This window comes from Parasteatoda tepidariorum, chromosome 5 (genome assembly GCF_982258835.1).
Source record: "Parasteatoda tepidariorum strain Cologne lab strain chromosome 5, Ptep-v5.0, whole genome shotgun sequence".
NCBI lineage: Eukaryota > Metazoa > Arthropoda > Arachnida > Araneae > Theridiidae > Parasteatoda > Parasteatoda tepidariorum.
In genome coordinates this window covers 42,337,044-42,587,297 of record NC_141759.1, presented here as the reverse complement: position 1 = coordinate 42,587,297, position 250,254 = coordinate 42,337,044, and the positions used below count along the sequence as shown (strand labels likewise).

The 250,254-nt window shown below is 30.1% G+C and overlaps 5 protein-coding genes across 6 annotated transcripts; 3 read left to right on the top strand and 2 right to left on the bottom strand.

The window, feature by feature from the left end:
* Positions 1 to 35,567: 35,567 nt before the first annotated feature.
* LOC107451539 (acetylcholine receptor subunit beta-like 1) lies at positions 35,568 to 166,038 on the bottom strand. The gene is made up of 8 exons (XM_021148572.4): positions 164,422 to 166,038; positions 91,112 to 91,248; positions 71,308 to 71,352; positions 55,104 to 55,213; positions 47,412 to 47,718; positions 43,066 to 43,400; positions 38,620 to 38,941; positions 35,568 to 36,193 (listed from the first exon to the last, which is right to left on the bottom strand). The coding sequence occupies exons 1-8, from the start codon at positions 164,480 to 164,482 to the stop codon at positions 36,020 to 36,022; spliced, it is 1,491 nt and encodes a 496-aa protein (XP_021004231.1). The 5' UTR covers positions 164,483 to 166,038; the 3' UTR covers positions 35,568 to 36,019.
* An 18,204-nt stretch (positions 166,039 to 184,242) lies between these two features.
* On the top strand, positions 184,243 to 208,527 carry LOC107446721 (46 kDa FK506-binding nuclear protein). Its single transcript, XM_043048089.3, has 13 exons — positions 184,243 to 184,399; positions 186,702 to 186,785; positions 191,884 to 192,036; positions 194,887 to 194,958; positions 196,891 to 197,043; positions 197,152 to 197,259; positions 198,732 to 198,839; positions 199,004 to 199,138; positions 201,530 to 201,657; positions 204,000 to 204,122; positions 205,478 to 205,607; positions 207,144 to 207,192; positions 208,402 to 208,527. The coding sequence occupies exons 1-13, from the start codon at positions 184,354 to 184,356 to the stop codon at positions 208,478 to 208,480; spliced, it is 1,368 nt and encodes a 455-aa protein (XP_042904023.1). The 5' UTR covers positions 184,243 to 184,353; the 3' UTR covers positions 208,481 to 208,527.
* Positions 208,528 to 211,967: 3,440 nt separating this feature from the next.
* Positions 211,968 to 215,484, top strand: LOC107446722 (uncharacterized). The gene has a single exon (XM_016061441.4). It carries the CDS (start codon positions 212,727 to 212,729, stop codon positions 213,756 to 213,758), a length of 1,032 nt encoding a protein of 343 aa, XP_015916927.3. The 5' UTR covers positions 211,968 to 212,726; the 3' UTR covers positions 213,759 to 215,484.
* A 1,390-nt stretch (positions 215,485 to 216,874) lies between these two features.
* Positions 216,875 to 240,610, bottom strand: LOC107446718 (E3 ubiquitin-protein ligase RNF126). 2 transcript variants are annotated; one of them, XM_016061436.5, is made up of 10 exons: positions 240,041 to 240,610; positions 236,143 to 236,213; positions 236,003 to 236,060; positions 235,045 to 235,175; positions 231,080 to 231,117; positions 229,669 to 229,693; positions 227,311 to 227,362; positions 227,129 to 227,222; positions 226,683 to 226,798; positions 216,875 to 220,648 (listed from the first exon to the last, which is right to left on the bottom strand). In XM_016061436.5, exons 1-10 carry the CDS (start codon positions 240,128 to 240,130, stop codon positions 220,457 to 220,459), a joined length of 867 nt encoding a protein of 288 aa, XP_015916922.1. In that variant the 5' UTR covers positions 240,131 to 240,610; the 3' UTR covers positions 216,875 to 220,456. The 2 variants fall into 2 exon arrangements, with proteins under 2 accessions (XP_015916922.1, XP_042904022.1); XM_043048088.3 differs by having other exon boundaries at positions 240,428 to 240,447.
* An 87-nt stretch (positions 240,611 to 240,697) lies between these two features.
* Positions 240,698 to 249,957, top strand: LOC107446717 (uncharacterized). The gene is made up of 2 exons (XM_016061435.3): positions 240,698 to 240,919; positions 248,391 to 249,957. Exons 1-2 carry the CDS (start codon positions 240,817 to 240,819, stop codon positions 249,668 to 249,670), a joined length of 1,383 nt encoding a protein of 460 aa, XP_015916921.1. The 5' UTR covers positions 240,698 to 240,816; the 3' UTR covers positions 249,671 to 249,957.
* Positions 249,958 to 250,254: the final 297 nt, after the last annotated feature.

Here is a 250,254-nt window from a genome sequence, read left to right as displayed (position 1 = left end):
CATGAATTCCTAATGGAGTATATGGATTGATGGTTAAAAATGTGATAGTTAAATCAAACGAAATCATATGTACTTGTAATATTTGACAAAAACATTATATTTTGTCGAAAACTTTTTCTCCAACTAAAAATATAATTTAAAAGATATATAGTATTTTTTTAATTTTATTTCCAGTGACATCAGTAGGGAGAAAATGCTTACTTCCCGAAGCTATAAGTATAACTTAGTGAAAATAAAAAAAGAAATATTTATTCTTTTCTCAAGTATAAAATTTGGCAAGATTAAAATTTTTTCAAAACTATGTCATTTTTAGTATATTTTATAACTATCAATTGAAATATTGTGATACATTTTCACATCAATATTCTACCCAATGAAGCAATTATTAAAAGAAACAATAAATAAATAAAACATTTAAGACAGAAATTTCTAATTTAAAATAATCTGGAAGAAAGAAAAAAAAAAGAATTTTTTTAAAAAATATAGGAAATCTACTAGCTGCCTTTCCAAACTCTTGCTACAGATTTGTTGTAGTCCCTACCTAGGTTTATCACTAATAACTTAGATATCGGCAGCTAATGAAATAGGCAATAAAATCTATAGCGAATTGTACAAATTCTTAGTTTCTAAAACAATTGGTTTTAATTCTCGTTTGTGTTAACATGCTTTTCTTTAGGTTGCAGCTTGGGAAATAGTGTTTTAGAAAACTACCTTGCGCCAATGCTTTGTGGTGAATACCAATCACAAATATTTTTCTGATTATGAGGAAGAAATAAAAATTATTGTGTGCATGCAAGTTTTTCTTATCTCTACCTTATGCTATTTTTACTTATTTTCATAATATTCTTCCTACAGCTATGTTTGTATAAATAATGTGATTTCAGCTTTAACTGTAATATTCCAACTGAATGAAATGATTATTTCTAGCATTCTGTGCATGAGGATACTCAAATGTCAGTAATTTCCAATTTTTATTAACTGCAGCCCTAATTAAAATTAAGATTGTGCTCAGTAACCAAAGAATTTATTTTCAAATTAATGTTTTATTAAATATTCATTACTATGCAAAATGCAACAAAAATATTAAGTTTTCATAATGAGAAAAACATAGGAATAACTAAATGATCAAGTGAATATGAGTATTTGTATAAATAATGTGATTTCAGCTCTAATTGTAATATTCCAAATAAATGAAATGCTTATTTCTAGAATTCTGTGCATGAAGACACACAAATGTCAGTATTTTCCAACTTTTATTAACTGCAGCCCTAATTATTAAAATTAAGATTGTGCTCAGTAACCAAAGAATTTATTTTTAAATTAATGTTTTATTAAATATTCATTACTATGTAAAATGCAACAAAAATATTGAGTTTTCATAACGCGAAAAAACGTTGGAATAACTAAATGATCAAGTGAGTATGCCATTTATAAATAGAATAGCCTGAATCTACTCCAACTTTTCAACTTAATCAACTTCAGTTATGACACAGATGAAACAACGGTGTTCCTTTTATGTAATTTTTTTGAAGCTCTAATCTCTTTGGAAGCAAGCAATATTTAATTATAAAAGACATTCTAAGTTACGAAAAAACTCTGTTAGATTAACTAAGTTACTATATCTAAGTTACTAAAACTAAGTTACTAACTAAGTTACTAAAAGTATTGTGATTTTTTGTCTCATTTATATTCAAAAGTAAATTAATAATTGATTTTGAAAGTTAAAGAAATATCAACGATTAATAACAGTTTCTCTTAGATCGAAATTATTGTCAATAAGAGCAAAATTGAAAAATTATTGTTTTGAAGTGAGCCGTGTTTGGAATATTTTGCCTTCAACGCAGAAGAAAAGACACCGGTGTTTCATGCTATATTTCATAACCATCTATAATTTAAATGCTAAATATTATATTTTTCACTTATTATGACCCAAGCTAATACACAATAATGAAAAAAGTATGAGAAATATGATTGAATAAAAATTCTGCGTCAAAAGATTAAGATAAGTGATAACTGTAATAGAAGGATGTGTAAAATAAATTGAAGAAATATAAGTGCTAAATTTATATTTCATAATTTAATTCAGAATTTTATTAACATTAAAAGTTTATTAATAAGTCTATTTTTTTTCTCCAAAAATCTTAGAAAATCTTAGTTCATCTTTATTTCCAAATTCTTAGAAAATCCAGTGACTCAAGTTTTTGTCGTTACTCACAGGTTGAAAACCATTTCCTTACATTGTGAAGATGGGGGGTGGGAGATTTTACCAATGCGTCTAAAATTTAATGCAGACTGCGACCACAGGCTGAGCTATGTCTGTGCAGGCAACTATTCGTAGATCTTACCAATTTGGTTAATAAAGGAATCTAAACAGTTCCGTGTCATTTGATTTTAAGAGTTCGTATTTAAAAAGGCTCCAAATTCACTGATAACAATACATTTAAACATACATACATACATAACATACAATAACATACATTTAAAAGCATATTAACGTGGTGGGATTTTTATGCAAAAAAGAAATTATTATTTTTTACAATCTAATAAATATTTAAATTGTCATTCGATTACAGTAGGTACGAGGACATAGTTATTTTACTACTTCCCTACAATTAGAAATATAAAGGTGATATTTAAAGTGGAATCGGTACGTAAGTCATTAAATTTGAATCCAAAGATTTAAATTGACACAAATAGAAATGCTGCATCAAAAGTATAATTCGTACAAAAATTTAAACGAAAAAGAACGCACACTTAACACATTACCACAGTAAAGAACGGTGTCCCCGATTCAGGCGTTTCCGGTTGAAGTGGTAGAGGAAAATTGTTTCATTTTAGGCGGTGGGGAACAGAACACGCGCGATGATATCATGTTTGGAAATGAAAAATAAAACGGCTTGAAAGTACTATACGTCAAGTATAATACAACATAATATTTTGTGTTACTATATTTCTTCATTTTTTTAGAAATTTGGTTAAGATTTTGTTTTTAAATTTTGTTCTTCTTTCTCGCGAATAAAAGATGGATTAGGAAATGATCAGTGTACAAGTTTTTAAGGAACGTTTAAGTTCATATACATAATATACTTGTCTGTGACTTTGGAGAACAAATTTCTTGTTGCATTAATACAAGTATTTGATTTTACCTAATTCGGGTGAAAGGATTTCAGATTTGAAATTAGTTTTGTTCTGGAAGTTTCAGATTTTTTTCAAAATTATTTTTTTAGTTTAGTTATTTTTTTTTATTTTTGTCTGGGTGCATAAGTTTAGAAAGAATGGTAAGAATTATTTACACGCATAAACACTTGTTCTTTACAAATATCACTTGAGATAAAACACATATGACCGTAACGTATGGCAACATATACCGAAATGTATAATAGCCACCTTCCTACCACATCTTACGTAGCAGAAAAGTGTCGCAAAATTTTAAAATACTCTTGTCAGGAATATATTATGGAATTGCATAAATATTATAGCTTGTAGAGAGAAATTTTGAAATCAGCGACGCGGAAATATCCAAAAAATTATTCCTCAGCTAAAAAATATTTCTCAGCTTAATCAAATAAGCCGGTTAAACCTTTCCGGGGTAGAAGAAAATTTTGAAGGAAAAATGTTAGATCGGTAACACATTAGCAACTACGACTAAGATTCTTGAGCTCAATGTTGATTAAAAGTAATGCTTGCTAAAAACGGCAAACCAAATAGTTTTACATTTCTTATGGTTCGTAATAATTTTTTGAATATGAGTTGTAAAATTAGTCTTACTTCGCCGGAAAGGATTAAAGGGAAGTTTTATAACCGTCGTAACAAACTTAATTTTGAGTTTACGACTACCAATGTTAAAACTCTGTAGCCTTGTAATTTTGAGCCCAACTCAGAAGACAAAAGAACTCCTAGATCAAGTATTGAAAGACATTTGTCTTTTTTTATGGAACGTTCTCGCATTCGCGTTACATGGGAAGGAAGATCACGAAAGCTTCCCATGGTTAGCAAGGGAACTCTACCCATGTTACGTCTACCACTGAGGATATTTTACGTCAGAACTGTGGTTGGTGCGAGCAGGGTGCAAAATTCATATCGACCAGCCATGGCTGGGATTCGATCTCAGGTCATATCACTGGAAGGCGAGCACTCTATCCCCTGAGCCAACACGGCCCACCCAAATATTTTTTTAGAAACACGCTCGTGTTTCAAAAACATATTGATTTACTGAATGAATAAAAGTATTCGCCCGATATTTTACATCCACTTTACAACCAATATCAGCCTTACATGGAATTGTAAGATTCACCAGATACTTTATATTTATTATTCAGCCAATATAGACTCTATTTTGGCCATATGTCGGCCGATATTGGCCCTGTATAAGGCCAACATTAAAAACTCTAGACATCACAATAATGGTCCCTCGGTGCATGTTCATGTAGGACCCATATTGAGCCAATTTCGAGTCCAACTGGGGCTTAGGTAAAGTTATTGCTTTAGCTGATAGACAAGTTGTGGTAATTTAAGGTGACAGCTCCTGGAATGAGGTAAACAATCAGCCCTTTTCAACCTCACCACCTCTAATGGGATAATTTTCCACTACCAACTGAAATGGACACACCTCAAGCGATACTAAATCTATGAATTTTATATTTATTATACAGCTAATATAGGCTCTATTTTGGCCATATATAGGTCGATATTGGTCCTGTATAAGGCCAACATTAAAAACTCTAGACATCACAATAATGGTCCCTCGGTGCATGTTCATGTAGGACCCATATTGAGCCAATTTCGAGTTCAACTGGGGCTTAGGTAAAGTTATTGCTTTAGCTGATAGACAAGTTGTGGTAATTTAAGGTGACAGCTCCTGGAATGAGGTAAACAATCAGCCCTTTTCAACCTCACCACCTCTAATGGGATAATTTTCCACTACCAACTGAAATGGACACACCTCAAGCGATACTAAATCTATGAATTTTATATTTATTATACAGCTAATATAGGCTCTATTTTGGCCATATATAGGTCGATATTGGTCCTGTATAAGGCCAACATTAAAAACTCTAGACATCACAATAATGGTCCCTCGGTGCATGTTCATGTAGGACCCATATTGAGCCAATTTCGAGTCCAACTGGGGCTTAGGTAAAGTTATTGCTTTAGCTGATAGACAAGTTGTGGTAATTTAAGGTGACAGCTCCTGGAATGAGGTAAACAATCAGCCCTTTTCAACCTCACCACCTCTAATGGGATAATTTTCCACTACCAACTGAAATGGACACACCTCAAGCGATACTAAATCTATGAATTTTATATTTATTATACAGCTAATATAGGCTCTATTTTGGCCATATATAGGTCGATATTGGTCCTGTATAAGGCCAACATTAAAAACTCTAGACATCACAATAATGGTCCCTCGGTGCATGTTCATGTAGGACCCATATTGAGCCAATTTCGAGTTCAACTGGGGCTTAGGTAAAGTTATTGCTTTAGCTGATAGACAAGTTGTGGTAATTTAAGGTGACAGCTCCTGGAATGAGGTAAACAATCAGCCCTTTTCAACCTCACCACCTCTAATGGGATAATTTTCCACTACCAACTGAAATGGACACACCTCAAGCGATACTAAATCTATGAATTTTATATTTATTATACAGCTAATATAGGCTCTATTTTGGCCATATATAGGTCGATATTGGTCCTGTATAAGGCCAACATTAAAAACTTTAGACATCACAATAATGGTCCCTCGGTGCATGTTCATGTAGGACCCATATTGAGCCAATTTCGAGCCCAACTTGCGCTTAGATAAAATTATTGCTTAAGCTAATAGACAAGTTGTGGTAATTTAAGGTGACAGCTCCTGAAATGAGGTAAACTATCAGCCCTTTTCAACCTCACCACCTCTAATGGGATAATTTTCCACTATCAACTGAAACGGAAACGCCACAAGCGGTACTAAATCTATGAAACACTTAGTACGTCCATAAAAGCTAATGTATTTTTTATTTCCTTTTTTTTTTAATTATTACATAAATTTTTATAAATTTGTAATAAAAATGCGCACCATTTAAACAAATTTTTCTAACTGACGCAAGTGATTTCTGTCATAAATAAGCCGGTGGTGCTATGACATATTAAATTGTACTACAGTCAAACGCACATAGATAGGGTGATTTTTAGAGCAATTAGGGTTTCCAGTTTTGGCAATGCAGTTTTTCTAACATCACTTTTAGTATCTAAACTAGATAAAAGATACTACTGAGTAATTGTTGTAGCTTTAAAATATATCCTTTTTTAAAGATTTTTTTTTCTTTTCTCACGTATGTTAGCGAAAGAGAGGACATAAAAGTTTGTTGCATAAGTGATAGTGAAATTTTTGCTTCAGCATCGAAAATGTATATCATTGAATAGAGAGTTTGTGTAATTTGTAATCCATTCATTTTCTATGTTTTATTATTATTTTATTTTAGATTTCTAAGATAATTTGAAAACATATATTGTGACTTACCCTTACATTATTTTTTGTCACATAGTGATCAAAAATAAGCTTTACTGCTGAAAACTTATTGAATAAAATACACAATGACATGTGATAGTCCAGCAAACGAAAACATAAAAACAATAGAGTAAAAATATAGCCATAATTGTTAAAAGTTTTTGTTAAAATAAACAAATTCATAAAAGTAAGCATCGTAGGATTAAAATTCATTGTTTTAATTGAAAAAAGAGAGTTTTCTATATTGTTAGAAAGATATCAATTCGAAACTCTCAAGAAATAGTGCATTTTTATTCAATATATTTTTGTTTAATTTTTTAAAATAAATTTTAATGTTCAAGAATAAAGATATCAATTCGAAACTCTCAACAAATAGTGCATTTTTATTCAATATATTTTGTTTAATTTTTTTAAATAAATTTCAATGTTCAAGGAATTACGATAATCTAAAATAAAGGTCTGTGATAATTAATGCAATTTCATTCACTTGTTTTCTAGTCGCCAGGCACTTTTAACTTACTGAAAGATAAGTGGGGTATATTAAAGACAGCGCTTCAATTTTCAATTCATATTTCTTTAAAAAAAAAGTTGTTGTTGTTTTTGAAAAGTTGTTTTTCCTTATGCAGATATGTCGCAACTGCCAAAAAAAATTTAAGAAAAGGTTCTAAGCAACAGTCGGAATTTCTATACATTTTTATTTCATTTTAGTTTTAAAGTTTTTCAGTCTTATCATCTAGATGAATTTCCTTTAACTTACAAAAATATTTTGAAACATAGGAATTAGTAAACTCTTCAATCTTTAGTCTCATTGAACTCGATTCTCATTGATTAGTCTCGTTAAGCTTATTGTAAGCAGTTTTCATAATGTTCCTCGCTATGTAATCCTGTCTCTCAATTTTACTCTATTATTGACTATGCGTAATGATAGTGCATAATGACGTAATGCGTAAACTTAAAAAACACATTTTTGAGAACTATGAATGGAAAGTTAAAGTGTAGTTCATATTGGCCCCCACTTTGCAATCCGTTTTCTTTAATCCATATCTCTCTATTTTACTTTAAACTATGCGTAATGATAGTGCATAATGGCGTAATGCGTAAACTTAAAAAACACATTTTTAAGAACTATGAATGAAAAATTGAAGTCTAGTTTATAATGGTCCCCACTTTGCTTTGCAAAGTTACAGTCTGTTTACATGGTATCTATAGTGTAAAATTATATTTACTTTAAACTTTTAAATTGCATTGGATATTATTGATTTATTGCAATATTTTCATCATCACTCAATTGAAAAATATCAGTACCCATATGATTTTAACAAAAACAAGTAGAATCCATTATGGGCTCTACTTCCCCTTTTGTATTAACAAATAATTTCAAACAGGAATTAATCGCTCTTTACAATAATAATTAACCTCATAACATTAAAAGCAATTGTAATTGTATTTTTGTTCATTGTTTCATACAAAATACAATTTTTTTATTTCGTTTAAATTGATTCAAGTATCAACTCAATTTTTGAATATGAGTGTTCATATTTGCTCAGTAAATTAATTTTGTAAGATTTCACTTATCTTTTGATGATGGAAGCAAGCAAATTATTTTGTGATTGCTCTATTTCTTGGTTTTTTTCTGCTCAAAAGTGTGTAAGTTGATTAATGAATGAAAAAAACTCTTATGAGAGAAATAAGATTGAATACATATATGAAGTAACGAGTTCATAGCTTGCACTTGGTAATTCACTTTTTTAGAAAAATTTGAAAATGAATTTTCACATGTGTTTATAAAGTTTTGTCCGAGTTATATTGCATCATCTTCTGCTCAAAAACGGTAGGTGGAAATATTTTATGTAACAATCACTACACTGCTGTATTGTTGTTTTACAGTGTTAAAATAAATGTTTTTGCTGATTTGATTATTGTTTTTCTGATTCCGTGTCAGTACATGTAAAGTTTCAAAATATAACTTATTTAAACAATTTTCATAAATGCATAATGAATACTGAGATTAACTCGTTACAACACTTTTACAAGAAAAATTAGACAGTTAATTCATATAAAACATCATAACTCTTAGTAATTTTTTTTACTAATGGTTTTTGTCCTTGTGAAAAAAAAGCCTACCTACCTCGATTTAAATTACTGAAGATTTTGACCACTGAAATACCAATGTTCCATTTTGTAACAATTCTCTTTTTTCAAAATGTTAAAGACTGGTGACTCAAATTTTTTATTGAAAAAACTGAATATTCTTATCAACCAAAACTTATTAATTACAAAAAAATTATATATTCCGAGATCAAACACTAGTTGAATTATGTCAACATTGCCCTACAGAAACTCCAAGAAAAGCTTACAGAAATAGAAACGTGGTGTCCAGACAGGAAGTTTAAAGTCAACGGCCGAAAATCTAAATTACTAATCATCCAACATAAAAGAAAAACTATCCTCTCAAAAAATCAAGTTGTTCTCTTTAACGAAACTATACCCATAGTCAAAAGCGCAAAATATCTTGGTCTGGTCATAAACATCAAATTTAATTGGAAAGATCACGTCAAAACAGTTATCAACAAAGCACAAGCAGCCTGTCACAGATTACAAATCCTTCTTCAGAACCCCAAAATGGAACTCAGACTTAAACGTTTACTCTTCATCTCGATGATCCGTCCCATCCTAATTTATGCATCTCCAGCTTGGTGCAACATCTCCACATCACTCCTTAAAAAACTCAAAATATGCCAGAATAAAATCCTCAGGAAAATAACAAAAGCAAGATGGTTTGTCCGCAATAAAAACATACATCGCGACCTCAACATAGATTCTTTAGATCATCACATTGCAAAGTTAAATTTCAGATTTTTCGAAAAGACCATAAATTGTGACACCGCAGGATTCAGCGAAATTTTTACTTTTGAAAACTTAAGAGAAGACATAAACCTCGGACCGATGGCAGCTCATTTTTGTAGTGACGTAATTTTAACTAAAATACAAAATATTTAATTTCCTTTTATTCCAATTGCATTCCAATTACCAGAAAGAACCACCTTAAAGACCACAATACAAGACGAATGGGAAAAGGGCCGCTAACGGCCCCAAGCTCCCAGATAAATATTGATGATGATGATTCAACAAACGCTCCCGACATCAATAGTATATACATAGCCTTATTTTCCCCATACCAGCTTAGATCAAGTTATACCTCATATTTTTACATTGTGATCTTACATGCATATCGCTCATTTGGTAAAACAATGACGTAACTGCAAAATCAAGTTACGTCATTATTTCACCAAATCAGCGATACGAAAAATTATTTTTCCTTTGAAAAACATCCACCAATGGCAAAAAAAGGATAATTTCGGATTTATACTTCAACTTCATGATGGCGCCCAGGCGCCCAGATATATTTCGATGATGATGATGACGAATTATGTATCAAAATTAGTAGCCAACCGAAAAAAATTTCATTTGATTTACATGCAAACTACCACGTTTCTCATAAAGGCACTTTCTCCATTAGTGCAAATAAGAGTTCGGCAAGAAAAAGGCTTACCGGTTAACGCCCAGCGTCATATATTTAGGACAGTTTCTTTTTTCAAAGACATTCATTGTGATGGGAAACTTTTTTCAGCATTTTCATTTATCTGGGTGAATTAAAAGATTCTCAGAAACCATGATGATTTAGTTATTTCTGATTAGATCTAGAATTATAAGGAGCAAGTACTTTTTGATCCATCAAAGACTTTTTGAATGCTCTAACAGTAGAAAAAATAATTAATTTCGATAATATATTATACCACTCTTTCCACAAAATCACTTTTTGTATCATTTCAATATATAACTTCGGGACAAAACTGGTTAATTTTCATTAATAGTTATGGAATAACGATTTAGTTAAACAACCCAGATAACAAAGTTACCAGATTGCAACAAAAATACGACTGTCACGGAGACTGCGATACGACGGTTTTTGAAGGTTACGGTGTCCGCCCTCTGGGACGTTACCTAGAAGCGAACATGGGACCACAATGAGACGTATAACTGTCGACAAGTGACGAAAATCGGAGATATTCACTTCTCAGCTTAGGCACAAGGCGTACCTGCCAACTTTTAATCCTTTCCATTATCATTTTTCACAGTGGTATTAAAATGGAATTAAAACTTCAATTTTAAGCAAACAAATACGATGTATTTGAAAAAACTTAAGTTGACTACCATGATAGTAACGCATATTAATATATGTGCTTAATTTTTGTAAGGCTAGTGGTGATCAAAATCATTTAAAAATTAAGTTTATAAAAGAAAAATAGTATATGTTTACTACCACTTTAAATATGAAAATAAAATCTTCCAGAAAATCCGGAAGAGTTGGCAGGTATGCACAAGGTGACCCTATTGAGACATAAGTGTGACAATTTCGCCCCATCGTGACTCTGTTGAGACGTGAATAAGTCATATGCTTGTCCCATTTTAACCCAGTTCAGACTTGAATATGTCACATTTTCAGATTTGTCCTGTCTTTTTTTCTAAAATGCTTTATAAACAGTTGAATACAGTAGTAATGACATGGTGATCATTCACGTTCCTATTAAGCGAATTAGTACTTAATTTGATTTCCAGTACAACCCACTGGATCATTTTTGTTTCAATTAGTACTTATTACTAAAATTAATTAAGTATTATTGGCATCAATAATAAGGCGATTTTTTTCGAATAGTAATCGAATTAGTGTGATGAGTTTTGCTTTTTACTCATTAGTTTTGCCTTTTAGCACATGTCTCAATTTTTTAGCACTTAGATTATTTTTTTTAATATAAAATACTTCCTATAAAACTCAAGGGATAGAGAGTTCGCCTTCTAATTAGGTGAACCAGGTTTGAATCCCAGCGATGGCTGATCAATACGAATTCCGCAACCGGCTCGGCTCGACCACAGTGTTGAAGCAAAATATCTTTTGCGTCAACACTGCTTAATATGAAGGCAATTTTCTCCCAATACTTGTTCCAGGATCTCCCTTGTTTTCTGGATTGGGTTCAAAATTACAAGGAGACGGAGTTGAACATTAGTAGTAGTAAGCTCAAAATTGGATCGGCTATTCAACCGTGGCTGCAAGATGGAATAAAATTACTTGCCGTGATGTTTCAGAGATAGAGAGTTCGCCTTCCAATGAGGTGAACTGGGTTCGAATCCCAGTGATGGCAGGTCGTTATGAATTCCGTACCCGGCTCGCACCGACCACAGTGCTGACGCAAAATATGCTCAGTGGTAGACGAATCATGTCCCTGGTCCCTTGCCGTCAGATTAACCGTGTAAGATTTTCGTAGTTTTCTTTCCCATGTAACGCAGGAGTTTCGTTATTCCATAATCGTTATTCCATAATCGATTTTGTTTCTTTCCAAAATCGCGGCAATTTCACAAAAGCGTTTCCTCTGTTTCCACCATTACCTCATCTGTAGCTCGTTACGCGAGCGATTTCTGACCTTTAAGATGTGTTCTGTTATTCACGAGCTGTCAAAATGTTTTATATTATTTTATCTTATTTTATTTTATTTTATTTTAATTAGGTACTTGCACCTTAAGAAGAAGACCACAAATACCCACAAATGTGACCTATTACATCAGCACCAGCTGATTGTTTATAAGCAAAATGGTGTGTTAAAGTTGAGCTAAGTTTCTCCACATAAGTTAAAATGTTAATTAACGTGAAGCTAAATAAATATAGAGCCGTATCGCACTTCAAAGTTGTTGAAATACAATTCCTTTTCCTAACATTTCTGTTACCGAACATAGATCTATTTTTTGTTTATGTTCTACATTGCTTCGTGCCTGTCTTTGCGATAAATAAGAAATATATAGTCAAAGAATCGAAATCGTTGTGAAAAGAATCTAGAATGAGTCACTTAAGAGAACTGATGCTTCACGGGTTCGGTTAACTCGAAATAGAATGGAAAAAACAGTTGCTAACGTTAACAAATGCCACTTTTCAGCAGCAAATCAGGATCGAGATACCCACACTACGTCATTCACAAGTATCCCAGTGTCGTTAAACAGCCGACCCAATTTTTGAGTTTACGACTACCTGTGTTCAACTTCGCAACCTTGTAATTTGTAATCTAATCCAGAAGACAAAAGAACTCCTGAATCAAGAATCGAGGGAAATTCAACGAAGCCCTCCCATCGTTATCCTCCTGGCAAGGGAACTCTAACCCATGATTCGTCAACCGCTGATGATATTTTTCGTCAGCTCTGTGTTTTGCGCGAGTCGGGAGTTGAATTCATATCGACAAGCCATCTCTGGGATTCGAAACCGCATCACCTCACTAGGAGGTCAGACCTCTATCCCCTGAGTTACCCCGACTCTCATTCCATTTGTTAAATATTTTAAAAATAAGGTAGTCTTTCATTGACTTATAGATTCACAATTGTCTTTAGATAATTTTTAAAGGCAACGGCTCCACCAAAAAAAGTCGATCATTTAGAATTGCATAAACAAAACCAATGATCCGTCTACCACTGAGGACATTTTACGTCAGCCCTGTGGTCGGAGCGAGTCAGGTGCGGAATTCGTATTATGCAACCTTCGCTGAAAATCGATCCCCGCACACGTCATTGAAAGGCAATCACCACGGCTCTTGTAAACATATTGGGATTTTTAATGATAATTTTAGTCTATAGTTTCAGTTAAAAGTTAACCCTTTAACTGGCCCTTTATTTCTAGTAAAGGTAAATTAAAGTATTTTTGGAAATGAAATTGTTTTAAGAACAGTAATTGATATTAAAAAAAACTCATTTAGTTTATAAAAATGCCATTTTTTTTGGTGGTAAATATATTTAACATGACCTATTAGGAACTTACTGACTTTTATTTTTCTTTATTTATAAAAATAAATTCCTTAAATGCTACAAACTTCAAAAGGAATTATGTATTTTATAACTTTTATACGTTTTTTAAAAGTGACAAATGGTTACCAATTTTATTCAAACTCACTTCAAGAAAGCTGAAGTTATTGAAAAATGGAAACCTAAATTAAAAGTGGTAAAACGTGGTGGTAAGTATACTTACCACGGCCTTCAAAAGGGTTAAATAAATATAAGTTCAAATCATTCTGTCCTTCAACACACAACTCTGCAATGTGGTAGAAAACCCACAATTTTGCCACCACTTGAATATTTCTGGCTATCCTTCGGGACCTCGACCTATGGAAAATCGGCACGAACTTACCGGAAAAACTCAATATTTCAATTATAGGGATGCCACAAGCTACTAAAAATGTAAGCACTGGTATAAACTTATTTATTATTTATTTATTTAATTTACATAGCAGAGATGCCAACTTGCTCCGAACAGCAAATATATATTTTAAAATGGTAGTTTATCAATTGTGATTCTTATTTTAATAAATTCAATTTAGTAGATTTTTATCCACCACTGTTTCTAAATAATTCGTAATATTTTAAAATTCACCACTTTATGGTACTTATGACATGACCTTTTAAAAAGCAAGCTAAAATAGTCAAATATTTGCAAAATTTACTTTGTTGTTATTTACCGTTTTTTTTAATTATTTTGGCATGTCCGGAGCAGTTCGCATCTCTGATATAATTATTCATTCGTAACTACCACAATGACATGCCCATCTTTAAAGTTGGTATCCATAAGCATGTTACTACTACTGCACACCTGCCAACACTTCCGGATTTTCCGGAACATTTTATTTTCATATTTAAAGTGGTAGTAAATATATACTATTTTTTCTTTTATAAACTTAATTTTTAAAGGATTTTGATCACCACTATTCTTACAAAAATTAAGCACATATATTAATATGCGTTACTATCATGGTTGTCATCTTAAGTTTTATCAAATACAATGTATTTGTTTGCTTAAAATTGAAGTTTTAATTCCATTTTAATACCACTGATAAAAATGATAATGGAAGGGATTAAAAGTTGGCAGGTATGCTACTGTATTATATCGCACCTGTTTAGATGCAGAGATTCTATAATTTTATATTTTGCTTTAGAAGTTGCTGTTTTTTTTCAATTTGTAAAATAAAATAATTTGGATTTGAAACATTCTTTGCATACTCAGCATTCTGGTAGGCGGGACGTGAGTTTTGGTAGTTAACTCAGTTTGGTGAGTAAGAATATATTTCTTAAGTGTTTTGCATCCAGGGTAACAGCGAAATTCGAACCATCACCTCCTACATCAGAGAGCCACCACACGGTATTTTATAAGTACTCTGAGCAGACTATTTAAAAAGTGATTCGGTGGTGCGCATGAACCCAGATTCTAATTTAAAAGTAATTGAGATAAATTTATCATATTTCAGAATTGAATCTGTAGTGGTAGACAAGTAAATAAGACAAACCAATCATATTCATAAATTAAACAAATTTTTAGACATTGTATTTGCGACCAATTTCTTATTTCTACTAGATTTTCTATTAAAAGACTCTTTCGTAAACTGGTATACCAGAGATGCCAACTGCTCTGGACACGCCAAAATAATTAAAAAAAACGGTAAATAACTACAAAGTAAAATTTGCAAATATTTGACTATTTTTGCTTGCTTTTTAAAAGGTGTAGCATGACATAAACACTATTAAGTGGTGAATTATATAAGCCAACGAATTATTTAGAAATAGTGGTGATTAAAAATCTACTAAATTGAATTTATTAAACCAAGGATCACAATTCATAAACTACCACTTTAAAATATATATTTGCTGTCCGGAGCAAGTTGGCATCTCTGGTTTACCATCATAGAGGTCTGATCGGACTCAGGGCTAAAGAGAATAGAAGGGCTAGTTCACTCCGCTCTTAGAGCTGAAGCTACGATTTCCCTCCTCATGACGTCACTGTGTCCACAGATCTCGGAGATCGCAAGCAAAGATATAATAACTTTGCATCTTTCTCTTTGTAAAAATAAGTTAGACTTATTCTGGTTATTACCTTTCAAACTTTTCGTAATTAACACATTATTTCCGTTCATAAACATAGTTCAAAAAAACTTTCTTGGTTATTATATTAAAAAAAATACCGTTTTAAACTTATAAAAATGTTTTACTAGTTGGCGAGAATGACACTATAAATACTTTATTTTGAAAAGTTCAGTTTTAACTTTAATTATTAAGAAAAATGAAAGCATATATCGACACTTTTTTTATCTACGTATTCTTTTATAACGATAAGTTGAGTTAAATTTATAATCCCTGATTTTAAAATATGTCGTTAATAGCAATTTGCTCATACTTAATCATTAGAAAACATCAACCTTAAACGCTAATTACTGAAACGAAATAATAATTTAGGTTCATAATGACATTAGAAATTTTGCAATTGTTTATAGATATTTAAATTTACGATTATATAATTTATAGATATAATTGAAGATAATATAATTTTTAAGAAAAATCATAAATATTTAGAATAACTACATTAAAAAATATGTTATGAAATTAGGAGAATTTCAACTATATACTATATATTTTATTTATACTTTTTATTTACATTTTATTTTATTTTTTTACTTTATCCATTTTTTAATTCTTTTCACTTGCCTTTCTTTTTGAAGTAACGAGGTGGTTTCTATTTAGATAATGAATTTTTATAAAAGTTCTTAACGACAGAATAAACGCATTGCTGTTTTATATTAACTGTGTCATTTCGGAATCCATTCTTTACATAGTTGTTCATTTACTTTAGGGAACACGAGGAAAATTATATTTTTTCCTTTTGCTTTTGTATCAGAATATTTGCTAGTTGCAATCGCCCAAACTGGCATTTCGATAATAGTTTTAAATTCTTGTAAATTCGCTGCAAAAACTGAGGAAAGTCATTATAGAAAATAACAAATGTCTTAGAATATCTCGCAAAAAGAAATGATCCAATATTAGTTAGAGCTAGTAAGGCCAAACGCCCCGTTCTTGAAGTAAAAGTGTGAGCTTTGCGCCAAAATGACGTCACTAGAGAAAATCGGAGGATTTGAGCGGTGAGAGTTACTTCAAAGGAGTGAACCAGCCCTTCTATTCTCTTTAGCCCTGGATCGGACTACTTTTTAAAAACCGTGAAGGCTTTCAATTGTAGGAGGAGTTGATTCGGCACAGCGTTTAGCGGGCGAAACCGCTCTGCCGTTGAGACCCCTAGGATATATATTTGTCCTTAATTGAGAGCAAGTCTGCAGGTGTATTCCATTTATCTTGTGGTAAGACTTTTAAAATCTTTTCAGAAATAAACGAAATTCAGAAAACATTATCGTTAAATACTTTTTTAACGATAAAAAATACTTTTTTTTTTAAAAATATTTTTTTTTCCAGAAAGCATTCGCTTGCCTGCAATATCGACAAATTACGAACTGATTCATTAAAAGTACAAATGTCAAGAAGCAATAATTTGTTTCTCTCTAAAGCCTTTTTCTCTTCGTACAAACGTTACACTTTCAGTTAAATTTCTTTTTCAGCCAAAAAGTTCTTGGAAACAAAATATTTCTAAAAACAGAATTTGGTACTTTTCATTCAATAAACTGGGTGTTTAATCTCAGAAAATATCGATTATTTCCAATTCTTAATGAAAGAAGGTACTTTCGTCCAGAAAATAAGAAAGTTTTCGAAGAACGTGAGATTGAAAGAAAGAGAAAGTTAAAAAAATAAAACAGCTAAATAAAGAAAGGGATTCTAGAAACTTTGTAAAAATTGTTGGCAGTCAGTTTAAAATGTGTCCATGAAATGAAATAAAAAATAAACCTAAAACTACTGAATGTACGTTTTCGAGTTTTCTGTTTCTCAGTCAGTTTAAAAATTCTTCATGGAGTAAAAAAAAATATTGCTTATTGTCGAGCATTCTGTTTTCGATTTATCTGTTTTTTCAGGCAGTTTAAAATGTGTTTATGAAGTTAACAAATTAAAAAATACTGAATGTATGGCGTTCTGTATTCGAAGCATCGGTTTGTCAGTCAGTTTAACATGTGTTCATAGAATAAAACAAAAGTTTAAATACTGAACGCTTGATGTTCTGACTTTTTACATCTATTTTATTGTTTTTCGCTATGTCAGTTTGAAAGTTTAGAATGGAATAAGAAATTAATGGATTATTAGTTCTATTTTTAAGACGGTTTAAAATGTGTTTATGAAATACTGAATGTTTAATATTCTGTTATCAAAGCATTTGTCAATCAGTTTAATATGCGTTCATAGAGGAAAAATAAAAGTTTAAATACTGAACGCTTGTTGCTCTGACATTGTTGCATCTGGGTTTTTTTTTATGTTAGTTTAGTTTAAAATGGAGTAAGAAATTTAGGGATTATTATTTCTGTTTTTCAGACGATTTAAAATGTGTTTAAGAAATTGTAAAAAATTTAATACTACTGAATGTTTAATGTTCTGTTTTCGAAGCATCGGTTTGTCAGTCAGTTTAACATGAGTAAAATAAGAATTTAAATACTGAACGCTTGATGTTCTGACTTTGTTGCATCTGATTTTTATGTCAGTTTCATAGTTTAAAATATAGTAAGACATTTATGGATAATTAGTTCTGTTTTTAAGACGGTTTAAATTGTGTGTATGAAGTGAAAATTAAAAGAAAATACCGAATGTTTAGTGCTCTGTTTTCGAAGCATCGGTTTGTCAGTTAATTTAAAATGTGCTCATAGAGTAAAATGAAAGTTTTAATACTTAATGCATGGTGTTTTGACTTCATTGTCTTACACACTTTGTATTCATTTGAGTGAATTCCAAATAATCCTCATTAGGAATATATTATTAGAATGCATTAAAATTAATGTCATGTAAAATAAAATTTTAAAAAAATCATGCAAAATAAAATTTTAAAAAAACTGTTCCATTGTGCTATCAACATAACTCAAAATTATATACTCGCAACAGATGAAATTAACAAAACAGTTTAATGCACAATTCCTGGGCTGCCAACTTTTTACACTTTTTGAAAAAATTTCTTCTTATAACTAAGTTTATGTTTTAATGCATTACTCTTTGCTTTTTATAACCATCGTTAAGCAGACGACTCAATTTTGAGTTTAAAACTACTAATATTCATCTCCGAAGCCTTGTAATTTTGAACCCAATTCAGAAGACAACTGAACTCCTGGATCGAGTATTGCGAGAAGCTTGCCTTCATGCAGGACTTTTTTTTGATGGGGGTAACCCGCATTCGTGTTAAATGGAGAGGAACGACGAAAACCTCCCACGGTTAGCCTGTCGACAAGGAGACTCTAACCCATGATCTATCTACCACAGAGAATATTTTACGTCAGCACTGCTATTGGCTCGAGCCGGGTTCGGAATTCATGTCAACCGGCCACCGTAGGGATATGAACCCGAGTAACCAGCCTCATTGTTAGTCGAAGCAATCTGTACCCTGAGCCACTCCTGTTCTTATTCTTTGGTTTGTATATTTGATTTAAAGATATACCACTACACCTAAATGATTTAAAAGTTTTTACGAATCGTCACTTTGCTCCGGTTCTCGCTTGGTGAGGCTTTTAAAATATAGACAAAATTATCGAAATTCTGAAAGTTTTAGTCTTTAGTCGCCAATATACCACTCTATAAAATATTTTGTATTTGGCAGTATTGCAATTCATAAAATTTTTATACTTCCAGTTATCAGTTAATATTTGTCTATTTTTATTGGAATGTTTGCAATTTATTGCTCTTTATTTTTAGATGTCTGTGAACAGAAGAGATATCATTCGTTTTGAAAAAAAGCAAACAGCACAGATGTCTCGATTTCATTTTATTTTTACTTCGTTGTTGTCGCCGTTCAATAAGGTCCACAGATTTTGGACCATTTGAGCGGAAATTTCAATCCGTTTAGATCTTCGCATATAAAGAATTTCCCCCTAACCCAGTTGTAAATCGAAGAAGCTTCAAGGAATAGATTGAAGCAAGGGGGAAAAATATTTTATCGATTCTGATTTTTTTTTCTTCCTTACTTCCTTTTTAGAGCTGCCAGTTTCGATTTTATACTTTTTCTATGAATCGTAGAAAAGACCAGTCGATAGCGCTCTCAAACGAAAAATTTCTTTGGAAAACCTACATCAACTAAAAAATATAGCTTTACGTCCTAAATCGAAATAACTCCTGTAATTAAACTCAAACAAATCTTAAAAAGAGGAAGACAACATACTCAGAAGATGTTGACTAAATAAAGTTAACATTTTGAAAAATGCTGCAGACTATTTATATATGTGTATATGTAGTGTGCAAATTACTTTTGATATAATAATCTTAATAGTACGCAGGGGTGCCTTCAAGTAGGCTAATTAGTTAGCCTCTTTGAATGCACGCTTTCGATAATCCTTCTCCCAATATTTGATCCTGGAGTTCCTTTGTCTTCTAGATTAAGTTCAAAATTACAAGGCTACGGAGCTAAACACTGGTAGCCGTGAACTCAAATTTAGGTAGGCTGTTCAAGACGATGGTTATAAAATAAAACAAAAAATAAAATTAGTTTGTGCAGAGCCTTTATGGTTCAGGGGATAGAGAGTTCGCCTTCCAAGCAGGTGAACCGGGTTCGAATCCCATTGATGGCTGGTCAATACGAATTCCGCCACCGGCCGCACCAACCACAGAGTTGACGTAAAATATTCTCAGTGATAGACAGATTATGGGTTAGAGTCACTTTGCAGTCAGGCTAACCTTGAGAGGTTTTCGTGGTTCTCCTCGTGTTAGTTCCATCAAAAACTCTTCGAAGGCAAATTTTTCCTCGATACTTGATCCAGGAATTCCTTTGTCTTATGGTCTGTGTTCAAAATAATTAGGCTACAGAGTTAAACATTAGTAGTCGTAAATCCAAGAATTGGGTCGACGACGGTTATAGAGTAAAATAAAAAATTTGTTAGTGCAGAAGATACTTTAAATTAAATAATCAGACTCAAAAATGCACTTCCTCTGATTAAATAAGTGTTTTTTACACAGATTAGTATTTCTTATCCTCAAAGTATAGGGGTTTGCCGAAATATGGGAAATATGGTCCCGATTGTTTAATTAGACGAGTAGTTCAAATTTTGAGCACCTTAATGTTAATTTTACTTTTTGCCTAGTTTTTTCACAATATGAATCTCTTCATTATTATCCTGTTATCATTATTATTGTCGATATCTCTATTATTATCTATTTATTATTATCGATAGCTCTATTATTATCGATATATTTATTATTAACACCAACTAATGAAAGGGCGAAGTCTCGAATGATGTTTAGAAATGATTTTCCATTCACCATCATTAGTGGCCACATAAATTTTTCATCAAATTAGTCTGATGACAATATATTAATAAAAACTGCAAGTTTACAACTGCAAGTTTTTACAAACTTGCACATTTTTTAATAAAAAAAATAGCAAAGAGATTTAGAACTATATCATTTAGCCAGTTTGCAATCATTCTTACAATCTTAACAAAATGGAGCTTTAAAAACCTTATTACCTAAATAAAATATAGAGTTGAATCAGAATATAACACTTAAAAAATCTACATCTAAATAAAATAAAAATAAGGAATTCACAATTTAAAAAATTATTAATACGATAAGTAAGTTATTACTTTATTTTTAGTTTTATATTTAAATGTACAAAGCTATTCATATTTCCCTCCGGGGTTTCGAAGCGTTATAGTAAAAAAACGAAGACGAATACTGCAAAATGTATGCATATGATTACATAATGTATGTAAGTAAAACTTGAATAGTTTCGGAATAATTTAATATGTTTCTTTTTTTTTTTACTATAACGCTTCGAAACCCCGGAGGGAATTATGAATAACCCTGCATAATGGAACCCTTCGGCTGTAATTTTTTTACAGGATTCAGTAGACGAATGTAAATTGACATTATATAATACAAAAATAATGGACAACCAACAAGGAAAGAATGTGAGATGAGCTTTTACATCATTATTAATTTCCTTTAAAAAATTATGCAATACATGTTTACACTGTGATAGCTGTTAATACATATCTTTGGCAGAAATGTTTGTTTTAAATTATAAACTGAGAACTTTTTAAAACGTTTCATCATTTTTTGAGCAAAAATCTTTCATAACTCAAAAAGTATTCCTATTAACGCTAAAACATTTTAACAGCATACAATTGATATTATCTTAAATAACCTGAAACAAAACGCACCCAGGATTTGAAGAACAATTTCTCAATAATTTGCACCTTTCTATTATCATCTAACTTGCAACCGATAATTTCCGATTTCGCGATCGCATACTGTTACAGATGTGTGTATAACGGTAAAATATTTTTTTTCAACAATTCATTACAAATTAGAGTGAAGTCAACATTGCTTACTTGAATAAATGGGATTTCAGAACGTGCAGAACTGTAATAGTTACAGAATATTCTTGTTTTTTATACAATAGTATATATTTTTGTATCTATATAAACAACAATGAAGCATCATCCGAATTACTTGAAATCATTTGTAATGATCATTAATAAATTTTTATCGTTTTCTTGGCTAGTATTTTTTTTTAATTTTTGAATGATTAATTTCAACTAAAATTCAGCTATTCTGTTTTCAAGTTATATATTGAAATTTATATCGAGATGTTACAATTATAAATTTTATTGTGTGATATATCATCTTAAAGTAATGAAGGGATAATCTATGCATATATTATTTAAGAATGAAATTTTCAAACGAAGAATATTTTATTTTGGAATTCTCTGGATTTGTAAAGCAGGTAAGTGTTATGATTTTTATAATAAAAATTTTACTTGTAAAATTTTTTTTTCCAATTTGATGATAGTTCAACAGAATGGTTTTCTAGGTCTGATTTTTACCGTAAACATTCTTTATTTTACACTTTTTAGTTAATAAATAATGATTTTTTATTGAAACTTTAAATTTCTTAATAAAACTTTTTTTTGCAAAATTGATTGATATAACATTATGCGTTTGTGAATACTTTTTGCATATTTCAATGTCTTATTTCATTTTATAACCGTCGTTGCACAGTCGACCCAATTTTTGGGTTTACGACTGCTAAGGTTCAACTCCGTAACCTTGTAATTTTGAACCCAATCCAGAAGACAAAGGAACTCCTGGATCAAGTATAAGTACAAATTTTATTGGAGGACTTTTGATGGAACTAACACGCATTTGCGTTACATGGAAAAGAAGGCCACGAGAACCTCCCTCGGTTAGCCTGTCGGCAAAGGGACTATAACCCATGGTCCTTCTACCACTGAGGATATTTCACGTCAGCACTGTGGTCGGTGCAAGCCGGATGCGGATTCGTATCAACCAGCCTTCGTTGGGATTTGAACCCGGTTCACGTTGTTTGAAGGCGAACACTCTATCCCCTGAGCCAGCTATTTTAATGTTTGAAGTAATATGATTCAGAAAAGTATAGAATGTAAATTTTAAATAGACCTTTCATATTAGATCATTAGATTTAATAGAATGATTTCGCAAGCACTATGTCTTGACCCTAATTTAAAAAAAAGATACATATTTTTTTCCGTTTATTTACAACTATTTTCTGATGTGTTTTGGATGTTTCTTCTCTAAAAAAAAAGAGATTACATTTTGTCTTTGATTGCATAAGAAAAGAATAACAGATATATTTCTCTTTTTAAATTTAAAAAGGCCACAATAAAGAAGGAACGTTACCATGCTACACTGAAGAAATCTCTAGTGCAACTGATCGTGTTGTTCTGTTAGCTGTCATTCCTCTCAAAAAACAACGTCCCCTATAGGTCGTTGCGTTCGCGGAATGTTGTCACTGAAGATGAGTTTATCTTTACACTATCTACCAATAAGTATTTGGACAAGTGTAATTGAAAAGAAAAACAAACTTAATTCATAATCAATAGTTGTCAGAGCCTCCACGAGAGGCAAATACGGCGTGAACCCTCCGGGACTTACTTTCCACAAGTCCTTGTGTGACGGCTAGTGGTATTTTTTTCCACTCGACTTGGAGAAGACATGTAAGTTCCTTCACCGATTTTGGACGGGTAGTACACCCCTTAATTCGGCGATACAACTCGTCCCAGTGGTTCTTGATAGGGTTCAGGTCTGGGCTCTGGGCAAGCCAGTCCATTCGATTAACCCCATTGGCAAGATACCAAGCCTTGGTGACCCTCGCAACAAGACAGCTGGCATTGTCGTCCTGGAAGTAATAGGAGTCCACCCCGTAAAACTGCCACAACGTAGGAAGCACATTGTCATCCAAAATAGGGCAGTAGGCATCTTACATGGGACTAATGCCGATGTTGTTCCCTACACGATATATACCGGCGGAGGGCGTGACGTATTTCAGAACCGCAGATATAGTCATTTGCATAGGTGTCCAAATACTTAGTAGTAGATTGTGTATAATTTAATTCGAAATTGCAAAAAAATAATGAGGTATATGAAATATGAACTACATTGAATAAAAGTTTGAATTAGTTTTTTTTCCTCGCTTAACTGTTATACTTAATTTACAAAAAATTATTTATTTTTTGTGAAACAATATAAGCATATTATGAAAAAATAGTGATGAATGTAAAGTAAATGAGTGTAAGTGAGCGGAACAAACAGGTTGTGAAACCGAGTGCTTTTAAAATTAAGTAAAAGAGAATACATTTTAAAAAAACATCTTTGAATATTAATGTTGAACCATAAAAAGTGCTCTATGTATGAAAAATATCAAGATAAGAAAATAGATATTTCTTTGTGTTAGCAACCTCTTTTGTTTTATAAAAGTACTGTTGTCTTGACTACAAAACAAATTTTAATATCAATAATAAATTATGTTTTTTCAAAACTATCTTTTTCCTGAAATGTAAATACTAATAATAAAATGGATGTAACCGCCAGTTTATTTTTCTGAAAAAAAGAAATCCTCATTTTAAAAAGTAGAAAACCAGGAATAGATTTAATTCTTGTTATCCTAAAATTTCGAAGTTGATGCGTTATTGGGAAAATAATTTTCCGGAACGCTAAGAAAAGGAAAGGAAAAAAACTTGTAATTAATTTCTATTAATTTTGTACGCACGATGAGATGCATTATTTGCAATAGTTACATTTTTATGCATTTTCATGTATTAATGCCATGTGTTTAAAAACTGAATTAAAGAGAAATGGAAGTATATGGCTTACAAAATTTTGCTTAAAAAGCAATATTATTTTCACCAAATTTCAATATTATTTGCAAAGCTCTTCAACAGATGGCGTGGAATAGTAGTAGGTGAACTGCTGATCACACCAAATGAAATATTTTCTCGGATGGGTATTTGCATGTGTTTTTTGTGTACTTAAACTGCAATACGTTGTCGCTGCAAATGTTTGTTATTTTTAAATCATTGAGTCATAATTTTTCATTGTAAGCGCCATCTTCGGCCGATTTTTGAAGCTAAATGTGAATTTTAGTTAGAATAAATATCTACTTTTTCACCAGAACACAGTGTACATTTCTCCTTTCATTCGTATCTAAGATTTTTGGAGTATTATGTATTTATTTACATTTGATGTTGATATTGATGTGGTATTTAAGTAAAATTATAGAAAAACTAATCGGAAGATTCGGGATCGTATTCATCCACGCATGCGAATACAAAAGAACAGCACGGCCTTCGTTTTAACTGAAACAAAGAAGCACGCCGTTTTGGTGCTCGAACATTATTCCTTTCATTTTTATTTAAGTGGTTTTTCCAATCGCCATATGCCGTATTTATTTACATATATGTTATTGGAAATATTGTGATCGTGGTAAATAAAATTATCGAGAAACAAGTCAGGAGATTAATATTTTATTCGTCCACGCATGCGGGTACAAAAGAACAACACGGCATTCGTTTCCACTAAGGCAAAGAAACACGTTATTTCGGTATATCGGGTCATAATTCAGAACCCGCCATTAAAAACACAAATAAGAACATACAATTTTAATGAAGAAACAAACATTTTATGCTTTAAGACAAATACAAAACGTTTTTCTGATAGAGTTGGTAATCATAATTTTAGAAAGCAAAATTTTTTACTGAATATACCTAATACTATCTCCATAATTTTTAGTTGATGGTTTCTACAACCATTTTTCTTCAACCAAAATTTTAGTTCACATAAAACCTTTTGAAATTATTAAATTTTAGCAGTTTAAGTAACTGAAACTGCATTCCAATAAATAGAACTCCTTCAACTATTTTGCTTAAATGTTTTCTCAGGGTTTATAATTGTTATAAAAATAAAATGACAAATTTGTTGCTAGAGTTTATCTGCGTGCTTTTACTCAATCCATGCCAAATTATTTTCTCGCATTTAGATTAATGCGTTCACAATCATTAATAACAGGCACTAATGTTTACAAGATTATGTAATTAAAACTGATGAAAATTTTTCCGTTTTAGCTTTAAAATTCTTTTGCTTATAACAAGAATTATATAATTATCTTTTAATTCCGATTATATTGAAAAGAATTTACATATCTGTAAGAAATTTAAGTATGGAGGTGATAAAAATTATTCTTATTTTTAAAGCGACAATAAGAATGAAGGAAGTGATATACTTTTATTACCCTCACGCACTTTTGGTACAAATTTTATTAATTCAACTACAATAAATGTATGAATTGATAAGAAAGATATTTAATGCGGCAAGTAATAATGTCAACAAATTCTTATTTAAATGCATGACACAGTAATTATATTGACATATATCATAATCACAATTGACATATATCATAATAAACAAATAAACTTATCAAAATAGTCTCATTAATCAATCACTATGATCTTTATTTATTTATATATAACTCTTTTACTTAACAGATTTTTTGCTTCAAATTTTAATCATCTTATGTTTTTATTTTTTTATTTAGTGCATCTGTTAATGTAATAATTTTTAGTATGATGTTTAATGACTTATTTTTAAAGTGAATTAGTGTAATTAATTTTTAACATCTAAATAAATTACACTTATGAATTAGTGTAATTTATATCGATGCTAAATATTCATTAGTAATTCGAAATAGTACTTCACAAATTATATATATTAATGAATTATACATTTTTATTGCGTAAAAGCTCCGAATAAGTAAGCATGAATTCTTTTTAAAAACTTGATATTAATTGGTATTTTGATTTTAAAGCAGGCCATGATGTCTATAATTTTCATAAAAATAATTTATGCATAATTATTATGTAAAATATGAACAATAGAAAAATAAAAACAGTTTTAAAGTTTCCTTATTGTTTCAAATTGTGATCGCAATCCACCCACAAATGGGAAATTTTACTTGTAAATTTAACGTAAAAGCTTAATTGAAAATTCGAATGAAGAATTTGTCTGCGAAATTTCATTATATCTACTATAATCAACTAAACTAAATTAAGAACTAAACAACATATGATATCAGAAGCCATTTTCAAATATTTAAATTTAGTATTTCAATTTAGTTTCAATCCATCTGAATGATTACAAATAGTTTCAGATTTTCAAAAAGAATTAAAACACCAAAGAACAGTATGTTCTAGACAGTATCACTTAAGTATCGTCTGCCAAATCTAGATAAGTTTTATTTTCAACTAACATTAAAATCCAATATTCGTGTTCTATTTTTGAATTAGTTAAATTTATCTCCTCATCAATATATGAAAATACTTTTGACATATTGTTCTTGTATGTATTAATCTATTATTTTTGTTACATTCACCTGACCCAATATAATTAATTTTCTTTAAACTGATATTAAAATCCATTCTTTATTTTCTATTTTTAAACCCCGTAAAACTGTTTCTTCATCAATCGATGAAAATGATTTTGACATATTGATCTATTTTTGTTACATTTGATATACCCAATCTGAATAATATTCTTTAAACTAATGTTAAAATCCATTTCTTATTTTTTATTCTTTCAATCTGTTAATTATGTAAGTGTTTTTAATGATTCCTAAAATTATGCAAATACTTTTGTCATTTTTATTATTAGTCCATTCATTTTGCTAATGACAATAATCTGGAAAAAGAATTATTTGCAAAAATACATTCAAATATTTCATGAAATGTTATTCTAAAATAATTTGATTATTTTTGTAATTTTAAGATTTACTCAAACAGTATTTTAATGGATAATCAAAATAATTTGAACTAGAGATAACAGTAAATGAAATTTACTATCAATATTTATGGACATGATTGTGTTATTTTCTGTAATTCAAAGTTCAGCAGTCAAGTTAACATAAACTTGTTTGGTAGTATGTTGAAATGTATAGACTGATAATAAGTTCAAATTTATTAATTTTAAAATCTTCTATTGTTCAAAATTATAAACATCAGAACTATTCAAATTTTGTATTATTTTACTTTGCACTCATCAAAATCTAAATAATTAATATATTTTCCCGATGATTTTACTGTCGTAGCTTTTTTAAATTTTCTGATATTTAAAAATTAAAAATATTCTTTTTCCAAATACATTAATTTAATCATTTAAAGATACAAATTTTTGCAACCGTTTTTTTTTTTTTTTTTTTTTTTGTAATAAGCTGTATTTTAGATTTACAAGTTTATATAATTACTTCGAAATATTTAAGTCGGTAAACTGGTAAAACATCATTTGTAATGATGATTTTAAATTTTTAACAAGTGTTTGCTATATAGTTTTATCATTTTATCTTATTTTAAGTAGAAAAAAAATTTTTATTATAAAAATGAAACTATAGACAAATAATACGAATTCCTTCAAAATTAAATGTACAATTTCTTTTTTTTATGTTCAACATGAACATTTAACAAACAAATATATAGAACATAAATTTTATGATGAGACCATTTTTAGCTATAACATTTGTATTTTGAAAACATGCTGCATTAATCTATAAGAAAAAGTGTAGGTAAAATTTTCTTGTTACCAACTCTTTGAAGGAAGGGATAAAAACACATGAAGACATTAAGAATAAATGAGAAAGTACAATAATATTTATTTTAAAATTATTTAAATTTAAATATGATAACTAATGTAAAATAAAAATAGTAGCAAAAAACAAAAACAGCGAATCATTTATCTAATTTTAAACATAAATTTCAAAAAGAATATGAACTGTGTAAGACTTCATTATTTTGTACTTGTAAGATACAGTCATTAATATTTAGTTCAAACAATCATAACAATCATTCAAACAAAAAATTAAATAAAATAAAAATATTATTTTGAGAAATAATCATAACTTTCAAAACCAAATTAATTACAGATTTGAAATCCCAGACCTGAACTAGTTAGATCAAGCAACAATATGCAACAACCACATTTTTTGCTGCATAGCCACAATGCAACAAAAAATGTTTCTCAAATATAGTTAATCATAATTATTTATTTTTTAATGTACTTACTTTATTTTCCAAGTAATTATTTTCTTTTTATTATTGATAAAATAAAAATATGTTTGAAAATTCTCCTATTTTAAATTTAATGATTTAAAATGTTTTTGGAATCCAAATTGGAGTAAACTTTTAAATTTATTACTTTAATATAAAAAAGCTTTTATTTTGAAAAGAACAGTTTAAAATAGTTGGCAAAACTATTACTAAATATATTTCGGAACTGTTTAAGAATATTACAATTACGAAACGAAGTAAATTGCCTACAAAAAAACCTATAAACTTTAATTTAAGCGATTTTAAAATTGTTTGGCTCTCTCTTAGACCATATTTAATTAGCTTATAATAAAATTTCTAATAAAAGTAATGTCAAACTTCAGAACTTTTTAATAATAGGTCGTCAAATTTGCTTAACCAATAATTCAAATTTCACATTCAAGTTTCGAGTATTAATTTTATAACGGATTTATTGAATTTATACTTAATTCAATTTATTAATAGATAATAATTCAATTTATATATTTTATAACGGATATTAACAGAAAAAACTTTTACGTCTTTACAACAATGCTTAATCAACACTGATTCCAACTATATCCAAGAGTTATGATTTAATTTAAGATTAACAAGAAAAAATGATAGTTACATATTTCAAAATGTCAAATACCCTTGCCAGATCCTTTCAATCTTCACCAAATCATTAATTTAATTCCTTCAGTTTAAAATTTTGAAACTCAATATGCATTCAATAGTATAAATAACACATTCCATGGAAAAAGAATAATATGTTTAACGAGGAGACAAGTTTCAGTTTTCTAATTTAATGCTAAGGTTTAATTGTCCCCCCATTCGATCTAGGAGTAGAAACACAGCACCATCAAGACGTAAAAATTAAATCTCATTCATATTTCTGAAATATTACTCTACTACAGAGCGTTCAAACTTATCGCGATAAGTTTTCACGTAGTTCACAGTCGCTCACAGCGCCCTCTCTAAAATGATGAGTCACGTCGTAAATGCAAGTGACTTCTGGTTCCTCTAGTATAAAATGCTGAATCTATTACTTTGATGGCTTCAAAGTCCAAATATTTTTCCTCTCATTTCATAAACACTATCATGCGCTCAGCATATTTTTTATATATTATTTAATTCTAAGAGGAGCTCTCCTTTAACACCCCCTACAAAATTGAGCAGAATTCCAACAATCCAGATTTGATGTGTAAAAGTCTCATGAACAAATTTACCAATTACTGAGATAGCCCGGAAAACAACTATTTTAAAAAGGTTTTACCTCTAAAACGTTTATCTCGAAGCCCTTAAGTTACAGTTTCTTGCAAACATATTGTTTAATTTTAAAAAACAATTTTAAAAAAATTTCTTATTTGTAAATGACAGTAAGAAAAAAATCACTATACATCGTATGACTAGATGAATTCGGCATTTTTAAGAAGCCTCAACATACGATGGTCATCAACGCATGTTCTGCGCTGCACAGAAGCTACAGAATAGTCTTGGCTCTCTACGGAGCTTGTGCAGAACATACGATAATGAACGTGATATGGTGATGCTAAATTAAATTGACAGATGTATAATAATATCGGATGAATACGTGGACTTCATGAAATACCCTTTATTCGTAAGCAGTATTCATCATCAACTGCCAAAACTTGCTAAATCCGAAAATATGTCCCATATAGTAAGAAACATCTCACAAATTTATTACTTAATTCGTAAACACATTCGCTAGCCAATAATCAAATCCCATAATAAATTTCAGTGTAGTGCAAAAAAAAAAATTTGATATTGTTCGTTCTTGTATATCATAAAATATGTATATCATCCTTTACTAAATCATTTCGGAGTATGAATTGGACAGCTAAATATGAATGCAACATAAACTATTTTTAAACTTGGTTCAACATTGAAAGCATAAAACGTTACATACTTTCTTAAACCTTAATAAGTCTTTAATTAAGTCGTGTTTCCATTCAAAAGTTCAAAAAGATAGTTTAAGTTTAAGATAATTCAAGAAGAGCGAAAATATTAAACCATATCATAGTTCAGGGATGGCGAACCAATGGCACGCGTGCCATTTATGGCACGTTATTCAATATTTTGGGCACGTCACCGATCACAAAGCTCACTATGAAGCATATTAACGATTAAATTAAAATTCAAAAAAAATTAACAAGCTAACAATAAATAACTAGCAAAGAAAAATTAACACTTCTGCTTAAACTAACATCTTATGTCCCTAATATAAGTTACTTGTCATCTAATCTGCAACAATGGAAGTCACACTGATGTCACTTTAAGTTGAATTACGCTTATAACTGAGACATTGCAAAATGTACTTTTTTTTCCTCAGTAAAAAAAGAGTTTTGAGTTGATAGTATTTAATATTATTATTTACCCAATAATCACGAAGTCAAAACTATTTGTCGGCACGTCTATAACCTCATTAAACAATTTTCTAGAAAAAAATGGCACGCTGGTGCTTAAAGGTTCGCCATCCCTGTCATAGTTCTTCTTAACCTTCATTACACTGTACCGGAGTTTCTTAAACTGTGGGTAGTGATACTAATTGGAGTCACGGGATCTGCATCAGGGGTCACTACAAATTTCAGAAATTTTTATATTTCTCTAACTTATTATAATGACCTTACAATTACCCAATAAAGCTCAGATCATGTGATTGTATTATATTATAAGTTTGCTACTTAATTAAAATTTTCACATTGTTCCATGAATAAAAATTAAAATATCTGACCAAAAATTGCAAGAATATACTCCAATAAGTAAAGAAATTGAAAGCTACACTTACTCTTGTATAGAACGTCAGCAAAGCTTATGAGATCCCTTAAAATTTACTTAAATATTATGAGGTTCCCATATCAAAACGTTCAAGAAGCCATACACTATAACATACTTTATCTTGAATAGAAACAAGATTCAGTTAAATATTACATTGAATTTTAACCTTTCGGCGCAGACTATTACGTAAATCAGAGTAAAAATGATAAAACTGGTTCCACAAACTATTTCTTTAACAGTTTATTTACGGTTGGTATAATAATAGTTTGATTTATATTATTTACCATTGCACAGTTCAAAAACAAATTACATAGTTACACTGAACTAAGATCGATCGAGTCGGGTCAGATCCCATGAATGAAAGAGAGCCCACTATGGCTGGTACTTAGTAACCAAAACAATTCTAAGTCACGTTAGAATTGATGTAATAGCAAAAGTTAGTCTGCCAAATTAGTCATACCCCTATTTAAAATACCACGGTTGTTGTTTTTTTCATATTCTGTAAGAGTGCATTTATGATTAAAGGTTAACGAAACTGTGAACCCTATTATGGTTCAAGGTACTAGTTGAACCATAACACGTTGAACATTTTCTAAAATCATATAAGTTATTCAATTGAATCTTGTTTCCATTTGAGGTAAACATGTTGAATGGAAACAAGTTTATCTTGTTTCCAGTCGAAACCAACATGTAATTAAGCTTAAGAAGTAATATTATGGTTACAGTAAATTTGTACCTTAATGGGGTTGCAGTAAATTTGAACGATATTATGGTTAATTACACTAAGAATTTTCAAGCATTGCAAGTGTGAAGTTTATTTCTTCTTAGAAAAGATGACGCCGTGCATATTCAGCCCTTCCAAAAAATCCACGTATCTAAAAATGATTTTTTTTCACTGTCAGATTTAACTTTAAACGGCATTAATGTTGTCAATTAATTACTGAAACGTGAGTTGTTTTAATTATTAGTTTAATTAAGCAATTAATTCTTCATTTATCTTCTTGTTAGTTCTTTGTTTAGACGTTCATCAAATCTGGAATAACAAAGAGGAGGGTTAAGGAGATATTTGCTGAGTCCTCAATTATTTTCTACGCGACGATGATTCCGCGGGCAAAAAGAAGAAACTTAAACTGCCTTTCATTTTAATTTTATAAGACTGAAATGCTTTTTAGATTATTACTCCCAGTACATTTGTAATGCTTGGATGATGCATTGGAAAGAAAATTAAATTCTCATTGATCTCAGTATTTCACCTATATTATCCATACCTAACAAATACCACTTACTATATGCATAAAATAATGAAACAACTTAAAATAGGGTATTTCAATACGCTGTAGGACCATAGAATAAACATTTTCCATAATAAATAAACTAAACCAATTTACATATTTAAAGCCTTTGGGGTTAAAAAGTGATATCCAATACCTTACTAAGATTTTAATTCCCTACTTTCAATAATTGTAAACAACAAGCGTTTCCCTCTTGTTCAAGTTGTGCGAAACTTTGTCAAGAGACAGTTATGCTAAACTGGTTCACATTCAATAAATGAATAAAGATAAAAAAGAAAAGAAAATTAGCATCGCATCTTTGCAACGCCTATGACAAACGTGACGCCTGTAAGAGCCGGCTATACTAAATGGTTCACAGCCAATAAATAAATAAAGATAAAAAGAAAAGAAAATGGGCCACACATCTTTGTAACGCTTATGACAAACGTGACGCCTGTAAGAGCCAGTTATACTAAACTGGTTCACATTCAATAATTAAATAAAGAGAAATAAAAAAAAGAAAATGGGCCACACATCTTTGCAATGCCTATGACAAATGTGACGCCTGTAAACTGCACTAATGTAGGTTACCACTTTTCACTCCCAAGGTCTTTATTTCGAATTTTTAAATTGAAATATTTAATTTAGTGCTCCAAAGACAAACTTCTTGTTAATTCGATAAATTAACTTTAAATTTAGTGTTTTAAATTGACATTTAAAAAAAAAAGAATGAATGTAAATAGGGCACAGTACAGAATTTAATATTTAACACAGTCTTTAATTGAATGTAGCGAAACATTTATTGCGTATCAAAAAAGTGAGCATGTATTGAGACGGATTAACTGTTGAACAAAATATCACAGCTTATTAAAGGCTAACTTAATAAAAGTATATTATGATGGGACTGAATATATCAAGATTAGAATGATCTAAATAGCATTTCAGCCTGTTTTCTGAAGATTTAAGATCTTAAAATATGATTAAAAATCATACACTTCCCTAAAGCATAAAAGCAATAAAGACGGATTAATATTGTGCGCCAAGAATTATAAATCTAAAATTCATTTTTATGAGTTAATATAAAACCAAGAATGTTACATAAAGTATAGCTAACAGTTGTATACCTGAAAGCAGGATGTTGAACGAGGACAACGTTAAAATTTCTAATAATTAATTTCTTAAAAACCTAAAACCTTTTCAATGCAACAAAGTGCACCTTACGTAGGGAATATGAAAAGCCTACACTGTAAAATATTTTGATGTATACTTCCCACCATTTTTGGTATTAAGGTAAACTAAATACATTTTTAAATACAGAACTGTAGTTATCTTTTAAGGAATTAAGTAGAATTTACAAAATAATAATTGTTTGAAAGTATTAGTGCAAATATATTATTAAAAATGTGTTTGATTTTAAACGAAATGTTTTTTGCAATGAAGCCATAAATTGATTCTAATGCCCATGAAAACGTGTGCTGAATATACGAAAAATGATTAAATAAATAAATAAAACTATAGCATAAACTGTAAAATATTTTGTTGCATAGTTGTCACGATTTTTTGTGGCAACTATATACAGACAACCTTTATATTATTTTAAGACATAAAAATTTTGACTACATACACTGTAAAAAATGTTAGTTTAATTTACCTCAACATCAAAATGGGTGGTAATTCTACATGAAATTTATTTACAGTGTAGAAAAAAGGCGAATGATACAAAATTAAAGAGACTTGCAGCAAATCAAGATCAGAGTTTACAAATTAAGCTAATTAGTGCCAAAAATAGACAGTTAAAAAAAAAAGCATTTTCCATGTATTAGACAAATGTGGAATAGTTGTAAGATCATTTACTATTGCTTTTTTTAGTATGTAAAAAGCCATCCAGAAATCACCGCAAACGCAAGGGTTGACGAAAAATTTTGAATAATAAGATGAGGTGAATTCATACTACCTTCATCTAGGTTGTTTTTCTGTTTTAGTCTACATAGCACAAAATGGATATCCCTTTTGGTTAAAATGTAATAAAAATGTAAATTTCCTTCAAAAAAATTTAAATTTCCTGCTGATAAAGGCGCATTTTGTTGCACTAGCCGTCAAGGTTTTACATAAACTAAATATTTGCAGTTTAAACGTAGTCCTCCTTCAACATTCTAGTTTCTAATCATATCACAAAGAATTACTCAGTAATTTTCTCAGTTATATATCCGACTTGGAACGGAAATGCTCAATGAAAAACGCTTTCTTGAATTTCATGTTTGAAATCAGGAATGTTAATTTGTTCAAAATTCAGCTATTTTTCGCATACCTTTTTGTTCTTCATCTGTGGAACATTATAAGAAACTGCATTTAATAGCCCGGGAATACTGCTAAAGTGATGCGACTTTCGATTCTTTCCTCCAAACGAATGAAGATAAATACGGCATTCATAGGTTAGTGATACAAAGCACGTATAAAAGTTTTCAAACTAGAACTATGTCATTAAACCCCGGTCTTGGGATAAAAGTAAAATATTTCCGCTTCTATTTTATGTACTAAAGCCAGGTCACGGAAAAATGAAACCCATCAACTTCTGTTAGTATCTAAGCGAAAAGATGCTTAATTTCAAAAAAACAATAGTAAAACATGTCAATTAACCTATGATTCGAATCGAATAGATTATGAAAAAGGGTGAAGGGGAAAATTTATTTAAATACATAATCTTTTCGATCCGAGGACAAGGAGCAGGAATCAATTGTTTGGACTAGAAACAATTGTTCCTTCTTCATGCTATGATCTGACATCAAACATATCTTCGAAAGAAAACGAAGTACTAGCAACTCTTTAGTTCTAATGTCCGCCACCAGGGTTCGATGTTGAGTTTTTCTTTTTTGCTTAAAAAACAGAGAAAGAAAGCAATCCTTGAAGTGACGGAAGTTTGCAAAAGAAAGAAACACTCTTCTTTACACCTGCCGGCAGGTGGCGCTGGTGTCCCCTCGCCGCTTCAAATGCTAGGCGAGAATTGAGCAAAACTTTTATTTATTTCGGCATCCTACCAAACTGGCCTTTGTCCATGTGAGCCTTTGTATAGGTTGAGGATGAAAAATAGAGGCACCTCCCGTGAGAAATTTTCACCTAGTTGCTTTTCCTTTATGCATCTCAATAATTGCATCCTGGTCAACATACTGGAATATATGTGGAGCATCTAATAATATTCCCACTGTTCCGGCCGCTGTCACCAGGAAAAATATATATAGTTGTAGTCTATCTATAACCATCGCCACATATTTCCAATCTTCTCGAATCTGAAAAAGAACAAGTTTTACACACACACCTAAATTTAATTAAACAAGTTTCATGCCAAATGAAGAGCTGCGTAAATGAAGAATCTAGAATTTACGAGATGGCATTCAGACACTTGACTTGTAGGGGGTGGTTGTGATAGTAACGGACTGTTCCATTTATTTATAGGTAGAGATAATGCTTTGGTTTTGAGATCGCGTAGAACTAATAAGTTTCGCTTGATGGATAGTTTTAGCTAACATTTATCACCCAAGCCAGAATCATGAAATAAGTAGGCCGTTTAACCTCAGTGAGAATTCATCTCTTGTTAACCAGACAGTAAGGGACATATTAGTGTATTTGTTTAAATTAGCTTTAGAACTATCTGAAATAAAGTTTGTCTTGTCTTTATTTCTAACTAGCCGCCTAAGGCGGCCAGATGTCCGCCACGCTAAAGGTTTTCACAAATAAAGTTTTTTAAAACATAGCAGGAAATCTGAAGATTAGTGGACAATTAAAGTGTTCCTGTCCAGCAATTTTGTCTTCATATCCAGTTCTGCTGCAGATGTGTTATAGCTCTTGAGGATGTTTGAAATTATATAGCTACAACGCTTAAGAAAAAAAAAACTAAAATGCTAAATACATGAAAAGAACACGAAAACGAATAAATTTTTTATGGTATCAATTTCTATTTCTATATAATTTTTCATGGTATCAAATTCTATTTCTATATCTGTTACGTCAAGCACTCAGGTATTATAATTTGATCTAGTTGTGCTTGTATAATTTTGATCTAGTTGCGCTTTCTACGTCATTTTGTTAACATATCGTTTGGTTTGTTATTTAACATCGTTTGGTTTGTTATTTCTAAGTTAACTTTCAAAAAAATGGCTGGCATCAGCATTTTTATTCTTTAAGTTGTTTATTTTTTCTTTTGGAATTCGTTCCTTTTTAACGAAATGTTTTTCAACCTAATCGAATTCTTTGCCGACTGTTCTCTGTATATATAAAGAAAATAAAGTAAATATCTTTAAAGTGTTGTGAAAAGAATTTTTAGTTGTACAAAGTACTACAATATCGCTATAAAAATTATCGTCTTCGCTTAAGAAAAAAAAATAGAGCGTGGAAAGAAGAAGAAAAACTTATTATAACAATTATGAACAGCGACAAATATATCAAAGCGAAGCGTTCTATTTACGTATCGAATATGTTGCCACATTTTTAATACAAAAATTAAACTTTTCTCCACTTTAATAAATGTAAACTAATGCGAACTTTACAATTAAATTATTAATTCCTTCGTATATTATTGGTTTAAGTTGTCGAAAATTAATATTTCAATTGTGAGGTTCGCATTAGCATACATTTATAAGAGTGGGGAAAAGTATATGCATTTTTTAATAGTTTTTTGAATATGGCTCTTTGAAGACGAAAAAGCAGACGAAAAGCATAGACTTACAAAATGACTGATAACTAAATAACTAATCAAAATTTTTGAAAAAGAAAAAAAATACTTCTTCATTATGTCAAAACACAATTATGGGCCGAGTTTCGTGCCCGGGCGAGGCTTCTGGGGCGATATATTGTGATTACAGACACACACACACACACACAGCCGCGTTTATTATTATGTATAGATTACCAATCTTCAAATTAGGGGAAATCAGCATATTAACACTCATTAAAACTGTTTATGTCCTAGCATTTGCTCTTTTAACGTTGGTATTTGCTGACAAAAGACGTATTTTATAAGGTTGTTTATCGACAATTTTTTTCCAAGTACACTTGAAACCTTCTACGTTCCGAAAGATCGTTACTTAATATTGAGTCATCTACTGAGATCTTTAAAGTTTAATGCAAAAAATAAACGAGCGTTGTATTTCTGAAATAATATTAAAATAAGAACTTTTCCTCGAAATCTCAAATATTTTTCAAATATGCCACTTTGACACTTCATCCACTTAGCTCTTCAAATGTAATGGGGGGCGGGGCAAATTTTCAGACAGCAGTTGTGTAAAAAGTGTAAACATTTCAGTATTGTACTTTAGAAAAAATGTGTCTCATGATAAAAATTTTCCTAAAATAAATATTTAATAAAAATGAAACATTTTTGAAATTTAAAACTGTGGTTACATATACTCTCAATGCAAATATATTTAAATGTACTTTTTGGGGCACTCTGTATAAAAGATTATTTTCATATAGGTGTATTGGTCAACAGCCCGTAGAGTTCTCGTCTCTTGCACAAGTGCTGCTGGTTCGTAAATCGATAATAGCTTTTTAACGTGTATACTATACACACACGCATTAATCTCTTTATGTGCTTAGTTTATTTTATTCGTGCTTTTGCTAGCCCGTTATTTTTTAACATTATTACTTTTATTCTTGCTTTTGCTAGCCAATTATTTTTTACATATTTTTAGACTTCATACATACAATAATTAATTACCTGTATGTATTCATCTTCACTCCTGAGGTGTTCTGCTATGAATTCCACCGCTTCCGTTGCTTTATAGGCTTCTGATGAGAGCACTAAAGTGTTGCTCTCCGACGAAATGCTGCCGGACAGTGCCCGAGCCACTGTACAGTTCGGATGATGGACGTCGAGAAGTTCCAATTTGCTTCTCGGTGGTGGATGGGAGGGGTGATAATGCTGGTGATACACCCCAGGGAGATCCATCATCCATCGCAGCCTGGTCTTCTTCGGCCTCTTCATCATGAGCATGGTGGGAAGATACTGCAGGAATACGACGCGAATCCAATTAGGCATTCTGTGGGAGGGAAGAAAACATAAGGAATCAATATCTTCTTCGTCTAAGGTAAGATCCCAAGAAAGCTATTGTCACGTGGAAATATAATTAAGTTAAAGAAGGGAATCACGACTTATTTTTCGAAATCTTATCGGTTTAATGCAGAAATTAAGAATTATTGCTAGAAATATTTAGATAAATATTTCATAGGACAACGTGAGAGTTTCAAGAATTGTAAACTGGTCCTATCGTGTGCTTAAAAAAATGAGAGAGAAAAGTAAATAATCAAGTTAAAATAAAATTAAGAGTAACATAGCAGAAATGCCATTTAGATGCACTTTGTGGAAATAATTTTTCTAAGGTAGAAAGAGTTATGTGGATTCTTGGGTTGGTAAATTTGATTAAATGTTACGTTGCCAAACACTACATTTAAATAATTCATGTATTCATACAGCATGTCACTAACCTCAATAAAGTTCGTGGTGTGTTTTTTTTTAAGCATTGGAACCAAAAGTATTTTTTCTAGAGGTAGATAAGTTAATATATTAGATATATTTTAATAAATTAGAATTAAAATAGTTCTGTCCACCACTACATATAAATAATTTTAAAAAGTTTATCTTAGATGAAATAGATATATTTTAATAAATTAGAATTAAAATAGTTCTGTCCACCACCATATGACCATCATCTTAAATTCTGATAAAAAATTTATTTGTCTTAAGAATTTTTACTTTAGTTCTCAATAACTGGAAAAAGAATTTCTCAAAAATCGCAAATGTTGGATTGTATAGTTACGTGAATGAGAAGGAGGCACCAGCGGAAAAACTTTTTTTGAAATAGTGGTGAACTTAAGGATGTTCTTAAGGATGTTGGATTTAATGTTAAGAAATACAATAACTCATGGCACACGCTCTGATTTCTGCAGAAACTCCATATTTTCAGAAGATATTTTCTCTATTAGTGGCAAAAATAACCTCTACAGAGACTACAAATGTTTGATTTTTTTGCACTTTCCTTTTTTAGAGGCAGTGAATTGAGAGCAGAATTTTTGGAAACAAAGCGATTTAAAAAAAAAAAAACTATTAGAATTTAAGAGCTTGAAAGCATTCGTCTATATTATCTTATATGTATCTGTTTAAATTAGTAGTGCTTAAAATGGTGGACAAAATTATTTTCATTTTAATTTAGTAAAATATAAATGTTAAGTGCCATTGTTGAAGGTTACTTGAATACGCCGCCAGATGGCGATAATGACTGATCACCAGACAATAGTAAAAAAGCAGACAATGAACTGGTAACGAGAGTATACAATGAATATGTAAGAAGAGAAGAGACGTTCTTCTCCCTGCTATTTTCCATAAGTGTTTTTTTTCTTACTTTACATATGTTATATTAAACCTGTTTAGTTATCTAGAAAGTGTTTTATTTACCACTTCACATTATCATAAATACTATACCGTTGCTACCACTAAAAATAAATTTTTCTGAAAATACGCAAAGTGATAGTTATAAAATATACAGTGAAACCTCCAGGAAAGATCAACCCTATATCACGACCTCCTCTATTTGCAATCCCTTTTAGGAGGAGCAAAATTTTTTCCATAGAATTTGTATAGAATAAAACTTTTAGGAGAGACCATCTAAACTTCTCCCCGCGACCGGGCAAACCTCTGCACCAAATGCAGAAAAATTCAAATAATGAAACACGAAAAAATATCAAAACAAAAACTAATTAGATTAAAATGTATTTAGTATATTTGTGCGAGGCTCTTATTTAGTGATCTCTTTTTGGCAATCTTTGAAAGGGGTCTACAGCCTCATAATGCAGTCTAAAATCGATTTTATCATTGATTTATTTTTAGAGTTGAAAGTTAAATTAGAAAAAAAAGGAGTCAAATTAGAAATAACTAAGCATCTCAAACAAACAATTATCTTCTCATTTTTTAAAGCTAACTAATTTTTATGATGTAAAATTAAATGCAAACTTAAACAAAAAACATGGCAGCTTATTTTTTTTAAATATTTCTGTAAATCGTAATTGTTTATACACATTATTATATCAGTAGGGGTCATTTTTATTGACCCTAAATTTTATTCAACTATCTGGTTTTCATGGCGCCAACACAACTGGCATTTCCGCACCAAGAGAACTCTGACTAAAATTAAAGGCGGTTGTGAATAATCATGTACCTTTGATAACATTTCGAAGTCAATGGAGACTACCCCTTAAAAAAGAACAACCTCAATTAACGATCATTTTACTGTAAAACAGAGAGTGGTAGCTTCCGAGAGGTTTCACTGTATGAAAATAAGAATAAATTTAGTAAATATATAATAAAAAGAATATTTCCCACTGCATATATAAGGATCTAAACACATGTGAAATAAGTAAAACTCACCAATGGCCATGAACTTCAGTTCTGATAAGGTTATAAAAATGTTCTGATAAGGTTTCATTGAAGTGAGCTATAGCACATAAAGTTTTAAAATACACCTAATTTTTCTAGAAATTTTAATAGTGATCATTGCCCAGAGATTCGAACTACTGCCGGTTTTAAGTAGCTTCAAAAAAAAATATATTTTTTCCTAGTGGTCGCAAGAGAAATGTATTCATATTTCAATAAATCAGAATTTTAAAAAATTTGCCCACCTATAAACACAATTTTTTGAAACAGATGTATGAAAGGTCATATAGACAAATGCTAAAATTATTAATTTTTTTTAAAAAAAATCTATTTTCTTTTTCAAAAAATCTTGCTTAAAATCGCAACAATCTTAATTAACTGGAGTCGATGACAACTTTGCTGCTCTATTGAAATTGCATACCTTTGCTGGCTTGTGTACTCAATTAAAGCTTATAAACCTTTGTCAATTTGAAGAATACAAAATACATCCAGGGTTAACATCCCCAGGCTTCACGCAGCAGGATCTGGCGTGCTATAACCATCGGCCAGGGCGGCCCGTGTCTGGCAACTAACAAACTAACTAATACAGCTATTTCGGAGTTCCTATCCGAATGGGATATCTACTTCTATGTAGAAATTTAAATAAATTGGAGGATCGGAAGGGTGGTGCTGCGTTTAACACGTTCACGCCCGGGTGACCCACAAGTGGGTCACGCTAGATTGTCTCATCTTGGCAGCGCACCGGAGTAAAAACTGGTAACAAATAAATTTCAATTTTTAGTTTTTTTCCGGGAATAATAAAAATCCATAACTACCAATTGTTTTTAACGGATGCAATTTTTATATTGAATTGCTTCTTCACCGTGATTAATTTCCTCACAGTAAATTGTTATTGTTGAGAATAGATTAACTCCTCCCGAATATTATCTAATATTGAAATAGTTCTTCTACCAGTATTTTCACTTTTCCCGGCGTGAACGTGTTAACTGAAGTTAAATCTCAAGTTGGGTTACATGTGAAGTAAAATCGCAGTTTGTTACATAAAAAATTATACGAATGGAAAAGAGAGTTAAAAAGGTGAAAAAGAAAAATATTTACAATTATATACATCAGGGGAAGACTCCCTAGTCTCCCCCCGGTAGCAGGGCTTCTCAAGTGCAGAGTGCATAGTTCGTCTACAGAGATGCTAACTTGCTCCGGACAGCAAATTAATATTTTAAAGTGGTAGTTTATCAATTGTGATTCTTGGTTTAATAAATTCAATTTAGTAGATTTTTATCCACCACAATTTCTAAATGATTCGTAGGCTTATATAATTCACCACTTTAGAGTTTTTAGTCATGTTAGACCTTTTAAAAAGCAATAAAAATTGCCAAATAATTGCAAAATTTACTTTGTAGTTATTTACCGTTTTTTCTATTATTTTGGCGTGTCTGGAACAGTTGGCATGTCTGCGTCTATGGAGGAGAGGATAAAGTGTCTGGCAACTAATTATTCAATTGGTCATATTAGTTTAAATTACTTATTTGAAGTGGTGAGCAAAGTTCTATTAAAATATTCCTACATTTCCCTAGTAACCACTAGGGAAAAAAATTTAAAATTACGGATATTCCTTAGTTGTTGAAGGATCTAGTTATAATTTAGGTTATATTACGTCTGAAATGTTTATATTTTATCAAAGTCAAAGGAGTGTGGTAAAATAAAACAGCGAATTATTATAGAGGCAATAATGTTCACCTATGTGTGCGAGGCCCTCTGAAGTTCCAATTGATGATGATCACAGTGACCAAAATGGATACAGTGTTCATGAGGAAAGTGAAGAGGAGGTATTTGGCTATGAGGGGAAGGACAAGGGATGTGGGAGGAAGAATCTTGGAAACGAGCAACAGGAAGACGACAAGGGAGAGGAGGATCGAAATTCCTAGTGTCACTTTTTCCCCCGCCTCAGCAGGCAGGTAAAAGACGAGGATACATAGGAATGAGATGAGCACCGTTGGGAGAATTAGATTGACTGTATAAAAAAGTGTCTTCCGTCTGATGGTGATGTAGAAAGAAATATCCGTCTCGGTCACCTGTAAGAAAAAACACATTATCATCATTTTACATAAATTACTACAAGATAACCCAACGCCTCCTATAACTGGAAACCTCCACACGGTTTTTTACAGGTAGTCCGATCAGTTCACTGTGAAGGATATCCACTTTCCGAACGAGTCATTTAATGCAAAATCTAGTTAAAATAAGAAGGGGGTAGCAAATATATGCCTGAAAATTAGTTTTATTTATGAATATTATTGGTTTGCCTTATTCACTTGTCAACCACTACAGATTCAATTCTCAAATATATAAGATAAATTTCTCTCAATTACTTTTATAAAAGGTTTTGGGTTCATGCGCACAACCGGTTCACTTTTTAAATAGTCTGAGCGGACTACTTATAAAAGGCCGTGTGTAGGCTTTTTGATGCAAGAGGTGATATTTCCCTACTTATGAAATATGGAATAATTTAATCCGTCATTGGTACCCTGGAAATGAGAAAACACTGGAAATAAAGATATTTTGTTTTCTATTTTATTTTAAAACCGTTGGCTGAATAGAGCCATCACCTCCTACATCAAGAAGCCTCTACACGGTCTTTTATAAGTAGTCCGCGCAGACTGTTTAAAAAGTGAACCAGTTGTGCGCATGAACCCAAAACCTTTTATAAAAGTAATTGAGAGAAATTTATCTCATATATTTGAGAATTGAATCTGTATTGGTTGGTAAGTAAATAAGGCAAACCAATAATATTCAGAAATAAAATAAATTTTTAGTCAGATATTTGCTACCACTTTCTTATTTTAACTATATTCTGTATTAAATGACTCGTTCGGTAAGTGGATATTCTTCACAGTGGTCTGATCGGACTACCTGTAAAAAACCGTGTGGAGGCTTCCAGTTATAGGAGGCGTTAATAGTGCCTGCCCAATTTTGCATTAAAATTACCAAAGAACTCCATATCCTTGTAATTTTGAACTCAATCCAAATGACAAGGAATTTCTTGGATCAAGCATTAGGAGAAATTTATTTTCGTGGTGGATATTTTGATAGAATTAACCCGAATTTGTGTTAAAAGGAAAGGAAAACCACGAATACCTACCATGGTTAGCCTGACGGCAAGGGGACTCAAACTCATGATACGTCGTCCACTGAGGTTATTTTACGTTAGCAATGTGATCGGTTCGAACCGGGAGTTATCAGTCATTGCTAGGTTTCGAACCCAAGTCACCTCAATGGGAGGCGAGTGCTCTATCCTCTGTGCCACCACAGCTAAAACTGCTTTGTTTGCGACTTGTTTTCGGTCTGGCTTATCTTATTTAAAGTAACTTTTACTATGCTTTACTGCAGGCGTATATCTGTTTGCCTGAGGCCGCTTGCGGCCCTTTTTCCAATTCATCCTTATCTCAATCGGTGAGGTATTTTAATGAGGTGATGGGAACGCAAATGTAGCAGTTGCTTTCAATCGTAGAGAATCTGCCAATTTTTACTCCGCATGTGAAAGATATGGTAGACAGATGTAGATGATATTAACCCGTTTAATCCCGACTTTTTAGACTTTTTAAATTGAAGTGGTGCAAAAGGTGACTTTATGAAAAAAGTGGTATAATATGTTATTCAACTAAATGGCTAATATCAACTATTTGTAACCATTTCAGTTCGCAATGTCCCTGCACCTTATAGTTCTATATATAGTGATAGAAACTTAAATCACTAATAAATTATGGTGGAAGGGAAACTTTCAATTCTCCTAGATGAAAGACAAAATTGAAACAATTGTCCTACCACAATATATATTTTTGAAAAAGGAAACTGTCCTATAAATATGACGCTGGGCACTAACAGGTTAACTTTTCGCAATCACTTGTACTTATTTCCATTTCTATAACTTGTTCTCATATATACAATAGATTTATTTGCACTTAGTGGTAGCCAAAATCATGTTAAGTTAAATTTACAAATCAAAGCATCAGAAAGAAATTTTCTAAGGTGCATTGCCACTTTAAATGCAAAAATGAAATACTGCGATCAATCCCTAGTTGTTGGCAACTATGCCTAGGGAACAAATTTATATATATTGTAATTGTTAACAAGTATTGGTAAACAGAGTTCTTTTAGTCCTGAAACAGGGTTGCAAATCTGTATTTATAAAAACGGAAACGAGGATTAACTGGTCTATGTAAAGAACTCCCCTAGCCATTCATCTAGTGTAGTGTTGGTGACTATGGTTACGAGATTTAACTATTTCAAGTTGGGTCATAATTTAAGGTTTTAGCTCAAATCGATGAAAGAAAGGGAATCAGGGTTGAAAGAAGCTCCCCTCTTTGAAATGAGCTACTTCTTGTTTCCATAACAGTAGGTGGTTATAGACTTCGTGGTGAGAGGAGTTCTTTCTACCGACAAACTATAAGAAGGATTTTTCCTTCTAGGATGTTTTCGGGGAGAATAAACTATCCGTGACTATAAAGATTCTTATTAGTTGTAGAATTGTTATTAGTTGTCTTATTAGTTGTCTTATTAGTTGTAGGACAGATTTTTTCCGAAAAAAGTATGTAATAATGAATAATTTATAGGGATGAATAATTTAAATTAAATGATTTGACTACCAGTTTGTTCTCCTTATCGTCTCACTTGCAAGGCCTGTCCTAGATTTTTTTACCAACTTTTTTGGAATTAAAACAGCAATGATTTAAAAAAAATAGTGTCCTAATCTAAGGTGTGACGTTACTTTCTTACCTTTAAACGACTTCATATTAGGGTGACTATGTATTTTTAACGGTATTTTATTGTTTAATCAAACCTTTTCAAGTGTAATAGGAAAACCCGAAAGCTGATCTTATTTTATAAAACTAATGGGTTTTAAAAAGGCTTTTATGCGGTTAGCCAAGTACTAAAATAATTTTCTGAATATTCTAATGTTAAGTTAGTTATATGTATGAATTTTTCTTTCTCTTTATACATAACTCTTATATCTCAGAAATCACTACGAGTGATTGAAAAAGTGATAATCACTACAAGTTATTTCCTGTTACAGTAGAGAAATTTTGACTCTATAACGAACAATTATCCTTCAGTGCTTCAGCGGTCCTTGAAAAGCTTCAGTAGTAGTAATAAATTTAGATCAATGCTAGAAGATATTTCTTATTTTAATATACCACTTTATCGTTAGGTGGTTTAGAAGCTTGAATTTTCATGCATATATACTTTCTTTGGAAAACAATTTTTAGTAGTGGTTGCAGAGAAATTAAAATAACAATTGCTTTATTTTCGTTACCGCTTTTTAAAATTTCCAAGGCCCACAGAAACCCTGGGCATATATATATATATATATATATATATATATATATATATATATATATATATATATATATATATATATATATATATATATATATATATATATATATATATATATATATATATATATATATATATATATATATTTTAAAGATTCTATACTGTTAGAAATATTAAATTAACACACAAAAAAACTTTCAAACATAAAACGTGATGTTTCTATGTTTTATATAACTGAAAATATTATGCTTCAACATAAAATTGTTTATTATAATTTTTTTAAATTTTATTATTTAATATTCTCAATTTTTAATAAGATAAGCATTCAAATAGTAGTTTAAATTTGAATATATTGCGCTAACAAAAACAATAGCATTTTTTTTTTAAATTTTAAAACAAACTTTTTGAGTTTTGAAATTTTTGCATCAAAAATTTAATTTAAAATATTTAAGTTGGGAGCCCTAAAGTTTTTGGAAATGTGGGTTTCCCTTTGGACACCTGTTCATGCATATATAAACTTTTAAAAACTTTCAAGGCCCACTGTTATAATTACAGAAGATAGGAAATTATGCCTGCATGAAATCTCGACCATCCCCAATATTATTATTTTTAAGAGGCATCCCAAAAAGCATGCTAATTTGAAAACATGCAAAAAAAAAATATTTTCTCTTTCCTATGATTGCTCTCTCACAAAAAATAACTTAAACGGAGTCGCACTAATACTTTAATTAAAAACAAAGGTTAATTACCTTTCCATATTTGGAGTTGTTGTAAACATTGAGAAAAGCGGGCACTTCGACAATGTCCCAAGTGCCACTCTTCCAGTAATCTGAGAGATCGACCCAGTACTGATCGTTGTACAGTTTAAGAGAGACCTGATCCCCATTAAAGGTCCAGGAACCGAACTTCATTACACACTTCTGCTGATCGAAAGGAAAATAGGTGACATCTATCCTGCAAGAGCTCTGATAGATGGCCGGTGGAACCCACATCACTCCTCCATTTGGGTAGATGAGTACGTTGGATTTATAACGGACTTCGTAGTTGCCATCAGCGCTGCAATACAAAACATCAATTTAGCCATCAATTACACTGAGGGGAAAAAACATTTTTGGAGACAAGAAAGACAATTAGCTCTAGCACACCTCTTCGCTATAGCTACGCCACTCAGCAGAGTACCGCACTGCGAAGTGTACACAGTGCATGTTAAGATTTTTTTTCTCATGCCATCTGGGTTGAGATTTAGTCAATTCTGACGTACTAGGACACATTTGTTGGCCACTCTACTAGGGGCACCATAAGATGGGCCAACGTTGCTCTCACGGTAAGGACAGATAGTGCAGAGAATGAAAGAACATCAACATCCATACCTTGTCCAGTATTCGAACCCAGAACCTTTCTGATGGCAAGGCCAGTTCCCTGACACCTACACAGTCCGGTCGGCGTGCAGGTTAAGATTTCTTATTTCAGTTTTGCAGCTACATTTTACTTCTCCAAATATATAAGTTACAGAAGAAACTTGTTTCGACTTGCAAAACTTATTAACCGCATTGAGAAAAACACTCTTTTAATGGTATTAATTCCATATAGGTAAATGGAATATTGGGTCTGGAGGTAAAGCTTAATTTTTTTCCATCTTTTATCAATACTATTTTAAAATTAGGTTGCTTTTTTTAAATTTAGGCAATTCAGACAAGAGCAGCATCTAATCTAATAGCGACTTTGTTTTTCATGTATGCTTAAAATGAATAAAATAAACAGAATCATGGTTTTTGTTGAAATATAAATCACTTATGAACGCTTATCGAAATGTTGTAAGTGTTGCTTCTTGTTATCGTCGAAAGACATTTCTATATTGAATATTGTTATTTTCCTTGAATTGAATGACATATTAGATGGCAAATATTAGTTCTTTTTTCCTTATTTTTTAATTATTTACGTCAAAATAAATAAAAAAAAATATTATAATTAGTATTTCAATAATTTATAGTTTTGGAATACAGCATAAAACACAGGTATCTTTTTTGCGTTGAAGACAGCACTTTCTATACACGGATCTCTTCCAAACAATAATTTTTTTTCAAATTTGCACTTTCTTACAGTTATTTAAATCTAAGAGAAACAGTTATTCATCATTGAAATTTCTTCAATTTACGAAATCAATTATCAATAAAATTCTGAATACGAATGAGAAAAAAAAAACTTCAAATTACATTTTTCGGATTTTAAATTTCAGAAAAAATATAATTCCGATATTATTACAGATATTTTTTAGTAATTGCCTTTTATAATAATAAATAATAAAAAATATCAAAATATATTTTTAATTATAATTAGAGAGACAGAAAAAAATTATAAAAGGAACAACAGTGTTTCACGTGAGTTAAAGAGTTAATGTATGCTAATATTTTTCATAATTCACTCAATATATTGTTAGTCGAAAAAATATTTGTATAAAACAAATAATTAACTAATAGATTAATAAAAATAACCAAAATATTAAATAAAATGTGGATTGTCGATTGGTTATAGATATAATTGCAGGTTTCAAAAAGTATTACTAGTTCGGAAAAGTAGTTATAATTCTCGGACTCTGTTGGACTCTCTCGGATTCCCGGACTAATTTGTTAAATTAGTGTTATCAGACTGGCTACACTGCACCAAAAAGAGTTAAGCTAGTAATTCATACTTGATTCTAATTTTAATAAATTTAACTTAATTTGTTTTTAAATTATCATTACATCTAAATAGTTTAAACATATTTACAGCAGGCCTGATAGCTATCTTATTGTGTTGTAAGTGCTGGCTGAAAGTGAATTAAATGTCTGCTTACCTTATGATATATTGACTGTCTAATCTATATTATATAAAACGCTAATACGTATGTATCAATAAAACCGATGATATTTCTTTTCTCGCGTTGGCAACTGTTTTCAGTTTTAATTAATAGGCTTCGGCGTGCAAGAGCGCGTACTGAGCATCATATGGCTAATCTATATTATATAAAACGCTAATACGTTTTAATTGATAGGCTTCGTTGCGCAAGAGCACGTAGTGAGCATATCATATGTCTAATCGGGTGAATTCTCACAAAATTATCTTCATCGAAGCCGATGCTTTACATCCGGCGTTCAGTACACTATTTCATATTGTTTTACAACACATGGTTTTAGCCCTCTGGTGGGAAAGACTTTGAAACAAAAGTTACTTTTCTCAACAACTGAAATTTAGAATAGTGTGATTAAGAAAAATATGTGAACTGTTTGCAATTTCAAATTAATATTGAAATGCACAGGTTTAGAATTTTCTACAGTTAAAGTTTTCGGAATTTCAGTGTTCAAAAAAGTATACAAAAGCTAGACGTTAAGAACGTATCCAATGCGCGAGCAAAGCGAGCATCGGATTGCGAAGCAATCAGAAATGAACTGCGAAAGCAGTTTGGGGGGTTGTCGAGCGGCAGCGAGCAGGGGGCGAAGCCTCCTAGTAATTAAATAAACTGTCTTCAAACTCTCGGCAGATGCCTTTTTTATGATCTTTATCTTATTGTTTTCAAAAAAAAGAACAAGCAGCAAAAAAAATTGAATATTTTTCATTAGTTAAACTGATTCCTATAAAATTATTCAACTAGTTGAATGCATTTCTACTAATTAATTGTATGACTTACTCCTAACAACTACCAAATAAATTGTTCTTTTATTGATTTAACTGAACCACGATTCTTGGCTACCTTATGCATGAACTAAATAATCTGAACGATGAATAAGTGTTGAGAGCATTAAACTTGAAAAGAGTCTCTATTAAATGTATTGAAAAAGTTCTTCAAGTTTATTTGATATCGATTTTAACAATGAAAAAAAATATTTCTTTATATCCTATAGGTTGGATAGAAATGGGTTAACGCATATAAGACGAAAGAAGAAAAGATTTTACGGACATTTTATGTTTGTGGGCGATATATCATTTGGTTTGGCGCCAACAGGAATATTTTTTCCTCTACTCGCGAGAAATGATACAATGTAGCTCTTTTTGGAAACGAAAAAGAATACAACTTTGTAAATAAAAATGAGAAAAATATTGAAAAATGGAGCCAAAAAAATTTTTTTTTCAAGATACTATGTCATATAGATAAAAGTAATTCATTATATTCCGTACTTCAAACCAAACGCGTTTTCGTTAAAGAAACAACCTATCGAAACGATTTCCATTAAAGATGATTGGATTTGTTTATTCAGTTAAATAGTTATCAAATCAAATTTTTAGCATCAACCTAAATCTACACGATTATTTACAGGAAATTGTAGTTATCAATCCATTTTCTCTTTTTGGCCGGATTTTTTTCGGAAATAGACTGATAGCAACTCACTATTGTCGTTATACACTTAACTAATGTCGTTATACATTTCGGCAAATTTGTCTACTTTTTCCTTCACTGAAAATCGAAGTAATATTTTCTCGTTCTTTGAATTTTTTTCGTCTTAAACGAGAATATAAGTTTTACCTAACTCAGGTAACAAGCAACTTTTAAAAACTCGAAGATTTGCTTACAATATTTGCGGGTCTGTATTTAAGGCCTGTTTATACGATGCAAGTTCTTGGACCAAGATTGATTGAAATTGACGGAAACTTGTTTTGCTTAGATCTTGGATCGTGTAAGCGATCATCCAAGTTCTTGGTCCCCACTTGGATGATAGTAAAGCGTGTTCTACTTTCCGTCTAAGTTTTTCCTCCCTTAACCAATCAGCTTTTAAAATTTTGTGACGACAGTTAGCAGACATATGATTATGTCCTTTTGTTGTCCGTTTTCGTATATTTTAATCCAAATAAATTAAAATGTTAGGGTCTATTTACGTTATTATTATTTTATTTGAATTTATTTAGTAATGTTGAATTCATATAAGTTTGATTTTATAATGTTGCTATATTAGTATGAAAAGTGCTCATGCGCAGGTTTTTCAACCGACCAATCAGTGGCATTCAAGAACTTGGATAGTGTCGATAAATCATCCAATTTCTTGGAGTGAGAAATTCCTCCAAGTTCTCGTATTCAAGAACTTGGACCATGTAAACAGGCCTTAACCCTTTCTCACCGACTGTCACAAATACGTGCCAGCATAAAACCGTATCAACTAGGGTAAAAAGATAAAACTGGTAATCAAAGTGATTCTTTAGCAGTTTATTTGTGGGCGGAGTTATAATTGTTTGATTTATTTAATTCACCATTACTTTGTTCAGAATAAAACTATTTAGTTATACTTTGAATTAACATTGATTATATATATGATTAAACTAACAATAATTAAACTAAAAGCAAAGTAGGTCCGTCAAATTAGAAACAACTACATTTAAGTTACCGTTTTTTATTTAATTACGTCCTGATCCTGATTTTGTGCGAATGCTTTTCTGAATCACCCGTCCCCAAGGGGATAAGGTGGGTACAGAGTTGCTTCTCAGTGAGGTTTCCTAGATAAGGTAATGAAACAGTTGCCTTATAAAACCGCGGAGAAAAAAGGTACCGGGAGTCGACAATACTAAAAATCTCATTAGGGTGACCTTGTCTCACGGCATGCCAGTTCTCCAGATATGCCCTGCTTGGATATATTTCTATGGTGACATGAATTGTTCAACAGAGGTTTATTGCCTCATAACTTTTTGATGTGATTTTATAGTTCTAAAACCTTAAGGAGCTTTTTTCTATTTATAGTTGTCACAATTCATGGTAAGTATTCAATTAAATTATGTTAATTTAAACGTCAGAAAAATCAACAACAAGCACATTTTTATGAACTGCAAGACTGTTTCAAAATTCCTTTTATTCATAAATCACTCCAGTTTAATTTCTGTCTCATTTACAAAAAAAATATTGTAAATTTCTACTATCTCCACAAAAAAAAGAAAAAAAATAGTAAAATTAAAACTTCTTTTTGCTAAAAAAAAAAGATAACCTTGAAAGATTAATTTACTATATTTCAAGAAAAAAATCGTAAACTATAAGTTTTCTTTGCAAAAAAGAAGCTACTTTCACTTTTTAATAAATCGTGAAAGCTAAATCTCCTTCTTTTTTCCATTTTTTTTTTCTTTTTATATTTAGTAAAATTTAAGCATTTTTTTTTCTTTTCCAAAACAAATTTCGTAAAATTTAAATCTATTTCTTCTTCCCCAAAAATGCTTTATAAATGAAATTTTTCTCATCTCTTAAAAAAAATGCAATTAGCAGCCTTTTTATCAGAATATTTTAATTAACCATCAAGCACTAAATTATGATGGATTTAAAAATCTATTTATAGCTTTTCATCCGAAAATTACGCATACTAATGAAACTTAATGAAATTACCAGTTTAAATACAACCACATCATTAATTACATATAATTCTTCCAAAGAAATTATTTGTATTTATTTAAGCTTTGTGATTATTTATAGCTCTCAACACCTCCTGTATGTTTTCAGGCATTTATAAATGTCTCTCGAAAGGAAACTGTCAAAATCGATTGTTACGCCAGAATTAATTAATCATAATCCTCTCTCAGAAGACAAAGATTAAGCTTCTAGCCTATGGCGACTCTCATTGGCGATCAATAACTTTCAGCGGAGATAAACTTCACAGAATGAAGAGACGGTAGGTTTAAGCATTGGCTATGTAATAGTCATAAGGTTAAATTGTGAAGCAAAGATTGAGCTATAAAGGGGTCGTTAGACTAAATCATGTCATCTGGTAACTCAAAAATATTATGTTGTCCAGATAAATGAAAACTTTAAATGTAGCATTCAAACCTTATTGAAAATAATGGTACATTATCACCTTTTTTAAATAGTTTCAGTTACCATGCTCATTAAATTTAAAAAAAATAGTTGCAAAATTACAGGTTTACAGCACATTCTATATGAGTGATAAGTGAGAAGGGATGCCACGGGCAACTAGAAATATTATAAGCGGTGACTAGTAAGTAAATATCTACTAAAAGCATTATAACTAATTACTTTTTGAAGCAATTAACACGTTGAGCACCACGCTAAATTTACATATCTTTCCCGTCAGGCCCCAACGGTAAATAACTACAAACTAAATTTGCACATATTAGACAGATTTTGCTAGTTTTTAAAAGAATATATACGTGCAAATTTTCTTTACGCATGTTCTTTACAACAAGACATATAAAAAAGAGGTGAATTATATAAGCCAACGAATTGTTTAGAAATAGTGGTGGATAAAAACCTAGTAAATTGAATTTATTAAACCAAGAATCACAATAATTAACACGTTCACGCCGGGGTGACCCACCGGTGGGTCACGCTAGATTTTCTCATCTTGACGGCGCACCGGAGTAAAAACTGGTGACAAATAAATTTCATTTTTTAGTTTTTTTCCGAGAATAATAAAAATTCATATCTACCAATTGTTTTTAACGGATGCAATTTTTATATTAAATTCATACCTACCAACTTCTCCGGATTTTCCGGTAGATTTTATTTTCATATTTAAAGTGGTAGTTATTATATACTATTTTTTTTTATAATCTTAATTTTTAAATGATATTGATCACCACTATTCTTTCAAAACTTAAGCACATATATTAATATGCGTTACTGTCATGGTTGTCAACTTAAGTTTTCTCAATTACAACGTATTTGTTTGCTTAAAATTGAAGTTTAAATTCCATTTTAATACCACTGGGAAAAATAATAATGGAAGGGATTAAAAGTTGGCAGGTATGTGAATTGCTTCTTCGCCGTGATAAATTTCCTTACAGTGAATTATTATTGTTGAGAATAGATTAACACCTCCCGAATATTATCTAATTTTGAAATAGTTCTTCTACCAGTATTTTCTCTTTTCCCGTACCAGTATTTTCACTTTTCCCGGCGTAAACGTGTTAAATATAAATAATTTTTAATGTAAGTCGTAATGGTAGTTGCAATTGAATAATTATTACAGATTAAATAAAGTAGAAAAATTCAAAAAGAAATTTAGTTTCTACCACTTATTACAATTTTGTCGCCCATGGCATCGCTGATGGTTGTAGTTAAATTAGTGCCTTCAGAATTTGATTAATTTTGCCAAAAATAAATTAATTTAACATATTTAAATTTTTTGTTGTTAAAGTTAAGTGGTAGCTAAACTTTTGAAAGCAAGGAATTTTACACCTCTGGCGGTTTGTAACATTTGTTGAATTAGTCTTGCCAAACTAGCTACACTACGCTGGAAGTGGTTAGGAGGCTAATTCAGCGATTAATGGACAAATAGTACGGTTGTTTTGTTCAGATATACTTTGTTTGAAAAATAATATGCAGTGATAATTTTTACCACTTCATAAATTTTTTTAAGATTCGTAGTTCATGTTATTAGAAAAGACGTGTGAGCAGCGTTGCATAACTCTCCTGCGCTGCTCAGACAGTAAGAGTTTCACAATACTTTTTGAATAAATAAAGAACAATAATCTCTTACTTGTTGAAGAGGACAATGTCCGGCTTCCAGACTTTATCAGGAGGTAAACGGAGTACTTGAATTCCTCCGTAGTCAGCAGGATCCCAAACTAATTGGTAGTCCATCCAGGTCTAGGATAAAAAAGAAAAAAAGACATTTTTATTAGAACATTGAAAACTGGACAGAATTGAGAAAGATTTGAATTGCTCTTCGATTTGAATTGAATGCAGAAAATCTATAAATCTACTTTCCTCAAAATTTAAAATGTTGGAATGGGCCAGTTTTGCAACTAAACGAATCAGTTAAATTCTTTTTGACACAAGGTCAATGAACTTTGGTTTTCAATCAAAATTACGCTTCACACACACAGTATTGCATAGCATATGCATGGACCGAGGAGGGCGAGCAACCCCAAGGGGTCGTCTCCTAGGAATATGTAGTATGATTAAGACTAGTTTGGTGAGCAACCCAGAAGACGAGTGGTTATTCAACCAGGACGCCTGGGTCACCACCGTACACAGAGCTCATGACATAATTTTCTCTCATTGATTATTTTCCTATTTTATTTTTATCTTATTTTTTTATTCAATTTGGATTGATAATCGTGCGTCGTAAATATATATTTATTTTATATTTAACCCAGACCTTCCTTAATATTATCGATCATCATAATGTCCATGATTATTCTATTTTATATTGTTTATGATTATATAGTCATTTAATTATACCTCATGCAACTCTGCATTTCTTGATTGTCCATGTCACACGAACCCCCTCTCGATTTTTTGGTGCTGAGCACCCCCCTTTTCCTCCCATCTCCATTCCTCCTCACTACTCCTCATCATCGATTTATTACTACTGACGAATCGGTTAATGCCGCTTCACGGCAACGCACCGAGATTTATGTGATTTCTACCATTGTTTAACTTTGCAATCGTCTAATATCAGTTATCAAAATTGAGGGTAGCTGCAATTTGGAAAATATTGTCCAAGTAGTTAAGAAAAGATATCAGTCGAAAATTTGAACCCTTAACATTAATTTCATTTTCTGCTTATAGCGCCAAATCTCAAAAAATTCTGAACATTTTTCCACTCACATGCATACCTGCAAACTTATACGGTAGCTGAAAAAAACTGTAAAATTTAAAGAACATAGAAACGAAAAACGTATTTATTTTAATTAACCTCTTAGGGACGAGTGAGTTATAAATGCATTCGTACAGCATAAATGTGGGCATGGCTAATTTAACATAGTATTTGTTGCTTTCACTTTAATTCCAACGTATGTAATCTATAATACAGAACCCTTTTTAAGACCTAATACAATTTGTAGAGATGCCAACTGATCCAGTTTCCACAGAATATTTTAAAATTGAATATTATTTTGCTCAATTACTTTTTTAAAAGGTTTTGGGTTCATGCGTACAACTGGTTCACTTTTTAAACAGTCTGCGTGGGCTACTTATTGGACCGTGTGGAGGCTTCTTGATGTAGGAGGTGATGGCCCACCACAGTGCAACCAAAATTTTTAAAAAAATATGGCAATACTTATTAGACAAAGCAAAATATTTCATTTTGTAATTCAACAAAAGAAACTTCTAACCAAGCTTTATAGCTTCAAAATAAACGTTTTCACAGTTCTCATTCAACAACAACAACAGAGATCATCTTGCTCCGCTTTGCCGAATAGTATTTTCTTGCGGTAGCGAAATTTAAGTTATTTTTAGTTTCAATTTTAATTAATTTTTCCACCACTAAATATCAAAAATTATAAGAATCATATCACATGCTACCTAAAAGCATAAATTTTTTGGTTACGGTTTTTTCAAAGTAGGCGTAACTATGCTTATATTAAAGTTTTACTAATTAATTCGCTACCACTTTATTAAAACTTTTCTAGAGAGCGAAGCAGTTGGCATACCTGCAACAAAATAAATGAACCGAGATTTACTTCCTCGCGCAAAAACAAGTAGAACTTGTTATGTAAATGAACGTCTTCCCTTGCCAAAGAGATTGAGGTACCCTCTGCACAAAATTATGAAAACACTTCTGCACTGACTCTATATACACAATCTTTCTTTTAGCAACAAGTGTTTTGGAAGATTTTACTTTCCATACCTGCCAACTCTTCCGGATTTTTCGGAAGATTTTATTTTCATATTTAAAGTGGTAGTAAATATATACTATTTTTTCTTTTATAAACTTAATTTTTAAATGATTTTGATCACCACTATTCTTACAAAAATTAAGCGCATATATTAATATGCGTTACTATCATGGTTGTCATCTTAAGTTTTTTCAAATGCAACGTATTTGTTTGCTTAAAATTGAAGTTTTAATTCAATTTTAATACCACTGGGAAAAATGATAATGGAAGGGATTAAAAGTTGGCAGGTATGCATTATATAACTGTTGACACAATACCAGAGATGCCAACTGCTCCGGACACGCCAAGATAATTATTAAAAAAAACGGTAAATAACTGCAAAGTAAATTTTGCAAATATTTAACTATTTTTGTTTGCTTTTTAAAAAGTATAGCATGACAAAAGTATTAACTAACTAACTAATCAAATTTTTCAGAGTGCCTATCCCCTAGGGCAGTGCTTTCCAAACTTTTTGTACCTGCGCCCCCCTCTTTGGAAAAAAAATTTGTTGTGCCCCCCTTAATTTTTCTAACAATCCAATTTCATAAACACTCATCTGATATTGTAATTTATTTAATGGGCTACAAAATAATATACAATATTATGTATAAAAATACATAAAAAATTATTATCTATTTTAAGAAATAATAATATAATGTAATAAAAACAAATCTTACAAAAGTACAAAAAATAGAATTCAGCATTAATACAACATTATAAAAATTTAATGTGAAGGGTGAGCTTGTTTTTCAGCACAAATTTTATCAAACCGTGGTATCATTGAAGATATCGCGGTTCTCAGTTCCTTTTCAATCTTTAAGCAAGATCGATACTTTGTCTTTAAGACAGCTACTGCAGAAAACCCAGTTTCACATAAGTAAGATGTTACAAAGGGCAATAAAATTTCTAAAGCTTTATTTGTTTAAGTAGGAAACTCGTCCTTTACTCGTAACCAAAACGTGACAATATTATTTTTTTGACACCTATTCGACTTTTTTGGTTTGTATTCGAAAATGATATTTTGGAATCAGCTGCGTGCCCCCCCTGCAGCAGTCTCGCGCCCCCCTAGGGGGGCGCGCCCCACAGTTTGGAACACACTGCCCTAGGGGATATCTGCTCTTTCATCGCATTGAAATGAATAATGGGTGGGGTGGAAAGGGGGGGTGCCTAGTCGCTAATGACAGTATATAAAATAAAGAAAACATTGTATATTCTGGGTTAAGTACGTATGTAAATCGCAATTGAACATATAACAAAAGTATTATAAAGTGTTGAATTATATAAGCCAAAGAACTATTTAGAAATAGTGGTGGATAAAAATCTACTAAATTGAATTTATTGAACCAAGAATCACAATTGATAAACTGCCACTTTAAAATATATATTTGCTGTCAGGAGCACGTTGACATCTCTGCACAATACGAAAAATCATGCATTGAGCTGTTAGATATGGTATCATTTTAACCCATGCGAATTTTACATGGAACAAAATGAGGAAAGTAAGTAATTAAATTTTTTCTAGCTTTAATGCCAGCAATTATGAAATCATTCTAAAGGATTGAAATGCACGTATTAGAATGTTTTTTTAAAAATTACAATGACTAATTAGTTTAGACGGAATAGTTTAGACTAATTAATTATTAATTAAACTAATCAATTTATTTTATCTTCAGACTTTCTTGATTTATTAAAAACATTCTCAAATTCATGTTTTTGACAAAAGAAATAACTTTCCATTTCCTATCAACAAATTAATTAGCTGAAATTCTAATATTTCTATGAGTATTTTGTTTGTACATTCAATATCGTGTTTATTGCGTAACTTAATCCGAATTAATTATATTAAGTTTACGTGAAGTTATGAAATGCTTCTTTTGAATAATTTTCAATCTATACGTAAACTTCTCTTAAATAATGTTATCTCAATTGGATTTTTGCACAGATACTTGATTTAGAAGAAAATTGTCTTCCGAGGCAAAGTAATGCTTACCTTTGTGCTATGGTAGGGCCACCTAGCATTGAAGGTTCGGTTGGATCTTCAGAAACATAACTAAGTGCCTGTCTATATTTCCAATCAAAAAGTTCGTTTTTTTTATATATTTTTTCAATCTTTTTCTCATTCATAACTTTACATATTTTATTCATAGTTTTATTGTTTTCCATTTTGGCTTATAAAACAATTTAATACTCGAACCTGCGACATTTGACTCCCATCCGAACGATCGAGTTTAAAATCAATCGAATAAATTTACTTCTACTTCGATTTTCGGGATGTCCTCATCTGACTTGCTTTCGCTGCGTGTTTATTACTTTGTCGAGGGTATGGTTGCCTGTGGAATTTTGCCACTGACAGCAGAAACTACTCCAGAAACTCATAATGTCGTCAGTGCAGAAGCAGATTCTGAGAAGAGTGCCCGTCTCTGATTAAGTTGTCTTGTATGTCAGTGATGATCATTTCCTTCTTTGTTCTTTACATTGTCAACATTTTCTATCGCGTTTTTGTTTTATTATTATTATTGCGCAGTAGTTGGACTATCATTGCTTTCCTGCAAGTGACTGGATTCATGTCAGGTAATTTGTTTAGATTTACATTTTCTTCAAATAATTATTCAAGTTGTAACATTAGCAGCTCAGCGCTGCTCCTGCCTGGAACGAATTGTATACATTTTCTCTCCCTTACATCTCAAATTTTAATATTATTGCATTTTGTATGTAAATTAAATTGCATTATATATCTATCCATAAACAATGGTAGGAAGCAAAAGTAGCTAACACTTCTATACTAACTCCATGTAAACAACCTTTTTTTTAAACAGCAAATGTTCTGTAAGCTTTCACACTGCAGGAACGATTTATAAGATCATGCTTGAAGCTTTTAAAAATGGTGTCATTTTTAACTGGGCAATGTTCGGATCGACTAACATGAGGGAAAAAAGTTAATACCTTCTGTCTAGCATAACAGCAATTTTGAAGTCATTCAATAGGATTGAACTATTTATATTAGAATAGTTTTTTTTTTTTAATTATTGTGGATTAAAGAAAAAAAAAGCTTTTAACTTATGCTTATTTTGGTCGATGCAAATTTTGTATGGATAAACATGACATAATTTCTGGAAGCTTCAAACTTCTAAATTGTACCAACAGTTTTGCCATGTAAAACCTTTCAAAACATTTTCCATACAGTTAGCATAAAAATGTTTTCATGTATTTGGCCAACCCCTGTATTGATCTGTAATCACGCGACTGCGAGATACTTAACTAAAATGATAACCAATGCTAGGAAATATCAAATTAGTCTAATCTCGTATAACTAATCAATCCCGTACAACATTGTTCATAAATGTACTTTTTGAATAACTACAAAGTGATTCGTTTAATAACAGTAGACCGAAGTGAATAAAAAAGGTTCGCAAAATAACTGCAGAGAAAAGAAGTTAACGCTATTTAGGGTGAGATCCGAAATGAAACCAGATTTTTGTTCTAACTGATCAATAGTGCTTTCGAAATAAAAAGTGGTAGCTCTTTCCTACGAGAGTCATTTTATAAATCTTTTATTATTTAGTAATTTTCTTTGGAAACAAATATGGAGCGCTGATTAATACGATGCTTTTAACTTATAGATTTTTTTTATAAATGGTAGCATTCACAAATATATCAATTTTCTTTGTACTAAGCAAATTGTCAAACAATTTTGTTCTTACACTTTCGGCTGTAAAAATATCTGTCTTAATCTTATGCTACTTTAAACCCTGAACTTAACCCCTTGGGGACGGGTGATTTAGAAAAACATTCGTACAAAATCAGAATCAAGTTGTAATTAAATAAAAAAAACTGTAACTTAACACGTTCACGCCGGGAAAAGTGAAACTACTGGTGCGGTAAAAGAGAAAATACTGGTTGAAGAACTATTTCAATATTAGATAATATTCGGGAGGAGTTAATCTATTCACAACAATAACAATTCACTGCAAGGAAATTTATCACGGCGAAAAAGCAATTCAATATAAAAATTGCATCCGTTAAAAACAATTGGTAGTTATGGATTTTTATTATTCCCGGAAAAAACTAAAAAATGAAATTTATTGTTACCAGTTTTTACTCCGGTGCGCTGCCAAAATGAGACAATCTAGCGTGACCCACCGGTGGGTCACCCCGGCGTGATCGTGTTAAATGTAGTCGTTGCTAATTTGACAGACTTACGTTGCTTTTACTTTAATTATTGTTAGTTAAATCATATACATAATCAATGTTAATTATAAGTATAACTAAATAGTTTTATTTTGAACAAAGTAATGGTGAATCAAATAAATCGAACAATTATAACTCCGCCCACAAATAAACTGCTAAAGAAATACTTTGATTACCAGTTTTATCTTTTGACCCTGATTGATACGATTTTATGCTGACACGTGCGCGAAAGGGTTAAAGAAGCAAAAATTGCTGACTTACCATTTCAAACAGAAAATAATTGCAAGACGGGATAAAATACATTAAAATTAATGTTTTTAATTTAGTTTTAATCACACATTTCAGTATTTATTTGTAATCTCTATTGTCTATACTTTGTTGTCAAGTATTTTAAAAATAAATACTAGGAGTGGTGAGTATAGAGTACTCTACGTATTTTGCTATAAATTCAAAACTTACTTTTTTCTAAAAGTTTAAAAGCAGAGTATTTAAAAAAAAACTTCTAATACCTGCAAACGAAAACCCTTACAAATTTTAAAGATTGACACGGTTTCAATTTCATTCCACTTCGGACAATCTCTCCAACTTTAATCATTCTCTAACTGTTGCGCAATAATTAAATGCAAAGCACAGATTATTTACATACCCTCAAGCCGATCGGTACAAACTTACAAATAGTTACAAAAAAAATAACTTAATTATCTTCGACTAAGTAAACCAGGCGGCATGAAATCTTCTTCCAAAGATATAAAGAATTAACGAACGTATTATTAGATGCGAATATTTATCTTTTGGATCTACGGAGCAGAGTTTAATCAAAACGCAGACGTGTAATTAATAACGAAAAATTCTTAAACAAATTGTTAAACAAGATAGGGAGTCATGACCTCGCTACGAAAATGAAAATCGATTAGAGTGGGTCGTCGAGTAATACCCGCGACAGACTTTAGCGACATATCGGGTGCGTTATTTAATAGCTTACATTGCATAAATTCTTGTTCATTCAGCTTGGAATTCTTGCCTTTGCTGCGAGACGACGACTTTGCAACAGTTTTTCGGTAAATTTTAAGTGATTACATCCGTTTAAGAAGGCATTGTGTCCTGTTTTTCGAGTGTTAAAAGAGACTACTTGATGTTTTCACGTATTTAGTAAGTTTTCTGGTAAGAATCCTTTGTGAAAAAACACTTGTTCATTCAGCTTGGAATTCTTGCCTTTGTTGCGAGACGACGACTTTGCAACAGTTTTTCGGTAAATTTTAAGTGATTACATCCGTTTAAGAAGGCATTGTGTCCTGTTTTTCGAGTGTTAAAAGAGACTACTTGTTGTTTTCACGTATTTAGTAAGTTTTCCGGTAAGAATCCTTTGTAAAAAAGCGCTTGTTCATTCAGCTTGGAATTCTTGTCTTTGTTGCGAGACGACGACTTCGCAACAGTTTTTCGGTAAAGTAAATTTTAAGTGATTACATCCGTTTAAGAAGGCATTGTGTCCTGTTTTTCGAGTGTTAAAAGAGACTACTTGTTGTTTTCACGTATTTAGTAAGTTTTCTGGTAAGAATCCTTTGTGAAAAAACACTTGTTCATTCAGCTTGGAATTCTTGCCTTTGTTGCGAGACGACGACTTTGCAACAGTTTTTCGGTAAATTTTAAGTGATTACATCCGTTTAAGAAGGCATTGTGTCCTGCTTTTCGAGTGTTAAAAGAGACTACTTGATGTTTTCACGTATTTAGTAAGTTTTCTGGTAAGAATCCTTTGTGAAAAAACACTTGTTCATTCAGCTTGGAATTTTTGCCTTTGTTGCGAGACGACGACTTCGCAACAGTTTTTCGGTAAAGTAAATTTTAAGTGATTACATCCGTTTAAGAAGGCATTGTGTCCTGTTCTTCGAGTGTTAAAAGAGACTACTTGTTGTTTTCACGTATTTAGTAAGTTTTCCGGTAAGAATCCTTTGTAAAAAAGGGCTTGTTCATTCAGCTTGGAATTCTTGTCTTTGTTGCGAGACGACGACTTCGCAACAGTTTTTCGGTAAAGTAAATTTTAAGTGATTACATCCGTTTAAGAAGGCATTGTGTCCTGTTTTTCGAGTGTTAAAAGAGACTACTTGTTGTTTTCACGTATTTAGTAAGATTTCTGGTAAGAATCCTTTGTGAAAAAACACTTGTTCATTCAGCTTGGAATTCTTGCCTTTGTTGCGAGACGACGACTTTGCAACAGTTTTTCGGTAAATTTTAAGTGATTACATCCGTTTAAGAAGGCATTGTGTCCTGTTTTTCGAGTGTTAAAACAGACTACTTGATGTTTTCACGTATTTAGTAAGTTTTCTGGTAAGAATCCTTTGTGAAAAAACACTTGTTCATTCAGCTTGGAATTTTTGCCTTTGTTGCGAGACGACGACTTCGCAACAGTTTTTCGGTAAAGTAAATTTTAAGTGATTACATCCGTTTAAGAAGGCATTGTGTCCTGTTTTTCGAGTGTTAAAAGAGACTACTTGTTGTTTTCACGTATTTAGTAAGTTTTCCGGTAAGAATCCTTTGTAAAAAAGGGCTTGTTCATTCAGCTTGGAATTCTTGTCTTTGTTGCGAGACGACGACTTCGCAACAGTTTTTCGGTAAAGTAAATTTTAAGTGATTACATCCGTTTAAGAAGGCATTGTGTCCTGTTTTTCGAGTGTTAAAAGAGACTACTTGTTGTTATCACGTATTTAGTAAGTTTTCTGGTAAGAATCCTTTGTGAAAAAACACTTGTTCATTCAGCTTGGAATTTTTGCCTTTGTTGCGAGACGACGACTTCGCAACAGTTTTTCGGTAAAGTAAATTTTAAGTGATTACATCCGTTTAAGAAGGCATTGTGTCCTGTTTTTCGAGTGTTAAAAGAGACTACATGTTGGTTTCACGTATTTAGTAAGTTTTCCGGTAAGAATCCTTTGTGAAAAAACACTTGTTCATTCAGTTTGGAATTCTTGCCTTTGTTGCGAGACGACGACTTCGCAACAGTTTTTCGGTAAATTCTAAGTGAGTGCATCCGTTTAAGAAGGCATTGTGTCCTGTTTTTCGAGTGTTAAAAGAGACTACATGTTGGTTTCACGTATTTAGTTTTCAGGTAAGAATCCTTTGTAAAAAGCACCGTTCAGCATTACGATTATCTGCTTATTTATAGCATAAACTTTTTTTCGAAAAGTCCTAGGTCTGCTACCATTGATGGCTATGTTTCGCGCTTACGTCAGGGGTGACATAGGCAACTGAAAGTTATTGAAACTCATTTCATTTTCACTTATTTTTATCTCCTCAATTAATTAATAGTAACTAACACTGGGACGTACATTTCAAATTACTCACATTTAAAAGAAGAATATTCTTTGTGTTTGCTTTCAATAGCGAACTGAAACAAATAACGTCAGAAAAAGATATTTTTAATCTGTTTAACACGTAGAATGCCATGGGGGTCACCGGTGACCGGCACTGAGTTTGTTCGTACCACCACGGAGGTCACCGGCGACCGACGAAGCCAAGATTATTAGAAACACATCATTCGAGTAAATTGTTAATATTTTTATATTATTATCGTAACTAAAATGGTTTGAAGAAATTAATGCAATATAGAACACACAAAAATAGTTTTATTTATATACACAGAGATTCCAACTTGCTCCAGACAAAAAATAAGTATTTTCAAGTGGTAGTTCATTAATTGTGATTCTTGTTTTAATATTTAAATTCAATTTAGTAGATTTTTATCCACCACTATTTCTAAACAATTCGTGGCTTATATAATTCCCCTCTTTTAATAGATGTGTCTTACTCTAAGGCTATGTGGCTACTGTGCCATACCCTCCAACTGCTACGGAATTTCCGTAGTTTCAGAAATCTTCTTTTCAGACGGTAGCAAAATTAATGTCTTAATATTTAAAAAAATTAATTTTAGCGTAACTTGTCCACTATTACTTATAAAAGTGCAGGCCATAGGGCTAGATTCTTAAGTTCTGATAAAAGTTTTATGAGAGATCCATTTGCTTTAAAAATTTCTACTTTGGTTCGCTACCACTAGAAAGAATTATTTTCAAAATCCTCATAAGTTGGAGGGTATGCTGTGCACCTGAGAAGCTCGGGGGTAATACCTCGAAGGGAGGCGAGGCAGTCTGCCACAAAACCTCTTCTCTCTCTTAAACTTGTTTGTTCAATCTCACTACTTCATTTTAATTTTCTCTCAGTAAAAGACACTGAACCCCAACTTTCACCTTTCAGTTGCGCTTCGGCGATTTATTATTTATTTCCACTCAGATGAATTAGTTAGAGCCCCTAGCGGGGCTGATGCTAAGATAACCATCACATATGAGTGAGTATGAGAGATATGTCTTACCAGTATAAGCTTACTTCTTTATGACCTTTGAGCACAGAACAAAACAATTTAAGATGAATCGGTTGGTGGCGCTACATATCCAGCATCCAGTAGATATGTCATGTTAAACCTTTTCAAAATCTGTCTAATATTTGCAAATTAAGGTTGTAGTTACTTACAGTTTGGCCAGACTGGCAGCCATGTGAAATTAGCGTGGCATTGAACGTGTTAAGTAAAATTTTGAAGTCATCTGTCACCACTTTTAGAATATTTAGTGTTGTCTGTGATAATCCTGATAGCCAAAGTGTTCGTGGGAACAAAATTTTTTCGAAGCAAAAAGTATAAGTTTCAGGTAAGAAAGGGCTGAATATATATCAAGCCGGAAAGGAGCACAAACTGGTACAAAAGACACTCCCTACTAATATTTATTTCAAGGAAAATGAAATTTCTGTAAGTGCCAAGAATTATTATTTTTTTTTGAAAATATAGAGTATATACGAGGGTTGTAAATTAAATAGTGGCAACTTAACCTTGAAACTCACAGAAGGGTGGGCATGCGCAAATTAGATACGGGAGCGGTGAGCTGGCGCTGTTGTCGATGTGTAGAGCGCAAAAAAAAGTCGATTTGCTTAGAAGGGTAGTTGTTGTGTGGCGTTAAAGTGAGGAGTTTCGTTTCCATTTCCAGAATTTTTTCATTTCAAATATTAATAAATTACAATGTAAAACAATATCGTAGTTACGATTAAATAAATGGAAAGTTATCATGCTACCACTTCATAGATTTTCAGTCACCCGTAGCATCCTTGATGTATGAACATTCGTCTCGCTGCAGGGATATCAAATGCACCGCGCTTATCGCAAAAGTTTTAATAAATTGATAGAGAATTAAATAGTAAAACGAGAATAATTACACCCAATTTTTATAAGAGTACGAGGGTTGCTATTTATATTTCTGGCCTTGTGTTGCAGTCAGTAAGTGTTGCTAGGCGACCGCAGACAATTTTAATCGAAAGTTTGATATTTTTAAACATAAATTCAGCAGACGATTTACCATTATAGCTTCATTCGTGTTGTTGACAGTAAATTGAAAAGTTCTTCTCTTTCAAAAAATGGAATTGAATCGTGAACATTTTCGTGCCATTATTTTTCATAACTTTCGACGTGGATTGTCAAGACAAGAGTGCTTCGATGAACTTAATTCTTTATTCAACGATAAAGCGCCATCCTACAGCACTGTAAAAATTTGGTATAACGAATTTAATCGTGGTCGATGTTCGATCCAGGACGAATCCCGTGCAGGTCGTCCAAAATCCGTTGTTGTGCCAGAAAAGATCGATGCTGTGCGTGAACTGATAAAGCAAGATCGTCATGTGACATACCGTGAGATAGAGGCGTCTTTGGACATTAGTATGACTAGCATCAATAAAATATTGCATGAACATTTGAGCGTAAAAAAATTTGTTCGCGTTGGATCCCGCATAATCTGACAAACGCTCAAAAAAAGCAACAAAAGTTGTTCGAGGAAGAAGCACATCGAAACAAATGATTGCCTGTTTCTTCGGCATTAACGGTCATGCGGCAACAGTGGCGTTAGAGCAACGCAGGACGGTCAATTCTGAATGGTACACGACCATTTGTTTGGCAGAAGTCATCGGAGAAATTCGAAAAAAGCAGAAGAACAGGCGAATCATTCTTCATCACGACAATGAGAGCTCTCACACATCGACTCAAACAAAGGCATTTCTGACGGAGCGAAAGATCGAACTGATGGGTCATCCGCCGAACAGCCCTGATTTGGCGCCCAATGACTTTTTCTTATTCCCACGCATCAAAAATAAATTACGTGGACAATGATTTTCGACCCCCGAAGAAGCGGTTGATGCATTCAAAACGCATGTTTTGGAGTTACCTCAATCGGACTGGAAAAAGTGCTTTGAAAATTGGTTCAAACGCATGCAAAAGTGTATTGATCATCATGGAGAATATTTTAAAAAACAATAAAACCAATTTCGATCCTACATATTTGTTTTTTCATTATTAGGCCAGAAATATAAATAGCAACCCTCGTAACCTCGAGACAATATCAAAGAAGTAGCATTTGAAATTTCTGATGTGAAGTGAAGGAAAAATTACTTAAAACGAAACACATGAGCGAAAGCTAAACAAAATAGAGGAAAAAACTAGTAGTGGAAGCATTTCCGAACCTGCAAATTTTCACTCTTCCCGAGTACGGATTATCCGAGTATTAGTAAAACAATCACAGAAAAAAATTTTAATCTGAGTTGAAATTTGCTTTCGTAAATATACTTTTATATATTTCGCATATTATACTTTTATATATTTGTTAATTAATTATTACTGAGCAGATGCCAACTTGCTCCGAACAGCAAATATATATTTTAAAGTGGTAGTTTATCAATTGTGATTATTGGTTTAACAAATTCAATTTAGTAGATTTTTGTCCACCACTATTTCTAAATAATTCGCAGGCTTATATAATTCACCACTTTAAGATTCTTGTCATGAAATCAAGTAAAAAGAAAATCATTTATCCATATATTACTCTTTTCAATGATGCAATACCACTAGTTCGAAAGGACACCTACCTAGGCGTCACTCTTACTAGTACTTTTAACTGGAATACCCATATTGAAAATATTCTTAGCAAAGCGCAAGGAGCCTATAGATCTCTGAAACCAATATTAAACTATAATTCAAAACTATCACTCAAAACAAAACGAACGCTATACCCCCAATGTATTCGACCGATCATCAGCTACGCAGCCCCAGCATGGAGCACAACCACTGTTAGTCAAAAAAAGAAACTGGAGATTACTCAAAATAAATTCCTCAGATGTATCACTGGAGCCCCCAGATCCATGAGAATGAAAGATCTAAGACGAGAGTTAAAAATCAACAAAATAGATGAGCACATAGCTGAACTATGTGCAAGTTTCTTCAGAGATGCACTCTCTTGTCATGCGTGCAATTACTTTAAAAATTTCGATTTTGAGCTCATCAAAGACAACATAAAATATATAGCCCGGCAACCGCCTTCTTCCTATCCGACGGAGTTTTGTCCCGTAAATTTTGTAAATAGCTGTAAATACTTGTAAATAATTTTGCGCATTTATTATGTATTTCTCCTTTTCTCTGAGGCTATGTGGCTACTCTGTGCACCTGAGAAGCTCGGGGGTAATACCTCGAAGGGAGGTGAGGCAGTCTGCCACAAAACCTCTTCTCTCTCTTATACTTGTTTGTTCAATCTCACTACTTCATTTTAATTTTCTCTCAGTAAAAGATACTGAACCCCAACTTTCACCTTTCAGTTGCGCTTCAGCGATTTATTATTTATTTCCACTCAGATGAATTAGTTAGAGCCCCTAGCGGGGCTGATGCTAAGATAACCATCACATATGAGTATGAGTATGAGATTCTTGTCATGCCATACCTTTTAAAAAGCAAGCAAAAATAGTCAAATCTATGCAAAATTTACTTTGTAATTATTTACCGTTTTTTTTAATTATTTTGGCGTGTCCGGAGCAGTTGGCATGTCAGTAATTGTCATAATTGTTTATATGTAGTGGTAGTCAAACTCATTTATAATTATTATAATAATTCAAAAAGTATAATAGAATCTCTACCATTTTTAGTATGAAAATAAAATCCTCCAGCAAAACCGGAAAGGTCAGCGGCTACGTAATTCAGTAATAGTTGGTTTTCAGAAGGAATAAATCTATTTTTTCTCCCAACTGTATAACAATATCTTCTTTTCTCGAGGTAGAACGGTAGAAATTACATAAATCTCGGTGCGCTGCAGCGAAGCGGCATTAACTGATCCGTCGGTAGTAATTAAATCGATGATGAGGAAGGGAGATGGACGAATGAGGGGGGTGCTCAGCACCAAAAATGCGAGGGAGAGTCGTGTGACAGGGACAATCATAAAATGTAATAGGACATGAGATATTATAATAAGTAAATATAAGCATAAACAAGATAAAATAATCATGGATAGTATGATGAACGATAATATTAAAGAAGGTCTGGGTTAAATATAATATACATATTTACAAAGCACAAATTGCAACGCAAATCGAATTAAAATAAAATAGATATATGTACAGTGAGGGAATAATCAATGAAAGAAATTAAAGTCATAAGCTCTGTTACAGTGGTGACCCAGGCGTCCTGGTTGATAACCACTCGTCTTCTGGGTTGCTCGCCACGCTAGTTTTAATCATAATACTTGTTCCTTTGAGACGACCCCTTGGGGTTGCTCGCCCTCCTCGATCCATGCATAGTTTTATGTGATACTGTGTGCGTAAAGTTGAAAAATATCAAATGTTGGGCTGGGGCTGAGTGTATATCGTGTGCTAGGGCAACCCCATATCCCTAAGGAAAAAGGCAGTAATCGGGCTAAATTTAATATTGTCATCAATTAATTCTATATTTAGGAGTGAGTTGAAATTGCTGGTGGTACAAGTTTTTGCATCATCGTAAAAAATTTCATTTAAGCTTTTTATTTAGACGTTGATGTCATCAATTTTTAGGTCCTTTTTTTACACTATTATTGCTAAAGCATTTAGGGGCGCCGACAAGTCTTCTAATGATCTTCCCTACAGTCATAGGGAGTTTATTTTTTAAATTATCATTTATGGTGATAATGGCAGGGCAGGCATAGGTTAGAATTGGCCTGAATGCCATTAAATAGATTGTGCGCTAGCATTTTAAGTCTAAAGATGATTTCGAGTTTAGTATGGAGTTGAGGGCCGAGTATGCACCGTTCGCTTTTTTAATAATGTTATTAATATGCTATTTCCAATTTAAATTAGAGGTTATAGTAACACCTAAATATTTAGCGTTCTTTGTGGGTTAGATGGCCTGATTGTAGAGGACAATATCTGGTATAGTTCTACATTTCTTATTGCTATTGATGATAATCATTTGGCATTTATCCGGGTGTAGTTTAATCTTTCATTGTGAGCACTATTATAGATCTTCTTTTGCATATGGATAAAGGCTTGTAAATGGCTGATAGATTTCGTGATGATTGCTGTATCGTCAGCATACAATGCTGTGATTTCATTAGGATTATTGTTATTTATGGGAAAGTCAGCTGCGTATAAATTGTATAGTAGTAGCCCGAGGATACTACCTTGGGGCACACCGGATTGAATGTTTTATAAGCTGAGAATGAACTATCGATTCTAATTCTGAACTTTCCATTGGTAATGAAAGAGTTAATTAGGGTAATGAGATCTACTGAAATATTCATTGTGTAGTTTTACGATGAGACCCTTAAGGGAAGTGTGTAATTTTAATCTCTTTCAATAAAATTTTGAATTTCATTAATTTCAACTTTTTGGATTTTTAGCCTCCCGTGGTAATCCTGCATTTAGAGAAAGTACATAAATTATAGAAGAAATAAAATTGCATTCAAGATATTAATGAAAAAAATAATTTATAAACCAAAAATGAACAAAATATATTGGGAAAAAAATTATGTGATATTTATAAGTTTAGACACATTAAAAATAAATATAGGTAAGAGAACTTACCAACTGTAGCCAAACATTGGACGTCATAATCTGATTTTTTTCATTCTGTAATAAAAATATTCATAGTTTAAAAAAAAATTAAATACTACATTGTTTTAATTCTAAAGTATAAAAATATAGAAAGAAAAAATAGAGACTGAAATTCTTTAAAAACAAACAAATAAATAAATATAAATTTTATTTACTAATAAATTTAAACTTATTTAAAACAACAACAACAAAATTTATCTATAGCATGGAGACAATACATCAGGGTTGGTTGTTATAGTTAAAGTTACCCTGTTTGAATAAACAAAGAGTCGGTTCTCGTTAATGGGTAATAATGGAACGATATAAATCTTATTAAGACCAAAGGAGAAAAAATTTGAAATTAAAAATTATTTCCTGAACAGATTGGCGAGCATAACGATGTTTTTCAAAGCTCTCAAAGCTCAGCGATGATATTAAACTATTTATATCATCTTGCCGTGAAGAATTATCTGGGTTTTTGAACAGATAATTAACTTAAATATTTTAAAAGTTGTTAAACTTTTTTTTAAAATCACCAATTTGGCGACATTTTTCCACCTAGATGAAAATTGTCAAAACCACTGCCTTACTCTCAGTTTTTGCAAATTTTTATGAGTCCAGGTAATGGAGTAAGTTTTTAAATATTAAAAATATCGACCACAAATGCTTTTCATTTTCATAAAACTGTGGCTTTTCTCCATATTGACATTTTGTGCCATTTTCAAACTAAGCTTAGACAGCGCTGTCTTTAGATAGGCTAAACTTGACCTAACAGTTATGAGTAACAGTTGCAAGCTCACAGCTGTGATGAAACATATTATTCTTCTCAAAAAAGCATAATTTCATGTAACAACGGAGCTTTCGAAAAGCAGCCATAAGAAAAAAACCCGATTTGGAATCTCGAAACTTGATTGAATCCCAGCATTTGCTCAATGCACAGATAACTTTAAAAAAAAAAAAAAAAAAAAAAAAAAAGGATTACCCTTATAGCGTTTGAATGGTTGTTTGGATTTTCGGAAAGTACTTTGATAATATTATAAAGAAGTCTCTCAAAATCTGTATAACAGTTAACTGTAACCGTGACGGATATGCTTATTTTGACCAAAAACTCACTTTTTCTTAAGAAACATATTTTTTTTCAGCAATTTCGGATTCATGACACTCCAAAGATAAAGTTTTGAAAAACTGGCTTTCACATTTTAACCGCTATTATGGTGGAAAAATTTGTTTCTTTAATGCTATTTTAACGTGCCACGTTTCTCTCCTTATTTCTTCTTTAAGTCTTTCACAAAATGTTATAAGCCTTTAGTCTCAAGATGGGGAATTTAAATGAATTAAATAATTTTTATTAATTAATTTGCAAATTATGAAAAACGTTTTTAATTGTAAAGTAATATATATATATATATATATATATATATATATATATATATATATATATATATATATATATATATATATATATATATATATATATATATATATATATATATATATATATATATATATATGTATTCAGAATTTTCAGATTTCTTTTACACCTAAATCTGAATTTTCATGTCCTTTGAGCATTAAAAAGGTGAGTAAAAACTGATTTAATGAACTGATTTAATTTGGACATTTTGGTGGAACTAACCCGCATTTGCGTTACAAGGTGAAAAAAATCCACGAACTCCCACGGTTAGCTTGATGACAAAGGTACTTTAACCCATGATCCGCCTACCGCTAAGGATATATTACGTCAGCACTGGGTAAAATAAAATCCATCGAGCCAGTAGAACCTGAAAGGACTGCAGTCAAAAATGAGAAAGCAGAGCCCGAGCAGACTGAGCCTTCACCAGAGGAGACAACTGCTATTTCCACAGAACACCATGAAATTCCCGAGTCAATAAAAGAGACTCCAGCCCTGGAGAAAGAACCACAGAATGAGGACGAAACCGAGCCTCTAAAAAAGAAGAGAAAAAGGAAGAAGAAAAGACTTCCTTCACAAACCAGAGAAAGTATGGACATTTCATCTACTAGCAACAACATCGAAGTCACACCTGCAATCCCAACAACAGATGAGACCACAGATACCATACAGAAAGAGAATTTACAAGTCTGCAGAAGAAAACTACTAGTCAAAGGACTCTCCGATGATCAGAAGATCTCGATCTTGGAGAAAGAAATCACAGATATTGATCATCGGCCATTCGGAACGGTAAGGAAGAGACGTGACGATGGGTATAAGCTCCTCTCCCTTTTTCTGATCATTCTCCCATGAACAGAGAATTCTTCAAAGTAAAGAAAATACTATCAACATCAGTACAGATCGAGCGATTTCGAGAAGGTCGTTACGAAATCCAGTGTTTCAAATGACAAAGCTTTGGGCATACCCAAAAGATTTGCACTGGCGAACCTGCATGCATGAAGTGTGTTGGTGCACACTATTCGGTACAAATTCGGCACACTATTCGGTATCTAGGTACAAAACCTAGAAGCCTTCCAGCTCTTGTACCAACTGCAGCGGAGAGTACCCAGCCTGTTTCACGGACTGTGGTGCTAGACCAAAGAGAAAAGCTACTGAGAAGAAAAGGCAGTACAGCGATTTCTGCAAATCTTCAGAGAGAGGCAGGAACTAATAAAAAACGAGGAGTTAGTGAAACTACTCCGATCTCTACTGCCAGAAAAAAAATCTTAGATGCTAATTCATCACCTCTATCAAGCCTGAAACGCATCTCAAGTCAACATCTTTTACCATTTCTACAGCCATTGCTACAGTTGCCCACAGGCATCATCTGAGATGAAGGAGTGAGGTGTCCGCTTCGAGAACAGGGACTCCGAAATCAACTTCAGTCTAAGTAAAATGAAAATACGCTTACGAAATATATTTTCGCAGATGTCACAGATCGTAACTCAATTTTTTTTTTTTTTTTTTTTTGACGGATCGAAAATGCTTAACAACGTTGGTGTTGGTGTGTATTCAGAACTTTTTGCGTTCTATGCCACCTTTGGTCCATTGCGGACCAATTTTGATGGAGAACTGGAGGCAATTAGAATTGCAACAGAACAAATCAGGGTTAGATCAGTTCAGATTGACAACATAGTTATTTTTTCAGACTCTCTATCAGACATCCAGGCTATTGCTGCACATAATGTTGCAGAGTCAAATATTATTGACTCCTGCGGAAGAAATATTAATCTCCTAGCTTCTGAGGGAAGGACTGTTGTTCTGCAATGGATTCCATCTCATATAGGAATAAATGGTAACGAATGGGCTGAAACATTAGCAAAGAAGGGAAAAGAGATTTTTCAGGCAGGTAATGCCAAAGTACCATTTTCATCAATTAAAAGAATTATAAAAAATATTGTGAAGAAAAGCTATGATGCTAATTTAGTAGAAGAAATCAAGAATAAGAAATAGAGGTATTCAATTAATTAAATTCCAAACTCCCCTAGATCCACTGCAGTGGCGGCGTTCCGTCTGGAGACTGGACATGACTGCCTTGCTAAACATCTATACAGAATTGGTATACTTGACAGTCCTATGTGCACTTTGTGCAACCAGAACTTTGAGATGGACAAAGATCATTTGCTCAGTTGCTCTTCATTAAATGAAGAAGATTTATTCAGTCGATATTGGCGAGCTAGGGAGTTGATGAAATTGGTATCCAGCGACTGATTCTCGTTCTTGTTTAAGTGGTTCACGTTTTGTTCCCGAGATTGTTGATTTATTGTTCTTGTTATTATATTGTTCTTGTATTGTTCAATGGTTCAGTTTTTGTTTTATATGCTCCAATCTCATGCATCTTCGATGCATGGTGGCCAATGATGTAAAGTCAAGTGCTTTTGCAATAAAAAAAATTTTAAAAAACAATTTAACATTTTTATCGACTGCTGTATTGAATTCATTACAGTTCTTGTATTGGCAGACCATTTGCTCAACTTTGTTTCCATTCATTTCCTCAACTGCAGTAATGATTTTGATGAAACTCTTGTATTGGTGGACCATTTCATCAACTGCCGTGAGTGCCGTCTGCTCTAGAATGTTGGCTAGCCATAAAATGCCAACATTGAAGTGTGAATATCTGTGTTATGTTTTCTATCTGTCACCAAAACTCGTAGTACTTCGCGTTATTCTGATTAGGACGAAAAAGTATTTAGCGAGACCTTACTTTATAATAAACGTTCCCGTGCGAGCTAGTTTATCTATTCCATGCATTTTTGGCTTCTTTCATAAATTTGAATAACGGCGCTGCCATCGGTACAGTATTCTTGTGCTATTCCACTTGTCCACTCTTTATTTCGGCAACCTTTATATCTTCAAAAATTATTAATATCACGTATCGTAGAAACCTTCAACAATAAGAAAAAAAACTCATTTTTTAAGCTGCACATTTATCAAGAGAGTTTTTTCACATCATAGGACAACTAAATTGTGAATTATTGTTACTACTCCAGAAAAAATATTGTTGTTATAAAATGTGAACGTGAGGCAAACACAGAATTGATGATGAAGATAGAACCAAGTATTATTATCAACGACCTACTTCTAAAAAGTCGTTTTCTTCATTTTAAGATCTTTTGTTCTTCAAGAATTCCAGATATCCTGAAAATTTTATGGGGGAAAAAAACAGGAAAGAACAATTCACGGATGAATAGTCTTAATGGACCCAGTTGAACATCCCATAATCGTCTGATGGACTAAATTTAGTCGATTGTTCGAAATCTTTTTTTTTCCTCTAGAAAATATCAAACTTATAGGTTTGAAAAATTCAGCAAATGGTCTTACATTTAATGTTTCAAATTATAAATAAAAGTATTATAATACAGGGAATCCATCGTCCAATTTTTAACATCATGTATTCTCAAGTCATGATAAATAGAAAAAGGGACTCTGCGTCGTCCCAAATACCAAATTTCAATAAAACGCCTGACCTGTTTTTTGGAAAATACACCAAATTAAATTTATACGATTGATTAAAATTTCCTTTATCCTGTCATTTTCTGCATGCTTGTGCAATGTTATTCGACAAAAGATTGTTAAGAGAGATGCCAACTTGCTCCCGACAGCGGATATATATTTTCGAGTGGTAGTCTTTTAATGCATTATTCTTGGTTTACTAAATTCGATTTATGGTGTGTTTATTCAAAACTCCTTTTAAATAATTTAAAGCGTGATTTGTTGCAGTTAAGCTTTTTTAATAAGTTTGCAAAATTAACCGAAAATCTCATATGTTGTAGTTATCTTAGCATCAGCCCCGCGAGGGGCTCTAATTAATTCATCTGAGTGGGAATGTATGATAAACCGCCGAAGCGCAACTGAATGGTGAAGGTTGGGGTTCAGTAACATTAACTGAGTGAAAATTAAAATGATATAGCGAGATTTAACGTAATAAATAAATAGCTAGCTCTCGCTATGTATGTTTAAACTATTAAAATGTACTGGTAGTTAAAAGCATTTTAAATCAAATTTGCTAAAATAAAAAAACAAGCAAGAATGCGAAGAAAATTCTATAACATTAAATCTTTCAGCAAATCCGGAAGAGTTGACTGGTATGAATTATAGAGTAGTAATAGTATATTATAAACTAATAATTGTAGACCTTAAAAATTTTGAAAAATTCTTTAAAAATAGTAAAGAACTGTAAATTACGCCTTGAAAATCTTCGGTTAATTTTGCTAACTTATTATAGGTCCAAACTCGACTCAACTGTATTGGAATTACATAAATTTGCAGGCTTGTGTGCTCAATTCAGGCTTATAAACCTTTGTCAAATATAAGGACAGCACGAAGAAACATCCAGAGAAACAATGGGATTCGAACCCGCTACCTCTAAGCTTTGCTCAACGTTTAGCGGGAGATAACGCTCGGCCAGTGAGGCTCCGGCTCAACTGTGACAAAGTGACATATTTCATAAGCCTATAAATTATTTAGAAGAGGTGGTAAGTAGAAACTATAAACCGAATGTACTAAATCAAGAATCATGAATTAAAAGACTACCACTCTAAAATACTAATCCTGCTGTCCGGAGCATGTTGGCATCTCTGCTGCAGTCCTTTTAAGAGAACCCTTCCAAAATAAAACAAAAACTATTGATATTACTACGAAAACTATTATAACGATTAATGATAACTAGCATAACTCTGCATCATGAACCAAGTGCAGGAATGCCAACTGCTCCACTTTCTGCAAAGTTTTTAAGCCCTTCCTCCTCGCTCCCGTGAAAATGACGGGGTGAGGTTTCGCCCTCTATTTCTCGCTCCCGTGATATTGACGGGGTGGATTGTTCAGTAGTAACGCGCCAATAAGAATAAAACTAATTCATTTCTTTTGCCCGGAAAACATTATATTTCTCACTTTAAGCACCAGATGGCAGTACCAGGATATTTTTAAGGTAATTGTAGATAGTTAGTTTATTTTAAGCTAGATGTCAGCACTAATCAAATGCGTAATACAAATACAAAAGCCAAAAAAATAGGCACTTTTATGACCGTTTTCCTGAAAATTAACCGATCGTTAAGGGGTTAATAAGTTTGCAGCTAAGAAATAGTAAAATTTGCAGAATAAGAATAATTACCCTTACTCGTTAAAAGAATAACCATGCTGCAGCTGCAATAATGTTGCATTTTATACGATATTTCGAATTTTTGATATATAGTGGGGGAAAAATTATTTAACATTAAAAATACTGAATTAAAAATAACTTACATTTCTTCACCACTAGAAAATATTTTTTACGAAACGAATCAAATTGGCATGTTAAAGAGTGATGTTATGTATAAACTTGTGAACTATATAGACTTAGTGGTCAGCAAAATAACTTTAATTCTAAACTAAGATTCATACATTTAAACATTAATTTTTCTGCAACTAGAAAAATTGTCTCCTCAAAGATGAGCAAATTGGCATTTGTGCATTAAGGTTGTGGCAGTTTCTCCTGACTGAATCACAGAGTCACGATTTTCAGACAACTGCTTCCAGTCTATATAAAACTGCATCAGAAGAATGAAAATTTTGTTTAAAGAGAAATGACGAAATGTTACATATTCATAATAAATAATACAAAAAGTAATAAAACTATTTAAAAGTCATATTTTTTCGAAAACTTTGGTGATAACTTTTAGATTATGATTGTAAATGCGAATATCCTTCCATAAAAAAAATTGCTGTTTCCATTTATAGAAAGTGCTTTTGTGTGCTTAATGAAATGACTTAACAAATTGATCAACTTAATTTCTCTGAAAAAATCTTAAATAGTCCTTTCAAACTATAGAGCTTCAATTCACGAACGACGAAATTTTTCTACTATATCATATATCTATTACAGTGATGGACATTTTATTCCATTTTATTTTATTGCCGTCGTTAAGCAGCCAACCCAATTTTGATTTTACGAATACTACCTATGTTTAATTTCGTAGCCTTGTAATTTTGAACCCATTCTGGACACAAGGAAACTCCTGGATTAAGTATTGGGAGAAATTTACCTTCGTGATGGACTTTTTCATAGAACTAAAACGCATTTGCGTAACATAGGGAAGAAAACGCAGAAAACCTCCTACGGTTAGCCTGGTGGCAAGGGGGTTCTAACCCATGATCCATCTACCGCTCATATACTGACTGAGGATATTTTTCGTTAGCACTGCGGTCGGTGCATGCCGGGTCAACGCCTCCTATAACTGAAAGCCTTCACACTGTTTTTTGTAGGTAGTCCGATCAGACCACTATAAAGGTAAGCCGATTAGTGAAAGAATCATTTAATATGAAATCTATTCAAAATTAGAAAGTGGTAGCAAATTTATGTCTAAAAATTTGTTTAACTTATGAATATAATTGGTTTGTTTTATTCACTTGTCAACCATTACAGATTCAATTCTCAAATATATATGATAAATTTCTCTCAATTACTTTTAAAATGGAATTTGGGTTTATGCGCGCAAGTGGTTCGCTTTCTAAATAATCTGCGCAGACTACTTATAAGAAACCGTGTGGAGGCTTTCAGATGTAGGAGGTGATGATCGGGTGCGGGATTCGTATCGACCAGCCATTGATGGGTTTCGAACCCGAATCAGCTCATTGGGAGCTGAGTTCTCTATCCCCTAAGCTACCAGTATTCAGTGATAGACATTTGTCTGTCATAGCATTATGGTTTAAATAAAGTAGGCAAATTTCATCCAGAATAACTGAGCCTACTGAGTAAGTCATTTTAATTCACTCATAAAACTGTCCGTTTCAAAAACTCAAAATAAATCTATTCAGATAGACAGATTAATAAAAACGTGATTACTTATTACAAAATCTTTAGGCATAGTATAATGTGGATGACAAACATAATCTTGAAAGCTTTGGATAAAGAGCGTAATCACTAAATGTCAGTTCTATTAGCTGCAAGTTCTTTATTCTATCATGGTTTGGTCCCAAGTCACGTTTTTATTGAAATTGTTTTCCGGTAGAAAATGTCGTCTTGGGCATAAAACAGACATTTACGAAATAGTGTAAGCGGTTATACTACTCTGATGTTTGTCAGGGGAAACAAATTCCTGAAAACTTTAAATGCAATGTTATCTGTTACATTCAGTTTGTTTATGTTACTTTAGAAAAACTTTATTTGTAAGCTTCCAAGAACAAATCAAAATCCTCACTCGCAACAATTTTTCTCATTACCATACTTTCATGTACATTGATTTAACTTCTTTAATTTCAGAATATGCTTATAGTATATACAGTTTTTTTTTCTTTCAACGTCTGCTCTAAGTATCTCACGTTATCGCTTCAAAACGCGAGCTAGAAACGTTATCAGGTCTGCTGGAAAAGGGGACACAGTAATCATATGTTTTAAAATATTTTCATTGGCCTTTTTTTGCTGAATGTTTTTAAATCTAGGTTTCTTTCTAGAAAAACGAAGTTTTTAATCTACAAAACTCTTGTCTGGCCTGTCTTGACGTACGCTTCTGAAGCTTGGAGAGTGACAAAACTGGAAGAAAATTGTGCCGCAATATTTGAGAGAAAGACTTTGGGTATACTTGGTTAGTGGTGTAAATGACAACAATAACTGGAGAAGGAGAATTAACTTTGAACTGTTCAAGATTTATAAACAATCTGATATTATACATAATAATAATAAAAATAAATAATACATAAAAATAAATAGAATGAATTGGATAGCCCACGTGATTCGAATGAGTGACGACAACACAATAAAAAAGATACTGCTTTTCAGACCCACTGGAAAAAGAAAGCGGGGAAGACCGAGGCTGAGATGGGCTGACTCAGTGGAGTCTGATTTTCTCGCAATTAATGAAAAGAATTGGAGATCAAAGATAAATCGGAAGTCGTCATGGAGAAATCTTCAGAGGAAGGCACTAGCTCACATTGGGCTTTCTAGCCTACTATGATGATGATGATGTTTTTAATTATGGATGGTAATACAGCAACGGATATTTTAGACCTAAGAGTCAAATGATTTTGCTGAATTGAAATATAAGTTATTCAAAGAAATAATGTTGCTATTTCTAACTCATTAGCTATGAGTCTATTGTTGCCAGATCCATGAGACGATAAAAACTAATAAAAAATCTAAAACAAGGAAGAAATTCTAAAACAAAGGCTACTCTAGCAAGATCAAAGAACTGTGAGATGTTACATTCAGTGGTCACAGCGTTCGATTAGAAATCGAACATTATTTACTTGTTAGGAAAGTTCCTTTTTTGTTCCAATGGGTCTAAAAAGCAGTATCTTTTTTTTTGTCATCACTCATTCGAATCACGTGGGCCATCTAATAAATTCTATTTAATTTTATGTGTTTAATAATATCAGGTTGTTCATAAATCTTGTACAGTTCAAAGTTAAATCTCCTTCTCCAGTTATTGTTTTCATTTACACCACCAAGTATACTCCGCAAAATCTTTGTCTCAAATATTGCGATACAATTTTACTCCAGTTTTGTCATTGTCCAAGCTTCAGAAGCGTACGTCAAGACTGTCTAGAAAGAAATCTATATTTAATAAATCTTCTCAGCCCATAGTCAGGCCCTATTTGACAGATAGAGACGGGCTTTTTTTTCATTTCAGGAGTCATTCTGTTGTCTATAGTAATAATTGATCCTAAGTAAGTAAAACTCCTTACTGTTTCAAATCTATAAGACTCTATTTCAAGATAGAGGTCTGAAAATCTGTTTCTTGAGAATAACATGTATTTGGTTTTCTCTACATTTATGCCAAAGCCCATTTGTCTTGCAGCCACCTCAAGGGCAAGAAATGCCTCTTCTATGTTGTGCATTGTGTTGATATCTAGAGGAAATTCCGAAAACATGTAAAGTGTTTATCTGGGAACGATACGAAGGAACTATTTGACGAAAAAATTTACTTTTTGGTAAAAGTAAGGCTTATGACTATTAGCCCCAAGCTCTTCAAATATTAAGACATAAACTTTGTTACCGTTTTAAATATTTGAGAGAAATCTTTGGCTTGAAGTCAAATAAATTGTGAGGTCTGCAGTTAGTAAAGATATCGTAAACAAAGAACAAAGTAAAAATTGTTGAAAATATATTTAGTTTCACTGCGAAATTTCACTTTTATTGACTTAAAATCGTAAAACTCTTCATAAAAAGTTTTACGTTCTTGAGCATGTAGAATAAAACGAGAAATATAAAACTGAGAAATGTCTTTTAAAAATATATTGTGAAAACGAAATCAATTTTCTGAAATTGTCTATAAACTTATTCATTCAGTAAGAAGATTCCCCCCCCTAAAAATGCCAAGTTTCTAAAATGTCTTCTGCTAGTAGTTCAGTCTACGTTTTTAATATTTTATTCTTTCGTTCGTAAATTTGATTTTAAAATATTTTCCACACCACTACATGCAAATGATTCAAAAGTAAATTTTTCGAGCCACTTAGTCCCAGTTTTCTCCTGGGGAAGCTTTTAGAATGTTAGCTTTAGTTTCTTATTGTCTACCACTCTTAAAAATATTTTGCAAAAAGCCTAGTAATTGGCTGCCCTGTACAGAATAGGACCGAAGTTATAAGTAAAAATGTGTAGAGGAGAAAAATAGCAATACTCCTTTCTTTTCTTCACGCATCGTTTTTAAAATTTTAGAAAAGACGAAAGCTTCTTGCCCTTTTTTTTCTTCGATAGTTTTTGTCATGTAAAAAATTACAGTACGCAAAATAAAAAACGGATCCAGAATAACTTTTGATCTAATGATCGGATTTACACTTTCTAGGACTCAATCTTAATGGTTCAAGGGGGTGACCTCAAATATGCAAATTAATAAGTGCAGACGATATTTTAAATTACGAAATCAGACACAAAAACGTACTTTCTCTGAGTAAACATACCTTTTTCTCGACGGATATGGATTTCTGACCCCCAAATTAAAGGGAGTAGCCGCAATCTGAGAAATATGGTTCAAACAGTTTGGTCAAGGAGAGAGCTCCAAAGTTTGGACCCCTTAATGTTAATTTCAATTTCTGCGTATTTCGCTATATTTCGAGAACTTTTTAATCGCGTTGGAAAGGTCCAAACTTTGGAACGCTCTCCTGACCAAACTATTGGAATCAGATTTTCCGGATTGCGCTACCCCCTACTATATTTTTGGAATCAGAAATCTGAATACGTCGAAAAAAAAGTATGCTTATTCTGAGAAAGTAAGTTTTTGTGTCTGATTTCGTAAATTAAAATATCGTCTGCACTTATTAATTAGCATATTTGAGGTCATCCCCTCGAGTCATCAAGATTGAGAGATTAAATGAGAATAAACTAGAGTTCCTCTATTTAACATTAGTTAGAGAGTTCACAACAATAGGTTTAAAATTGTCCGAAGCATTGGAGTTGCGAAAGAGAAATATTGAGTAACCACCATATATGGCAACGTTACTTTTAAAAAGTAACGAGTAAAAGTACAAGCATTTTTTAAAAAAGTAGCGAGTAAAAAGTAAAAAGTTCTTATTTTAAAAAGTAACGAGTAAAAAGTACAAGTACGAAACAAAAAAAAGTAACGATTTAAAAGTACATTTCTAGGAAATCGAAAATTCAAAATAACCTAAAATTTTATTGAATCATATTCTTATGTTCTTTAATGTTTTTGCAAAATTTTTGTTATTTATTTAATTATTTTTAATTTTGAAAGTTATGGACGTTAATTTATTTTTAAATTCGGAAGAATATTATAATATAATTTAATAATATAATCGTATAATATAATTTTGAAATCAAATATATGGATTTGCACGAAAAAGAAATGTTATCTATTGATTTTAATTTTTAGTTTATTATTTTTATTTATTTAAATTACCATTGATTTAAAATTGTTTTACTCTATAGAAACGCGCTTTAAATGCACAAACATAAACAAAGCAAACAGATAGCTTTGTGCTTCAGATAGCTTTGTGATCTTTGAGCTAGTAAAAAATAATTGAATGTGCAGTATAAACTGAAACAGAACAGTTCACAGTTTTATTTGTAACAATGGCTAATGCTGAAGTCATGCGAGAAAATCATTTTCCGAACATTTCTGCCTAACGGAATAATTAAAATTTGTAAACGAGTTTTAGTATCAGCGGCTAAATTAATACCTTCGAGTTTTCAAGAGTTATAATAGTAATTACAATTGTTTTCAATAGCACAAATAGCTCTGAAGCTCTTAGAGATTTGACTGGGCGTTGTTTGACAAGGTCGGGCATAAACATAATTTTAGTAAAAAATGTACTAGGTAAAAATATATTCGACAAAAATGTATTATTAGTGAGTTCAAAAAGAAAATTGAAAAACATAATAACAAAATCCAACATTTTTTATTTAAAATGTATTAAACAAATGCATGAAACTCGAAAATGAATGAAAATAACTTGATAGTTAATATTTTTTTTCATTTTGCAAAATAATTGCATTTCGAAAGCATTTTTTTTCTCTTTACAAAGCTTTCCGAGTTTTAGAAAAAAGTAACGATTTCATTCGACATTTCCGTTACAAATACTTGTACTTTTTCCCTAAAAAAGTAACGAAAGTACAAGTAACAGTACTAAATTTAAAAAGTAACGAAGTACAAGTAAAAGTACGTACGTTTTACTTGTACCGGCGGTACAAGTAACGAAAGTAAAAGTACTGCCATATATGGTAACCACACTTGATGAAGCTTCTCTCCAATCTCAATTTCGCCCTCTGTTTTGGGAACTTTTCCCTTCCACATTGATATTTTAAATCTAATTAAAGATATGTTAATTATAGAACTAAAACTAATGGCTTTTTAATTGAAAGAGTAAATTGTTCATAGATTTACAAAAAATAATTTAATTCGTAAAAGTTTTTTTTTCCTACTATATTCGTAAATATATTTTTCTCATCTTAATAAGTGTTTTTTCCCTCAATAAAAATACTGTTTTTAAACTCAGTAGAATCTGGCTATCTTCGCGATGAAATTTCAATTGAAAAATGTAAGGATGAATTGATGATGTATCGAAGGAATCTTTAATTCAAAATTAGACACTGGCTAGCTAGAGATTCAAAACTTATCTGAAGCCTCGTGCTTGATGTTAAAGCAAGATTCAATCATTTTCTGGCATCTCCAAACAGAATTCATCTCGTTGTTACCGTCAAAAAGAATTTATCATCAGTTATAATCTTCTAACAAGATTAAAACTAGCTAGAGTACTCTTTTAGCTGAAGGTTTAAGCAGGTTTACAACGTCATTTGCAATCACTTCCCAACTGCTACGAGCAGAATTATTGCCAAATTAAATGTAACGTTTTTCAAATTTCGGACGACTTTCTGACTTACTATAGAGCTCAGATTATAAATGTACCACTATGTTTGATGGCAATACAAGTTTCAGTCATTCCGTGATTACTATAAACAAAATTTATCTCCATATCATCGCAATTTTAATCGATCACTTGTAAAAATTTTAACCACTTTTCCAAAAAACTAGAGTTTTTAAAACTCATATACCGCTCTGACAGCAATGGCAAATGAAATAAAAATTATTTTCTGACAATTTTGCCACGAGCAGATTTTATCGTCATAATATAAGAGGAAATTTATAGTCAACCAAACTTTCGACTACTAACCGATTGGTAAGAGTGCTTACATTATGAATGGATAGAACACCAAAGTCAGGCCTCACTGGCTGCGGTCTGTGTGCGAGTGGGTGACCACTTTGATCAGTCTGCAAAGGGACCGAGTGTGTGCGGTATCGATTCTCGTTAAACTGTTCTACCGTAAAGTGCTCGACTTCGCAAGCAGGCTGTCGGACTACCAAAGTAAGGGAGCCATCCCCTCTGCGAAGGATCAAAATTGTGATGGCATCTCTTCGAATTATCCTCGGGGATGCTTTCCAGACCGTCACCAATAGCCCATGGTGCAGCTCTAGTGCAACGTAAGCCAACAGCAACAACATTATAAATGGAGCTCTGTTTTGGAACCGAGATTCAATCATTTCTTGGCCATTATGTGCAAGTTTTATAGCTATATTATTGCCAGAAGCAATTTATTAACAATCCAATTTTTTCGTACAAGAAAGAGTTTTGTACAAGAAAGATAAGGGGGGGGGGAAATAATCTTTCTTTCAGTATATTAAAGAAAATTCGAATATTTCAATTATGTAATATTTTTTGACAAATTTGAAATTATGCCTCGCTAGTACGCCAATATTTCTTTGCTTTTCAACTTAACATAAAAGGTGCTTTTCTATCTTGTTAGCTAACTTGAAAGTTAAAATGTATAGTTAAATTCACGGTTAACTGTAACATACTAAAACAGGGAAAATTTACTTCAATATGTATTAAAATTCACTGCAACATATTAAACCTGTGTAGCATGAGTGGTAATCGATGTATAAAAGTAGAAAAATTGACTAATACCCATAGAATGAAGAAAAGAAAGTTAATTTTTTAAAAAATGTCGTCTAATTTTATTTAATTGCAAATGCGAGTTTGTAAATGATACGGATAAAAATAATTTTTTTTAACATAGTAGAAGGAAATTGCGTTACAAAAATTCATTTCTTACTCAAATTTTTTTTAAAAAAAAAACAGAGGTTTTTGGATCATAAAACACGCAATATAGATACACAAAACTTAATTATGTTAAAAAAAGGGAAACTAATAAATAAAATGCAACAAAATAATTTTTTATGGTATACTTTTATGCTGTATTTAATATAATTTATAAAAATATTGCAGACTATTGATTAGTATTTATGATCAATTTCATAATATGAGTAACTTTCATTTACTTTAAATAAAAATATTAAAAAAATTTAATAAAATAAACAATTATGGAACTTGTACAATGCGAAAAAAAACGAAACACACTGAATAACTTTCGATCCAATGATCGGCTCTATCTCAATGGTTCAAGATAGTGACTTCAAATATGCAAATTAATTAGTGCAGCCGATATATTAAGTTACAAAATGAGGCACATAAACATACTTTCTCTAAATAAATATGCCTTTTGTTTCAAGGGATTCGGATTTCTGACCCCAAAATTATAGGGGGCTGCAGCAATCGGGGGAATATGGTCGCAAAACAAATTTTTCAAGAGAGCGTTTCAAACTTTGGATCCCTTAATGTTAATTTCATTTCTAGCGAAATTCGCCATATCTCGAGAACTTCTTAAGACGTTCACGCCGGGAAAAGTGAAAATACTGGTACGGAAAAGATAAAATACTGGTAGAAGAACTATTTCAATATTAGATAATATTCAGGAGGAGTTAACCTATTCTCAACAATAACAATTCACTGTTAGGAAATTTATCACGGCGAAGAAGCAATTCAATATAAAAATTGCATCCGTTAAAAACAATTGGTAGTTATAGATTTTTATTATTCCCGGAAAAAAACTAAAAAATGAAATTTATTGTTACCAATTTTTACTCCGGTGCGCTGCCAAGATGAGACAATCTAGCGTGATCCACCGTTGGGTCACCCTGGGGTAAAAGTGTTAAATGGATTTAATTTAATGAGACATGATAAAATAATGTTCTTCATAATCAAGGACTGCGTAGCTATCCTTTTATTAAACACCGAAGAGTTTTCAGATTTAAGAATCATTTACAGGGAAGTAAAATTCTAATTAACTCTAATTTTCAATAGAAACTGGTAGTAATTTTAATTTACTAGCATAATTTTATTGGAGTAAATTAATATAACACAGTATTCAACAAAGTAAAATTAACATTAAGTGGTCCAAATTTTGGATCACTCTTCACACCAAACTATGGGAACCATATTCCCCCGATTGCAGCTATCCCTCCATAGTTAGGGGGTTGGAAATCCAAAGCAGTCGAAAAAAGGTATACTTATTCAGATAAAGTATATTTTTGTGTCTAGTTTAGAAACTTAAAATATCGTCTGCACTAGTCAATTAGCATATTTAAGATTACCCCTTTGAATCATTAAGAAAGAGTCCTAGAATGTGAAGATCCGATCATTAAATTTATTTTAAAATTTATTCTAAGTGGCCCATTTTTTTTTTCTGAGCACTGTACATAAAGATTTTGCTTTTCCTCCCTCCTCAAAATTTATAATCTATTTCAACGAGCGTAACTTTAACCGAAACTGTTTTAACCACCCAATGAATGATGACGCTGACAAAATAAGACCTTTATTTTTTCTCCCACCTTTTAATTTCTATTTCATTTGCTTTGAGTAAATACTTCACTTGTGTTAATTTTCAGTTTAAGTTTTAATTAAATTCTTTTTTTTTTCTTTGTTCTAAACGCTCTTTTTTTCGTAGAATTATTTCTGTTTATTTATTTTGCTGCGGAGGAAAAAAAAATTTGAGTCGCACTCAAATTTTTTCGAGCACCCTTTATTATCTGTGATCGTTATTATTTTGTAAGAGAAAACGTATGCTGTGACTTCTAATCGTAAAAGTGTGGTACCATAAAAATAAAAAAAATCTTGTTAGCATCAACGTAAATGTTAAATTTACGTTGATGCTAACCTTGAAACGTTTGAACCCTTGAATCGTATGAACGAATTCGTTTGAACCCTGTGAATACTGTTATGCCCAGAGTTGTCACACTCCTATGTGTCCATTTAATGCCCAGTGGACACATTCCTTCAATTAAATTCATTATTGATTTTTTGAAAAAAGATAAAGTATAAGTGTAATAAGCACATTCATTCCCAATAACTCCGTTTAAAAGCGCTGAATAAAAATAGTCTGAAATGTCAATAAAGAAACAAATTAAAAGTATTCGCTTTCACTATAAAAACAGTGTTTTTTACTTTGCTGATTAAGAATCAAGGATTTTGTCAAGAAATATACCTAGCGATAAAACAGAGGTTCTATGGAATGGTTAGTAAGATTCCAAACGCTATGATTTTTCATTTTTGTTTTAACCAGAAGGATTTTAAAAACCTGTAATTAATTACATTTAAGTCAAATAAATATTCCTTTATTTTTTCAATATTTCGTTTGGTTTCATGAAATTAAAGTAAAATGCAATGAAAAATAAATGGCAAATTTTTTTAAAAAATTTATAATTTTCATAATATTAAATAAATTATGAAAATAACATGTATTTATGAAAACATTGCATAAGTACTTCCTATCGAATTTTTTAAATCAAAATAGAATAACCGAATTTGAAAAATATTCTCCCTTTAAAATTTTTAACGCCTATAGAAATTCTTTATACTTTTCACTTAAACGGAAACCAAAATTAGGTATATTTTATTCATTTTCAACTTCTGTGTGTGCACCGAAGACAAATTCAGAAACAAACTACATTCAATTCCAACAATGCGAGTTCAACTTTCTGACATAAAATCAAGTTTAATATTATTTATAAAAAGATGAAGAAAAAAATGCACTCCATTTACAATTTTATTTTATTTTATATTATATTTATATTTTGATATTTATTTATATTTTGATACTTATTTATATTTATATATTTTCATTGTTTATAGTTATATATTTATATTTATCTTTTGATATTTTCATTGATTATAGTTATATATTTATATTTATATTTTGATATTTATTTATATTTGATACTTATTTATATTCATATATTTTTATTGATTATATTTATATATTTATATTTTATTTTATATTTATATTTTGAGTTTGCGACTACCAATGTTCAACTTCGTAGCCTTGTAATTATGACCCCAATCCAGAAGACAAGGGAACTCCTGGATCAAGTATTGGAAGAAATTCGCTTTTGTGGTGGACTTTTAGATGGAATAATTCCGCATTTGAGGTACATGGAGAGGAAAACCACGAAAATCTCCCACGGATAGCCTGACGGAAAGGGGACTCTAACCCACGATCCGTCTACCCTGATGATATTTCTTATCAGCACTCTGTTCGGTATGAGTCGGGGTGGAAATTCGTATCTATCAGCCATCACTGGGATTCGAACCGGGGCACCTTACTGGGAGGTGAGTGCTCAATCCTCTGAGTCAACACGGCTCACATTCCGCTTGTTAAATGTTTTAAAAATAAAATAGTCTTTCATTGGTTTTTAGATTCACAATTGTCTTTTAATTTCTAAAATAAAGTCGATCATTTAGAATTTGATAGACAAAAAAAAAGGGGGGGGGGAATTTAAATCACTCCTATAGATAAGAATGTTATCTACAAAAATTATATTTAGTTTTTTAAAAAAAACATTGATAAAAGTATCACAAATCTGGGAAATGTTTTTGCAATATTCAAATGAGACAAATGTAAACGTTTTACAGAAGCCTTTGAGAAAATTAAGTTATACTTTATGATTATTTCTGTATCGTAAACAACTCTGACTTATATAGTTTATATTTGTATTTGATACTGTTACCCATAATTGTAAACGAGTAACAAGTTTATCGCCGTTACTTTCACAAATACTGCATACAAATCTTTTAACCTGTTTTTTATCTCAACTATCAGATGCCAGCATTTCAGATGCTTTAATAACTGCATAAGATTTCAAGCCATCGGATGTTTTCAGTCAGATGTTTTCAGTCTTAGATGTTTTTCAAATGTTCTAATACTGCATAAAAATCAGTTAACCGGTTTTATATTTGGATAAAGCCTTTTTCTAAATAATTAGTAACTGTTTTCTAACAGTTCTTAAATTATAGTTTCTGAATTATTTTTTTAGCAAAATGTGGTTATAAATATTAATATGCTGGTGACTAGCTACCGGTAAAATAATGGTACCTTTTTTATCAAAAAAGAAAAGAGAGCACAAGATTATTCACTATAAGGGTTCATTTTGCAAAACCGAGAACAATCAGCCTACCATAACATATCAATCACATGAATATTTATATAATGACTATATGTTGTTGTAGTTCATTTTCGTCGCACTAGAGCGGCACAATGGGCTATTGGCGACGGTCTGGGAAACAAACCTGAGGATGATCCGAAGATAAGCCATCACAATTTTGATCCTCTGCAGAGGGAATGGCACCCCCGCTTCGGTAGCCCGACGACCTGCACGCGAAGTCGAGCACTTTATGGTAGAACAGTTTAACGAGGACCGATACCGCACACTCTTGGTCCCTACGCAGACTGATCCAAGTGGTCACCCACCCGCACACTGACAGCAGCCAGTGATGCTTGACTTCAGTGATCTGCTGGGAACCAACAATCAGTCCGCTGCGGGACAATGACTGTATGTAAATGATCGTCCAAATGCACTATAGAAAAATCTTTTATTTCCTTTTTTCCCCTTTCAAAATGGTTGAAAGCAGAAAATGCCTTAAACTACTTAAAACTATAGAATAATTGAAAGAATAGTAATTATAGAACAGTGAGTTGAAAATTAGCGTCCAATGAAATGAAATATTTAAAAAAAAATGAGTACTTACAACGTTGATGAGCTGAATGAAGGAGAGGCCAAACTCTACGACCACCGTCTGATTCATAACTTCGACGGGACGGATGAGCTTGTTATAGTCCCGGAAGAGGTCGCGTACCAAGCGCTCCTCGTCCTCAGAACTCCGCACTGAAACAAAACAAGAAGCCTCATCAATAACAATGTAACCTTATAGCCTAAATTTTAATTATTAACCACTTGAGCTAAAAAGAAATTCGCTGATAAATTCATCGACTACAAATCTCTGTGGGGAGTTAAATTATTGATAAAGAATAACATCTATTCCTTATAGAAATATATACGAAGATCTTAGTGGAAGAACCAGATAAGTGAAATTTTCAGAGAGGTCATAATCAGGGAATCATAGATGTATTAGAAGGTGAGACTAATGATTCTTTGTCTTATTTTATTTACCAGTACCTGATTTGAAATAAAAACCATGCAGGCATACTCAAAACTAATTTGGATAAGTTATGCGGCCATTAAAGTGAAAGAAAAAACAATTCTCATCAATCCAATCCAATGCCCACCTGGAGAATCACCTTTCATAATACAGGCATCTGAAGGGCAGATTTGTTGGCCACTCTTTCAGGGGCACCATATTAGGTGGGCCAACGTTGCTCCCACAGTATGGACAGATAGTACAGAGAATGAAAAAACATACATGCATTGGCCGGGATTCGAACCCAGAACCTTTCTGTGCAAGGTCGGTTCCCTGATCCCTACACAGTCCGATCAGCTGTTAAGAAAACGTACCAGACCCATTTTATACTAATAGATATTAGCAAAGACTCAAAAATTAATTTACTGCTTGCATTAAAACCTTCGATGTTTTTGTTTTCTTCACCAAACTTCACACTTTTTTTCTTCACAATACTTAATAATTTAAAAACATGTCTTTAATTATGAAGTCTCTTGCTTATAATATTTAACTTCAAATTAAGAATGTAAATTTTTTGGTACAAAACATTTGTCGAAACATCTCATATATATTTCTATATTTCTATTGCTTTTTAATACTTCTATTGCTTTTTAAAATTTCGCATTTCAATCTTACGATTTAATGTAAAAAAATTTGGAATTGATATTAGAAAATATTTTCAAAATAGGAGGATATAATATTTGTGTGATATATTTCAAAACATTAAATATTTGTCGACGTGAGTTTAATTATATGTGGTAAAACTTTTGTTGGAGTAAACAGAATAAGTTCTGAATAGTAAACATTTGAAAATCCGGAAATAAACTACTCAAACCAGTTGAATTTTGCGGTAACCGTGGGTAATATTGCATGTTATTCTTTCGCTGTAATTTCCTGTCAGCAGATATGAAACTATTCTTATATAGCATATATTTTACTGATAAGTTTATTGCATTCAGTTGGGATATTTTTCATTTGCAGTTTAACGTGTCTGGTAAAAACTGCGAATTTCGGGCTAGATAATAAATTTTAAAAAAAAGATTAAAAATTTGTTTATTTGATTTAAAAACTGGATTTGTTTTGTTCTTATAAAAATCTTTGATAGACAGTCGGAAAACGGTTTATCAGGGTTAACACTTTATTCGTTTAATAGAGGGTACTATGCAAAGCCGGGGATAAGAATTAAAAATACTTCATCACATTATAGTAGTGTTCTAATTAGCATTACAAAATTAATTAATTAGAAATTGTACGCATTTTATTTATCTGCTAAAAATACAGTGTAAATTGAGAATGAATTAGCTAATTCCAATTCGGTTCTTAAAAATCCCTCTTCCTGATAGTATCCTACAATTGATACTTTTGAAAAATTGTATCCCCAAAATATCTCTCAAAATAAAAAATATCAAAAATAGTTGGTTTGTATCTTTCCTCCGCATTTTTAGAATACAATGCAATAAATTTTCTCATACATAACTTTCTGCAGTTAATGGCAAATGAAATTAATGACAAAAGTTATTGCAAATTGAACCAAGGTCGTGTGGCTAAAGAAAACTTGTGCAAATTACTAGTAAACGTAAGATTACATCGTTTTTTAAATCGAAAATGGAGGCTTGGCAAGACAAAAAATTTTCTCCTTATCTTGTTTTTTAATATTTTATCTGAAAAATATTATGTGTTATAAATGTTATCTTGTAAATTACAATAGGTTTTCAATACGCTCTCTAATAAGTCAGTAAAAAAAAGTAAAGCATTCCAGCAACAGCCCAAAGCCGGCGTTTATGTCCATGTAGGCCAGAGGTGCCATGGAGATTAACACGTTCACGCCGGGAAAAGTGAAAATACTTGTACGGGAAAAGAGAAAATAGAAGAACTATTTCAATACTAGATAATATTCGGGAGGAATTAAACTATTCTCAACAATAACAATTCACTGCACGGAAATTTATCTCGGCGAAGAAGCAATTCAATATAAAAATTGCATCCGTTAAAAACAATTGGTAGTTATGGATTTTTATTACTCCCGGAAAAAAACTAAAAAATGAAATTTATTGTTACCAGTTTTTACTCTGGTGCGCTGCCAAGATGAGACAATCTAGCGTGACCCACCGGTGGGTCACCCCGGCGTGAACGTGTTAAGGATTCACAATTTCGTGACCAGCGGAATGATTGTGGCAATGGTGATAGCATTGCGCTGAAGCGGCATTTATTTCCCCAACAAGCTGGTACCCATTGACCTGAAGATAGATGAGCTTCAAGCCACTAAAAGGAATCGAAACCTAGTTCTTCACAATGACTGTTCAGTACTTTAACCACTGAGCCATAGCTGCTCTCAACAAGTCAGTATATATGCTTATAAAATCTTCGTATAATGTCATCGTATTTTATGTAGATGAAACTAGTATATTGTTATATTTATGTATATTTTATTGTGCCATGCATATTATTAGATATATTTACATGATCATTCATCTCAATTTATGTTCTTTTAATCCTACTGAAGATGGAAATCGGTTCGATTGGAGCCTTCAACAACGGAGGCAAATCGATCTATCAAATCACATTACAAACAAATACTTTCTCGATCATTACTCATTTCTAGTTTAACCAGCAGGTTCAATACTAAAATGCTGTTAACCACTTTTAATTAAACATGGAAATTAAATCTCATCATAAGGATATTAAATATCATTGAATTTACAAAAATAGCTCGCTTCTTTCTGATTTAATTTAGGTTTCTAACTATCAAAAATGCAGCCTAATTAAATATTGACGCACCAGAATCGTAAAATCCGTCTAAACATAGTACTCAATAGTTACAGTCTTATAATTATCTTCACTCACGAATGAAAAACATGGTATTCGGCGAAAGTTGGACCAGAAATAGTTAGTTATTAGGTAATTATTATCAGTTTGGGTGTGGTACACTTGAAATGACTTGAAAATCGACCTGTTCAGCAGTAGACGTTGACATGTTGCTAATATATCATACCGATACGATTTAGAAGCATATGCACGACGTACGATTTAGATAATTGCGTAAAATTTTAAACAAAGCGTTATTCCGAGTCTCAAACAAAAGTTAGCTAGCAAAGAAACAAGTAAAACATAACAGAATAAGTTCCTTAACAAACATGATATATTAAATATTCAGTGCATTATTTTAACCGCTATATCCTTACGCAGGGTGTTCAAAAATTATCTTGAAAACTAGTTAACTGATTCACTTAAATAAAAACTTAACGCCTGTACACAGCGATCGTTTCTTCTGCGTGGATCTGTGTCTGAAAACGCTTTCTAATTTATCTACTGGAACGTTCTGAATACAATGCCTCTTCAATCAAAGATGGCACAATTATGGTGAGAAACGATATAGGTCAGAGGTTCCCAATTTTTCTTTACAATGGAACCCTATTTGTTCAACCTCCTTTAGATGGAGCACCTACTCAATAAATGAAGTATATAAGGCAATTGTGGATTTATTGGTTTATTAAGGACCATTTTGAAATATTTTTAAAAAGGAATGAAGTTTTTCATCGGTTTACCAATTAATAATCTAAATTTGTTTTCATGCCCGACAGTTAAATTCACAGTCCTAGAGATGTACTTAGTCTAAGTAAGAATTTGAGTTTGGTGAACAGTGCGCCAAAAAAAACGGACCACCCTAAATAACTTTTGATCTAATGATCGAATTTTAGCGTTCTAGGACTCATTCTTAATGGTTCCAGGGGATGACCTCAAATATGCTAATTAATTAGAGCAGGCGATATTTTAAGTTAGGAAATACTTTTTTCTTTAGACGGAATCAGATTTCTGTCCCCCAAAATGTAGAGGGTAGTCCCAATCTGGGAAATATGATCCCCATAATTTGATCCGGAGAGCGATCCAAAGCTTGGACGTCATAATGTTAATTTTATTTTTTGCATATATCGCCATATTTCAAGAACTTTTTAAACGAATTGAAAAAATTTTACATACAATTATAAAATTCGTTTAGCCAAAGGTAATTTTATGCAAAAAATAAATTTTAATTACATTTATTATTTTTTTCGTTTTATTTAATAATAGTTGAATAAATTTTGAACTATAAGGTATACAATTTTAAATTATGTACTTTTAGATGGTAAAATACAAAATTTGAGTGAAATCAGTTGAATATTTTCTAAGAAATCAAAATTAAAATATGTCGTATACTTGAAACTCGATTTCTCAGTAACAATTCAACCGATTTCGCTCAAATTTCGTATTAAATTTTGTTTAAAATTATTTAAAATTAATTAAGGTGATATAAAAAATTACAAAACTTACAATTCAAAATATTTTCGCCTATTATTAAATAAAATAATTAAAAATAATAAATATTAACTAAAATTTGTTTTTTGCTTGGAATTATCTTTGGATAAATAAATTTTATAATTGTGTGCAAAAATTTTTCAATTTACTTAATTTCTCGAGATATGGCAAAATAAGGAAAAAATTAACAATAGGTCCAAACTTTGGATAGCTCTCCTGATCAAAATATGGAAACCATATTTCTCAGATTGCGGCTATCGCCTATATTTTGGGGATTAGGAATCTGAATCCATTGAAAAATAGGTATGTTTCTTCAGAGAATAAAATCTTTGTTGAATAAAGTCAGTCTTAGTGTCTGACATCGTAACTTAAAATATCGTCTGAAATTAATTAATTATCTGATTTGAGGTCACCCCCTTGAACCATCAATTTTGAATTCTAGAACGTGAAGATCCGTTATTTAAATCAAAAATTATTCAGAGTGGTCCGTTTTTTTTTTTTGGCGCACTGTACGTACGTAAGTTGAAAATGAATAGAATTTTCCTAATTATGGCTTTCTTTGAGAAATGAAAAAGAATTACTTGAAACCTGAAAAAGGGTTATAAGCGAAAAATGTAATGAATTTAGTTTTTTTTTTTTTTTTTTTTTTTTTTTTTTTTTTTTTGAAAAGTGCAATGATTGAAGTGAAAAAGTGTATTTTTTATAAATTTTCATTAAAGCATGTCCTTTTAATAACGGTCGGGATAGCCTGCTCGGTAGGGCGCTGGGCCCATGTCCGAGAGCCGAAGCCACCCCGCCAGCCGAAGACTCTCCGTGTAGTAAAGTGACTGATGCAAGTTTAATCTGTCGAGTCGCAAAAGTCCTCCATGTTCCCATAAAAATTCAATACCTCTGCGGGTACTGGATTGGAGATCGATCGTTTTCTGATTCAGGTCAAAATTACGATCACCACATGTGGATGAATGAATAGATGTATGAATAGGTCCGCCCTATAAACTGGTTCGACATATGGTGTGGCAGAAGTCGAATTCTTGGCCATAGATGGAGCCACTGAAAAAAAAAGAAACGCACACTCTGCCTAAAAATTTGCTCGGTTTCACCAAGCAGGCTTGCCCGTGTGGCAAGTGGTATTGGAAACAACAGCAACAACCTTTTAATAATTTAGTCAGTATTACATTATTAAAAAGACTATACATTTTTTTAAAAGAAAAAACTGTCTTTCCTTTCTATGGGCATTTTATTTTTAATATTTTCATAAAGGCGAATGAAATATAAAATAAATAACTGATTATTGGTTGCATTTTAACCCACAGGCGGTTAAGCAAAAGGGAAAAATTGGGAGAATGTTTTTCCCCATACTCTATTTCCCTATATAATAAAATGGAAAAACTGGTTATGCTATGCCGAAAAAATGCAAGTTAAAATACGACTTTTTACGTGCAGACCCGTCATTGAGTTAATATTAGTATAGGTTCTAAAAATAATTTCTGGTTTAAAGGAGCCTTTTGGTTCTTCAGAAGACTAAATAGGAATGGCTAATTTAGGCAAATCTCTATGTTAATGTTGAACATTTATTATTATATTTAAGAATATAATATTCATGTATATAATAATTCGTGTTTATTACACAGATTACGTCATTTTGTGTCCTTAATCCTGCTGAATTTCTTTGTATCCAATATTTCACTTTAACGCGAATAAAAGGTAAAATTGGAATAAAAACTTGCAATAAATATTCAAAACGCACTCCAGTAAGCCAGCATCTAGACTTAAAAAATCTGGATATAGAAAAAAACGATATATTTTACGATGTCAACTTTAGATAGTATCTAAGGTACTTTTTTTTTTGCTTTATATTTCGATGCCGAAAGGCGAACCCATCGATCAACAAGTCCTATAGCCTTCTTCCACTCAAAAATATTTCCCTGCAGAAAAGAAAAAGGGGATTTCAAAGAATTTAAGCCCTTCATCCAGGAGAAAGTTTTTTTTTTTACACGCGAGATTTCTCTAGATTTTCGAAGTTTAAAAGAAAAATTTCGCTGAAGAAATGGAATAAAAAGAAATATTTTGAGGGAATTATTTTCTGTGTCACTGATTTAAAGCTTACTTTTTATTAGTAAAAGCTTTTCAAAAAAAAAGTATTCTTAAACCTTCAGATTGTAATTTTTTTCATGAAGTTTGACTCTCTATTTTTAAAAAAAAAACTCATTCATCTCATCTTATGTATGAATTCTATTCTTTAGAAAACTGTGAATTTGAACAACAAATTATTTTCTTTCCTTAACTTAATGCAAAGAAATATTAAATTTAAAAAATCTACTGTGATACATTTAAGAACGTATCGTTCGCTAAAGCGTATAAGCATACATATGCAGGCTTGTGTGCTCATCACAAATTACAGCTAATAAGCTTTTGCGAAGAAAGAACAAAGAGCACAAATAGGAGAAGAACATAACAAAAATACATCCAATTTTGCAACTGGATTCGAACTCGAAACCACCATGCTATAGGCCAGTGTTTCCCAAACTTATGACTTTGGTGTACCTTTTCTAAATTTTTCGTAACGCTGTGTACCACAAATAAAGAAATTAATGTATTTTTTACTATAAAAAAATTGCACAAAAGTTAAAAATCACAACTGGCTGTTGACACCACTAATTAATAACTGTTAACTCTGCAAGAAATAGCCAATAGAAAAATACGTATTTGTAAATTTTCATGGCTAGCTTTGTTTTTAAATAAACTTTTTTGATATTTTCGTTTGTTACAAGTTATTTCGCATAAGAACGTGTACCCCTGCTAAACTGTTCCTGTACCCCTGGGGGTACGCGAAACACTGCTATAGACCATAGGGTGTTTGACGGTTCCGCGAAACCCCCATAGTAAATCCCAGCGAGCCAACTTTCTACGCTTTTGAGAAAAATGTCTTCTAGTGGCAGCTAAGCTTATGTATTAATGCATGGTTCTTTATTCTGTAAATTTGAATTAAAGTTATTTTCGACACCACTCTAAGTAAATGGTTCAAAAGTTAATGTGAAACGCCACTTTGTTCCGTCTCCCGCGGGCTGAGAGCTTTTAAAATGTTGGCACAATTACCAGAAAACTTTGATTTTTCGTTGTCTATCACTCCATAAAAGTTTTTGCAAATGGCGTAGTAGCTGCAGGGATGCCACAGGTGACCGAAAATGGAAAACGCTGTAAAAAGAGATTTAAAATAGCAACTTTTTTTCTAGCATATTTCTCTCAGTTTACTATTCAAGTTGATTGAAAAGAAATGTTTCGCTTTAAATATGATTAATTTACAATGCATGTTATGGTGGTCGTTACGATAGAATAATTATCTAAACAAAAATAAGTGGAGGGTTTTTACCACTTCGTATATGTTTAATCGCCTATGGCATCCCTGTAGTTGGCAGCCCTGATTGAATTGAGTTTTGTTTTCGAAAATTTTATTTTACTGTGATTATACCCCCCACATATAAATAAATCAAACAATTACATTAATCTCTCCTCTTACCTCTTCAATGCAATGTTTAACTCTTTACCACTTTATAAAAACTGATTTAAAAAGCGAAGTCTGCCTCCTTGCTTTGGTAAGATATCAAGTCTTTTTTTTTATCTAAGTTATTTACATGTTACAACAGTCAAAATGTTTTTTTTAAGTTGCAATATAAATATTAAAGTATGTATTTTGCATTCGCTAGAAAAAGTCTCCCACTTTAATCAAAAAATTCAGCAACTATGATTTCAATGACAAAATTTCAGTACTATTTTCGTATACTAAACAAAACTCAGTGGCGCGACAGCATAGAGGGCCAAGGCCTACTGTGCCCATCTCAGTTTTCCTAACCTTGGGCTCTGGGGATCAAGAGCAGATGTTTCAGTTAGGTGGTCAGCCGAACGCGGAACCCCCAGTGTTTAGTTCCCAAACATGCTTGGGAACCAAATTTTCATATACTATTTGGTCAAAAGTATCCCGACAACCGGTTGTTATGGTGGTGGGAGCATAATGGTGTGGTAGTGTTTCTCGTGATTTGGCCTGGGTCCGTGATTTCGTGTGGTTGGAAACATGAACTCTGAGATGTATGTGGACATTCTGGACAATGCTACACTCCCAACTCTATGGCAATATTTCGGGGAAGGTCCATTTCTCTTCCAACAGGATAACTGCTGTATTGACCCATCGAGGCTTGCACAGACGTGGTTTGACGAAACGGTTGTTCAAAAACTGGACTTTCCGTCTTAGAGCCCCGATCTAAATCCCATAGAACACTTTTGGGACGAATTAGAGCAAAAATTACGTAGCCAGCCAAATCGACCATCTTCACTGTAAGCACTCACTTCAGCTGTGAAGGAAGCCTGGAAGTCAATTCCTATGGCCACCTATCAAAAACTTGGTGGAAAGTCTTCCCAGACGTGTGCAGGCTGTCATCGATGCAAAAGGAGGACCAATATCATATTAATATGTGCTTCAGGGCGCTCTAAGTCCATACCACTGGGTGTCCGGACACTTTTGGTCAGATAGTGTAGTTTTAGTGTAGGTTTACATCCGAAATCTATTTATTACTACACATTGGAGTAATGCATTTTTGGTCATTAATGAGAATCCTGGAAGAGTGAAAGCAGATCCTATAGGGCAGGGGTGGCCAACCTGCGGCTCGCGAACCACATGCGGCTCTTTGAAGGATTATTTGTGGCTCTCCGTAAATGTTCCCGAGTTCCCTTTTCATTTTTGTGCCATAATATTTTTAAAAAATTATTATCGTTCCGCATGTGTTTCAAAATGTCTTTTAAATTACTGAGAACAAATATGAAAGACTAAGTGCAACTTCGTTCAATTCAAGGTGAGTTTTCCATTTCCAATGTAATAATGACACAAAAAGCATCTGTAGAATTAGAATTAATAGAGATGTAAGGAGATCAAACTCTGCAACTAAAATATAAGTCGATGCTGATTACTGAATTTTGAAAATTTGTACCAGAATCGAAGTATCCTGAATTAAAAAAGGTTGCTTGTCGAATTATTTCAATATTCGGAAAGACGTACTTATGTGAATCATTTTATTCCACTTTAAAGTTCCTGAAATCCAAACACCGATCAGTATTAACTAACCACCATTTCAAAAAATTACTGAGAAGTGCTGTCACCAATTATTCACCAAATTTTAAGGAATTATCAAGGGAAGTAAAATAAATGTGTTTAATTTTTAATATTTAAATTCAATACACATATTTTGTGCTTCTACTTATATGTTCTCAATAAATATAATTTATGTAAAAAAATATTTTTTGATACCTTTTTTGCATACCTTTTAAATACGTATTTAATTGCGGCTGGCCAAAAATTTCCAATTTTGAAAAATGACTCGACTATTAAGGAGCTTGGCCATCCGTGCTATAGGGATAAGACTCAGTTGGCGAAAATTACAATTGGCGTTGAAGGAGCAGCCTCGACATTCGCCAAACAGCTTTGCGCTGATGTTTTTGTTTTGTTTTCTGTATAGTATCATTCGCTTAGTTTACTAAGGATGCGACACTTCTGTATTTTAAAGAAACTGATCTTCAAAAAAATTTAACTCATTACTAAATTAAAAATTTAATCATTACTAAAAAGGAAGAAAACATTATGAAAATTCCCTCGTCAGTTAATTTATACAATGGTATATACAAGTTTGGATAAAGAGATAAAATTATATATCATTTCTCTAAAATGAGATATTTTTATAAATTCAGATTAGAATGCAGATAGATATATACCATTTAGAATTTAAAAATAGTGCCATAGTTATCAAAGAAAAATACCTTCATTTATAAATATTTTCCCCTTTAAATCAATCGCATGCAAATATATTTATTTTGGTTTTTCCAATTATTTTAAGATTTAAAAAATATGAATTATTTCATATTTAGAAGAAATTTTTATTTTAAAGGAGATAACATTATTAGAATACTTATTGTTTTTGTAGTGAATAACGTCTTTGTTAACTTCCTAAAATTCTTCACATAAAGGTTTACATTATTCTTTGATTGATTCTAAAACTTATGTTTTTCATTTCTTTTTAAATAAAATTTAAATAAAATGAATTCTTCAAAATATTGTTCCAATTAAAAATGCTATTAAAACAAAATAATTTCTTGTTGCTGTTTTATTAATAAAATATTTAATTTCACCATAAAAATATTTATTTTTTATTAATAAAATAATTTATTAATAATATATTTAATATTCTTTGCAAATATTTTGCACAATTTTTTCAAAAAACATCCTCATTATATTTTCAATAATAATAATAGCTTAATTCAATAGCTTAATTCAATTTAAAAGCATATTTTCTCTAAGTTTTGTTTGGTAATCTCAAGTTTGAGTGATTACGATTTACAATTTACAAGGGCAATTACAGACTCGTAAGTCTGTTGTGTTGCCATAGTGTGGTGTTGCCATATACCCGCCTAAGTACGGTACTATACCGTACTTCAAACTTGCTACGAAGAATGACAATGTAAAAATTGAATTAAATCATATCTAGTTTAACATATTCAATTAAATTAAATCTGTTATATCAAAAAAGTAGTCTATATAATATAGTTATTCGTTTTCTAAAATATAAATACAGTGTATTTGTAAAGTGATGGTATCAATAAAGTGTCTTTAATACCCTACAAAAGAATTTAATAAGTTACTTTTACAGCAATTTATTCATCGCATATTTATAAATTAACTTACAAATAAACAAAAGGAGCTGACAGAATAATGATTAAGTTTACGAGTTAAGTTTACGAATTAAGTTTTTTCATACATTCAGATAAAAGAAAAATATTCTCTTTAAAAAAAAAACATGTAAATTCATTTAATTTCTAAAAGAAATAGAACGCGAATAACTTATTTGTATTAATTTTTGCAATACTTCTGGAAAAAAAATTAATTTTTACGAAAAAAAACCTGTCTAAGCGTTTTATAATTTATTTACATTTTTTTTCATTTATTTATTTATTTATTTTGTCAGGGGTTGCCAACAGGAAAAAAACGAATTTCGAATAGCGGTTTAGGATCATATAATTTCGTTTTCCTACCACATTTATGCGTATAGGTCTTATCCCGTATAGGATTTGCCTTTACGCACCCTGGAAAATCCCCAAGAGCTCCCAGTTATTACGTAGCGTAATTCAAAAATATGAAGTTAATTAATAAACTACAAAATCGAAATGTCTGATGTTATATTTTAAAGTAAACTTCTATAGAAAAATCCAAAATATTCGGAAATCAAATTTCTAATTCCTTCTTTATTCACAAACAACGCATATGATTAATCTTTTTTCTCTTAATTTGTACATACGAGAGAAAATTACTATCTCCTTAATGCGTTTATTTCGTCTTAATCAGAAGTAAATTAGAACAAAATGCTTCCTGCCTCAATACTGATGTTGTTTTATCTTCTTTTTCATGCTTTTACCAAATACAATTTAAAATAAACTTCTATACTAAGACTAGAATTATTTAGTTATCCAATAATTAATTCTTTCTTCTAATAAGAATGCATTTAATATCATTATGTTTGTCCCGAAACATATGTAGGGGAGAATCGGGTAGCCCCGGCCAGCGGGTACCCCCGCCCAATGTCAATTTCATATGTATAGAATATTTTTTCAAGTCAATGGGCCATCGGACGTTAATTGTTATATTAAAAAAAGATTATTTTCAAAGTTTCAAGTTTATATTAAGTTATATTAAGTTTATTTTATATTAAGTTTATAAGAAGAGATTAACCAAATAATTTTATATTGAAAAACAACTATTGTTATTAATTATTGTTACTTAAATTAAATTATTTTCGTTAAATATTTAATATAAATATATATTAATATTATAATATATTAATATACATTAATAATGATAATAAGTATGACATTTGTTGTTATTAAATGATAGAATTCACTAAAAGTATATAAATATGTAATAAATAAAATAATTTTGTGATAAAAATGATAAATGAGGTTTATCTATTGTCAATACATTGGTCATTCTCATTTACACCTGAAAAAATAGCCAAAAAACACAATTTTTGTAACTGGGTGGGGCTACCCGACACATTTTGAAAAGAGCTGAAAAACATGTTTTTTTAAATTTCTATCCTTTTAAGTTTAACTATTCTTTTCTTGGTTTATTCTTTTTGCATTATTTAATTAGATGATAAAACAATAGAAACATACAAAAATGTTGATTATTACTCAGTATTATACAGAAATATAAGCAATACTCCTTAAGTGAGCGGGGCTACCCGACTCTCCCCTACTGAAGAAAAAGTTATTGTCTTCTAAATATGTTTCCTTCATCTAGATCAAAAAATATAACTCGCCTCAATATTGATGTTATTTTCTCTTCTTTTTTATGCTTTTACCAAATCCAATTTAAAATAAACTTCTATACTAAGACTGGAATTATTTAGTTATTCAATAATTAATTCTTTCTTCTAATAACAATGCATTTAATATCATTATGTTTTTCTCGACACATACGAAATGAAGAAAAAGTTATTGTCTTCAATATATGTTTCCTTCATCTAAATCAAAAAATACAACTCGCCTCAATAGTGATGTTATTCTATCTTCTTTTCTATGCTTTTACCAAATCCAATTTAAAATAAACTTCTATACTAAGACTGGAATTATTTAGTTATTCAATAATTAATTCTTTCTTCTAATAACAATGCATTTAATATCATTATGTTTTTCTCGACACATACGAAATGAAGAAAAAGTTATTGTCTTCAATATATGTTTCCTTCATCTAAATCAAAAAATACAACTCGCCTCAATAGTGATGTTATTCTATCTTCTTTTCTATGCTTTTACCAAATCCAATTTAAAATAAACTTCTATACTAAGACTGGAATTATTTAGTTATTCAATAATTAATTCTTTCTTCTAATAACAATGCATTTAATATCATTATGTTTTTCTCGACACATACGAAATGAAGAAAAAGTTTTTGTCTTCAATATATGTTTCCTTCATCTAAATCAAAAAATACAACTCGCCTCAATAGTGAAGTTATTCTATCTTCTTTTCTATGCTTTTACCAAATCCAATTTAAAATAAACTTCTATACTAAGACTGGAATTATTTAGTTATTCAATAATTAATTCTTTCTTCTAATAACAATGCATTTAATATCATTATGTTTTTCTCGACACATACGAAATGAAGAAAAAGTTATTGTCTTCAATATATGTTTCCTTCATCTAAATCAAAAAATACAACTCGCCTCAATAGTGATGTTATTCTATCTTCTTTTCTATGCTTTTACCAAATCCAATTTAAAATAAACTTCTATACTAAGACTGGAATTATTTAGTTATTCAATAATTAATTCTTTCTTCTAATAACAATGCATTTAATATCATTATGTTTTTCTCGACACATACGAAATGAAGAAAAAATTATTGTCTTCAATATATGTTTCCTTCATCTAAATCAAAAAATACAACTCGCCTCAATAGTGATGTTATTCTATCTTCTTTTCTATGCTTTTACCAAATCCAATTTAAAATAAACTTCTATACTAAGACTGGAATTATTTAGTTATTCAATAATTAATTCTTTCTTCTAATAACAATGCATTTAATATCATTATGTTTTTCTCGACACATACGAAATGAAGAAAAAGTTATTGTCTTCAATATATGTTTCCTTCATCTAAATCAAAAAATACAACTCGCCTCAATAGTGATGTTATTCTATCTTCTTTTCTATGCTTTTACCAAATCCAATTTAAAATAAACTTCTATACTAAGACTGGAATTATTTAGTAATCCAATAATTAATTTTTTCTTCGAATAGCAATGTATTTAATATCATTATGTTTGTCTCGAAACATACGAAATGAAGAAAAAGTTATTGTCTTCTAAATATGCTTCCTTCATCTAAATCAAAAAATATAACTCACCTCAATAGTGATGTTATTTTATCTTCCTCTTTTATGCTTCTCCGATTCCCAAACTAAGGACAGAAAAAAAGGAAGAAAAAAAAGATTTTCCATTTCCGGTGTCGAACTCCTTATCTTCTATCGAACTATAGTCTGGGATTAATCAACAACATGTTCCCCCTTGAGTAAGACCGATGAAAAACAAATGTATAAGAGATAAGTATTGTAAATGATTCTTGTCTAGCAAACCCCTAAATGCATAAGCATTCAAAGGAGATTAATGAATGATAAATGCCGGATTTCGTTTTGCTCCATTATGGAGCTCTTCTAAAGACGTCTGTTCACGAAAGAAAGAAAAATAATAATCATAATTTGTATCTGTTACTTTTTATTAAGTCGTGAATTCGTTTCCCGCTTTGTTAAAATAGATTTCAGTAGTTGTGTTTCAGCATTTAAAGGATGGCCAGAAGTAACTTACATTAACCCATAAACTGAAATTATACAAAAAGTGGTTTTATGGAAAAAGTGGTATAATATATTATCGAAATTAATTATTTTTTCTACTGCTGGGGAATTAAAAAAGTCTTTGATACATCGAAAAGTACTTGCTACTTATAATTCTAGATCTAATCAGAAATAACTAAATCATTGTGGTATCTCAGAATCTCTTAATTCACCCAGATAAATGAAAATGCTGAAAAAAGTTTCCCACCACAATGAATGTCTTTGAAAAAAGAAACTGTCCTAAATATATGACGCTGGGCGTTAACCGGTTAAGCTGAAAGTCGAATCTTAATCAATCGTATTATTATCTTAAAAATTGTTAAGCTTTCATTATTCCGAAAGTCCTTTGGAATCTAAATATGGACCTTCGAACAGGATTCTGCTTCAGGGCTGAAAGCCCATATATATCGAGACGGAAAAGAGTAAAAACGGGTAACAAATAAATTTCATTTTTTAGTTTTTTTCCGGGAATAATAAAAATCCATAACTACCAATTGCTTTTAACGAATGCAATTTTCATATTGAATTGTTTCTTCGCCGTGGAAAATTTCCTTACAGTGAATTGTTATTGTTGAAAATAGATTAACTCCTCCCGAATATTATCTAACATTGAAATAGTTCTTCTACCAGTATATTCTCTTTTCCGTCCCGCTTTCAGACCTGTTCTGCTTCAGAACACAAATGCAATGCACTCGAAAAAGGTACAAGATTCTCTAACTTTCCTATCATTCTAACAGCACGAGAAAGGTGCTAAATGGCTGTCTTATTCACCTGACTTGAATCTGGCAGATTTGATCAAAATATTGTCTTTTCTTCTCCCTTGCTTAACCCCTTGGGGACGGGTGATTCAGAAAAGCATTCGTACAAAATCAGAATCAAGTTGCAATTAAATAAAAAACGGTAACTTAAATGTAGTCGTTACTAATTTGACAGACTTACTTTGCTTTTATTTTAATTATTGTTAGTTTAATCATATATACAATCAATGTTAATTCAAAGTATAACTAAATAGTTTTATTTTGAACAAAGTAATGGTGAATTAAATAAATCAAAAAATTATAACTCCGCCCACAAATAAACTGCTAAAGAAATACTTTGATTATCAGTTTTATCTTCTTACCCTGATTGATACGGTTTTTTGCTGTCACGTATTTGTGACAGTCGGCGCGAAAGGGTTAAGGTTGCTAATCATATACTTACATTTTGAACTGACTTTAAGTTGATGTATTAGTATCAAGACCAAAAGGAAGTCTGCTAAAATAACTATGTACACATTTGAGCTACCGTTTTTTATTTTATTTTCCATCCTGTATATATTATAAAAAAAACTCTACAGCTAAGTTTTACTTAAACTTGTTAACATTAAAACTTTTTGCTACAAGCCTACAACTTTAGAATAATTTATGAGTAGTGGTAGACAAAAAAAAAAATTAATCAAATTTATTATTTCGAGAACCATTCATTAGTACTTTAAAAAAATAATTCGCCTTTATCTGATCATGGATGTCTCAAAGGCAGAAAGTAGTGATGCAGTTCTAAGAGTTCTCGAAACAATTGAATCCTATTGCCCTGAGGAGGAATGGTTAAGGATTAATACTGATGGTTCCAGAGTGAGCGGTTGTGCAAACGCTGGTGCTCGAATTTACTGCGAACTCTTTTGCCTTTATACTCTTATCAGTACTTATCACTCAGCATTTGATGGTGAAATTTAGGCCATTTACCAGGCCCTGTCACAACTTCGGCGACGTCTAGACTCCTTTTCAAAAGTTGTATTATTATTTGATTTAAAGGCCACACTTCAAGTTATTGACGCACCCAGTCTCTCCAGCCTTCGATAATTGCTTAAATCTTCTCAACTGGTTAGCCAGTATTAATAACAGAGTAGTTCTCCGATGGATTCCGCTCCACGGTGGAATCCAAGGAAATGAAGCTACCGATTTCCTGGAAGTCTGGAATTAGATCTCTGTCCTCCAGAGATCTAATTCCAGGCTTCCTTTTAGTAATGTCGAATGTCTAATAAAGAACATTTTCTAGGACTCATTCCACGAAGAACTCAAAAATCGCAATTCCAATGAACTATGGCTTAAGCAGATTCTCGATGTCCCTCAGTGGCCTAGGAGGGAGTCTGTAGCCATGTTTCGTCTGATATCTGGACACAGTTGCCTGAATAAACATCAAAGTCCCATCAACGTGATTCCTGATTCTTTTTTGAACTTGTGTGATCTCCATGAAGAGATGGACTTGTCTCACCTGTTTAGATGCCCTGCTCTTCCTTGGATATACTGGAGTGCTCACTCTCATTTATAAATTTATTGTGATTTTTTTGATATTAAATTATCTTTTAATGTGCCAGTGGAAATGGGAAAAAAATTTAAAAATTTGCTTCGAAAGCGATGCAAGTTAGCTTCTCTGGGGGTAAGAGGCGTTTCCAATTTGCAATGATGATATAAGGTTATCGTTTGGCATCATAAACGAGAAAAAATAACTTCTTCTTAAAATTACTTCCTTACTTCGCCTTATTTTGTCGCACATAAGTTTAATTCTTTTCAGGAGAGTTAACATACCTGTCAACTTTTCCGGATTTTCCGGAAGATTTTATTTTCATATTTAAAGTGGTAGTAAATATATATTATTTTTTCTTTTATAAACTTAATTTTTAAATGATTTTTATCACCACTATTCTTACAAAAATGAAGCACATATATAAACATGCGTTACTATCATGGTTGTCAACTTAAGATTTTTCAAATGCAACGTATTTGTTTGCTTAAAATTGAAGTTTTAATTTCATTTTAATACCACTGGGAAAAATGATAATGGAAGGGATTAAAAGTTGGCAGGTATGAGTTAATTACACAAAGAAGCTTTTTCTTGCATAAGATTTTTGAACGATTCTGAGAAGTTTGACTGATTTTAAATCTACAACCGATACCTCTCTGTTTTTATTTAATTTAATGATATATTTCTAACCAGAATATTTATAATTCACCCGTGTGAATTCTAATTGCCCCACTTCTCTAGTACGTGGTAGGAAGAGAGCGATAATACATTTCAGTTTTTGATACTTTGCACTAAGGTCACATGTTTTATGTCTTAAGTATTGATTTCAAAGAAGCGGGCAAGTGCATATATATGTATATAAACATGTACATTCCTTATAAACATGTACATTCAGGGAAGGGATAAGATGAACTAAAAGTGCCAGTTTGGAAAAAAAATCTGTAGCTTTCAGAAAAAAGCTAAGTTTAGATTTTAAATCAGCACACCCGAATTAGGTAAGATCAAGTACTTGTATAAATGAAAAAGAAAAAAAATTCGCAGAATTATTTTTTAATCGAATCTGTAATCTGTATCTCTGTAATCGAATGTTCTTACTTAAAATTATAATAATTATCTATTTCATAAACAAAATTATCTTTTTTTGAAAAATACCAACTTTTGAGGGGGGAAGTGATGATAATTGAGATTATTGATTAGCGAAAGGAACGAGCATTGAGCGTTGTCTCAAGTATATAAAAAAGATAAAAAATATTGGTATGTTAAAAAAAATCTTTGGCTTTCATCGTTTAATTTATAAAAACTGTCAAGAAATGATTTGCATTTGTATTAATTTATTATACAGCTTTAAGCATTATGAAATAGAGGGGAAAGCTTCTAGTAATAATGGAAAAAGGGGAAAGGGATCAAAATAAGTTGGGAACCACTGTAATTTATATCCAATTAAGGCCCGAAACTTTAAACATCCCTCCTTTAAAACATGTTTCGACTTTAAAAATAGTAATATGCTAACAAGTACAGTAAATGAATAATAATTGTTATTTCAATAGTATAAAACACCATTTTTAAAATTTTTTATTAATTTTAGTAATTGAGTGTATTCTAATACACCCCCCATTAAAAACATCTCTGAGAAATTTTTGCTTGTTGAAATAAGTTTCATTTTAAGATGCCATTTTAAATAAGAAACATGTATCTATTTCAAGATTTTGTTCTCATTTAACCAGGAAAAAATCTAAGAAAAGAAGAGCATATCTTCCTACATTTACGAACCGATTCTAAAATAAGTTACTCGAAGTTTTCATACTCAATACTTTATTTAAGACTATCTGCCAAAAATAATACTTTCCTTGAAGGCCTTTGGTGCAGAACAGAGATTAAATTTTTGGAATGGGTCCAGACAAGCCTATCTCTTTTGCAGACAAGTTACGTGAAACTTAACATCCACCGTTGAATTAAGTCTAATGTTTGCAGCTAATGGTATAAAATTTCATCATTTATTTACTCTCTGTCCCTAGAGTAATGCAATATGCCTCTGAGATGAGAAACAGAGGCGAAAGTAGATAAAGAATAGCTTACTAGCCTAACAAAATAGGATGAAAAGCCATTATTTAAATTCTTGACAATGTAGGTACTTCAGTGGAAAGGTATGGGATGCTTATTTAAATTCCCGCTCTTTCATATACGAGTATTTATTGCTACTGGATGACTCTATCAACTAAATATAATATTATTTTTAAATTGTTGTTAATACATAAATTAAATATAGATTTTAAAAAAATTTGAAACTTCTTTAATATTTTTATGACAATACTTAACTTTAATTGGGTACTTGCACTTCAAGAAATAGAAGACCTCCCACTCATGTGACCCATGACGTTAGCGCCAGCAAATCATTATCAGCAAAATGGCGTTTTAAAGTAAAGCTAAGTTTCTCTACATAAGTTGGAATGTTAATTAACGATAAGTTAATTAAATACGGAGCTGTATCGCTCATTGAAATTGTTGAAATATAATTCTTTCTCGTCCACTTTTATTACTTAACTTAGATTTATTATTTGTTTGTATATTTTATTGTAACCGTGATATATTTTTGTTTTGCGTACCTGGCAACTTCTACGTGTAATTAGTTTGTTTATGTTCCACGTGGCTTCGTGCCGGTCCTAGCGTTAAGTCTCTGTGTAAATATATTGTGAAAGAATAGAAATCTTGGGGAAAGAATCTCTGTGAAAGAATTTAGAATGTGTCACTTAAGAGAATTGATACTTGACGAGATTGGTTTACTTGAAATAGAATAGAAAAGAACAGTTGCTAACATAAACAAATGCTACGTTTCAACAACCAATCAGGATCGAGATACCCATACTACGTCACTAGCAGGTATCCCATTCTTTACATTTTTCTAGAGTAAATATTCAATAATCAATGACAATCTACAAACTACTTTTTAATAATCTAAAGAATAATCAAAATAATCTAAAGAACAATTAAAATAATCTAAAGAACAATTACGTAAAGTTTTGCGTTAGAACTAATATTTGTAATTCGGGAAGCTTATCCATACTAGTAAAATAAAGAGTTGGTGTATCTGTCCCTTTTATAACTCTTGGACTGTTTATTCTAACGTCTTTAAATTAGAACTGCGGATGAAGGAGGTAATTTTAGCCCCCGTTCCTAAAATTCATTCAAAAATTTTAATTAGTTCTTTCAGGAGAGACGTTTGAAAAATGGAATTTTTTCATTGGTTGTCATTTTTTCCATGTCAACTAACCATTCATAAAAAATAACCCTCAAACGATCTTGTTTATATTTTAAAGATAATATCAGTGACTTTCTAGCTTATAGCTCTCTTTAAGAAAACCTAATTACTCCGATCTTTAATATTTAGTTATTTTTAATTCCTTGTGTCAAATAAACTCAATAATCAACGCGAAAGCGATAGCATAGGCGACTACGTCAGAAAATTAGTATTCCTAAAGTTGTCTGAAACCACATATTTATATTTGTTCATAGTTATGCTTAAAAAATATTTTTTTATAAAGTTAGAGATAATTTAAAGTCAACGGTATTTGAAATTTAAAAAAATAAGCACAATTAATAGAGAAAAGCGAAATTAATGGAGAAATCGTACTAATTTATTTGTTTAGGAGAAATATAATTAGTGATGCCAAATAATACTTGATTAACCTCGGTAATAGGTACTAATTAAAATGAAACATAAGCTGAGCATACATCCCTTAATCCTTTCGCGCCGACTGTCACAAATACGTGCCAACATAAAAGCGTATCAATCAGGGTAAAAAGATAAAACTGGTAATTAAAGTAATTCTTTAGCAGTTTATTTGTGGGCGGAGTTATAATTGTTTGATTTATTTAATTCACCATTACTTTGTTCAAAATAAAACTAGTTATACTTTGAATTAGCATTGATTATATATATATGATTAAACTAACAATAATTAAAGTAAGTCTGTCAAATTAGCAACGACTACATTTAAGTTACCGTTTTTTATTTAATTACAACTTGATTCTGATTTTGTACGAATGTTTTTCTGAATCACCCGTCCCCAAGGGCAAGGGTCCTATACTATCAGAGCTGACCTATCAAGCAATATTGGAGCAAACAAGCTCGCAAGTTAACGTTATGTTAGTATTAGTTATGTTATTACAGAGATGCCAACTGCTCTGGACAAGCCAAAGTAATTTAAAAAACGGTAAATAACTACAAAGTAAATTTTGGAATTAGTTGACAATATTTGCTTGCTTTTAAAAATGTAAAACATGTAATGAGTACCATAAAGTGGTGAATTATATAAGCCTACGCATTGTTTAGAAATAGTGGTGGATTAAAATCTACTAAATGGAACTTATTAAACCAAGAATTACAATTAATAAACAACCACTTGAAAATATTTATTCGCTGTGCTTATTTTAGATCTTTGCTCCAACAATAAATGATAAGTCGGCCTGTCTAATTCAGGGGCTCTACTCAATATCTTTACATGAAGGCGTGTCCTTTATTTCCCTCGTAGTTATTTGTTGTAATAATTCAATCAATGTTCTATGTGAAGAGTGATTTTTGCGTTGAATTTTGTCCACTCGCATAGAAATAGATGTCTCTCTGGCATTGCCTATTATTTTGTTGCTTAAAAAATTTAGTTATTTTGAATTTTTGAAGGAAATAAATAATATATTTTTAAATGATAATATTCTGCAGTAAAGGAAAAAATCTATTACAGTTAATTTGGCGAAATGTCTTTTTTTTTTCTTGTTTTGAATTTTTCTTTGACATTAAAATTACCATTAAGGCTAACTAGTATGTGATATTTTGATATTAATGTGCTAATTGTTTTGAAAGAAAAATATTATTTAAATAATCCAAGGAAAGTTAAGAATTGTTAAAAAGATTTGTTTCTTTAAAAATTATGCTAAATTCGTATACTGATGTTTATTTTGAATATTTACTTTAAAAAAATGTTTAAAAGTCTGGGATTATACTCTATTTATATTTAATTTACTAAATGTTTCATCTGGTACAAATTGGTAAAGCTCAATCAATTACATTTTAGTATAAATACTTTTTTAGCCTAAAACTGCGAAATGATGTTATTCGAACTAAAATTGCGACGAGGTTGCAATGCATGCAGTTAGATTATTTTTAGGTATTAGGTTATATTTAATTTCATTTTTGTCAACTTAAAATTCTAGAAGACAACTAAGCCCTATTTCTTTTCTTTATGTAAAATGAAAAAATGCTGGTTATTTTGTCAAATGTACAGAATATAATGTGCTATTCCTAAATTGTTTTTATTTAAAAATAATAATACGCTATGTTGTATTCTAAATTCAGAGATTAATTTTTTTCTAAAAATTTCTAATTTATCTCAATATTGATGATTTTTCTCCCGCGTGGAAATGAAAAGATTCTGGTTATATCGTCAAACAGAATGTAATAGGGAACTCCTATATCTTTTTTATTTAGAAACAAGTAATAAATCTGTTTCTAAATTATTTTATGCCTGTTAGAAAGAGGCAAATTTTGTGAAAGAATTTTTTTCTGCTTCACTCATTTCTCCTAAAAATGCATTAAAAAGAACTATATTTTGTAACAAAAATTATTGTATCTATTATTATTCATTATACATTTGATTACACTAACGAAAATGCTTTTCAAGTGTTTTCAACCAATTTAAACTACCTGATCTAAAGTATAATCACAAAAAGAAATATATATATATATATATATATATATATATATATATATATATATATATATATATATATATATATATATATATATATATATATATATATATATATATATATATATATATATATATATATATATATATATATATATATATATATATATATATATATATATATATATATATATATATATATATAAAAATAAAAGGACGAAATATAATTTTTTCACCGAGCCTAAACTATAGAGAATAAAAGAGAATTTAAAAAATAACTAGAAAAAACTTCGCGATATTTTCTTACTCTTAGAAAGAAAAATATGTATTTCCTAATTTTGTCAAATTAACAGAAAAATATGTATCTGCTACAAAAATACTTGCCATTCTAAACTATATTTCTGGATGCGGTCAATGTGCGGGTGGGTGACCACTTGGATCAGTGTGCGTAGGGACCGAGGGTGTGCGGTATTGGTCCTTATTAAACTGTTCTACTGTAAAGCACTCGACTTCGCGTGCAGGTCGTTGGGCTACCGAAGCAGGGGTGCCATCCCCTCTGCAGAGGATCAAAATTCTAATGGCTTGTCTTCGGATCATTTTCAGGGATGTTTCTCAGACCGTCGCCAATAGCCCATTGTGCAACTCTAGTGCAACGTAAATTAACTACAACAACAACAATTAAATTATCTTTCAAATGTAAAAAAAGTTGAATTTCTTTTCCTTAGACCTGTTATTTGAAAATACCTGTTATTGCCCATCACTAGTAATAAGTACTATAAAGTGGTGAATTATATAAGCCTACGCATTGTTTAGAAATAGTGGTGGATTAAAATCTACTAAATCGAACTTTATTAAACCAAGAATTACAATTAATAAACTACCACTTGAAAATATTTATTCGCTGTGCCAATGTTAGCTCTTTGCTCCAACAATAAATGATAAGTTTGCCTGTCTAATTCAGGGGCTCTAATTTTATTGTACTATAGTTTTGTTTTGTGTATCTGGCAACAACTAAACTGAAATAAACGAAAAAACAACGCCCCCTAATTTGCGCGATTAAAAAAGGATAGAAGACTTTCACGCTCTTTTTTTCTATGCTTTTTTTCTTCCTTCTGCGCAAATTAGGGGGCGTTGTTTTTTTGTTTATTTCAGTTAAGTTGTCTGGCAGTCAGTAGTGTAATTTGGTTATAGGATATATGTTTCAAGTAAGCTTTTGTGCGTACTATTGTCATGTATTTGTCTTGATTTTATACTTTGTATTTGCTTTATGCATTTGTATATTTCGTATTGTATTCTCTTCCTGGACTTAGGCGAAACCTTTGGGGTACAGAGAGAGAGCATTTTAGACATTTGTCTTGCTCTCGATATAGAAAAGGTTTTGCATTTATTGCTTCCGAAGCTGGTACCCCCTGAAGACGTCAGCTTCGGATGTCATATTTATTCATTTTTCATTGTTTCTTTTAGCGCTAGCTATTAATTTCAAAGTATTCCGTTTTAAAATCAAGCATAAAGAATAAAATGGAAGAATACCGTCTAGTAATTTGGGTCAATTTCTACTCTGAAATAAATTATAAAGTTTGAGAACGCTTGAAAATAATGATTATAATTATTTATTTTTATTATTATTTTCATTTTTATAGCAGTAGTGATAGTAGTAATATTGGTAGTAGGAATAGTAATATTGTTATTAACGATTGTATATTCAAAAAGTTACTATATACATGTAATAGTTTGGAAATAGGGGAATTTAAAATAACTTCATACTTACCAACTATATTGTATCGTGATCTATTTTTTTATTAACACGTTGAATGCCATGGGAGTCACCGGTGACCGGCACTGAATTTGTTCGTAGTGCCACAGGGGTCACCGGTGACCAGCGAAGTCAAGATTATTAGAAACACATAATTCTAGTAAATTTTAAATTTTTTTATACTATTATCTTTACTAAAATGGCTTGAAAAAATTAATGCAATATAAAACACACAAAAATAGTTTTATTTATATACACAGAGATGCCAATTTGCTCCAGACAGCGAATAAGTATTTTCAAGTGGTAGTTTATTAATTGTGATTCTTAGTTTAATAAATTCAATTTAGTAGATTTTTATTCACCACCATTTCTAAACAATTCGTAGGCTTATAACATTCACCACTTTTTTCAGACATTGTCGATGATCATCGCCGAAAGGACGCTCAGAGGATTACGACGGTCAAGATTTGGATTGACGTCCTACTGACATAGAGATCCTTGACGATTCCGGTCAGCCCATTTGATGTTCCTGACGAGGAAAAAATTTTGATGTTTTGAGTTATTGATGTTTAATCCTTTTGGTGAGTAGTTCTTAATAATTCTCTCGAAATTATGTCTGAACGTGGCAAAGTTTGAAGCTCGTAGTTTAAAGTAAAGTACAAAAATTAAGTTTAAGTTTATTCAATCCAATTTTTAAAGTACTGCAAAATGAGTCTTCGACGTTGCGGACGTGGTGGAAAGACAAGCACGCCTACCGGGCGTCAAAACCTCAGTGACTCTACGACGGATGAGGAATCCACAGAAGTCGACAACAAAATCAAATCACGCAATATGGCCACATATCAAAATCAGCCACGTGGCGGAAAATGGCAAACCGAAAAGACTTCACGAGAACCAACGGTAAATGTGGAAAGCATGAGTCCAGGAGAACGAAAGTTATATGAAGAATGGATGGAAATGATAAGGATGACCAACGAAGAAATTGAAACAACGGCGAAAGAGCTCCAGGATTGCTCGCAACTCAAAACTCAACTTATGGAAACTCAAGATGCAGGCCAAAATTTAAAACAGAAAAGCGAAATGACAACCGATACAGAAAATACAGCTAAAAATAATGCAGAGCCTCCTACAAAAAAGCGAAAAAGGAAGAAGAAGAAGCAAAACAAAGCCAAAAATATTGAGGATACACAAATCATGATTACAGAAAGCACCTCTTCTTCACCAATAGATGCCGCCACCTCCTTGCTACTATCTGAAGCAATAGTTAACTCCGACGTAGCTCCACCCATGGAAGTTCCCAATGAAGAAACAGACACACCCATAACCTCTGCACAAGCAACTCCAAACATACATATTAAAGTATTACTCCGTGGACTATCAACAGAATACAAAACAGATGAGATCTCCCATCAACTGGCAAAAACAGGCATTACAACTCATAAAGTCATACAGTTTAAGAGAAAAGTGGGCGAGGCCTATAGGCTCCTCCCACTTTTTCTCATAATTCTTAAAAATACAGTGCAAAATCATCAAATTAACTCCATCACCACTATTCAAAGTATTCCAGTCAGAATAGAGAGATTTAGAGGGGGTCGTGGACCAATTCAATGTTTTAATTGTCAAGCATTCCACCACACTCAAAGATCATGCAACGCTGCCTCAAGATGTGTGAAATGCGCTGGCAATCATCGCTCCCATGAATGCAGAAAGGACAGACACACTCCACCAAAATGTTGCAACTGTAGTGAATCCCACACCGCAAACTACACTGGGTGCATAGCCTGTCAGACTAGGAAGGGCTCTCGCCCGATTCCCACAACAACAGCCGGTATGGCTCGCAGACTTGTCATAATAATAAAAGAACTGCAAGAACTCATAAAGAATGAAGAGGTACTCCAATTACTGCAAGGAATCATTAGAGATAATGCTTCATAATGTCATAGTCATGCCCAATTCCGGACTATTCATTCTGAACTCTTGCATTAGTGTAATATGTAGATTATCAAACTCTTCTTCAATGAAAAAAGTAAAACAGCTCAATTAAATTGCAAACTGTATCCGATAGATGGCGACACAAATATTAAACAAAACTTCTGTAAATTTATCATATATCATGTTATATTTGTTTTACAACTTAAAATTACACAATTCTAACTTTATTCAATGCTAAATTGTCAATCGCATTTGCATATATTCTAATTTTACTCATAATTTATCACAACTTATGAATGCATCAAATTTAAAGTCCATTCAATGCTAAAATATCAATTGTAATTGTTTATATATTAATTTAATTCATATTTTAATCACAACCTACGATTGCATCAAACTTAATACCAATCAATGCTTAAATATCAATTGTGCTTTTCATATTCATGAAAATTTCTGATTATTTTACAAATCATGACTTATATTAAATATCAAATCATGTTTAATCTGTACTTGTTTATATATTAATTTAATTTCATACTTTAATCACAACCTATGACTGCATCAAATTTAATACCAAACAATGTTTAAATATCAATTGTGCTTTCCATATTCACGAAAATTTCTGTTTATTGCATAAATCATGACTTATATTAAATATCAAATCATGTTTAATTTATCAAGCAAATATGCTTGATCTTCTGTAATGCTACCTAAATGCTGCATAATTCAAAATGTTTTTTAATTCAACTTGTAAATACTTCATGATGAATGGGTTAGGGGCCGCTGCGCGGCCCAGGTACCCAGTTTTAGTTAAATAAAGAGAAAAGAACAGACATTGTCATGCTATACCTTTTAAAAAACTGGCAAAATCTGTCAATTTTGCAAATTTAGTATGTAATTATTTATCATTCGGCCAGACGGGCAAGCCATGTAAAATTAGCTTGGCGTTCAACGTGTTAAAGTTGGTGAAAAGAATATAAATAGTTTTTTTAAAAGAATTATAAATTACTTTAAATCACATTTTCTAATTTAAGCTTATTGAAATTAAGCTAATTTTTTTTCTGTAAATTTAATGCAAAAACTAAAATTGAAGTGATCAACCATCAAAAATGTTTACAAAAAGGAATAGAAAAATGACCCACCTGGGGGCCTCCTTTTTGACAATGATTATTTTGAATTTAACTCGATTCCCGCTGACATTACGTTTGCGTTACAGTTGGCCGTGATGGAATAAGTTACTTTTCGAGGAAAATAAAAGAGTTTAAAAACTAGCAATTAAACTAAGTTAATAACTTCTAAAGTGAGAACCACTTTAGTTTTAAAAATATTGCAATATGCGTACTGTGCAAACGAAATACAACTTCCTATATTAGTAATATATTTTGTTGAACACTTTTGCCTTTGTTTCATCAAAATAAAATTTAAAAAATGAAATAATTGAGTTTCCGATTTTTTTTTCTCTTGGAAAATTGTACGTGAGAATTATGGAGGTCAATAGGATAAAAACGATCCGTAATAATAATAAATGATACAATTTTTCCTCTTCAAGATCGAAGACAAGGACAGATAAATGTTTCTCGAGTCGATTACTTTTAATCATTCAGTGACAATGTAAGTAATTGTTTCAGAATATGACATGTATGATGACCTTATGACCCCATATGTCATCCTGTGACCATTCATGTTTCAAGCTAATGAGAAAGTGACACTCATATTCAGAAACTTAACTAATGAAAGCAGTGAATTTTTCTTTTAGTTAAACAAGGTTCCCACAGATAGTAAAAAATTTATTTGGTTAAGCTAATAGTTTTTTAATACCACTTTAACAGTTTAAAAATCTGGTATGATACAATTTTCATTCAAATGTTCACCCCTACTTCATGCCTGAACATGCCTACCTCGACATTAGATGTTCCACATTGAACAGTTGATTTGCAATTTGCGACATTGTCCTCATCACGCTATTGCTACTCACAGTCTCAATCACACACAACGTCTGCCTGTATACACTAGACTGCTAATGGTAACACAGAACCAACCATGAACTTAATACAGCTCTCGTGATCAGCACTCAAAATCCGGTGATTTTAATACAGCTCTCCCAGCTTCTCACGAAAACAGCAATGAATAAACTAGTGGTATCCGTTTATCGAATTCTATCACAGATGAAAATTCATCAATACTTCATGTAGCAAATTTAATGGCTAATAGTAAACGTACCTTATTTTCTGTCCTTATACCTCCCTTTACGATTTGCATAATACAAAAAATTCTTTTTTCACTACAATACAACTCCATCATTGCATACAATCAATTAATTATTAGCCATAAATTATCTCATGACATTAAAATGAACATAATTATGGATGGGCATAATTCCCCAAACAAAAAAAGAATACTAATCTGTACTCAAAATGTGTTAAAACTTCCCCCGCAACCATTCAATCAAATTGATTTCCATCGATTGTCCATTACATTATCGCAACTTCAGATGTATCAGCAATGCAATACCATTCCGTCCAATACCTCATTAACCTTAATTACTAGGCCTTGACATCATAGGAAGCCTTCAAAATCGTTCACTTTATCGTAAACCATTATCACCTTCCTTCTTCTCAATTGATCGTTATCCCCTTCTTCCCTTTTAGAATGTCTCCTAGACGACAAACGCTTGAGTTCGAACCTCACAATGGGCTACTTCGAACACAAAATAAAAGATTAGCCCTTGTTAGGAGGCAAGACCTCTTCAGCACCCACTTCCGCCTAATCATTGACTCGTAAATTCGTGTATCCCAAGCATCGTCATAACAACATTCTATTTTCCTGCCACCCCCGCGTTCGATGACTCTCGTTCGAAAGATGATGAGGAGCAAGGGATGGTAGGAAAGGGATGATCATCTGTTGCATCAAGTGCGGCAGCAAAAGGTGAGAGCTGATTTACCTGGGCGGTTGCCTAGCAACACTTCCACCTTTTTCATTGCTGTAGCACGACCAAGAGGATACTTCCGATGTACTTGCAAGCCCACCCCGTTGAATAGGTTTTGTGGTTGTGGTGACCTTCGGAAGAGGGAAGGGTTTATGGAACACCTGTTGAAGGATTGGATCAGGATGTGGCTGCTCCTGTTTTTCCGGGTTGTAAAATCCTATTTCCTTTTTTCGCCGTCTTCTTTTTCTTCAAGATCGTATTTCCTGTTTGACTGAGAAAAAAGTCAGAAAGAATAGTTCCTTAAAAAAGTCCATTGTTCTTGATTTCGTCAGTCAGAGTGAAATAAAGTATTTTTTCCGAAGCAATTTATTCGATTTAATACGACTCAAGAAAAAAAAAGCGAAAGAAACGTGATGAAGCTTTCAACAAAATTATCAAGTCGGCTAATAAGTAATACGCGTTCAGATACTTATTTTTTTGTTTAATATGATAGAAATAAATGCTAATAATTTGTTAAATTTAAAAAACAAAACTATTAATGTTGAGCATTTCTGAAAATTTTTACTATCATAACTTTGGTAAAATTACATAACATAATTAAAATTTTTGTAAATGAATTTTTGAAAGTTACGTAAATGTTGATACTGTTAAAAACTAACCACATTTCGATTTTATAAAATTGTTGTTCACCCATTTCTTCCCAGCCAAAAGCTGGTTTATTATAAAAAAACACGTTCATATATGAATTGATAGTACAGCGCGCAAAAGAATAAATAAATAAATAAAATAAACTTAAATAACTTTTGATCTAGTCATCGGTTTTTCACGTACTAGGACTCAATTTTAATGGTTTAAATGGATGACCTCAAATATACATATGCTAATTTGTGTAGATGATATTTTAACCCCTTAACTTGTGCGCTCGAGTTAATTCAAGCACGCTAAACAGACCTAACTGTGCACACTCGAGATAATTCGAGCGGCGTTGTATTTTATGCTGCTTTAATTTTTCAAACCCAAATAAAATCGAGAATTGAAAATAACAATGTGAAAGCTAAGAAAAAAAATCGTTTTATTGATATTTATCATTTACATAGGATTGTAAGCAATAACACTTATTTATTCAAGAATAAAATATTCAGAGATGCCAACTTGCTCCGGGTAGCAGATATATATTTTAAAGTGGTAGTTTATCAATTGTGATTTTTGGTTTAATAAATTCAATTTAGTAGATTTTTATCCACCACTATTTCTAAATAATTCGTAGGCTTAGATAATTCTCATTAAATACTTATGATATACCTTTTTAAAACGCAAGCATAAAATAGTCAAATATTTGCAAAATTTACTTTGTAGTTAACAACCGTTTCTTAATGATTTCGGCGTGTCTGAATGTAACCTTTCTACCATGGAACAAAAGTGCAGAATATCAAAATTGTCTACCAAAAGAAAAGACAATGTTCTAAAGTGTATTTTTTTACATAAAAAAATTTGAATTTTTTTGTGGTTGATTTTTTTTCAAAAAATCTGTGCGGTAAAGGGTTAAGTTACAAAATCACACACAAAAGCTTATTTTCTCTGAATAATCCCCTTTTTTTGACGGATATAGATTTATAATCCTCGGAATAGGGGGATAGCCGCAATCTGGGAAGTATTGTCGAAATAGTTTGATCAAAAGAGCGGTCGAAAATTTAGTCTCCTTAATGTTAATGTTACTTTTTGCGTACTTCGCCATATATCTGGAGAACTTTTTAAGCAAATTGAAAAACTTTTGCATTCAATTGTAAAATTCGCATATACCATTATTTTATTTATTAATATTATTTTATTTAATAATAGTCACAAAAAAGTTTAAATTGTAAAGTATACAAATGTTTACGTTGTTTTAAAGAATGTAATTTTACAAGCTAAAATGAGTAATTTGTACGAAATCAGTCGATGCTCCTGAGATGTCAAATTTTAAATATACGACTTCCTTAACACATTGTTGACCGGTCACGAGTTATTAACTCGTGTTTCCGTGTCCAAACGTTGGTGACCGGTCACGAATTAACTCGTGTTAGCAGTGATCTCGTGGTGACTATTTTAAAAAGTGGGCACAATTTTCTTTACTTTTCAAGTTTTACTATTTAATTCTATACCAATTTATTATAACTTTACGTTACGAAACCAAACATATTTGCAAAACTTGTGGTGTACCATTGCACATAGGTGATTGTTAACTTTTTATAATAAGGCATTAAAAATTAAAATATCTTAAAGTTTATTTATATTGTTTTACTTCCACATCAGCTTTCAAAACAATAGCCGGGCACATGGGATAATTTTCAGAAAAGTTGCCGGTCAGCAATGTGGTAAAAATTTTTTGGTAGGAAATGTACAGGATGATGCTAGAGACAGCAAAAATTTAATTTTAGACGTCTTAAAAAAATTCAATTTCGCAACCCTAAACAACCTTTTCGAAATTTTGATTTTACTTGCTTTTTCTTATAAGTAACTGTAGATTAATATGTTACCGCATATGACGGCTACAGCTGTCCTAGTTTTGGGGATTTGCAAGTAAATGACGGCTATAGACGTCTCCTGTCTACTATCTCAAACAAAAATCTCTTTTAGTGGACTTGTTAATACGTTGAATGCCACGCTAATTTTACACAGCTTGCCCATCATCTCCTTCATCAAAAAGCCTCCACACGGTCTTTTATAAGTAGTCCGCGCAGACTATTTAAAAAGTGAACCTGTTGTGCGCATGAACCCAAAATCTTTTATAAAAGTAATTGAGACAAGTTTATTATATATATTTGAGAATTGAATCTGTAGTGGTTGACAAGTGAATAAGGCAAACCAATAATATTCATAAATAAAATAAATTTTTAGTCTTATATTTGCTATCACTTTCTTATTTTAATTGGATTTTGTATTAAATGACTCGTTTGGAAAGTGGATATCCTATACAGTGGTCTGATCGGGCTACCTACAAAAAACCGTGTGGAGGCTTTCAGTTATAGGAGGCGTTGGCTTGCCCCTCTGGCCAAACGGTAAATAACTACAAACTAAATTTGCAAAATTGACAGAATTTACTAATTTTTTAAAAGGTTTAGCATGAGATTACCGAGATAAGTGGTTAATTTTTTAAGTCTACGAATTGTTATAAATAGTGGTGGATATAAATCTACTAAATTGAATTTATTAAACCTAGAATCACAATTAATAAACTACCAGTTGAAAATATTTTTTCGATATCCGGAGCTAGTTGGCATCTCTGTGTATAGAAATAAAACTACTTTTGTGTGTTCTATATTACACTAATTTCTTCAAACCATTTTAGTGATGATAATAATATTTAAAAAAATTAAATATTTACTGGAATTATGTGTTTCTAATAATCTTGGCTTCGCCGGTTACCGGTGACCCCCGTGGCGCTATGAACAAACTCAGAGCAGGCCACCGGTGACCCCCGTGTGTTTCAACGTGTTAATTGCCGCTTCGTTTTAAAATTAGTTCATATCACTCTGTATCATATTTATTGAAAATATTGTCTTAAGATATAATGAACTTAGATGCAACTTGCTCCTTGTGTAAAAATTAATTTTCTAGAAATAGCGAAATTAACACTAATTTTAGTTTAGTATTTCTTCTTTTATACCTCTACATATCCAAAATTCAAAGTATCATTACAAGTATCTAGAGGTGACACTGATAAGAAGGAGCGTTATTGTCTTCATTCGGCATATTTTATTGTTTAATTCGCTACCAATTTATTAGAACTTTTACATGAAGCGAAGCAGTCGGCATCCCTGAATTCAATATGAAAAAGTGAAAGGCCTTTTAAGGGCCTAAGAGCCTTAAGCAATCTCAGATTATGCCAATGAAGATATTATATCCTAAAAATTAGTAAGCTCAATAATCCTTGAAAATCATCCAATTCAGAATAAAATACACGAAACTTTCCGCGACAGGTAAACATCCTGGTCCAACACATCTATCTATCTGTATTATATAAAACGCTAATACGTATGTATCAATAAAACCGATGATATTTCTTTTCTCGCGTTGGCAACAATTTTCATTTTTATTTGATAAGCTTCGGTGCGCAAGAGCACGCAGTGAGCATCATATGGCTAATCTATATTATATAAAACGCTAATACGTTTTAATTGATAGGCTTCGGCGTGCAAGAGCACGTAGTGAGCATCATATGTCTAATCGGGTGAATTCTCACCGAATTATGAGAAAAATTCTCGCAAAATTATCTTCATCGAAGCCGATGCTTTACATCCGGCATTCAGTACTATTTCATATTGTTTTACAACGCATGGGTTTAGCCCTCTGGTGGGAAAGACTTTAAAACAAAACTTACAACAGTTACTTTTCTCAACAACTGAAATTTAGAATAGTATGATTAAGAAAAATATGTGAACTGTTTGCAATTTCAAATTAATATTGAAATGCACAGGTTTAGAATTTTCTACAGTGAAAGGTTTTCGGAACTTCTATGTTCAAAAAAGTATACAAAAGCTAGACGTTAAGAACGTATCCAATGAGCGAGCAAATCGAGCATCGGATTTCGAAGCAATCCGAAATGAACTGCGAAAACAGTTCCGGGGGTTGGCGAGCGCCAGTGAGCAGGGGGCGAAGCCTTCTAGTTTTAATTAATATGAAAAGAAACAATATAGGTGCGAATTGTATTATTTGTTAATTACTCAGTCATACATCAAAAAGAAGCTGTAACATTCCAGATATTATATCAATTGTTTTTTTTTTTTTTTTGGAAGATAATATAATGCCGTGATCTAAGCAAATGAGGGTAACAGCCGTCGAGAGTTTACATGGAAAAACTGCACTCAAGTGTAATCATTATCACTTTCAAACATACGAATGACATGTAATTTCAAATGGCAATCATAAACAATTGAGAGAAAAAATTCGTTTCTGAACACAATCGTCAACTTAAAAGAATGCGGCAACGTGTTGAATTATAAGTTTTAAGACCTGTCCACACTAGCCGACACAAGATACACTTCACACTAAATATGAGAGTAAAGTTGACAAAACAACTTTCCAAAATATTAATATAACTATACATTTAAATTAGACTGTATGTAATTCAAACTGAAGATCATTCAAAATTTTAACGAATAAAATAGAAAATTAGTTCAAAATAATGATTAGGAAGTTCTTTTATGGCAAATTTTTAAAAACTACCTGCATTAGTCGCCTTACCTCTATATTACTATAGACGCAGAATTATATTGCCCCTGAAAAATAAATCCCATAATGAAACAACTGATCTATAACTTTTTTTCTGTTTTTGAAAAAAAAGAACCTTTTTTTTAAAAAAGTACGCTAGACATAAATGGTAAATCTATTATAGTTTCGTTGTAAATTATATACGGGAAAAGGAGTTAATATTTTTGGCAGTTTTCACAAATTTGCCAAACAAAACTTAATTATTATATTGAACATGTCTAGTATTTTTTATTTAAAATTTGAACATTTATATTCATTCGGAATGGTAAATAGGCTTAGGGGCCCTTCTAGCCGAGCGGTATCGACCGCCAAACGCTGATCGAAACGTAAAGGTAGCGAGTTCGAATCCCGCCGTAACCCTGGGTGTATTTTTCGTGATGTCCTTCTACTTGACAAAGGTTTATAAGCCTAAATTGAGCGCACGATCCGACAAATGTATGTAATTTCAATAAATAGTAGACATTTTTGGATGTCAAATTTTCAATAATCTTTTTTTCTTTTTTTTTTCCTTGAAAAAAAAGTTTTTTTTTCCAGACTAGCCCAAGGTCATGGGATTAATGTGGACACCCCTTCAAATTATTTATTTAATCTGTTTCCCATAAAATCAAATCAAAATGGAACTACTACTTTTAGCCAAAAATAGAGTCGAATAAAAAATATTTAAGATAATTAATGCTTAAGTCTAATAAATATATAAACTTCAAATTCTCTAGTTTCTGCATGAGATAGCAAATCATACTCTTTAGTATTTCTTTTTAGAGCAAAGTTGATTTACAATGACTTAACTATTACGATACATATAAAATTAAAACAAATAAAGAATTAAATGGATGAAAAGGTTAAGTGACCTTTTCATGGTGGCTACAATCAGGGTAAGGAAAAAAGAAGTGGTATCCAACCTATTTCAAAATAAATTTATTAGAAGGAGATGGGGAAATTACTTGCCTTCTTTTATTATACTACAACCTTATTTTAAATAAAATCCAGGCGAGCATATTCAAAACTATTGTGGATTAGTTGTAGGATTATCATTAAAGAGGAAGCAAAAACAATTCTGCTACATAACCATATTTATTCGAACAATTTTTGTTATTTTCCTCGATTGAAAAATGCCCCTAAAAATGACGTTTACCTGTTTCATCCACCAAGCTCTTAAAATTATTTTTTTTAGTGGTTGTAAAATAATTATCGAAGTGATATTGTAGTTAATTACTTAATTTTCACTTTTCAACATCACTCAGAACACAATAAAATAACTAGCTGGTCTTCGATAAGTATATTAAAACTAATCAAAATTGTTAAAACAAACTAGTTCCGATTTTCTCCTGGTGAGACTTTTAATGGTTGGCAAAAATAACTAAATTGCAGATTTAAAATTACCATGTTTTAGTTTAAATATTAACAATTTTAGTGTTGGCACAGGTGACTCATATTTTATTAAGCGATACATAAATTCCCAACTTCTTCTAGCGTACTTTTTCAGTTTACTATTGTAAGTAAATGCAGAGAATATTTTTCTTTTAAATATCAATAATTCGAAACATAAATAGCAGTAATAGTTATGTTTGAATAATTAAAGATATAATAAATAAACATAAATAAGTTAAGTTTCTACCACTTTTTTACATTTATAGTCACATGTGGCATCCCTGCAATTTATGAAATGTTTTTCTAAAAGCGAAGGAATAGGCATCTCTGAATCTTAATTGTTAATGTAGTACATAAACAATTCTACCACTAATTCTAACAATTCTATAGCTTTTAACATTGTAGGAATCTACAACTTCCACCTTAGCTCGGGGGTGGTGACGTGGGGAGGCGAGGCAGTCTGCCACAAAAACCTCTTCATTCTCTTAAATTTGTTTGTTTAATCTCGCTACTTAATTTTAATTTTCACTCAGTAAATGTTACTGAACCCCAACTTTCACCATTCATTTGCGCTTCGAGGATTTGTTATTTATTCCCTCTCAGATGAATTAGTTAGAGCCAGGGGTGAAAGCGAGACGGAAAAGAGGAAAGGCTGGTAGTAAAACCATTTCAGTTATAGCTAGTTTTGGGGAGGAGTTTACTTATTCTTTTTTTAAATTTTTCAACAATATCTACTTTATCTTGGAAAAGAAGCAGTTTTATATATATGCCAGAATTATAAGAAATCTTGATAGTTACAGATATTTCATTTTTTTCGAAAAAAATGCTGGAATGAAATGTTTTACGTACCAGGTTTTTCTCTTTTCCGTCTTGCTATATAAGGGCTTTCACCCATGGTTAGAGCCCATGGCGGGGCTGATGCTAAGATAACCACCACATATGAGAATGAGAACTTCCACCTTAGACAGCCACCATATAGACTGCTGATCTTAAAGTTCTACCACAATTATCAAAATAAACATGATGGATGGGATAGGCTCAAAAATCAATTTGCCCAGCTAAAAAATCAAGGCAACACTGTTTCAAAGTGGTAGTTTATCAATTGTGATTCTTGGTTTATTAAATTAAATTTAGTAGATTTTTATCCACCACTATTTCTAAATAATTCATAGGCTTATATAATTCACCACTTTTTAAATTTAAGTCATGCTGTAACATTTAAAAAGCAAGCAAAAATAGTCAAATATTTGCAAACTTTACTTAGTAGTTATTTACCGTTTTTTTTGGCTCGTCCGGAGCAGTTGGCATCTCTGAAATATGCAAACAGTGTGTCAGGGTTTTTACAATTCTAAGAAAACTTTAATAGTGATAACGAAAATAAGATAGAGTTCGTAACGCTGAATAAATTTGGGACCACCACTTTATGTTATTTTGCAGTGGAAATGTATTTTTATTGAGAACTGTGCCCTCTCAGTAACCTAAACTTATAAAAAGGAGACTTGAAGAAAGAAAATTCCTGTAAGCACTAACGTAAATTTACTGAGAATAACTGTTACTGCCCCTACTGTTAGAAATGTTAACAAAAGCCCCATTTGAAACGTGTCCACTACAGCGCAGGGGTAAGAGTGAGACAGAAAAGAGGAAAGGCTGGTAGTAAAACCATTTCATTTATAACTAGTTTTCGGGAGGAGTTCACTTATTCTTTTTTAACTATTCAACAATATCTAATTTATCCTTGGAAAAGAAGCAGTTTTATATGTATGCTAAAACTATAAAAGAAATCTAGATAGTTACAGATTATTTTTGCGGAAAAAATGCTAGAAGGAAATGTCTTTCGGACCAATTTTTGCTCTTTTCCATGGGTGAAAGCCCTTATATAGCAAGACGGAAAAGAGAAAAACCTGGTACGTAAAACATTTCATTCCAGCATTTTTTCGAAAAAAATGAAATATCTGTAGCTATCAAGATTTCTTTTACAATTCTGGCATACATATAAAACTACTTCTTTTCCAAGATAAAGTAGATATTGTTGAAAAATTTAAAAAAAAAGAATAAGTAAACTCCTCCCCAAAACTAGCTATAACTGAAATAGTTTTACTACCAGCCTTTCCTCTTTTCCGTCTCGCTCTCACCCCTGCTCTTTTCCGTCTTGCCATAAAATGGCATTCAGCTTTGCTCGAGTCTTGTGAAGTCATTAGCTTGTTGAAGCAAGTTATTGGTTATTTAAAAGGAGATAAATCAAATATTATTAGCAAAATATGTAATAATTTATTCGTATTATAATAACTCCTATGATTTTAAAGGATAGATGAAAATAGTGTAAAATAACAATTAAGAATTTACTTTTTCACCTTAAAAACCTTGTTTTTTTATTTTCTAATTAAGTACGTTGAGTTTTGTCATGCAATGGCGCATGAAAGAGTAACACAGTTTGCCATTGTTTTAAGCACACACATTGTCACAGTTTGTCATTGTTGTTGTTCAAGCGGTGGCAGACGCAGCTTAAATGTAATTTCAGTGTTAGCCACCGGTTGTTGACGCAGCATAAATGTAATTTCAGTGTCAAGCACCGGTGGTTGAAGCGGCCTAAATGGAAAGTCCAGTGTCAGCCACCGATGGCTGACGCGGCGTTCAAAGTGTTAAATGAAGAATTGTTTCTCTGTGAATTGGAGTATCCGGAGATATTGTTGTATCGTAGTCTATCGTGCCAACTACAGTAGCCAAAAATGGATTTTATACACTGCAAATTTTTAAATAAAAAACATGTAAACGTTTGCCAGGAGAAGGCTACAAGTTATAACTTCGAGTTGGTCCCCTTCTGTGATGCTTTTTTTTTTTTATAGTTTCTCTCGGGCTACGGCCCGGAAGTTGCCAAAACTTGGTATTTGTTCTGCCTCAGATCACGATACGGAAATCTTCAAGAGTATTCAGATGGCTTAAACAAATTCAAGATGTTTCTTATGATCCAGAAAATAAGCAATTTATCCGAAATATTAAGACTATTTTCTTCTTCTACATATCTAATAAGAAATTATTTTGCGACGATCAAAACAAATAGAAACAAGTTTAATTTAAAGTTTAAAAAAATCAAAGTATATTTACGTTGCAGTAAAAAAAAATCTAACCATATTTACATTAAAGGAAAAACAAATAAACAAGTTAATAAAAGCAAATAAAAATATAATCTCAGTGAAATTAAAATATAAGCAAACATATTCAGATTAAAGCATAAACAAATATAAGCATAAACAAATATAAGCATGTGTTCACCTCAAAATTCAAGTATAAGGATGTTTACATTAAAAAGAAAGTATGTATAAACATGTTCCTATTAAAATAAAAAATAAATATAAGTATGCTCACATTACTGTAAAAACAAATATAAGTATGCTTACATTACTGTAAAAACAAATATAAGCAAGCTCATATTATAAGTAAAAACAATTATATTTAAGTTCTCATTAAAGTAAAAATTAAAATATTCTAATCAAACCTAATGATTTCTGACCCAGCTTTAAATAATAAGAATTTAACATCTGTAAGTGGTTTACAATTTTTTTTCTTCTAAAATTTACTCAATTACCATAAGGAGTCATTTCTTTTAAACTTATGCATTAATATAATGAGAATTTTATTGATGCCTACTAAAAATTCTGAAGACGTAAATATCGTTGCGAAGCCAAGCAGAAAATCATCGGACACTTATTCCTCCTCCTTTTAGCCAAGTCAGATCCATTTTTTGGACAGATGCCAAGAAACCCGAATCTGTTTGGCCTCATTCCACCCTTACTTCACTTCAGTTCTGAGGGACCTTGAAAGTAACTAATGAAGGAGCAAAATTTAACGCTTCTATATACTTTTTGTTTCTTCAAACCACAGAATGAGGTCGTTCGAATTCTTTTAAAGAATAAAGCAATTCTCAAACGATACTTATGACAATGAAGAAAAATAATTCATGTCAGAACACGTTATTATGTCTCTTTATTCGAACGTCTAGCATTTAAAATCGTTAAAAGTTGAACGACTTTTTTTTTTCAAAATCGCCACTGTATTTAATTAAAACTGACGGAAATTAAATTGAAACCATGCTTCGTTAATTAATTTAAAAGCATTAAAACTCTCTGAAATTATTCGTTATTTAAAAATAGCTCAAAAATTATTTTGAGTTTACATTTTTGGCTTCACCACAAGTGTTTGCTTTTGTTCTAGAAAATGTTTTCCACTTTACAGAATAAATTTTTCCGGCAAAATGATAAAAGGCGGATTCAAACGTATGATAGTTAGACTATTTTTTACATTCCGTCTTTTACGTTATTTTTCAACATTGTTATCACATTCTGTCGAGCACCAATGACTTTGAAACCCAGATCCCCAGCCTGATACGCAAAAATTAAAATAATTTGGTCACAAAACAAATCATAAGAATTAATCCTTGAACGATTATACTGAACGGCGATTCACTTTGACGTCATCATAACGCTTTTCTTGAAGTTTCTCCTCGCCCAACGTACGTCTGCGCCCTCTAGCAACACTAAATGAAAGTGATTAGTTGATACTGTAGTTTTGAATAGTTGATACTGTATGGTTTATTTTGTAGTGTCTCTGTCATATATTTATTAACTTCTTTGTGGTTATATCCTGAACAATGGCAATATTTTTAGCATGAAAAAATTAAATACTTATTTCTGTGTTTAATTTTAAAGTTGTGTTTTTTTTAATCAATACACTAAAAATTATCGAATAGAGATAGGATAGCTTGAATTTATGTTAGTTTTCTGCCATTTTTTCATATTGTACATTTTTGTAGAAATATAAAATTTTTCGATGCATTTCAAATCTTTAATCTTAGAATTTAGTTCTATTATTATACGTACTTGATTTAGTTCTATTATTATTCCTTTGATTTAAAATATCTTTAACTAGCTTTATGTATATATAAATAATTTAAAAATCCATTTTTAAGTCTTGATAATCATTCGATATGTTTTTAAGTCCTGATAAAATTTAAAAACATTTCTGCTAACAATTTTCAATTTAATTGTATTTGTTGTTCTGTTAGAAAAAAAAAATTCCTTAATAAGTTAAAATGTCGTCAGCTACATACCTCCACCTCCAAGAACTGAGAATTTTCACAGCAAGTACGGTGGCTTTTTACGGATAATTGCCCCATAGTACTGTCATTAAAAAAAAATTTAAAAAAACATTTTTATACTGATAGCTTCATTCATTTTTAATTTAAAAATCTTTCTGCTTAGACAAATCAAGTGTTCAAACGCGTAGGAAAATGGGGACTAGTGAATAAGGCTTCAAAAAATTTACCAAAAAACATACTAATTGTTATTTTATACATTTCTTGTAAATTTTTCTTTCAAATTTGATGGCAAAAGCCATCATCAAGATACCATCAATTTTTTTTCATAAAAATTTGATGGTTTCTAAGTAACGGCAAAATTAGACTAACTTTTCTGTACCTTAATTGCTATTGCTCAAGCATTTTAAATATTCCTGGAATTTACAGCAGCAGCCTCCAAGAATTCATAAATGTTGTGTCAGAGTTCTTACAGTTCTAATAAAACTTTAAAAGTGGTAACTAAAATAAGACTAAATTCAATCATTTAATAAATTTGTGACTGCCACAATATATTTTTTTATAAAAAAGAAGAAGAAAAAATTTCTAACTATGCTCAAATAAATCCTTTAAAAAGAAAAGAAGTGATGAAAGAGAATTCCTGCCAACTTCAATATAATTTTTTTACTGTTAAAAAACTGTTAACACTAAGTCCGTAATAAAATCCACCTGTTAAGTCCGTAGTGAACACACTAACCCCCAGATGTCATTAGTTCATTTTGCTATTTAACAAGCTAGTGTTTTGTCTTGTTACTACATATTGTTACTTAGTGGATCGTAATTAAATACAAGTCGTTGAAATATAAGACTACGGACAGGATTAGACTTCAGAGAAATAGAAACTAACATACATTTTATTTCAATTTCAAAGGATTCAGTATGAAAGACGAATTTATAAAACTCATAATACTTTTAAGCAAAATAAATTATAATTTAAAAAAAAACATACTCAAAGAAATTGTAAAGGAAAATGTTTAATTATCATATCTTTGAAGGCCACCATACAGAATGTTTATACTATTTTCTTTCTTTCCTTTTTTGAATACACACACTTCACTTTTACCAGCTTAACTACTTCTCTCTCCATTTAATTCCTCACACTCTAAGAATCTTTTTTTTCGTTACTGTGATTCAAAACACACTCCTCTTATAAGTATAAAACTTATCATTTTAGATAGGTTAAGAGCAAAGCCCCTATCAAAACTAAAATATTTTCAACCAATCCTGAATTAGAAAGCGATGCTCAGAGAGTCCACCCACTCATTACACCCAACTGGCCAAAAAATTTCTGAAACCTCTTAATTGGGACCTTTCCCACAGTTGAACAGGACACAAAAAGGGGAGTAAGCTGGTCTCCCGCCAAACAGCTCTAAAGCAAAAGTAAGACTAAGAATTTATTTAGTCTTTACTCTCTACTTTAGGTATAAGAAAAAAGTAATTAAATAAACAATTGAATTAAGTATTAAATTAAATGAAGCAAAATGTAAACTGAGTTAGTTACGATGCAACCAAAGATATCGCAACAATGTAAAAAATTCCGCTTAGTTTAGCCATTCTGCCAAAACTTACAGAGAATTTTTGAATGATAAATAATCGAAATACTCTATTTGTCTGAACTAACCCAACACCTCTTATAACTGAAAGCCTCCACACGGTTTTTTAATTGTAGTCCGATCAGACTATTATGAAATATAACCACTTTTTGAACGAGTCATTTAATACAAAATTTAGTTAAAAATAAGAAAGTGGTAGCAAATATATGACTAAAAATTTGTTTTATTTATGAATAATTATTACTTTGCCTTATTCACTTGTCAACCACTACAGATTCAATTCTCAAATATATATGCTAAATTTCTCTCACTTACTTTTTTAAAAGGTTTTTCGTTCATGCGCACAACCGGTTCACTTTTTAAGTAGTCTGCGCGGACTACTTATAAAAGATCGTGTGGAAACTTCTTGATGTACGAGGTGCTGACTAACCCCTTGTCCACACTAGCCCCTTTCTCCTCTTCCTTTTAAGATATCTTACGAAATTATAATTTTAAGTATGTTTGAAACGGTTCAATCTGTAATTTTAGAACTTTTTCTTACTTTAATTTTATTTTATTATCACTTTCTAAAATCAATATCATCCACCGTACTATTAGGACTTTAAATCCTGCGAAACCCAGACTCAAATTTTTAAGGTTTTTTATTTTTCAAAAAAGGTATATAATATGATATTTAGGTAATGTAATATGATATTTTTATTATATATATTATTTATACAGCATTAATCTAAGTGAGATTAAATATTATTTTCAGTGTATGAATGCTCTAGGTCTTTACGATTTTTTTTAACATTTTTATGGTAAAATGAGTAACACCAAAAAAAAATATCTACGCAATTAAGACAAATACCTAATATCAGTTTTATTATAAAGGCAGATTTCAAGTCACTCCGATAAAAAAAACTAGAAAGTTAAGGCAAAACATTAAATTTTTTTTTTTTTAACTTTAAAAATTAACATTTAGGTAAACTTAATTTTTATTTTTAACAGAGTTGCACCGGGTTCTAAAATACTACCTGGTTTGAGAAGCCGGTAAAATTTTAATCTTTCAATAGTCCGGTTCCGAATACCTTGTGAAATATTGGATTTATTACCGGATTGGATCCAGGTACCCAACTGAATCATGGATGAAAGCGACGCGGAAAATAGGAAAAGCTGGTAGTAAAACCATTTCTGTTATAGCTAATTTTAGGGAGGAGTAAATTTATTCCTTTTTTTTAACTATTAGTTTATTTACTTTCTCAAGACTTAGACTGAAATTGTATACAGAGTCCCTTCCCACTATGCGGGCTCTCCTCTCATTCACCTACAATAAAGCCCGTAGGCAGCTAGAATAATGACAGTATAAGTGGTCAGCGAGTGAGAAATTCAGAAACAAAAGCAGGCTTCAGTTTATACCGCTATCCTACTTACTTCTATGTTAGGAGTCAAAAATTATTTAGAGGGATACTTCCGAGGGGGATCACAAATTGGTCATTTCTCGTTTGAAGAAATAATCTTAGTAATAAGTAATTAAAAATTTATCATGAGTGGTTTAACGGAAAAAATCAGAATTAACTTTTTCAAGAGATTCACTATTAACGAGGATTACATGAGCTTGGTGTCTGTCACCGAAGGTGACAATAAACCGATTCGTCGGAATTAGGAGACAATGGGTAATTGGCGAAATTAAAAATGCCTAGTTGAAATGAAATTTAGTGAAAAACAAAAAGGGAGGAGCTTACACTAGTATGATCGTAGAGGTCAATTGAGTACACCACGATAGTCGTAAGTATGAGCATCTGGTTAAGGGTATGAGCATAGGGTTAAGGGTAATATTGAGATAATGAAAAACAGTTAATGAGTAAAAATTTGAGTACATAAAAATAAACAATCAACGAGCTATATACATATTAAAATTCGGCGATAAGGAAGTAATAACAATTAAAGCGAAAATTGAAAAAGTACAAAACAGGCTATATTCAGGGTTAATGACGATAAAATAAAAAAGTCCGAATAAAATAAAAAGAATAAATACAAAAAATGTGTACATAAAGCGGACACTTAGCGGGGTTTTGTGATGGAGAGGGCAAAGGAGGTATGTAGATAGCATGAGGTTGCAGGAGTAAAGGCTACTCTTAAGAGTATGCATACTTGGAGTAGTGAAAGTAGTAGTGATGCCTGTCATATGGACCCCAGTTCATTTCATTATTCACTATTTCATTTTTCTCGAGGAAAAAAATTTAGAATGATTTGTCTTTCATATCAATTTTTTCTCTTTTCCGTCTTGGTGTATATAGGCTTTCAGCCCAGGACTACGTATTATAACATAAATACAAAACAATTCAAATCGTTCATTTCTAATAACGATATAGGTCTAAGAAAATTTATTATGAACCAATATAAATATAAACTTGTTTTTGTTTTCAGACATTTTTAAACTAAATTTTAAAAAAAAGGTTGTAAAAGATATTTAAGCTTATTGTTCCGAGGTAGAATTATTTTAAAGTAAAACTTTGCTATCAAGTGGATGTATCTGTTAATTGTGGACATTTCAAATAATTTGAGATCATTTACTTTCTAATAGTTTGGGATTTCGATAACTGTTTTTTAATAGGGTTTATTAATGTAGCATCGTGTGTAAACGTAGACTATTTTAAGAATTCGTAGAATATTTAATAAATTGACGGCATATTTAATAAAAAATATTTCAACTATCAGCCATGCGTTTACAGTTATTAGATGACATTTAATCATCTAACTATAAACGTAACCAACGTGCAATTGAGTGATATCTTAGTACCATCTCTTACAGTTTTATGTATTTGGAGAATAATTTTTGTCCTATAACCAGTGCAGAATAGAAGATTCATATAGTGGTTTTGCTGCCTTTGTTACAAATCTATCTCCGTTGCCTAGTAATTTTGATCCTCTGAAAAAATGTAAGGGTAGGGAAAAAAGAGCACCGAAAAAAAGCACTTGAAAAAGTCACGTCATTAACCCCTTGGGGACGGGTGATTCAGAAAAGCATTCGTACAAAATCAGAATCAAGTTGCAATTAAATAAAAAACGGTAACTTAAATGTAGTCGTTACTAATTTGACAGACTTACTTTGCTTTTATTTTAATTATTGTTAGTTTAATCATATATATAATCAATGTTAATTCAAAGTATAATTAAATAGTTTTATTTTGAACAAAGTAATGGTGAATTAAATAAATCAAAAAATTAAAACTCCGCCTACAAATAAACTGCTAAAGAAATACTTTGATTACCAGTTTTATCTTCTTACCCTGATTGATACGGTTTTTTGCTGTCACGTATTTGTGACAGTCGGCGCGAAAGGGTTAATGACTATATGAATTTAACACTCTATTCGATTCGGGCTGTTTTTAGAAAAAATGTAATTAAGTATTCATACAAATGAAATTATACAGTTTTTTATGTATTCGAATTAATATAAATATTAAAAAAAACTTTATAATACTAAACAAAATGTTAAATAAGGCTCTTAAGTAATTCTAAAATTGTTCTTAATTTCATTAACTATACTTAATCTATTACGATTCAATAATAATATATAAATAATGCCAGGACTGCCAACTTTCTTCACTTTTCACGAAAATTTCTTTTGGTGGTAGCAAAGTTTATGTTTGAACCGCCAATGTTCCATTTTTGGAGCATCTCTCTTTTTAAAAATTTTACAGACTGGTAACTCAAATCTTTCATCCTTAGCACTTATATCTAACGAAGCTAAATATTCCCATCAACCAGAATATCTTAATAATATAAAATTACTGATATTGTAATATATACAGAGATACTGACTGTTCCGGATTCGAAATACAAATTAAAATTTGCAGATTTTTGGTTAATTTTGCCTCCTTTTTAAAAGATTCAACATGACTTAATTGTAACAAAGTGGCTTATAGCATAAGCCTTTGAATTTTTTAGAAGTTGGCATCTCTGTATATCATGGTCTAAAATCAAGATTTTTTTTCTATGCTTTGACCCTTTCAATACGGCGAAAAATGAGCAGTGATGAAAGCGAGACGGAAAAGAGGAAAGGCTGATAGTAAAACCATTTCAGTTATAGCTAGTTTTGGGGAGGAGATTACTTATTCTTTTTTTAAATTTTTCAACAATATCTACTTTATCTTGGAAAAGAAGCAGTTTTATATATATGCATACCTGCCAACTTTTACGCATTTGGCGTAAAATTTTATTTCTATATTTAAAGTGGTAGTAAAATGTTTGCTTCCTTGCATTTATAAACTTAATTAATATTCTGTTTGACCACCACTGTTTTTTTAAAAATTAAACACATATATTAATATGTAATGCTATTGCGGTAATCCGCATAAGCCTCCTCAAAATACTGCTTATGTTTCTGTCTAAAATTGCAATTTAAATTTCATTTTACTACCACTGGGGAAAATCATCCTCGAAAGGCTTAAAAGTTGGCAGGTATGTATATGCCAGAATTATAAAAGAAATCTTGATAGTTACAGATATTTCATTTTTTTTCGAAAAAAATGCTGGAATGAAATGTTTTACGTACCAGGTTTTTCTCTTTTCCGTCTTGCTATATAAGGGCTCTCACCCATGGACTGGGACAGCACATGTCCCGTCCCGTGCGAAAGGGTTAAACTAAAGTTATTGTTATTTGAATAAAATATAAAAACTAAACTCAGCGGCTCGACAGCACCTTGAGGGCCAAGGCCTACTGTGCCCATCTCAGTTTTCTTAACCTTGGGCTCTGGGGTGCAGGAGCAGATGTTCCGGTCAGGTGGTCAACCGAACGCGGAACCCCCAGTGTTTAGTTCCCAAGCATGCTTGGTACTCATTTATCGACCCACTGAAGGGACGAAAGGCTGAGTCAATCTTGCCCGGCCCGAGGATCGATCCGGGGACCTGTGGCACGACAACGCGAAACGCTACCGCTCAGTCACCGGGCGTCGAATAAAATAAACTTATAGTTTTTATGCAAACCTGCAATCATTTTTTTCATAAAGTCACTTTTCCCTTTACGAAAGATAGAGTCGGGCAGATAAACGGTTAATTTATAATTCTTTATTTCGTAAGATTGATTTAAAGTTATTTTCCACATCGCTGCAGGTAAATTATTCAAAGGTTCATATAAAACGCAACTTATTCCAGCTCTCTCATGTAATGCTTCTTTTAAAATGTTGGCAAAATTGCAAAGTAAGACAGAAAAGAATAAAAACTGGTAGTGAAACCATTGCATTTATAGCTAGTTTTCGTGAGGATCAAAATAAGCTCTTACTTTTCTTGCACTGGGCTGTCAACTAATTTGCTGCCAACTAACGCTTGTTGCTTAATATTGCATAGAAGGTTGACAATTAAAAAATTAAAGCTTTCAGAAATTTTGGTAATACTTGTTAACAGATTAACAGCCTCAATATGAGAGAGCTAGAACATAAGAAGTTTTGAATAGTTTATGATAACAAAAAAAAATTGAAATTACAAATATTTGCACTTGTGACTCTCTTCTTAAAATATCCTTTAATTGTTTTGAGCAGTGTATATAAGCTTTCCGTCTGATTAATCGAAACATCGTACTGTATAGTAAATATAACCCCAAGTTTATAAGGTAAATTAAAAAGTGGTAACAAAATTTTCTTTTCTCAAATATAACTAAAAAAATTTTACTATTTTTTTGCCTGGATGTATAGCAAATGAAGCTGTCTATCTTTAACCAGACTCCCTATACCGGTAATTAATTTTTTTTATTATTAAATTATTCGTATTTAAAAGTAAAAGCTTGAAATTTTTTTTGCCTTGATAAAAACTTTCTTTTAAAGTAATAAATTATTACGGCTCCTCCTGTATCTGAGTACGCTACAATACAATCTTGATTCAGTCTTTTTTTTATAAAAAAAAAACTGGTCACTCAAATAATTCATAATTAGTTCTTATCTTTCCGAAGCAAAACATATATGCTCCCCGTGATGGATAAGTAATATAAAGCTGATAATGGATCCCTAATTACTTACTTATTGATTTTTTTAAAAAAATTAAAAGCTCAGGTCAACATAATATACATATTAATATACTATCATTCCTGTAATAATAGCCCTTTCTTCCTATCTACCTCTTAAAAATTCGAGCATTAATGTGTTTTTTGTGTAACAATTTTTAACACAAAATTATTTTTCAATGACTCTATTTAACTTTTCAGACTTTCGAAGACTGGTAATACTTTTAATTAGAAAAAAAGGTAAACACGATTTATTAGTTCATATTTATCTTAGTTAATCAAATCATTTGTATTCACCTTAAAATATGTACACTTTGTATGGATGAGAAATAATGAGGACGTTCTTTCTTTTAATTTAAAGTGGTTGCTTGTGTTCACTTTGCTTGAAATACTAACATATAACTACTTTTTCACAATTTCAATGAGGATTTAAAATCTCGTGCTAGTAAGCAGGAGGGTGATCCTAAATTTCCAAAACAGTTGGCAATAGAGGTCGTTAACACGTTGAATGCCTTGCTATTTTTAAATAACTACAAACTAAATTTGCAAATATAGACAGATTTTGCTAATTTATAAAAGATATTACATAACATATCTGAAAAAAGTGGTGAATTATATATGCCTACGAATTGTTTAAAAATAGTGCTGGATAAAAATCTACTAAATTGAATTTATTAAACCAAGAATCATAATAATTAAGTAAATTTTGAATAAATTTTCTGCAATTCCACAAAAGAGTGTAAATTTTATAGTTCTATGTCATGTCACTATCATGTCTATCAGTCACCTGTTTTTCGCTGCCTATGTGAAAGGTCAGTGTCAGCAAGCGGTGGTTGACGCAGCCTAAATGTAATTTCAGTGTCAGCCACCGGTGATTGATGCCGCCTAAATGTAATTTCAGTGTCAGCCATCGGTGGTTGACGCTGCCTAAATGTAATTTCAGTGTCAACCATCGGTGGTTGATGCGGCCTAAATGGAAAGTTCAGTGTCAGTCACCGATGACTGACGTGGCGCTCAACGTGTTAATAATAACCCTTCTGAGGTCTTGACTATCTACACGGATGGCAGCAGATTTGAAAACGGTAGAGCTTTGAGTGGTGTCTTCATCATGAACTACGAGTAGGAAATTAAATATAGTATCTGTAACCCTGACCTTTGCTCAGTTTTCAGGTCAGAAATTTTATTTTATAATTTTATAACCGTCGTTGAACAGCCGACCCAATTTTTTTGGGTTTACGACTACTGATCTACAACTCCGTAACCATGTAATTTGGAACCCAATCCAGAAGACAAAGGAACTCCTAGATAAAGCATTGGGTCAAATTTGCGTTCGTGGAGGACTTTTTGATGGAACTAACTAGCATTTGGGTTACATGGAGAGAAAGAACACGGGAACCTCCCACGGTTGGCCTGATGGAAAGTGGATTCTAACCCGTGATCCGTCTACCACTGAGGATATTTCGCGTCAGCACTGTGGTCGGTGCAAGTCGGATGCGGAATTCGTATCGACCAGCCATCACTGGGATTCGAACCCGGTTCACCTCATTGGAAGGTGAACGCTCTATCTCCTGAACCATCACGGCTCTAGGTCAGAAATTTTGCTACTGGGAGGGCTTTTGAGTTTGCCATTACTACTGATTATAGAAGTATTTAGATTTAGACTAAGATTAGACTTTAAAAGCGCCATCCAATACCTAAAAAATTGGCCAAAAATATGTGATAAACCTGACCAGGCTTTTTTAGAACTCTACTGTCCGAGCTAGGCTCTCCGAGTGGATTCTTTAATGAGATTGCAAGTGTGAGAGATTGGTAATGAGATTGCAGATACTCTTGCTAGAAGTGGTTGTGACTATGTCGAGCTAACTCCTTCGGAAATCCACTCGCTCCACAAAAGTAATTTGCTTTCAACTGGTATGCTGCAAAGCCTCCCCACGATTTCTTAAAAGTAGTCTGATCAGACCACTATAAATGTAAAACAGTTTACGAAAGAGTCATGTAATAAAAAATCTAGTAAAAATAAGAAAGTGATAAAATTTTTTTGATTTACGGATATTATTGGTTTGTCTTATTTACTTGTCTACCACTTCAGGTTCAATTCTCAAATATCCATAATAAATTCCTCTCATTTACTTTTAAAATAAAATTTGGGTTCACGCGCATAACTGGTTTACTTTTTAACTAGTCTGCGCAGACTACTTATAAGAAAGCGTGAGGAAGCTTTCTCATATAGGAGGTTATGATCCGGCCCTGTCTCTGTTATGCAGTGGCCCCGGGACTTTACAAACGGCTTGGCAAGATTCGGATGTGGTCAATTGAAATGCATAAAATTTCAGAATGGGGGATAAAATGTTCTCCTTGCTCCTGATCCTTTCCTGCTAGTCCTGCTCACCTTCTTAATTGTTTGGAAGCCTCCCGGAGAGAACTGTTGATTGAGCAGGAGTAGATTTTTGATGTTCTCAGGTGACGGGATTTTTTGGACCTGGTGTAGGCTTTCTTCAAACAGAGGTATGAGTAAGAACAGCAACTTTTCAAATGGGAGCATTTTTAGTCTGACTTCAGCACTGTAATTTGAACGTTAATGTATGAAATTCAATAGAAATTTATTTTATTATTACTATAAATAACATAATTTGAATGAGAGAATATCGTAAATGATAACTTCTCCTATTTTTGTGGGGAAAAAATTCTCCCAAATCATTTATAAACGTGTGTTTTGTTTTAATGATCATCTAAGCACCTGAGGTCGTTCACGGCCCTTTTGTTTTGTTTTTATGGGCTTCTCATCCAAATTTATCCTCTTTTTATTTATTTTATTATATTATTATTATACGTTTCTACCACTAAATATTTAACCATAAAATAACCCCTTCAAAGGTATTAATTCTAAACTTAGGGCACTGATAAGATTAGGGGAACCGGAAAGTAATGTCATTTCGGTACTTTGATATTTGCTTTTAAGACTTTATTTTTTATTAATTTTATTTATTTATTGACTTTTTTATCAATTATTATTTTTTTTTTCATTAATTTTATTTATTTATTTTTTGCAAGAGTGAAATTTAAAGTAAGAGAGTAAAAAAGTAGAATTAGAATAAACATCCCAAATTTAAAAAAATCTGATTTCAAATGCATTTCTTATTTTTAATTACTTATTTCATTTTCTTAAAGATTTATTCCGTTATAAAATATTCATTATCTCAAAAAGAAATAATCCTTTTCCCCATATCATATTTTATAATTAGCATCAAGTAAGTGTTTTCCTTTGTTGCAACCATTCAAACAAAATAAAATATCGCACCATAATTAAGATAGAAAAAACACTAATGCCATTGCAGCGAGCACTTAACTTAAAACAAATATTTCACCGTTTAAAAATACATTGCAAACAATGTGAAGCAAAATGCTTCTAAGCATGAAATCTTAATTGCATTACTTGAAAGAACGAAAAAAAAGTTAAAATTGTTCTTACAATAAAATATTACAAAAAATACATAATCCTTAAAACGAGTTTAATTAGTAAAAGGGATTGCAAATATTTTTGCCGATTTAATGAAATATCTTTCCTAAACTCAACAAGTGAAAGAGGAGTTTTTTTTTGCCATGTTAAACTAATTCGTAAATTGAACCCTTTTCTTTAAACTTTCGTCAGAAACAGATTATTCTGTTTACTTTTTTTCTTTAGCGACTTCTGCAACCCCTTTAAATCTGCTTTTAAAATAACACCTTTATTCCTATGGGAATCTTCCTCGTTTCGTGATAAGGTTTACGAATTTTAGATTCTCTAAATTGAATCTAAGAGCAAAATATTTTTTTTCTTCTGAAACAAAATTCTTACAGTTAATTTAAAAGCTTTTCTTTAACTCAGTTTTCAACTATAATGTGCTTTAGGCAAACAATTATTTTTTTTTTAATTTGGCAAATTCTCTCTGAGAAAATGTCATTTTGCTTTGTATGAAGCTAATGAATAAGCCAAACAACACGCACTTGGGGATTTTGTTTCATTTCATAAGCATAAATATTTCGTGAATAGTCTATCTTTCTATCTTTGTCTATCTTTATCTTCTGTGAATAGTCTATCAAAATAGTCAATCTTTTGTGAATAGTCTATCAAAACTATCTTTTGATTGAGTGTTAGACTCACTAAATTGAATCTAAAAACCAATTTTTTTCAGAGCGAAAGTTTCCCTAGTAACAATTATGCCTTGGCCCCAAATGAACTCAAAATTGGCTCAATATGAGTCTTATATGAACATGCGCCAAGGGGCCAATATTGGGATGTCTAGAATTTTTATTATTGGCCCTATATAGGCCAATGTCGGTCCTATATAGGCCTGTATATTGATCCTATATAGGCCTGTATATTGATCCTATATAGGCGAATTCTTTCCAAGAAAATATCATTTTGCTTTGCATGAAGCGAATGAATAAGCCAAACAACACGCACTTGGTGATTTTGTTTCATTTCATAGGCAGAAATATTTTGTGAATAGTCTATCTTTCTATTTTTGTCTATCTTTATCTTTTGTGAATAGCCTATCAAAATAGTCTATCTTTTGTGAATAGTCTATCGAAACTATCTTTTGATTGAGCGTTAGACTCACTAAATTGAATCTAAAAATCAATTTCTTTCAGGGCGAAAGTTTCCCTACTAACCAGGGCCGAATTAACCTATAGGCACACTAGGCACGTGCCTAGGGCCTACGAAATTCAGGGGCCTACGAAAAACTTTGGAGAAAAAAATTTAAAAAAAAAATCAAACGTAGTCAGGGGTCTGTCCAGACATTTTGTAAAAGGTCCGTTTTTGTAAAATTGTGAGAAAATTACTCGTAATTTGTGAATATAAAATAAACGTTCAGTCACATTCTTTCAACCAGTGTCCGCTTTTGTGAATTTGTGCAAATAGGGTCCGTCATTGCAAAAAAAACTTTTTCAAGGAGTTTTAAAATTATAAAGACATACAAGATTATGCTCAACACTGTAAAATAATAACGAAAAGAATTAAATTTTAAAACATAAACAGCAATTGCAGCTACTAAATTAGCGATGCAACATATGAATATTTGGTATTTAGCCTGTACTGCTGAACACAGAATATTCATTTCAGACGAATAAAGGAAGATGCGACTGCGGAAGACAAAATTTAGTTTGTTTACATCTGTCTTTCTTCCCCCCCCCTCCTCCTGAGAAGAGTTTATTCGATTAACAAAACAAAAATGAAGATAAACAAATTTGTGAAGGGTCCGATTGAAAGATAAATTATTTTGTGAAGGGTCCGTTTTTAAGTAAAAATATTTTGTGAAGGGTCCGTTTTTGAGTTAAAATATTTTGTGAAGGGTCCGTTTTTATGAAAAGATATTTTGTGAAGGGTCCGTTTTTATGAAAAGATATTTTGTGAAGGGTCCGTTAACGGACCCAAATTTCTTGGAATCAGAAAAAAAGTTTTGTTTTTCTGATTCCACTGCGTTTGATTTTTTTTTTCTTTTCACGATAAATTTCGCACTTAATAAATTCTTTTTATTCATAAATTTTATCATTAGGTTTTTTTTTTTTTTAAATTCCGTTGATTTTGCCTTGTTCCGGGTTTTAATATTTATGCTAGTGCCTTTTTTAACTATCGATTCGATAATTTTCAAGTGTTTTGATATAGATTAATAAGTTTTCCTTTTATTTTATTGTTCCCCCCCCGTTTAATTAGGTAAGAAATATATTGCGTTATTTAATCATTGGTTTTGTTTATATAAGTTAATTTAGGAATTGTAATTATTTTTTAAAAAATAAATATGAGAATTTTGTATTTTTTAAACTTGTTTTTCTTGTCTAAACTTGTAAATGTTTTATTCTTTTAAAGTTATATTTCTACCATTTTTTTTTCTCTTTAAAGTTAGGAGTACCTTTCTTTTTTCTCTTACTTTATGCATTACACTTAGTCGGTATTGCAGATAAAGTTCGATAAACAAATTCGTAAATTAAAATCCATATTAATAAAAGTGTAAAAAAAAAAATATGCAAGAAAATTTCAGCATATATTTTGAAAAGAGGGGAGGAGTGGGGGAAGGAGGGGAGGGCCCAAAAACCGCTATACCTAGGGCCTACGAAAGGTATAATCCGGCTCTGTGCCTAGGGCCTACGAAAAGTATAATCCGGCTCTGCTACTAACAATTATGCCTTGGCCCCAAATGGGCTCAAAATAGCTCAATATGAGTCCTACTATAAGAACGTGCACCAAAGGGCCAATATTGGGATGTCAAGATTTTTAAATATTGGACCTATATAGGCCAATATCGGCCTATATAAGCCCAATATAGGTCCTATATTGGCCTGAATAATGTTTATAAAATATCGGGTGAATCTGGTAACTGTATATTGGGTCGATATTGGTTGTAAAGTGGCCGTAAAATATCGGGTGAATCAGACAATTCTATATAAGGTCAGTATTGGAAAATAACGGCCTTATAAACTCTTATTGAGTGAAGATTCGCGAATATTGGTCCATTGAGGGCTCAAGTTAATTTGCTGCTTTTGTAATTGAAATCCTTTCTTTTATTCCTTTGCACGAAATGAATAAATTTTGTCAACATATCACACCTTGTGACTATACTTTAAGTAATATTTGACCTTTTGACGCAAAATTTTTGTTGAACCTATTTTTCATATTTTTGTTCATTATTTTGTTGTAATTTATGTAAAAATAAATGGAAAAAAAATGTTTAGCATTTTGATAATTTATGGATATGAAATTCAGCATAAGACACCGGTATCTTTTTCAGCGTTACTGGTAAAATTTCCCAAACACAGCTTACTTCCAAACAGTAATTTTCAAAACTTGTACTTATTTGCAGTTATTGAGATCTAAGAGAAACAGTTATCATCATTGAAATTTCCTTGAGTTACAAAATCAACCATTGATAAATTTTTGTATATGAATGGAAAAAAAATTTCAAACTACTTTTTTTCTTTTGGATTTTATATTTTAGCAAAAATATAATTCCGATAATCCAGCATAATTTTTTTAGCTATTAGACTATTTTTTATAATTAAAAAATAACAAAATATATTTTTGTTTCTAATTCGAGCGTCAGAAAAAATATGTATAAAACAGACACTGGTGTCCTATCTGCGTCAAAGAGATAAATTTTAATCGCAAAACTGACTTTACATTTATTTTTTTAACATAACATATAATCAATTTTTAAAATAATTTTAATAAACATTAGAATTCATTAAAACTGGCTATAGACTATTTTTCCGAAATGGTAAAACAATAAATAAATATTTCAAACTCTTTTACGGATATCAACAACAAATGATAATATATCGCTGCCAAATTGCTACGTGATTAATCATGGAAGATAATTTATTAGTAGTAACATCAAGACTCAAAGTACGACGGAAAAGAAAGAAAAAATTATAGTAAAACCATTCCATTTATTTTAAACCATTCTAGCTGATTTTCGTTATGAGTAAAATACGTTCATACTATTCTAAATTATAAACTATTTATCACGATTTGCTTATAGTCATGTCAAATTATTATGAATTGCTGCAAAAATCAGGGTAGTTTCAATATTTTAATATGTCGAACATGTACACATTGAAGAAAAATCCTAGTTTTCTAATTTTCTCTAGCTCCGCGCCTGCCATCTTATATGTTCTTATACGAAATACGTTTTTACTATTCTAAATTATAAACTATTTACCACTATTTTCTTATAGTCTTGTCGAATTATCATGAGTGTGGTAAAAAAATTTGGGTGGTTTAAATTTTTTAATCTGTCGTTTGGATAGACAGAGATGCCAACTGCTCCGGACAAGCCAAAATAATTTTTAAAAAAAAAGGTAAACAACTACAAAGTAAATTTTGCAAATATTTTACTATTTTTGATTGCTTTTTAAATGTTACAGCATGACTTAAGTATTATAAAGTGGAGAACGATATAAGCCTACGAATTATTTAGAAATAGTGGTTAATAAAAATCTACTAAATTGAATTTATTAAACCAGGAATCACAATTGATAAACTACCACTTTAAAATATGTATTTGCTGTCCGGAGCAAGTTGGCATCTCTGGATGGATATACATCGAAGAAAAATCCAAGTTTTCTAATTTTCTCATGACCCGCGTGTGCCGCCATCTTGGAAAAAACAATGCTAAAAATTTTACTGTTAAAATATTACATAATATTACCCCTAATACAAATCAGTTGTTAATCACTGTTGTTATTCGTCAACATTTTATATGTTGGACTGCTTTCTGACTCGAAAAATGCCAGTTTTTCCGTTTTTCATTTTACTTGATTATCATTCAAAATATCGCTGTAAATCTTGGCAGGACCCGCCCAGCCCAAAGAGAACCTCAGACTCAGCAACCAGATTCCTACATATCGTCAAGGAATTGCAGCAACTCCTGAAAGATCAGGAGCTAGTCAACCTTCTTAGATCACTCATAGCAGAAAAGCCATAGACACAGTCATCTCCCTTCAAGCCACCACCCACCCAAGACATCCACAGCCTTCCTGTGGAAACTTTCTACAAATTTTTAAAGTCAATATTCACCGTTGCCTTAGGGCAAATGAAACAGATGAAGAAGTGAGCGGGCAGGTACTTTATTCAAATTCTATATCAAGTCAAGTCTGTAAATCTTGGCCGAATGGGTCAAACTGAGTTACTCATTCATATAGAATAACATTTCAAAACATTTGGTAGTCATTTGAAGAACTTAGTGGGTAAAACCAACGCGACCTATAACTGAAAGCCTCCACACGGTTTTTATAGGTAGTCTGATTAAACCACTGTGAAGGATATCCCATTACCATACCTGCCAACTTTTAATCCCTTCCATTATCATTTTTCCCAGTGGTATTAAAATGAAATTAAAACTTCAATTTTAAGCAAACAAATACGTTGTATTTGAGAAAACTTAAGTTGACAACCACATACCCTCCAACTTATGAGGATTTTGAAAATAATTCTTTCTAGTGGTAGCGAAACAAAGTAGAAATTTTTAAAGCAAATGGATCTTTCATAAAACTTTTATCAGAACTTAAGCCATATGGCCTGCACTTTTATAAGTAATAGGGGACAAGTTAAGCTAAAATTAATTTTTTTTTAAATATTAAGATATTAATTTTGCTACCGTCTGAAAAGAAGATTTCTGAAACTACGGAAACTCCGTAGCAGTTGGAGGGTATGCAACCATGATAGTAACGCATATTAATATATGTGCTTAATTTTTGTAAGAATAGTGGTGATACAAATCATTTAAAAATTAAGTTCATAAAAGAAAAAAATAGTATATATTTACTACCACTTTAAATATGAAAATAAAATCATTTGGAAAATCCGGAAAAGTTGGCAGGTATACATTAAAGAACGAGTCATTTAATAAAAAATCTAGTCAAAATAAAAAAGTGGTAGCAAGTATATGACTAAAAATTTGTTTTATTTAAGAATATTAATGGTTTGCCTCATTCACTTGTCAACCACTACAAATCCAATTCTCAAATACAGATGTTAAATTTCTCTCAATTACTTTTATAAAAGTTTTTGCGTTCATGCGCGCAACTGGTTCACTTTTTAAATAGTCTGCGCGGACTACTTATAAAAGACCATGTGGAGTCTTTCTGATCATGGGTGAAAGGGGAAAAGCTGGTAGTCAGCCCATTTCAGTTTTAACATGTTTTCGGGAGGAGTTAAACTATTCTCTGTTTTAATTAATCAGTTATATCTACTTTTCTATAAAGAAAGAAGCTGTTTTATATATATGATAAAATTGTAAAAAAATTTCTGTAGTTAAAAAAATTAAAAGTTTCTCAAACAAAATGCTAGAATGAAATGCCTTTCGTCCCAGTTTTTGCTCATTTCGGTCTTGCTATATATAGGCTTTCAGCCCTGTTTCTGATATAGGTGATGGTAAAGCACGGTGACGTATTTTCAGGGATATTGTTTACCACGGAAAATATTTTCTAGAGTTATTGGCAAATAAAAACTAAACCTTTCAGAAGTATTAGTAATTTTGCCAGCATTTTAAAATCCTCACCACAAGGGAACTTGAACAAAGTTGAATTTTATATGAACTTTTGAATCACTTACATAGATTGGTGCTGGAAATTAATTTATTACAAATTTAAGAAAAAAGGAGTCATACATTGAAGCATAAACTTAGCTACCACTAGAAGAAATTTTCCTTAAAGTGTAAAAAGCTGACAGACCTGTTGCACTAGCAATACTTTAATTAGCATGGTGAAAGAGCTAGTTATTATTTATTAATGTTTTATGTTATTTATTAACCTCTTCGAGACGGGCGAGACATATATGCATTCTCAGGGTGGCGATAATCAGGATTAAAAACATAAAACTGGTAGACAAGCTATTTTTATAACAGTTTATTTGTGGGCGGGGTAGTAATAGTTAGCTTTATTTAATTCACCACTACTTAGTTTAAATTTAAAAAAATGTATAGTTACACTTTAACACACAGGGGAGTTAGATTTAAAGTGAAAGCAAATATAAGTCTGCCAAATTAGCTATGTCCAAGCTTAAGCTACCGCTTTTTATTTTTTGCTATCCTGATTCTGATTCCGGACGAATACATTTATGACTCGCCACTTAGTGCAATAATGTAAAATTTAAATTCACCAACAAAGTGCTTAACCAAGTAGATATTTTCAGCTGTTACCTATGACATTATTTTTTAAGAGTCATAAAAATTTACAAACATAGATGACAACCCGGTAGCTAAATTATAGTCCAGTGGGGACCCCTTACGACTCTTTTTTGGAGATTTAATCTCAATTGTAGTTGGTCCTAGTTAAAATCTAAGCTTTTATTTCTTTTTAATTTGTTATCTGAACTAAAATAATGTCAAGAATCAAGTTTTTCTTTATTTATTTAAAAATTATATTTAAACTGGGGAGCGGGTTTTTAAACGCCGCTGAATTGGAAAACCACACCCCTGCATATCCTCCAACATTTAAGTTTCGCGCAAAATATATTTATCAATGTTAATGAACTGAAGCCGAAATTTTTAAAAGAAATAGATTTCTCATAAACCCTATATCAGTACTTTAGAATCCATCCATTTTTCTTCATGCTTGCCATCTTTTTCGGATTTTCCGGAAGATTTTATTTTTATATTTAGTTAGTAGCAAAATTTATACATCCATGCATTATTTTTATTTGAATAAATGTGATTTAAAATTATTTTGACTACATCTACTTTTGAAAAATTTTAACATGTTATAATCCTGCTTGCTGTCCAACAGAGATGCCAACCTGCTTTGAACTACGAATAAATATTTTCGAGTAGTATAGTCTTTTAATGTATGATTCTTGGTTTAGTAAATTCGATTTATATGCTTTTTCTTCACCAGTACTTCTAAATAATTCAAAGGCTTATGCTAAACATCTACGTTGATACAGTTATGATTATTCATTTTATCATTCTTTAATTTCTCTTCATTTTTCTCATCACAAATCGCGAGGAATACATGACATGATCAAATAAATAACAATGAAATGGTAAGAAGCCCCTGCGAGGCAGGCCAAAAAGCTTAAGACTATGACCACTCTAATGCCGTGTTGAGCCTTTTAAAAATTTGGCAAAATTAACCGAAAATCTGCTAACTTTAGTTTATAGTTCTCTAAAAAATTTTAAAATATTTTGTGGAATCCGGAATAGTTGGCATAGCTGCTCTTAAAAAATGTTCGCTTATTTACACCTATGTATCTGTATACTTTTTATAGGTTCCCAATTTCTTTCGGGAAATGAAACCAATAATAATCTACTTTCTTTTGCCGGAACCCAGAGTTTTAATGTATAAGTTTCATAAGCAATTGTGAACATATTAATTAACCCTTTAGTGGGCCATATACTTCTAGTAAGAATAAATTAAAGAATTTTTGGAATTGAAATTCATATAAGAATAGTTATTGATATAAGAAGAGAAAAACTCATTAAGCTTATAAAAAATTTATTTAAATTTGAATGCCATTTTTTGTGGTAAATATATTTACCACGACCTATTACGAACTTATTGACTTTATTTTTCTTTATTTATAAAATGAATTTTATAAATGCTACAAACTTCAGTAGGAATTATGCATTTAATAACTTTTATGCGTTTTCTTACCCTAAAAAATTGCCGCCAATTTTATTCAAACGCACTTCAAGAAAGCTGAAGTAATTAATAAATGGAAACCGAAATTAAAAGTGGTAGAAAAATTTACATGGACTTTAAAAATTGGTGGTAAATATACTTACCACGGCCTTCGAAAGGGTTAAAGAAAGACTGTTAATTTTTATTTTTAAAAATTAGTAGTGATCTAAATTTGTTTTTTGATTTGTTTGAAAATGAATAAACGGAAATATGTTTTCCATTAAAATAAAAACTAAAGATGAAGAAAATAAACATTACTACTTCAATGTTGAATTTGATTATTTTTATTCCATATAAAACATTACTGGAGTTTTTCATAAATCAATACATCATTTTTATAATGCATTCATTATATTGTCATTAGAAAAAACACTGTTTTAAATTTTCTTTCTTTACAAACATTTCAGTTAAATAATTTCATAAAAATAACGGAATTATTAAATAAGTGATGGAATATTAATCAGATTTAAATTTAATTACGAAAATTCATAACTCTCGAAACCCCTACGACCCTCCATGTAACCCTGGGATTCCGCGAAACACTATTTCATAGCTGCCAACTTTTCATCCTTTTGAGGATGATTTTTCCCAGTAGTGGTAAATTAGATATTGAATTGAAATCTAGACCTAAATCCTAGGCCTTGAAATCTAAGTTATTCGGATAAGGTTAGTAAAGACAAACATTCATACTCATACTCATATGTGTTGGTTATTTTAGCATCAGTCCCGCTAGGGGCTCCAACTAATTCATCTGAGTGGAAATAAATAATAAATCGCCGAAGCGCAACTGAAAGGTGAAAGTTGGGGTTCAGTATCTTTTACTGAGAGAAAATTAAAATGAAGTAGTGAGATTGAACAAACAAGTTTGAGAGAGAGAGAAGAGGTTTTGTGGCAGACTGCCTCGCCTCCCTTCGAGGTATTACCCCCGAGCTTCACAGGTGAAGACGAACTTTAGTTATCACACATTATTACATATACTTTATTTTTTTTAAAAATAGTGGTTGTTATAATCATTACAAATTATGTTTATAAATGGAAGGAATGTATAGAAAGCATACATGTTACTACCACTCTAAATATAAAAATAAAATTTTACGCAAAGGCGTACAAGTTAGCAAGCTAGATATTTAGAAACCGTTCTCTCAAACAATAACCAACTAATCATTAAACAATAAACTATATGTTTTGGGTATATACTACCCTCATTCAAACTGTGCATTTTATATGCTAATATATAATACTTATAAATTCTCTTCAGTGAATAAATCACAATGTATGTTGAAGAAGAGTATTTTGCACCTATTTTTATGTTTTATAAAAATTCAAGTGAAAAATTAAATTTCAAAAAATGCATGATGTCTTTATCACAAAATAATTGTTATTAAGAACTGTATTCAATATTTAAAAAACGAAATTTAAATTTACTTAATTCTACACAATTTAAAATTCTCTTATTCTAAATTGAAATAATTATGAGCTGAATGATAGATTTAAAAAAAAAAGTTAAATTTTTAAAAAAAAGTAAAATTTGTTTTCTCAGCACTATTGCACCGGGTATTGAGTTTGGAGAACATTTTCAGTGATTTTTATACCATATATTATATAGCCCTGTGAAACAAGTTACACTTAAAGAAAAAATATTTCTCGAAATTTCAACAGAGTCTGTGACTCAGTTTTTGTGAAATCCTTTCAACAACCTGCTTAATTTTTTAATTAAATTTCTAAAGCTAATTTCTAATTATATTTGACAAATAACGAATTATTTTATAGTAAAAATAAAATTTTTAAGAAATGAAACGTAGCAGAATAATGGTGGGAAATGTTAATAAGAACTTTTAAGTCATATGAACCTATTCGTGCTTTTCTTCTTTTTAATAAGCAGTGTTTTTTTTAAAAAAAAAATAGAATAGTTGCCTCACAAATATTTTATTTTAAAAGATTTTTTTGCAGAAAAAAGATAGTTCTGTCCTCAATAAAATATTAATTATACAATTACTTATGTTTTTATTTGAAGTCAAAACAGGTAGTTCAGAATCTTTAGTGGAAGATAACATAAACTTGGTCTTAACCACTTTTACACAGTGTTTGTTTGTTTTTTAAATTAATTAATTTATTTATTTTTTTGTAAATTAACCACTTTTTGTGGTCGGTCATTATTAGGTTAATCTTAAGAAAATTGAAAGCAAAATATCTAGATCACATCTGAGATGCTATTCAGACATTTTTTTTTCAAGGTTTATTTGAATATTTCATGCTCAGATCGAAGTTCAAAAACTTCAGCTCCTTTCAAATTTAAATTAAGAATTTGAGCTTTAAGAATAAAAAATTCATATATTCTGACAAAAATGGGTTGGGAGATGCTCTATGTCTTTCTATCTCAATCAGTTTAAACATTGCAGACAATCAGTGTTACTAATTTAGGGATATAGTTGGCAACAGTTTGCATTTATGTTTTATAGATTTTAAACTTAATCAGGAGTCACAAATGAAGAGCTTAGTGGATGGAGAGGTACGTGACATTTTTAAAGATATTTATTAATCTGTGGTCGTATCTATATAAGTATTTTCAATGTATCAGTTTTTTATTTTTCATTTATTTATTTTTTTATTCTACTTTTAATTTTTACACGAGTTTCGAGTATGCTTACGTGAAATAAGGCAAAACTGAGCAAATACAAATTTCGAGCGAAATCGGTGGAGTAGTTTCTGAGAAATCAAATTTTTAAAAAGTCATATTTCTAAAATTTGATTTCTCAGGAACCATTCAACCGATTACTCTCAAATTTTGCATGTTGCCACATAAAATTGCATTCCTTAAAATGGCATAGAAAATTGTATTCCTTAAAAATCAAAATTTTTTTGACTACTATTTAATAAAGTAATAAATATTCGAGATAAGATGTTTTTGCATGGAATTATCTTTGGGTTAGAGATTTTATATTTGTCTGCAAAAAATTTTTAATTAGTTTAAAAAGTTCTCGAGATATGGCGAAATACCCAAAAAGAAAAATTAACATTTGGAGATCCAACTTTGGAACGCTCTCCTGAGCAAACTATGGGGACCATATTTTCTTGATTGCTGCTACCCCTATATTTTGGGTGTCAGAAAACGGAGTCTCTCAGAAAATTCATGTTTGTTCAGATAAAGTATGTTTTTTGCCTGATTCCGTCACTTAAAATATCGTCAGCACTAATTTGAGGTCGTCATCACGAACTATTTCATTTTATTTTACAACAGTCGTTAAACAGCCGATTCAATTTTGAGTTTACGACTACCAATGTTCAACTCTGTTGCCTTGTAATTTTGAACCCAATCCAAAATACAAGGGGACTAGTGAATCAAATATTGGGAGAAATTTTGCCTTCGTGGAGGACTTTTTTTGATGGAACTACCCCGCATTTCGTTATAGTGAGAGGAAAACCACGAAAGCCACCCACGGTTCGTCTGATAACAAGGGGGCTCTAACAAACGATCCTTCTACCACTGAGGATATTTTACGTCAGCACTGTGGTAGATGCGTGCCGGGTTTGGAATTCGAATCTATCAACCATCGCTAGGATTCGAACTCGGGTTACCTCATTGAGAGGCGAGGGATGTTCTGAGCCACCACGGCCCGTCTCGAACCAGTAAGATTTTTTCCTAGAACGTGAAAATCCGATCTCTAAATCAGAAGTTATTCCGAGTGGTCCTTTTCATTATTTTTTTGTAAATACTTTATATTTACACACATTCAAGACATACATTCGAATTGAGCTGTTATTTTATAATATTTATATTTCATTTAAAGGGATTAGCATGTATGAAATAATAAATTGTATTTTAATTTTGTTACGAAAAAGTGTAATTAGGAAAACTTTATAATTTTAAAATTTATTATAAAGGTTATGGACAAAAGGTTATGATTTATAAAGGTTATATTTATAAAGATTATTATTTATAAAGGTTATTATTCATAAAGGTTATATTTATAAAGGTTATTATTTATAAAGGTTGATATGTTATATTTATAAAGGTTATTTATTATAAAGGTTATGGACATAAATGTCCTTTTTTGGTGAATAACTCGTAAATAAATTTTACCTTTCTAAACCGTTTTTTTCTTTCAGACATTTTGTATTGTTATACAAAGTTGTATAAGTTATACAAAGAGTGACTGTATTGATAAAAGTAGTACAATATACAGGGTTTGAACAAAATTATGGAAACATTTCGATATTAACTCTATGTAAACACTCTCTTTCAGTAGCAAATGCTTTGGAAAAAATTTTACATGATAAAAAAACTGTTAGAATTAGAAATATTAGACTTGAAGTTTATTACTCGTATGAAATTTGAATCGACGAAAGTAAGCGTTGGTAGTTCATAGCTTGCTTTTTTTATACCACTATAATTTCAACAGTATTCTTAACTAAGTATTGCAGTCCTATAAAATAATTTTAATGATGCTGGTATTAAAGCTGAAAAGAAATTATTAACTTTCTCTCCCCATTTCAGTTGACGCAAATATTGCTTGAATAAAAAGAACGTTATTTCTAAAGAAACTTCAAGCATGGTCTTTCAGATTGTGGCAAAAATTTTGCCAAGTAAAATCTTCTAAGCTACCTGCTGCTAAAAGAAATATAGTTCACATAGATTTAGTATCGAAGTGTTTCCATAATTTTTTCAAGCCCTGAATTATATTAAAATAAGTGGTTATTTTGTAGTATTAGCCGCCATTTCAATTTAAAAAGTCCCAGCTATTTATAGTTTTAGACAGTGATGCCAGAATTTTGGTTCTATTCCAAAAATAATGCTAAAGCAATTGTCCTACCCCAATATTTGTTTTTGAAGAAAAAAAACGGTCCTATACATATAGCGCAGTTGCTAACAAGTTTATTACAATTCAATATCATATTTTTATATTAATTATTTCAAGAGTTTGGAGATATTCTAGCATGATTTTAATTTAAAAATTTATGAGTTAACAACACTTTATACTGAATGCTTATGCAATTTATTTATTCCATTTTGAAATTTTAAATGCAATTTATTTATTCCTTGACTAAAATTACATTAAATTTTGACAAAAAAAATTTTAAATAGTAAAATTTTATAAAAATTTTGCAATTTCTACTCTTAACTTTTTATGTTTAGCTCATAAATTGATCACGTTTTTAATTATTATAAAAGCATAGAGAATGTTTAAAAAAATTAAGACTAATAATTTAAATCTTTAATGGTAAAGCTAGAGAAAATTCTGCCCTCTAAGGAAGACGCCCTATTATACAAGAAGGCAAAAAGTGTCTTTATTTTTAAAAAAAGTGGTAAAATACCCTTAAACATATTTATCGGATGCCCCGCTTAGTTTTATGGAATACTTTCATGGGAAAATTTTATTCTAGTGGTAGATAAGTTTATATTTTAATATATAATTCTTCGTTGCGAAAATTTAATTTGCAGCTTTTTTCTTACATGTAAATTATAATTAATATTAATGCTTGTAAATTATTTAAAAATTCATATAAAAACCCTACTTTGGAGCATAACTCCTTAAATGAGGGTTTCATAATGTTTGTAAATTACCGAAAATCTTGCCAATCAATAAAATATTTTCGAAAAACGTTAAGTGTTGGTAGCCCTGTGTAATTATGGATATGTTATATAATTGAGCTAATGAATTACCATAATACTTTCTTTTATGGAAAACAAAACCTTTTGTATTACTATAAAAGAAAGCAAACGCCTCCTTTTCAGTAAAGCAAAATGTTCTTTTATAAAAGGAATACTTTTTTATATTACTATGTGAACTATGTCGCGCATTGAATTTTCCGGTAGACCTAATATTAACAGCGACTAAAGTGTAAAAAGTGGTAGAAACTGAATTCATTTTCAATAATATAATCTATTTAATAATTCTATCGAAACTACCACCATGAATTTAAGTGCAAATTATTAATCTTTAGTAATCATTGCAAATTATTCATCATCTGCATCATAATCATTATTACTTGTAATATGATAGAGAAAGTTGCTAATTTTATTGCCTTGTGGTAGATTATTTCTATTTATTAGTTGCCCGTACCCTTCTGTGTATATATACTTCAAATAATATAGGGATACATTAAAAATTTATTGCTTTTTTTTAATAGGTGAAATATGGTGGATAAAATATTTAACAATTTGCACTATTTCTGTTGACAAAAAAATAATCAGCATTCCAGGAATAAATTAAGATGTGGTGGAGGAAGATTAGTAAATCAAACTTTTTACTAATTCTTTTCCACCAAAATAAAATGAAAATATAGAAGTATATATAGATGTTAAAACTGTACAACCTAATTTTGTAATAATTAAAATAAAATTAAAAATTCGAACAATCTCACGAAATATTGATTACCAATTTTAAATTTTTCTCGAAATTGTCTACCCTGAATAACGTATTTCTACCAACGTCAATGTTTACACATGCTTTAGTTTCCTAAAAACACATTTTTGTTACCAAAATAATTTTTAGAATTAGTGTTGTTATAAACAGTTATTGATTTAAGTTCAAATTAATAAATATTTGGTTAAGCGGTGAAATGTTAAAACTTATTTTAAAGCGGAAGACTTTTTGGCAATTTTCTATTAAAAATTTAGAATGATTTTTTATAATTTTAAACATTTTAATTAGTACTTATGAGTTATTGGATACATAAAAGGAATGAAATGATAAGTCTAAATTTTTGCTTTTTATTTATACTGAAAGTTAGTAAATCTGATAAGAAATTGAAAAATTAACTCAAGGCTAATGATTTTATGAGGCATAAATTGGGATGGCAACTAAATTTCCGCCTAACATTTTGCATGTCATTAAATGTTTTTTGTATAATGTTCTAGATCATTCGAAAGAAGATGTTTTTATTCTACTAAAATCTATGTTTTTTTTGTTAGTTAAATTAATTTATGCTAATTTCTAGATTATTAAAAAGGAATGAGAATTTTAAAAAAGACGGAGCAATTTCGACGCTTTATTTTTTTCAAATTAACTCAGTGCTGGATGATTTTATTATTAATACTTTTGAGTTATATATTGTTGCATAACATATATTGGAATAGCAACTAAATGTCAGCTTTTTTTTAATTTTTTTTTAACATTTTGCACGCCATTAAATGTTTTCAGTATAAATTTTTGAATCATTCGAAGGAGGATATTTATATTCTACTAGAATCTGTGTCTTTTTTTTTTTTTTTTTTTTTTTTTTTTTTTTAAGAAAAATTAATTTATTTTACTTTCCAGATCAATAAAACGGAATATCAATTTTTTGAAAAGCAGAGCGTTTTCGACACTGAATTTTTTTCAAATTAACTCAGGGCTAAATGATTTTGTAATGCATATATTGGAATGTTTTTTTTTTCTTTTTACTTTTCAACATTCTGCATGCCATTAAATGTTTTCGGTATAATTTTTTAAATCATTCGAAAGAGGATATTTATATTCTACTAGAATCTGCGTTTTTTTTTTTTTTTTTTTTTTTTTTTTTTTAAGTAAAATTAATTTATCTTACTTTCCAGATCAATGTAACGAAATATCAATTTTTTTAAAAAACAGAGCATTTTCGACACTTAATTTTTTTCAAATTAACTCAGGGCTAGATGATTTTGTAATGCATATATTGGAATGGTTTTTCTTTTTTTTTTTTTTTTTTACTTTTCAACATTCTGCATGCCATTAAATGTTTTCGGTATAATTTTTTAAATCATTCAAAAGAGGATATTTATATTCTAGTAGATTCTAGTAGAATTACTAGAATCTGTGTTTTTTTTTGTTTGTTGAAATTAATTGTTAAAATTAATTCATCTTACTTTCCAGATCAATAAAACGGAATATCAATTTTTTAAAAAAACAGAGCATTTTCGACACTTAATTTTTTAAAAACTAACTCAGGCCTAGAGGATTTTGTAATGCATACATTGGAATGGTTCATTCGAAAGAGGATGTTTTTATTCCACTAGAATCTATGTTTGTTTTTTTTGTTAGTTAAGTTAACCTGTAATAATTTCTAGATCAATAAAACGGAATGTTAATTTAAAAAGAAGAAAAAACTGAGCATTTTCGACTCTTCATCGTCTTTTTTTACATCTGTGACGATTATAAATGACTCAAAAACTACTCATGTCATTTGTGCTATGCATGGAGAAGGTGCCAAAGTAACCCCAAGTTTGGCATGCTAAGTTTAAAAATGAAAATTTTTGATCTCAAAATTGCACCTCAGCTCACCATCCATTTAATCGATGAAGAGTGATTAAATTATTTTTCTCATAAAAATTTTCATCAAACAACAAGAGAAAATTATGTGATCTCCCATTTTATACTTTCAAAAAATTTTAATAAACAGCTTAAACTTAGTTGGCAGACCCAATCTTTAATATTATCTTTAATTCAAGACTTGCGCAATAGATAAAACTCATCCCATTTGCGCCTTGCCTGCGTTTGGACACGAAGGCGTGAAAAGGACAGTGGTTTTTCTCAAAAAAAGTCACAAGTGGTGGCAACTGTCTTATCATTTTAATTTACAAAGCAGAAAAAAGATACAGGGGTTGATCAAAAACCCTTCTAAACTTACTCGATGTAAACAATTTACCTTTAGCAAATGTTTTGTAGGATTCTACCTGGCAGAACTGTGGACACAATTCGAAAGATCATTCTTGGCGCTTTTAGAAACGATGTCAATTTTATCATGCAAGGTTTGAATCGCCAAAAAAAGAGGATTTGAAATTAATGATTTCTTTTTAGATTTAAACCAAAAGTTTCGAAATCATTTTATAGAATTGCAATATTTATAAAAGAAAGTTTTTTTAATTATTACCATGGTATTAAAATAGGAAAACAGCTTATAATTTTCATTCAACTAAATGGACAATTTGCATGAGTAAAAATAACACCATTTCTAAAAGCGCCAAACACGATCTTTCACATTTTGCCATTTAAATGCGCGTTAAAATGAGAAAATTTCAAATTTAATTATGGCGTTAAAGTGAGGAAATTTAAATATGTAGTAGTACTGATTAAACCCCGCGAATGAGAACGAACTAGAAGGAAAACTTATTTAATTTCTAGGTTTTACAAAAAGGATAGCGAAGGTATTCTTGTAACCACTACTTATTTTAAAAAAATAAAATAGCATTTTAAATTTTGGTTTAAAAAAATCAATCATTCCACAATGGGTATCTCACCCACCGTGGTGCTCTTGAAAGAGTGGATATTACCTCTGGAGAACGCACTAGGTCTGCTCATCGGCAAGATCGATTGTGCAGCTCATTGGTAATAAAATTAAAAAAAAATAATTTTTGATTCTTTCCATAATAAATATAAACTGGTAACATAATCATAATGGACATAAGCTGGTTTTAAAGCTATTTTTTTTATCCCTTCCCAGGTACAAATAGCCCAGCTGAAGTCACAACTAGCATTTTTAGAGCTGAAATGGTAGATTACAGGAAGAATTATCCACCTAGTATAAATTAAGTTATACAAATACTTTCTCTCTTTTTTATTTTCATACATAGACTATTTTTCGTGTTTAAGCATCAATAGATTAAATAATTAGAATTCCATAAGAACAAATTAAAAAAACGCATTTTAAGTTAGTAAATGCACGAGCGAATTATGGCATAAAGTATATCATTCTAACTATAATGCCAGATCTTAAATTTAGGTTTAATTATGAACAGAAAAAATAGCTTTAAGAAATCGATATTTGAAATGATGAAATTTTAGCTTTAAAAATTGAATTAAAGTAAAAAATAAAGCTATTATAAAAATAAAATTATTTTGACTATTACGATTTTAAGCATGCTCAAACAAAGATAAATATCCTGATAACCACGCTTTAATAGTTTAAAGTTCAGGAAGCAAATCTGAAAAATTCTCATTATTTATTTGTGAAAAAAAATTCAACCACAAAAAGTAAATATGGGCAGCAATTGTAATTTTAAAATATATTATAACTGAAAGCTGGCAAATATAACCATAAAATTGAAGAATAGCAATTATAATTACAAATTCAAAAAAAAAAAAAAAAAAAAAAAAAAAAAAAAAAAAAAACATCAAGTGTGATGATTTGAAAACTATGTGATAGCTGTCAAATAAAAAAATTGCTCGTAATCATAAGCTTATCATTAATTACTCTGAACCATAAATTATGCGTAACTCATCTTTTCTTTTGATTTGGTTTTTCGCTTCCATTTCAAATAAAAAATAGAGTAAACAACTTTGGATTAAAAATATGGGTTTATGATAAATTCAAAATTTTTTTTCACCTGCAATTTTGGGGGAAAATAAAATTTTTTTCCTCCTTTCTAGCCCCATGACATGGTGCTAGGTTGGACAAGTCAGTAAGGGAATTATATAATCTATTGTTACTTGGACAATAGTAGCTTAAAAGCTTTGTGTTTTTAAGTTGTTATGGCTAAGACTTAGTAAGATGTTAAATTAAACCATGCTTTCGCTTTAAATTGAACAACAGCATCATATAATCAAGTTTAAAAATTACTAATTTACACTATAATAAAATATAACTCCACACCTTATTTGGTTGGCATTTGATTTACAGTGTATTATGTGTATAAGCGTACTGAAAGTTTAATTTTTTTGAGCACTAGTTTTGTCAGGTAGTTAATTTAAAAGATTGGAAGTAAGTCAGTAAATCACGAAATTTCAGTAAAAAATTAACTGTATAAAATAATTATGGGATACCTTCAGAATTGCATCATACTTAAAATTTCCCTCTTTAACACTAGAAAGACTGAAATACCTATATTGCCCAAAAGCAGTCAAAATGACTGCATTCTGAAAGAATAACTAATGTATAAGGAAATTTGTTTAAAATTAATTTTTAATATTTTTGATATTATTTTCAGTTATATAACAAGTTATTAGTAAATATTAACAATAAAAAAAATTATATGTTGTACGAAAAGTCACAAAATTCTAAGAAATTGTGTCATTATTGTTTTTCTAATTGAAATTAAAAAGCAGTCAAAATGACTTCCTTGGGCAATCTAGTGTTAATGCGCCCCTTAGTAAAGTTAAGTTTGAATTGGATTTTTCTCTGCTGTCCTCAATAATTTATAACATTGAAAACAGCTTTGCTAATAAGGAAAATAGTTGACCACCAATCTATTATAGTTTCAGACGTGCTGTTTACTTGCTTGTAGCTTCTTTATAGTTTGGCCCCTACTGTGTGTGTGTGCTATTTTAGTAAAAGATATTCTGTATATTTCGATGTTATTGCAATTTGAAGCTTCTGTCTTTTTATTTCTTATAATGGTTTATATGGTTTTTATTTTATTTTTGATAATTTTGTATTTATTATTGCAAAGATTATATTTTTTACATTTACGTTTGGTTATCAGTGATTTTATAGCATTATAAACGCAGTTTTGCTCACTTGCAAAGAAACAAAAAAAAAGTTTTTCCCCCTCAAAAAGACTTTTTACTCTTTTTTTTTTTTTTTTTTTTGTATCTATTGACCAAACCTGTACATGAAAATAATTATTGTCCTCAATTTTGAAAAGAGTGTGGTGTGAAAGATATTTTTTTTTTTTACTCACAAGTCAAATAATTAATTGAACAGATTAGAAGCAGGTAAGGAAATGTCTAATCTGAAGTAACAAGAAATTAAGTGTATAAAATTATTATGAGTAACTTTTAGGATCGCATCAGCAACTTAAAATTTAACTTACTCACTAGACAGATAATTAATTTCCTAAATTCAGTGAATTAATTTAACAGTTTGGAAATAATTCCGGAAATGTCTTACCTAATGTGGCAAAAAATTAAATGTATGAGAATATTATGTAGCAAGTGAGGTAATTAATTACCGAAAGTCAGTGAATTAATTTAACAGTTTGGAAATAATTCCGGAAATGTTTTACCTAATGTGGCAAAAAATTAAATGTATGAGAATATTATGTAGCAAGTCAGATCATTAATTACCTATAATCAGTTAATTAATTTTACAGTTTGGAAATGATTCAGAAAATGTCTTACCTAATGTAACAATAAATTTAAGTGTATGAGAAATATTGTGGTATACTTTTAGGATCACATCAGCATACTTATTTAACTCACGAGTCAGATAATTAAGTTAAGAGATTGGAAGTAATATCTTACCTAAAGTAGCAAGAAAGCTGATGCAGATGAAGAGGATGACGAGGAAACACTGGCAGTTCATGGCTTTTACGGCCTCTTTCAGCACATACCCCTCTCCACACTCGCTAAAGAAGGGCAGTTGCTACTGAACATTATTTCCCTTCCCGAAGCGTAGTTCATTCTTTTTAATTGTTTGAGTATTCCTTTAACTAGTTGACTAGTAATTAGCACCTCGTATTAGTCTTCGATGAACGAATTTTCGAACTGTGCTTTCTAATTAACCACAAATTACTCCTTATTGAAGAAAAGAGAGCTACGTTCGAACTATATAAGCAAAGCCTTACTTATTTACAACAAGCATCTCAACGTGCGTAGAATCGAAATATTTTGAGAGAAGGAAAAAACGCTTAGAACACACGCATGCAGCTACACTACATACAAAGCTTGAGCGAAGATCAAAGTAACAGACTGAATTCCTGATATAAAACAAAAAGCAGTGCTGATAATAGTCTAGTGCCAATAGAATTTAAAAATCAATGAATAGAGCTACATATATTTCCAAATGTTATGAAGAATCATCTTCCAGAGACAGCCAAAAGTAAATACAGTCCAGACTTCGAGCTCCTTTCTTCCGGCTGGAATATCCAATTAGTTTTCTAACAGAAGAAAAAACAGTTTTGTGGATTGAAGTCCCACATAAAAAACACCGTTCCCCGCGACCACCACCCAATGCGTAGCTGCCGTGTATTCTCGTCAAATTGCCCCACTCTTTCCGTTGTGTGCACAGAATCATGTCTCATCAGATCATGAACTCCCGGAGGTCTCTCACCTTAGTATCCAAATCATTATTCCAAAATGATACCAAATATCCATTGACGAGCAACTTTGATTCCATTGTAAAAGCTGTGGTTTCTCAAGTTGACCACCAAATCTCAATTAACGTGCTCTTGAATTCTCCGATTGACCATTAGAATCTGTGATTTCTCAGATTAACCAACAAATCGTATTGGTATCCTGTTATGAAATCAGAAATACCATGGTTGTAAACTCAATAGTATTCACAGTTTCACTTTTATAAATTAACTCACACAGCATAATACAACTCCAAACAATCGCACAGATACTGAGCTAGTTATATTTGAAACACTTAAGAGTTTTTAAATTCAATAAATTCTACGAAATAAAAGTGAGATAGTTGAGAAATTTAAACGTCTCTGAGACAACTTTATCATCGAACTATAACGTTGTTTCTTCTCCGGCGAGAGAGGAAATACTTTTCACTCCCAAAACATACAAATGGTTGAAATCATTTAGAAGGAAAAATCAGGATACTGTTAAATCCGGCTTCAAATGAAAGGAAAGAGTTTCAACGAAACTATACGTCTTTTTCTCATATCCTCTCTAATTGTATCCATCATATCCTTTTCTAAACCGTAGTTTTTCACAAAAGAAAATAAATAAGTTGAACTCCTCTTACACAAGTCCCTGTCGATGATCATCAACCCACGTTTTGCCGGACCTCACTCAATTTCATCCGTTCCGGTTACCCATCGACCTGGTGCTGGGGCCGGAGCGATACATTCCGGACGAGGAGGAGGGATCCCTGTTCTTCTCCCGGACATCACGCATGCGCAGATCTTGAGCTTCCTTTTTGGAGTAAAAGGGGATGGTGATCTACAACGACGCTCCCTGGTGGATATTTCAGCTGAATAGTTGAGGTTTCAGTTGATTGTCGAGTGAAGTTCTCGTAAGGAATTCGTGTTTATGACATCCGACAATGAAACCGTTTTAACTATTAGATACATCGTTTCCTTTCATTCTAATTTAGTATTTGTATTCAATTAATTACCTTCATGTATTCTATACTTTGACCCCAAATTTGCCATACAATTATTCTTGAAATTTAATTATGACTTATTGAAGAGCTTTTTGATGTAAATAAATTTTGATTTAAGTTTATAACGTCAATAAAAATCGACGATACAGAGGAAAGTTCTCATGTGGAATTCGTGTTTATAAGATTTGACAATGAATCCATTTTAACTATTATATACATCGTTTCTTTTCCTTCTAAATTAACGATTATATTCTATTAATTTCCATCGTGTATTCAATACTTCGACCTTAATTTGCCATATGGTAATTCTTAAAACTTAATTATGACTTATGAGAACGTTTTGATGCAAATACATTTTAATTTAAATTTATTGCGTCAATGAAAATTGACTATTAAAATTGAGAACGGAAAGTTCTTATAAAGCATGCGTGTTTATAACATTCGAAAATGAATGCATTTTAACTATTAGATACATCGTTTCTTTTCATTCTAACTTACCAATTGTATTCTATAAAATTCCATCGCGTATTCAATACTTTGACCTTAATGTGCTATGTCATTATTTTAAAACTTAATTATTACTTATTGAGAACGTTTTGAAGAAAATACAATTTAATTTAAATTCATAATCTCAATAAAAAACGACGACTCAGAGAAAAATTCTTATGAGGAATTCGTGTTTATAATATTCGACAATGAAGCCATTTTAATTATTAGATACATCGTTTCTTTTCATTCCAATTTAACGACTGTATTATTTTAATTTCCATCGTGTATTAAATACTTTGACCCAAATTTGTCAAATAGTTATTCTTAAAAGTTAATTCTTAATTATGACTTATATAGAGCGTTTTGAAGCAACTATATTTGATTGAAATTTATAACGTCAACGAAAATTGGCAATGAAAACTGATAAATGAAAGTTCTTGTAAGGAATTCGTATTTATGACAACCGACAATCAATCAATTTTAACTATTAGATAAATCATTTTCATTCATTCTAATTTAACGTTTGTATTCTATTAATTTGTATACTTTACACGTGTGTTCTATACTTTCTATACGTGTATTCTATACTATGCGTGTATTCTATACTTTGAACCTAATTTTAAATATTGTAATTTTTAAAAATTCAATAATGACTAGTTAAAAATTTTTTGGGGCAAATATATTTTGGTTCAAATGTTTAACATCAAAGAAAACTATACGTGTTCAATGTTCGACAAAATCTATGAGATTTTGAAAACGCATGTAAAATTTTATCAAAGGGGGCAATTTTATCAAAAAATATCTTCCGTAAAAGTTTATTAATATTTTTGTTCTTAAGAACTCTATAATTTTTTAATTTATATGATAAAGTTTTTAAATAATTTTTTTTTTTTGTTAAAGCAAAGTGCAAGTTTCAAAAAAACATTTTAAACATTACTTCTGATAATCTATATTTAATTATATATATAATGCAATTGAAGTTAGAAAACTTATTTTTCCATTTAGAGTTTTCATTCACGTTTGTAAAAAGTTTTAAACGTAATATTTAAAAATTGCTAATAAATTGTATTCTAATAAATTGTATTTATAAATTGTTTCATAAATTGCTTTAAATATTTCAAATAATTTATGCTAATAAATACTAATAAATTGGTTTAAGATCCTTATTGCTATAAGAGAAATTTCGATAGCACTTAAGCTACTTTGATTTCAGATAACTCGGAAAATACGTTTGTTGATAAGGTTCAGAAGCAATCTCAACGAACTCGAATCTGATTATCTAAACTTAGGTTATACAGCTGTGAAAAAGGAATTATTTGATATAGATTAAATTTTTTAAACTTGTTGTTTGAAGAAGTTAAACGTCTATGAAAGTTTACAAAATATAACCATTTTTACTAAAACATATTTTTTAAAACAAAAGTCACTATGCTCTTTCATAGTTGTAACATTCTTCCTGTGGCTTACAATACAGTTCTAAGTATTGCCAATTTAGCGATTAAATAGAATTTGAAATAAAGCGTTAACAGTGCCAAAAATTACTCTATCCTGTATATTTTTTAAAAGTTACAGAAATAAAGGAAAAAAATGCAAAAATAATTCTGGTTCTGCAATAAGCAAAATGTCTTTGAAATGTCTTATTTGTCCATGTTCATTGAAAAAACATTGAACCTCGTTTGCCACTTCGTCTCCTGTTAACGGTATACCTGCTAGACTTTTATTTCACAGTAATAGGAATAGTGCGTTTATGTTAGCAGGGTTGCATATAAATTGTATTGATATTTTATTTAATTATCAACCATTCTGATTTTAAAAAAACATAGCAATTGCTTGGTTTTATGGCAGGATATGTATATAGACGTAAATTTATTATCCGGGTGACTGAGGTCGTAATCTTCTGTTTACACATTGATCGTGAAATTTCATATTGAAGTAGTACAATAAATTAATGAAAAAACATAAATATGTAAAGAACTCACTTGCTCTGTCCTATAACAGTCTGGAAAGCTTGAAGGTGAAAAACATTGCAATAACATCAGTGGATGTGTGGAACATGCGTGAGACGTCCACATTGCTGATTTGGATGTTTGAACTTTTACTTTTAAACATCTAAACACACGTTAACACTTAAAAATTGAACACAATAAAGTTCCGAACATAAAGTTCACAATAAAGTTCAGAATGTAAACAGCTGTAATAAAGTCCGATAAACATAGCTTGAAGAAACTTCACTTTTTAACTTCAATTTAGTATATTTTAATCCACCACTGTTTCGAATAATTCGTAGGCCTATATAATTCACTACTTTTTAGTTATAGTGTAATGCTAAGCCATTTAAAAAAAAAGAAAAAATTGTCAAATATTTGCAAAATTTTCTATGTAGTTATTTACCGTTTTTTTAAATTATTTTTGGGGTGTCCGGAGCAGTTGGTATCTCTGGTACTACTACAGCAAGCTTGTCAACTACTACTCTTTTTGTAAAGTGGTAGACATTCAAAAATCAAAAATTTTTTATAATTTGGCCAACATTATAAAAGTCTTGCCACGTATGAGCTGGATCATAGTGGCGTTGATTGTGAGCTTTTCAATCATTAATATATAGGGATATGAAAAATAAGTTTAAATGATTACAAAAATAATACATTAAAACATAAACTTAGCTACAACTGGAATAAATTTTTACATAGAAAGTTGCCAGAACTTCTACGACAGTCTTCAAGACGGTGAAACTTTCTAAGTCAAGCAGCTACATCGCATGTCGTTGACACAGGAATGCCACAGGAGACTAAAAATGTTAAAAGAAACTTAAATCATTTTTGTTTTTTATATCATCCCTTTAATTATTCAATCGTTACTACCAGTATGAATTACATTTCAAATAATTCATATTTAAAATAAAGAGTTAGTTAGCGTTCATTTTCAATAGTAAACTAAAAAGAATATGCTATGAAACTTGCTTTTATAAATCACAATTTGTATTTTAGAAGTGACAACCCTGCTGATAGGGTATGGGTCACAAGATATTTTATTTTATATTATTAATATATATTCTGAATGATAGAAATATTAAGCTTCTCTAATTGTAAGAGCTAAGAATAAAAGATTTGAGATGTCAGTCTTTAACATTTTGTAAAGGAAACATGTTCCAAAAATGGAACATTTTGGTGCTTAAACGGTTAAACTATTACTCACAGACAATAGTTTCAATGCAGCATCATTATCATGACGCATCCACCCTGTAGTCTAGGCTTGAGATCCTGTTACTACTTTCTGTTCCATAAGTTGAAATAATATTCGACTACCAGTTGAAAGATAAGGTACAGATAGAAAAAAAAAAGTAAAGGAAAAGGATTACCCTTATAACTTTTGAATGATTGGTCGATTCTTGATTCTGCAAAATGCCATGGCAATATATCAAATAAATGTCTTAAATCATATTTAACAATTTACTGTAACCGCGATAAAGTATGCATATTTCGAAAATAAAACGCAGGTTTCTTGAAGAAACATACGTATAAGTTTTTTTATTCATTCAATTTATCGTGTAAAAATTACACTCAATTTATGGGCAGATCTCTAAAACCTTTAACCTTTGATAATAATAAAAAATAATAGGCACACTATTTTTACACCTCCAGAATTGTTTGAAAATGTATAAAATATCAGAAAATAATCGTGAACATCGAAACTTCTGATGCCCTTATAAGTATAAACAAAAAATTAAAATTTTTGAACTAATTTTTCTAGGTTTATAATCACAAACTGTCATTCGGTGAGGTTACAGTTACGATGTCAAGACCGATGTCAGACGCAGATCTAAAAAGTAAATATTAAAATCAATCAAAATTTTGACCACACGTTTGTCATTGCCTAATTTATTTTCTGTGTTGTGTGCATCGCATTGCGTTGCATCTGAGTAAAGTTTTCGATCTATTCTCTAGGTTGTCCAGACTGTAACCCTGTCAAACCGTAACCTCAGGATTAATTAATTGAATTTAACATATCAGAACTTAGATTTTTCCATATGTTTTACTAATTGAAGATATTTTTTGACTGAAAATAATTAAAGTAAGCCTTTTTATACATTTTATAACAATTTAACTTAATATTAAAATTTTTTAATTCATTTATGATACTAATAATTTTTGATGAAAAATAAAGGGTAAATATGAATGAAATTATTAAAAAGAAAAAATTGCTCAATAAAAGAAAAATAGGTTCAATAAGTTTATATGTTTATTAAATAAATGATACTTTTGTCGATAATTTTTGATGAAATGTATATAAACCTAGAAAAATTAGTTTAAAAAATTTTAATTTTTTTGTTTATACTTATAAGGGTATCAAAATTTTTGATGTTCACTATTGTTTTCTGATATTTTATACACTTTCAAACGATTCTGGAGGTGTGAAAATAGTGTGCCTATTATTTTTTATTGTTTTTTTTTATTATCAAAAGTTAAAGGTTTTAGAGATCTGCCCATATATATATATACTAATTTTATTCAAACATGCTTCATCAGTGCTGAAGTTAGTAACAAATAGAGAACCAAATCATAAATGATAAAATAGTATACCACGGAATTTTAATGTGCTTTGGGTATACTTACCACAGTCTTAAAAGTATTCAGAAGCCGCGGGGAAGCGTTAAACCAAGAATCATATTTTAAAAAACACCCCTCGAAAAAATTAATCCGCTGCCCGGAGCAAGTTCGCCTCTCTTGGTTATAATCCTTTCGAATCACATGCAGAATCAAAGAATCATAAGTCTTTTTTTTTCTCATTGTGAAGCTTTTTTTTTTGGCAGAAAAGTGATAGTTGGTGGCTACGTAGAAAAAGGAGTTTGCTTTGTTATTTCAAATTTTTTACACTCTTACTTCAGTATGTTATTAATATTTAATATAAAACATTAAGACCGCTGATTACGAATTAACTATAACTTTTTAGTAAAACTTACAATTGCTATGCTACGTCCTTTAACAGTTTCGTCAAATCTAGGTTCGTCAAACTTAATCCTGTGAAATCTAAAAATGGTAGCACTATTATGGAGGGAGAATGTTTAATGAATCTATTATTGAGCAAGGAAGACGGTTGGAAGAATATTTTAAAACTAAAACACATCAGTTATGGAAAGGAAATGTAAAATAAAATGAAAATTCATGTTTAAAAATTCTCTGAAACAAGGACGTTTCTTAAGTTCACTGGAAAATCATTAAATTACAGATTAACTTTTTCATTTACAAGCTGATTTGCATGACGTGGAGTTTGAAGTGTTGAAATTTGGCAATATCACCAAAAAATGGAGTACCATTTCATAACCATTTAATAATTTATTATTCAAATTAATTTTTGCTTTTTGCTTTTGTATTAATTAAATTGCAAGAATAATTATATTTATATTAAAAAAATCAGAAATTTTAGAACAGATAAAAATTTGTATACCTCAGAATTTAAATTTTTTTCATCATTTTTAAATTAATCAATAAAATTATTTATTTTATCTGAATTATTTCTATTTATATTACATTTTAGTCCTTGAGAGGAGGGCCAACTTTTTGTAAAAGAATCATTATAATTGAAGAATTATGATGATTATAATTATATTCAAAAGATATGAAGAGAAATATGACAAACTTAAATATCATTAGAATTACAAAACTTAGAAACATTATAGCAGTTAAACTATAAGACCCAGCTTTTCAAAGTTTTGTCTTCCCGCTCTTCTCTGGGTGTGATAAATCCAAGTTTGAAGGAGGAAAATTATATTTCTTCAAAAAAAATTCCTTTTTTGGTCTAAGTAAGCAAATTCCGTCTCGATTATAGAAACTAACAGCTATTGATTTAAATGATCATTATATATATATATATATATATATATATATATATATATATATATATATATATATATATATATATATATATATATATATATATATATATATATATATATATATATATATATATATATATATATATATATATATATATGTTATAACAGGGCTACATCCCTGTTATCATTGGTTACAATTAGCTCAAATAACTCAGTCATGAACCAATTATTCCTTCATTAGTTTTACTTACGGGTAGGCTGGTAGCTATATCATTTCACATCCACTCTCCACAATTGAGGGGATGGACAAAACTCCGGATGGTTCCGAACATCTTACATGGATTACATCATACAACAGGAATCATGCAAAACAATCGCTCCTGCTTTAAATACTAACAGAAAATGATGTAAAAAGGCTCAGTCTCGCATACCTTATAACCCTACGCATTATAGAAAATCATTTACTGCTTCCTAATATGGAAGTGAAAGAGGGGAAGATTCTAAAAATAACTCCTTTGAAATATAAATCTAATTATTATTCATTGGTATGTTTTCAGCCTTGAAGTTCCAAAATAGAATATCTCTACACCTATTCTTTACCAAAGACATTTTATGAAAAGAGTTTTGTTTTTATTAATACAAAAATATTTATAATTTTTGTATTACATATATATATATACTACATGTGTTTAAATTAAGGAATGAGGTATTACGCATAAAAATACTTAGATAAACTAATGTTAAGCCTTTAAATTAATGTAGAATTAAGGAAAGTTAAGTGATTTTTTCTTTATTTATTAAAAAGGGGGAGCCTTTTTTTAAAAATTGTTGTCATATTTAAATGCATAAGTTAGTCCTCTTTCTTTTTTCAGCACATATACTAAGTAGAAAGTCACTGTACTAGAATGTATTATTTCTTTAAAATAAGAAGAATAGTTCTTAAAAAACCAAGTACTAATAGTTTAAATGCATTTCTTTAAAAACGTATAATTACTGAGCATGTTTAAATTAAGATTTTCTTTTTTACATCGTACATATTTCTTTTCAAACATACTAAAGCTGAATTATATAATATATTATCTAAATACATCAGAACAAATTTCAGTTGTTAATTGAATGAGAAAGTCTCATACATCATCATAAATTCTAAAAAAAGAAATAATATAAGTAGTGCAATATCCTTCATTTTAATATTTAAATGAGATTTATAAAAATGTATACTTAAAAGATTACAAAAGCTTTTTGATAATCGTTGTTTTAGTACTTGTTTTAGAACATTTTTTCCATCCCTTTAAATCTCTTATTTTTAATTTTTTTTTATTTTAGTTTCCTATTTTTTTGTTATTTTTTAATTTTTCTATTTTTTTAAGTAATAATGAGAATTAATGCGATATTTTTATTTTTAACTCCCGTAATTCCCGTTCATTTTTTTCTTATCAATATTTAAGTGGCTTACAAAAACGGAAAATAATAGTTCTTCTTTAACTAGATATTAACCTTATGAATAACTTTTTCCCCTTATTAATTATCATATTTCTTCTACATTTTTTGGAAAAAGGAATTTTCGTAATAAAGTAATTTTATACTTACTTAATATCATTTATATTATTAGCTTTATAATCTGCTTTTGTGACACTGGCAGATTATTCTTCAAAATTCGCAACTCTTATTTGCTTTCTTTAAGAGAAATTCAATAAGGCTTCCCCAATTTTTTACAGGAAAATAAAAATTAAATTGCTTTGAAATAAATTATTAACTTCTAGTTTTTGAACGGTTCCCAAAACAATGCTTGTATATTCCTTACCACTGTAGCTCGAAAGCAGTTCGCGTGCACATTACCTAGCTGACCGGCAAACGTTATAGTTGAAAGTTTCTCACATTCTATTAACTAATTTGTTGATTTAATTGATTAAAAACTTCATCCGCTTCAAAAATATGCAAATTGGAAATAACAATCGGATGTTTCAAATATTTAAAAACAGGCACCCATTTTCACGTTTATGATAACTTGAAAATGAGCTCCTGTTTTTGAGCGCTTGAAACATGTCGACAGTTATTTCAAATTTCTATATTTTTTAAAAAGTCATTTCTGTAAAAATTTATTATAAGTTTGTCTTAAGGAATTTATCTAATGAAAGCAACAACACCCCCAAAGTTTTGTTTTGCTATATAGTAATTTATATATCGCTGCCTAGTTATGGACATGTATTGTTTTCATGGGGCATTGTTGCTTTTCAGAGTTATGCTCTGTCAATGTTAGTGAAAAGTTCATTTTTTTGCCTTTCCTGTCCTGAAAATCTTGGCTAAACAACAGCACTCCAATAATTTCTTCACCGTAAATTAAAGCTCACTATTAGGACAAGCTCTGTGTACCAGCACTTTCCTGGCATATTAATACTTTTTAATGTATGTAGCCTTTCAAATTTTCAAAAAATCTAAAATCTAACTTTTTTTTTATTTAACTTACTTCAAGTGCTGGTTCAGCTAAAAAAAGACATTCTGCAAAAAATAGATTAAATTTGCGAAAAATGCGAGTTTAAAGAAATTGGACGCAGCTTGAAATGTGGGTTGGAAAAAAATGGATGTACAGTGCGCCAGAAAAAAACGGGCCACCCTGAATAACTTTGGATCTAATGATCGTATTTTCCCATTCTAGGACTCAATCTTTATGGTCTTCTAATATGCTAATTAATTAGTGCAGACGTTATTTTAAGTTACGAAATCAGAAGCAAAAAAGTACTTTCTCTAAATAAGTATATTTTTTTTCGGCGGATTAAGATCAAAAATATAGGGGGTAGCCGTATTCTGGGAAATATGGCCCCAATAGTTTAGTCGGGAGAGCGATCCAAAGATTGGACCCCTTAATGTTAATTATATTTTTTGCGTATTTCGCCACATCTGGAGAACTTTTTAAGCGAATTGAAACATTATCGCACGCAATTTTAAAATTCGTTTAATCAAAGATAATTCCATGGAAACAAATAAATTTTAGTAAGTATTTATTATTTTTTATTATTTTATTTAATGATAGTCGAAACAATTTTGAATAGTAAAATATACAAATTTTTACATAATTTAAAGTATTTAATTTTGGATGGAAAAATATATTATTTGAGCGAACTCGGTTAAAATGTTCCTGAGAAATCAAATTTTAAATATACGGCTTTTTTGAAATTCAATTTCTCAGAAACTATTCAACCGATTTCGCTCAAACTTTGCATTTTGCCATGCAAAACTACATGCTTTAAAATGACGTAAAAAATTTTATACCTTACAATCCAAAATGTTTTGGCTATTTTTAAATATAGTAATAAGAAATAAAAAATATTTACTGAAATTATAAGTAATTTTAAACAAAATTTGATTCAAAATTATGATTAATGATAAAATTTGAGTGAAGTCGGCAGAAATCGAGATTTTTACCATCTATAAGTATATAATTTAAAATTGTATACATTACAGTTCCAAAATTTTTTCGACTATTATTAAATAAAATAAAAAAAATAATAAATATGAAATTTATTTAAAACTGAAATTTATTTTTTGCATGGAATATTCTTTGGATAAGTGAATTTTACAATTGCGTGCAAAAATTTTTTAATTTGCTTAAAAAATTCTCGAGATATGGCGAAATACGCAGAAAGTAAAATTAACAGTAGGGGGTCCAAACTTTGAACAGCACTCCTGGCGAAACTATTTTTACCATACTTCCCATATTGCTTCTACTCCCTATATTTTGGGAGTCAGAATTTCGAATCCGTCGAAAAAAGGGTAGGTTTATTCAGAGAAAGTACATTTTTGTGTCTGATTTCGTAACTTACAATATAGTCTACGCTAATTAATCAGCATATTTGAGGACACTACCTTGAACCATTAAGATTGAGTCCAAGAACGTGAAGATCCGATCAAAAGATCAAGACAATTGTTAGATCATAAGATCTTCTGAGACAATTGTTAATAAATTAAAGCTAAACTTTATTTTATATATGTTTTTTTCTTAATCTGTGAGTGCCTGGTTCGCGATAAGAAAAGGGTGTTGTATATAAATATATTTTAACCAATTCAACTTTAAAAAGATGCATAGAAAAAATAAAAGGCTAAAATGGCTAAAAAAAGAACCTAATTTGGGTCGAAAGATTCTTAGGTATGAGGTTACAATTTGGGTTCGTACTAAATCGGGTCAAGACCCATGCCTGTTTTGAATATCGCTGTGTACCCATTTTGGAAAGAAAATAAAACCTAAATTGGATTTTAAAAAAAAAATAATAAATGAAGATAGTTTGGGCTGAAAGATTATTAGGAATGAGGTTACCCAATTTGGGTGTATACTAAATCGGATCATGATCATAGCCCACGTCTGTTTTGGATATCTATGTACCCATTTTGGGTATCTCAAGACGCATTCTGGAAAACACTGGGAATCAATTTTAGGCAGTGTTCAATATCTAATTTGGATATCGTAATACCCAATCTGAATACCACTTAGAACCTATTTTACTCAGATCATATTAACTTAATACGCATTTTAGCTATGTTCACACCTGCTTTGCACAGTTTTAAACATCTTTTTCTTAACGCAGTAATTCTCAATGCTGGTGCTTTTAAAAACCTGTTTTAGGATACATGCCACATACAATTTATATAGATTTAAGTCCTTTCTTGGCACATTTAGTATTTATGGATTTATGATGAATATTGATTAGCTTACAGTGTAATTTACTTATTGCTCGTATTGAAGCATTGCGATCAAATTTTAACGTTAAGATATATGTAAAGTGCGCAAAAAAAACGAAACACCCTGAATAACCTTTGATCTAATAATCGGATTTTCACGTTCTAGGACTCAATCACAATGGCTCGTGAATGTAACCCCAAATATGCAATTAATAAATGCAAAAGACCTTTCAAATTATGAAATGAGACACGACCTACTTTTTCTGAATAAACATACCTTTTTTGAAGTGCTCGGATTTCTGATCTCCGAAATATAAGGGGTAGCTGCAATCTGGAAAATATGGTCCCAATAGTTTGGTCAGGAGAGCGCTCCAAAGTTTGGACCCTTTAATTGTTAATTTTAATTTTTGCATATTTCGTAGCTCGAGAACATTATACCTCGAGAACTTTTTAAGCGAATTGAAAAAATTTTACTCACAGTTATGAAATTTGTTTTTCCGAAGATAAAATCCATGTAAAAAAGAAATTTTATTAAATATTTACTATTTATTATTATTCTAATTAATAGCTGTCGAAATCAATTTTGAATTGTTAAGTATATAATTTTTTTGAATCATTTTGAAAAATATAATTTTACGTGGTGAAATGCAAAAGTTGAGCAAAATCGGTCGAATAGTTACTGTGAAATCAAATTTTAAATATCTGAATTTTTTTTGTATTAAGAATTTCTTTTAATTAAAAAAAAATACTAAAACAAAGACATGCATAGAAGAACAAGGTATATAATGTCTCATTTAATTTTTATTCAAGTTCGTGTATAATTTTAGTTAAGCAATCCAACAACTTCACCACATTTTTTCAAATTCTTACAAAAACTTTTATTTCAGCTTAATAACAAGACAGCTTAATAACAAGAAAGAGGGAAATTCTGTATTAACAATCCAGTAAGACGCTATAATAAAAATTATAGCTTTCACAGCTTTATTCTTTGTAAGCATGGGGATATCATACACATAGTAGAAACATGAAATCCCTTCTCTGCCAATCGCTATTAATCTTGATGGCTTAGTCGCTTGAGGAATTGTCTCCTCAATATTAGTATTTTCGTATCAAAATAAATAAAATTAACTTTGACAACTTATTACTGTTAATCAGCTTAATAGATTAAAAAAAGGAAATGTGTGAAATAACTAGAATAGAAGATCTTTATAATACAAAACTAAAAGTTGATTTTGCCTTATATAAATTATTTCACACATCATTAAAACTGAACAAGACAAGTTTTGAAAAAATGATGATTAATACTTTAAACTAACTTAAGAACATAAAACTCAAAATAAAAAGTAATATTTTTAAAAACCACGTTTTAGTAGTGAAGAATAATAATTAAGAAAAAAATTGAAAAACGAAAAACGTGGGGCGCATGAAATACATAACAGTAATGTTATATTAGTGTGTGTATGTGTGCTCTTGAGAATATGTGTATGTATATCAGTAATTGTAATTGTATCTGAATGTGGATGTGGAATATGCTTTTGTATATGCATATGTATGTGGATGTATATGTGGCTGTGCATGTGTATGAGTAAGAAAATGTGTATATGTATGTGCATATGTACTGTTATGTATTTCATGCGCCCCACGTTTTTCGTTTTTAAATTTTTTTCTTAATTATTATTCTCCACTACTAAAACGTGGTTTTTAAAAATATTACTTTTTATTTTGAATTTTTTTATTTTAAACTATGATTTTTTTAATTTTTATTTTATATTTTTAAAAATTTTTTATTTTTTAATTATTATTCTTCACTACAAAAAACGTGGTTTTTAAAAATATATATTTTTATTTAGATTATTTTTCTAGTCAAGAGTAGTCAAGACTACTACAAGCCCACTAAAGTTGTTACATAGTTGTTACATATGGCTTTATTGGAAATATTAATCCATATACACCACTACTAAAGTAATAGAACTTTTATTTTAAATTAGGGATACAAAAATCTTTATAGAAAAACAATACCTTTACGACTTTCAATAGTTTTATGCTGATGATAACCAAACCAAAACAATCTGGAAATGAATGAGGAAAAACTGGATCCTACCACGTGATTTTTCAGCCAATAAAAATACTCCGACAACAAAAATCTATTCACCTGACACGTAATAATTTGAAATAATGGAATCGACAACAAAAGACAATCTCGAAAATATTTTTTTTTAAAATTTTAATTTTATTTTACTTTGCATGTCTTTTTTCTCTTCATTTTCATGCATTGTCATCCAATTCTGAACTGTGTGCTAAATTTGAAGTTTGTAGCTAGTCGGGAAGTTAGTTTAAAATCGATTACAAAATTCCACCCGGACAGACATACACGAAGGCAAGTTTATATAAACGTGGTAAAAAGAAGAGATTTAATTATTTATTCAAAGAAAAAAAAATGAAACTCTCACCATTAATTTACAGTCTAACTGGTTATCAGTGTAAAAATTTTAAACTTTCTGCATATTAATTGTTGTTATTGTACTAATTTCACAATAATCACAATTTCTTTAAGTTAAATGTGAGAATAAAGTTCAAAGGATTAAATAATCTCAAACATAAGAAATGTCAGGGTGCTTCTCTGAAAGACGTGCAGCTCTACATGATCATTAAACATCAAGTCAGTCTACACCATAAAACTTCGACCTCCATAGCGGCCCACCTCAATGATGTATTGGATAGTACTTTTTCCTTGTTTTTCTCCAAGTCGTGAACACGTATTGTATAATAGATCTAGACTAAATCGAGACTAATCGAGCTGTAGAACATAAGCCTATAGCGCCTGTATTAAATGTTGCTGTTGGTGCACCAGTTCAGGTGGGCTCTCTTCCGATCTGGAGCATCAGGATGACACCTAGATTATCTCTGAGGTATAAGGATGGGATCTTACCTTTGTAATAATGTTCAAAGAGACTGTCGGATCCCATTTCTTATTCATGAATGGCAACACACATCCACTGAGGGATGGGCTGATCGAGAAACACTGAAGCTCAAGATATTCAGAGTCCTTTGTGGCAAACCCGATTTACAGATATAAATCTCCTCGAGTATGTCAGAGATGTTCTTTGCTGAGCAATTGTTGTTCACTGCCCCCTTCCAGAAACCTTTCTATGGCTAAAAGAAACTTATTTCAAAAGTTGACTTTAGTGTCCCAAAATACTTTTTAATCTTGTACGCAGCAGGAGAGTTCATTGGAAGATCTGCATGCCGAAGGTCCACGAAGTATACCCAGCATTTGACCCTCCAGAAGTGCAATTTCGCTGCATCGTTTTTGGGCTTAGGATATAAGTGTACTTTCATATAAATTGATTTTTTAATGTGAATCCATGTTAACAATTTTAATTAGACATCCCGTTTTATTTGTCAGATTAATTTGTATGAACATTTGCAAAAATATATAAACAATCATTAAAATAAAGAGTAAACGTCATAAAAAAAAACTTTCTTTTACATTGAAATTTTTTACTACAACTTTATTTACCCCTTTACTACTTCGGGACGGGAGATTCATAAAAGCATTTGCATACCTGCCAACTTTTCAGCCTTTCGAGGATAATTTTTCCCAGTGGTAGTAATTTGGAATTTAAGTTGCATTTTTAAGCAGGATGTACGCTGCATTTTTAAACAGCTTTTGCAGACCACCATGACACTGTTAAATATTGTATATATACTTAATTTTTTTAAAAATAGTTGTGGTTAAAAAGATTATAAATTAAGTTTATAAATGGAAGGAATATATAGAAAGCATACATTTTACTACCACTTTAAATAAAGAAATAAAATTTTACGCCAAAGGCGTAAAAGTTAGCAGGTATGCATTTGTACAACATCATCAGAATCAGGATGAAAAAAATAAAAAACGATAGTTTAAATGTGAGCATAGCTAATTTGGTAGATTCATTTTGCTTTCACATTAATCAATGTTGACCCAATCACGTATTTAAGCAAGGAAAATTGAGGAAGAACCCGGCCAACTAGACCACCTTAGTACTTATGTGATGTTTTGCTGACTCATTGGGTGACATAAAAATGAATCAGTTAGTTAAATTAGTGGTAACACAAACAAAAATCATGGAAGGTGAATAAAAATAAATAGGTTAGATTACAAACAATGCCGTGCAGTACGGGGGACCTAAGTACTTAGGTAAGTATTGACTTGATGTATGGGGATTCAAGGTACTTGCCACATTAACGGGACCTCACTTCTTCACCTTTGTTGTGCCCTCTGGCGACTGAGATTAACTGACGTTAGTTTAAGCAAGAATTGGTCAAAGTGTAAATATAGTTTGTCTAAAGTAAGAACTCCCCTAGCCCTTCGTCTAGACCTGTGGAGTTGACTATGATAAGAAGGTAATACTATTTCAAGTAGGGGTGCGGGGTCACTGTTTAGGACAGACTTTGGCTCGGGTCAGCTACAGAAAGTGAATCTTTTTCTTCAGTCTATAGTGTTAGCCCTAGAGAGAAGAGAAGCTACTCTTCCTGAAATGTGCTATTCTTGTTTCCACAGCAGCAGACGGCGTCAGACTTTGTGACGAGGGGAGTTCTCACCGTAGACAAACATCATACTTTTTTATTTTAAACTAAATAGTGGTATATGTGGATTCAAAGTACTTGCTCCAGGCAGCGGGTACCTCACTTGATTCATCTTTGTCGCGTCCTTGGGCAACTGGACTGAGACTGACTGGCTTTAGTTTAAGCAAGAATTGTTCAAGGTGCAAATACATACTTTTTATTTTAAACTAAACAGTGATGATATAAATAAATCAAACTATTATAACCCCACCCTCAAATAAATTTTATTTTATAGCCGTTTTCAAGCAGCCGACCCAATTTTGGGTTAGCTACTACTAATGTTCAACGCCGTCGCCTGTAATTTTTAACTCAATCCAACAATAAGACAAGGGAACATCTGGATCAAGTATTAGGAGAAATTTGCCTTCATGGAGTTCCTTTTAATGGAACTAACCCACATTGGCGTTGCATGGCGATGGTAACCACGAAAACATACCATGTCAGCAAGGGGATTCAAACCCATGATCTGTCTACACTGAGGATATCTTTACGTTAGGTCATTGATTGGTGTGAGCCGGTTGCAGAATTCGTATCGACTAGCAATCGCTAAGATTCGAACCCAGTTCACCTCATTGGAAGGCGAACGCTCTATCCCCTTAGTCACCATGGCTCCCACAAATAAATTGTTAAAGAATTAATTTGATTTCTAGTCTTATCTTTTTACCCAGATTATGATAAAAATTTCATGCTGGCATGTATGTGTGACAGTAGGCGCGAAATGGCTAAAGTTAAGTGCACGTGATTAGCTGTAAGAATAAATAATACAAAAATATTTAAACTACAGATATTAAATGTATTTGATTTAACTAAAATTTGTTATATTCTGTTTCTTTCAACCCCTCCCTCTCCTTGACTCCCTTCCAATAGTGGTATAATTTGAGAACATTCTTAATTTTAATGTAAATTCAATGGGAGAACTTAACGGAAATCAATTTAAATTTGATTTTCTTAAAGTTGAAAAGATTTAATTTTTGTAGATAATCTACTATTATAGTTAAATACTGAGAGCTCTCAAGACTTCAAATAATTTTTAAAACAAGAAGAAGAAAAAACGAATTTTCTTGGGGAAAAACGAAAATAATCAGAGGGCTTAGGATTTTTAGGAAAGCTGCATTTTTTTGGATGGCAGAGTAGCTGACATAGTGTTTTTTTTATTCGATGTTTAAGAGACAATTCTCGAACTAATTATCGAATATAAAAATGTATTATTCAATTGTACTCCCATGACATTTTCATAAATATCTTCATAATTTCATTTTTCTAAATGCTATAGTTTACGTTCAACAAAAAAAAATGGACAAAAAGTTGAATATTCAAAACAATGGCGAAGGGTGCCTACAATTTTTCAATATAATGAGATAAATATGACTAATGCTGTAGCAAGTTAAACTGTTTGACTATAAATTAATCTTGATGAAAAAAAAGCACTTAAAATTTATTAATGTTGAATTTATAATAAAAAAGAAAGTTTAACTTCTGTTCCAACTATGCAAACTTTCTTTCATATGTGGAGTAAATTAACATAACATGGTAATTTAATATAATTAATAGAATAAACACTTTGTTAATCTCTTATTTCTATTATTGTTAATACTCTTTTGTTATAATGAACAAAGTCTTTAAATCACTTGAAAGTCAGTGTGGCACATGAGAAATTGAGTACCAACTTGTCCTTTTATCAACTAAAAATTATTAATTTTAATTTCAGATCTACATATTTTAAGTAAAAGGAGTTTGTGAATAAGATGTTTGGTATTGTCAAATATTTTGTAAATTGTATTTTATTTTAAGCTATTCTTTTTATAAGAAAAGAAATCATCTACAAAAACTTACACACATGTGAATGAGGGCGAAATCTTTTTCAAATAATTTTTTCAAGAGCATTAACTGTGTTTCACACTCCTAAGGAATTTTAAACTGATTAAGATTGATGAGTTAAATACAGAAAATTGCTCTTAAAATTAAACACATTTATAAAATTTTCTCAGTGGATTTTTGTGTTTCAATTTTAATATAGATATCCTAAATAATAAATAAATAAATGAAGAAAGAAAAAAAAGCTGCGTGCCCTTTCAAAAATTTATTTCACTTTACGCTTACGTAAGGGTAGATTCGTTAGTTTCTGTCTTGAGTTTCAAATTCAGTGAAGTTTTTTAAGTTTCATAAGTACTATATGGAACTCAAAACTGTATTAAACATGATTCTCCAAGTAAGCATTTTCGGAATTTTGAAAAACATATTTGTCATTCCAAATGCGGAAAGTATAATGAAAGGGGAAAACTTCGTAATACATTCCTATACATCTACGAAATAGAGACATGGAACCGGTGTTATCAGTAGATGACGTAATCAAGCGCTGTGATCGCAGTTTGTTTCCCATAATGTAAGCAAAAAGCTATAAGCTTATGAAAAAGGAATTAGCCGTAACCGACACTTGCTCTTGCGCGCACGCTTGTTTACCAATTGAAATTTTTTTTAAATCGGCTTAATAATATTTTTCATGAATTAAAAAATGCACTGTGAAGAAAATATGACTAATCGAAGCAGCGAATTTTGGGGTATGGAATAATCAATATAAATTGTATTTTTTGAAAGAATTATTTCTCTAATTGGTATTTTTAATTAAAATCTTATAACGAATCATTTCGTTTTGTATCTTTATGAATAAGTTTTCTTTTAGAAAGATTTTAATATCCAGTACAGTTTAGGATTTGTAAATTAAATAAAATTATAGGTTTGTATTTGTCAGGTTAGTTGATTCTGACTTCACATTTCTTTTTCACTTTCAAAAAGTGATATTATCTATGTATGATATAAACGATTTTTCTATGCGATTATTGCATTGCTTTACGACGGAGATCTGTGATTAATCATCAAAATACTGCCAGCTGTTTAATGTTTCAAATTTGCTTTGCTTCACAATGCAATATAAGATGTTTAAAAGTTATATTTCGCTAACTAGTAGACACTAGAATGTGTATGTTTTCTTAAACATGTATGCTATAATAATTTATTCTAATATACAGATTTTAGTATAATGATCGATTTATAATAATTTAAAGAAATTTCCAGTTGTAATGTTTTTGAATCATCACCTGTACAATGGTTAAGTACCATTATAAAACAGAACAGGTGTCTTAAGATATAGTTTTAATGATCCTACCTATGTCTCATTTTCTTTTCTTGGCAAAGGGTTGGGGCCAAGGGCTCTATGATGGAAGGTTGCTGTAACCTCCCAAAGATTTTCACTAATTGGCAAAATTTGCTTGACCATTCGGCATATTTGTGAAAATTCATTTTCACACATTTTAGTTTTGCTGAAAGTGTAATAAGAAGAATTCTTTTTGAAATGTTTACTAAGTCTAATCGGTGTAGGTCAACTGAGGCATCACTAACAGCTGGTTAAATATCCGGTTGAATCGATTCTAACAATTATGTTTGTTAAGCTTTTAAAAGAAAAATTTAAATATATGTAGAATTTCTATAATATGTTCACAATTTGTATTTAATAAGTTTAATTTACCATGTATTAAAACTTTGTTACTTAAAGTCATTAATTTCTTTCTCGTGTGTATTTTCATTCTCTGTATTAAATGAACTTAGATAATATGACAGGTGGTAATAAAAATTTGCCTAAAATGATCATTACTACAACTGCATTTCGAAAACAACATCTATTTATTGTAGATCAGATATAATCTGTTATAACCAAGGTTGGGGTTTCGGACATCCTGAACTGGTTTTGGACAGGACACGTGGATTTTACTGTGTAAAACTGTCCAAAACCTTGAACTTTGGTAAAAGGTAAAAATTCTATAGGTGTAACCATTGTACACATAATACATCCATGTATCAATAAATATTTGATATTTTTTATACAATTTACTTTAACTTATCAAAAGAAAATAATATAATATAATAGGAAAATGTTTATAATTTTAGAACCTCCATAATTCATTGAGCAACAAAAGTGAATACCTAATCCTTTAAATATAAATATGCTTTTAATACTGATAAATTATATTTTTGCATAAGGATAAATAATGCAATATTAAAAAATAGTAATTTTTTTTTTTTTTTTTAAATACTCAATTTGTTTAAAAATTAACCTTTTATTTTTCACAATATTTTTTTTTTTTTAAATTTTATAATAGGATGATAAAAAAGACATCTATTTTTTAAAAAAAAAATGTTTTTAAATATAAATATATTAGTTTAAATTGAAAATACAAATAAACTGAAAAATGTATTAACAGTTTTGAAGGGCATAACATCAGTTTCAGTTACTGGCACTGGTGATGTATCACCACTATGCTAAAAGAATTGAACATGAATGAAATAACAGTATTTTTGAATATTACTATAGGTAAATAAACCTGTTTATGACTAGCCAAGCACTTAGTCCCTAATAGCTAAACCTGTATGGCAAGGTCCCACGTCAGTTATGTACTGTTGAGTGAGAGGACCAATTGAACTTGATTACTGATTAATCTTTCTTTGTTTAATGTTTAAATTGAAGAGTCAAACAATATTAATAAAACATTATACTTTAAAAAACAAATATTCTGTAGTAGATTTAATTATCAATATGTTATTAGTTCTATGTTTATTTTACCTCTTAAATATTGTTCAGATAAAATTGTGATATAATTTGAGTAAAAGGGTTTTGGATAGGACGGTTTAAACCGTGGATTAATCCATTCTGTCCTAAACCTTGCCAACCCTGGTTATAACAGCTTTGTTTAATGACTAGACTATATACTAGTCTTAATAACTCTCCGACCAATCATATTTCAATTGATGTCTAAAGTCTAAACAAATAATGTTGTATCTTGAGCACATTTCCTATTTTTATTTCAGGAATATGCTGCGAAGGTGGAAAGAAATATTCGCAAGTTGTTCGGCAGAAATTTCATATGACTATGGCTGCTCTTGATCCAACAGGTACAACTGTAAATTTTTTTTTTTCGTCTTTGTTAAATTCTTATAGATATTACTGAGCTGAAACATTTGTGTCTACTTAATATCCCCTTTGAATGTCTCTAATTAATATTCTGTTTCCAACTGAATTATAATTTCTAAGTTTCCAACTGCATTTAACAGTAATATGTATAACAAACCTGCGTGAATGCTAAAATGAGAAATCAATCTGTGTGGCATAACATTTGCCAAAAGGTTAATAACAAAGTATTTAATGCTGAAATTAAGTTTTTCACTTTAATTGCTACTAATTAAAATTACCAATTTTGATTCTTTTCGACTTCGGCGTCTCATGAAAATTCAGCTACTCATGGAGTAATTTTTTTTTATGTTTTCAATAAGTACTTATTAGCCTTTTTCTTCTTTGCAATTTAGTATGCCAAACAAGTAAATTTGTGTAAAAATTCCCTGGTGCAGCTGGTTTCACTAAGGAAAATTTCAAAATCAAAGTAATTAGTTTGTTATGCAAGTTAGCAATTAAGTTTTATCTTAATCTGTGTTCTGGGACAACAGTGACAAAATTAATATTGAATGCTCAAGAATGTTATAAAATTAAAATATATCATATGTAAAAAGTTCAGAATAAATTCTAGAGCGGGGTTCATGATTTGCTATGTTAAGATTGTATCGTGAAGAGACAAAGAAGTAGGTAATAAGATAAAGGGTATCTAATTGAAGAGAAAAACAATGTTTACTTTGGCAGGATGAGTCCATATCAGGGCTTCAAGTGCTGCGCATTTTGCGCCAAATCGGTATATTTGCGCATTACTGCGCAGAAACGACATTTTATGTTAAATTTGCGCCGATTCTGCGCCAAAAATGTTTTGGGGACCAACTAAACATTGCCAAATTTTAATAGCAAAAGAAAATTTTTTCTCTTGTTGATTTCATCGTTATTGATGTACCATCGTCTTCGTCAATGGAAAGCTGATGGCCTTCTTGCGCTATTCTATTTATAGATTAGTACCATGATCCTTGAATTAACTAGGGGACCATCCACTAAGTACATATACATGTTGATCCTCAGAACAGTCAAGAATCACAAAGCTTCATAACCTCAAACTTTCTATCTCCGTTTTATTCATTATATTAGTAATTAGATAAAGATAGATTAAATAAGGATAAGAACTAATTGAGTTTCATAACTTAAATTTTTTATCTGAGGGACCATCCATTAATTGCATATTGTTTTTAAACAATTATTTTACTTTGTTACTTTTTAAAAAAAAATTTTTTTTTTTACTTATTGCATTTTATTATTGTATTATTACCTTCAAAATTTTCAGTGCTCTTATTTTGTTTTAGGAAATAACTTAATAATATTTAGAGGCAAGATTTTAAATAAGTATGAAGAGAGGGGTTTTCAATATTTTAAATGCAGCAAAAAATCTTATGTTTTTCAGATTTGTCATTCAAAAATACTTTAATTCATCTCTTAATGATTTGATTTAAAGCAACTGATATAAAAAATTTTAATTATCACAGATTTGCTAAATATTATGAGTGTAGGGACAATATAATAATTTACTACTGAAAATTTTTTTTAGCTTCAATACTCGTATTTGCATTTAAAAATTATTTAATTTTTTTTAATCATTTCATTAATGCAATACTTTATAAGTAACCAATTTTAATAAAAATTTATTAGGGGCCATTCACTAATTTACATTTGTAATATAAATTTATTAAAGTTTTCTTAATTTGCTTAATTCTTTACATATTTTTATAGATTTGGTATGATCAATATTTGTGTTGAATATACTATTACAAATAACATTTATTTAAATTTTAATAAAATTACACTCGATAACCTTAAATAATAGTTAAATTAATTAGAGTTTTGAATTACCTTTTACAGAATTAAATAAAGTAATTATTAATTTAAAAAATAGTATGAGCCACTCAATGTTAAATTTATTAAATTTTTTTTAATATTTCGGCAATATTAAATAAATTTTTAGGTCTTTTCCACACTGAAACACCATTGATTCACTTGCTGTATGATGAAATGGTGTTCCTAGTTAAAGCAGGGCGTTTTTAAGAGTTTTGGTTTTCATGTTTGTCAGGAAAGGACTTAAAATCATTAGATGTAGAAAATGCAGAAATTTGGCAAAATTCAAATTTAATAGATGTTGGACTAGATACCACAAAGGTGATGACATCCTTATCTTCTTCAGAAAAAAAATTATGTATTTAGGTGTCAGATCTTTTTACTTGGCATGCACAAAAAATTTATTAAAAGCATTGCCTCTAAAAAATAGGTTACTGTGCCCTCTTAAAGTGTTGCATCCTGTAATGAGAATGGAAGAAACTTCTATTAAGTCAATAAGATATCTGGCAACAGTAACCCCATCCATTATAAAACCTGGAGAGGCATCTTTGTTACTAGATGAAGGGGGCAAGGTTACATGGGGAACCAGAAGGTTATTCTTCTGACTCAAATGAATATGCACAAATTGATGTGTTTTGGAAAAACTATTTTGTGAAGAAAGATAATTTGGGAAATATCAAATATCCTCTTATTACAAAGCTCTATTGTGCGTACCACATGGGAATGCTGATGTTGAAAGAGGTTTAAGTGTGAACGAAAAGCTACTTGACAATAAGGCAAGTTTAAATTTGCATAGTGTTAATGGTTTGAGAGAAGTTGTGTCACATATCAACAAAATAGGGGTTTAAATAACTTTAAAGTTGACAAAGATATGATTAAAGTGGCTCGTGCAGCATTTAAAAATTATTCTGCTCGACTAGAGGTTGAGAAAAAAAGAAAGCAAAAAACACTGAAACTGAGGAAAGCAGATTGAAAGCTGCTGAAATTGATTTGCAAAAAAAATTGAAGGCTTCTCAAGATCTCTTAGCCGCAGCTGAAAAAATATTAAAGATGGGTAAAATAATAAAGACATGTCGATTATAGAAAGCGGACGGATCCTCTTATCTGAGGCTAAGTTGAGGATAGCAGAATATTTAACAGCATTGGAAGGTACCAAAAAGAAACTTAATTTGTTAATGCAGGGACCTTCAAAAAAGTGTAAAAAATAAGATATGTTATTAATGGACAAAATTAAAAATTCTTGTTATTAAATTCTTCTTTTAATTCTATTTATTAAATATGCTCCAAATCTTTGTTTTGCTGCTCCAAAATTGCTTTTTTGTTGCTCCAAAGATGCTCCAAAACCATGTTTTGCCACTTGAAGCCCTGCCATATAAAAAGTTCTAATTTAAGTGCAAATTTTAAGTGTAGTACTGTGTCATAAAATACCAAAATAATGTCCTTTTATTTTTGTTTTAGCCAAGACAACATAAATAGTAAAACAAAAATTTATTTAATTCCTGAAACAAAAATTTGTAAATCTTGTATTTTGTCACAGTTAGTGCATGCATTTAATGTAATGAAACATATGCAAATATCTTTTAAACTAAATACAAAGCAGTGTCATTTTGTACTTTCAGTTTCAATATATAATGTTAACCATACTTTATTCATTTAATTGATAATGTGATGATTAAGATTATGTTTTATTTTCTGCATCACAAAATGTGTGGCGAGACCGCTTTAAAAATTGCTTGAATGAACGCTGTTTTTGCTTCCACTATTTTATGGCGCTAGCAAATTTTGGTACTGATTTTCATGCAATGTTGACCACTTTGATCAGTCTACGTCGTGACTAGGGTTGTGTCTCGGCCGATCGATCTTCGTTCTAATCTATAAAGTGCTTGACTTCAAACAGGGTTCGTACAGGCTCCTTATACTCCTTGGAAATAAAAAAAGTCTCCAAGGAGTACTTGGAACTACTTAGATTTCCAAATTAGTCATTAAAAACTCCTTAGATTAATTTTTTTCAAAAAATATTTTTCTGATCAACATCGGGGATTTGCAAACCTCTCATGACGAAGCAGGATTGGCAAGTTTTTGACACATGATGGTTTTTACCGTCATGTCAAAAACCCATAGTTTTGGTAAAACTGTATTTTTATTTGAGTTTAACTGCTTATAATTTAAAATTAATTCATTTTTGGGCAATAAAATTAGAAAAAAAAGTTGTTAAAAATATTTAAGAACAGATTCTTGCATTTTCCCAACATGAATATATCAAAACATACTATTTGAAGTAAAATATTAGGATACTAAAAAAAAAAATTCAACATTTCCAAGCATCTTTTTGTTTGGCATATTACATCAATGAAGAATGTCAAGATTGATTACTTTCATTCTTAAAATTTTGCTATGAGAAACACATGTACACATAAAAAGAAAGCCTCGTAAAATAAACTTTTCTTATAAATTTTGCTTTCAATATTTTACACAGAAATGATACATGAAGAAGCCTGGGAAATCCTTTTAGAGTTTCAATATTTCTGTATGAATGTATATCCTTCTATAAGATTGCATGTATATAGTTGCAAAATCAATAGCAATCATTTACAACATTCATTTATAAAGGCAATTATGTGAAAATAATATATTGTCCGCTATATGCCATAAATTAAAGAAAACAGTAGGTTTTTGACAGTTTTTACCGGTAAAAACACGGTTTTTACCACTGTCATGTCAAAAAACCAGTTTTTGACGACAAAAACCCAACCCTGTGACGAAGTCTGCTTATATAATGTAATAAATAAGTCTGACTGAAGTACTAAACTAGTTTGATATAAGTTAGAACATGATCTGAACATGACAAGTTCCGAAAACAAATTTTTCAACTTGAAAATCTGTAATGCAAAAATATATATTTTCTGTACAAAATTCTTAAAAACTTTTTTTTTCTTTGTCATATTTTATAAAAGATCTCAAAGCAAAAAGAAAAAAAAATTAGAGGAGATATTTTTATTTTGAGTGTTAAAAAGTGTTTCCGAAATAGGACTTTTAACAGCCTTTAGTAAATATATGCGTTTTTGGAACCATTCGCTGTCCAATCCAAGCTATAGTTAAGTTATATACTGTTTTGTCTTTTCCTTTGTTTTATTTTTCAAGGTATAATAATATCTGTCGAAGCCTCTAATCTATTTGTTTCTTACAATTTGTGTTATTTTTTAATACTTAAGCGTGATTTTTGTTTTATAGTTGTACCTACAAGCCCTGTTGTTTCTCTGATGGTTGATCGTGGGGGCTGTGAGTATCTACTCTGCAGTCTAAAGCCTGGTACTCTTTTACAAGTCAATCTTAATTTGTATTTTGACAAGGGAGAAAAAGTAACTTTTTCATTGATAGGGAAAGGTAAGTTAAAAATAAGTTTTCCTTTTCTTTTTTTAAAGAAAGGATAAAAAATTGTTAAATTTTGTTATTGTTATGTCATTTTTCACAGAAAAAATTTAACATTATGGTGATAACAATTAAATAAAATTACGTATGGTAAATCTTATATAATAATAAGAAAAATTTTGAACTGGACATTTTAAAATTGGTAATTAGTACCTAAGACAATGTTGAGAAAAACCTTAAACAAATAGAGAACCAGATGTATAGCTGCCAAGTTTTTTTTTCTGGATTATTAAGTTTAAATTCAGTATTAGTAAAAAAAAATCTTATTACTACAGTAGGGAACCGATTATCGGGACCATCGATATTCCGGATAACTGATTTTTCCGGTTTTCTGAATCGCTACAAAAAGCCTTTTTTTTTTATAGTTAAACCCAACTAAAAAAAATTGGAAATAATCTTAAAAAGAAGAAAAAACGATGAAGTAATACACTAATGATTATTTCCAAAATGATGGTAAGGTAATCATCTTTCAAAAAAGGACAAAAAATCCTAAAATCTTATGAGGAAAAAAAAATGTTTTTTTTTTTTTTAAATGACGGGAAAACTAATTGAATTTCGTTCCGGTTTTTTGGTTTTCCGGTTTTCTGATTTCCGGATAACGGGTTCTGTACTGTATTTCTTTTCATATCTTTAATTTATAAATTTCGTTTATATGTAGCCATCTGTCACTGCCAACTAAGTGATTTTGAACGCCTTCACATATAAATGAATGTATAATTATTTTGTGTTTAGATCTGGCAAAATGAATTAATCTTTCTGATAGAATCATATTTTAAGTATTATCACACTTCCACTTGATAGATTCCTTTTCAGAGACTAAAAGTTGGCAAGTATACGAGGAGAAGAAAGGTCTTTACCTGTAACAGGCTTAAGAAGTGTTAAGAATTAAACCTATTGCTTGATTGGTTATTACACTGCAGTTGGAAACATTTTAGGTTTCCATCACACTTCTTGCAATACTATGACATGGGATAGATTTTTCTTTTCTTTAACTTTTGCTCAAGCAAAATAATTGCTCTTAAAAGCATTTCCCAATATGAAATGCTATTGCTTTAATTAGCAAACAAATCTGTTAACCATACATAATTTACTAAAGTTTAATAATTTTTCTAGTCAAGCCTGCTTCTATTGGTAATGCTTGAGTCGAAGTCCTGCTATAACAAAAACATCCTATATCTTAATATATTACCAAAATAGTCCTATAAATCCTATTTTTTCCTACAGAGTAATGTCATGCAAAATTTACAAATTTTTCATTCCATAATATGTAAAGAATCTACAGTCTAAATTGTCTTTCATAAGACAGCTTGCAAATATGTTGCTGCCTCAAGTAATAATTTCAAGATTCTCTTGATGGAGTTTCAGATGAGTAGAATTTCTATTTTCGAATGAAAAGGTAATCGGGATCATCTCCGCTACAGACATCTATCTGTGTTTGTTAAAGTCTGTCTCACATTTTTTTTTTTTTTTTCGTGTACAGGCATCATTTAAAAGATCAAGAATGGTTACAGTTGTTTGTATTGCTCAAGAAATAATTATATTTTATCAGAATGAATATGTCAGTTATAAAGCCCAAAAGACTTCCAGGAGTGATTGTATCATGTCATCTTTGGTGTCTATAAACTAGGATTTAGGCTCGTGGTTTTTTCTACAAACTTTGCGAAATTCTGCATGTCTCAAGACTATTGGTTCGCCGACTTCTGTTATAGAAAGCAATGACATTTTTATAGAGTTCTGCAATTTAAATTTTTAATCCTCTTAATGACATACTTACATGCATTATCCATTTTAAATACTATTAAGAACTCTGTCAGGAACTGCTCATATCGCTTTTCATAATCAAGCAATTTTAATATAAATCATCAATTTTCGTATTTGCTTGATTTAACAGTTACACTTTGTGATTGGTATTCACGCGTTTTTAAAATCTAATATTGCAATTCGTGTTCATGCATTTTTAAAATCAAACATTGCAATTTGTATTCACACGAATCATTTGTATTATCATGTATTCATTCAAATTTTAAATTCAATGTTGCTATTTGTATTTTCAGGTTTTTGAAATCTTATTTCATATTCACACAATTTTAAAACCCATTTCTGTGATTCTCGTAAAAACTAAGTTTTTTTCTTGAATTAGTTCCAATTACTACACTTCCTAGAGAAAAATTCAATTTCCCTTATGCTTTATTATTATTCAGATAAAACCTTTACAAATAATTGTGTCTGTCTATTAATAAAGTAATTGGACGATTCCAGCATTTATGAGTCAAATTTGCTGTTTTTAAAAAGCAAAAAAGTTGTTCAAATCCACTAATTTTTGTGAAAATAAAACATGGCATCATTTACACTTACTCCAAGTTTTAGTAACTTTTATTAGTTTAGAATTTTTTTTAAAATTTAAAACTTGATGTTACACACAATATGCTAGATCAATCCTCTGCAAATCAGCCACTTTTTAATTTTGAGAAAAATAATAATATTTAGTTTCTTAATATTTATGTAGATGTAAATGACATCTAACTTATTTACACAAAAACTATTAGGACTGATATCTTTTTTAAATTTTTATAGTCTGAAATACATTATTTGTAAATGATAAAATTGCCCATTAATATCTGTTGCTGTAAAAAGAGGGTAAAGTAAAAGAAAGACTTATTTGCTTACAATGATTGTGTTCCTTTGTAATTACATTTCTTCATTCCTAACCTCATTAACTTACATTCCTTAAAAAAAAAAAGTTTGTATTTTTTGAATGCTTAATCAACTATTTATATGAGAACTAATTGTTAAATTCTGTTTCAGGCAAAATTCATTTGAGTGGCTATCATATTTATGAGAAAAATGATTCAGTTCCTGTTGCAAGCAAAGAAAAAGGTGCATTTTTATTGTTTGGTTTAAGTTTGAAAATTTTTTGCTTTATTTTTTTTATGTTTTATTTATATGTTTAATTAAAATAAAAAGTCAAAGTAAATTTCACAGGCGTAACTCTTCCAGGAGCTCACAGATATCTTATATTATTTTTTTTAATTATATAAGTATTTAATTATATATATATTATATAATTTAGTTACATATATATTATACAATTTAAATCCACATATGTTTAATTATTTTTTATTATTTAGTTAAGGTTTTTTTATGTGATAGAAATATCAAAAAAATTGCTATAATTCATTCTAAATCAGTGTTTAAATCTCAAATTTGCATCATGGACTGTGAATCATGTTAGTTTGCAACAAGGATGAACAATCTATGGCGCACTAGCCAGAACTGTACCCACACCTGCCAAGTCTCTAGTTTTTTAACAAAGACTACTGTATTATAAGGCTATCTCCCGTTTTTCCGCATATTCTCAAATTTCTCAGTGTTTTTTGATGAAATTTTTTTTAAAAAAAACTTTTTTTAGTAATAAAATACCCTCTAATCGTAAAAATATTTCTCTATTCCTCAACAAATGGCAATGTGGCCAATTCTGCAGATCTTGCGACCCCGCTTAGACAAAACCGGATGTAGTGAAAATGCTGCTGTGAGTCGTTTATTCTGTGAATTTATTTTTCTCCGATAACAAACACCTTATTTACTTGCGAGAGCCTGGTAGTAACTTCCTTTTTGCATTGTATTTTTATCAATCATCAAAAGAAAAGTGTATTTCTGTTTTCAGAATCATTCATTTTAAATGTCAATTGGGCAACTAGAAAATGAACTGTATAAAAACAGTTCAAAAATATTGCAGATGTTGTGTTAGAAATCCCATGCAATCCGCATGGCAATGCAGAGTGCGAAAAAATTTTCTCTAAAGTAAACAAAATTTTACCAAATTTCGCTCATCACTTTCTGATGAAAAGTAATTTCTCTGGTAACTGTTATGGACAGAACTTTGATAAACCTTTCCTATGCAAAGCCAAATCAGCTACTTACATTCGATTTATGAATATGTAAAGTGAAGTTGATTACTTAATTATGCAAACTATTTTGATGTTGAATGTTTATGGTTTAGTTTAAAAAAATCTTCTTTAGACTAAGATTTATATTCATATTTTTTACTCTGTTAAATGTAACTGCTTACTTTATTTCCAATTTTGCGTTTCTCTTTTTTTACTTACATTTTCATGCATGATGTATCAAAACTGTACACATAACCCAAGAAATATCACTTGTAAAATCTATGTTATTTTTTCTCTCTAATGTTGTAGAATTTATGATTTGGACCTTTAACAATTTTAAATTTAAATATTAATAAAAAGAAAATTTTAAGTTTCAACAAAAATACCACTGTATTAGAAAATTATTACTTATTTTTAAACTTTTCATGCTACTGTTTTAATTAAATTTTTTTTAGCACATGTTTGAACATTGCTGTAACAATTTCATTTTTCTTTCAAGTTTTATTTATGACAATGAATTTAATACTTGTATGCAAATGTAACTTTTTACAGATTGCTCCATGCATACATGTTATTTTTAGTTAAAATCTGAATACACCTTACATTTTCATTGTTACTTTACAGTTTTATCTTACTCATGCTGACCCCCAACATAACATTTTTTAGTTTTTGTGGCTTGCTATCAAAAAAAGGTTTTTCATCCACAGGTCTTCAAAATAATTCTTTCAGATGCATATTAATGAATGTAACTATGAGTAATCTGTTCATCAATAAAATTATTATTATAAAAAGCTCCAAGTATTATTAGCTCTTACATGCCTTTTATTTTATAACCAATAATTTTAACTCTATTAGAATTTCACTTTATTTATCTGAATGTTTATATGATATTAATGTTTTGTGTGTATAATGATCCATATAGATCAAACTGTATCTCCTAAAAAAATTCTTGATGGAAAAGCAAAGAAATCAAAGGACGATGACTCTGATGAAGATTCTTCTGAAGAGGAAGATGTTTCTGAGGAGGAAGATATTTCTGACGATTCAGATGAGAAAACTGAAGATAATAAAAAAGGTCTCAACTCTTTAATTTTTTTTATTCGAATTATAACACTTCTACGATTTTATTTATTTTACAAGAGATTTATATAAACTAATTTTTTGCTTTTATTTATTTATTTAGATTCCAAAAGACTACTGTCTTATAAACGTTCATGGTCAGCTTTGACCAAAGGTGGAAAAAGTGATGAAGAAAACTCCGACAGTGAAGATAGTGATAAAGATAATGATGGTTAATAGTTTCTTTAATTAATTTTCTTTAATTTAAAAGTTTAAAGAATTTAAAACTTTTTTTTAAATCTAAATATATTTTTATATCCTAATGTTTTTAAAATTTCAATCTTTATGATGATGTCTTTTTACTTTTTCTAAGACAAGGGCAAAAGTTTTCATTTTTTTGACAGATTTGCTTCTTTTAAAAAGAAAGAAAGAAAAAACTATAGAGAAGTGAATGAAAATATAGAAAGAATTTTAAAAAAGTATTATACTATCTAAAATTATGTTTGTAATTTGAACTTTAACTTCTCATTTATCATTATATTTCACTATGAATGTCACTATTTGATTGAACTGTATGAATAACTTGAGAATTTACTTTTATCATTTATTTGTTGGGTATTTATCTTTAATAAAATATTTACGAACAATCTTTGCTTTATAATAAAAATCTTAAAAGGAAAAATTTTTAATTAAGAAAGGTCTATTGCTATAATTTTGTTTTTAAAGCAATTATCATAAAACTTTGGTATATTAATTTTTTCCATATATTTTTGACCGAACTTTAGTTAAGTATAAAGTTTGGCTTTTATTTTCTTTCTTTCTTTATTTTTATTTATTTATTTTTTTTTTTTTCAAAATTTCATCCCTGTAATTTTTATATGTCATCGATGTATGATTTGCTTCTTACTTAAGTTTTTTAGTCTTTAGTTAGTTTAGTTTAACTAAGTTTTTATGGATTAAAGGAAATCAGGTGATACCTGAAGCAGTTGAGCTGCTTCAAGTGTCACCTGATTTCTTTTAATCCATTAAGTTTAAAAATGTAAAAATGAAGTCTAAAAAACTGTGCATTAAAAATTATTAACATTGCAACATAATAAAGTTAGGAGGAACAAAAACATTCTCTGAAACAATAATTATTGAGGTAGATTAGAGCAAATGAAAGGTTAAAATCATGAAATAACTAGTTTGTCTTGTGAGATTGTAATGACTATCTTGAAACTTTAACAATCTTAATTGTTTAAGAAGTAAACCTTGCAAATTATTTAGAGCGGATTTTAAAATGGAAAATAATTTGCCAAACATTACTTTTTTCTGGTGGATTTCGATTTTTGGTCCTCAAAATACGAAGGAATAGTCACAATCTTGAAAATATCTCAATTTAGTCAGACAAGAAAAGTAAAATTGGAGTCTCATAATGTTAATTTCACTATGTCTTTAACATGGTGCGTAATTTTTTCACAAGTTCTTATCTTCGATTTTTATAAGCCCTTAAAGGTGCTTTTTTCATTGGGTGTTTTTAAACAGTGCTTAATTTTCACTTATTGAAAAGTTTCTTTTTTGTTAAGATTCTTTAAGAAGCTAAAATCTTCACTTTATAAATTTAACTGAATATTAATATTTTTTTATAATTATTTGATAATTTATGATTTAAATATCATCTATGTTAATGCTCATTTATTCCTTCATTTGTGTCAATGTTTTTAGATTTTTCTAAAAAAACGGATAAAGAGTTTCAAAACAAGAAAAGGCCAAAGAATGAAAGCTCTGAAGCCATCTTAGACAATAAGTTGAAAAAAGTTACTAAACAAAATGGTAAATCAGAACTTGCTTGCTAATTGTTCAATTAGATCATTGCTGTAAAATATTTAATGTCCAGATACGATTTATTAATTATTTGATTTTTTCTAATTTTCATTGTAGAATATATAATTTTATAAAGTTTGTCTCTTTTTTTTTTCTTTTTTTTTTTTTTTAAGATCTTCTTAATTCCTCAATTGGAAGAACGCCTATGCCACAAAAAGCTCCTAAAGACAGTAAGGCAAACTCATCAAAAGCTGTGACTCCCAAAAAAGTAGATTTTGTGGACATTGAAACTTCAGATTCTGATAATGGTGAGTTGAATTGTGCTTAATGAATTGATTAAAAATGATGGTGAAAATCTATAAACTCTTACATTACAATTTTACATTACGGAAATTATATTTTTTGTTTAATTTCATATGATGTCGAGTCGTATTTAATTTATCATAATGTGTTTGCACATACTTCTCCTTAATCTTGTACAAAATGTATATTAAGTTCACTAATAATACCAAATTTATTATTTTTAGCAATTTTTAGGTGCTAAATTTAAAAAAAAAAATAATGAAAGAAGGAAATTAAAACCACAAACAAATATCAATCTGATTTTTTATTTTTTGCATTTCACCCAGTATATCATACATTATTGGACTTCTAAAACTTCACCTTATTTTATGTACACTACTAAACCAAAGTATTGGCATTCAGTGTTAACAACAGCCCATAGAGGGCCAAGGCTTACTGTGGCCAACTTCTCGGGCTCTGGAGTGCAAGAGCATATATTCTGGTTGGATGGTCAACGGAACGCAGAACCCAAGAATGTGAAGCACTACCATTCAGCCACCTGGTGTCTATTTTATGTACAGTGCGCAAAATAAAAATGAACTGTCCTGAATAACTTTTGATTTAATAACTGGATCTTCACATTCTGAGACTCAATCTTATTAGTTTGATGGGGTGACTTCAAATGTGCTAATTAATTAGTGTACATGTAAACAAACTTTCTCTGAATAAGCATACCTTTTTTCAACAGAATTGTATTTCTGACCAAAATATAGGAGGTAGCCACAATCTGGGAAAAATGGTTCCAATAGGTTAATCAGGAGAGCAATCCTAAGTTAGGACCACTTAATGTTCATTTTACTTCTTGTGTATTTCGCCATAACTCAAGAATTTTTAACCGAATTGAGACATTTTTGCACACTATTATAAAATTTGTTTATACTAAGCTTATCCCATAGAAAATATAACTTTTAGTGGATATTTATTATTTTATTTAATAATAGTTGAAATAAATTGGAATTGTAAAATATCCAAATTTTTAAATCATTTTAAGGAATGCAATTTCAATTGCAAAATACAAAATTTGAGCAAAATGGATTGAATACTCTCTGAGAAATCCTATTATAGAAAAGTTGTATTTTTAAAATTTGATTTTTTTCAGGAACTAATTTGACCGATTTCAATCAAATTTTGTATTTAGCCATATAAAATTGCACTCTTTAAACAGATGTAAACATTTTTATACCTTATGGTTAAAAAAATTTCAGCTATTATTAAATGAAATAATAAAAAATGATGCAAAATATACTGTTTTGACCATGAAACAGGCTTACCATTTCATTAATTTTTCTCAACATAATTTTCTCAGTATACTAAATTTTATTTTGTAACCGTCGTTGATCAGCCGACCCAATTTTTAGGTTTATGACTACTAATGTTCAACTACATAGACCTATAATTTTGAGCCCAATCCGGAATACAAGGGAACTCCTGGATCAAGTATTAGGAAACATTTGCCTTCGTGAAGGACTTTTTGATGGGACTAACAACTAACCCGCATTTGCGTTGCATGGAGAGGAAGACCACGAGAACCTCCCGTGGTTAGCCTTGCGGCAAGGGGAATCTAACGCATGATCCATCTACCGCTGATGATATTTCACGTCAGCACTGTGGTCGGTGCAAGCCGAGTGCAGAATTCGTATCGACCAGACATCGCTGGGATTCGAACCCTGATATCTTAAATTATTGGTTTTCCTCTTATTTTGTTAAAGAAAGATAATCGCCTCTAAAATCAGTACTTATGTCCAACCTCCTTTCCACTTTAGCATCTTTGTTTACTTTGCACAAATAATTTGTTAGTTATAATATCTATTTTGTAATAAAAGGAGCGAAATTACTGTTTATAAAACTGTTCTTGAGTAACATACGTATCTTATTTATAAAGAAATTAAAAAAAATCTTTTTTCAAATTTAATGTTTATTTAATAGAGAACTAGTTTATTGGATTAATTTTAATAAACTTTTTACGAACGATAAATTTTATAAAAATAATTTCAAATTTTGTTATGAATTTTTTGTTAAGCTTATTAAACAAATGTTCTTCGAAAACTATAACTACCCGTTGCACCAGTGGGGTTCATTAATTTCTTTTGGATTTTAAAAAGAGGTTTACACGGAAAAAAAAGGTAAAATATAATGGAAAATAATTATCATTAATAATTCCATAGAAAAAGCTTCATTAAGTCTTTTATGCTTTGCTTGTTGCATATTAGTTCATTTAAAAAAGTCTTTTAATTTTTATACACAACTTAAAAAAAAACTATATTGATAAAAACTCAAATTTAAATGTACATTTGAAATTCTGTATGCTATCATCAAAAAATATAAAAATTTTATCAATCAACATTATATTGTTTCAGAGGAAAATGCCTCACCATTAAATGCAACTCCTATTAAAGCAGTTGAGCCAACTACTCCAAGCTCAGAACATAAAAAGAAAAAAAAGAAGAAGAAAAGTAAAGCTGCTCCAGAAGTTAGCAACGTCACTGTATGCATTTATTTTTTCTTTATTCAAGGCTTTCAAACTTGTATCACTCTAACAAAAAAAATTAGTTATATGTATGAAGTTTCTTTAGCTTCATTTTTTTCCCTTTTGTTTTGAAACAACCATATTTATAACTCCCAAGAATATATTTTAACTATCTAAAATGAGTTAAATAACTATTACTATTTCATAACTGCAACTCTTCCATTTCATTTGGAACTCTCAAATTCTGTTGCTTCCTCCTAATCTGAATATGATTATCCTGGATTCTGCACAAAAATCTGGAAATTCCCTTTAAAATAAAATAAACAAAAGTTTTTGAGGGGAATTATAATTATGAGAGAGAATTACAATTATAATTATTTGAGGGGAATTAGAAATTATAAATTTTATAATAAACCTTATTTAGTCTCTATTTTAAAGGAATTCATATTGTTAGCGTGTAATGCTCATCAAAGCTGCAAAAACTATTAAAAAAATTTGAAGTAAACCATTGAAATGAAAGAAAGGGATAAAGATTTTAAAAAAAAAAATATTGAAATTGAATCAACTGATAAATCAAAGCAATTTTTAAATAATCGACCCCGAACTAAAGCAGTTGATTCCATTGTTTATTTCCCATTTAAAAAAATTAATAAATAATTATAATCATTTAAAGTCACATTGGAAAATTATTCTGTGGTTAGTAATTTACTTAATTTTTATCTGCCTCTTTATATTTTTATGAAAATTTGAAACACTTATTCACAAAAGCATGGTTTTTGGCATCAATTATCAAGTTTTTACCTATCTCTAGTAGTTGCAAATCAGTGTTCATGCATTGCTTTTATTAGATATAAAAAGTTTCATGCTAATTATACAATTTTATTTCCGAACTCTGGGCTAAATAAAACAGATACTTCTGTTCAATTTTTATTTTACGACCACTGGAGAAAATCGTCCTCAGTGAAACTAAAAGCTGGGTGACTATATAGATATTTTTCTTGTGAAAAAAAAACAACTTTTGAAAAAATTGGCCCCTTTTTTCTAAAGAAAAATCTCTTCTTTTTTACTTTTGGCAAAATGTTTGAATCTCAAGTCCCTTTGTTTAAAATTCAAAGCTACTAAGCACCTTGCTTTTATTCAAAACAAAAATGCGAACTTGAACCAGTCCTGCTTCAGCTGAATCAATGCCAGTCCGAAATGAGGAGGGAAAAGAAACTTTATCCCGATTAAACTGAGCGTGTTCTAAAATAAAACCCTGGTTTGGGAAAAGATTCTGCTGTAGTGTTAAATTTCTTGATTTTTCCTTGGCAAAACATTAGAAATGGAAGTTTAAAGCATAGTCACAATATATGTGCAATTATTATCCATGCGTGGATTGTTATTTTTGTTTTTCATCAAATGAATATAAGTGTGTGTTCTTCTCTCTGCTTAAAAAAAAAAAAAAATGAATAAGCCTGAAAAATACCTCCCACAATTTAAAGATGTGTTACAATTCAACAACACAACTTAAATTTGCATAAAAAGCTCCCTTATATTATTAAATCTAGAAAAGGCTAAATATTCATTGCATGCTTATTGTATGAAAATAAATGTTTCTTAGCTATAATTTTATATTGTAAAGATTTCAGTATAAGTTATCTTAGATTAAGTTTTTAATAGTGTCTTTGGTAATTTTTAATACATAAACATATTTTTAGATTTTTGTCCATTTTTATTTTTTGTATTTTCTTAGTTTAAAAAATCCCTATTCAATTTTTAAATAATTCCTATATCTTTAATTTTTTTCGTAAATAGCGTTTCCTCCCTTTATAAAAAGAAAAAAAGGGTCCCTAGTTTTGATTTTGTGGTATTGACAACTAAACAATTCACAGTTATAATTTCAGAAAATGTAATAAGTATAATATTTTATTCACACTCATTTAATATCAATCATAAATGGAAAATATTGCAATCAATTAATATTTTTTAGAGTTATTAAGTTTTAAACTTCTAAGAGCAATCCTTTCTCAAAACTAATATCTCATAAATATAGAGTTAGCCAATTTTTGTCTGAATGTGATTTATTGAGAAAATTTATTTAAATGGACCACATCTTCTAGAAAAGTTACCTTAGTTTTTAACTAAAATTATTTTTCTTAAAACAGGACCTTGATAAGAAATCTGGGATCGACTCCTTTATGAAGTTGCAATCTACTACTTTCTATATTTATATTCTTTCTTAGCAACTTGCAAGTTCTTGTTTGGGCAATGTTCGTTATCACTTTTTATTATAATAGAGACTAGTTATAAATTATATAATTAATAAGCAAATTTAGATTTTTTTTTTATGACATATAATTTAAATGTGTGATATTCTTCAGAATGAAAGTCCCGCAAAGCCTAAAGGACTTGCATCAGCCTCTTTTAGTCAGAAATTACCTGGAGGACTTGAATATGAAGATATTAGGGTTGGAAATGGACCTATTGCAAAAAAAGGAAGATTAGTAAGTTCCTAATTTACCAAATTATATTGTATTAGAATAACAACAATATTGCTTTTATAGATCCTTTTCAATAACTAGCATTTTAAGTCTCTTTTTGTGTAATTGTGCATTAATATCTCAAAATGGCTGAAAAATTGGCATCACTATGCCATTTAAGTATTTTTCATTCTGATTGGGTCACAACTTCAGGGTTGCCACTCTACATGGAGAACAGGGAAAACCTGGAAAATACAGGGAATTTAAAAATCACCTAAAATAACAGGGAAAATGCAGGGAGTTTTGATTTTTTCCTTGCAAACTGGGAAAATACAGGGAATTTTGTTTCTTATTTTTGTCTTTTAAAAAATGGTACCCACTCAAAGCGTAATCTATGGGATATTTAGCCATGATATTTCAGCTATACTAAACTATTTCACTTACTATAACATTATTTAAATATGTTCAGCTGTTTTCCCACCAATTAAAACTAATAAATATAGTTAGCCCTATATAGCTCGCAAAAGAGAACAGTAATTGTTGTTTCCTTTTAATATATTCTGTATAATAGTACAGGGAAAACACAGGGAATTTTTTTTCCAGATTTGAGTGGCAACCCTGAACTTTCAATATTTCAGTTTTTTTTTTTTTAATTCAATATTGTTGCGTTTACAATTTTAGTTATTATAATTGTATAGATTGAACTGTGTATAAAGTAAAATTTGAGTTATTATTTTCTTATTTTTAAGCCAATTATTATTATGCTTTGTTCTCAAGTCTTGATTGGACTAAGATTCTTCCTTAAGTCTGTATTAGTTAATGTTTATGTTAATTGGGAAAAACAAATTTATTATAAAATTATTAGATCTGCTATTTCTGACATCAAAGTTAATCATTTTACTATCAAAATCACTTTGTTCTGGGTGTATAAAAAATATGTAGATATATCTACATTTAAATACATATCTACCTCTAAAAACTAATAAAAAAATTTAAAGAAACTTTAAACTTTTAACAGGTATCATTAAATATTTTGTCATACCAGAATTTCTACTGCAGTAGACATGACAGCTTTTTTTGTCGTAGAATGTAATGATATTATGAATGATGTCTATATAGTAGTAATATCTATAGTGTCTTGAGGTGTAATGATATTACTTTTAGCTGCAAAAAGTCCTCATTGTATAACAAGTTCAGCAAAAGTTTATTCCCAAGTTAACAGGTTAAAATGAGTTAAGAAACTGGCAAAATGATAATAACACCTCTTAAACTAAAAATGTTGCATTTGAATTAGATTTCGTAGTTAGCTAATTTTTTCTTTTGTTTTATAAAATCTTATAATGTATAAGCATTGATATTATAATTATTTTATTTATCAGGTTCATGTATATTACACTGGCATGTTACAAGACAATAAGGTTTTTGACTCCAGAGAAATAGGAAATAAACCTTTTAGTTTCAGGCTTGGTTCTAATCAAGTGATAAAAGGCTGGGATATGGCTGTCGAAGGTAAGAATAACTTAACCCATTTAAACAGTTAATTTTCTTTTGTCTTGTGCTTACTTTTTTTTCTTTCTTTTTTGTTACGGGTGTTTTTCTTAAAGTGAAAATAAAATTATTATTAAGTCCAATAATTCAAATAGTTTCCATCTCTTGGTTAATAGTTTCTTTTTATAAAATTAGTTCTTCTTTGAACATTATCATTTGTCGCCATTGTCAGCAACGTCCATATCTTGGGTACTTTTCCATAAGTGCCATCTGCATTCGACACCATGTAGATGTGTATACTGGGAGAGATATTAATCATAAAATCTTTAAATATCATATACACTTATGAATTTCGGCAAATATTTAAGGAAAACTTGAGGTGCCAAATCTTATGATGTATCCATGCTTATTATGGTTTCCAAGAATTTTTATATTTAACTGTTTTTTATGTTTAACTGTTTTTTTTTTAAGTAAGTTTTTCTCCCTTGACTGCCAAGAGTTGTAAAATTTTGTTGTTTACAGATAATCTACCATATTTTTTTTTTCTTTTTAAACAATTCTAATATATATATATATATATAATAAGTAAATGGATTTGTTAGAAGCAAAATAATAAAAAGCAAAGAATCCTCATCTTTTTCCTATCCAACAAGCTATTTTTAGCGTATGAGGTCAAGGGTGAAAGAAGCCATTTTTGTGTTTCGAAAGAACAAATGTATTTTCCTTTGATTGTATTATACATTTTTTTTACCCTTTTTTTCACATGAATAAATATTAAAAATAATATTCTAAAAATGATTTCAATTTTTAATTTAACAAAAAGTAGAATATTGATTCTTTGCAATAAATTTAATTTTATCATTTTATAATAAAGCATAAAAAATTTCAGTGTTGTATTTTTTTTAATTCCTACTTAATCATTACTTTTTTTTAATTTAATAATAATTCTATTAATATTATACCTTTATAAAATTGGTCGTAGAACATGAAAATTTATAAATCTGGAAAAATCAAGATTGCCTTGTTATAATTTTGAAAAATAAATATTGTTAACGATAGTGACACAGGTAAATGTTTCGTAATAAATTTTATGTTAAGATAAAAAGACAACTTAAAAATTTTAAATAAAATTTTATGCCACAGGTTACAAAAGTCAGGGAATCAGTTTTTATTTATTTATTTTTCTGAGTGTATGTGGCTATTCTGACCAAGTAATGTGAATACCTTAAAATTGTGTTTACTTGAATTTCGTAAATGCTGGTTATTTGTGTGTTATTGTACGTCTGATAGCTAGTTTAGAAAATTGACGCCTCTGCGAGACTCAGTTTTGACACTGAAGTTAATGTAAACTCAAATAATCTCATATGAACTATTCATTAAAAAAATTCAATTAGAGTTATCAGTGCTTATAGTAAATACAACACATATAGCGTTAGAATTTTTTTTTTTTTTTTTTAAATTTATGAAAATTTATTTAGTGAATGTAATTTAAAAATTTAGAACGCATATGTTTGAAGAATTATATTTTGTAGTAAATGTTTTATCTTTTTATTAAAGGTATGAAAGTTGGTGGTAAACGAAGAATGAAAATTCCTCCAAAGTTAGGGTTAGTATTCTTCTTTATTTTCAAAATAATTCACTTCTTAATCTATTTCTATTATTAGTATTATAACCTAATCAAAGAATGAAACTGATTTACACTAATTCTGAAAAAGAGAAAATAAGAAAATAACATTTAGAATGATAAGTCAAAATGGAAAAGCGCTAATAGCAATTAAAACCAAATTTGTCTTTCTTTAATAATTTAGAGAGTTAGAAACACAAATCAAGCAAAAAACAAAGACTATTTAAAGATATGTAAGTTAGCAAAACAGCTCTTCATAAGGGGACACACTGTCTGCCAACTACAGAAGCCTTTCTGTCATCAGTGTTAATACCAAAAACTGACTGTGCCCCTAGACCCCATAATGGATAAACTAAATAAGAAAAAGCAATTAAAAAATTGAAATGTAAATGCAATGAAAAATTGTACAGAGTAAGACTTGATAATGAAACGCCCACTTATAAGAAAAATAAATCAAGATAAACAGTTAGAATAACCAAAATAAAATATAAATTGCCGAATCTTTGAAAAAATCTTTCGAAATGTATCAAGTGCTGACACCTTTCGAAAATTTTGAAAAATAAAGCAAAAACACATTTAATGGGTAAAAATTCCAAAAACATTGTGCCATCTATATGCTTCATCAACAAATAATCCTAAATTTCACCACATAGGCCTATTTATGTGGGCATCAATATTAGCCGAATTATTTGAACGTCTTTAAAATACTTTGAATTAAAAAGTTAATGAAAAGGAAAATTATTATTCTTTAATGTAATTTTAAAATTCCGAATATCTGAAAGAAAATCTGTCATATTATTACAAATAAAAACTGAACTCTAAACCCCGGACCGAGGATCGAACCAGGGACCTGTGGCACGACAGCGCTGCCGCTCAGCCACCGGGCGTCTATTACAAATAAATTTTAACCTAATAATTTAACCTATCAAAGTATTCTTTAAAATTTTAAAAAATGAATTGGAATCAACTGGGTGAGTAGCGTTCTTAAAAAGTGCGTAAAGGTGCTTCTTTTTGATTGAAAGGTAAAAATATTTATTAATGACTTTTAAATTAAAAAAACTGATGCTCTTTGGCTGTTGAATATTTGGTATTTGGCTGATTTTTTGGTCGAATCAGCCAAATCATTAATCATTACATCCCTGCTATATGTCCTTTTATGATGCATGTCTTAATATGTTACATTTCTAATAGGTATGCAAACGCAAGAACGGGACCCATTCCACCAAATAGCACACTCTATTTTACTGTGGAGCTGAAAGCTGTCTCTTAGAAGTTATCAATGCTTTTAGTTCTTGTAAATAAACATTGTTGTCTTTATTGTGCTTTATTTATTTTTTCTTCTTCTTCTGTGTTTTGATTGAAAATGAATAATTTTGTTATGTAGCTAAAAAATAAGGTTGATCATTTTGGATTTTCTACCTACTTAAAAAATAAAGAGCATTTAACAAAAATAAACTGATAGCTGACAATAGAAAACAACCATGTGATTCCACCAATTTCAATATATATACATATATTTTAGAATTTTGTAAAAAATGAAGCAATAAAAAAATTAGTACCACTTTAACTCAGACTAAAAACAAAACAGAAAATTTTATCTATCTGGAAAAATCAACCTTTAATTCCGAAATACTTATTTAAAATGAATAGATATCAAAATAATAAATAAAAAAAATTAAATGAATAAGAAATAACAGTGGTAATAATAAAACTGAATTTTGAAAAATTTGAACAGTAAAATTCATTAGTCTTGTTAATATTTTAAATTATAATTTTAAAATTATAAATAATGATAATCTTAGATAATAATTTATTATGATTTGTAATTATAAAAGGCGTCAGTTTTTTCATTACTGTGTAATATATACATGTTCTTCAGCCAGCAACGCCCTCTATGGGTTGCTATTTCAACTCTCTCTTGCCACCAAAGTTTCCCTGCTCATTCTGAGAGGAGATAGGCTGAGAGAAGGTTGTGTTCTATGATTTTCCCGCTAATAAATAAATGTTCAACCATCCCCTTCTTTCTCTTCATCCCTTTCTACCCTCTTAGACATACATATATATAACCATCTTTATAGCGAATTTGAACAATTAATATTTTTGTAGTGCTTACTCATTTAAATTGAATTGTACAAAAAATAACAAGTGGTCTTTCTCGTATAAATATATGATGAAAAGTTTCACTATGTGTAGATTTAAAAAGTGTCCACTGTGGAAACATAATTTGCAAGACTTATATAAATTTATACAGTAATGAATTAGTATTTATATTTTTTTTTTTTTTAAATTATTAAAAGAACCATTTATCTATCAAAGTTATGATTGCCTACAAAGTCAAGATTGAATCAAGTTAGCATGTCTTGTATATTTATTAGTGAATTGATGTTTAATAATTGTAGTGGTAGATACGCCACACAGTATTACAAAAAGTTATAAATAATAACAATTGTTGTAACTCAACAGCAGCTAACAACAATAATACATGTGAACAACAACAAAAAATTTTGGGGATATATGTACACGGATTGGGTTGGATTTGGTTTTACACTTAATGTGAATTAAAAGAATTTTCGGTTTTGCATTTTAAATACCTATCTTTGAGTTCTCGTGTTGCTTTCGTTAGGGTCTAGCCAATAGCAACAAGGCCTACAGCTTTTTCTGTTCGCCACATAACTATAACAAAACCCAGCATTTTATTTTAGTTCAGATGTATGTCTTAGTGTTGGCTGCTGACAGAACAAAGTTTTATATACAGCTTATTTACTGTCAGACCTGCCAACATACAAACTTTTCACCAGAACGATATTTTAATTCATAGTAAAATTAATGTTTTTAAAAAATGCTAAATCAATCGATTGATTTTTTATTAAATTCTCGAGAATGAATTTTCTATGATTTAATGAATAATTAAATTAATCTTCTTTTATTGAGATGCTCCGAGTCGTTGTAAAAGAAACTGTAGTACCATTGTGAAACAATAAATAAATTTCTTAATAATTCTTCTCTTCTAAATTTCTTCCTTCCTTTCAGCAGTTTCCCTAGCTATAAAAGGAACCAAGCAATGAAAGGTGAGCCTGAAATTAAACCTATGTGTGAAACAAACACCAAATGCTTTTGTGCCATTTATGACAACTGTAAAATACTTTTATAAATTTAAAATGGTATTTTTTATTTATATTATGTTCAAGAAAATTTTTTCGAACGGAAATAATGTGATAATTGTTTAAGGAGCCATTCAAAAAGTACGTACACAAAAATGGAGAAATTTTAAACCCCTCCCCCCCCTTCGTACGTTACCGTACATAAGGTCTTACTCCCCCCCTTAGAGTACATACATTTTATTAGTTTATTTCTCATAAAAATTAAAATAATTATGTTTTAAATAAAATTAAATATTTTCTTAAAGAGTGTGTAGGATAAAGTCAAATTTAAATTTGGTGTATGTTTATAAAGTACGTACTTTGTATAATACCTCCCCATCGTACATAATAGCAAATCCCCTCCCCCCCCCCTTCGGGATGTACGTACTTTTTGAACGGCCCCTAAAGCAGTGATTCCCAAAGTGGTCTAAATCGACACCCAGAGGTCAACAACCTGCAAGTGGGAAAAGAATTGGGGTCAACGATTGTAGATCTCATATAAGCAGGTCGTGACTTTTAATTTTGGAATTTCATGATGGGAATAATCAACATACACTGATAGTACCTATTTACTTACATTATACTACCTTATAATATAAAGACATTATATCTGTCTACATAATTTATAAAAGTTGCTATGAGGTAAGAATTTTAATAAAATTTAAGTTATTGGGATTATTTTTTGTCATATGAAACTGGATTATTATAAACTTGCAGCTCTGCCATCGTACATTTTTATTTTCTCTGCATGTAAGGTAACCTAGTCTGTGTCAAGTCTTCAGCTAGCTAGTCCTTTAACTGCGCACAAGATCACGATTTGTTGCTTAGTTTTTACGTGAAAATGTAATAATTAGACTGACAATACACTGCTACTGCTTAGTAGCGGAGTGCAGGTCTTATAGTGTAATATTTTATTCCACTTGCATATTAATTAAATTAGTTTGAATTTAATTAATAAATGTATAAAATTAACATGTGTTTTTTCTTAAAATTTTTGCACTTCAGTTAGAAATTTAAATCTTTCACAGTGAGTAGCACTATACCAGCTGTTAAAAATGCATTTGAACTAGATCAATTTACAAAATATAAATATTAGGGGGTCTACGAGACGAAAAAGTTCAGGAACCACTGGTTTAAAGCTTGAAAGCTAATATCAAGAAAAAATCAAATTTATTTTTACGGTAAGAATGATGCTTATTTTTCATAATATCTGCTATCTCCGAGGTTTGTGTACGGCGTGACGTCTTGAGGAGAGAAATCGTAGCTTCAGCTCTATGTCTTGGACTAAGACAGGGGCTGTTGTTCAGGGTCCCACATCAGAGGGGACCCTGGGTTTATTTTAAGTTTCATTCTTTAATGAATTTTCTTTTTTAAAAAAATATCAGTACAATGTAAAATCCGTCAGGTTTATGTTAGTTTCTTCATTAATCTATCTATGAACACAATCTATATTTCGTAAATCCATGGCTTTCTAGGGCGGAATTCAGCTAAATTTTCGTAATTATGGTAGACAAATTTTGCCAATCAAAAGCCTGTATTTTTACATATCACAAAATGCGATAGATATGTTTACAAATTCTTTAGATTATCCACAGGAATATTTCCCAGACAGTCACCAATAACCCATTGTGGAGCTCTAGTGCAGTGTAAAAGGACCTACTTATCTAATTTCATCTCTTAATCCATGAGAGCTACAAGCGAATTTATGAAGCATGTACAAAACTTGTCTGGGCAAGGAATCCAGGATCGTACCAATTGTATATTAATTACCAGTTTCTTGCTTTGATTAAAAAAAATTATTGAAGAAGAGAGAGTGACATGGAGACAATTATTAAAAACTTTACAGAATAATCTTATATTAGCAATGTTTGCGCAAAATTGACACACACTTGATTCAAATTCATGTATAAGAAATTGAAACTTACAAGTCTTTCTATTCATGTTGTGCTTGTGAAAAATTCTCACTTGAGTAAAGTTTAAATTTGCACTTTTTTTTGTTGTTTAATTTGGTGAGCAACCCTATTTATTATGTGTGACAAAGCATTAACATCGGAAGATGATTTTGAATATCCGCTTGTACCAACCTTATGCATGTAGCGAATGTGATTACACATTCACACACAAATCCAGTGAAAATAAAAATAAATACTAGAACCATTCATATTGCAACGTAAACTCATATAGTGTGTGACAGAACATTCACACATAAATAGTTTATATCACCAACGTGTTGTTTGTAATAAAGATAAGCCTTTTACATGTCTGATAAAACATTCACATGGAAAGATTATTAATATCTCTTGAATGCTCATACTGGAGAAAAGCTTTATTCATGTAATATTTGTGATAAAACATTATCAAAGTAGAATTACCTAAATGAATGCTAGAGGGAAGCAGTTTATATGTAACATGAGTGATAAAACATTCACTAGTAAAAGTAATTTAATTGAACACCATGAAACTCATATAGGTGAGAAGCTGTTCTCATGTAGTGAATGTAATAAAACATTCACACAAAAAATTAATTTAAATAGTCACTCTCTTGTTCATACTGGAAAAAAGCCTTATTCATGCAGTTTATGCAATAAAACATTCATGCAGAAAAGTAATTTAAATAAACACTATCTCGTTCATACCGGTGAGAAGCCATTCTCGTGTAAAATGTGTAATAAAACATTCAAGCACAAAGTTAGTTTGATTGAACACTGTGCTATTCATACTGGTAAAAAACCTTATTCGTGTAATATCTGTGATAAAACATTCAGCTATTATTCTTATTTAAATAAACACTCTGTTGTTCATACTGGGGCAAAACGTTTTTCTTGCAGTGTGTGTGATAAAACATTTGGGCGGAGAAGCACATTAAATCAACACATTCTTATTCACACAGCAGAGAGACCTTTTTCTTGCAATGTGTGTGAAAAAACATTCGCTCATAGAAATTCTTTAAATAAACACAATCTTATTCATACTGGAGAGAAACCTTTTTCTTGCAATTTGTGTGATAAAACATTTGCTCAAAGAAGTTCTTTAAATATGCACATTCTTGTTCATACTGGAGAGAAACCTTTTTCTTGCTGTGAGTGTGATAAAACATTCTCACAGAAAAGTTCTTTAAATACACACATTCTTATTCATACTGGAGAGAAGCCTTTTTCTTGCAGTGTGTGCGGTAAAACATTTGCTCAGAGGAGTACTTTCAATTCACACATACTTGTTCATACTGGAGAGAAACCTTTTTCTTGCAGTATGTGTGATAAAAGATTTGCTCATCGAAGTACTTTAAATGCACACATTCTTGTCCATTCTGGAAAAAAACCTTTTTCTTGCAAAGTATGTGATAAAACATATGCAAAAAAGCGGAGTTTAGATAACCACTATGCCATTCATAACACAAAAATATTATAATTTTCTTGTACCAAGAAAGCAATTTAAATTGAAAATCTCTTGATACTGTCTTTTTGGCATATCAATCATTTAAGGCAAAAGGACAAGTATGTCTTTGTAGACATGAGGTTTAACTAGATTACTAGTATTCTGACAAGTTAATCCATTGTCATAATTAGGAATGAGTTTCTTCCCTTCTTTGGCAGAATTCAGCTTCTTTTTTTTTTTTTTCTTCAGTTAATTAGAATTCTGTCTTTTTCAGAGAAAATTCTGCTTTTTTGAATTCTCAAATTTTTTACAACTTTTCCTATCTTTGTGAATGTGGCTTAAAATTACATCCCAATAATTTAAAATCCTGATTCGTAATAACACAATATCAATTGCTCATCTTGATTCACATTTTTGAGATTTAAGACTCTCATCAGAATTCATATTACTACAATTAATTAATGCCACAAGATAGCGAATAATTGGGAAAACTTGAGGCAGGCGAATCACAGGTCTGCTCAATGTCCCAGACCATTATTAGAGATTTCTAGCCAAAAGGTATAGGTTGGAAGATATTCACCGATTGGAGTGGCCTGCAAGGTCATCAAATATGTATGGGACACCCTTGAACGCTCAAATATAACTTTAAGACCAGCTCCAATGTCCATCGATGAGCTGAAGAAGATGACACATGAGGAACTTTTTATTGCAACTTCTCTTTTCCCTCTTAACGCAATTTAAAATTTATGATATAGAAAAAGAGAGTTCAGGGAAACTTAAAGTAAGCCACGACGCTTCAAATACTGAAAATATTTTTCAAAATGAAAATAAAATATGAGAAGATAGCTCAGGTTTACAGAATGAAAAAATTCTAATTTTTTGTTTACATTTTGATATTTTAATAAAAAATTTTACTTCGAAACTTCATGGCTTACTTGGTTAACCTTAACTCAATTTTTCTATATTATGGAGGAAATATAGAATTTGCAATGATAAGTTTCTCCCGCAGTATGTTATCCTCTGAAGGGTGCCTCATTGCCACAGAGATTGATAAAAACCATAAACAGTATGTAATGCCGAATCAAAATATGTGTAGCTGTTATAGACTATCATACACTTTATTAGAAGTTTTTCTGTGACTGACAAGATGTTAATCAGCTGAAGAGCCAGACAAGAAACCAGTTTCTTTTTTAAGGTACAGGTTGTGCCCTTTTTGTTTTCACATATATTGGTCTTATATGGGATATTTTAGCCAGGAGTGGTTTGGAGTGTTGATAATATAAGTTGGATAATGGAGTTTTTTTTTTTTTTTTTGACATTTTAAGCTTGAATATAACATGACAATGATTTTTTCAAGTAAAATGTCTGCTAAGATAAAGTAGGTCATAACTTTTTGACAATACAAGAAAATTTTTGTGCACAACGCTTTTTTTTTTGCCATCAAAAAAAATTTTTTTTAAGAAAAAAATATTGTTAATATCATTTTTTACTAAGTCAAAGTAAATGGTATATTTTCAGATATGTTATAAAATTAAAATTACAGGAAGTATCTTCGTATAATATTATTCCATTTAAAAACAAACTTTGGATCTTATTGTATAAGGTGCTTACTTTCTTCAGAAATTTTCTGTTTGCACATCAAATTTTTGCTGGTGTAACTTTCAGGATGTTCCCATTTTTTTTTCCATTCTTAATTCCTAAAGCATCATTTAATTGTGCTAAATTAAATTCATTTTAATAAATCTTAATGTGAAGAATTTATCTTTACTATAAAAATATTATTAAATATATAATTATACATATTCTATTCACATATTCATAATATTTAATTCACCTTGCTGAGTTTTTAGAGGTAGTAAGTTTCAAAAAATTTTGTTTTCAATATTAAGTCCTTTTGTAGACAATGGGTCATGTGATATAACAAAAATTTCAAGGTTATTAAATCAAATTTTCTTTTGATGTTACCGCACATTATGTGTGAACAGAAACCAACAAATCCTAGGCGACAATTTTAACTTAATTCTCATTCATCGCAAATTAGTACAGAACACGATATAAGTAATAACTTCGTATTACGGATATCCTGATGCTTTTAATACTGTATTATCACAACAGTAAGAGTTTTGAATCAGGCACTTAGGCAATCACTTTTCGCATTGAACAATTCTAATTCCATTAAATTATACAATCTTTTTTTTTCTTCCTGTCATTGCTGGTGAAATTAGACAACCCTTTAAAATTCTCAATTTTTTTATGACACACAAAAAACAATTTTTAGAGGATTAAGTTTATTTTTCAAAGTGTAAAAATTTTTCATATTTTGAAATAGATTTATTGAAAACGAATTTCTTCCAGTAATGACTTTTAGCGAGAGGAAAGAAACAAAGAACAAGAGATTTTCATCAACACATGATGTAATATACATGTAAAAATTAGTCTCTTTGTAGTGAATGAAATAAAGTAAAAATGTTTGAATTTCCTTTGAATAAAGAGCAATAAAACCCATGGTAAAAGATTTGTGAAATATTGAATTGCTTAACCCCTTAATGATTGGTTAATTTTCAAGAACACTGTCATAAAAGTGCCTGTTTTTTTTATACACGTATTTGATTAGTGCTGACATGTAGTTTAAAATAATCTATCAACAATTACCTTAAAAATATCCTGGTACTGCCATCTGGTGTGTAAAATGAGAAAAGAAATGTGTTAGTTTTATTCTTATTGGCGTGTTACAACTGAACACTCCAGTCCGGGAATATCACGGGAGTGAGAAATAGAGGGCAAAACCTCACCCCGTCATTTTCACAATAGCGAGAAGGAAGGGGTTAATATTTATAATCACAGGTTTATTTTGCACTGTTAAGCAGATTTTGCATAGGCACAAACATCAGTATCTCTAACATAGATTAAGATTTTATATCCTCTAATAAAAATAGTAAATAAGTATGTGATCGCAATTCTAATTATTCAAAGTTTTAATTTTTTTCTCTTCGCAATATTATTCAAGAGTCCTCACAATTTTGAATCAAAATCAAGCAAGAAAAAAACTGAAATAAGTGGAAAGTTTTAACTATTGATTTCATCAGGAGTAAATCAACCCCTGATGATGGGCCACAATAGCATAAACGACAAATAATTTCTTCAACAACTGAATATGTAAATTTTTTTTTATTCACAAAACATGATATATATATAATACAAAACACCATCAAACAATATAGAATAACCATATTTTGCAAATGCATGATGATATGCCAAATTCAAAGTCTATAACACTCCACATATTTGGATAAGATATCACACTCGTTGGTTTTAGTCATCTGTCCAACAAATAATTTTACTACAATACATACATTAGAATCCTGCTAATTCAAAATCAAAATATAAAGTCTGATTGGTTTTTGACACATTTCACTTAAATCATGTGATCAAAATATCACTTTTTTTAACATGACATTTAAACTTATTAAGTCATCAAGTTAACACTTTTTGACATATCTAAAGTTTGAAGTAACAAATTACAAATCATATTGGTTAAAGCTTTTTTTTTACTCTATATAATGAATGATTCATAATACCAGATTTATGCATGTTATCTTTGAATGCTAGTGATACCATATCATTACATTAATCCAACATATTTGGTTTGAATTAGCAAGGTGCTACTGTAGTATATTATTCTTTTCCATATAGCGTGAATTTATGACTAATCAGTTGAGTAAAAAATAACTTAATGAATATGTATGAAAAATTTACATTATTAGAGTTATAACATAAAGTTTATATTATTTAAATTGATAAACATAGTTTACAAATTAAATCTGATTTTTTTTCCTCATGAATTTTGAAAGTACTTTTAAATTTATTGAGTTATTTGACACACGTATCAAATTATAAATATGCCATTAGTAAATACAAAAATTATATTTTTCAGACTTAAACTAAGACATATAACTATCAAAAACTCAAATCTGCCAATATTTTGTAAGTTTACAAGTAGTTTTTTATACTAATTTCCACAAACTTCTCAATATTTTCAAAAAGAAAAAAATAATAATTTTACATCTGAAAATAAATATTTAAAAAAATTGCACCAATTGTAAAAGCATGTCTGATCAAGACTATATTTATAAATTAATAAAACAAAACTTTTTTTTGTACATCGTAACAAAGCTTACAATATTAAAAAGGAACTTTTTTTTTTTAATGTTAATAATGAGATCAAATGTTGTTTGGAGAGGGGAAAAGATAACAAAAATAAATAAATTAGATCAAATAATACAATTAATCAATTCTTAAAACTTGTATGAAGTTTCTGTCCATAGAATTAATTCACAAGTAATTATACTTTTATTTATTTAATTGGCATTTGTTTTTATATTGAAATTTTGCGATTAGAAATACATATTGAAATATAAATTATAATTGTAATTATGTATTAACAACTTTCAAAATTTAATTCCTACTACTCTGCAAAAAAAAAAGAATATATCGTTTAAGAATTAAAAGTTTTGAAATACAAAAAATTAATGGAAGTAAAAGCAAATATACTGGAAAAGTAGATATTTTTGAAGATAATTTAATGTTAAATTAATAAATAAAATGTTAAGTTCAGTTTATGTATTAAATTTTCATAGGACAAAATTTAAAATTAATGATTTAAATAATCTTACCTTGCTTAAGAAACTAAAACTACAAATATTTTAATATATTGATTAAAATAGAAAATTAGGCACTGATACAGAAAAGAAATTCAAAATTAGAGCTTATATTAAGTTTTATTAATAGTACAATGTTAAAAATATATTTAACATAATTCAAAAAGCTAATGGCTTTTACAAATTTTTATCAAAAGGTTTCTTGCTGAAAGTGATATAAAGTATAGAACCTCTTATCCAGGAAAAAATTAGAACAGTTTTGGAACTAGTTTTAGACGGAGAAAAGGACTCCATTCAAAGCTTTCTTTCAATATTCCAAAAAATTTTCAAGCACAAATTTGTCATAAAAACAACTATTTTCTAGAAAAACAACTTTCAAATTGTTTGATTTGAAATTATACTTATAATTAAATGGCACTGCAATACCTTAATTACGTTTTTTTTTTACTTCATATTTTTGCATTTTGTGTCTCGAATAAACAAAGAAAAAAAAATCAGTCTCATTGAATATGTTTGATTGCTATTCTTTAGTGATCCTGACAACAGAAATAATATTGGGCTTCTGAATAATTGGTAACCTCCTGTACATCAAAACACAAAATAATAAATAAGAAAAGTTCAGATTGTAATACCTGTTTTTAAAAACGCATCAAATTTACATATGTCTTCAGTTTATTATACAAAATATAATTGCAACAAAGAGAATCTCTCCTGTATTATAGAATTTTATAAGGAATTAGGAAACACTTTTATGCAATGGAACACACCAATTTTATCAACAAAAAATATTTTTAAAAAAGGTTCTAGGAATAAATGTGAACATAGTTTGTTAGCTTTTTGCTAGAAAGCTTCACATTTGTTCAGAAATTGAATGATATTTAAACAATAGAATTATCATAGCACTCTTACATGCTCAAATTTAACATTGGCATAAATGTAGAAAATAAAAAAATTATGTGTTATGGATCAAGTTAAAATGAAAGATAAACCTAGATTTAACTAATTTAAGTTGGAATTACCAATCCTACAAGGTTAAAGCACTAAGAACATACAATGCTTCCAATTAAACAGAGTTTATTCAATTCTTGGTTGGAGCCCAAAACCAACATCTATATTACAGTGTGGGTAAAAGCCTTCATGAATATATATAATAGTGAATATTTATATCTTATGAGAATAGTAAGCATTATACCAATTTAGAGTTAATTATGAATTATCTTATAGTGAATTATCTCTTTATCGACATATAGAAGAATAACTTAAAGCTTTTACCATCTAAGATTGTAATCATCCTCACTTTAGCTGGTTAAATCTAGTTTTATTTTTCATTATTATTTTTTTTTTTTTTTACTTTTATTTAACGCATATTCAATCAAAAAAGCATACATGGTAATATGTAGCAACAAAAAACTTTATAAATTATTGTTTCTATGTAATGCTTTATTGCATAAGAACTCTTAGAGTTATATATATTTTTTTTAAAATTACGACAGAGAGTTTATTTGAATTAGTAGATATATGTGAGATGAAATAATGAAAGCACTGAATTTATTCTATTTGAGTTTGTTGGAGATAGCAAAATGCACAAAAACACGAATTATGAGCATTAATATGGTATTTACACATTTTTAATTTTAAAGTTTGACTTGATTGAAGATTATTTTCACACATGAACAAATTCTTGTAAGTAGGTCATAATTTAACACCGTGAAGAACATACGCTTATTAATTTATATACATGAAAAGGGAAATAATCATGTAAATACATATATAAAAAACATAATTGAGCTTTTGTTGATAGGCACCTTTCTTAAACATTTTTTTTCTAAATTTATGAACAATTTAAAAATTATCAAAAGTATTAAGTATTAAAAGTAATAAATACACTTTCCTTTTGCATTATATTCTGCAACAAACCAAGAAAAAAGAACTTCTGTACCAGAAAACCCTAAAACAAATTAATCCTTTAAAAGATACTAATAGCAAAATAAATTCTGCTTGGCTTCAATAGTTCCTTCAACTGAAGGTACTTTTACATCAACTGAATAAAAAATATTTGAAATAATAATTTATTTACAAAAACCGGAAAGGATTCATATTCATACTGGCAGTGAAGAAATCACCTAGAGAGGAAACTTCTGAGAACCTTCTGTTACTTGAATTGGAACTTCTGGGCCTTATATTTAATGTCCTTGGACAACTTAAAGAACGTTTACTCTTGCCTTCAACTTTAATTGTTCTGCGACAATTCGGACAAGAAGCTTGCTAAACAATACATACAAGATCAAGATTAAAAACAAAATCAATAAGCATTAATAAAGTAATTTGTTTAATTTATATACTAAAATCAATTTATATATATACAGGGTATCTGCTACATTTTAGATTTTCAAATTCATGATTTTCCATGACTAATTCCAAGAATTTTTCATGACTTAACGAAGTTGCTATTTTCTCCAACAAAAACGCAACAATAAATTTAAAAAAGCATTATAATAACATTATTCGAAATAGGCATAACCAAAACTATTATACACTTCATCTTCATATTTATAGATTTTAAACTTAAAAAACAGAGTAAGGAAAGAGTTGAAACAATAAAATAGCTGAAAAAAATACAAAAGCAAAAAAAAATTTCTGCAGAATTATATTCTAAAGATACTTTTCTTGTTCATCAGAAAGGAAAGAAATACTCCTGATTTTTCTGTCATTTAGGAATAAAAAAAATTCTCCAATGTTTGTTTCAACTAGAATTTTAAATTGATAAAATTTTTAAAAAAATAATAATAAAAATTCTTGTATCACAGAAGAGAGTTTAAAGGATAATTCGCTCTAGAAATGATATTTTTTCTTTCATTTTTTGAAAGAACACCATAATTTTTTAAAGAACATGATAAAATCTTTTTATATTCAAATAAAATATGACTGAGTGGTGATTTTGTTAGAAATTCAGATATTTGGAACAGGATGAAATTGGGGGGGAAGGAGATTCCATTTTAAAAATTAGATTTTTCGGAGACCTAAATCCAGGACTTTCCATGATTTTTTTTAAAAAATAGTAAAAATCATGACATTTCATGACAAATTTTGTTCATTACCAAAATTCATGACTTTCCATGATTTTTCATGACTTTCCAGGGTGCGCGGATACCCTGTATATATAAAACTAAACTTTGTTCTGGAATAAATAGTGTAGAAAAGAAACAATTAAAGATATACAGCTGTTTCTATGCTATACAATGCCTGTCATCTATAAAAAAAAAAATTTAAATTTTTTTTCCTAACAACTTAAATTTTAATAAATGGCTGATTTTATAAACAAACAATTGAATTTCCAAAAAAGAATTTTTTTCCAACTGCCTGTATTAAAATAAATGGACCAGAATCATGCATGCTACTTAGAGTGGCATGGTATGCTTCAATAGTGGTCTGCGAAGACTTATTGAAAAATTAAAAAAAAAAGATTGAAAATTACGTTGTCATCATCAAAATCTTACACAGTTTGACACTGGTACAATGATACTGCAAGACAGCATGGAGCTCGATTATGGGATAAGCCTAATGGCTTGCATGGCCTAACAAAGGTTGATTTAAAAATTAAATATTTAACTATAAGCTTACTACCACAAAGCCAAATCAGTTATGTACAATCTGTTTAACAATCATTTAAAATGAAATGTTTCAACTTATTTATTTCATTTTATACAAAACCTAACAGACAACCTTTAAAAATCACCATTACTTACTAAACTTACATGAAAAATGAGTGCTATTTAATTAATATTCCTACAATCAGTACATAAGTAGTTTTTTTTTCTTTTTAAATTTTAGAATGTTGGAAATGGTATGCATAATTTTCTTTTTTCAAATAGAGGCCCTTTTTTAAAACAGGTTGGCTGCCCCTGTTCTAAAACATTTCAAAGTTAATTTTTTTACAGTGGTTACTTTTTCATACCCTTGCTTCGTTTCAGTAGCAACAAATTCATCTGTATGTCACATTAAACAACTATAAACTAATACTGACAATATAATTTAAACTTGGCCAAATGATTTTCTAAAATTTGTTAAAGTTTACTTTTCTATTGAAAATGCTATCTAATTACTGGAATGCAATTACTTTAAAATGTATTTTAAATATATAAAATAATTAAAAAACAGTTACAAATATGTTGATTTTACATTTTAATCTTTCTATTGCACTTTTCAGCATCAAAAATTTATATTCTTGTAGAATATTATTTACAATCTAAATTTTTTGAATCTTTGTATTACAAGTAAAGGGTGACCCACTAAAAAAACATTACCTTCTATAATTTAAATTAAGATAAACTGGGATGAGAATCTTTCTTTTTCCAGTAAATTATTTATGATTTTCACAAGACTTCCGATTTTTGTATAATTTTTATCTGATTTCCGCTATTACATGATCAAAAAGCTTGATATCACAGCAACAAAGCCATAAAATTGCGGCAGCATTTTATTACAGTACGGAAAAAACAAGATATTTTTTTTTCTAGTCTCGCATAATGAAGAAAAAGAAGTGAAAAAAAAATCAAGCAACATTTTTCAAAGCTTGCAAAACTCTTGCATTAAAAAAAATAATACCAAATTTGATATGAAATTGACTAGTGCATGTAACAAAGTGATTATACAAAAGTGACTCAAAATTAGTGGATAGTATTGTATCAAAAAAGAAATCTAAATTTTAAAAACAACGTGGAAATCCGAAGCAATAACTCTTGAAAGCACCATTAACAAAATTGCATAAATACTAAAATCTCAGCAACGGTAATCAGGTGAGTAATGATAGGGATAGTATGGTATAAAGTCTTTTTAAATCATTTAGATTTTAAAAGCTATGTTGAAATTTGCTGTAATAATTGCAAAAAATTATATTGTCAGAAAAAAAAATGGGTAAAATGTTCATTTTATGAGAAAATTAATATAAATTTACTTAACTTAATGTCGTGTGTTATGTTAAGTATTACTAGTATGTTTAAGTCAATTTCACAAATTAAAAAAGCAATAGTAAAATTTTAAATAAAATTTATTTCAAAACAGTTAAAATTTCATAGCTGCTTATAAAATATTAACAATGCTGAAACTAAAGTAAAAATTAGAAAAGAATATTTTAATTAATGATCCCCAAGCCATGGCTCACAGTCAAAATCAGTCACTTCACTTGCCCTAATAGACCAGACACTTAACTAGGAAAAAGTTATAACTAAAATGTCTTGGAAATTATTTAAAACAGTAAGAAAAATCATACATTTTCCCTAAATTGATAGCTATCTTCTTTAAATAGTTATATGCAGGTTTAGTCTTGGCCCTTCACTAATAAAAAATTCAGTGCAATTCAGTTCATTAAGCTAAATAGTTAATTTAAGTTATGTTAGGTTTAAAAAAAAAATAAAAGTGGTATTTCCATAGTTACTTTTTGTAAAAATAAACTATATGTAAAAAAATATGTACAGTTTGCATAAGTATTCAAAATACATATAATTTATATTTCATTAAGTGTTAATTGAATAGCTCATGTAAATTAATATAGTTTAAAAAATTTAAACATTTGTCCATCATTACCATATCCAGATAAATCACTAAACTTAAATCATAGTTTAGTACTTATATTAAAAAAAGGGTGTTTCATCAAAAAAAATTAATACCTAAGATTTTTTCACAAAAAGGTTAGTTTCCATAAAGATACCTGACAACTTCTCTACTCTACTATGCATGTAATAAATTTTAGGGATGTGGATTGAGGGGGGAAATTGCTTGTTAGTGAAACATTAATTCGGATGTATTTTTTGACACTGAATTAAACAAGATCAATCCTCAGACGACAGGACTAATAGCTTAGAAGTGGGTTTTATGAACAAAAAATACAAATTTGTAATTGTACCAATTTACATATCTGATATTGTTATTAAAACAAGTGAGATATTCCTATGTATTATTGTATGCGGAATCAAACGGGACTACTCACTAGTTAAATTAACGAATATTTCATAAGTACCATTGTATATATAAAAAGTACTATTTTTGACATGGATCAGTACACTTTTTACTTTGCTATCTAGGGATAATCTGAACATGTAATACACATTTTCAGAAGAAATATTTTGTATTGAATTGAATGAAACTAAAGTTATAAGAGTTTTCTTCAAAATTAAAGTAATTCAAAAATGGTAATTTTCATACAAAAAAAAACAAAAAAAAACTGTTTTAGACTTTGAAATATTAGCCCTTTTTTTTCATGTTGAGTCTCATTCAATTAAGCATGAAAAATACATAGGAGACAATACCTCACTTGTCTTGGTAACAATATAAAATTTGTGAATAAGTGCAAGCATAAAATTATACTTTTTGTATACAAAAACCTTATAACTTCTTAAATTTTTTTTTTATCCATTCCTATTTTATCTCACTTAATTCAGCATGAAAAATGCACCAAATGATATACTTTACATGTTCAAACAATTCTAATTTAGAATTGTTAAGTGTACACATAAGTACATGTCAAAAAATAGTGCTTTTTATACATAAAAACTCTTGATATTTTTAAAATATGAATTATATTGACTTATGTATAGTCTTTTTTGATTCAATATTGAAAACAAAATAAATAGGAAAAAATGAAATTGAATGTCTCACTTGTTTAAATTAATAATTGTAACAGTAATATTAAATACATAAATAAGTACAAATACAAATTTGTATAAAAAAGATTTATAACTTCTAAACTTTAAGTCAGATCCTCTTGAAATTAGCTCAATTCAATTCAGCATGAAAAAGTATGCTGCAAATAATGCCCCACCTGTCTGTCTAGAAGAAATTCAGTTCTTTCCCAGAAATCACTCCCTTTTTCTTCGAAGAAAGGGGAAGCAAACGAGGAAGGTTGAGGAGTTTTGGAGAATCATATAACATAATAGCTAGGGCCCTATAAATTAAGCGAAGATGCGGAAACCCGCATAATTCACAATTATCCGCATAATCTACAATTTTCCGCGTAATCGCAGCATATCTGTATAATTTTTATTTTTCAGCAAAATGTATTCGTTTACCAGATAAATTTCTCCTTAAGGGTTTTTTTTTCAATTGAAATATATCTTCTTTTTCAATTCCAAGAATCTTTTTGGTCAGGTGGTCAGATCTTTCCAAGAATCTGACAGAGGTGGACAAATTCACAGGAAACTTTAAGAAATTGTTCAAGCATTGTCCTGCAAGAAAGCGCCGCTATTTAAAGTTTTTAACAGATATCTAATAAGAAAGCTAAACTTTGTCCAGCACCAGTAAAGACACGGTGGAATTCATGGTTTAAATCAGTTCAATATCATGCTGAATATTGTAATGTTTACATAGAATTTTTTAGCAGTGAAATGAACCCTTCTCCTGACACTGCTTGTCTCAATCGGTGCAAAGTTTTTGGTGGAAAGCAAGTACGTTTGCAAAGACTTTCAGTTCATTGCAGAACACGCTCAGATATTAATGGATACTCTTCTCTTTTTCAAAACATGTGGCGTATCTATTCACAAAGCTTACAATAAGATTTTTGATCTGAGGTCTAAACTTCAATGTAATTCTCAGGCATCATACTCACGAAAAGATTCATGCAACGTATTTCTTCAAGAAGTGTTTCACAAAATAATTGCAAAGTTGAATACTTACTACTCTCCAGAACTAGACCTATTCAAAAAACGTGGGCCCAAGTTTAGTCAACTTGCATTAAACTTCATGAAAGCTGCTCGAGTTTTCGATCCAGAACAAATGTGGTCAGTCAACTGCAGTCAACTTCAATATTGAAGACGACGATGTATTCAAGAATATTCCAGGAATGAGTTGTCAAGATATAAAACTCGAGTATGCTGCTTACAAAGAATATGTAAAAGAATGTTCAAACCAGGATTTAATTAGATTCTGGAATTCAGAAGTAGTCTCAGAGAGATTTCCAGAACTTACAAAAAAAGCAAGACAAGTGCTCTCAGTGCTTCCTAATTCAGTAGATTATGGAAGAGTTGTATCCTGCTACGGCTAAATTTTTACAAAACAAAGACAGAGTTTGAAAGAAAACGCAGCTTCTGGACTAACTTCTGCATGCATAATTTTTAAAAGACACTGCATCCTTGCCGCATAATTTTTAAAAATTGCCGCATAATTTTTAAAAAACTTCCGCATAATTTATAGGGCCCTAATAATAGCATAACAAAATTTTTTATCAAAAAAAAAAAAAACTTCATTATTTTTTTCTGAAAAAAAAGGGGGCTACTATAATAGTGACTTATTGAAATCCTATACTCACTCTTTCTAGCCATGGAGCAATACATTTCTCATGAAACAGGTGTTCACAGGTAAGTTGTTTTGCTTTCTCTCCTATTTTATAATCATTCATGCAAACTGTACATTGAAGTTCACTACCTGTTATAGAGACAGAAAATTAGACATAATTACCATTAATAAGTAAACATAATTTTTATTGATTTTTAATTCTACATAATTACTATTAAATAGTAAAAATATTTCATTTAAATTTTGTAATAATATTTCATTTTCGATTGCCGCATTTTAACTTCTGATCATTTACCATTTTGCAATAATAAATGTTTTTGCAATATAGTTATAAATTTTGAGTAATATTCACATTAAAATATTATATATAAACTATTTGTCAATTAGATAACTGGCAAAATTAATTTCATGTATGTAATAAAAGCCAAATTAAAATTATTTACAGTAAGTATAACTTACCAACATGGGCTTCAGTTAAAATAACAACAGGCAATGCTTTAATCTGATCTTTCATTAAGGGGGGAGGGCCACTTATATCTACTTCATCTAACAACTAAATAAAAGTTATAAAGATGAAATGAGTTAAGTAGAAAGTTAAATGTACAATTAGATGTTTATTTTTAACAACAATAAAATTATACTTGAGAAGCAAGTGCATCTACTTCTGAATCGGAACTGAAATCATCAAAGAACCTATAAAAAAAAAAGCAATATATTTCAAAACTGCTGAATTTGAAGTAAAGAAATAATATAAAGTTTAAAAAATAATATTTTTTTTTTAAATTGCGCTGTTTATTGAACTTATTTATCATTCAAAAACTTACAGGTTTCAAGAATAAACAATACTGGTTTCAAGAATAAACAATCTAACTTCACTGAATTTCACAGATTTTCTTTATATTTTTATCAATAAATTTGAAAAATTCAGTGTTTTCTAAATACATGAACATATAAATAATTATAAAAGGAAAATCGTAAAAGAGTTTCATTAAATGTTTTAAATAAAAATAGGCTTTATTATTTTTCAAATATCACATTCTCTTATTATTTTTTATAATTTAAGTACTAAACTGCTAAAAATGAATAATTAGTAAATTTTAAAAATAATCATGTTACAAGCATATTGTTTTTTAAAATAATAAACTAGTTTCTTCTCAAAACAATTCCTCTAATTTATAAATAAACAAAAATGCATAAGAAAATTTTTGAATAAACAAGGAATTAGAAAGTGGGAAATTGAATATTATAATTGACATCATAAAGAGAAGAAAAAATCAGAGCATACATCATGGTTTGCCATCCTGGAAGTACAGACATCTTAAAGCATAAATTACTTCCTCTTTTACAAGACAATTCAATTTGAAAATTTAAGTCTTAAAGATATTTGTTATAATAACTGCAAAATTTACTTCCTTAAATAAATTCTTTTAGTTTACACAAATAGTGTTTTTTTTTTTTAAATTAAAGCTTTCAATAAAGATGAATTTTATTTATATTACATAATATTTTAATATAATGCATAGCTTTCACAAATATAGATAAAAACTGAGCTTGAAATTGTACAAGAGGAAAAATAGAATATAACTTATTGTCAAGATGATACAAGGATGGTGAAAAGAAAGTTGTTTTAAAAAGAAACAAAAGTTATTTTCTTATCTACACAGCATTGAAGATAACAATTGAAGTAAACAAAAACAAACATTTTTTTTTTTTGAAGGAAAAAAAAAAGAGATTAACTTAGAAGTTCAACACACTTTTACAAGATATTCAAAATATTGCTCCACGGCTACCAATTTGTAAAGGAAAAATGTAACAGTTTTTAAGAAATATAAATTTCATGCAGAATATTAGGTAAAATATCAAACATTTCAATGACATTTTATTTCTAAATAATAATCAAGGTTGGCAAAAATCATAATTTTAAAAACAATTATTGGAAATCAATGGTTAAAATTTTTATATAATTAGAACAAACTAATCATAGAAAAATAAAATTATAATTGTTTTTTATTGAAGTTCAATACTTTCACGAATTTGAAATGACTAAAACTCAATTTATCAGTTAACTAACAAATGAATAAAAATCAATTTAGATCAAGAAACGTACAAAAAATCACTTATTCTAAATTTTTCTGGGCAAAACAAGTCTTTCTTCATTATTTATAAATACAGGCTACATGTTTGAACAAGTTATTTTGTCTTAAATAAACATGAAACTAAATTTGTATTATTATGTTTATTAAACAGCAAATATTTTTAGTTACAGTTATAATTTTAAAAAAAAATTTACAACAGTTTAATCCACATTTACTTTTTTTCAATTTTGAATATTAAATAAATAATTTACATACATTAATTATCCTCTTTATACTTACCTAGATAAAACATTCAATATTGAATAAATCAGACTTTAAAAAAAAAATCGCAACCTAAAGAATCTTTATAAATTATCCTAAAATTAAAAATAACTTTAAAAATTATAATTTTTTTTAAAAAAAAAATAGAGTTAATTAAATTGTAATTTAAATTAGGCCAACTCCGATAGTAATTGATATTGAATTTATTTTAGATAGTTATAGAATATTCTTGATTTTAAAAATCAGAAAGTTCTAGATAAAAAAAGAATTTTACAACTGAAAAATTAAAAAAGAAAATTTTACTACTGAAGCAAGCAATAAACTAAGGAAAAAAATATTTTAATAGTAATTTTTTTCAGACTTTCCAAATGAATTTTTCAAAAATACACAGAAAACAGTAGAGTTTTTGTTTCAACTTTACTAGGAGAAACTAGCAAAGCATGATGAGTAGGCAGCTAAGCAACCATATAAAAAGTACAAATCTTGTAAACATAAAATTTAATAAAACATTCATTATAACTGATCATAAGTTAAAAATTTAAGTAAGCTTCATATTGAGCATACAACAAGCATTAATAAATTATTATAATACATTTATAATAATTATAATACAAAATTATAATTATTAAATACATTTTATACCTCATTCTCAGCAACTGTGCTTCACCTGAAAATAAGTTTAATCATTATTCACTTAATTTTTTAAAAAAAATTTACAATACAGCATTTTGCCTTTTTTTAAATTTTAAATTAAGTAATACTCATTTTTCAATACAGGACATAAAAAAATAAATAAATAAAAACCAGATATATATTTTTTTAGCATGCTTTTTTATCTGAACACATTTTTAAAACTATACAAGTATTTCATTATTAGGATTTTATTCTTTAAAAAAATAATAAATAAAAAATTTAAAACAATCAGAAACAACTTTTAAATTAATAACACAATTAAAAAATCTGTACCTACAGAGAATTACCAAAAATCAAATATCCTAACAAATAACTTTTGATCCAAGTCAACATTTCATTAAGATTTAAATTACTATTATTAGTACAGTTTTCATAAAATACGATTCTGCCAGATTTCTAATCTAATAAATATTTTGTTCAGAACATGAACATTTCCCAAACTAATTTTTAAGTGTTTTTTAAACAATACCACAACATTGACAAAATAAATAGCTTTAAGCCTTACCCCTTAAGCTTTTATTTGCATCGAGTTTAAATTGCATACTTTATGACTATAATATTCAATTATTATCTTTGCAATGAAATTAAGGAAAAACAAAGTTTAAAGAAATCCTGTATAATTTTTAGTAATGCATTATTTTTCAAAAATTCATCAACATAAAACAGTTTTTAGACTAATATTATTTATAAATCAAAGAGATATTTATGTCTTCATTTTCAAATTCATCATCAGACCATTTTATTTAACTCTTGTCATTCAATCATTTTATTTTAGACATTTTTTTTCAGATGTGCTTATTCAAACCAATAATCAAATTAATCAGTTAATCAAAATTATATTTGTAATTTTAACTTAAAAAAAAAATAAAAGATATACTGTGGATATTATTATTGAAAAATAACTTCAATGGTGGTAGAAAAAATCCCAATATTTTTTTCTTACATTTTTTTTTTATTAATTATCATTATAATAATTTTTTAATAATATATTTTGCCAATGATGACAGTATTTTAAAAGTATAATGTTACATTATATGAATTTCTATTAAGATAACAAATTAAATTTTGCTGCTAATTTAATTAATTACACATAATTATGGATACATTATTATAATAATCAATCACTTTCCATTAAAAATTAATGATAGAAAATAAAAGGAGGAAATGTAAGACAAACATTCAATGAAATTGTTAGAAATGCAAACCATTTGATTTTTTTTTCTTTCTTTAATAGGAAAATTGGAATGTGTAAGTAATACAATGTAAGTAATATGTATGTAATACAAAAAACTAACAATAACATCAAATAACAATTAAGGTGTAATTTTAATACAAACTATAAAAAATTTATAAAACTTGCCTTCACTAATATAGTCAGCATTAACAGGCAAAATGGTGCTAAAAAAATTGAAAACAAAATTAGAAATATACAAAAAACAAAAAATTTATCAGTAACTATCACTATATATAACAAGCTCTTTTTCTCCCACTCTTTTTTTTTTTTTTTCAATTTTACCAATGAGAATAATGTTAATTATGAACTAATTAACATCAAGGCTCTAGTTGGGGGTACAAAAACCACACACAATATGGAAATATTTTTCTATTGTATGTTCTTTACTTCTTTATTATTGATAATATATAAAATTAATATAACTGTTATATTTAGCATTGATAAAAAAAATTAAATGATAGAAAAATGGTGAAGTTAGATTGTCACTTTACTTCATCCCTTATACACATCCATAATGCTTGAAACAGGTGCAAATGTTTTTTTGTCTTTTTTCCTTTGGGGTTGTAAAATGGAGATAAACTGGCAGTGCAGTCTTCAAATATTTTACAAGCATAGGAAACAGTCTCGTTAGTTTGATTATTTGTTATTTTCTGTTATGGATATGGCAAACTAAAAGTAGGAGTGGAAGATAAGTGAATACCTGCTCTTCTACAAATTGTTTCAAAAACAAGAATGAAGTGTACTAATTAACGTACTTAATTAAGTGTATTAAAATTATTACTCTGTTAATAATAAATAATAATATTCTATGGGTTTGAAATTATTTGGCTAACAAGAAAGCTGTATTTTGTATAAATAAATTTTGTTGTTGTTACTTATCTCCAGTCAGGTCTGCGAATCCATTGACATGCATGAAATCAATAACTAGTGAAGGGTGAAGTATAGGTCTGTTAAATAAATTTTAACTATGCTTAATGCCTTCAATTATTAATGGGCCAAAGGACAAAATTTGTAATCAGGCCATCCTCAAAAGACAAAAAATTTAATTGACATATTTTGTAAGCAATTCCAAAAAAATTTTTTAGAACACTGTTTTACCTTTGACTCTTAAACAGGGTGCGTAGCCAAATCATTGAATCAAAAATAAGCACTTTTTAAAAACTTTTCAAGCACTTTACAAAAATTTTCAAGAACTCAAAAAATTCATATTGAATCAATGATGTTATTGAAAAACAAAAACTTTTTATGAACAATTTTAACATTAAAAAAAAAAAAAAAAAAAAAAAAAAAAAAAGAAACGGACGTAAATCGAAACAATCAGTACTTTCCCACATCACCGAGTGAATTCAACTTGACTCTGAACAAAAGTACCCTTACCCCCTACATCAAAAAAGTGTAAGAAGTAAAATAAAATAAAAAAGAATAAAATTATAAATAAAAAAGAAAAACATTTAATAAGAATCTGACTCTATCCGAATTGGAGCACTCGGGTTTCAATTTCGAGTGTGCGCGCATGCGCAAGTCATAACGTGGGTACAACATGAAGTCCGTGTGAATGATTACATAGCAAACTCCCCATTTTTCGTGAAATGCAGGGGATCCGCCAGATATCACTGAAGGAAAAAAAAAATTTTCCTGAAAAAAAGCACTTTTAAAAAACGCCAGATGAAAAAAGCACCTTTAAAAGCTTTTAAAAACGAAATCTCACAAAAAGCACCTTTAAGTACTTTTTACAAACGCTACGCACCCTGTTAAAATACAGTCAGACCTGTTTACCTCAATTCTCGCGGGAAAGGCGAAAAATTTGGGATAAAGAGGTTTCGAGTTATACAGATACGTTAAAAAATTTAATTAAATTGGGTATACTATAGCCTACATCACAGATCGTGTTATTCCTACTAAATTTAACTAGTAAACAGCATTTTCTGCGAACCTGATTTCTAGCAACAAGTAAAAGCATCAAACGAAGTGTCTTGTTATAAGTCGCTACTCGCCAGGTTGGAATTGTATTAGTCTAGTTCCTTTGGAAATAATTTATATTGTTGTTTTACCGAAGTTTATGAATTTAGTAAGCATATTTAAAACTCAGTTTATTAATTAAACTAAAAGGTAAATGTTATTCCTAGTAAGTGGAAGTAGTTGTGCTTTTTTCATATTATACCCAATTCAGAAATTCTATTAAAAAGGCTTTAATTTTTTTAGTAGAATAATTCTACCACATACACATTTACATAACATTTTTGTAACATAAATTTAACACTGAAAATAATTTTTCAAAGATTTTTGATGCCTTATCTTCTTTGTTGCAATTATTCTTTTAAGGTTAGAAAGAGCAGCAAATTCCTCGTAGATCACATTTTCCTGGGATACAAGAATAGTTAATATGAGTTCTACAGCTTTTACTACCTTTTTTACACTCACTTTTAGTTCATCAATATAATCTTCAGGTCCTTCTTCATCTGATATCCCTTTGACATTACATAAGATTTCCACATCTGTCAGTTTTCCGCATGTTGCCAGGCAGTAGTCCACTTATAAAAATCATCAAAATTAATGTCAACATTAAATCTGATTTTATTGCATTCCAATCTTGCAAATCTGGCACTGCATTTCCAGCATCAACAGTTTCTTCTTCTTTACTGATGCCTTCAACCTCTTGTTATTCTAGAGGTCACTCCGTCCTACTCATCAACCCGCTACTAACGGCCAGAATCATTATATTCCTTTCTAGTTAAGGAAGCACAGAGATAGTGTTCAAAATTCAAGAAACGATCCCAACCTGTACATCCCCACTTCCTGTGGTTTCACGAAATTCATCTCTGTCTGCAAGTGCTACTTATAAAGAAAGTTATGCAATTTGGGCATTTGTGCTCGACTATTAGAAACTCTAAAAACAGAGATTTAAAGAAAATAATGTTCGACAAAAACATGGAAAATACATTGATTCTCGATAGTAATTGTGGGGAATTTCAGAAATTTTGAAATATAGAGGTTTTTGAGTTAACGCGGTTCGGATAAACAGGTTCAACTGTATTAATTTTCTAATTTTTGAGAATAATTTTAACTAAAAGCTAAATGCTTTCTAGTTTATGTATTTAATTAATATAGACTAAATACAGTGCAACCTCAAAAATCCAGACTGCTGGGGGATCTGGAAGGTCTGGATTTCCGAATTTTAAATACCTTACTTAAATTCATAGAATTATCGAAGTTTCGAATTCGAGAGGCCGATTTTGTGATTAAATGCACACGCATAGACCTCCTACGTCAATTTTAATAACTTAACATAAATATGCACTTTAAATAATAAACATTAAAAATCAAACTTTCGTTATTTTCCCCCGTAATCGATCGTTTAGATAACATAATATTAGCAATTAAAACTAAAAAATATAAGCTTAAAATGCACGCTTAATTTCAACTTATAACTGAAACAGATGCTTCTAGACTAGACTGTACCAGCTGATACTAATCCTTTTTTTGTTGGGGGATGAAAGAACTTCTCCCCACCTATCAAGCTTCAAGGTTAAGAAAGAACCAGTTTTCTTTCTTCACAAGGGAGAAAAACAAGGTGGTAGAAAAATTCCTTCTCCTGCACTCCTTATCTATGGAAGAATATAGAGGGGAATCCCCTCCATATTGAAGAATATAGAGGGGAATCCCCTTTGTATTATTTGTTATCTATACAGAGCTGATAAGGATGACTGGAATTTCCTTATCACTCCCCACCCCTACCTCTTCATCTACTGCTTCATTGTTGGAGTAGAGTTGCGCTTTTACATCAAAATTTTTATTTTAAATGATTAAAAAAAAAAAAAAAAATTATGCCGAACTGGACGCGAGAGTCCGGATTTTAGAGATTTCCAGATTTCGGAGATCCGGATTTTCGAGGTCGTACTGTAGTAACTAATGTAGAATAATTTAATATAGAATACTTCCACTAAAATTGCAGAACATTATAGACACACACACACACACACACACATATATATATATATATATATATATATATATATATATATATACACACACACACACACGCAGACATACATAGTTATATTTATTATAAAAAAATCTAAAATGAAACTCACTTTAATCTGCTATAATCTCGTTCTTCTTCTGGAGTTGCTAGTCCTGATGCATCTAGTTCAGAATTAGGAGAGCTTTCTTCCTCCCTGTCATCAAAGAACTGGCTCAGCAGTCTTCGGTGAGTTAAAAGATCCTATGAAATATTTTAAGAAATATGATTAATGAACAGACAATAAAGGTACCAAAATTTTAAAAATGCAGCCAATTTCTTTATATTTAAATTGCATCAATGATAATTTAGCACAATTATTTTCAAATAAAATAAATTTAACAGTCTTATAAGTCCTTCTACATTTAGTAAAATTCATTATTAAACACTTTTTTAAAGTTTCAATGGTTCAATAGATTATTTTATTGGTTCAATAGATTATGAGGTATAGAATAATGAACATATATTTATTAATATATATAGAATAATAATATACACACATAAATGATAAAAAAATATATGTACTCAAAAATAATATATAATTAATTTAATTTCGTAAGCTTACTTAATTAACAATCTTTTATTCTTCATTATTTAAATAAAAATAAAACTTTTAACAGTCCATTTTATAGATTCTATTTATTAAAACAACTTAAGTGATTAAACTGTATGTTAATTACGCAAATTTTATAACTAACTATGTTTTTCAATAATAACTGGAATATAATTTTTAACTGTAAACTGAACTGCAATTTCTGAAAAATAGCAACAACAAAAAAAACTTTTATGAGAACAAGATCTGCAGCATAACTAATGAGAAACCTTTTCAGGTATGTCATAAATTAAATTGACAGAAGAATAGTCAAAATTCTGCCAACTTTTAGCATACTTTATTTTGAATATACTTTAACCAAAAATTTAAGCCTGAATATTACATCTTTAATTATATAACTTCCGCCTTAACCATTAAACATACAAAATGAGCAAAACATAAAAGCTCCATAAAAATAAAATTCATATTGTCAACTTACTTCTACAATAGTGTCCTCATCACCAAAATAAGAGTCAAACTCGTAACTTTCAGGAATTCTGGAAAATATAATAAAAAATAAATATTGCATACAATTTACTTCCGCATTATGTACTACAGAATATATTTATAGGGACTTACTCTAATTCCAAAAATTCTTGTGAAACTTCCTCTAAAAATCCAGATGAGCAATCAGGACATATTAATTCAGTCTATTTGCAAAAGATATAAATATTTTTTAAAAATTCACAAAAAAATATGGTTCTTTTTTTTTAAAATTTTTACAAAAAACTTAAATAGGAAATACTCAACAACAAATATAAAGATCAGTGCAATATAATCTACTAAAAATAAAAATTACTCAAAATTTTGAGTAATACAAATTATAAACAAGTTAAATACTTTTCCACTTAATGAGAAAACTTTGATTACAAAATAATAATAAATAAAAAAAATGTAATCAAAAAAATCTTTTATCAATTCTCATCTATCTCTTAAAAAAGTAAAAAATTTATAATTACCTAGTTAAAATTTTTGACCAATTGAAATGAATGTTAGAATTTACTATAGGGGTGCATAACCTTTTTGAGTTAGAATTTACTATAGGGCCACTTACACAGTATTTTGACTAACAAAGGGTCACACACATATTTAGTCATATTGGCCACAAATGTGATAATTTTTATACACATATTAGTGTTCTAAACACTAAATTTTTTATCAAAAAAAAAATAATAATAATAAATAAGTACTATATTTGCAGAAAATTAAATACTTTTAATTATTAGAATTCATTAAAAAATGAAAAAACTAATGCTTAGTCTAAAAAATTTATATCAAAAGAAAAAAAGATTGAATAACTTGGAATTGCGATGAAATTGATTAAAATAATGCAAGCTGAAAAGTGATTACTCAAATTCAAAATTTGTGCAGCATATTAATAATATCAGATTTTTAAAAACCATACTGAATTTCATAGCAATAACCTTTGAAGAGCGATCAAGAAACAAGATAGATTTACAATAGAATGTATGCAAATTGAAAAATGCAAGGTGATGACTCAAATTTGAAATTCAAAATTTTCCACAGATTTTTATTTTTCAAAAAAATTTTTTTTTTGTTTTCAGAAGCTCCAGAAACAGTTGATGGGCGGTTGTGCACCTCTAACTTAAGAAAAATTTTACATAAATTGACAGAGAATTTACATTAAGTTAAATAAGCTGAATAAGAGTTAAAAGAGCTGAAATCAGATTTTTTCATGATCAGATTTAATCTACATGAAAACTATAATTGATACTATATCATTACTTTGATGATAAAGTTAGTATATCATTACCTTAAATTAAAACAATAATTAGACATAATTTAATTAAACTTTAATTAGAACAAAAAAATTGGCACAGCCAAAATGCAATATAATCATTAATAATTTTTTTTTAATGGATGGGTGATCGTGTAAAGCTAAGGGTGGTGCCGTTAGTGGTTAAATTGCTCTCGCAAGACTTCCGGGTTACTGCTTCCGATATATTTTTATGCCGCAGATTGAAAAAATGCACCATCATATTATTGCATCATATCTTTTGCAGTATTTCACATGTACCGAGTTCTTTCTTTCAGCCTTTAAACTTCAGCATTATCACATTAATATTATAATCATTAGAATATTTTTTAATTAGGCTAACTTAAAAAGATATTTTTGGCGACATTTTATTCAAATGTAGCCAAATAAGGGATAAAATACAAAACATGGCAAACCTTAAGAATTATTCACAATGAGATATTAACTTTCCAATTTTTTTTTTGGCCTTACGACCTCTGAGAATCAATACATTTCTGAAAGCTCTTATGACTGGTGCAATTATGCTTAGATTTGAATCCAAATTTCAATAACAAAACTGCATAGAATATTAGGCTTGTTCACACATCACCTCGTAGTCATAACATAAGCGGAGGGATACACCGGAAATTTTCTAAATTTCTTCTGGTTTAAGGACGCTTGTTATTGTTTACATTAGGTCACCCATCCATAGAAACTCAAATAATCATTCCAAAATTTTTTTTATAAATCTAATGTTATCTAAATAAAGAATTACTTATTATTAATCTTATATAATGATCTATATTCTTCAAATAAATATATAAAAAATTACTGCAATCACATTATTTTGTAAATATAAGGACACCAAGACCAGACCTGCAGAATTTTTCAGCCACATTATTTAAGGACAACAAAATTTATGTTTTAACGTTTAATTTAAAATGATTCACAAATACATGATGAAAGCCAAATAAGCTTAGATTAAAGTTTTTAATGTTAAAAAAAATTTAGGAACATTTCTATATTTATTAGTTAATTTAATATAAATATTACTCAGAGGTTACAGTTCTGAAAAAATCTAGGAAATGAGTATATTAAATGAAAAGCAAAATAAGATTTACAATTTATGACAAGTAGTGATAAATAAAAAATGATACATGATTTATATTTAAAAAAAAAAGTTCATAAACACTGTTTCAACACCAAAAAAAAAAAAAAAATCTGATTTTTTAATATCAACTAAGTGCAAATCAAAAAAGGAATGTGAATAATATAAACACTGACTGACAAAATTTTTATTTTAATTAATTTAATAATCAATAAGCAAGAACAATAAGCAACAGCACAATAGGTGGTACATTATTTTTGACCTCAGATTTTTTTAAACAAAACAAATTGAGAAAAAATTCCCAGCAATGAACACCAAGGAGTAAAAATTAAAGATAAAACAAAAAATAAAAGATTTCTATAAAGAATAAATAATAGTTTTTTAAAAAAAAAAAAAAAAAAAATTGAACCCGAAAAAAAAAAAAGACATTTATTTGATGTTCATTTCGCTGGCTTTTTTTAAATTTTTTTTTTATTTGTCTGCTAACTATGCAAAGATGGTCTGGTAATAAATTTTTTTGGAGAAAAACTAATCATGCACAAATCAGAACACCATTAACATTCTTTCCTTTAAAATCAAATTCCTTTAAAGTTTATTTTAATCATCTGTAAGTTAAGTTTTTTAAATCAATAAAAAGAACTGGGGATAAAAGATAAATCGTAAGTCTTTATGGAGAAGTCTTCAAATGAAGGCATTGGACTGTCTGGCCAACTATGATAAAATTATAAACTATGATAAAATAGCAATTTAATTTTCCTTTTAGATTTCTTCAATGGATTTAGACTTAGTATAAGTATTTATTTTTCCTCTTTTAGGTAAAGATAAAGAATGGTTGCATAAAATTCTAATTAAATTTAAACCACATACAGTTTTGTGTATTATTTTATTGAATTGTATTTAATATTAGCATGTTAGATAAAGCTTACATGTACAGTACATGTTAGGTTAAGCTTAATTTTTACAATAATAATCTCTGATTGAATGTGCTGATGTCACACACAAATTTATTTTTATTAAATAATTTAGTGAATATGCAATCGAAAATTAAAATAACTATTGGGTGAAAGGAAATTTTTTTTCTAATTATTTACTTTTCAATTAAGTAGTACATTAAAATATTAATTACAAATAACTACTATTAAATAAAGCAAAATAGACCAATTGAAATCTACTTAACTTAACATACCTACTTAATGGTTGAAACTATTAATTTATTAAAAAATTAAACTATCGCCAGGGAGAAAATATGGTAAAAAAAGAACAAAAATATTGAAATAGTTAAAGGCATGAAAATGTTTTGGTAATTTTTAAATTATATGCTCATAATATTTGAAACTTTTCATAACACGTCAATAATTTCATATTTATTAAATAATCAAATTGAAACTCGTAAGTAACTGATTTAAAGAAATTGAACAATGTTTTAATTTCAAAGTAAATGAATTGGTTAAATCTATTTAATACTACAAAACTGTTTTAAATTTCACGAAGTTGCTGAACAAATGAAATGCTAGAAAGTTTAAGTTTATGTAAATGGTGTTGTGCGTAGACTTTATAAAACAAAATTATTTAGATAAGTGGCGACGAATGTCGTTGAAAAACTGGTAAATTACCGATTGATAGGGTGACACTTCTTTGGAACACTGATGACAAAAATATTTCATACCAAGGTTAGGTATTTCATATTCTACACCTTCAGCCATATTATATGTAGAATTAAAACATAAAAGAAAATTCAACTATTGTAAACAATAAAATAACAAAAAGGGGATTTTCTTCCACATTAAACAACACGGAAATAACGTTATCACAAATTACTTGAAATAATCGTTAAAAAAGAAACTAAACCCTCAAACCAATAACAAAGATGATAATTTAATGATAGTTGGAGTTGAGTTGGAGTTTTGCTGTGCCATAACGTTCGCAAAATCAACTTTTTCGCCCGCTTCCACCAACAACAAAAAAATTAAATTTAAATATAATCCTGAGTTTTTATTCACCATTTTATCTACTGATTAAACTGTATAAGTTTAAATTCCTTTTCAAATCTTGGTTATTTATTGGAAAGGAGCACTGCTTGTGAAGATTTTTTGACCGTAAAAATGGCAGATTTCATTATTAAATTATATAACAAAAAGGAAAATAGATTGAATGAGCTATTTGAGTTCCTTTCCAACTTTGTTTACTGAAATAAAACAGAAACTCAGAGTATTTTGACTAAGCCAAACGTCACCAGCCTTATCAAATAAGCCATCACGTGTGCATAGGTCAATTCTATTTAATGACCCAAAGGTCAAAAATATTGATTCACGGAGCAAACATTTAATGAAACTGTTTCGTCTAATAGAGTGTGTGTCGTTCACTGTTTTCCTTTCTATGAGAGAAGAGAATGTATACAAAGAAAATAATGTCATATAGATATTTAACTATCTTAATTTTTATAACAATTTATAATGGTAATTTTTCAACGGCAGAAAGACGCAGTACTAGAAGTAAGTAATTAATTTTTACTAAAAATGGGACCGAAAAAATTTCTTTAAAGCTGTTCCAATTTTTTTTAGTTCTACCCCACTTTGTTTTTTGTTTTTGATCACTGCGTAAATGAAACTTAGAGTAATAAGTTTTTGCGTAATTTCAAAATTGGCGCAGTAAATTTGGATCGCTGCCAGGAGGGAGTATATCGAATATTGAGGTATTTCTTTTAACAACTCCTCTCCCTTAGCACAAACAGAAATAAAATATAATTTATATATTTACAATATGATTTTCACATAAAACAGAAAAAGAAAAAAAACATAATAATGTTTATTAATTCGATGAACTTTAAATTGAAATCAAATTATAAAATAAAATTATTAAATCCCCCTACACTTTAGTCTTTATTTTAACAGATAAACTACAAAATAATTAAATTATAATTCTTTTTGTAGTAAATAATTTATAACACACAATTAAAATTACATTTACCTAAATTTCGTTAAATTTCCTCTGACTTCTAGAAAACTGGTAAATTGATGCGTCATAATATGTTTTTGTTTTGCCCCATACAAGCCTATATGATAGAATAACAAACTAAGATAAACTTTTCTTTCTTTTTCATTTATTTGTTTATTTATTTATTATTGTTATTATTTTTTGAAATTCTAAACACAAATATTCAAATATTAAACTTAAAGATTAAAATATTAAACTTAAAGCAATTTTATTATCCCGTTTGCTGAATTGAAATTGAAAGCAAGAAGAGGCATAGGTGCAAAAGAAGCCAATGGTCAAGTATTTTGAGAGAAAAAATTTCCCAGGGGTAGAAAAATTTAAGCTTTAATATTTCGCTTTTACATTATAAATTCGGCTTAAAATTATTTACTCCCAATTATGATTTATTAACTCAAGCAATGGTGTGCTAACCTTTTTTTTTTTATTGGCAAAAGATAACAAGATTTTTTTTTTCGTATAATACAGGGCTCAAATAAAAAAAATGGAACACCTTAATAACTTTTGATCTGAGATCGGATTGCCGCTTACAAAGATGCACTCTTAATGGTTCAAGGCAACCTTAAAAAAATTGAGTAATAAGTGACATTTACTGAGTAAAAGCTGATAAAACTGAGTAATAAGTGACATTTACTGAGTAATAACTGATAAAACTGAGTAATAAGTGACATTTTTGAATTTTCATTTTACGAAAATTATTTAACCTACTCAGCTGTAATATTTCTCGCACTATTATAGCAAAGAAAGTGATGTGTTGGGGGGGGACGTGTTGATACGGCATTACGGTACTTTTTGAAATACAAAATGCCGTTTCAAAAATTTAAACTGAATAATATTTATTCTTATTTTATAAATTTAAATTTCTTTTAAGAAAAATCAAGTATATGAGTGGATATTTCTATTTCAAACTGTGATACATCTAGTCAGATGTAAGTTAATAGTGTTGGTTGGCTTAAAATGGTAGAAATCTGAAAATAAATTAAACAGATGTATTCTTCAACTGAGCTCCTCAATAATAATTTATAACGGAAGAATTCAGTGGAAGAACATATTAAGAAACATTTTCGAAAACTAGATTTAGAAACATCGGGAAACTATTCACAAATTCTCTTTTTGAAAAAAAAAATATGGAAGTTTTTTTTCTTTTTTTTTTGGTTAATAAAAGGCCTCTAACATCTTAAAAATTTTAAATACTTTGTAGATTAAAAAAAATTGTTTTGACCTCAATATATTCCTAAATATTTATAAAAATATTATTCAATCATTAATATTCTTATAGTTATACAAAAGCAAAAGTATTAACTTTCTGTGGAAACATGAATTACTTGAATACTGAATATTCAATATTAAACAAAAACATTACTTTAAAACAGTGGTCGGCAAACTTTTTAGCCAAAGAGCCAAACATGAAATTGGGAGCCAAATCTGCTTGTTTAGTAAACTTTTATTACACTAAATAAGTAGTACACTAAATAAAACTAAATTTCATACTTAATAAATATTTATTAATGCGAACAATGTGCTTGCATCTCCTTGGAAAGTTTGAGTAAGTCAGGTTTGTATGCTGTTGTTTTTAATTTTAGGCATGATTCCAAGTTCTCATCAATAAGAGGACTTCTCAGTTTACTCTTGATAATGTTCATGCTTGAAAAAGATTGTTCGCATATATATGTAGAGCCGAAAAGGGAAAGAACAGCAAAAGCGAGCTTTTTCAGCTGATCGTAAGAGTCAGGAATACTATTCCAAGCGTTGAATATGATCATGTCTTCCTTCTCCAGGTCATTCAAAGCAGACCACTTGTGTTGTGATGCCAATTTGTACCCCCACTCATTTAGAAAAAGTATGCGCGCATGCTTGTGGTACCTTTGTATCACACCGGAGTACGCCGAAAACATGCGAACAATTTCAGCCTGTAGCTTGTACATAGTTTGTGTTTACGTTTACGAAAACTAATAAACTTTGACTCGATGTTCGCTACGTATTTTTACAACAATATAAAATTTTAATTACCTATCTGTCTTTTAACTTAAACAAAAAATTATACATACTCTCGATTTACAGAGGAATTTTAATTTATCAAAATAAGATGTAATTTTTTTTCTTACCAAGTTTTTTTTTAAATAAAAATATTATTGCGCCTTCCGTGGATATTTGTGCCAGAGCCGCACTTAAGGAGCCAAAGAGCCACATGCGGTTCCGGAGCCGCACTTTGCCGACCACTGCTTTAAAACAATAGTTTGTTAAAATAATTAATAATTTGAATTTTCAGAAGAAAAGGTAGTTAATTATTTTTCGTTATAAACTTCTTAATATATTTTTTTCATTACTTGCTTAAAAAAACTTCTTCATTGGAGTCCAAAATACAAAGACGGAAATAAAAATGGACATGTTTTAAGTGCTTAATAATAGGCACTAACTCTTATACCTGCCAACTCTTCCGGATTATCCGGAAGATTTTATTTTCATATTTAAAGTGGTAGTAAATATATACTATTTTTTTCTTTTATAATTTTAATTTTTAAATGATTTTGATCACCACTATTCTTACAAAAATTAAGCACATATAAGAATATGCGTTACTATCATGGTTGTCAACTTAAGTTTTCTCAAATACAACGTATTTGTTTGCTTAAAAATGAAGTTTTAATTCCATTTTAATACCACTGGGAAAAATTATAATGGAAAGGATAGAAAGTTGGCAGGTATGCATTCTCGAGACTTGCCAGACTTGAATGAGTCGAAACTAAATTTTGGTTTCGAGTGCTTGAAATATGCCAACTTTTATTTCCATCTAGATATTTTTAAAACCAATAAATTTTTTAATTAAGTAAAATTTTACAGGTTCAGTTTCTTCCGATAATTTTTTTTTAAACATTTTCTTCATTTTTCAAGTTTCAGTTTCATAAATAAGATTTTGAAGAGTTTGCATCTGGACTACTTACTATATTGAAAAGCTCATTACGAAGAACTTGAAAATTAAGAATTCTGGTTTCAAATTTAAAATAATCAGATAAAATTATGTCACTTATTTTCTATTTTTTAACATGTTAACTGGGTATGATAAAATATTTCGTCACACATGAAGTACTACTGAAATGGGTATGATGTATTAGTAGATTATTTGAGGTGCGATGATATTACTTATAATTATGAAGAAAAAAGACCCCATTGTAAAACAATTTGAACAAAAGGTTTTGCCTGATTATCAGGTTAAGCCTATACCTATAAAGAAAAAAAATTGAAAATAAGGCTTGTCAAATTTCACAATATATTATTTGTACATAAAATATCTTCTAAACTAATATCTTCTAATCTAAACTAATTTCTTGAAATTTGGTACTTAAAGTAAAAAGTAAGCAACGGGAACAAAATAAATTGCTTATGTAATTTAAAATAATAAGCACGAAATATTTATATTGAACGATAGATTTCTGTGAATACTTCAGATCTTCTTATTGCAAAATGGCGAAACACAATTTACTACAACGCATAGCTATTTTTAATCTTCGGAAACCGGAAATCACTTTCTTAGTCGACATTCCAAAAATATTTCTTGCAATTTCTTATGCAACTCAAAAATGACATTTGTTTTGGTACTTTTGCCGCCGCTACGTGTTATTCAAACATTTGTTCTACAGAATGTGAAAGATGTTTAAAAATCATCATAATTTGCAAGCGATTTTTTTTCCGCAGTTCTGAAAATTTTAGTACCTCTAACTCAGTAGTCGAAAAAACACGATTCAATTTACACTTGTGTTTAAAACCCCCAAAAAAGTTGAAGGTAGAAAAAATTTCTAAAAATTTAGTTTAAATTAAAAAAATTATTTATTAATGTTTTCATGAGAAAATTTATTATTCTTAACCATTTCTTTATGATTTCTTTTCTTTAAACTAGTTATGTCTTTTCCCGAAAGCGAATATTTAAATCAAGAAATACTATAAAATTATCAAATATTTGTGGCTTTGTAAAGTGTAAACTCTTTAACTAGCTTTAAAAATTAAACTACACCGAGAGTACTTTAGTATCGTGGGCGCATCGAAAGTTAACATACATTCCATTTCATTGTTATGACATGCACGTATTCTTTTAATTTTGATCATTTGTAAACATTTGTATAACATACATACGTATAGGATATGGATATGATCAGGTGTTTTTTTTACCTCCGTCTACTTCACTGTACTATTATTTTATAAAATAATAACGCATTCGACTGCAAATTACGTATGAAAGTAACTATTACAGTAGTTTCGTTACTTATACCTCATTAGTTCTGACCACAGCTCAAACAACTAAAAAAAAAAATTCCGAATTCTTAGAGAAATGAAACATTTTTTCATTAACAGTTTAGAATAATATTTCCTTAAAATATAAGCCTTACAACATATTTTTCTTTTGAGCAAATCTAACTAAGGAAGTGGAATAGAACTAGGTTGTTCCGCTTCGTTTCGTAAGTCAGATTTTGACAGATTTGCTGTATTTTCGGAGTGCGCCGTTTCTGCTTGTCAAGGTTACGATATTTTAACCAAATGAACGATAGTAGGTTATCAGAACGTTTAATGTAAAATCGTTTGATTCTAGAGACAAATGTCACTTAATGTCTTTAGAGGTATAAAGTGAACAGCGCACAAATGTGAAAAAAAGTTTAACTGAATTTTTAACTAAGAAAGGGAAAAAAATAACGTTTTTATTTTCAAAATTTACAGCAATTTTCTTTAATTATTTTTATACTAATATTTTTATAGTGCTTTTCGCTTTTCAATATTTTTATTTATTTGTTTTAAAGCACATTTTACTTAGGTATATGAATCATGATTAAAAAAAATCTTCTATGTTTTTATTTAAAAAAAAATTAGTTGGTTTCTATTTAACAAAGGAGTGACGTCTATAATAGTAACAACTATCTCAAAACGGTCGTTATTTTATCTAGAAAACATTAAATGATTTCATTATTGCTGAGATAAATAGGAATTCAGTTATACAGATGAAATATTCTTCATTTTAATCACTTTGTTTCATAAATTTAAAACAAATTATAAGCTGAAAAGAATAAATAAATGAAATAAAAAAAAAATGAAAAGTCAGAAAATATTTTCTTAGATATACAAGAGATAGAGATCTTTTTAAATATAATAACTAAATATGAAATCAATAATTATTTTCTAGATTAAATTCATATATCTGAATTACTTCTACATAGTTGTCATCATCCTTGTCGTTTTAGCTCATTAGAGCTTATCTGCCTTTTTTAATTCTTTCAAGAATGACAGTTGGAATGCCTTTTTAAAAGCGGCATTCCAACTTTTTTCATAATTAGAATATAATTATACAATTGAGAAAAAATGATATAAACTAAAATAAAATATATTAATAATATAAAATTTTATTTTCAGAAAACGTGTCTTTTTATTATTTATTTTTATTTATAAAATCAATATTATATATATATATATATATATATATAAATCAGATCTCTAAGAAGAAGGTGAAGAATTTTCTAACTAAACAGGAAGAATTACAGTGTTAGGCAATTCCACGTCAGCATTATTATTTTTTGGTGTTCGGATGCTGGCTGTTCGTCAGATTTCCATAAGATAATCAATTTCGAAGTTTTTTAGGTGAGTAACTATTAAAGTTAATGGCATCGCAACAATTGTTTTATCTGTTTGTAGGTACACACATGCAGCCTTCTAATTCTCAAATACATAAGTACGGCTTATAAGCCTTTGTCGAGTTGAAAGAGAGATTGTACAATTTAGAGAAGGACAGCACGAAGGTGCATCCAAGGTTACGACGGGATTCGAACCTGCTAATTCCACGCTACAAACAACCATTGTTATTGGCAAGAATAGCCTTTCTTTGTTTAAATTGGACAGCTGTTAAACTTTACGTAAATGATATTTTTGAACTCTCATTAAATGAAGTACATTATTTTTGCAAAAAATATGCATAATTTTTTTAGTAACGCTTTCAAATATATAAAAGTTAAGTTTCTGCTTGCGACATCTTTTTAATGATAATTATTTTTTATTTTATAACCAATGTTGAGCAGCAAACCCATTTTTTCGGTTTACGGCTATCAATTGGCTTCGTAGCCTTCAAATTTTGAACCCAACCCAGAAGACAAGTGAACTCCTGTATTAAGTATTGGGATAAACTAGCCTTACATTGAGAGGAAAAGCTCGATAGTTCTCCATGGTTGAGGTAAACGGCAAAGACATTCTAACCCATGATATACGGACCCATAACCTATCCAAATTTTTATTCGATTTACACTCAGGTTTTCCTTTTTCTTCCCCCCCCCACAAGTTGGAAACATATTGAATGAAAAATTTCCTAAAAAATATCATTCAACTAAGTATGTCAAAAGCAATAAACATGATCAAAAATATCTAAATGTAATTGAAACTATGTTAATATCATACGCTGTTTAATTTTATTTTTTTTTAAAAAATTGAATGAAAATTTATGAAATGAACAAGTTTTGTTGTTTTAAGAAGGTTTATTTTAATTTGAATAATATTTAAACTGAACTTGAAAATAAAGTGCGGATCAACTGTGATCATATGTAAGAGGGCACAAAAACCAAGTTTGTTCCCGGCACTGTGGGCCCTCTTAAAAGTATGCAGATCTTATTTCGGACTGGAAATACAGCATTTTAAAAAATTCCAGCGACAATTATTCTCCCTTTTTAACAAATGTTGTTTTCTGGTTGTAGATGGTTTACAGATAGAGAATACGTGCTCCAGTTGTCCTCGACATGATCTACAAGGTTTAAGTGTGTAGATCTAGCTGACCATTTCATCCGGCTGATCTTTTCATTCATTTTCTCTTTCCAGAAAGTCGTATATATTATACTGCACCTTAATACGTGTTGTTCTTAACATAATTTAAAAACAGTTATTTAATTATTCTTGTTGTTATAATTTTGATTTTCGAAATAAATAATTATATTGAAAACTTTTTTACAGATTTGATACAACACATACGTAAAGTTCGAGAAATCAATGAAAATCCTATGGCTAGAATACAAGACTTTTTAAGGCAAGCTCGATCTGAATCAGGAGCTGTTGATTTGAGCGCTCTTCTGGCTGAAAATGTCGATGATCCAGTTTCTCTGGAGCCATTCAACATATCTAGTAGTGGATTTATCACTGATATATTTGGACAGTTTACAGACCTGTCCTTGTACGGTTTAAAAGGATTCCAACTCGACAGAATAGCGATTAACTTCTCAAAAATGAACTTATCTGCCGAGATGTCCCTTCCCATGTTGAGCATCGTCGGACAATATTATCTGAAGGGGACGGTGACATTCTTTCCTTTGTCCGGAGAAGGACCTTTTTGGATGAATATGTCATCAATAACGTTACGAGGACATTCAGTCATGAAAGCCTCTTCTAATGGTCAACTTCAAGTGGATGACATTAAAATGGACAGTGAAGTGGATAAAATCGCATTGCAGTTTGAAAATTTGATGGGAGGTGGAACCTGGGGAAGCATTTCTAATAGCCTTTTGAACCAATTAGGCGAGCTGATATTAGGTGAATTAAAACCAACTCTCCTTGGCGAATTAAGCTCGTATATTAAGTACCAGTTCGATAATGTGATATTTAATAACTTACCTGAAGACTTTTTGGATCCAAAATCTGGGAATATCGTTGACAGCATTCTAGAAAGAGCATCTGCTTTGATGTCTGAAAATGGCCTCGAGCCTTTATTACTCCCAGAATATAAAGAATCATTCGAGAGGTCTATGTTATTTGTAACAACTCGAGGAGAGCTTGATTTTACAAACGGCACATTGTATGGGTTATCTACTTTGAAAAAGAAAGGAGATGTTATAACTGTATTTGCAAATAACTCCCTCATTTTCGAAGCTGATTTTGAGTTTGAGAATTTGACTGGAAGCTATCTGTGGGATGCTAAAATCTTGGGTGCTGAAACTAGCGGCCGTATGGAAATTCAACTCAAATCTGTTGAGGGTTTCATAAAGTTAAAACAAAACATGGAATCTGATAGTCGCCTGGAATTGGATAACTTTTATGTGAAAGGCATTCGTCATGTATGGTTAGACCTCCAAGGATTGGGTAGATGGGATTATGTGATGGAGTCTGTTATTAATCTGGTTACCAATGGACTGAAATTGCAACTAGCGGATGCAATTACAGAACCAGTCAAAAATTCCATCCAAGAACAACTTGATCAGCTTAACATAAATTCTCTGTTAGATATGAACAATTCCATATGAGCACGCAGCTTTGTTTCGATTCCACACGGACTTTTAAAAGCTTTAAAGTACGTTTTACAATGACTTATGTATAATATACTCAACTGAATGTATAATAAGAAGCATTTATTCTCATAATATAGAACTTTCATATGACAGGGCGAGCTGTTGATGGTGAACTATTATTTAAGTATTTTCTCATATTTTAAACTTCATTTTTCATAAAATGTAGCATTCAACTATAATTCATTGCACTAATGTATGGAAATGTGCGTTTGTGAAATTAAATTTTATAACATTAATTTTTATTTAAGGAGTTAGATTTTCTTATGCTAGCATAATATGCCTTTGGTGTACAGCGAACAAAACAAAACAATGTGAATAACTTTTGATCAGATTTTTACATACTAAGATTCAATCTTAATGGCTCGAGAGATCACCTTATAGATTCGACGATAATTTAAGTTACGAAATCAGACACAAAACATATACTTTCTCTGAATAAACATATCTATTTTTCCCGGCATATTCCCAACCTTGAAATATTTTTTAAAATTATGCAGAAATTTGAATACCTCCAATTCAAAATTTATTCGATCATTACA

What these genes read in the sequence shown, in the direction of transcription:
- LOC107446718 (XM_016061436.5), bottom strand. Translation starts at nt 240,130, where the DNA reads ATGGCTGAAGGTGTAGAATATGAAATACCTAACCTTGGTATGAAATAT. An exon ending in ATGAGGACACTATTGTAGAA is followed by an intron (nt 235,176 to 236,002) that starts GTAAGTTGACAA and finishes AATATTTCATAG; the next exon opens with GATCTTTTAACTCACCGAAG. An exon ending in CGAGATTATAGCAGATTAAA is followed by an intron (nt 231,118 to 235,044) that starts GTGAGTTTCATT and finishes CAATTTTTTTAG; the next exon opens with CACCATTTTGCCTGTTAATG.
- LOC107446721 (XM_043048089.3), top strand. Translation starts at nt 184,354, where the DNA reads ATGCACTGTGAAGAAAATATGACTAATCGAAGCAGCGAATTTTGGG. An exon ending in GGCTGCTCTTGATCCAACAG is followed by an intron (nt 186,786 to 191,883) that starts GTACAACTGTAA and finishes TTTGTTTTATAG; the next exon opens with TTGTACCTACAAGCCCTGTT. An exon ending in AACTGAAGATAATAAAAAAG is followed by an intron (nt 197,044 to 197,151) that starts GTCTCAACTCTT and finishes TTATTTATTTAG; the next exon opens with ATTCCAAAAGACTACTGTCT.
- LOC107446717 (XM_016061435.3), top strand. Translation starts at nt 240,817, where the DNA reads ATGTATACAAAGAAAATAATGTCATATAGATATTTAACTATCTTAATT. An exon ending in AGAAAGACGCAGTACTAGAA is followed by an intron (nt 240,920 to 248,390) that starts GTAAGTAATTAA and finishes ACTTTTTTACAG; the next exon opens with ATTTGATACAACACATACGT.
- LOC107446722 (XM_016061441.4), top strand. Translation starts at nt 212,727, where the DNA reads ATGAATGCTAGAGGGAAGCAGTTTATATGTAACATGAGTGATAAAACA.
- LOC107451539 (XM_021148572.4), bottom strand. Translation starts at nt 164,482, where the DNA reads ATGAACTGCCAGTGTTTCCTCGTCATCCTCTTCATCTGCATCAGCTTT. An exon ending in TCATTCAGCTCATCAACGTT is followed by an intron (nt 71,353 to 91,111) that starts GTAAGTACTCAT and finishes TTTTTATTACAG; the next exon opens with AATGAAAAAAATCAGATTAT. An exon ending in ACAACTCCAAATATGGAAAG is followed by an intron (nt 43,401 to 47,411) that starts GTAATTAACCTT and finishes TTTTTCTTACAG; the next exon opens with GTGACCGAGACGGATATTTC.